Raw genomic sequence first — 288,358 nt, 5'->3', positions numbered from 1 at the left:
CCTCACATTCAGTCTGGACACCTTTTCACTTGACAGAGCTCTACAGAGACACAGAGGACGTTATACAACTGTTCTCAGAGGCTGAGTAGAGGCTGGAATGACCCTTTAACAGGTCATACTGTACTGTAACTCTCCTAAACACTACACACTGTAAAATTGTTATCCAGTGACAAACAAATGACCAAACAAATGCAGAAACGACACAGAACAAAATGCTATTTTAAAATAAATTTGCTAGTTGGAAATTGAATAATTGGTCAGTCAAATCTCAGAATAAATGTAGACCACAAAGAATCAACAACTGCTATTTTGAAACTGATTAATCACAGTCTATCAAAGGCCTCCATGCTCCTGTTGTGTGACAAATGGACCTATTAGGTGGTAATTAGGGCTAGATTACGGTGATGGAAAGCAGTGACAGAGTGAAGGATGTACTTCTACTGTGAGGAGAAACAGGGGGCATGACTAATAATGTTTTTAGCCCCTAAGTCTTGCTCGTGACTGACAGTTTTGATAGCCTCAGGTGTTCATCATCAATAGAGATGTTTCCCAACACCCCAGAGAGGTAATTTTTCCCAAGGCTGAGAAATGAACTAAACTCAGAAAGGGCCCCATTACAAAAAACCTAAACAGTTTTCTGTCTCTTGGTTGTGTTTGTGTTTCACAAATGTAATAACTAAGCAGGCTTCCAGAGCCTCAGTCTTATCTTGGGAGGCCTAAGGCAGCTCTCAGACTAACAAACTCAGGCACCAGTGCACTCTTTATTGCAGTTTTCTGTGGCCTTGGTGTATGCTGGCAGTGATGTAGTGCATTTGCATATACATGTTAGGTTATAACTCTGCATAACCTCATCACATCCTACTTTTCATTTTTCTACAACAGCATAGCATAAGCTATTTTTAGCCATGCTAGCTGCCATGACATTTTGTACAGACATTCATGGTGTCCAAAGGATGAATCCTAATGACTTTGGTGATCCCTTGACTTTTCATCTAGTGCCATCATGACATTGATATTTTGGAGTTTTAGTGAAAATTTTTTGACAAATATTTTAATGGCTTGTCATGAACTTGGCTACATGCATTTATGGTGACCTGAGGATGAATCCAATGATCCACTGATTTTTCCTCTAGCGCCACTATGAGTTTGACAGTCGTGGTTTTGTGTGAAATGTCTCGGGTGTCATTGTGCTACTCAATGTCAGAGCTTGATGTATATATCATTTCTACTGATTGGTGTTTTACTGTACCATGTACTACTACCACCAGTTGTAACAGAAAAGAGATGAGTGTAGATAAATAAGAATAAAAGATGAATATTAAATAATTGAACAGAAAATTTACTGGAAAACATTTTTGACCTTTGTACTTCTAATTTAGGATTGGTCTGACAAGATGACTCTGAACTCTCTTTGCAGTGTGGCAAAATTATCTTTCCTGTTACAGTACCTATGCCAAATGAGCCTAGTTAGAAATATTTCTGCTGCTGAAGTGCTGCAGCTGTGTAGTGTGGTGAAGTGAGTCTGCCTGCAGAAATTCATTATCTTGAAAGCAAGCGTGGCAAAGACCATGGGCAAGTGGTATGGGTAATTTCACATTTCTCCTGTGCCCTGTGAGTGAAGATGCCACTTTGTATTACCTCTCTGTAGTGGAAGAGCACATTGGCGTGGTCTCCCCAACTGTCAGTACATCTAAAACAAGCCGGTGTTGATAGCCAGCTGATTAGATGAGGAGCTCTGAAGTCCACTGCAGAAATCTGTCTTCACTTTCTAACTGCAACTCAGACTGGAACTTGGTACCACTTGGTGTAAAACTGATTGGGTTTCATAACTGATAGTATAACAGCTATTGTCAAATAACACAAACATTTGTGAAGTGAATTATCGTGAAATCTCTGTTTGTAATCTCACACTGAAATGCCAACAGAGAGAACACAGGCATGTGGACTGATGTGAGCCATATTGATCTTATAACCCAGCACACTGAGAGCCATATAGCTGGGGTCATAGCACATTAGTCAGCAATGAGGCTCTACCAGTGCTTTGTAGGTGTACTGATGCAAAAGAAAGAGAAACTGGGCAGTGCACAGTGACATGTATGAGTGGTGTTAAAAAGTCTGTTTAAAAGGAAGTGCTCAAGATTTACCTCTAACGTCTGCAGCATGTCATCATTGTCTGAAGCTCCTGTATCACAGGAGGCAAAGCTCCTTCTCTGACACAGATATCTTTCAAAATCCCCAGTTTGTAGGACACTCACATTTGTGTAAGCTTAGGATGGAAGAAGTGCAAGAATTTTGATGTAGTTGCACCTGATACACATCGTTTCTGTATATCTGTTTTCAGATATACAGAACATTTCTAACATAAGAAACCCTGCTCAAATGTGTGATGAACTGCCTCACCAGAGCTACTAAATATGCCCCCTGTTTTGCTATATCTTGCTATATTTGGATACACAATGGACCTCACGACACAGATGTTATCATAGATTTTCTCACATTTATCTTGAAAGCTGTTTCCTGAACAGCATTACAACACTTTTGTGTGTACCTCAGGTGCACATAGGAGAGACATGTACACACAGTTCATCACAGGTGGGAATTTATTTGCTGTCTTTCACCATCACTCAGTCAACCCCGAGCCTCAAAGACACACAAACACACACTGTGACCTCTCTCCCACTGATGCAGTGTTGGCACCATTAAAATCCAGTTTGCTGTCCTAGACACTTCTCCTTTTCATTGTTTGTACTGGAGCAGCAGAGTGATTGTACTAATCAGGTGTGGTATACACACTCAATCCCAACCATCTCTGCTGCTGAGGAGTCAACGAAAAGATGAGAGGAAAATACTTCCCAGCTCTCATTGCTCACTATGAATGGGAATCCAATTTAATTTCAGATAAAATACATTATTTATATTGTCTCTTTTACACAAACATCAATACAAAGTCTTTGTGTTGCAGTGTGCAGCAGTGTTTTTAGCAAGGTTTATTACTGATGGTGCGATAAATGTAAATGTTCTGTGAACTGCATTTTCATTTGTTTGCAAGCATGTATCTTGTAGAGATCTGTATTGTCGATGCAAAACAAGAACGATGAAATTAATGCTTGTGAAACACTGAAAGGACCTACCTGCAATATGCATGCGGCAACAAAGTTAGCTCAGACCAGCCAATATACTGGTAAGTTAATTTATGTCTAAGTGTTGTAAAAATTTTAAAGAATGCTGTTAATGCATTTTTAGCCATGTAATAGTGAATAAAAAATCCCCAAATCATGATAAGGAAGTAATGATGTGGTAAAAAAATAAAATTGGAATAAAAGGAAAGCCACAGTCAATCTAAACCTGGCCTCAAGCAGTGGAGATGGAGAATAGCAAACACGGTTTCTCATTAGCTAGGTGTCGTTTCCATGGTTAGTAGATATGTAAATACAGAACACTGTGGAGAAAAAAATCTATAAAATAATAATAAGGGAGAAGCTGAAATTGAAATTTGTTTTCTCTGTATCATATCGCTGTTTGCCAGTGCACCATAGTTTAATATTGCAGACCATAAATTAAATACGTTTGAGGCTGGCCAAGGGTCACAATCTCATCAACTGCATCCAAGTATAGGATTTCATTATTCTGTATCAAAACATATTTCAGACAAAAAAAACAAAAAGCAGAATACGTGACAGTTTGTTCAAGGACAAACATCAGAGTATTTATTTATTTATTTCCTAAGCACGTTCACCTTGATATAGTAACTTTAATACTTGAGTCAAATGTTTCTTCACAGTACATATCGTGCTGCAGGAGTCTGGTAAACAGACTTCTCAAAGTGATTTTCAAAGACAGCTATACTTTGAGATATACTATCTTGAAATCCAATATAACATGTTAATGAAGATATTTGTAGCCTTTTTCAAAGTCCATGTTTTACTTTTATTAGTGGACCTCATCCATGCAGCCTATGTGTCCTTTCATGATACAAGGTCATTGGTTCTTAGCTAATTAATGAGAACCATCATTTAAAGGGAAAAGTAGCATGTATAACTAACCCCATCCCTAAGACAAGCAATGATGTGTTGAATAACATTTATAGTAATTTTACAAAGGATGAATCAAGCAAGAAGGTCTTACATGAGTGACAGTAATTGTTGCGTTGGGATCTGTGCTATGTAAAATATTGAGTCCATACAGGTTGGCTTAATGCTTTAGTCTAAATTACAGTATGTTAAACATGGGACAACTGTGGATCTCCCCTGACTTTTTACAGTAATAGTAGGTAATGATAAACATGTTTACTATAAAGTGCACTATACAGTATCTACTGTCCACCATTTTATTTTAGTTTCTGAATTCTGTGAGTGCAATTTATGCACTATAGAGCCCTCAAATATCCCAACCATGGAACAAAATAAGTAGTGTCCATGGCATGTACACTACTTTCTGCTAACAATCCTATATCACATTAAGTCACATTTTGTAGAGGTGAAAATTACAGTCATGCTAACTGTCAGGGATGAAGCAAAATGACAATAATTCATAAGGAATTAGAAATCTAAATTTACTGCTCACTATCAGGTAAATTACTGAGTGTCTGTTATATAGGGAGTAGTGAATTAGTGAACGAGGAAGTGATTTTGGACACAGCCCATGTGTGAGTTACTGTAGTGTTTCTTGAACTACAGATCTGATTTGTGCCACACTATATGATATATGTTACATAATGTGAGGTCAAAATTTACATTGAAAAGTGTTATTGCATTCTAACATATAAATATCCTAACTCGTAAGCTACTGAGCTTAAACCAAAAATACTCTCTTGACCAAAAGATTAAGGAAGTATTCTGCCACCAGCAGTTGTTGTCATTTGAACATTCTGTTACTAATGGCAACCACTACTGGCACAGTTCTATAACAGTTAACTGACATTGTTACAGCCAGTCTTTTATCAGACATTTCACCAAGCAAATATTGACAGGTACCTTTTATCTACTTCCCAAATGCCCTTGTTAAAGCATTATCTGTATGTAATATTTTATTAACGCTGTTGTTGATTTGTTGGTTTGTATTTTTTCTGCAACAAGTTTACTGCTAACAAAGCTAGTCGTTATGCTAGCTGTTTGAGGCTCATGTGTTGACAATGCAACATTCTGAGTAACTGTTAATTTGATGTTGGTTTAACCATTGATTAGACAGACTGAAATATCTCAATAACTATTGGGTGGCTTGTCATGACATTTTGTATAAACATTCATGGTTCCCAGACAATGTATTCTACAGACTTTGCTGATCCTCTGACTGTATTTGCAGAAACACAACTGGACCTCTACTTCATGCAAATGGGTCCGTCCAGTCCAACACACCAGACTCAGATCAAACTGTCAAACTAGGCAGTGCTGATCAAATATGAATCAAGATTCTGTTACTGCATTGCCTATTTCTCGCCAAATGTTTCAAATGTTTTCAAAAAATGGACGAGCCAAAACCAAGCACCGCCCAACTCGCAGTACGACGATTCAGTCAACTGCAGTGTTTCCATGGTAAGCTACGTCATTCCTTTGGAGGTTAAATAACGGTCCAGATGTGCCTTTATTGAGATATGATCATGGAGGAAAAGCTCATAACAGCAGTGTCCAGTTACCCCATCCTCTACGATGCTTCTCTGCCTTCATATAAAGAAACCTGCAGGGAAACTCAGCATGGCAAGCAGTAGCAGCAGTTGTTGCACATGACATAACCTGTATACAGCACCGCCCACCAGCCGGAGCGTCCAGATGCGTCCTCTTTCTGCACCTTCACAGAGATAGTAGCGTGGCTGTAGACTCTTAGTCTAGTTACATGGTATCTCCTTTTTTTCTGATTTGTAATCACCATCTTTGAATTTGTTTTCCAATTTTTGCCGTTTCACAATTATTTCCAGCAAAGACTTGCTGCTCAAATCAACCTTTATTGGAAGGATGAATGACCTAGTACTACGGCTAATTTGACTTTATCCTGAATGAGGTCTTCATGCAAATCTGCTGTTAATTATCAAAGTCATTTGTCTGAAATAGACACAATTTAAAATTGTGAAGTCTGTTCTCTCTCCCTTGTAATATTCAGAGCTATTAAAAAGACCATATTTTCCGGTCATATGGCCAAGTGACATTTCCCAATTGATTTTTATGGCTGCAGTCAACATTGAAGAGTTTAGCCATTATTCTTAATGCCATATTTGTCTGGCATAAAGGTTATAATAGCTTTTATCAAATGGACCTCTCGCTTTAAACAGAGCACAGGATGCTAGCCTGCACACATACATCTTGTACTGTTAATCAATAACTGATTTATTTTACATCTCAAACAAGGACAGAATGTCAGCGGAAGTTTACTTGCCAAAAACTGCTTGTCAAATTAAAATCACTGCACTGTTGTGATCACAGAGGACACTTTTTATGCTCATATTGTGATCATTGCTAGTGACAGAGAGCAAGAGGTCAAAGGACACAGGGAGAGTTTGGATTCTTGTTGCTTATGAACCCAAAGTTTGCCATCAACTTGAGGTTTGTCTAATTAGCGTTACAGAGATGACCTGAAATGGCATTGTTAAAAAATAATAGGTGGACTTGAGAAAGTTGGCTCCTCCTGAAACATCTTGCACCTTCTGTGGGTGCATGACATCGTCTCAGGGACAACAGAACATGTTCTCTGTCATCACGTGTGCAGAGCAATGCCATATATTATTTATTCTTTCTGAACTGCAAAGCCTTGAGAGAGAGGCTATCTCCTGCTAAACAAGTGCATGATGGCAGACCTGTTAATGCCTGTGAATCACTGCATCATAAATCTCCTAACTTCAGAGGGAAGAAGGAGGATGAGGTACTATCTCATGGGTGACATGTCAATTATTCCTCCCTCCCACCTCCAAACATTTTATATGTGGCTACTTGCCATAAACACCACCAACCAACAGCTATCCCTAACATCTTGAATCTATGCCTAAACACATTTCTCAGGCAGACACATGATTGATGTACAGTCCACCCTTCCTCATCACCTGGGGCACCAGGATGACTCTTGATCTGAATAATTCATCCAACCTGTTTGGGATCTTCATCACTTTAACTTTGAGGCTTGGGCCGCTGTTAAATTGGAAAACCTTGAGTCGCTGGCCACTCATCTCTTCTTCTGCTTCCCTCTGACATGCAGACAGCTGTGATTACAGTTAGAGGTAATTACGTCTTTTTAAAATGGACGTGGGAGGCTGTCGACATTGACCAGCAGGCATTTCATCAGGGCAATATCCCAGTCAGTCAATGTGGTGACTGGTGTCATGGCAACACACCACATTAAAACTGTCCCCGTCTGAAGGCTGTTTCAAAAATTGCTGCTGTTTGCAGTTTGCTGTTGGTATGTGTGATGCTTAGCTGTCATTTTGTTTGCAATGCTGACAAGGCGAATGAAATTCACCAAGGGGAAATTTAGTGGCTTAATACTTCACCCGCTCAACCTTGCCAAACAAAACTCATGACATTTATTCATCTGTGATGCAATTACGACATAAATTTAAGCAGTGCTGTCAAAGCTATTTAGGAGCAGTGGATTCTGGGCACTTCCTGTAACGTGTCACGTGTTTAAAATTCTCACTTCTGTGTAATGTGATCAAAACAATAATTCTGTAACAAGAACTTCTTCACAAATGTAACAAAATTCCTCTTGATCACACTCAATATTAATTACCCCTGAAGCAGCTGTTTGCTGCTATTGATCACCAGTGTGACATTGTGTAATGTTCTGTGGCTGTGATGTGACTTACTGCTTGAATAGGAGGAGGGCCATTTGGGATTAAGTATAATTAAAATGTTGATGATATTTTATCCCTGGACCCACGTTTCTGCTGAGACAGTAATCAATGTTTTAACCAGAGGAGTAATATATTACAGGACAATCAATGAGTTTGTACCCTGATTCAGTATCACTATCATAGATAAAAAATTGTAGAGAGATAGCTAGATTCATGCAAACCACTTTTATGACATCTGCAGTAGATCAAGATGTCCATGTCTCTTACCTTTGATCACATGATTTGTTTTCCTTCTCTTCCCTGTAGAAACAGGTTTTTGGTATGTATGACTAACATCAATGTGATCTCCAGGCCCCTGAGCGACGGCAGCTAACACGAGCCAGCTCCTAATCTGTCATTCACTTAACAGATGAAACAGTGTCCAATCCAATATCCTCAATACCCAGGCATGGCTTGTATTAATCACAGGCCCAGGTTGACAGAGAGAGAAGTCATCTGTATTCCCAACTGCCTTTTCAGGAGCATCACCTATTATGTAATTTAATACACAGACACTGGAACACCTATAACCTTGCCAAAGGGGTAGAAATATATCATCAAATTTGACAGGAAGTTTCCTGAAGTCTGTCAGATACAATCACAGGATATAGGAGAATATGCTGAGAATAAACAGATAAACAATCCTATTAACTTGAACACCATTAGGGATGAAGATCATTGTGATGTCATATATTCATAAAAGGATGCCTTTGAGAAATTAAAATTCTGCAATATTTTATAATATGTTTTTTTGTAAATTTGTAGCACCTTTACCATTTTTATGTGGATAGTATAGTTCTTCATTCTTTTAAGATACAGTATATGGCTGAAATAGGACAAAGCGTTCCAGGTTGAAAAATAGGTTTCACGACCTGTCTTCACACATCACACACAACACACAAACAACCCATCACATCAGTAATGCCTTGGTGACATGTACAGAAGAGCGCTGCTTAGCCTGAAGGTCAGGTCTCAGCTTTGAGTCACCTCTGCAGACCCCCAAACTAACGCTTATTATTCTTCTCCCAAGGGCCATGATTGAAGACCAAACTGTCACTGCAATTCAGAAAAGTGCCAGGAATGGTTATGACCACAGCTGCTTCTGACCAAATGTTTGTGGTCTTAAGTGCCTCATACAAAAAGGTGCAAAAATTCCCAGAACAAAAATTTGTTACTAAACAAAACAGATAGAAATTTGAAAATTTCAGAATATTTGTGCCTCTCATAGTGCTGACCTGAGCTGAGATAATGATGATGAAGATGGCTTGTGTGTGAGTGCGCGTACATGTTTGCACGGTCTTGCCTTTGTGTGCATGGCTACCCAAGCTTTTCAAAGAACATGGTGCCAGTGGTGGAGACCTGTGACCTGCATGTCTGAGGACGTCTATGAAGATAAATTAGCAACCTTCTAACCCTGACAGCAGCCAGTCATCATCTGTTAATGTGAAGCTCATCCCTCCATACATCTGTGGATCACATGAAATATTCTCCTGAAAGTCCTTCTGAGCCTCAGCCACTTATTGAAAGGTTTGTGGTTGGGAAAAAATTAATAGCCCACTGAAAATAATGGCCATTATAAATAAGTCCTCCCTCATAAAAACTTAACCGTTATCAGATGATCAACAAACGTGGGAAAAAAAACAATATTTTGCCTAAATGTCTGCAATCAAAAAACGTTTGCGTATCTGTTACATAAATTGCATGCTAGTACTAGAAGAAATATGATGATGTGCTTTCATGTTGTGTTTACAGATAATGTGAGGTCACAGTGATGGAAATTACTACTATTTAAAAACAGTTTGTTTGAAAAACTGAAATACAGGACAGATGGGCGTGGACATCCATGCAAGGCAGACAGTAAAGCTGAGCTGTGTTGATTTTATGCCACCTGCGTTTGTTACGTGAATAACAAACGCATAAATACAACATAGGTACATTATCAGAGGAGTCCAACTTGTTAGCCCATTTACACATCCACCAGATAGCATTTCTTTGGGGTTGTGTTTGTGTCCACCTGATGAATATAATAATCACTGTCCTTTTAGCTCTTTTTTGGTCTCCACCATCTCCTTAAAATATCTGCCTCTTTAGCCACTAAATGCTTCATATTTTCTCCAGCTAGGTGCTGGCTGTTTGCTGTTTGGTGCTGGGCAGGTAGCGTTCAGCGGGTTTATCAGTTTTCTTTTTTTGCTGAATAGCTGCCTACTGTTTCTGATGAGAACAGTGAGAGTGAACCAAAACAGTGAGACACTGAAATGCAATGTACAGTAGAACTCTAGAGTTGGTTATAATATCTGTGGGTTTGTCAATATGAGCAGCCCCTCTCACATACACGTAGTCATTTGTTCCATTGTTAATATGAAGTTATTGATTATAGCCGCTTTAACCATATTTGAGTTGGGACATGCAGTTACTGGAGGAATACCCAACTGAAAAATATTGGCAGTAAATATTCTGCACATATGCTCAAAATTAACATATTGTCTAGTATATTGAAGAACAACTATCTGGGCAGCATTATGTTTCTCAAACATATTTTGCAAATGCAAAAAAATTGCATATAATTTGCAGGAGATAAGGATGCAAAAAACAGTTTCTTTGTCAACTTCATTATCGATCTAAATCTCTTTTCTCTCTCACTACAACAAAGTCACATTAGCGGTCTCACTGTGTTTGGTCTAAATTCATTGACAGGCCCTAATTTGTCATTTCCAATCACTGATTACTGAGTGTGGTCAACGATTGCCTCCAGCTACAGTAGCTTCCTAACAGACTGCAACTGGAAGGCTTTTGTCAGGGCTCTACATCAATAGCTGCTATTGATTTATAGTTTTTTCCTTCCTTTTTTTGGGTGCACATTGTCTCCACTCTAATAATCCCCCCTCACACACACACACACACACACACACACACACACACACACACACACACACACACACACACACACACACACACACACACTTACTTATACTTTACTTAAGCAAGAGCAACCATGCTGAGTCATTTAACATAGCAATCTTTCCTGAAGTCTATTAGGACTGCCAAGTCGACAATGTCAAATAGGAGAAGAAGTAGTTCCTCGAGCGTTGCGTTCATTTAATCGTGTTAACAGTTTCAAATGTTGCTATTTTTGCTTGCTGTAGAGTCTGTCTCATTTATTTTCACTTCACTTTATTTTTAGAGAGTGAAGGTGCAAAATGTATTCAAATTTTTGGATGAAACAATCAAACAAGTTTGTGGGCTGCTAACCAATTTACAATGCATAAATACAAAAGCACACTGTGGTATTTTATATTTACATTTGAATTAAGAAATGCAATGGTAGTTTATAGTTACCCGAGGGTCTATTAAAAGCTCATTCTTACCAGAATCCATAGCATATCCACTGCTGTATAAATGACATATAAATTAACGTCAGAACACAGACTGTACCCAGAATAGAGTGGGTGAAATAAGGATTGAAGTAACAAAATTCAGTATGAGGGAGGAAAACTATTCATTTAATTACTGAAGTCATTTTAGCTGGAATATGGCATTCATCATCCACTGCCATGGTCATTGTTTGTTTAAAAAAAAAGTAGCTTTCTGTAGCAATTTGGACAGAATGAACTGGTGCTTTTTAATCAGGAGTAATAAATAATACATTTTGTAATGCTTTCTTTGTGAAAAGTTAAAAGATGTTCTCAACTTTGAATAGAAATAATTGGAAAACTAAGGACAATAACTAATGTGTATATTAGGTACTTATACATGAATTAGCATTATTTATCAAAGAATATACATTATTTATTCCACTCAGGACTCCACTCATTAGGTGTGCATAATGATACTGAACATCAAAGGAGAAACAACCTCTCATTTGTCTGTGCTGACAGCTGTTCAATACCAACATCCACAGCAATGACAAGATGATAAAGCATCAATGTTATTAATGGACAGTACCAATACGGTTGTGGTCGTGAAAGGCCTTGATTTCAGCTGTCAGCCTACAGTACGTTGCCGTTCTGAGAAGCTTATTTCACAGTTGAAATGGTCTCAAAGGGATCCTTCAGCATTACCACCTCAGCCTCCCAGAAATCCCCCCTATCAGCATGCAGTGTAGGAGGAAGGCAGCAGTTGTGTATCTGATAATATGGATGAATCAAGTCTTAAACATCACATTGAGGTTGCAGTTACTTATACTGTGTGTATGTATGAACAAATGTACACATCATTTAGTGGACCGTGCACTCACAATGACTTTCCCTGTTTTTGTTTTTGAGTGAATTGCTGCTCGCTTCATTGACTTTACCATCCAGTTGTGCAGTGTTTGGCCATCGATTTTCCATTTCATTAAATGCATTTGATATGAGTGTGAACATATACAATTTTTTATCAGTGATAAAATAGATAAATGAGTACAAAAAGATCCCCCTTGCAGCTTGTGCTTGAGTGAAACTCTACCCGGTTAAATCACTTTCTTACGTTTGTCATTTTTCGGTTTCCAGAGCAAAGTACTCAGTAATAAATTGACTGATAAATATTAGCTTATAGCAGACATATTGGTATCAGCGTATGTTGGTCGATAACTAACAAGAAATGTCAGTACATAAATGCCAAAGATAGTTTGAGGCAACTTAACAAAAAGAATAATGGAGGGAAGTTGTTGAATGCAGAAAAGAGAGAGAATTTGACATCATCCTCACTGTATGTGCACAAATACAAGCATTTAATGGCAGAAAAAATACAAAAAGGGTTGAACTGGCAGCTTCTCTGGATTGCACATTTTGAGCTTGGTCCACTTTCTAACATCAAGAGTTTTTTGCAGACATGCTCAAAAAAATTGGGAAAAAGCAGGAAAGGATGTGTTAACAACCATATAAAAGATACAAACAATAATGGAAGGCTTACACTATTTGTAAGTAGTATTAAACACAGGATCTGCTTACATTGTGACATATTAAACACATAATCATCTTACACTGTTGGTAATAGTTTATTTTTCAACTGTAAAATGTTTGGTTCAGAACATATCATTGCCATAATTCTTTAAGAGCTAAATTTAAGGGACCCCTATCAACAATGCTAGTTTATGTAAAAAAAACGAACATTGGACAATATATTGTGAATAATCCGATTTTTTACCACTCAAATATTGATCACTATCAGCCTCAAAAATACAGTATTGGTCGGGCTATACTACTTACAGTAGTGTCTTTTTGTACAAAATGTGTTTTTTACATTATTTTATATAGCAGGGGTGCATTTCATAAGGAACAGCAGAAAAAGCACAGTGCGTGCAGCCACCACACTTATTCTTGATGGTTCATTCCCATTCTGTTTCCCAACTTATTTGTACAGGAGAATCAATTTGAACCAGCTGTCTTCATGTTCCAGCAGACCTCCTGAAATGAGAATAAATAAACATATTCACAGTGACAACCTGCTTGCCTGTGTCTGAATGCAGCGGTTATGCTTGGATTGAATCGGCGACTGGCAAATGAGACTGGCACTCAAATGGCAGTGGCCCCTGATTGGAACTAAACCTTATTTTTTTGTATTTTCCCTCTTCTTGCTCTGAAGCTGTTTCTTAACTTAACTGTCCTCTTTTCTATTTAAATAGAATAAAAGAGAATGAAAACTTCAGCAGTGATTATAGTCATCATTAGAGCAGCATATATTTCATGTATGCAGTTCCTGCATAAACACATAGATAATCTAAATCTAATCTAAATCCATATTGCGTTATCCTGTATGTCCTCTACAACATACTAGTAAAAATAGCTTGACCTTGGCATGTGTCACTCAGTTTAGTGTTTCTGAAGGTAATCTATCTATTGATCTCTGTGCTACTTGATGAATGTTGTAAGCCTATACATAAGTGTTGAAGGTCAATAATGACATTCGACTGAATGACTCCTTAATGATGCAGACTTTATAATGTTTCATTTGTCTACTGATTCATTTGTTAAAACTATTATTATATTTTATTATTATTATCCGTTTATATGCTGTATGATGACAGCTGGGAATCACAGTTTCATGTACTGTACTTTATCTCAACAAGGGAAATAACTGTAACAAGGAGTTGCATTCTAACTTTAGACGATATCTGTCTGAGAATGACACTGTATGATCATTTTTATCCTTAATATAGGAAATGTTTTGTGGAAGAGTACACATGCAATATGGAATAACAGATTTGTGAAAATGACTCATGACAGGTTCCCTGAACATAAAAATGAAATTAAATTCCTGGAAGGCTGCTAGGACAAAGAAATTGTTTCCTCAAGTGTTAGCTCCTCAGAAGAAAAAATTACTGTTCACACTTCAAAGCCACCGAGTTGTTAAGCGGATGGCAGATGCCAATTTCCCAAACAAATTATGTCATATCATCCTTCCCCTGAATTAGGTAATAACACCATTTGAATTCAATTACATGAATTGAATTAGATTGCTACCCAGAGGATGATATAGCTTTCACTGTTGTTGAGGGAAATTTTTCTTCAAAGCAAAAGCAAAGCCTGCTGAGCTGTAAATTATCATGGAGTGCTAACTCATAAAATACACTGCTACTAAAGTATTAAATAAATTAATTTGACAAGGCTGCTCAGTGTAGTTTCAAGAAATATTATACTGAGACAGAACATGTGAAATATACAATTTACTGTATGTGTACTAATAGAGTTGATGAGGAATTATGTTATTTCCAGACTTGATATCAGTTTAACAGTTTTGGTACTGTATTAGACCTAAATGTTCAACATCAACTCAAATAATGAAAATGGTTGTGGAATTATACTCTCAAATGTGTTTCACTCACATCACTCACTGTATCCACTGTCTTTCTTATTAACTTTTTCCAGAAATTTCCTTTTTCCTTACCAAGTCTGGGAAGCTCTGTGAAGCCAATCATGAAAAGGTGAGTCATATTATTGATTATAGGCTTATAACTGGTTGAAATAGTGTCATAGCTGCTTGCTGTAGGAGATGTCTGGCTTGCAAAGCCAATGAACAATTAAGTTAGTTTGATCGTGATCCTGATCCCAGTGCCTTCAGTGTGTTCAGGCTCAGCTCTACAATAATGCATCCTTTTGAACTGAAATTTCATTGGGGACACAGCAACATTTTTATTAGCTGCAAAGGTAATAAGATGACAGTGAAGACTTTGCATGGTTAAACATGACTTATCATTTCATCTCTTGATAGACGGTGTGTTTATGAGAGGTGATTGCTTGGAACATTGCTTGATACAAGTACAATGAAAAAGAGATTAACTAAATTCAGCACTTTTATTGCGCAGCTGAGCCACCAGTCCTCCATGGTTATCAGAGTGTGCCAAAAGGATTGGCTACAGTCGAAATTCAGTCTTATTCCCATTTTGCAGCTATTTTTAGGGAATAGGGTTACTGGAGCTGTTGCTTAAATGTATTGTTCCCTTGGTGGCAACAGTGCTGTTATCAGTACTTTTTCTAGCCTGGAAAGTTGTATTTAAAAATCTTTATTCTAGAATAAGAAGGCTGGTGACACTTGGACACATATCTAGGTTACAAACATGTAGTTATAATTAAAAGACTATATGTAAATAAAAAGCCAGTTTAAATTCTTCCTTTTATCGAAAATTGTACAACAACAACAAAGCAGTGCAACACAAAAGTCTCTATTATTCAAACACTGCTGTAGAGCTGTGGTGTGATGCATGGTAACCTAAATTTTAAGACAATGCAGAAATCCCTCTATACTAGCACTCTCAGAGGTCTCAGACCACAGAGTGTATGTATACAGCAATATTTTATGCAACAACTGAAGCAATTTCAGACTACAAATAAAGTTTGACAAAACAAGTTAACTCAAGGTCCACTTACTAGCTTTTTTCCAGAACTTTCAATCGTATCCGATATTAAAGACTGTCTTTGAACAGAGACAGTAGTTACAATCTCCAGCCATATATGACCACCTGTTATCATGGGATCACAATTACACATTTAGGTCACATGCTGACAACTGAGCTATTAAAAGTGGGGTATGCAATTCTAATCCAATATACGTCTTTTTGTCAAATTCAGCGAATATCTCCTCACGGTCCGCTAGCTGTCTGTTCAGTTTGTGTGATGAAAAAAACCTCTGGTGTTTGTACACAGCCCTAGCTCTGTTAATGGGAAATAAGTGGCTCGGACCGGGCCACACATCACTATTCCAGCCATGATTTGTGTGTCAGGTAAGTGACTTGCCCACGGACATTCAGCTTACTTTCTAGTTTGCCAAGATATGCTGTTGTTGTGATGTTAGCTATAGTAGCAGGAGAGTTGTGAGTATCGTGGAAGTGGACTTTTATTAACAAAGACTCATGCAGTTGTAGCTCTCAAACATTTGATCTTTCAAATAGGGTATTGTATAGTTTTTGTTACTCTTGTAATTCAAGTATTGAATTTTTAGCAGCAGTAATGCCAGCATAAAAATTAAAAATTAACCATGCAGGGCCATAAATATTGAAAGAACTGCCATGTGTCTGTATAGGTTCTATACGTATTTATCTAGTGCCATTAAAACTAAGCACCTCATTCTTCAGTATGGTGATGCAGTGTCATAGCCCACTGAGCCTCTTTTATATTTCTATATCTGTAATAAAAGGAAGACCATGGAATCACTGGGAGTAAGTTCATACTTGTAGGTGTGACAAATGTCTTCTCTTCTTGATGTTGCGGGTTAGGAGGTGGACAAAACAAAATGAGAAGTTGTTTTCCCTTGGTAATTATGCTCCTTGCATGATCAGTCACAGTGCGTTGATGGCCCGAACCCTCACAAACACTGCACAATAATGGAGGTTGATTAAGGGACCCATTTCCTCTGGGATCTAATTATTAATTGTCATCTGTCTGGGAAACTTGGAAGGGTTCAGATTTCATGGATTCCAGTGACCTTGCAGACTGACTGGCGGCTGCATGACAGCGGCTGTTGCTGGTGCGTTAAGTGTGGCCAGTGTGTTTCATGCCAGTTTATGTGCTCAGAGTTGGGACTCGTCACAGGCACTGACAGAGCTTCTCACCTGTGCCGACACACTGAAGAACCATTATTCATAGCTGTCGCAGTCGCACTCACACAGGCAGCATTCAGAGACACTGTGAGTTTAGATTGTACCGCACTGTCTGGACTAAAGTTAAATAAATAAACAGCCTAGTGTTGTGATAACGTAGGTCACAGGTTGAAATACAGTACAAAAACTCAAAAAACCTGTATATTGTGTAAGTACAGATACTGTGCAGTCCGTCAGTACATTTGTGGTAATATAGACCCAATTAACACTTTATTTGAAAGTGATGTCACCTCTCTGGCTCACTAGTAAATGAGCATGATGTTTTCTACAGAGAGTCTAATTATACCTCACTGTATCGCAGGAGCTCATGCAGATATCAGCTAAACTCATTTAGAAGAGGGGCTGGTCTGAAAATAATAGCTGCGATTTGAAAATTAGTTTTCACGGTAATAGACTTTTTCTCACTATTATTAATTTGATACTGGCCAGTAAAAATAGACAGGATCTACAGATAATGATTTCTATGAAAATTTAAATTAAAGGTACCGGTTTTTGACCATTAATAATGATGTAGACCATTCAATGATCAGATCACCATAATGTTTTTACTTCGTGTTCTACTAGCACACGCATGAGGCTACATATGCACATCACAAGCGTATGCTCACATTCAAACTATTGAAATGACCTCTTGTGCCCGTATGAATGATGTTGTCTCTCCAAAGCAAAGGCGGAAGTAGCGTGACGTTTTTAAAGGGCCGCAAAGCGTATTACTTTCACACATGACTACATGATCTGATATGGTGAATGATGGATGAGTTTTTTAGAGGTGAGTCATCATCACACTGTTGTGTTGGTCAAGTGCTTAATTAGAAAGATACTTTGCCTTTGACATGGTCAACATAGACCTTTGATGTAGAACATGACTTGGCATTAACATTTTTGCTGACTTATTTTGGTCCTCTCTGTCACTTGTGTATACAACTTAATGATGGAGCCAGATGTTAATTTGAAAGTGCCACTGAGTTGTATCACAGAGCAGCCGCTATAGTGGTAATTACCATCTGCTGAGGATCATACCAGTATCCATATGGCGTTGCCATAGCAAACCAGATTGGTAAATATCAATACTTGCCATCCACTTTGACCAAATGGTTTTGGGGAGAATGGAAATATGGATGTTGCATTAAAATGTTGGGCAAATGTTTGGGCAAATGTTTGCCCAATAGAACTTAGATAATATTACCATAATAACTGATTTCACGGTGATGGTGTGACATTGAATTTAAAACAATGTCATGCACAATAATACTAATTTTGTGTCTATATTTTTAAGAATTTTGCTATTGTTTGACCAATTTGTAATTTGAGTGACCTTGCTGGAATCTCACCTGCACACCTGGTTCTGAGGAAACAAGGAAGACAATGTGGGCATCAAACTGAACGTTGTTTTGTTCTTTTATCACATTGCCTACTACAAGGGCACACAACAGCCTGTAATCCACTTTTGCTTATATTTTGTTCTCTTGGGTCTTACATCACTCTCATGCACAACATTGCAGACGTTTTACAAAATTTGCTTCATCCATCAAATAATGTGTCTGGATTCGACAGGACAGGTGGTGTCACTGCAATAGCAAAAGCTGTTCAGCAGTATCTGCTATGACTTTGAATGTAGTGGCAGCGTTCATAATGTAGGATGCATCGCAACTCCACCTTGTGTGATTCGCCAATAGTAATGATAAAAATCATAATACAAAGTATTGTTGGAAAAGGAAAAATAAAAACCTACTACCTGCTTCACTGATCCGAGAGATTGGCCACGACACTCCAACAGACATCAGCACCATCCTTGCAACAATAATGGATCGCTTTATGCAAAGCCCCATTACTGGATGTGCTCAAACTAATAATGGGATTCAGTTACTTTCTATTGTAGTGGCTGTCATGCAATGCAGCCCTGTCTTTGATCTCTGCTCAGTGTTTGCACTGGACACTCTAATTGGTCTTTGATAGGCTTTGGCTTTGATCATATCCTGCAGGCACAGCAGCTCCACATTTCTCATAGAAATAAAATAACAAACCTCATCAGTGGTTTTATCTTTCATCATGAGTGTATGTGTACCTTTTGGGTGATAATAATCAGAAACAAATAGAACAGAATAGGCATGGCAGACACCACTCAAAGTCACAGTGATTGGAGTTCTGGGTGAAGGGAAGTCAAACCTCTTTTCCAGTGGATGATGGTTGATTGTGGAAGGTACTTCAGAGGCTGATATGGCTTCAGCACCATCTCACACTGCCCTGCTGTCAGCTGGGTACATCTGCCCACTTCTCGCAATAGGAAGAAACCTTATTTATGCTTTATTGGAACTGTTAAAACAATGAATTGTCTTGGAGTGTTTCATAAGCTGTAAAACCTTAACAGGCTGACAGACTTTGGAGCCCTTGTTAGTCATCCTCTGTCCTTAGCTTGTTGCAGTTGATGTAAATAAGTGAGCATTAATCATTAATCTAATTAACCATGAGCTGCTAAAATTCAGGTCTTTCTTTCTTGTTCCTACTGCTGGAAAGTAGTAGAAAAACTTCCTGTCTGTCTCATATAATATGTGGAATAGTTGCAAAATGCGAGACTGCCAAAGCTTATCTTATTAAACATAACATAAAGGTTACAGTCTCATTTCCAAGAGAGTGGAAGAACAACAATAAAAATAATACTCAGTACAATTCAGTCATATATTTACTGTGTCAAGTTGTCAAGTACATGCAGGGAAAGACATCCTTGCTTAAAAAGTACTAAAGCAGGTACAAGACCTAACTCTTTTTCAACGAATCTTGAAAATGTCGTACTACATTCTGTAATAAGGTTCATGTGAGGAATTAGTCTCAGCAAGTCCAGAATTTACTGTTGAGGAGTGAAACTAACCACTCGTTTTGGTGCAATAATGAGTGTTTTAAAACGTAGTAGGAGTGCAGTACACAAGTACCTTCAGTACAGCTGTAAAGACTAATATAATGCAATTAATTTCCTTTGTTGCTGTTGAAAATCAGCCAACTTTTTGATATAAATCACAATGATGAGTGTATCTTTGTAATAAATAAATGTATCTTTTGTAATAAAAACGAAGGTCCTGTGGTAAAATGCAGCTATTGGCTTCAATGCAGAGGGAGCAACTTGTGAATAAAAAATGCCTGATGGGTATTTATTTAATTATTTGTTTGTTTGTTCAGTCATTTGTTAAACAGAAGCATGTTTTGTTTCTGTAAAAATCCAGCATTTATCAAATTTTTTAGGTAAGGTGTTGGACATGGGTATTTAGTGATAACCTTATCACACGTCATCTCTACTCCAAGACCTACTCTAAAAACGTACAGTATTATGTATAAAATGCCATTAATACGTCAATTAGAAGTCAGCATCAAAAAAGGTTTTAGCTTTGGCTTTGAATAAATCCCAATTTCTGATGGATGTGTTTCACTTCAAGAAAAGCACATTGTGGAGAATTAAGCAATAACAAGAATGGTTTACAACTGGATTACAGGTGTTTACATTATTCTCATCTACTGTGTTATGTATATCAATTTACTGTATGCTGTCTTACACACTGCCGGAATACCAGATACACAGTAAATGTAAATTAAAAATGTGAGTGTGAACATCTGCCAATCAGCCAAGGAGCTAGTCTGAAAAAAGCATTCAGTATCACACTTGCACTACTACTGGCTGTCATATAACCTTGTCAGAAATGTTTGTGAATCTCCATACCTCTCTTGGAAAGTAGCCAGGGTTGGCAGATAAAAACATTGCCACTGTCATTTGCAAATAATGAAAGAAATGTTACTGAAGAAGATTGTATTTGTGCTTCACCTGCTCATTATATAACAATCATGTATATAAAGGTCATCTAGACAGAACAATCTTGTTTCCTGCAGTGCTCCACCAGTTTGGGATGGAAAAACTTGATTGTACAAAACTGGTGTGTGAATAGAGCTGTTTGGTAATTCAAAAGCTTCATTCATCATCTGATTTAAGATACTCAAGATGTCTTTTAAAACAAGGTTGTTACCAGACTGTTTGGTGAGGACTGGGAGGAATGGTTTATTCACAGGCATCGTTCACAATCTTTAACTACAGAGAAGAGATATTTGGTAAAACTTTCCCCTAGAAAGCCTCATTGCCAATAGATGAAGGTTCTTGTATTTAATGGCCAGTATGTCTAAGTAATATTCCAATGTCCTTCATCATCTGCAAGCTTTTATAAATACATTTTTGCCCTGTGTAGCCCAACAAATGGCAAGATGTTGCATCTATTAAAAAAGACAATCATTGACAAGGGAAGCAACTAAAACTAATGTGTGAAATAATTAGCAACCAATCAAAATACCAAGGATTTTAGGGAAAAAAAGATTGTGTTTATTTTATATAAAACTGATACTAAGCAACTGTTGAAACTTTTTACACTGTGAGTGCATATTGTCACAAGATTTGACAAGTGGAAGGGAATCTCAACTAGAAATGCAGGCTTACTCTTAATGTGCAATATTCTCCCTAAACTATGTGCAATTATCTCTCTTAAGCAGTTTTGCTTTTACTACAACTTGCAATCGTAGAAAAGGTTTCAATCGTAGTCATCTGGACACTGTTTTCAGAATCAAGACGTTTCAGCTCCCATCCGGAAGTCATTCTCAATTGTGAAAATGGTCTGAGAACTCAGAAATTTAAGCTACTCTGTGTTACTTAAGCCCTGCCCTCAGGAAGGAGTCTTCTTGAGTTTCTGCTGTTTACCCTGCCTATTTTCACCTGAAACCGGAAACAAAAGAAGGTCAGGTTCAGTCCAAATGTGACCATTTTTCACAATTGAGAATGACTTCCGGATGGGAGCCGAAACGTCTTGATTCTGAAAACAGTGTCCAGATGACTACGATTGAAACCTTTTCTACGATGGAACATTCCTGGACGAATGAGGGACTACACCGTCTACATCTTGCAATGTTACAATGTTGCAAGGAATATAAAATTCTTTTGATGTTTGGCTGACGGTGCCCAGAATTTATAATCCAACTCAAGGAGTCAAACTGAGAACTGACTGCAGCAGACTGCTGCAAACTTGCCACTGAAGTTAGACGACAGTCTCTTAGGATACTTCACTTTGAAGTTGTAAAATGAGTAGCACGTGGGCATTCATCACATAGTGCTGTACTTATTATTAGCAAGTTTGGCTAATAATCTAATCAGGAAGGAAATCTGTCAATCTGTCTTAGAAGAGTGGTGTTGCTTTCGGTTCTGAGTTTTACAGCTTCTACTGTATATGTTGCCAATGTATTTGTGTTGATGTGATTTAGTCTCAATGATGCCTGTGTTCAGTATGAGACACACTGCCCTGATTCATATGGGTGGTATAAAGAGACCCTGTTGGTACAACTATTTCTTAGGGAACAGAAAACAAAAATTTGCAGTACTGAAATACCAGAGAATGAAATATGATGTTTAGGTGCAAAAAGGAGACATGCTAAAACGTAATTGTTTGTTTTACTTGAGTCAAATAATTATGCAGAAATGTGAATTTCTATAGCTCTAATTCAAAAAGTCAAGAAAAAAAAGGCTGCTTTTCCATCTCCAGCACACCATGCTACAATACCTTGAGGGCAGAGTGTTTGGTCAGTCAACTCAAACAATGTACAAAATCCCTCATAGAGACCCACTGTGACCAATAGATAGATCAAAACTAGAAAATAAGCCCGAGCATGTTCAGAGAGGCTCTTTAGATCAGTGCCCTTTCAAAGCAGCTTTAGTTTGCCCCCACTGGGCAATCGAGGGGAATTAGATGTCATTCTTTTCCTCAGAAATAAAACCAGCCTGTTTCTGAGAGTTAAAGCTTTGCGGGCAAACAGTAAAATCAGCAGCAGCACTGAATGGACTCCCCCTCTCCACAATGGGGATTATGGTGCGATAAAGCTGCAATAACACACATTGTTGTTGATGTTGTGGGGGTGGATGCAATATATAACAGACTTTGTAATGTATCAATATGAAGCTGAATGATACCGCATATATTCCACTAAGACTTAACTTAGAAACTTAGAATGATTGCTTTATTACCTAGATGTTTTGACCGACTATATTTGTTGGAGTAATTTAACTGATTTGTCACAGTATATTTGAACTGAATATACAGTATTATCTGTACAATGCCAATGACATTATTCATTTCAGTGATTTTAGACAAGGGCAGACAGAAAGATAACCATTTTTCCACAATTTGCTAAGCCCCATGCCCATTAGCTACTGTTGTCAAGCATTCTCATAGGCACATATGCCATTTGCTAAGATAACAGCAGCTAATTTATGACACGATATTCGTTGTAATTTTTTAAACAATGGGCCCTTGATTTTAGACAGAGGTAGACACAAGCAGGCTTCACATTTCTAGCCAGCAATTGCAGATTTTGCTGGCTGAAACCACTGTTGCTGGCAGATTTTATCAGCTGTAGCTAGCTAGCATTAACATTAGCTCCATTAGTAAGTCACCAGCTGTTACGATTCACAAAGGCAGACTCAGACACAGGGAGGTGATTAAGAGAAGTTTATTGTACAGTTCAGAGACTTGATGGTGCACTTCCAAGTCTGGAAGTGCGTGTAGCTGTGTAACTGAGATGCACAGCAAGCAATGTTGCTGAGTGAGTAAATGAATGAAGCAGGCAAGCAGATGGTGTGGCTGGGCGAGGTAGACAGTAATCTTGAGGACAAGGTTAGTACAATCCAAAAATACAAGTGAACAAAAATACTAGAACATATAGTCTAGGAGCTGGGGACATGAACTACCACAACAATCTGGGGCTGAGTGGACAAAGACTGGAGTTGATATACTGCAGTGCTTGATTTGTGGATGAGTTGCAGATGCGCAGCTTGGAGCAGGTGTGTTGGATGATGAATCAGGAGCCCATGTGCCACGCCCACCACACAGACAGAAAACACAGAGAGAAACAGACAGGGACAACAGATAAAATCTAAGGTTATGTTTCCAGTTGACTTGCTTTAAAACAAGAATTTTGCAAAAGATCTTACATAAGCTCTGTCCTTGAAGTGTCCACATTCATTTCTACAGTGAAATAGCAGTGTCTGCCACTTTGTTACAGTCATTCAACTTGTCTCCACACTTAACTTGTCTAAGTGGCCCTGCTTGACCTATGTTATACCATTCTTCAGTTTTCTTTCTATTTATTTCTGAAGCTTTGTATTTTGAAAATTATATGCATCAATACACATTGCCGATGTTTTGTGTTTGCCCTATTAAAAAAGATTTGAGAGTCAGGCAACTCAAACCTTTTTGTCAAATCATAAGAGCCATGTCACTTCTTCTAGATGAATTAAATCTTGGGGGGGGGGGGGTCAGTTTGAGATCAAGCTTGGCATGCATGTTTTTGGGCAAGATAAATAATGTTTTTTACTAAGAGCAAAATAGGTGCTAATTTGTAATATTATGTTTAATATTTTGATATTTTAGTAGGCATTTGGAAAATCCATTAAATTAGTTGTGGATACAGACTGAGCATTGGTTTTTCATGCAGAGTCTATGTGGGACATCTCTTAATTGTATGCATTGGACACAATGCTGAGAACCAAAACCCATGATGGCTGTGACCTATGTCACCATCCAGTATAATGGTCAAACCATGAAACTGCCAGTTCAGATGATCAAAGTTAATTATCCATCCATTCTGGAACATTTGTGGCTGTAGAAGATGGACTGCAGGACCTCCTGTACAGTAATAGAGACAAGACTTTCTGAGACCTTAACCTCTGCCAAGCCTAACTGCACATGCATATAGATTAAGACTCACTAGACATATTAGACATCTCATAAACCTTGTACTAGTAAACATTCCTTTGCAAAATAGCTGAAATAACAGTTGCCACCCCACTTATCAACACCCTAACACTCTGCTCAGATTATTACATGTCATCTGTTGAACTTGTGAGTCATTTTAGCATTAGTAAGATAAGAAAAACACATTAAGATATTTTTAAAATGCTCCAGCTCATATATTAAGAGTTAAATGTTTGACTTGATTCAGGGACCAGTGTGCAGGGTTTGAGTGTACTCATAATTATCTCTACCTCAATTTGAGCTATGAAGCCCCAGTTGGGAGGCCCATTTTAAATTATTCAGCTTTAAATTAGGTTTTCGATTATCTTTTGATATGAATGCTATGAATTATTTATCAATAGTAGTTAGAACTCTGTTTGGTCTCTCTTGCAAAGGTATTACTTTGTTTCATTATGAAGAAATAAAGCTGCAAAGCACACAATGCTTCAGAAATGTTGATTGATTATGTAGGTTATCACAAATATTTACAGAACCTTTTTAAACATTAACAGCGCAAAAAACACTCTCATCAATTCAACACAGATGATGCTGTACCAATACTCGTTTTCCAATGGCCAATGGCACATTTCCACTCGCCGTCACAGTAGGGGTTAAACAGAGACAGCATCAGTGCCCGAAATTGAAGTATGTATACGTTCAAGGGACAAAGCCCTCTAGCGACTGTAGTAATTATGAAGGGAGCAAAGGAAGAAGTCGGGTGATGTTGTTATAGAGCAACAAAGTCCATGTGGGGAGGAGTTCGGTGTGGATGGATGGTTAAACAAAACATCAGACTTTAACATGTAAGACCGTTATTTGTTTGCCGCTTCCAACCGATAGATGACGTTGTTTTTTTAAAGCCTGACCACGATTGTTTCCTAACCGTAATCATGTGTTTATTGTCACCATGATGGCAAAGCTCCTCCAACCTTCACAAAGTAATAATTTTAACCTAAACCGCGTGTCCCTAACCTTAACAAAGTCATTATTTTAACCCAAACCAAGTTTTTGTGCCTGAACCTAACACCTTAACCTTAACTATACATACATTGTCAGGTCATAAAATGGATTCATTTTCCAAAAGTGATTTGTAACGATTTTGGAGACAAATTGTTGATGGGGGCAACAGATCAGAAAACGCTTCTATGTGTCGTTCTAGAGGGCATGGACAAATAGCGTAATTTGTCATTTCATTTGGAGAATTTGGTTGGTTAAACTTACCTTGCGAGGCAGCTGGATTTGCGAGATCACGCGAGAATCCATCTTGTCAGGCTTCAAGTTATGCACTTGTGGCCGAACCACAGTGGTTCAGACCAATCAGCATCCTATGAAGAAGTTATGGCAGCTACGGGCGTGGTTTAGGTGTAACCACAGTGAGAAGCAAAGCAACTGTTTGTTCGAAAACAACAATATCGTGTTTCAGTTGAAAGAGAGCGAATCTGGCTGTAGTTCTGTTTTTCCCAAAGTCTGTGCGAAGTGTGGCAGAGTTCAGGTGTGGAGAGAGATAGTAGGAGAGAACTGGCAATAAAGTCACTGCTAGAAGGGGCCTTTTCCGCAGGCAGTCGTAAAGAGGTTAGCGTAGATGCTGCTATAGCATCAGTTATATCAGAACTGTAGAGTATTTCTTCATTGAAAGAAGAGCAAAGAACGGCACTGAAGGCTGTTCTCGATGAAAAAGATGTTTTTGCTCTTCTCCCGACTGGCTTTGGTTCTCCTACGTCATATGGTTTGTTGATCTGATTGTTTGAATTTAGCCGGTGATAGACGATGGTAGACAGATGGTTCAAACCATCTGGAGCATCAGGTTATGGTTAAACACCTTGACCCGCAATATTGTGACAGCTGCATCCTCAACCACGGTGTGTTGTCACAGTAGACCAAATACTTCCTAATGCTGTTTCACATTTAAAGGGTTTTATTGTGAAGCAGCCACAAGAAGTGCCGAATGTTTCACTGACAACTAACTGCAAACTACTAAAAAGATTGAGGAATTTTTTTGGTGCCTTTAAGTTTGCAGATAAGTTTTAAATATTGCTCAGAAGGAAAGGTAAAATGAAAAGCAGCTACAAGTGATCTGGACAGACAGAAGATAGGTGGTCATTGCAGTTTGAACAAACCTCAAAACGTCAACATATCTACACATTTACATGGCCATCCTGTCATGGAAAACCTACTCACACATGCCTGCATCGCAGGTTCTGATCACAGTTGCTTCCAGTGTGGATATCTGAATGGAAATTCATCATAATATGCCCCCCAAAAGGTGTTATTATGAGCTATCATAGAAAAAGACTGACCCTGATCTTCACACACAGACCCTCTGTAATTTCAGTTTTAGGGCAAGACATGATGCGCTTCAAAACCCTTGATTTTCCTTCTGATTGCATCACACTGATTGCTCAATACTGCACAGACACTCTGTTATTAGTGTAGTTAGGCCAAAAGTAATTTTGTAGTCAACCAAAAAGACTCTTAACTTTCAAGCAGCCAGGAATTAACGTGTTCATTTCTCTATGTTGGGTACAAAATGTTAATGAAAACAGCATAAATAAGTTTAAAGGCCAAACTGTAAATGGTGTACAGCATAGTTTATATACACATGTACAGCATATTTCCACAAAGTCTGTAGTTTAACTGAAGCTCATATAGTAGACAAAACATGGACTGCAAATGTGAACATTCACTGTTCTGACAATACTGGCAGAGACAAGCATATGGACCCGTGCGATAAACACACAAACAGCAAATGAAAATTTCAAACCTTCTTCAAACTGTCTTTAAGGTCCAAATTAGGGACGCAAACCTGACCCAAGACCCGAGCTATATATTTGCTTATTTTTATCCACTATTGGCTGTTAGCTCACCAGACTAATGCAACACACTGGCTACATCCTCTTCCCACTGGTCATTGCAGATCTACTTCCAACACGACATAAGTGGAAGCACATGATTGGCACAGTCAGAGAAAGAGATACAGCATTTATATGTGTATATATATATTAGTCAAGTCAAATTTATTTCTATAGCACATTTAAAACAACATGAGCTGACCAAAGTGCTTTACAACCCATATGCATAAAACACAGATCAACAGAGCAACAATCAACAACAAATAAATGAGTATACCCAGGCAGAGAGTAAGATAAAAATATAGCAATTTAAGTACAATTAAAAGCCAAAGAAAAGAAGTGGGCATTGAGCTGTGCTTTAAATGACACGACTGAGGGGGCAGATCTGATCTGGTATGATAGTTTGTTCCACAGACTGGGGCTCACAACTACGAAGGCATGAGCTTCCACTGAGCCAGAGGGACGACCAGAAGTGACTCGTTAGCGGACCTGAGTGACCTAGTTGAAGTATAATGGGTTAAAAGGTCAGCTAGGTAAGGGGGAGCCAATCCACAAAGTGCTTTGTATACAAACAGTAAAGTTTTGAAATTAACTCTAAAACTGACAGGAAGCCAGTGGAGGGAGGCAAGTAGGGGGGAAATATGCTCATGTTTACAGGAACCAGTTAAAAATCTTGCAGCAGTGTTCTGCACATACTGCAGATGTGAGAGTGAGGACTGATTGGCTCCCATGTACAAGGAGTTGCAGTAGTCGAGACGAGCAGTAATGAAAGCATGGATTACTTTTTCATAATCTTGGATTGTTAGAAAGGGTTTGACTTTGGCTAAGGCTCGCAGTTGGAAAAAACTGCCTCTCACCACAGAGTTTATCTATTTGTCAAATGTAAAAGCAGAGTCCCAAGGTTTTTTGCATGTGGTTTCACAAAGGATGACAGTGGGCCGAGCTTCGTGCACAGAGTGCTGGTTGATTCAAGGGGGCCAAAGAGAACCACCTCAGTTTTAAGTTCATTTAACATCAAAAGGTTTTGGGACATCCAGTCTTTAATGTCCTGGAAACAGTCAAATAGAGGCTGCAATGACTTAGGACTGTGGCATTTTAGCCTCCTGCTAAAATGCCACAGTCCTAAGTAAAGTTGGGTATCGTCCGCAAAGCAATGGAAGGAGATGCAATGCTTCCAAATGAGGGGGCCCAGGAAGGAAGAAGCATTCCCTACACTAACATAAACAGAAACTTCTGTTTTTTAGATATGACTTGAACTACTTTTGACTACTTTTTCCAGAATTTTGGATAAAAATGGAATCTTTGAAATGGGCCTAAAATTAGATAAAACACCACTGCGTGTTTAAAACTACATGTGGAAAGGCAACAATTAATGATAGACAGAATGCCGGGGCCCACAATGTCAAACACCTCAGATGGGCATGTTGCTAGCTTCAGATGGCAAACAGCAGAAGGGAGAGGGACACAGGTTCAAACTGATTAAAAACAGACAGGGATATAGGAAGATCAAGAGGTACCAGTGCGATTTTCTTTCTAATATCAACTATCTTGTCAACAAAGACGTTAAGAAAATTTTGTTATTTTCAATATTACATTTGAAAACCGGAAACTAAACTTGGAGCTACGCAACAAAATGGCCTGAACCTGACCTGAAACCCAATACTTTTTCAGACCAAATTACACATTAAGCCAGGTATAGGAATTCAAATGTGTTAATTGTTACAAATGTACTAGTTAGCAAACAATAATAACAAGATTTTTACCTTTCAGTGATTGTATTAAAGAGGTCATCTCTCCCTCCCATCTGTCACTTTTGAAATAGAAAAGGTATACCAAATATATCAGGTAGGTCAAAAGGCGAAGCACTGTGAGTGATGTGTGATTTCCAGCTACAAGTCATGTCATATCCTCCTATCAGCGACTTGAATATGGACATGCCGGATACATTTTGTTGCTCCTGGTAACACTAAGGAGTCACATTATACAGTACTGTCAGATGTAGAGCACCTGAAGCGATCCACAAGCTTTTCTGACAGAGAGACCTTTTGGGCTGAGAGTGTCACATGGCTGTATTTTCTCTAATTTTATCTGCTGATCTGAAAAAAATGGAGAGCAGTAAGCCAGAATAGTGTTTTCCGGATTACACTTCATGTGTAAGCTCTATAAATGTCACAGTGCATTCATTGGTATTGAGCATTTTGATGGGTGTAAGCTTATTGAGAAAAACATTTCCCAAGCCCAGTGTCTTTAACCTTTCAAACCTTTCATCATTTTGCAATCAGTTTGCAACCATTTGAATACTGCTCACGTCACCCTCTAATTTCAAACATGTAGGAGAAACTACGGTGACCGTAAAACTCTTGGTTTTTCCTTCTGGGCTACTGTAGAAACATGGCAGTGCAACATGGCGGCCTCCGTGGAAGGGGACCCACTCCCTCTGTAGATATAAACGGCTTATTCTAAAATAACGAAAACACAACGATTCTTATTTTGAGGCGATTATACACTAATGAAAACATACTTATACATATTCTATTCCATTTCTGCCAATAGCTCCTCCTAAATGTTACATATTGGACCTTTAAGCCCCTGTATGTTATGTTTATGAGTAATAGGATTATTTCTAACCACTGTATATTTCAAGGAAGTCTATGCATTTCTGTAGGTCATTTCCCCTTTACATAATAACTTTAATATGATTCTGTGTGTATAGGAATTGTATAACACGTCAGCAGCTTGGGTGCACCACATCTCATAACACCTGTATATGTTCAGGACTTGGTGTAAAATTCACGTCACACTGACCTTAGCGTGTCTTGTATTCAGCCTCACACAGGCTATTGTAAGTTATCTGAGTGTTTCTGCTCTGTGGACATACTGGCCACTGCTTTATCACTGTACTCTGCATATATAGGAACAAATAAATAGCTGCTGTGCACTATGTTCATTATTTACTGCTGTTTGTGTGAAAGATGATTAAGATGTGTGCCCATGTGAGAAATGTTTCTATTTTAACTTCAAATAGTAGTTAGAAAGACATTTCATTTTGAAACACTAGAAGCCAAATGTTGCCACTTTTGCACAATAACAAAGTTATCCTTTTGAAGATAAGAATAGATCCCTGTTGATGTAATGAATTATGTGGATACCAAGGCAACTGCACTTCTTCTGTGCAGACATGTCCGGTTAATTGAACTCCATCTTGTTGTGCCCTGTGCACATCTCCCCTGGCCCATTCCCCACCTTGTGTGGGTTAATTGAACCACACAGAGAGCGATGGCTCTCTCTCAGATCTGCACTTAAATGGGTCGTATTTCACGGTCACATGGCAACTTTATAAGAGCATTTATGTCACAAGTAGATTAACCTGTTTTTTATGGAGCGTTGTAATTGTGGGATAGTTAACCAGTGAAGTGACAATCTTTAGCCTCTCACTCATTCAGTCATTTGCATTTATTAAGCACTCCCACAGGGTTTTAGAGCGCATGTTCAATTAATATTCAGACATATTTTCTGCAAAACACTTCAGTGGAGATGGAGTGATCACACACAGCTTTTTCAAGCCTTTGAAATTGAGGCAGAGAACAATTCAATAAAAGCTAAACATTATTCTCAGCTCTCACATTTTTGAATGCATAAATGTGTGTTTTCACACCTATTAAACACAACATTTAAAGTTAATGTTCAGCAAAAAGGGGTGTTTGGATATTGACCAGATCGTTTTTTATTTTAAGTGTATAATGCAGTCCCATTTGTGCGAGTGTAAGCTACCGTTTCACCAGCTATTCTCTGCTGTAGAAACATTACAAGCAATCAAACCACTTATCAGTCTATAATGGCGATAAGATGAGCGCATCATTTAAATTCGACAAGGGACCATTTAAACATGTCTGCCTCACAGAATAGAATACCCGCCCTGCAAAATCAGCAGGACCCCACAAATTACATAAAGCTGTTCACGAAAGGGAAAGATCTCATTAAACTCTCACCTGATACTCAGATTGCAGTGAGGAATTCTGAGACTGTTTGACACATGGCATTTCAAACTGAAGGAAATGACTAGCATTATATTGATTCTGCTGCCGTGGGAAAATGTTTATAACAGAGAGGGTGACTTTTGAATTAAAATAGCTACAGTATGTCTTCACAATAATGATTTGTGCAAGTCTATAAAATATCACGCCACAGGGGAGTACTGGGAAATCATTTGTTTGACAATAACTTGATTGTGAATGTGGCAAAAATAAAAATAAACTAAAAAAAACAATGTATTACAGAAACAATGTATTTTGAGGAAAAGTGCAAATTGTTGTAACATTTATGTTTCTACATTTTGATTTTTACATGACACTCTAGAGTCTTTTATAATAAGACTGAATAACAGAATAAGCTTAAATGACCTCACCAGTAAGCAACCATTTAGAACAAGTCCAATGGTTAAAGCCTCCACGTTAATATTCCTAAGACCACGGAATGATCAAAGAGAAGGATTGCCGAGAAAAATGATAAAATGAGGCCTGAGAGAAGAGATGGGATTTTTAGAGCTATTATGGTAAATAGAGGGCAGAAGGGTATGATTAGAGTTTGAGTATTGGTCCTCTTCACATCAAAGCTGAATGAGATAGGATGTATAAAAAACGTTGTTGGAATGGAGTTTGATGAACAGACAATGAACACTAAGGAACTGCCGTACATTAGTGTTCATCAAACTCCATTCTGTATTTTGATTGATGCTTTGTGAGGTTTTAGACTCCATTTACTGAGTTATTGTCCACTGTTTTTAGCCTCTGTCTGCTTCTTTCTTCTAAACTTGGTAGTAGGTTTTTCACTCTTGATGGGTGTCAGTCATTAAGTGTCCTATGCACTGGCATGTGTGCCTGTCCTCTCTCTTTATGGCCACTTAAAGGTCATTATCATTTCTGTATTTAACAGCAAGCTTGTCAGACTTTACGTAATAAGAAAGTCGTGTCATAGTTTAGCCATATCTCTCCTCCTATCCTTGTGTGCTCTGTTGTAGCTCCCCCCTCCCGCTGTTCCTTGTCAGTCCTCTGTTTGTCTGTGTGTGTGTGTGTGTGTGTGCGGACTGGCCTGGGCGTGGCGCTCTGGTTCCCTCCTGCTGCTGATCACCGGCACACCTGATGTTCATCATCCAATCAAGCCTCTCAGTGCACCTATGCGATTCATTCCCAGCCGGTGAGCCCAGCCACCGTGGTCTACATGATCTCTTCAGTCTCCAGTCAAGCTGCCTCCACTTCTCTGCCTGCTACACTACCTGAGCCATCTCCAGAACGCTCTCTCCACCGCCTCTGCCCTCTGAGCCCTGCCGGTCCCACACGGGCCGCATTGGAAATCCTGCCACCGGTTCCAGCGGACTACACCTGCCTCGCCCGCTCTGGAGGATTTACAATAAAGACTGTCTGAACTATCCAGTCCTCTCTCACTGTGTTCTGCTTTTGGGTCCTTTAGACCGTTAAACCTGACAAGTCTATTAATAATATTGGCACATCATGTCTTATTAGTATCTGAATCAAATCCAGACCTTTGAATGAGATAATTTGTGATTTTTTTTTGTTGCCTCACATTCAGCACTCTGCTGTCAGAAGCAGCAAAGTTAAGCATTTTCTCTTTCAGAAGCCTCCATGAGCTATTATTCCTTCAACTGTCTGAAATGACTCTGCATTTAGTTTAAGTAGTGCCATTAGAATGGCAACAAATGTGCCAACACATCTTGGCACAGTGAGGAGGGAGCTCGTTTCTGCCACACCTTTGTTCATTACTGAAAACGTCCGCTCTTGGCTTTTGTACCACACCAAGCCGCCAGCCAGACAAACTGAATTTATTTATGCACACTCAAGTGCTTTCATTCCAGGTTTAAAAACCAAGTGTGGTCTTTTCTTCCTGCCCAGCGCTTTAGGTATCCATTACAAAGAGTCTACAGTATAAATATGGTGGAAGTATCTTGTGGATAACAGTTAAAGCTCTTGTCAGGTGTAATGGCCAGGACATAAATACAGTAAGTCACACATTTCTCTCTGCAGTATGTTGTGACAGTCAAGCAGTAAAGGTCTATTTACTCATCACTAATAATTGGATAAATAGTAAAAAAAAACATGTGGATATGTCTGAGACTGTCCTCTTAAGAAAAGCATCAGTTGTTTTAAACAGATGCCCAAAATAGACGTCTAGCAGCCGTAGGAATTGTGACTTTTGTCCGTTGGGAGCAAAGGAGGAAGTAGTGTGACGTTGTTGTAGAGCCACAGAGGCAGAGTCTGCCAAAACAACAAAATCCACTTGCCAGCACCTCTAAAGCTTATTATATATCTTGTTTGTTTAATCCATACAAAAACCAAAGTGTAAAAACCACAGTTTGCCATTTTATGGAGGGTTATGCTCCGGACTATTTCTTGGCTCTGAGCAGTTATCAGGCAACCAGCAGAGACTCCAGAAGGTCATTGCTTCCAGCCAAGAAATCGTTCCTTTAACCATGACCATGCTTTGTCTGTAGATGTTTAACAGATTATCAATAGAGTAGTTGTGACAATTCATGAATATACCCTAACCAAATCATTTTTGTGCCTACATCTAAACAAACCTTAACCATTGTGGTGTCAGATCAGAAAACTGTTCAATTTTTTACAATGGTGATTTGTAACACCTGTGGAAGATACTGCAGACAATGTCGTCCTGCAGATCAGAAAACTCTTAAATATATCATTCTGGAGGGCAATTACAACCAGTGCATTTTGTCATTTCATTTGGAGGACTTGATATATTTTAATCCCTTTACCCCCTTAAACTCACCCAAAATGTTTCATCCTGTATCCTAAATTCTCTCACTTCACTGAAGCTCTCTGTGGCTGCTCATATCCATTTCAAAACCTTAATGCTGGCAGACAAGGCTGCCCAGACCTACAAGGCAGCTGCAAGACCAAATTTAACCCTACACCACAGCCTGTGTCCTGTCTCTACAGCACTCCTGCAGTCACTTATAATTCCCTGTTATAGCATGAAAACGCATCTCTTCAGGGACACAGAGCTATTCACCTCCTTCTCATTCATGCATGAACTTTCACCTGTCTTACAAATTAAATAAAAAGAAAACATTGTTCTGAAGTCTACTTTTTGCACTCAGGACAGTAAGTCATTTTAAATAGGAGTGCCCAGAAAATAATTAATGTAAATATTTTGTCTCATTACATATGATTAATGATCTGTTTTCTAAAGAATAACCATTACTGTATGAGTCTTGCAACATATTCAAGCATAATTTTAGGATTAATTTATCTAGTTTCACTTTCTCAGCGCAGAGTGTGACTGCGACTGTAGTCTTCTGGTCTGAAAGCTGCTTTTTTCCACACAGGGCTGTGTGTTTGGCCAAGCAAACATACAAGTCTACAGACTCCTCATGAGAGCAACTGCACAAACATGTTCTCTGGCCTGTTGTGTTTAGGAAACGATAACCACAAAATGTTTGAATGGGAAGAGAAAAAAAATGTTTCTGCCTCCACAATGAGCAAGTTTTAGTTTTTTCTTTAAAAATTGCTTTTTCATGGAAGTAACAGAACCTGACCTGCACTTTGTACTCCCCAAAAAACAGAGGAAAAGTTTTAATTTTATAATTCATATTGAATGATAATCAAAGAGACTTTTCCCTCTAACGTTTGAAGCGCTCTGTCCTAAAGTTAAATACCCCAGTGACCTTTCTACAATCTGGATTTTTCACCAAAGGGAAATTGGACGGTAGTAAAGCCTGTAATCCTTGGAAAAGGTCAATGACATATCTCTGAGCAGAGTAGTGTTTATACTTTCCTCAACATTTACTTTATCTTTCTTAAGCTGGCTCCACTATTTTTCTAATGGTTACTGGAATACAGAGTAGTGGAGGTAAAGATGAGATTTTGAGCAGATACTGTACTGCTATTGTGGTTTCAGAGGGAGTTTTTAACTCTTACACACACACACACACACACAGCTAACTGGCTACAGACCCCTCTCTATCCCACATCACCCACAAATGGGAGTATTATTATTAACTCACTTTTTTGAATTATGATCCTGAAATCAGTCTGATCGAGAAAGATAATGAAGGGATCATCTTTATCGATCCAGCAGTGCAACAATTATTCCAGTGCAGTGAGGAGCTGATAACTAAGTCAGAAATTGAGAGACATGCTTGAAATTAATGCTCTATTTGCTAACTAAGCAATGAGGGGTACTGTTTGATGTTATTTTGTGTGCTTAGTTTAAGAAAATATAATTGGCTCAATAAGAAAGTTATTACGCAGCCATTTACCTACATTGAAAAAACTTTTAAAAATTCTGAATGAAAACTATTGTGAAGATATCTTAAAACTAAAACCAAACAGTTATGTGAAATGTTAGTAATTTATCACATTTACTAATGTCCTTCCTTTACTTTTGCTGGTATTTTCATTTGTATTTTTAGCCATCAAAGCCAAATTTGCACCATCATTACACTTTATGTGGATAGTCCACCTACAGATAGTTTATAGAGTATTTGTAACAGCAACAGCTTATAAGTTGAGATTCAACAATTCAACTGTTCTGAAATTCAACAAATTTCTAGGTTTGGTTAGGTTTAGGCACAAAAACATCTTGGTTAGGGTATATTCATGAATTGTCACTTATACTCTATTGATAATCTGTCAAACATCTATAGATGCAATTGAGAATGACTTCCAGATGGGAGCGGAAATGTCTTGATTCTGAAAACAGTGTCCAGATGACTACGATTGAAACCTTTTCTACGATCTACAGACAAAGCGAAAAGTTGAAATGTTACAGATACCCCTATAAACTATCCAAATAAAGTGTGAATAAGCGTGAATAAAACTTTCTTCTGGGGACACTTTTTGTATGATAGTTTTATTCAGTAAATCTGCATCTGATATGTCACAGACAGGTAAGAAAGTTAATTCAGCCATCTGCCCGACTTCACACAGTGTTATGGGTACATACAGATGTTAACAAAGACATTGTGGTCAACTCTAAATGGTATTATTATCATTGCTGTGATCATCATTTCTTTCCTCTTTATGAGAAGTAATTTATTACTATGTGAAAGAGGAATGTGTTTTTACACTCCTTGGCTGGCGAGCCTTTCAGTCCACGACAGAAGAGCACATAATTGGTTTATTAATGGACACAGTGACGGCAGGAGAGAAAAGCATCTATGCAATTTAACCTGAATAAGAAAGGTTCCAAGCATCAAGGCTTTTGTGATTTCATTTGGTCTTTTATATGTATCAGATATACAGAAGTTGTATTTTTGAGTTTGTAGGAGTGTACATTTTCATATAACCCTTGGTGTTAACTCACCTGTGTGCTGAAATAACATGCTTTGCCTTTTGATCTCACATGGTGGATTTCATGAGACAGTATTTCATGGTGAGCTCATAGTAGTTAAAGCCAGATTGAACATGAAGTGGCTGCCAGTGGATAGTGACTGTTTGTGTAGATCTTGGGTCACTGTGATCTGCAAAGTGTAGCAGGTGTAGTGTGATTTTCCTGTGGGATGTTGCCCTTTTAGTGTAAACACACACATTAAAGATAAACCCTGCTTCATTGTATGAATCTCATCCTTCTATTTGACAGCTTCAGAATTTCAAAATCGTGAACCACTCTGGCATCAACTATGTATCTAAAATGGAAAATGCCAGTCTATAATTTTCACAGGGATATGCAATATGTGAAAAAAGGCTATATATTTTAGTTTCGCAGTTGGATGAATGTGTGTGGCAGTTTATTGACACTAACAGCTTCAAAGTAATAAAAAAAATAAGCACAGGTGCAATACATCACTTGCCTCAATTTTATTTTATTTCTCTATTTAAGTTCAAAAATTCAATAAAGCAAATTTCTCTTTTTATTTTATTTTGCTCTTTGCTTTCGTCCTCATCCTGCACTAAAGTCGAAGCAGAGCCATTTGGACTATGAAATCTATAACACGGTTAGGGTGAACATCCTCTGTCCGCTGTATGACTAATTTTTTTTTTCATGGCTATTTATAGATAGATATAATACATTCAGTGGGGCGAGCGGTGCATTGGAAGTTTGAAAAGGGCTGAGAAAAGTAAAATGTGGCAGAGTGGAATCTAATTGATGAAGGTATATCTATGCTTTAATTCTTCTTTTGCTGAAAGAACTTCTCTCTAAGCAGCACTATTGATGAACTGAATGTGTAATTACGTTGCCTTAAATTAAAATGCATTGTTACATTTTAAGAGGCCTTATCCTCAGGCAGGACAGACAGCTGTGACTGTCTTGGATGTCAGAGTTTGAGCTTTAGTACAGAGACAGACATCAGGCGATATACTTCCCAGATTTCAGCGTTCACAGTTCAATACTGACTGTCAAAAATAACTGGTTTAAGAAAAATGGGACAGAAAAACACCAAAGTTCCTTCAAATCGACACACATCCAAGTTTTGACCAACCTTTTACAGAAGGTATGTGTGTGGTATGCAGGGAAAGCTTGTCAAGCTGCCATTTTAAGACAAAAAAGTAAAAACAAATTGTCTTCCACAGTCAAACCTTAAACCAATGGTATTGTCATTTTTTTCTCTGTTCTATGTCCAGAACTCTTTATCAAATTTGTGGCACACACATTTCAACAAATCAACTAGAAGCATTATAGTGTGTAGGATACAAATGCTGTAAATCAACTTGTACACTAAAATACAAAGAGACATTTTCTCCATTAATTGGACTTTGAAGTAAGTAATAATGCCCTTTGTAGGCAGAGTGAGTAGATATGACGTGATTTTAGTCACAGTAGTTATGGTGTCAGGAGGTGAACACTGCTGTTCCACTGTGTTACTGTGCGTATGAACTGGAAAGGCTCATCAGTTGTTGTGCACTGCTGACGTCCATGAAAAAGAAACAGTCTGGGATATAATTCATCCCTATTAGAATCAATAGTAGTGAGGTGTTAAAGTGAATTATCTTCACAGTCATCTAAAGCAGCCTCATTAAACCATGAGAGGAACGTGTCTCTGACATCAGACAGTGTCTGATCTTAAAGGGGAAATAAAACATTTATTACACTCTGGAGAAATTAGCATGCTTTAAAGTTCCTCCCAACATGTCCCCGATCTGCCTGTTCTCTCAATATTTCTGCCCTGTTTTATAATTCTGTAATTAGCTGTAAGTTATTCTTTGCCAATATGATGAGATGATGTTTGTCGATTGCCTCTGTCTCTAGTCGATGCGAATTAGGCAGATTGTGTATGAAAAAGTCACAGCGATTAAATGCAATTGTATCACAAAAGCCCAAGGGTGCACTTTGTATCAGCAGTGGTGTATGTGCAGTGCTGAATCCATACAGAACTGATAAACTCTTATGTTATAAAAAGGATGGAAAAATCTTAAAGTAACTAATACTAGATAAAAGTGACCAAAAAGATCGTCTGATCAAACTGTCAGTCTCCAGGACAAACATGGCACACAGTTGATCATAATAAAATGAGACAATGTTGGTAGAATTTAAATAATATGTTTACTGTAGACAGTGATGGATTGAAAATATTTGGCTGTCTCTCCGGTTGTCTTTCATAACCTGATAAGCTGATGAGAAACTAAGTACATTTTTGAGGTACTTTACTTGAGTATTTTTTGTTTTCTTTACTTTAAACTTTTACTCCAAGACATTTCAGAGGGAAATATTGTACTTTTTACTCCACTACATTTGTCCGACAGCTGTACTGTAGTTACTAGTTACTTTTCAGATTAAGATTTTACATAAAGAGACATATGATAAGCTTATAAAATACATTGCATCATTAAAAATTAAACCAGTGGTTCCCAACGTTTTTGGTTTGTGACCGCTTACAAAAAAATAACAGTGTCTAGTTGGGACCCTTTGTCACCTACAGATGTCCGTGAGTTGTTAACAGTTCACCAAAGAAACATTTCCCATCTAAATTTCTCAAATAGTTTAATTTAAATAAATGTTCGAGGCTCGAAAATGTCAAATTATCTACTAACAATATGTAATAGTATATCAGTACCAGGAGCCATATTTCTGCAGTAAATTATCTAAATACTTCTTGCAGCCAACAGCTTCTGTATCATGACTTTGCATCACCATCCTTGCTTGAGCCTGTGTCCCACCTTTGCCACCCCAGTCAAAATGATGTGGACATTCCAGCTACCTGATTCAAGTTTTAATCAATAGAGCGGACTGGGAAAGAGAGTCTCCCACAACAGGGTGTGAATGAATAAGAGGCATTTCCCCTCACAAGTTCAGATTCACACGTACAACTGTTAAAAAGTTATAATCTCTAGTGAGACAAGTGAACTTTAACAAGTACCAAGGTCTTTTGTAATCTCTTGTTGAAAGAAAGGTTCAGAAAACCACTGCAGAACAGAGATGCCTCTCTATCTCAAGTTTTGACATAGTGCAGTGATATTTATGAATTTGTGCTGACGCCAAGAAACTATCTTCAACAGATAGTTTATGGATATAAGGTGGTTGAGACTGAGGCCAAGTGAGCTGATTACAATAGATCCGGATGTTGTTTAATAAGTTTGCTGAATTACCTCATGTCACCCTCTCCATTATAATATCCACTCCCCCACATCCTCTCCCCCTACTCACTCTAATATGCTCTCAAAACACAATTGAAAAATAGCTCAGTTCTAGTTATAAGCTTGCCGCATGGGAGTGTATGGAGTGACTAATGCGCTGATGTTGTCACACACAATAGATGATTTGATATTGTCAAAAAGTGTTATTGTGGTTTTGTTTCAAGTAAAGGGAAAGCTTAATTTCAAGTAGTGAACCAGAAATATTAAATAAGGGATGTAAAATTAAATATACTTATTTGCTTTTTGCCAAGTGTTAGATGAGAAGGTCAATACGACTCATGTATGGTAAATATGAAGCTGCCGTTTGCAGCCAGTTAGCTTTGCTTAGCAAATAGACTGAAAATGGGGAAACAGTTAACCTGCTTCTGTCTGACGTTAACAAAATCCACCAACAAGCTTAAACCAAGCTTGAAGCTTGCTAATCAATGGTATATCTTATTTCTGGGTGCTGGCTGTAGTTTCATATTAAGCAGACAGTTATGAAAGTAGTATTGATCTCATCCAACTCTCAGCAAGAAAGTGAATAAGAGTATTTCCCAAAATGTCAAACTATTACTTTACACAGATGTTACTACATAATATTTACCCTCTGCATAGCCAGCTATTGTTGACCATCATTAATAGTTAAATTTAGTTAATATTTTAGAATACTGTAACAAGTTATGGCTGAAAATCTGATGGATTTACAGATCTGAAGGCCCAAGGTAATTTACTGAATGTCTGGGGCCCCTTTAATCTTTTTATATACAGTATACAGTATCTTCACTTAATTAGCTTCAAGATGGATATATTCTAAGTATAGAGTGAATGCAAGGGCTAGTGGTGTGTCACAAGAGTTGTGTACTGACAAGAACAAGACTGATCTGACACACATCATGCCTCGTCAGGTCACAGTTGCTTAAACACAAACCAAACTGTGTTTCTGTGTCTCTTGAGGATTTTGACAAAGCAGCATAATTGGAAAATCGAAATGTCCAACCGCAAGGGACATGAAGATCAACAGGATGAAAGTGGGGAAAAAAATAAAGAGACTAACGGATAAAAGAACTAGAAGTAAAAGAGGACTGAGTACTAGAGACCATGACATTGAACTGAGACCACGTAAAGAATCTTGTTGCTTTGTTTCATAGACTGTGTAATTAAATGTCACAAACTGACATTTGAGTGTGCAAAATGAAATGACATTGATGTTCCTGGAAACTGAGTCAGAGAGGTTAAAGCAGGTAAAGTATGCATTTGTTGAAACACGGAATAATTGAGTTGTTTGCATCCAAAGGCTGTTAATTACTCACTTCTCAGCTCTATTATTATCTTATGATGTTATTCTCAGTGTGAACTGCAATGGTTCAGTAAAGGGTTAAAGAAAAGGCCATAAAATTAGCTCATACCCCTTTGTGGAGGATGATTAGTTCAGAAACATTTCAGAGACTGTGTTTTTTCTGTGGCTAAGCAAGTCTCCCCGACCTCTGGTTGTATTGCGGTTTTGTGTCCTTTTTATCAGCATTGTGCCCTGGTTTAAAGTTACAATAAGTGTTTAGCCTTTGACTGTGTTTACTGTATAACTCCAATGTCCTGTGTGCTGACTTGGCTAGTTTCAGTCTAAAAAAAACAGAACAATAGTACTTCAACATAACTATAAAAACCCAAATACACCAATCCACCAATTTTTATGAAAACTGTCAAAAATCAATATTATACTCACTTCAGTATGGAAAAAAGCAACAAAGCAAGCAATTGTAGAATCAGTTCCAATACCAAAGAATTTATTTGTGAAGGCTAACTGGTTCCAAAACCACTTTGAAAACCAACACAGGAAACTGAAATGGGAAAATGTTCCAAAATATGACCAATAGCCACAAAAAATTATGTATTCCTTCAGTTCAGAACTTTTCAGCGTTTCAATACTTATACACAGACCTCAGGAAAAGGACAACGAAAGGGTGATGTCTGGCCAAACTGCACAATCTATTTTCTCTATCTTCTATTTTTGTGGTATACCACTCTCTTACAATGGCCCCAATCACTGCTGCCATAGTGTGAATCATGCATGAATGTAGTGTGCTGTATGATGACACTGTAATAAAGCAATCTTAAACTGCTGATATGAAAAAGTTTCTGGTGCTGTAGCTCAAAATCTCAGCCACCTTTAGTAATAACACCAGAAGTGATGCATATTTTAATTTTTTTTGGCAGGAAGCACAGTGGGCACAGGTCGTCTTGTCTCACAGGGTTATGTCTATTCAATTCTACTTGCATTAAAGTCAACCTTAACAAGATGAGACACTGTTGCCACCAAGTGGTCTGAAAAAAAATAGTACCCAAGATTTGTGAGAGCTGTTCGTGAAAAGAAAATGTGGATGAGATGGAATAGCCTGCCAGCTGAAATCTTCTCTTATAGACTAAATCTTATTTTGGTAACATTTTCAAGAACAAAATGATTGAATACAAGGACAATGTTTTCTCGATTTGTCAGGTCTGGTGATACAAACAAAATCAGAAAAAGGTTCTAATCCCAGGCTTCAAAGGTAAACACAAGGTCAGACTTTTATCTGTGTAAATCCCTGCCTTTCCTGCACACTGTTAGGGCATTATGCTCAAGCGGAACAGAAAACAAAGCTCATTCATCAGAAGTCAGCAGCTCTCACCATACTGTAGTACAATCAAATTTATAGCTCGCACTTCTACCATATGCTTGCAAAGCTTCACCGTGCAATAAAGCTGGTAAATAAAATGTGCTAAAGATGAAATTCAATTTAAAGCCCCTTAAAACATTTTATCAATCAGCTTCTTACTATGAGTGATGAGATCCTAGCAATGTTTGAATCAGAATCTGATGACAGTTGGGTGGTTGTTTGTTCACTGTCAATCAAATCTGATCAAATCACACCCACACAGTCCTGATGAAGAAGATAAACCTTTTGAGTGTTAAACCTAAAGATGCTTTTTAAACTTTCATTTTACTCATTTAGTCATGAATATTTATTCCTGTAGAGAAATACTTTAGGATTTAAAGCCACATTTTCAAGGCTTTTAATACATTCAATATAAAAATTGCTATACTGAACACAGTTGAATTAAATGTGTTAGGGTTGTAACTAACAATTATTTTATTCGAAATTTTCCATAAAATATCAGAAAATAGTGAAAAATGTACATCCCAGTTTCAGAGTCCAAGGTAACGTCTTCAAATGTCTCGTTCCATCAGACCAACAATCCAAAACCCAAAGATATTCAGTTTAATATCACATAAGATAAACAAAAGCAGAAAATCTACAGATTTTAGAAGCTAGAACCAGTACATTTTGGGCATTTTTGCTTGAAAAATTACTTTAAATGACTTACACAATTATCAAAAGTTGCAGATTATTTTTCTGGCGATCGACTAATTGTTTCAGCTCTAAAATGTGTGTATCATTCATGTTCAAGAAGCCTGAATGTGGCACACAGGTTTATTTACAGGAGACAAACTGCAGGGAGCCTCGAGCCACCCAATGACCCCTCACTGGAGCATTTCCATGGTTGTAGAAGTATGATGGACAGCTGAGTTCGGGGTGAGGTCTGAAGGTCGTTCTCACTGTTACCTCCCCCTGTGTACTACGCTCACACTAATCACATCCTCAGCCTTGACAGATCATCCATCTTTCTCATCCCATGCTGTATTTGTTCTTCTTTCCTTCTCGTCTTTGTTAATCCTCAGAGAAGAGGTACTTGTGGCTGTTTTGAGGAACACATCAGCTCCAGGGATCATTTCCTGCAGCGTGGAGCAGACTCAACTTGTCTTATCAGCCAAACCATAAAGTAGAGCTGCAAGTCTACGTAGTCCCCATGCATTCACATTATTCTCCCATATTATCATTGCTATTATTATCACATTGGCACTGGATAAGGTCACTCATTGAAAATCTTCACTGTACACAGGATTTAGCAAAGTTCCTTAGCTGAACCTACTAAGGACAAAATCTTGTCCTTATTAAACGATGGTAAAGGCTCCTAAGCATTTGTGACTGAGTATGATTAAAGCTACAGATTGCAGTGCAGGGTACCTCTGTAATCAGTACTAACAGACTGCTGGGTCAAATTCAACATCTGCTTTACTTACTCACCTAATATCTCATCTAGATTGCAAGGTCCCTGTTCTATGTGGTATCCTCAAATTGTCGTTGTCATTGCTCCCAACATGTCCTCATAGTGTTCCCTTGTAATGTCTGATGTGCAGTAAAACAAAAAGTCAAGTCATGTCCAGCCTGAGGGACGGCTGTGTGAAAGAAGTGTGAGATATTACATCACTGGCTGAAGGATAGTGGCCCTTGGAGAGTCACATTCACAACAAGTACGTTGCGTACAGTTGCGTCATTGACTCAGTTATGCGTCAGTTATTTTCAGATCCTGGTAAATATTATTATATTGAGTAATCCTTTTGTGTCTGCTGTTCCCAAGATACATCTCACACATCTTAAAGAGGGCACATACTGTATTTGCTCATTGTTATTTTTCCAGAAAGAAATTATTGTGGACACTGGAGATATTACAGATCCAGATTTTGATGTTAGCAGATAGTTATGGTAAGTTCTTTTTATGTTAAGTAAAATCAAACACTGGAATGAGGATTCACTTCTTAAACCTCTAAATATAGTTTTGCTTTTTTAAAGAATGAGGAGTTTAGAAATGAAGAGAATTGCAGATATTTATTGTGCCCTGAGGATGAATCCTAATAACTTTGATGGTTGTCTGACTTTTAAAGTAGAAGTACCAGCAGCTCAAAGTTTTCACTTAACCAGGGATATATCTCAACATCTACTAGATGGACATCATTTTGACATTCATGGTTCCCAGATGATCCTAACAACTTTAGTAATCGCCACACTTTTCCTGTTGTTGAGGTTGACATTTGTGGTTTTAAATGAAATGTTTCAGCAACTTTTGGATGGAGAATATTTTTCTATAACTCTGGAGATCACTTAACTTTTCATCTAGTGCCATCAAAAGGTCAAAATTTCAATTTGTCCAATTTGCAGGTATTTATGACCAAATAGCTGCAAAACTGATAACAATCCCATCAGCCTCAGCTGTACTTTGTGTTCAATGCTAGTTAGCAAATGTTAGCATGCTAACACTAAATTAAGAATGTCAACATGGTAATTGTTATACCTAAACAGCATCAGCATGTCAGCATTGTCACTGTAAGCATGTTAGCATGCTGACGTTGGCATTTAGCTCAGGCACTGCTGTGCAGCCTCACAGAGCTGCTAGCATCGTTGTAGACTCTTAGTCTTGTTGCATGTTCATGTAGCTAGTCACTTCTGATCTTTCACTGTCAGGTTATTCTTTAATAATATCTCAGTTTAATGTCTTTAAATTGATGTTGAGGTTGTAAATATGTGAGCTATTATTCTCTGAGCACAAATGATTTGCTCACTGAAATGTACCAGTTTATATTCTCTCTTGAAATATTAATTTAAAATCTGACTAAGTGATAATTCGCCAACAAAATAATAATGTCATTATTATCCACTGGGGGTTAAATCACAGCTGACTAACTATGTGTCAGCATCAGGTTAATTATCATCATCATCTGCAATTAGGATTATCATTAAAATTAAGACTCAAGGCAGTGGTAGTTGACATTGAACTGATGTGTGAAACTTGATTTTGTCAGCAGGTGCAAACTGCTCTGTAGAGAGAGACATGAATCAGCAGTAGTGGCTGCCAAAATAACTGACAAAGTCACTCAATAACACGGCGATAGCTGCTGAAGGTTGACACTTATGTCACATCAGATAAATGTTGAGTGTGGACAGCCATAGAGAAAGTCAGCTCAATCGGGGGGGGCTGACATCACACTTTGGCATCAAGAATAATTGTTGGAACTATGTTTTTTTCATTCATTTAGACCAAAGTGGTGCCCAGAATATGCAAGAATATTCCTTTGTTCTCAGTGTTCCCATGCTCCCTCGCAAAAACATGCTGGCATTAACACTGAAGGAGATTCTAATTTGCTAAATAATAAAGTGGAAAGCCTTAGAAATCAGACATGGGTGCTTTTAGAAGTTAAAATATGTCATGGTGCATGCCGCCTCCGCCATGTGAGGCAATTATTTTCAAACTGTAGCCCTTAGAGGCGGTGACTGATCTTGTCTTTTAAATTAAATACACACTAATACATCAATTTTGTCATGAAATAACTCAAAATCTTGCATATACCACCTGTGTTCAGCACATAGTTGACACATATGCAGCAGCAATGTCCCCTCTCACCAAAAATACACACTCTCTGCACTCAGAAAACACAAAGTGAAGTGTCACTTTTTAATACCTTAACAGTTCACCTCTGCTGTGGTGATGTACTGTACAGTCAGAGACATAAGAGCAGCGGACCCGTTCGTCTGCCTGCACTTTAAATCATTTCTGACAGATTCATGATTAGAGGGGACATCAGCTCAGGCACTTTTCCTGACAAACGTGTCTCCAGCCTCCGTCCTTATAACCTTATTTCACTTACTTTCCTTGCATTTGCTTTGTATGTTTCATAAATAGCTGTCTAGGTTTTGTTTTATGGCTTTTTTGTTCCATAAAATGTTGGAAAAAGATCATTTTGGGCACCAAAACATGCAGATTTAGGCCTGTTGTAAATGGCTTAAACAATGAAAGATAATCACAAACACAGACTTTTGTAGCATAATAAATGGAAACACCTTAACCATAAGAGATTGTACTAATGATCTGGCTTTATTTTCAGAATTTGGTTCACTTGTAGTCCTTACCTGTCCTGTCAGTTTGAGTTGTGAGGAGCATACATCAGGCTATAAGCTGTGGATGTTCCCTGTTCCCATTACAGTGAATCAGCAGTGTATGAAACCACCCCATCTGCTGCACCGCCTGCTCCTTTTTATTGTTACACACACTTCTGCCCCTGTAATGTTCATTTTGGTATGTATTGATTCTGTATGAGAGAGTGGGCTGTTGGTTGGCAGTTGCATCTCAGGAGAGAAAAAAGAAAGTGTTCTCACTCAAAAATCACTCTAATAAGAAATATTATCTGAAAATCAGCAAGTGTTACCACCACAGGGATTAAAATAAACAATAGCCTAAGATGACTTGACAGACAAGTGTTGCTGGATGGTCCCATGGCTCAGCAACAAATCATTTCTGTAACCTAGCAACACCACTCATAGTTTAATTAGAGTGACTGGATAGTGAACAGCCTGGAGTCTGATGGTAATCTCCTTTAGTACACTCATGGTTGTGTCTGTATAGTTTCATGAAAATAAAGGTTTTTGTATACCCAGTAAATGACACAGAAATATGGAGGGTTAAATTCAGCTGCTATTGAAATACTCAGCTTTTTGTCACTAAACAAATGCTCTGTTTATTCCATATTCTATGATATCTGCGTAATGTACTAAACAAATTACCTTTTAAATATACCTATGGGAAAATAATTGAACAGCCACTTCTACAGTGACCCTGAGAGCTCAACGCACTGCAGCTTAAAAGAATTTTACTCCAGGAATTGGAAATACAGACAAGTCATCAGTTACAACTCAAGCAGGCCTCTCAAATGGCTGTCTTTTACACATGACTTTTGCTACACTTGTGACGTGGCAGAGATCTGCAAATATGTGTAGCAATTTGTCTGTGTGCCTCAGTAGCTAAACAGCCTACATAACACCAGTTGGTGGAAGCACCCAGTGATTTTAAGTGTGACATTGCTGGGCTGGGTAGTGGTAGTGCCTGCAGTTGTGCTGATGCAAGGCAAACTATGAATCTTGAAGGGAAAATTTTAGGTTAACTATAACTCCTACAGTGCACTTCGACATGAAACATCCAATGGCCGATTTAAAATTCTGTCACATGAGCAAAGCTGAGATCCTCCCAGTGGCACTCTTTTCCCAGGATATTTGGCCCTGCTCTAGTTGACAGCAAGTCGAAGGAGGCATCTCTCAACTGCCAAACAAGTGCCACTCGCCTGCCACACAGGCTGCCACTATAGTAACCAGAGTGCCACTAGCTGCCAGTGCCACTGGGAGGATCGACTGGTGGTATGTAGGCTGTATAGCTATTGAGGCACACAGACAAATCTCCACACACATTTGCAGATCTCTGCCATGGCAGAAGTGTAGCAAAAGTCAAGTGTGAAAAGATTGAGAGGCCCGCCTGAGTTGTAACTGATGACTTGTCTGTATTTATGGCTCCTGGAGCAAAATACTTAGACTTTCAGCCATTTATATCTATTTACGCATTTACAGATTTGTCTACACATTTACAGATCTCAATAAACTTGCAAATCTGAATACAGATTTGGAGATTTTTTTTTACACATTTACAAATCTGATTACGCACACGGATTCTGAATACACATTTGCAGATTCCTGTACAGATTCACAAATCTCAGCACACATTTAGAGACTCTTTTACACATTTACAAATCTGGGTACCCCCACACAGATTGAACTCTCCCCTCATAATTGTAAATAGTTCTGCTACAGTAATGGCCCCATACTGCAAATACAGAAAACACAACCAAATACACAAACGCGCTGCAAATACAGATAACACAACCAAATATAAAAACACACTGAAAATATAGAAATCACTACCAAATACACAAACATGCCTGTATTTTGTCTATTTGCATGTGTTTTCTTAAGTTGCAGTGCATTGAGCGCTCAGGGACACCTTGATAAAACATTTTTATAGGACCACGAGCATTTTAAACAATTGAATTCAAATTGACTTCACTCATGCTGTTTGAAGACCCACAGCTCATTTTATGCCTGTCTGATAAAAATAGCAAAAATGAATCTAAATTAGCTCTTTGATTAATCCTATTGATTTTATAAATGTCTCACTGCTCCCCTGAGGGAACATTATCATTCCTCAAAGAATACAGAGCGACTAATTACGTAAATTATCTCATTGGCTCATTGGGTTCTGATGGCAGTTGAAGGCACTCTCCACCAATAGTAGAAATTATACTGTCAAAATGTCACTCATGCTGTGAAATAAGTGTGCAACTAATCAGACTTAGAAAATTGAATCAAAACTCATTATGTGTGTATCAGCATTTGTTTCACATTATATCTACATTATACGTCCACTAAAATCAACTGTTTTACTTTATATTACTCCCATTAAACATATTCAGAAATTATTTTTGTAATGCCAACAAAAAAGTGCTCTCTAGAGGTTATCCACTCTGTGCAGTTGATGGTGGACACGCACTTGACTAAGAGATGTGCTGCATTTTAAATGAATACCATACAAACAAATGATTACCCTTTCATTTAGGCAGTATTTATGCAACATAGATTATCGATTATTACATTATATGGCAATTCATGTTAATTAAGCATTAAGCAGATAAATAGATGAATGGAAAGGTAGTGGTGTTTATTCCACTGTCACTGCCCATCACAGTTAATTATAATGCTGGACACAATCATCTATGCATTTGTTTAACTGTTGTGCTTAAAGTGTCCTTGAGCAGTGATGGCTTCCCACATGTATTGAAAGTATTTTTACATCAATCCAGTAAAACCAATATTTAAAGCTTATTACAATTGGTAGGGAGTTGGTTACTGTGAATACAAAAACAATTTGTAAATGTAATATCAGATTTTCCTTCTATCTCAAAATTAATTGGCTGAATGTTCCATGTTCATCATCTTAGTTTAGCATGTTAGCCTGCTAACATTAGCTAACTAGCACTGAACACAAATTTTCAACCTGATGTTGGCACTAGAGGAAAAGTGAAGGGATCAGTCATTAGGATACCTCAACTTGGAACCATGATTTTCTGTACAGAATTTTATGCCAATCCAACTTGTAGATGTTGAGATATTTTAGTCTGGACCAAAGTGGTGGACCGACCGACCGATCGACATTGCCATCCATAGAGCCACGCTCCTAGTGTGGCTAAAAATGTCCACTTGTGGGGCATTTGATAGGAAATGTACATTTATTTTCCATTTTGGACCCTCAATCCCCTTCCCTGTGGCTCCACTCTCAGGCCAAATTGTGTGCATTATTTGATATCTTGTAGAATTTTTTCTACCAGGTATTTTTGGTCCCCAGACAAAGAACCCTAGTGATTGTGGTGACCCGTCTACCTTTTTTCTACTGCCACCCTCAGGCTCAAATGTCCATTTATACAGATCTGAAAAGTGAAATGGGGATAAGCATGACATTTACTGAACAATTTTATATTCCCCAAAGGACGTATTTGACACTTAGCCATAACTAAGTGTTTTTTGTGCCCCTCTTTGGCCAGTTATCTTCTTTGTGCACAAATAACTTAAGGCAAGATCATACCTATTGATATTGGTGTTCCTGTGGCCTTTAACACAGGACTTGAGACAGTCTTTCTATATGATGTTGTGTAGCCTTCAACACTGCACTAATTCTTCTTCCAGATTCACCCTCTCAGCCCACTGATAAACAGTTCTCAGAATCTGAATCTACAGGAAAGCTGACCTAGCCTTTACATAACATAAAATATTCTTGTGAAGCACACAGTATTTCTAAAACACAAAAATTCAAAACATGCTTGTGCCTCAACAGGAACTCACTCAAGAATTTCAACTCAGCTCAGTCTATAAGATTTTTTTCAGATCATATTTTACCAGGCTTATCTAAAATCTCAATATTTTCTTGAGCAGTAAATATCAAATCTAATGATGGTTTTGTCACCACAGCAGTGGCTCAAATGAGAGCCATTGCCACAACGAGAGTCATATCCCCACTTGACAAAATACATGTTTTGATACACTTTTCAGCTTAAGTGCTTATTTATGCACTAATGGAGGAGCAGGTCAGGAATATCAGGAGGGCGACACAACCTTAAAGATGAAATACATGTTACCGTCTTCAAACTACACTGCAAATGGCAGAGCGTTTATGTTATCTCCCTTCATGGTTGTTGTTATCCAGCTAAGTGAAATGTTATCAACCACCCAGGTAAATTGAACATACATTTATTAGTTTATTGGCATTTCAACCAGGAAATGTGCAACCCAACAAACCAATCAAGTTTCATTTCCACACTCAAATGTGGCACTCTATAGTCCTGGTTTTCCTCCAATTATCCCAAGAAATTTCAAAAATATGGACAGATTTCTTAAACACAATGTAGTTAAAAGTCTGGATGAGGGAGGTCATGTCTGGTCCTTAGCTGCTTGAATGACATCTGGATTCTAATCTTCTTTGCCAGTGGTTATTAAATCACTAGTCACGATGGAACCAAAAGTCATCCAGTTCCACATCCACTTTGCTTTTCAGGATTTTAAATTTAAGCAGACATTTTCTGTCTCCCTTTCATTTTGCAGATTAGTGCATCAGCTATGTGTCAGTACTACAAACAATGCCTCTCTTTAGTAGGCGATCATGTACTCAAAATTAGTTTTACAGAAGACAGGCAGCTGAGAGGATGGCCAATTCTAGAGTTTTCATAATTACATGACCCCATATAGTAGAACATCCAAATACTTTGGTGACACCAATGATAGACTTTTTAAAGTCATACAGGGAAATAATAATTCAGCTTACAGCTTGTTGGCCTTTTTTAGATTTTGGCTTCATCTCCAACTTCCAGCATGACTCTTTATGGTAGCTCATAGTTTAATGTTTGTGTGAGCTCCACCAGAGTTTCCCAAGATAATTTCCCTTAAAATAAGAGTCTGTCCCAAGAAATTCCATGAATACTAATGCTCCGCTCTCTCACTTCGTAAGCCCCCACTAATGCCCTTTCTGGAATATTCCTTGCCTTTGATAGGATTAGAGTTGTGTGTTTAGCGGGATAAAACGAATGAAGCACGTAAAGTGCAAAGGCTGCATTTATGGGCCAGTCTTCACCAGAATTTAAAAGGCGGAAATATCAATTGAGGCCAGAGGAGCGGCTAAAGATCGATTTTAGCACTTCCCCTGATAATGTAAATGACAGTAAGGGAAATTACATAAATCAGTCATGGAGAATGACTTTGTTATGGTGGCAATATTAATCATCTTTAGGTCAAACATGACTTTGAATGCTTTTAACACATACTTGGCGTTCAAAGTCTGAATTTTTTGCAGACTCCTTATGTAATTTAAAGAGATAAAAGGCTGTTTCATCAAGATACGATGAAATATATTAATTTGTATGTTCTAAAATAAAGTCTCTTTAACAGGAAGGAAGATATATATATTTAATGATGCTGTGCTATGCAGTTTCTTATTCCAGCTTCCATTAGCACAGAGTACAGAAGACATCCCACTTTTAAACAAAATATATAGCTGCAAGCAGATTTGTTAATATTTCTATGAATTGTATCATCAAAGCTCTTTCAAAGTGGTTATTTAAGTCAACTATCTGCAAGAAAACAAGACAAGAGAGTATAAATCTAAAAATCTTAATTTTTACTGAATAGCTGCACATTTCTGAGCCACTCTTCTTGTTCCTCAAGAGCTTAATAAACTTAAGAGCAATAAGCCCATCCACATCCCATTACCACTTTTGCCTAGAAAATACTGTGTGTTAGCCCCACCTGCTTACTTTGGGCAGTAGCAGTGCCTCTCCTCTGGAGCACTTTGCACTAATGAAAAGGTGTCATGTTAGCTCAGACCATGATGGATTGAAAGAACACAACCACTTGAAAGATCTCTGGCACGGCTTTGCATAGGGGGAGATTGCCACTGCCACTGAGGAGAGGAGACGCGTCTGCCAGAGATGTGATTGATGCCACTGAACCACAACCTCCAGACAAAGCTCAATCTGGATAAGCCCGCTGGAAGCTCCAATATCAACAATTTGCTGATGGGATCTGGACAAGTGAACATGATAATATCGCAGTATCATTTACAGATTTTTTGTTTTGACTGCCTAGAAAATTACATTCTTGGTTAGAATTACATTGTTTTTTGTAATTTTTGTTGTCATATAAATTATAAAAATTAAGTTTTTTTTAAAAATTGGGACAAAGTTGGGACACTGTGGTAAACTAGTAGGTATACTAGGTACTGCAACAACCATACTACCTGACAATTAAGAAAGCAAAACCCGATAGCAAAACCAGTGATCCCTTATGATTGGAGGCAACTTTTTCCCCTTTCCAAGCTCAAAGCATCCTAATTAGTTTTCCAGTGCTGTAACTCACTGGCTGTCTCACTGAAATCCCAGTGAAAGTTTGGATTTGGCTGCTTTGCTGCTGCATATTGGCTCTTTCATTCCCCCTCCTGACAAAATTTGCCAGAAAAGAGTTTTTTCCCTCCCACAAAACTTTGCAAATCAATGGAGAGTGCATATTATCCACTATCAACCTTGACCAGCTGTTAAAAATGAAGCAGTGGGGGATGAATGCTGAGGCCAACTGGAAAACTGAATTTGGTTTAACACACACACACACTATATATATACATAAAAACATGCTTCTTATCATGAGCATGAATGAACATGGTTCTGTTTAAGAACCAGGAAGGCCAAATATCTATTACTGAACTGCTCTACATAGTGAAAGAGATAATGAAGAGGTAGACTGGGGACACAATGACATGTGAATTTTCAGGAATTGGGGCACATGCTTAGATGGAAAACTACCTACTGACTAAGATAGTCTCTGAATTGTTATCAGTGGAGCCTTGTAAGTGTCAGAGCCGGAGACTTGAGACTTGCACTTACGTAAGTTAGACGTACATGGAAGTCACAAAAACAAGGACCTCGGACCTTACATGCACTTGTCTGTTGTGAGGCTTGACCCCCAAAAAGTCTTGACCTGGTAAGCTTGCATAGCCACACATGTGAATATTTAATTATTAGCATTTAGTCTCAACTTATTAGCACAGCTTTGAAAGGGATATGTTCAGATTATGTGCCATTTAATGGTCAGCATTCAGAGACATGAAAGGCATCTAGACTTGCAATTTGCTTCTGAGGACTTGACTTGGACTTGCCGCCACATACTTGAAGGAATAGCTTGACATTTTGGGGAATGTTCTTATTTGCTTTCTTGCCAAAGTTAGTAGTGACTTCCTAGTCTTGTATTCACCATGAGGTTGCCAGACAACCAGTAGCAACTCTAGGAAGTCACTGCACCCAGCCAGGAACTAGTCCACCATATAACCCTCCATAAAACCATAAATTTATGTTTTTACACTTGTTTTGTATGTGTTAAACAAACAAGAAGTAACCTGTAAATTTGTGAGTTTGGAGGTGCGGGTAGGCAGATTTTGTTACCATTGGACAGCTGTTTCCCCATGTTTTCACTCTTTATGCTAAGCTAAGCTAACCGGCTACTGGCTGTGGCTGCATATTCAATGACAGTTATGAAAGTGGTATCTCATTTTCTCATCTAATTCTTGCAAGAAAGCAAATTGGTGTTGAACTAGTCCTTTAATTAGTAGGCCTGTGAATTTAAAGGCCTTGGTCTCACCTATGTAAAACACCTTTAAGACAGCTTTGAAAGTAAAAGGTCCAGATTCTGTGTAATTTATTTGTCATCATTCAGAGACATATAAGACCTGTATTCTTCACTTACACTGACTTGGACTTAACACACCAAAACACTTCAGAAATCAGCTCTGCTAAGTTTATCACACACTTGCTCACACTAAAAAGAAGGCTGTTGCGTGCATTGAACCTGAATATATTTCAGTGGCACGCTTTTTTTTTTTTTGCAGCTGAAACCGCTGAGAGATCACCCATAATTCACTCCAGTGTAGCGTTTGGCAGCGCGCCACATTAATTGCCAGGGTAATGGGAAAACAGGCCTATTAATCCAATAGGACAGAAGGGCAGGACATACAAATCAAAGCTGTCCAGCCTCATATTGACCAGACTGTCCACAAGAAGAGACAGGAAGAGATTGATTAGCTGGGTGACATGGGAAGGAGACAAGGGCCGAGCGCACGAAGTCACAGGGATTTTATTCAGCTCAGACGCTGCCAGACCTGCACGAAAAAATGGTTTAATATGTATTTAAAGGGCAAGACTCCAATTAGTAGATAGTCCGTCTTGATAATCCCCCACACTGAACCAGAATTCAGTGTCTACATAGATTAGGCGTCTGTGTTTCTTCTTTTCAAATGAGTGCCTTTCAGTTCATGCATGTATATATAGGGGGGAGTTTCAGTGGTGCAGCAGACAGAAGCATAAGTGATGAAGGTGTCAGGAGTGTTGACCTGTTGATGGTTTGAGAATCTGTGTTCTTCTGTCTTTCTTGTCACTCTACATTACTGTCCAGTCGTGAAGAAAAATGTAATGTAGAGCAGCGGTTCTCATACTTTTTCAAGGACCCCTAATTTGATAAGATTTTGTCCCAGGGTACTCCATCTGATAGGATTTTTGCTTTTAGATGTTTTATTACAGAAAGTGTATGAAACCCATGACCGAAATAGTCATACATGCTGTCATTGTGTTACTTGTGGATGGAATTATAATGAAAATAAATGATTCCCTTTTTGCCCTCCACGGACCCCACTTTGAGAACCAATGATGTAGAGGGCAGTGTTTACACACTGATAATGCTCAAAGCATCAGCAGACCTTCCCAAGAGTTGACAATTTTCAAAGTTAGATATTTGCACCTGTATTGTGAAGTTTTTTGTGCATCAAGTCAAGTCTTGGCAATTTGAAAGACCTTGTGAAAAAAGTGGTATACTGTATATGCACTCATAGGAGGTGGCCTTCACTAATTGAAGTGGGCATATTCTGTACACTGTTGCCCATTAAATCTGTCTCTCAGACTGCTGTGTGACAGGAAAAAGCGCAGAGCTTTGTCAGTGAATTGATCTTACAGTTGAAGCTCCATTCTTCTGTTTTTTTGTAATGTGCTTTATTGGCAGCTGATGCATCAGAAGTAAATGACCTTCATTCACACGAGCAGCTTCTGTAATTTTCAAATGTTATCACTTCAATAAAGCAGGAAGAGAGATGCTGTTTATTGTTTCTACAGTTCATTGTGGAAATCAAAAATCCAAAGCAAGAATCAACTACTGCGTGGTGAAGTGAATATTACCACAGGATGGCAGTACCCCATTAGTATTTTCAACTGTTAATAGGACCTTTTCCCTTTCAAGACATTTTGACATGTCTCAGTAGGAAAAGCACAGGTGTAAATAATAAAATTGATGATGGCTGAATTCCATTTAGCTGCTTCAAGTTCAGGGTCCTGGTATTGTTCATGCTGGCTCATTGTCACAGCTTACTTTGAAGCTTGAATAGAACAGAGCCATCATTAATGTTACTAGTCACACCTGTGCTTTTCTAACTATGCAAGTCAAAACGTCTGCTGTGAAAAAGGCCAATCTGTTGGTGACTAACCCTGTATCTCTCATGTCATACTGTCATTGTCTGTATGAATGAGTCTGAGCAAATAGTAATTAAAAACTAACAAAATGATATATTGATGGTTGCCTTAAACATTAATTAGAATCTTTAACACGTCATTTTCCATACATTTGCCATATTTAGATATATGGAAATCAGAAAAATATCCTTAATACAGTGATATTGAGTTCAACAACATATCCCAGTCCTAATACTTCATACTAGTGATCTTTGATTTTGATTTCAGGTTTAGATAAGAAAAAAATGCCCAGACACTGACAAAAACTTAGAACATGTGGGACCATGGTCCTGTGACTGAAACATTCAATTCTTTATCTCATTGGTTTCACTTTTTTTTTTTAAACCTTACACATGTAATAAATTGATTGTTTTTGTAAATGTATTGGTACTGTTTGTTTTGGCTACACTCACCTCACGCACCTACTTTTGCATCAAACACTTTTTTGACTTGTGATAGCGTGTGGTAGGTCTGGAAAGTTTTGCTGAGATTTATAGATATACCAAACAAACAAACAACCAACCAACCAACCAACCACCATTTATTTAAATATTATACCACATTTACCAGCCTAGTTCTTTACGTACATGAGTGGGCTGTGACTGCGCCCTTGTGGGCAGAGTAGTAAACATCTTATTGGCGTTTTAGGGGCATAAAACCAGGAGGTCACAAGTTCCCGATGCGGTGCGAAAGTACGTTTGAGCAAGACAGTAAACACTTAATATCTCTGAACGTCAGGAGATCAACTACAAAAAAATGTCATCAGTACTTTAAAACAAACAAACAAAAAATGAGTCAGTGGCCTATACTGGAGGCTATATTTTATAAGCTTGGTATATTAGTGTTTCAGTATACATTAAGTTGCTGTTTACGAAATGCATTCTGATTAAAAGGTTTTCATGCCAAAAAAACCGTGTCAGTGACAATGATCACAAGCACCGCATAGGACCAGTGTATTATTTTAAAGTTTACCTGGCAACAGCTGAGCTAATACCCCTTTTACTTCAATTTAAAGAACAGTTACCCCCTCATCTTCATGACAAGAGGCTGAATGATTTAACATGTACTGTCTCTTCGTAAATGCACCTTTGCTCTGGTAAAGAGGATGGGTGAAGCAGCTGACGGTGCGGACAGACGCGCAGCCTGTTACCGACCGGGAGTTATTGACAACATGCCACAGGTCTGCCTGGCAGACGACACGGAGGAGCACCGGGGCGAGACCAAAACAGGGACTTTCCATCATCAGTAAGCCTTTATCATCTTTTACTGTTTTCTCTGCATTAGCCGGGTTAAACGGCATCGCTCGCGTCCCCGTCATGCATCTTACAGCGTTTTTATTTATTTATCGCTGTTTTTTTTTTAAATGTCTTTTGGCCTGTAGCGATGACGGTGGTACGAGAGCTGAATTGCTTGACAGATATCAGTAGGATATATGCGTTTACTGCGCCTTTACCCTACAGCTACAGGCTACATAATGGCTGCGCAGTGGCACTGCTACCCATTTGGAGTCCCATATTGTATAAGACAATTACATTAAATTAAAAAAAGTAAACCAGGCGATATAATTATCTATAGGAGACCTGACTGTGAACATCTTATTCAGTGACAGTGCATCAATAAAATTCAGACTTCATCAGCATCTCATTGAAGGGAAACCCCGTTCAATTAGGTTCAATAACCCATAATGATCAGTGATCAAACCGTGGTGACGCTATAGATCTGGTTGTTCTGTAGTTGTTTTACGAGATGTATTGATTTTCAGTGCTATCCAAATATAATAATAGGTCAGATAGTCAGGTAGATAGATGTGTCCCCAGCTTCAGTAGCGCACATGTAATGCAATAAACCGAACACCATGGTAACAGCAGTACAAAACACAGCATTTCCATCACTTCTATAGTCTCCATCCCTCTCGGTTTCTCACAGGTGACTACCTGGTTTGGATGATCCACTTGCTCCTGTGTAATATGGTCTCCTTAACCTGATTGACCATCAGACGAAGCTGCCTTCAGATGCTCAATGAGAAATGTGAGGGAGATTGAGTTAACACAGATGTGACCACTCAACCTACTCTTTGAAGCATAAAAGTACTTGGAGCCTAATCTTATGAGGACACTGGGTTTCTCCCACAGCTGCCTGCTGTGCTGTAAGTATTATGTGTTTGTGTCTAATTGACCCCAAACATAAGTAAAGTCTCTATGTAGGATAACATACTGTACATTTTTGACCTACATATAAAGTATTTGTTCATCCATGACATAAAATGTGAAATATTTCAATGTCTCTGGTTTTCTCTCTCTACTCTGAAGAAAAGTCCAGCTGGGAAGTAAAGGTGCCCTGAGGTAGAGCTATGGGCTGTGGGGGGAGCAGGACTGATGCTCTGGAGCCTCGATACCTGGAGAGCTGGACCAAGGAGACAGAGTCGACGTGGCTGACCAGCACAGACACGGATATCCCTCTGTCGTCCATCCAGAGCATACCCTCTGAGAACTCTGAGGCCAGCTTCACTTCTGAGAAAACAATCAGTCCCGGTAAGAAGAATGAATTATGGTTGAGTGGATGGGTAAATGAATACTTAATTGATATCCTAACAGAAACAGGTAGTAATTTAACTGCTTAACAAATGAATAATACATTTATGGTTGCATAAATTAGTACCTAGATTCCCACCGCAGAATACAGTGCGTTTGCTATTCCAATCTCATTTTTCCTCTTCTCTTTCATTGGTGTCTTTTATTGTGAAACATACAGTAATATCCTGTTGTATTGTCACTTATAGGTCTTTGCACCAAATGTACAATTGTCATTTTTATTTGCTATATTATGACTTTTGTTCAACAGGACTGTTTTAAAACCAGTGTAATATTTGCTTTTATTCCCTCTGGGCACAGAGAGTTCAGGCTTTGAGTCATATGCTGAAGTAATTTGTATTAGCAATAGGTGGTCCTTTTTTTACACTCCTAACATCAAAGTTAAGTGTGATACCTATACAGTAATGTTAAACACTTCTAGAGGTTTTGCACATCTGATTCAAAAGAAGAATCCATTATGCACAAGGACCTCATGCTGTAGTTAAGGATTATGATATAAGGATGCTTTAGAAACCTTTCTTCTAGTGTGCAATTAATCACTACATACAGCTCAGGGACAGATGGATCAACTATAATTCTGTAGTTCGCACTGAATTGTCATTGCGTTTCCTTTGAAGTCAGGAGATGAATCAGTAAAATGGTCCATAATCAAATCACGGCTACATCAAAAGCCACTGTGCTCAAACAGGACTTGGCTCTCATGGCAACAGATACAGCTGTTAGTGAATGCAGGCAGAGGAGCCTTCATGTAATTGTGAAGACAAACCCAGTTTCGCTCCACTCTGCAGAGATAAAAACAGATCCATGTTTTTGCCAAATTAATCAGCAGCAGGCAACCACAAAGATCAAACAGTGGCACCACAATAATGTAGCAAATGTACATGTATGTTACATTTTCCTTTTTAAAAAAAGTGTTTATTCTTCTTTGTGTGTTGGTTTTCTCCAAATAACACCACATGTGGTCCATGTTCATACATCACTAAGGAGGTATACAATGTGTTTAACATCATCCAGTACACTTAACCCACACTTGATGTTGTTGCAATTCACCAAGCAGGATAACAGGGAATACAAGGGAACAGGACCCGAATGCACCAGAGACAGAGCAGGTGCAGATCAATGATTTAATAGAGAACGCAATGCTTACATGGGTAGTCAGGCAGGCACAGATCAAAAAACCAGGAGAGTAGTCCAAACAGGCAAATAAGTCCAAGAGGGAACAGACAAAATCCAAAACACACAGTGCACAAAGGACTGGGCACTTGACACCAGGTACAAAGACGATCTGACACAGAATAAAGGAAGAACACAGACTAAATACACTCAGGTAAGGGAGACAACGAGACACAGGTGAAACCAATAAGGGCAAGCAATCAAAGACAGGAAGCAAAACTACAAGACACATGGGGAAGGGAGAATATTTCAAAATAAAACAGGAAACAGATAGAAAACATGAAATTGAGGAAAACTCAAAACTAAGAGGGAGAGCAGAACTTGACAGATGTGTAACAGTGTTTTTCTGTTATTCATCACACTTCACGGCTCCACACTGCAGTCACATTAGTTCAGTGGTGGCAGTAATGCACCTGTAGGCTTTACAAATGACCCACTTCTACACTACACAAATCATAAATAGTGTGATAATAGTGATATTGGCAGGACTGGAATACACCATTATTTTGGTTATTTTGAAAGAAACATACTCAAAGAAACCATAGCAATGAATAAAAGCTCAGTGAACACGTAAACAGGTCACTGTCTCCCAAAGCTGAAAGAGTGCATTACAAATTTATAATGAACAATTATCCTGTCCCAGATGTCGTAAGAAGCATTTATATTTTGAGGTCAGCCCCTGATTTCTTTGTTTTATAGATCCAGTAACAATTAATAATTTATTTTTATTTTAACAATTTATTTTTTACTGTATGTCCAAAAATGACAGTTTCAGCACTTGATTTAATACTAATTCCATCTTTTAGATTATATGGATAATCTCTGAAATGGTTCATCTAATATTGTCAACATAATTAATATTATGGGTAAACATCATTATTTAATTCCCTCTTTTATAAGAATTGTTCTAAAATATGTAAAACATATTATAACTCCATATAATGATATGTTTTATACATTTTATTTTATGTATTGTTCCTTCAGCCCTTTGAATGTTTGTTTTTCTGCTAAAATAATATTTGCTGTATTGTTATCTGGGTATCCCTACATTGTCTGCAGCTACTTTACATGTAAATACATTTTAAAAGCATCTTACCTCAAGCACCCATGAGTTTCATACATCTATGAGTGATAGGGCCTTGTTAACCAAGCATGCTCTGAAAATCCTCCACACACTTGAAGTCTTTACACTGTTGGAAATGACGAGAAATGCATAACATACATATGCACAGACTGCAGGTGTGCGCATTGGGACAGAGACTACGTGTGCATTAAGGGTACAATAACATCTCACAATATCAGGCGCTTTGATTTGTCCGAGGGTCACTAGGTCACATTCAGCCCATTGTCTCTTCATCTTCACAACATGGCCCAAAACAAACTGAAAGTACATGTTGAGGTTTTCACTCTCACATACGTGACTGTAAAGCAAGCTTTCAGCCTCTTTTATGATTCATTGTAAGAGTCCAGTTGTTTAGTTGCTCCATGTGACAAAGCTGAGGTTTTGTTTTGTTCCAGTTCCAGATTTCTTTGAGGACAGCCTTCCTCTTCCTGCACAGGCATACCTCAAGGTCTGTTCGGCCGTGTCTGAAGTTAGTCTGAACGACATGAAGCCCAGCAGCCCCCCTGCAATACTGGGCTCTCCACCCAAAGAGGCGGTGTTACCGTCATCTGGCACCACAGTGCAGCGCAGAAGTGTTCTACACACTGAAGAGATTGTAAGACTCTCCCCTGGATGGTTTTAAATGCTCCAAGTCAGTTCAGAAAATCAAAGCACCTTTTCTTTTATATTAATTTATTGAGTAAAAGTAATGAGTTGTGGGAGACTGACTTGGAGAACCAAGACCACTGTTTTCATTTTTATGTCCTGCTCACATGTTACACTTAGAGCTGAAACAATTAGTCAAACAACTGATTAGTCAATCGTCAGAAAAGAAAGTGGCAACTATTTTGTTTTAGTCATTTTTCAAGCAAAAATGGCAAACATTTTCTGGCTCCAGCTTATCAAATGTGAGAATTTAGATTTATTTTTTTCTTTGTCATACATGATAGTAAACTGAATACATTTGGGTTTTGGACTGTTGGTCGGACAAAACATTTGAAAACATCACCTTGAGTTGTGGGTAGTTATAACAGGCATTTCCCACAATTTTTGTCACTTTAAAGACAAAACAATTAATTGAGAATATAATATGCAGATTAATCTATAATGAAAATTGTTAGTTACACCCCTAGTTACACTTGTCTCTGTGTTTAACATTTGAACACACGTAAGAACTTAGCAGCTAAAGAACAATCATGATTTTTTTAAAAGTAGATTCTTGCACCACAAATTCGCCTTGTCCATAGATGATCTGATTCGATTTTGGATATATTTCCATATTAATGAGGAAAAAACATTATGTAGCTCAAATTCTTCCCCTTGTCATGACACAATCTGCATCTAAACAAACTTTACAACAAAATTAGCGTTGTGTTTTTATAATGGCCCATCTTTCATTTTTCATCATTATCAGACAAAATGGCAGGACAATCGGATGTCGACCAAGCAGGTGACCATCACAGTGACAAAGAGCATCCATCAGGTGGACAAGAACGGGAAGGTGAAGAAGTCCCTCACCACCTACGAGGTTATGAAACCTGTGGAAACCCTCAAACAGGTGGCCACACAAAACACTTGAGTGCAGGCGAGACTGGAAGAAGCCAAAGAAAAATTAAGATAACTGTGAAATAAGTGAAGTGATTGTGTTTTTGTGGAAAAATCTTTACGGTCTGAAGGCTGTTGAAAGGACAAGAATGCGTGACTTTTCTCTGAGACTTTGAACTGTACGCTTTAGATTGTCATACTGAAAACGTGGCTCATTTTCATAAAAAACAAAGTTTAACTAGGCCGTATTGTATTTAATACTGTAAGCTGTATTTCTATGGTGCCTGTTACAATATTTTACTGTACTTGGACACGTTGAAAAAATCGACATGTAAAACTGTACGTCGGTCAGAGAAAATACAAAACATGACATTTTACAGTACAGACAGTATCAGACCAGAACTAAATAAATAAATTCATAGTATTCAGTAAAGACAGCCTGTTTTAAAATCATTGAGAGGAAATCATTACTTGGCACAATTTAAATTCCACAAGTGAGCCAAAATCTAAAAAGCATTTTAACCTCAATTTTAAGATCCTTTTAGGATAAATATATGTGTAAAGCTATTAATACTGTATTATTTCATTTTATTGAATATTCACAAATTATAAATATTTTCTAGTTTTGTTATTTGACATGTAGTTGCTGCTGTGCTACAATCTGTATGGCTCAGGAAAATGAAATTGATTGTGATGATTGCACTATTGACAGTGAAGCCTGGACAGGAGTTTGTGCTGACAATGTAAAAAATTGTCTGACTACATCGTGTTGTGTTGTTTGTACAATACAGTGTTAAATTTTCTTATGTAGTCATTCGTGTTTTCTAATGACAATAAATTAAACAACTACATTTATGGTCCTCATTTTAAATTACTTCATACAAGCTGTATATCCGTTTTAATGACAGAAACACAGGATAAACATTTCGACACTGAGGAACTGTGCTGACAAATAAAACACATTAAACATGCACTTTTCCAGGATCATCATGCAGTATACATTATAGATAGCATGTAGCATTGTAGCATCTTCTCTGGTAGCTTGCATTTTTGTATGAGCAATTGATGACCAATTGCAGAGTTTGCAAGAGGTACATGGGGATCAGTGACTGTAAAAACAGTTCTGGGGTCAGCTTTGTGTTGAAAGTGTGTGGATCTGTTTTTGATGGTCGTAATGTATTTGTCCTGATCTGAACGACGGCTCTTCCTTCTCCATCCACTCTTCCGCGCAGAAGTCTGGGAAGAAGAAATGGATTTCTCTTTGTGCCGACTCAAAAGAATCTGGAAAGAATGGAGATTAGAAATATGACCATTTTAAAAAGGTACTCACTCATCAGTACACTAAGCGTAAATCTTTAAGCTTGGCTGAAATGGTCAATGGAAAAATTTACGTTGTGTCCAAAATCACTCCCTTGTTCACTCAGTAGTATACTCTATAGTGAGCAGTAAATCGAGATTTACTTTTGAATCATCATTTTGCGTCAATGGCGATTGGCAATTTTTCTATCTATAAAATGCAGCATATTGCATTGTGCAGTTGTTAGCAGAAAGCAGTGGTCATGCCATGGATACTACTTTTTTCATTCCATTCTATAGGATTGTTTGAGGCAATTTTATAGAGCATAAATTTCACACTCAGAATTCAAACACAAACAAAATGGCAGAGGGTAAATATAGTACACTATATAGTAAATAGGGAATGGTTCGGACACAGCCTAAGTGATCTGTTAAGGCTAAGACTCCTATGATGAGTCACAATGGACGTATTGTTGAATAATAAGACCTTTGAGAACTGACATTGCTGTAATTTCAGTTCATGAGGCTTTCAAACAGCCAACAGCTTCTTGCTGAATAAAATGCAAAATGAATGATTGAGTGAATATTTTTTAACTTCATCCAATTATGAAGATTAAAACTCCAGTATTCAAATATTTTGCAGTGCAACTTGCCTAAAGGATGAAGTTTAAATGTAACGCTATTTGTGTTTCTGCCCTATCATAACACTGTTATAGCGATAAGCTAAACCTGGTAAAATTGCAGTATGTGATTTGACAGCCCATGTGATAAAGCATGGGTGTTGGACATGTTGTAAACCTGTTGGCCTGCATATGAAGCACTGAGGAGTCTTACATATGTAAATACATGACACTCGACATACTTCCTACCTGAGCCATGAGTCGTGTTTCGTGTGTCTGTGAGTCCAAACTGGGCCCTGATGGAAGCAGGTGAGGTGTATCTGGCTCTGAACACTTTGGTCGGCCCCATCAGTTCTCTCCAGTGACGTATAGCGTCCTCTCTGGCTAAAACGTACGCTCGCATCGGACCACTGTGAGAAAGAATTTGACAGCAGTTTGAGTAGTCATGAATCACAGTTAAATATTATGCCATGCAAGCTTACAGTCACTGCAAAACCACATACTGCGCTGTGTGGCCGTTACAGACATTTGATTTTAAACACTGGATGCTTTCTAACACTGACAGCATCCAGAGAAAGGTTGCTGTAGCAACTACCGATTCACTGCTGTGAGGAGACAAAAATGATAACGTGATTACAAGCAGCTTTTCTAATCCAGTCGGGGCATGTGGAGCTATTGTGAGCAGGCTACACAGTGATTTTCAGACAATGGCATGGCAGATCGCTGATAACTGTTTTGACGTTTCAGAAAATGTATTATTGGTGACTTGCTGAGCACGAAATAGGAGCAGCATCAACTGAGGTGTGCGTTTTCTGTGTCAGCCCAGTGGGTTACGTTATGTGGAAATATTCCATTTCAAATACATTAGACAGAAAACAACATTTATCCAAATGCATCAAAGCATCAGTCATTCATTCAACGCTGTCATGGTTTGGGAAATGTACATCTATGATGTCAGTGTGGAGGCTTACCTTGACATGAATTCAACAAGTCTTTGGTAGAAGAATCGCCCTAAGAAGCAAAACAAAAGCAAGTTAAACAGAGCTTTAAAAATTTTCTCTAAAATACTTTAAAACATCAGTACAATTCTTCACTGTGTGACTCAGGAAGAAACATCATCACTAGAAGAAATAATTTTCAGTTATCCTAATCATGACAAGAGGTTGTTGTTCCCTCTCTTGTTTTAACCTACACGTCTGCTAAAACGGGCTGCTGACTCATTTGTTTGGTCAGATAGAGTCACTGCAGCAGAACTTTGTTCATTAAAATAAATCTGAACATAGATGAGTTGTGTCCACACCTGAATGTTCAGCGTAAAACCTCTCAGAGTCCTGTCTCCTCCACACGAGATCTTTGCATCTAACAATCACAAAGCTGTTGTCCAGGATTCTCTGGTGAAGAGCCTGAAAGTTAAAAAAAAAATTGTATTTTTTTTACCTTGCCGTGCCATACTGTAGCTGATAATCAATAAACTGTATCTAAATTTGTTTGAGTCAAAGATACATACAGGGTACTGTAAGAAAGAAAAGGGAAAGCATTTCAATATTATTATATCATCTGCCGGTATTACACCTGCCCGAGGGAAGATACTTACAGCCAAATATTCTGATACAAAAGGTCATTCTCCTGCTCTTTATTAAGATGAAAACAAGCGTAAACTGGTCCAATTTATGTGGCTTTGAAATGGGACCTTTCACTGATGGAATATTTTATAATTGACACAGCTTTCATGCCTTTGAGGCCTTGGAGCGTGTGAATCTATCAAGACAGCAAATGGAGCTTCTTCTTTACTGTCTGAATTAAAGTGAGAGTATAGCAGGCTTAGGTTATGTCAATGAACAGGCCACTCCTTGGAATTATTTTATCTGACAGTGAGCTAAAATAATAATAAATGAATAGAAAAATAAAGACACATTTAGCAATCAAAAATTTAATTTATCTTATGACATATCAAAATAAGGCACATAATACCTCAACTTAATATTATTCACACCGTATTTCAATATGTGAAGTCAAATTGTGGAATTCTCTGGGAAATGACTTAAAATGCTGTTCAAATTCAGTTAAAGAAAATGTATATTGATCAAATAATATGGGTGGTATTTGTATTTGGTGGACTGTTGGTGGTTGTGTATGCATATGCGTTGCTGTTTTGCTTATGTTTTGCCATATTTTGTAGAAAAAAAAGGTTGTTACAGAATAGCAGTAGTGGCAGATCATCTATGTCTATGTCATTGATTTATTTTGAGAAGGGGGAAGCTAATATAATAGTCTTCTCCCTGCAATACAATATACAATGCACAGAGGTGTGTAGGTGGAAAGTGGGACCCCTAATGAGTTAATCCTGCCATACTGAAAGGTCATTAAACCGCTTAAATGTTTACAAAATGTTTACTCTTTATCTGACATCCCTGCACACTCTGGAAGACTCACAGAATCAGAATCAGAAATCGGTTTATTGCCAAGTGGGTTTTCACATAGGCCTACAAGGAATTTGACTTTGGTAATTTGGTGCATAACGGTCACAATAAACACAGAAAGAGAAAAGAAAAAACAAGTACTGCAAAAGTCAAGAATTATAAATATAAAATATAAATTTACAATAAAAAATATTTAAAATATATCTGTTTTAAAATGACAAGAGCTGTACAATGTTAAAAACGAAGAGGATGGAATGTGCAAAATATTGACTAAAGACAAACTGCTAGTCTACCTGAACAAGTCTGGAGACAGTCTAAAAGAAGTTGAAGGATTCATGTATAGCAGTGAGGTGGTATGAGCTCACCTCTAACATCACAGGATGAGCTACAGCATCTGGTTTGATGACCGCCAGGGTGAGCTGCAGCACTTTGGACAGGCGGCGAGCTGTTAGCAACATTGTCTATAGAAGAGACAGACATCATATGCTCATCATATACACTGTATCAGTGTATCAACAGTTAGCTGCTTGATACACAGCTTTAGCTAATTATTTATCATGAAACCTAAAAAGGCCAAATAAATTCAGTGTAAACAACATAAGTAAACAAGATACGACCTTCGGTACTTAAGTAACTAAAGTGTTCAAGCTCATAAATATTTCCTTCCGCCTCAGTTACACATACCAACCTCTGAATACTGATTGGTTTCCAAAATACTGGTCAGTTTGAAGAGGAGAGCACAGCAACGGGCGCCGCCATACTGTCGCAAATATAAACTCGTTACTTTAATATCAAGTGTCCATTCCGTGTCTACAAGTACAAGTCATTTTAATTTGGTTTATGTAACTATATACTGAAAATATTAACGTGATTTTAACGTTAATATGCGAATAATCGCTCAATGACTCCTCGCACCGGTCAGTCCGCTCGTAAATACTGTCCCCAGAAACTGAACCAGCACATCATGTTCCCACTGCGAGATAACAAACCATAAGTTATATTTCACAGCTAAGTTAATATTTGTAAAGATTAAAAATATTTGTTAAACTCAGAATCACACAGTTAGAAGACAACCAGGAGTCATTTCAACTTGAGTGCAGCTCTTGAGCCTCTCTGATTTGAAGAACCTGTTTATGTTATGCATTTATGTTTGTCCTGATTGAATCAGATATTCTGGTGGTTAATCAGGTTGACGCACATACAATGCACTTAAACTAGACCAATAAACTTGTGAGGTTTGGTCCAGCTCAAATCCTTTGGGGCATACTCTATTTACACTGGAAATAAAAGAGTCAATTCTGTTTTTGGTTTCCCTGTTTCACAGGGAACAGGTCACTAGAAAGCAGCACTATCAGAGCCAATGGGATTCAGTGCCTTGCACAACAGCGCTGCAGCAGATCCTTTCCATATGAGATATTGAATTTTAATCTTTAAGTTAAATGACAGTGTCCCTCTTCAGTGGACTGACCTGCTGCCCACCTTTACCATGTCACTGTTCACTAATAGGCCTACCAAATAAGAAAAAGCAGAAGCATCTGTCAAAAAGACTGATCACAATGATTCTTTATTTTTACTATCCCTGTTAAATAATTAATTAAATTAGTATGCGTTATTCCATTCGTGACCATGTCTTTATCATAAACAGGATGCTCCATGTGTTTGTTCCACAACCATTTTGTGAGTTTAAGGTAGCTTTAGGACAGAGATCAAATAAAGACTGACAATACCATGACAAATCATAGTCAGTATATATATATATATATATATATATATATATATATATATATATATATATATATATATCATATATGACATCAAGCTATATGCTAAGATGACGTGCTCAGGGAATGTCTCAGGCAATGGGGAACAGAGGAAGACGTGCTGGAGGAAGGACCATCATGGGAGGACAAACCCCTACATGGGATGTACCACCGGAACATAACTGAAGTGGCTGATATCAAGAAGTCCTACCAATGGCTAGAGCGGGCTGGATTGAAGGACAGCACAGAGGCACTCATCATGGCTGCACAGGAGCAGGCCCTGAGCACCAGAGCAATAGAGGCCCAGATCTACCGCACCAGACAAGACCCAAGGTGTAGGCTGTGCAAAGAGGCCCCTGAGACAATCCAGCACATAACTGCAGGGTGTAAGATGCTGGCAGGAAAAGCATACATGGAGCGCCATAACCAAGTAGCTGGCATAGTGTACAGGAACATCTGCACTGAGTATGGACTGGAAACCCCGAGGTCAAAGTGGGAAACACCTCCAAAGGTGGTAGAGAATGACCGAGCCAAGATCCTGTGGGACTTCCAGATCCAGACTGACAGAATGGCTGGAGAAGGCCTGGAAGGTGAAGGCAACAGTGGTGCCCGTGGTCATCGGAGCACTCGGGGCAGTGACCCCCAAACTGGAGGAGTGGCTACAGCAGATCCCTGGAAGAACACCAGACATCTCGGTCCAGAAGAGCGCAGTACTGGGAACAGCAAAGATACTGCGCAGAACCCTCAAGCTCCCAGGCCTCTGGTAGAGGACCCGAGCTCGAAGGACGAGACCACCCGCGGGGGGTGAAGGACAAAGTTTTTTTTTTATATGTATAAACTTTTTCACCTAGCTAGTCTTAAACAATGGAAACACAGTGGTAGTGTAATTGAATATCAGCAAGTAGAAATGAAAATTCAGCCATTAAAAAATTCTCAAATGTTTAAATAATCCTGCCCCTCCACCCCTTTCATCAAATAAGACAGCCTTTCTCTTGCTATGCGATATCCCATTGGTTCATCCTTTAATTAAAATATATGTCTCGGTTTATGAACTATGAATCTTGGTAAAAAGTGACTAGAATTTTTCTTTTCTAGCATCCTTATTAAATATCAAATACATTAGAATTAAAGAATCACACTGTTCTCAAATTGTCTCATTGGGACGTTAAAGTGAAATTGAAGCAAATAGGGTGTCTAAATGTTTAAATGTCATGACAAAAAAGTCACAGATCACATCTTTAAAACAGAACTGTAAGGTTTAGATTTTGGGTGGACCGTTAATGAATAGATGCTCTCTAGAAGCTGACAAGCAGGGACTGGAGCGAGGGGAGATTTTTGTCTGTGGAATTTCATCAATGTGGGAGATCAGACATACAGTATGCGTTACAAACATGGAGCACATTCCAGCAATGCAAAATGGCCACACCCTTGAAAGGTTGTGTGAGTGTGTGTTTGTGTGTGTGGGGTTTGACATTCAGAGAGAGAATAGGAGGGAAGAAAGGGGGGATGGATGTCCCACATAGGTTTCTCCCACCTGCCCATGTCATGTGACTTGGGGTGACACCACAGCTGTTACCACCCATGAGGGGGATGGAGAGGACGAGAGGAGGTGTTGGGTGGGTGAGGGGTTGAATGGAGCTAATTTCTGAGGATATAGCATGAAAACCTATGTACCTACAGTATATACAAACCTTGCTCTAAGTATTGTATTATTATTTATTATACAATTATTATCAGTGGTGGAAGAAGTACTGACATCCTTCAAGTAAAAGTGCCAGTGCAACAATGTAAAAATATTCCATGACAAGTAAAAGTCCTGCAAGAACACAAGTATTATTAGCTAAATTTACTTAAAATATTAAAAGTAAAAGTACACGTTTTGTAGAAAATAGGACCTTGTGACTTACATTTTATAATAAACTACATTTTAATATTGAGGCATCAATGTGTAAATAGCATTTTGCTGTTGTAGCTGGTCGAGGGTTAGTTTTAATGACTTTATACACAATTAGATAGTTTAGTCCAGTGATTCCCAACCTAGGGGTCATGCCCCTCCAAAGGATCCCAAGATAAATCTGAGGGGTCGTGAGATGATTAATGGGAGAGGAAGGAAGAGAAAACACAATTCTGCCATTCTCCCAAACATTTGGGAACCACTGATTTAATCTACAATGTTTTATTTTATAAGCTTTTTATGTAAAATTTGAATCTGAAAGGTAACTACTCACTACACCGGTCAAATAAATGTAGTGGAGTGTACTTTGTTATATTCCGCCACTGATTATTATATATGGTCTTGTAAAATTTGATAAACAGGATGACCTAGGAGGGAAGAGAAATATGGTATGAAGGTGATAGTTTGTTAATAAAGTTCTGTAGAAAAGTAAAATCAAAAGTAACTGTTGTGGCTTTTATGTACTGATGTACATGATTGACAGAGGTCAACAAATGGTGGTGGTAAAGTTATGACTACAGTTACTCATTGACTGTTTCAGACAGAAGCCCATTGTCTTCTCTGAACCCACAGAGTTGACCGAAGACATGCAATAGAGGGATGGAGATAACAACAAGAACATCGAATGACATGATGTAATTGAGCCTAGATTATATCATGTGTCATCATATATATGTGTTCTGTCACTGACATTTCTGGTAACTGGAGTTTTGTTTGTGGTGCTGACAGTATTGATCTCCAGAGTTTTGTCCCTTTTACTTTGGATATTCCACAAAACACACAGTCATAATTTTTATAGGCACTGTTATTTTGGTAGAGAGTAGTAAGTTAGGTGCATCTCCTTCCTGCTGGGTGCCATCTTTTTGACATTATTGTGGTTTGTACTCCATACCATGTAATCATGATCTTGAGTCAGGAAACTGTTCTCATTAACTGTTCTCAAAATATCAACAAAAGCTCTCAGTCATCACCCTGACAAAACTGCTCTGGAGTGTAAAACATGGACGCCTGAGCCACGGTGATATTGTCTTTTACCATTATATAGAAAAGCAGTGACCCAGATAATAATAAGGCTGGGTTGCAACAATAAGGATTCATTTTTAAACTCAATTAAATCATGGTTTAACTTTAAATTATGTTGCACCAAACTTTAAAACAAACTTAAAATTAAGCAATATTAAATTTAAACCTCTCATTAAACCTCAGTTTAGTTTTTACTCTAAACCTAGATTAAATTGAATTCTGTTGCACCAAAACTTTAAACTCCACCTTACACTGTGATCCAGTATTAACTTTAAACTTACACTTGGGGAGGTTCAACTTTTAAAATGGCTGCCTTTTTGAGATGGATTGAGCAAAATAATCAAGTTCCTCAAAGAAAGTTAAGGGACAGACTCAATCCAACCTTTGCACTGCTGAGCTAAACTCTATATAAACGACTAAAATAACAGAAAGGAGTGCACATTATGAAGAAAGGTAGCGCGAGGAAACGATGCCAGGTGGAAGTTAAGTTTCACTTTCACTTTCCGGCAGAGACATTACAGCTACATAAAACAGCATCTTCCTCTGATTTCGTCTTCGGCATTCCAGCTGTGGAAGACGGCTTCTTCCCCCGCTTTGAAAAGCAATCAGACGTCCATAGATCCGCGCAGCTTCGCGGATGGCTACAATCTTTTTTATTTGATTTGGTTGTTTTGGACCTGAGCAAACGAGACGAGGATGTGACGCTGCGATCGGATCTTATTTTACACTTACTAGGTCCCGACAGCACGCACATTTATTTATTATTTATTTTAATTTGGGTTGGCAAGCATCTCCATTTTGATTAAACTTTACTTAATTTTGGTTTACATCAATAAACTTGCATTTACTAAATGGAGATTAGTTTTTAATTGTGCTACAGAGCTCTGCTTAATTTTAAATCTGGATTTACTCATTTTAAACCTAGTTTTGCAAAACTCAGATTAGAACTAATCTTAGATTAAATTAATCCTTGATGGCGCAACCCAGCCTAAATACCTTAATGGCACCAGTATTCAACAGGGACTAAACCTTTTCTGAAGGAAAACATATTTAGCAACTCAATATTCATTATATTCTTTGATGCCTTCTTTCTCTTCTGATGATGTAAGTATCTCTGTAGATTAAGGATGGAGGAGCAAATAATTTGAATATATTAGGGAGCTCAAACAGACTATGTACATGATGTACTGTCTTAACAGGATGAACAGGTTTCAGGGTGGACAGCAGACAAGTTGGACAGAACAGAGACCACCGTTGATCACCGCTGACTCTTGCTTCAAACGTCCTCAGCTGGGTGGCTGATTCAGCGGATCCCCCCGCTCTCTGCCCACCATAAACCCCATCACTGTTTTATCTCAGACTGCTGCTGCTGCTGCTGCCTCTCCTGCAGTTGTCGTTCCCTTCTGGTGGGGAGTCGTGCAGCTGACTGATGACCCCCGCAGGCACTTGGGTGTCCATAGGCTACATAGGCCACATTCATTCATCCACCAGGAGCCGCAGTAAAGGATCATGTGAAAATATGTTCCATATATCACCAGGGGGGACATTTTCCTGTGATGGCAGACAAACTTTTGAGACTTTAAAGAATGATTTCAGCAACCAAACCGATTTCAATATACATATGGGAATGTTAGTATTGTTCTAACACAAGACTTCAAAAAATGTGAACCTATCCTTTAAGCTAAACTAGCCGCTGGAGTGGAAGCATGGAAATAAGAGAAGAGACTGAAGTTAGAAGTGACTAATATAGCCTACTGTGTCTGTTGGTTTTATATATGACAATTTTATACTTTACAGTAAGTGAGTCTGTATACAAATCTACTGTATTTAGGTTTCCTTTAACTTCCTAAAAATGAACTGATATGTAACTATAAATTCATAGGAAGGTTCTTGGTAAGGACTGTGTACGTTGGTAGTAATTGTAGGGAAAATTAGTATTCAATTCTGCCAGTTAATTGCAATCAATTGCAAGCAACACTTAGAGAGTGTTATAGTCAGTGCACAGCCGGTCAGCTGAACATGCGTCAAATTTATATACAAATATATTTGAAGAATATGGTTTTCAATAATAAATGAGTGAATATTGACATGGGTTTTAATGGAGCAGTTCTATCAAGGAAGTTCCTTTGGAAATCAACAAATTCTCATAAAGTCAGCACACCTAACAAAACTCAAAAAAACTGTCAGCAAACCTTGACTCTATTTTTCTTATGATTAGTGCCAAACTGAAGAATTATTTTCAGGAAAAGTTGTAGAAAATGATTAGGAAATGACAGACCTGTAAAGTAAAGCATTATCATTTATTCTTTAGTCCTACACAGTGAGACATTTAGAAATTCAGTTTACCAAACCACACATATTCATATTACTAAACTATACTATACTATATTACTATTTACTGCTTGTATGCATCTTTATATGAATGTATCCATATAATGCTACACTGTTAATATACAGGTAAACTGATACACAGATTTGTGTATGCTGTGAGTTACATTATGTCCTTTTTGCCTTTGTTTGCACTGAAACTAGTCAATTATTATGTCTTATGCAAAATGTTAATACAGTAATGATAAAGTCAAACTTCTTTGTGAGAGTTCAGTTTCCACTGTGATGCAAAGCATTTATGAACAACTACCAGTTTGTGGGCCTGTGATGCCCCTTGAGAATGTTATTGCAATGAAGGGCTTCATAAATAAACTTGATTCATTGTGACACTTGAAACATCCTCTCATGCTAGATTCAAATTGGGCTTCCACGGTAACAACCACAACATGCATTTTAAACAGAAGTTTGCCTGATTTGTGATAAAATAATACATACGCTGGTTTGACCTGTAGACTCTGATGTACACTGATCCACCACATTGCAGCTCACCTGTCAGCAGGTCACTCAGAGGCCGTCTGACCATCACAACAGGGTCATTTAAAGGGGGACACAGGCCCCAGTGTAACACCCAGAATCCTTTTATGTCCTAACTGTTTGGTTGGTGAGAAAAGTCAGGGATGTGTTTCCTGTCATCGCACCTTTTGGGGCTTTAGTAACAGACCAGAGCCTAATTAGGGTGCCATATTTCAAGAAATCTATATGAATGAAACTTAAATGAAATCAAGGGTGGTCACCTTCTGTTTAACTACATGGCCTTCACCAGTCATTAATATCCTGATGTTATCATTATGGTTTCACAGAGGTGATTTGACACAGTCTGTTCTGATTTGTTTTCAGTGACCACTAGACTTTCAAAACTGCAATCTAGTCAACTATCTTAGAAGCTTTTTGAGTTGGGATAAGTTTTCACATTATTTTTTGGTGAAAACAATGTGAAGTTGTGTGTTAGATTGTAAACAAACAATTAAATAGAGCTTCTTAATTATAAGATCTGCACTGTATCATTAGAATGAGTAGTTTTTGCAGTCCTTCATTCTCAAATCTAATGACTTCAAAGCATCCTGTCTAAATCCTTCTGTCCCCTCTGTGAGTCACGGGAGTGAGTTGCCTTCACCTCTCCATCACCTGTTCTCTCTTTTAGCCTAAATGCCAGTGACCTTTGACCTTTCTGCTCCCTAGCTCCGCCACACGGGACCAGGCTCCCCTGCAACAGCTGTGTCAACCTCAGCCCTGGCAACTGGTGTGCCCAGGGAAGGACAGAGAGTGGCATTACTGTCAGACCACGTAACGAGTCAGCAACATGGTACTGTCTTATCTTTGTCAAGATCAAGCGGTTAACTTTTACATGTTGGTTTCTCATTGAAGCAAACACACACAATACCTTACAATCTACATTATCTTTCATTTCTCATTTCATTTTTATTCATTGTTAAAACCTACTTTGCAAATACTTTGAGGCATTATTTGTGAATGTAACCCCACTCTCTAACATCTCAAAACATATTTTTCAGTCATACCTTTACAGAACAATCTAGAATAATCACTGAATCAGATGGGAGGTGTTTTGTAAAAGGATATTCAAGTCAAATTTCAAGTGATATGTAAGGTTACCTCTCCACCACATGCAAAGAGTTTCCTCTAAAGTACAGGGGGGTTAATCTGCGAGGTTTTCCCATCCTGTGCATGTGCGGGACCTGGTCTGGTGTCAGCTGCCAGTTTATTTATACCAATAGAAATCCATGCTATCCACTTTTGAAGAAACTGCTCTGGAGTTAGTAAGTCTAACTCCTACCTGCTGTCCCGAGGGAAATTATTTCCTCCTGCCAAGAAAAGTGTGTTGTGACCTCCCCAGAAGCAGTGGGACATTGGCAACGGGATAGATGTGTATGACAGAGGGGAACAAAGTGATTAGCAAATGGGGGCCCCGGTATGTGAACACAGGTTAAAAATAACCTCACTGACCCAATTTGTAGATAACATGCAACACAACCGCGGAGCTCCTGCACTGCCTTCTTCCCATTTTGGCTTAATTGTTCTTAAAAAATGACTTGATGAAATCTTACATTGAATCTCACTCACACATTAGATAAGCATATTTTGTGAAAGTTTTTATGGGATTCATTAGATCTATAAATGGTCACCAGACTGATGATTGGAACTAGGATAAATAAAACAGAAGAGGGGTTGACAGATGAAAAAAAAAAAAAAAAACAGAGAGTAAGATGAGATCTTTTGCATGATGTGTGACACATGATGAAAGAGTAACAGATGATTAGATGAGAGGCTGATCTGTTTGTTGGCGTACGAGCCAGTATGTGACAGTGATCAGCGGTCCCGTTAAGAGGAACAGCAGGATTATGATTTGTGTCTTAACCATTGTGTCCGGTGTGAGCGACCAAGAATCCACTCAACAACAAAAGTTATCTGATATTCTCAGTGCCCAGATATATCTGGCAAGGCCTTGGCGCATAGCTGACATTAGTGGAAATGTTGCATTTGTGATACACCCTGGCTCGGGGCCCATGGGAAATATTGAACAACTGTCGAATTTAGACAACATCCTGTGGCGGAGAAAAACAGGAGCTACAAAGATGTGATGGTGTGGCTATTTGTGGACGGCGAGTGCCTCGAAAATAGCGAGACTATTAGGTTTCAATATAAGCCCCCCTCTCTGAGCTCGAGCTTTCTGTGAATGAGGCCCGGGTTCCTATCACACCCAACCCCAGAGCTGATTTTAGAACACAGGTGTTGACCTTAGTGGAGTGGCTTGTGCTTGCAGCAGAGGAAAATGAACCCCTGAGCTCTTTGCCTTTACAGTATTGGTCACTCTGTGGTCACACAGATGCTTCAAAAAAGTCCTATAAAGATCTACAGATTCTATATGATGACTTAGAACACAACAACAGCAAGGATGATGAGAAAAATCTGATATTTACTCGCTAAATGGTTGATGGCTGATGAGAAATGGTTGCAACACTTGAATTAACTTGGTAACTTGCTCTTTTAGCTGATTTTTGTTTTACATTTTCACCAATTTCTCTTGATTTTTCCCTTCCCACAAATGCAGCTTATATTACATTCAGTGTTGTTTTGTAAGTGTCATGGCGGCAGGATGGTCACCTTGTGGCCACTGGAGAATTTATTGCTTGTTTTTATGGTGCCACAAGAACACCCATACAACTTATTCACACTCCTCACATATCAGTGACCGTGCTTCATTAACAGAGGTTTACATTACAACTTATCAAAGGATTTACCACATTTGGTTTACTGTGAGGCAGATTGATTTGTTTTGTGGCTGCCTCCCAAAGGTAATCATCTCAATACATCATGTCATCTCATAAAAATGGCTTTTGTCAGACGCTACTAAATGCTTTGACAACAGTGAACGTCACTTTTTCCTATACTGTAAATGATACAATGAAACTAAAGTGAAGCGAAGAAACCAAACTGGGATGAAACTCAACCTTGGCTTCAGCTGTGACTCATGGCCCGCTGTAACTGCTGTTCTGACTGTACCCCCAAACCCAATAAAACACGCCCATCGCGCAGTTGCTTCCTTGTTTCTCTGTATCCCTCTCTTTTTCCCCTTTCTTTTTTTTCTCCAAAAAGGAGCCATTGACATTCTGTGTAAAATAGAAGTAGGGTGGGGTGGGGGCTGAACAGAGGAACGGCAGGGGTGTAGGGTGTCTCGAGCCCAGTGTGAACAGCTGAGAGGTGTGATTTCACAGGCTGGCTCCCCCCTGTCAGGGCCCTGATTGGGCCGGACAGGAGGCGCAGGAGAGGCCCGGGCTTCTAAAGGACACCAACAGGTGGGAGGCCGCTTTGGAGGGGGGCGCTCCTGGCGGGATAGAAAAGGCCGATCTGCAAGGCCTGTAGTGGGCACAATCCACCAGCCAGATACGGAGGAGGATGGTTGATCGCAGGATAGCTGAGGTGAAGAGAGGAGAGGGGCAGGATTAAGTTGGGGAATGGTTCTCAGGAAGCAGAAGGATAGTTTGAGATGAGTTTTGGCTTTCAATGGGTGGAAATGGCAGCTTCAGGGACAAGGAGTAAGGTTGGTCTGAGAGTTAGGTCTTTTCTGTGGTAGCAGAAAGGGTTTTTGGTCACAAGTCTCCTTTTCAAATCTCTGCTTTTTGACCAATAACTTTTTGTAGGCAGCTTTTTTGTTTTTGTTAGTTAATGTATTAGGTTAATATTTGACATCATCAAATGGGCATTACAGTGACAAGGTTTTCTGTTGAGTCTTCTAGAGTCACATGTTGCAGACTTTTAGTACTTATAGTTTCCTTGACTTGCAGCACCATGTGAGTGAAATCAGGTGTCAAACCAGTTGTTAACTGTTTTCTGTAAGTTTTACAATAGGCACAGCACTGTGGCAGAGCCTGACACCTCTGTCAGGTGATGGGAAGCTGAGGTGTGATACAGGAAAGAATCAGGAAATTTGGTGACTTGACATGTGTCTCTCAGAGGAGTCATCCTAGTCTAATCAAAGTAGAAGGGCTAGTCTTTCTAATGGCCATTTGGTTCAGGGCTGCTTGAAACAGCAGTGGTTAGATTTATCAAGGAAGTCACCACTAGACAGTGTAGGAGAGGCTGGCTGAACCCAATGTGGCCTCAAGCTCAACTCCAGCTACTCACCACAAGAAACCCACAAGAGGAGACGCAACAGAGTTCAATGAAGGTGAGTAAAAAATATTTTCAGTGCATTCAAGCTTAATATTATTTCTGTGCTTAAAACAGTTTTATAAAGGAAATGTTTACACAGCTGCTGGGATCCAAATGACTTGGCATGGCATAATGTTTAGGAAAAAGCAGGGATTGTGACCTTTGTCTGCTGGAAGTCAGAATTTGCCTCGCCCTCCAGAGATATTTAAACACAAGGGAGTTCAGCATCATCACATTGGCATTACCCATCAAAGAGCTGCATGAACTGGTATTTAGCAGTATTAATCTTAAATTTTGTAATACTTATTGTCAGGGACAAGTAATGTAGTTACTATTTTTCATTTAGTATTGGAAGGTCCTACTTTTTGCTCGTATTAGAAGACAACAGTAGGAAAATAAGCCTCAAATAAGCCACACTTTCAACAAAAATTTAACTTGAAATTTCCCCCTCTATCAAACAAAACTTTGAATTTCTAACAAGTCGGTGGCGCAGATGATCGAGGCCGCCATCACGTGTTTCTCTAGCCCCATCCCTCTTCGCTCGCTCTGTCACAGTTAACCATTGTTAAGCCGGGTTGTTCCTGCTACTCTGCAACTGTGACTATGAAAGGGTGCCTTGTGTCCAAGGAGCGGTTAATCCAGTTGTTGCCCCTTGTGAGGACATGCTTCCTTATATCCCCATATTAATACACCACTTATGGAATGTAAGGAAGTGTGTGGTTTCAAGGGGACTTGAGCACCAACTGCACTGAGAAGAACAGACATTTCGGATTTTATCTTTTAACAGTTATAAAAAGATGGAGCTTCATTCAGCACAATTGTCTGAGTGTGCCTTTGTCTGTTTTATGAGATGGGAGGGGGATGTCAGGGTTCATGAGTATGTGTGTGTTTGTGTGTGTGTGTGTGTGTGTGTGTGTGTGCGGCAGGACAACAGGTGAAAGGCCTGTTCCCTCTCCTTCAGCTCAAACACGTGTAAGTTAGCATTACTCCCAGGGCCGCTGATCGGGTCTCAGGGACTTCTCGAAAAATTCCTGCCCTGCCCCAACGGCTGACAGTCAAGGAGGATTGACAGACCACAGCTGTCACCCATTATAGCAACCACAGGACTCTCAAAAAGGAAGAGGGGAGGGAGGGCAGGGATGTGGAGCTGTCACTGAGGGTGAAGGTTTACTCCTGTAGGCTTGATTTAGAAGGAAATGGGGCGATGTCACTGGCTGTCAGGGTTCCCAAACCTCTAAATAGAAACTATCTGCTTGGTAACATGGAGACACAGTTTCTATGTTGTAACTATGCAGGATATGTCAGTAATGGCTCAGTGATGATACTCTTTTTTTTTTCTTTGTTTCATCAGGTAAGGCTGAAGAGGACATGACGGGCTGACTGTTTGCAGATGATGTCCACCTTCTATTTCCGCTCTTTCTCCTCTCTCATTCCCTTCTTTTTCTATGTCCTCTACCCCTGTAAACCCCCCCTCCCCATTGCGTGCTCCCCCTACTGCTCTCTTGCTCTCTGTCACTCTGCCTCTTGTAGCTGAAGCAACACGCCTTGCTGTGGCTGGTCAAACGGAACCAAGTCAGGTGTTTCTGTGAGGTTTGGTCCCCTTCAACCAGCTACTGCGTCGTGAATTCAGTCAGCCGACCCCAGCGTGGAATCAAAGACACAGAGGCGTTGTGGTGTATGCTGCATACTTTGGAGGTGGTAGTCTATTGACAATGATAGATTATGTTTTTTCTGTAGTTTGGTGTTGGTTGTTTCCTGTATGGCAATGGATGTTAATAAAAGATTGCTGACAATATACAGTGGTGAAATAAAATTTCTTATTAGTGTCTAAAATTTAAAAAAAATGCAAAGGACTTATTCATAGAGTCAAATTTCTTCATTCAAGCCCATTTTAAACTGCGTGAGTGTAGCGTTTTTCTTATTTTTGATTAGTCATAGAATTGTATAAAATGAATAACTGGCCTAATTATATTTTCATTCATTCTGACAACAGTATAATGAGTAGTCATTATGGACAGTTAAAGTCTGATGATAACATTTTGCATTCCACTACCAAAAGCCCAGTTAATAGGTGATTTATCAGTATGTACAATACCATGTTCAGCAAAAAATGCCTCCATCAAAAAGTCAAAAACTTGTCCCGTTTAAAGGGAGATAAGACTCACTGAGACTTGATAACTGTAAAAAATAATAATAATAAGGTAATGATGACTTTTGTCCACCCTGTTAGAGATGTAGTCTGTAGTATTTGTCATATGTCCATCAATATATTAAAAAAGGCAGCAGAAAAAAATATGAGAGATGTGCTGAAAATGGAATAGCTAAATATGGAACAGAACATTTCATTTTTGTCAAAAAAACAAACAAAAAACCCTAAAATAATTTAGAAAAATAAGAACTATTTAGTTATAAATGGTTGGTCTCATAAATGCAGTGTGGCTGCCCACCTATAGCAGTGTATGGAGCCTTTTTCAGATGTGTACCTCATTACATAAATGTGGTAGAAAAGTGGACTGTTAACAACTAAAGTTTAACCCAGGAAATTAGGCAACAAGCACACACATGCTACAAAAATGTTATTTACTTTAGCTATCATTATCACCATGCATGCATACATAACACTCAAAATCTCGATTCTCCTAGCACAGATGTTTCATCCTCTTATCTATTTGTTTTGTGTTTATTTATTTTACATCAGGGTGAAAACATCTATCTAAGGTCAAACTACATAGCAGGCCTGAGTCTGACAGTGCACTCTTGGTCTAGGCCAGAGGATTCAGAACCGTGGACAACATATGTGATTCCAACAACAACAAATGATTATGTTGGGTGATGTTTTGTGTTTTTGGTGAAAATGTAACACAGGAATTTCTGAAGGCCAACAAGACTGGAGGTCTCCATTTAAAAAAACTGTCCTCATTATAAAGTGAGTTACAAGGACATTAGCAAATCCCCAAAATGTAAATAAAAAATAGAGAGTATTTAAAAGGTTACACTCCTGTGTGTTACTTGTTTGATGTAATAAAATACTTGCTGTGTCATTTATATGTTATATGGTAAAGTAAGATAACTTTCACATTTTAAATCAAGGGGTGCTTGTAGTTACAAAACATACAGTTCATAAGGATTCAATCAACAATCAGGGCTAAAGGGGTTCAGGGGAAATGTATTCTAAAATTATAATGATACATAAACTAGAAATGACTCAGTAAAAGTAACCTCTATACAAAAATTCATACAATGCATGAATTTACTGATAAATGAAGATGAGGTTGTGTAGAAAGTAGCTAGCTATGATAAAATAAAATGAGCAGAAATCCTCTGCAGATATGGATAGGAGAATAAGGTATTGAAATTAATATAAGTAAAACTGACCATGGTGAGCAGAAAGCTGTTATGAAATTGTGTAGAATGATCCCAGGCTGCGCTATAATATACAACGAAAGCTTACAAGTAACAATAATTTGTCACAAAATAACTGATGATAAGAAATTAATTGAAAGCTAATTAAATCATATTCCTTTAAAGCAAAACACCATTTGGTATAGAGGTGATAGCAACACTACGTTTTTCCACAAGGCGGCGATATACATTTTCCGGGGCGGTAGTTTCTGCAGCAGCAGAGGAAGTGAAGCTGCACGGTAAACATGGCTGACAGTGGAGAGACAGGTGAGTTTGGGAGTGTGTCACAGCTGGACTTTATCACTGTTTCTAGGTATTTTGATTATTTTGCTGTGGGCATAGTGACAAAATGCCTTGCACTTATAATTTATGTTTTGTGGTCTTTGGGTTTGGATTGTAGCAAAGTTAATTTCCTTATGCTAGTGCTGCTAATGTTAGCATTACAAGCAAGTCAACGGTACCATTGCGCTAGACAGAGTAGTTTAACGGCAGACATCGCGGTGTTATTGCATCATCTTTTCGGGTATTTTTTTTTAATTAACAGAACAACTAAAATGCCTGTTTTAAGTTGTCACTCTGCTGTGCAGATAATGGTAGCCAACCAGTTAAGTGACTGGTGTTGTTAGCATGATGTAAACCTAGCAAGTTCAGTGCCATATAGCTAGCTAACAGCATCACCAAAACTGAAGGACTGACTGCTAAATAAAAGCTGGCCCTGTCATTACTGCCCGTTATCAAAAAGGAACAGAAGTGTGCGATAAAGCTAATGTAATCATATAATCATCCATTGGTTGTTTTACAGATGGACCTGGCCAGAAAGATGACCTTCAACGAGCAAAGGTTAGTATGTTATTGAATTTTGCCACAGACTCATATAGTAAGGCTACATATTTGGCTTAATTGTAATGTTTCCGTTGACCCCCTTCTTGACATATTTGCTTAACAGAGTGAAGGCAAAGAGCTGACCAAAGAGGAGAAGCAACGGCTGAGGAAAGAGAAGAAACAGCAGAAGAAAAGCAAAGAGAAAAAATATGATAAGGCACAGGAAAGCGAGAAAGAGAAGAAGCCTGTCAGTTCAGCTTCTCCAGCGTCCCAGCCCCCAACACAACCCACAACACAGAAAGGTGCTTATTAGATGGACAGCACCAATATAATTTGATGCATGGAAATGTGTCACATAAGGGAGATTTGTATTGATTCTGTGATTTACATCAAGGAAATGTTCTTTCTAACTGTGATCCATTACTGTAATTATTTAAGTCTGTTGTGTCTCCCTCAGTTCCTCCAGCAGTGCCTGCTCCGGTTCCTATGCCTGCCTCAGAAACTCAGCCAGCTAAGAGTAAAGCAGAGTTGAAAGCTGAGAGGAGAGCTCGGCAAGAGGCTGAGAGGGCCTCCAAGCAGGGCAAGAAGGGAGAGGTGGGACAGCAGCCCGCCACGGGCAAACCTAAAGCACCGCCTAGTGAGCTGCAGCCAGGTACTGTAGTAGCGTGGAGGTCAGCATAAGTAGTGAAAAGCATCATACAGATGTAATATACTGTGCAGAAAGTCACAACTTTAAAAAAAAAAAAGTTAAAAAATGTTTTATGTGTTTTCAGTGGTGAAGAGGCTCCCAGTACATGTCCAGGTGGACAACCCAGAGGTTTTAAAGAAACTGGCAAAGAAATTGGAAAGACAACAGGTTAGCTACTTTATGTCATCTCTTAAAAACCTTGAATCAAGAAAGCATGCTTTGTCTGATTCAGGACAGCTTGCCTTGACACAAAAGCATACACTGCCAGTCAAATTTTGTGAGCACCTTATGTGTTAGTATTTTTTGGTTTAATCTTAAGCACAATAACTAAAAAGTCATTGTAAACACCTTGACATGAGAAAATAGGAACAGATAAAATTAATCAATGCATGTTGATGACTCTTATCAGTCTTTTTGGAAATGACTAAAACTAATAAGGAATTGCCCGGATCTTGGTTGTTTTCATCAGGCACCTGTTGCAAATAACATACTATATAATGTGTTTCAATATATAACGTATACTTTGTCATCACTCATCGTCTAATGTTAGGGTATTTACAACAAGGACAGTTCTCAAAATGTCACCAACAATTCTAAAAAATAAAATGTAAAAAAATGGCAGTGTGTTAATCATGTCTTGTCAGTCACTGCAACCTCCCATAACCATGAGTCATAACCGCATGTGATTGTACCTAACATTTCTTTCAGACACCAGGGTACAATGCCGCTACAAAGGTCAAGGTCTGACTTTCTTAAATGTGTGCCATTGACATTTGTCTAGTTTTGTTTTGTTTGCTAACCTGTAATTGTTATTGTACACCACCGCTCATTAATTATAAAGTTGGGCATGCAAACGTATTGTTTGGTCCATTGAGACACACGGGGTACGTCGGCGGGATGTGTTTGTTTGAGAAGTTGGTAACATATTATTTCTTTTTGTTCTTTGTGTTTACCTACAACACTGAGCTGTTTGCTGTGCAGGTTTATGGTTACACTCCACACTGCTCTGTTTGTGTTTGGACAGTATTTACAACAAAATCATACATGATCAAAGTTAGGTTTTCTTTGTTGCCAAAGTTAAACAAGTCTGTGTTTTATTTGAGAGTAGCCCTTCATTAGTAATATAGTAACCTTTGTTTCTCCCTGCGGTCCACTGAATTTTACTCACAGCCATTTATTCAATTATGCCTAGGCTGTGCTGTGACTGTGTGATTTCAGTTTTACCCTCTGAATTACTGGGGATTGATGGCCGTGGACTCTAATTTGCTTTATTTCAGATCCCACTCCGGTTAGACTACGGCTACAAAGTCAGCCTGTTTTCTCATCTCCACCAGTACAGTCGCAAAGCCCCTCTAACACAGCAACTCGGGTAAACTGACAATATGCCATATAGTACAGTAGGTTGTTTGTGTTGTCTGAGAAGAGTTTGATTTATGTAGTGCCAATAATTTCTCTTAATCTCATAAGGTTACCTTAAATCTCACTGATTGTTATTGACTGTTTTTGTCTGTTGCAGCATTCCCTCCACAGTGATTCATCCTGCTATTGTTCGACTGGGTCTCCAGTATTCACAGGGCATTGTGGCAGGATCCAACGCTCGTTCTGTCGCCCTGCTGCATGCCTTCAAACAGGTACAGTGCACAGAGTAAGGACTATTTAGTCTGAGTGCTTTACCATCCCATTGTCCTCCTCCTCCAGTATTTAGAGCAACACAGCAACAAAAGCCTTTGTTTGATTCTATTTGTAATCAAGTACAAGGAAAATGCAAGATGTCAAAAGATATTGGACACACTCCTCATAGCCTAAAGTGTTGTTGCAATGTTAATGTTTCGAAAAATTATTGTTAGCTTTCGCATATGACTAGAAAAACTGTTGTCATTTTCTCTGTTACCTTTGTTACTCGACAAGAAGACAACTTTTTGAAGTTATTCAACAACTACTTTATAGGCGATGGAAACACACTTCCTGTGCAACAACAACACATCCTGTTTCTTTTTCACAATAAGAGTTATTTAGCCAACTGAATATAATGCAACCAGTACAAATAATAATTAGTGGAATTTTCGACACCTAACTACTTCAACACCGTTTAACGTAGAAACTTCATTCAAACCTCAAAATGTTCAGCTCATTGATGACATTATATGTTTGTATCTTTCATAATTTCCAAAATATTTAATGTTTTTTGGGAAAATTCAAATAAATGGACAGAATGTTCAGAGTTACGCAGAGTGTGGTTAAGCTGTTAAACTCTTAAAAAAATTCTATTCAACTTTCTCTTACTCCCACAATTTTCACTCTTCCTACATAATAACATAGAAAAATTCATACTCTTTCAAACAATGTAACTATCTAAGCAGACAGACTTACACATTTTGCACCATGAGCCTCAAAGTGACGTGTGTACCGATCAACTGCCCCATTGACTCCAATGTTAACTGAGACCAGAATGTGTAGTAGGCTGGATTTCCAAAATAAAAGCCCCAAAAGATAACAGGAACTTATGGCAGGCTTCATGAGCACTGAAGACTTTCAAAATAAAAATCTGACTTTTTTTCTTTACACACACATTGCTTGTAGGGCTAAGACCTCAGCTGATGGTTTGCCCTTATTCCAACTAAGACACTTGAATAACACCTCAACTCCTTCTCCGTACACTTAAGCTGTCCTTACACTATAAATCTCATAACAACACCTTTTATTGCTTACACTATATTTTGCCCCCTTAATCCCAGCAATGCAGTTTAGCTCCCAGCTGTCCAACCAGAAGTACAGCGTAAGCTTTTCGGCAGCTAGCAATCCCACTGCAATTTGTTCAGAAATTGCAGTCTCTAGTATGAAATCTAGTATGATGTTGATCTTTTTTTTTATTGTGGACATATTTAAAGTAAACCAACTAAAAGCAATGTTTTTTTTCTCCTCAGGTAATAAGGGACTATACTACACCTCCAAATGAGGAGCTATCTAGAGACTTGGTCAACAAGCTGAAACCTTATATCAGGTACAAAAATTGTTCCAATTTTAGTCATGTATCATCACTAGTTTAGCTTTACTGAGTCCTAATCAGTCTTAGGTTTGTCACTTTAACTGTCACTTCATAAATTGAATAAATTAACTGTTACATTTTACAGTTTAACACACAAAAATATTCCTTTTGTCTTATTTTTCTTGCAGTTTTTTGAATCAATGTCGCCCTCTTTCAGCCAGCATGGGTAATGCAATCAAATACATCAAGAAAGAAATCTCCAATATTCCTAGTCAATGCAAAGAAGAAGAGGTTATTGTCACATTTATTTTTCTCATAATTTAAGCAGAGATCATAAACTTAACGTGTTGTAGCTTATATATTCGATAGATACCATAGAGTTAATGTTACTAATTTTCATTTTTCATCACCCACTCATGGAGTCTCTCTTTCTCTGTTTAGGCGAAGAGCAAACTGCTGAACTGTATCGAGTGCTACATTGAAGAGAGGATCATTCTTGCAGCTAAAGCTATTGCCAAGTACTCCATAGAAAAAATCAGTGATGGAGATGTCATCCTAGTTTATGGATGGTAAGTCACTTAAAGCTTACATGCAAGTTTATATGTCATAACTTTGGGTGTTTTCAGTTTTAGCTGTTGACTTATCAATTCCCTGTTACCAAGCATTGCTTAATTGTTTGTCATGCAAAATAAATGCAACACTTATGTATCCAGACCTAAAGTCCTATTTGTAAACTGCCCTTAACACTTTCTGTTCCCTTTTTCTTGTCTCGCCCCTTAAACTCCCACCTTCCTTCCACATTCCTTTCTAACATTACCACCTCTCATTTTCATCTCTACCTCCATCTCCTTCTGCTCAGCTCATCACTGGTCAACCACATCCTGTGCGAGGCCTTTGAGAAAAGCAGGAAGTTCCGTGTGATCGTGGTGGACAGCAGGCCTCGGCTGGAGGGCCGGGAGGCCCTGCGGCGCCTGGTCCAGAGAGGCATCAGCTGCACCTACGTCCTTATCTCGGCTGTCTCCTACATCCTTCCAGAAGTAATTACAAAACGTTGACACATTCGAGCTTTAGTAGCAAGACATTGATATTTACCCAAGGAGTAGCCAAAGGCTTCTGTTTTAAGCAAGTTACATTTCTTTACTTTGTTTTTTGTGTGGAAATGTTGGAATGTGCACCGTCTTATTGTGGAAATGTTATAATAATGCCTTGAACTTGGACCTTGTAGGTATCGAAGGTGTTTCTTGGTGCTCACGCTCTGCTGGCCAACGGTTATGTCATGTCTCGCGTGGGGACATCACAGATAGCTCTGGTGGCCAAAGCCTTTAACGTGCCTGTGCTGGTGTGTTGCGAGACCTACAAGTTTTGTGAGAGGGTGCAGACAGATTCCTTCGTGTCCAATGAACTAGGTATGGAAAAAAATAGCCAGAGGCTTGTTACATAAATATAAGTGTCTGTCTGTCACTTCAAATGCTGCTTTTGCTCAGTTTTACCCCCTGTATTAATATAAACTCAATCCAAACATTAGATAAAGATGTCGAATTTATCTTAATCTGTCCTTTCCAGATGACCCTGATGACCTAATTGTAACCCGTAAAGGGAAGACCCAGCTAGAGCACTGGCAGCAAGTGCCCTCACTTGGCCTGCTTAACCTGGTGTATGACGTGACACCGCCTGATTTCGTGGACCTAGTCATCACAGACCTGGGAATGATCCCGTGCACCTCGGTCCCTGTGGTGCTGCGAGTCAAAAACGTGGACCAGTGACATCCTCCTGCTAACATCAGCCTGAGCCTAGTGGCTTTTTCTCTGTTTTGATGGGGGAGTTTGTGTGCTCGAATGCATGCACACAACACAAAATATCGTGCTTTTAGCATGCAATAAATATATATCTGAAATGGCATAAGCTTTGTAAACAGTGTCCGTGTGTGTTTTTATGGTAGGATTGGATAATTACAGAGATTAGTTTCCCTGGGTTAATGGGGCGAGGAGGGTAGTTCTCTTTATTTACATTGGGTATAGGCAAGATGTTTTAATAGATCCATGTTGTGAACTGTTTCTTTACAACAGAACATTTCATTGCCAGTATTTAGAGCAGACCAATTCCACAGTGGTTCACAACACGCTTTCATTTTCAACCACAGCATGCACTAGCCAGAAATGGTTCCCTAATTACAGTAAGAGCTGCAAATGGGAAGCTGGAGTTTTGCGGCTCAAAATATTTATTGAACATACCAAGACTACTTATGACACTGTATGACTTGACATGACCAGACGTGAGTCCATAAAAAGGTGCTCAAATGAACAAATGCTTGTATGTGCATCATTTCATGGTAACTCAAGCAAAGCAATATGTTTTGTTTTGTATATTTTATTAGAACCTTGAATCTCATTGAGAAGGTGCATCAAAACTACTTGCCCATCAACATTGATTTCCAAGTTACCATGTCACTGATGAACAAAGGACACAATGACAAGGACAAATTTTAGCAGATTCTAGCGTGTAACTCAACAGCAGGCACGCAACATTTTCAGTCTTGTTTCATCTTGGAGTGGAAACATGCAAGATGTGGTAACAGCAGGTGACACCTACATAACATACTGTAGTAGTTTAACTCAATGTCTCACTTTTTATATATAATTTCTAATACTGAACGTGTATTAAAGCACATAGCATTTCTTTTTCTTTCGTTTTGATGGTTCACATGATTCATATAGTGACATTGACTTGGTTTTTGCCCTGGGTAAAGTACATGTTCAACATGCAGTAAACAATTTGCCAAACTTTACAAATTTCCTCAAATATGCTTAAGGACATGTAGTTTCATTGTGTAAACTCCTATACATTCAGTACATGTTTGGCACAGTTAACAGCGCGCAAATCTTCAGAATTTGCTTAAACACAACCTCTTCATTAATATCTCATGTCAGTCAGCTACATTTTAAAAATAGAATTAAAGTGTTAACAGTGGTATTATTGCCATAACATTTTAAACAATTTAAAACTAGGAGCAACTTGTGTTCAAGCAAATTTTCTTTTTAAAAATTGCACTGATGATCCAGTCAAAAAAAATCCCTGGATAAAATATAGCTGCTCCACAACAGTGTTAAATAAAATAAAACAATGTTTAAAAGAAGCCTGGGTTCACCTCAGACTTTGTGTCAGCATTTTCCCTTTCAGAATAGTCAATTTCAGCTCAGTACGTCATTGCAGATAAAGAAGTCGGCTGCAGTTCAGCCTCAGAGTGACTTGGCCTTACGTCTCTGGGTGACCCACAGCAGGAAAGAGATCACAACCATAGATGCTCCAAGAGGCCCAAACACCTGGAGAGCTGGGAACTCCCCCTATTGAGAATGAAAATGAATGCATAACTTTAAATAATCAAACGATTCAAGTGCACCAGTATTAAACTTAGTAATGAAGTACATAATAACATGAATGAATGAGTCAGATGAAGCTGCTTGCAGAACTGACCTCCCGCAGGCACTTGTATCCATGATAGTTGTCAGCACAGCTGCACTCAAAGAAGCCAGGGCCATAGGGGGCGCAGAGGGAGTTCTCCGGGCAGTTAATGGCTGATTGTGAATAATTATGAGATGATCAGTTGTCATGTATTAGCAGAAGGCTACTGCAGTTTCAGATTGTATTCGCGTCACAATGGAAGATTATCAGATGGGAACTTACACAGCTGTCCACTCTGATTGCACATATCTTTCTGGCCTTCACAAAGACAGTTTCCCTCTTTGACCTCCACCTTTTCCCAAGAGGCGTTGCCTCCTGGACAAACTATGTCTTGTGGTAAAATCCTACAGAGACACAAAAATAGAGTTACAAAGAAATAAAACTAAACTTTATACTCATGAGAACCTGTCATAGTTTAAGTTCTGTTTTTTTAACAGAATACTTACATGTAATTTAACTCCATAAATCCTTGAAATGCTGTGTCACTGATGTTGACAATGGGATTGAGTGAGAGGTCTCTGCAAAGCAAAAGTTTATAAGTAAAAAACTTTTGGAAGGGCAAAGACAAATGTTTCCACATAGATATTACATTATAAATATAATGAATATATTATAAAAAAATGAGTAAGACGTGTTCATACATTCCTTATACTGGAAGTGCTCTAATTATGTACTTGTGTGGGGTTAATTTGCTTCAGCTCTATTTCTTTCTCTTAAGAGTAGTTGGAGAGTTTTGGTCCTTGCCAGTAGAAGAGATTAAAGTTTTTATTTGCTGCTAGGAATATAAACTTTCCTAAACTCCTGTTGCCTAAGAATGATCGTTTCAACACAAAGTTCACTCTGAGGAATTGCCTGCATACCTTTCCCTGATTGCAGCCGTCTACAACAGTTTATCATGTGAAACGGGTCCATATTATCATGCAGAATCAACATGTACAGTAGTGACAGCACAGGTCTTCTTCTTTGTCTTAGAAACAACCTCACAGAGTCACTAAGGCAGAGTCTTCCATTATTTTGTCTGTACACTGTACTGTATGTTGTTTAAAACAGTATGAAACTGTATTTACTGTACATACATCATTAATGATGTTGATGCTCCCTGAAGATCCTCCACGTCAGTTAGAGAACAATTGGACAGATCCAACCTGACACACAAAAAAACATGTTGAAATATTAAGAAGACAAACTTAACATTATGTAGATTTTACTTTTAAAAGTTGCAGAGGCATATGCGCTGTAATTGGTATTAAACTGGGACAAAGGCTACATCATTAGCACTGGCAGTTACACTTTATTTGCTTATTTACTTTTTTGCCTAGCGACTTATTATTTATTTATTTATACTGGGGTTCTAAACGGAATTATTTAATGTTTACTTTTACATCTTGTTATCCACAGGCCATTTATAACTTGGTGTAATAAAATGTAATATCTATATTTCCGATAGACCCCGAAAGCAACATTCAAGTCCTACCCGATGATTGTGTTGTCATCTCTCAAGCAGCAGCGCCCGTCTATCCGACCAACAGATGAGGAGCAAAACCGGCCCACTGCGGTGCCATTTAGGACTGTACCGCTGCAGAGCTCACATACCTGTGATTACAAATCATTACAAAGGGGGGAAAAGGTTATAAACAACCCACTGTACACCCACCAAAACACGCTGTTTTTCAATTACATGTGGATTTGATGTGTCCTTTAACGTTTCTCATTCTGACAAAGACCACAGCTGTTACATTGCCAAATCCAAGTCTTACCTGCAGCTCAGTCAGTTGATGACTGTCATAAAAACATAGATTAAAGATCAAAATAAGGACTACAGGTTTCAGCTGGCTGCACCCAGCTTTCATTTTTATCGACTGAAGTCATATGATTGTACTGTAGAGGACATGTGACAGGAAGCTGATCCAACACTTTATCCAGAAGTCGACTTAATTTTGCGCTGCAATTACGCATACACTCAATTTGGAACATTTGATGTAATATTATCTGTTTGTGTAGTGAATAGAATAAACAACAGCACGTGAATACATACAGTAAGCATCTAACTTGTTTATTTGTGCAGAACATGTCATAATATGTCAAAACAATTAATATGCCAGCTAATTAAAAGCCTTTGGTTTCATTTAATGTTTTAATGCAAATAATCAATTCTTTATGTAAAACCTCGAACATTCAATTTCTCATTTAAAATATATTTTGTGCAATAAAGCCTACCCGTCAAAGTACATTGTAACATTAACAGTCCTATTTCGTAAAATTTCTAAAATTGTTGACAACATCTACACGAATTTTTTCTTTTCTGACTGTAATGAGTTTTGACTGCGCTTTCACTGTCACTTTGGGTTGCACCAAATAAAATGGGGGCTTCAAGTTAGACGATTTTATGAGTTTCTGAATATAGAGGGAAACATGTTTGTGGCATATTTATAAAATTATATTACAAAATAATGTCTTTAAGTGTAAAACATTTGACGGAAATTATGCTAGTGTTCTCTTTTGTTTTCTTTTACCCGTGAAGAGTGGAGCAACCCCGGCTGAAAATAAGATGGTTCGGCCCAGAAGGATTGTTGCAATGCCTCTTGATGGGCAAACACTGAACACAGGATGGCTTGACGGCCCTGATACATTTGCTTTCTCTGCCATTTCTAGCACATTTTATCTATGAGTTTCCTCCGTCGTCGTATATATTTTTCTTCAGCAAATGTAGGAGACAGGAAAAACAAGCAAAACCACAACAAGTGCAACTGTCTCCCCTCATATTTCGAAAGGTTTGCCAACGGCTCTGCGACGCTGTGTTGTTTGCAGGGAACCAACTGCACCTTTTATCCGGAAACTTCATCTGGTTACGCTAATGAATAGACTTACCTGTATGCGTTGAAACTTAAATCTTACAGTAGGTGGTTTTAAGTTATCACAAATTACTTAAAAGTGCGTTAAAAGGATATTTTAACGCCAATGGTCAAGGTGTAATTACTTAACACTTGCAACATGGCTGCTGCGGGAACGGCAGTGAGAAAAGTTTGACACCGACGTGGGAGAAGTTTCATGTGAATGCTAGTTGGTACATGAGTTGTTGGCCAGATAATAAAGTCGTCAGCAGTCTCTTCCAGCCTGGCACCGCTTTCCCCGGACTTACAAACCAGTGGATGAACCGTGTGAGAGCCCCCTCCTCCTCTGTAGTCACCGCCGACAGTCACTGCAGTGGACTTTGTGGGGAAACTGGTGTCTTCTTCTCCATCGTAAGCTGTGGTGGCGTTAAAGGACTTGTCGTCAGGCAGCACGCTGTGTTTCGAGCTAAAATGCATTTTTCCATACCCGAAACGGAGGTTCGTTCGGGAGAAAATGGATCAACCTATGTGGTGAGCATGATCATTTGTGTTTTTGTTTTACCCGCTTTCCCTTATAGTTTGTGTTAAACGCTGGCTTCAGCCGGCCACAGGTCGGGCTAATGTCAATGCAGCACGAGTTTCTATGTTTACTGTCATACATGATTTGATAGCACGAGCAGCGATGTATCACCGTAGGGCATACAACTGCCTAATGCAATACAAATCCTCAGTTACACCACAAAATGCTAATTTGTTTTTCATAGGGATGCAGTCTAGACAGGTTAATAATCTTGATTTCGAGAATTAAAGCGTGAGGAAGTTGATTAAAAGTGTTTCTGACCTCCAGTGCATCCTGCCTAGACAAGGTATGGACTGAATGTGACTCTGTGAGGCCGTTGAAAGCATCACCAGAAATGTAACCCCTGGCCCTCATGATTCAACATTACATGTGGCATTGGACTTTATCTGGTAGATGTTGTAATGTGGCTGCAAAATGCTGCATTGTTATGATTTGTCTTAAGTTGGCACCAATTGTCATGTTGTCATTTACCGTCAAAGCCACCTGGAGATACTTGACTGTGGCCCAATCTCTGATTCCTCACCTCACAACAGAGTCCCTTTTGTTTTAAAGGTCTGAGTCAGCACTTAACTTCTGTCTGACATTTGCCACCATGATATCACAATCCTCCTTGCTATTTAGAGAAAAATACAGCCTACACTGCTTTAACTTTATTGTCAAGTCCCCCAACTAACAGTTAAATATAGTCTAATATAGCAGTCTTGACAGCACATCAAGAGCAGCAATAATTTGTGGCTCTGTCATCTTGCTTAATTGTTGTGCAGCAGACTCCCATAGCCTATGTGTTCATTTTCTTTGATTCTATTCTGTTTCTCATTGTCTTTTAAATGTTGTTTTATGCCCTATCTAAAGCACTTTGAATTGCCATTGTGTTTGAAAGGTGCTACGCCTTGCGTTGCCTTGACACATTGGCATACATGCTCTGCAGTGCTCAGAGAGGATAATTCATGGAGGGTGGTCAAGGACAGCTGTAGCAAAGCATCATAGACATAAACAAGCTTTTGTGGATGTTTTCCTCATAAACCATGAACACCAGTCACAGACAGAGTCAGGATACATTGTGCGAATGTGTGGCAGAGACAGTATTGTTTAAAAGATTTACTGACAACTCAGCACTGGTGTGTATGTGTGTGTGTGTATTAATATGCCTATAAACCAGACCTATCCATGAACACAAGTCATTACATTGCTAGGGAACAGCTTGGGTTCAAGTTTATTTCCTGTCAGTTACTGGTATGATATGAATAAACACTACAACAACAAATAATCTTGGATCATTTTAGAATATTAGGTCTATAGTTTAAAAAAAGATTTTGTATCTGCTGTTTTATAGAAGAGCGCAGCTACGCTCATATTCACCAGATGCTTTGAAACAACATCTGCAGCATCTGATTTCCATGTGACATCATACTGGCTGTTCTCAGTGTCACACACCTGCGAATGACTATTCTCCATCTTGACTCCATGTGCATAGAGGAAAAGCATTCTTGGAATAAGCTCATTAATATTTGAACATGTCAGTGTGTTCAGTGTCCCTGTTGCCTCAAGTACAAAATTAGCTTTGGATATAAACTTACTTTTTCTGTAAAATTAGTGAACACAGTGTTATATGTGCAGGAATTTGATTTTGATCTAATATAGTTTAATTACTAGCCAGACTACTCTTAATGTTGAAAGTCAATAAGTTTCTAAACTGAGCATTTCAGGTGCCATCTCTGGCTTGTTTCCACCTGGCTGAGCACATTTTTAGCCTGTACTGCAGTGGGAGTGACGGGTTTTCACCTCTTAGCTGGCAGTCCTATGACTGTCATTGTGACCTTCCTGTAACCAGCCCACAGGAAGGGACTTTGCTTGATTATAATGCTGAGAGATGAGCTGTGTACCTTGGAACCAGAAGGCCACAGAATCTGCCGAGTTTGCACAGAGCTTTTTAGAATAACAAGGGCTGCAGTTATCTTTTTGTTTTTTTATTAATATGGTGACATTCTTGTGCAAGCACAGACAAATCTTTATTTTTGAATGCTCACACGTCATCTAGTGTAGTAGATTTGTATCTTCCTCTCTGGTGACTCATTTACTTTGGATGAGGAACAGGTTAGGACTTAGACATGACCAAGTTCATCTGTTTCTGTTCATAGTTTTGCAAACCATGGAAGCCATAGTCAACAGCATGCCTTTATCAGCCTGCATCTGACAGTCAGCAACAACCATAAACTAAGAAATTCCTAAAATGTCTTCAAATAAGCTCTTATCTTAGAATTCCTCAGACTGAAATTGATTTCATCCTAAACATACGTCATATTATGTGAAAGGAAGGAGCGTAAATATGCACATCACATGTAGGTGTAGAGCTATTGGAAATAGGCAATGATAAAAAGAGCAATGTCTGGAAACTGACTCCAAACTACAAATTAATTTAAGTAAACAATGTTTCTATCCCAGTATACCAATCTTCGTCAGGTCAAAAACATTTAGACGACATTTTGATCCCAGTTGGATCTTCATCATGTCAAAATCATTTTGACCTGACGACGATCTGACTGAGTTCAAAATGTCCAGTATTTAAATACATTTTTGGTTTGGAGTTAGTGTGTAGAAAAGAGCAATAGATCATAGTGGTTATATTCAGGAATTTGTCCTGTTGAACTGTCCCTCAGTTGAACTGCTTGCAATTCACAAAAAATGTGGGGTTATTTTTTGTGTTCTCAAACAGAGCCAAGACATTCTGCATGCTCATTCTTCCTTCCTGCCTTGGTACTGCCTACATACACATCTTTCAGTTCATTCGTTGGCCTTCCTCTTCCCCTTTTACTTTGTTTTCTTATTGATTTGTAGTGTAGGTCAGCAATGACATGCGCAACTGCATGCAACAGTGTGGTCAGGAGTCTTCAAAACCTTTTTTGTGTTTTGACAGATGACCCACCATGTTGACAATACATATTCATTGAGACAGAAGGGGAAGGAGATTAAAGCACTGACAGTTTGTGCTTTGACACCCAAATGGGAAATCTCTTCAACAAACATAGAGAGCACTCTTCCTCTCATCCCTGGCCAGAGCTGTAGAGAGCCTGGTGGAAGCTGATATTTCTTAGCAAATGAAGGAGCAAGTATTATTGTCAGTAATAAAAATAGCATAATCATAATCATGAGTCAGTTTTTTCCATAAAAAATTTAGGTACTTGTGACAAGTAAGAGTAAGGAAAGGTGATCAATCATCCTGACAATGTTATATAATTATTTATTTTTTTAGGAAGTGACAGCAACTGCTGATTGTTTTTAACAATAATATTAACCAAACCTTTAGCAGGTTTTGACCATGCATTATCGTCAATAGATTCTGTGGTGGAAAATTTTCTGTGTCATGTTTTTGCCATTTTCTCTAAAAAATGAAGACAGTTTTAGTGTTCGAGTGGCAGGGTTGACTGGTAGTTAAACAGACTTGTGGTACCTTGTGAAAAATACTACATTCCTTTACAGTTCAAGTGTGCTGTTCTGTAAGTGAGCCTTTTCCTGAGGGCACAACTAAAGTATCACGTTGTTATTTTTGTGGTTTGGTATCATTTTCAACACTTAATGAGGCATCTGACATGAAAAATAGATTTACTTTCTGAGATTGGCTCTAATCATGATGACAAGCAGATATTTGGTTTGCTCATTCCAAATGGTGGTTTTGCGGAGGAGTATCCAGTGATATCTCCTTTTCTGACTGCCAAAACAAACAATGGGTGTCTCAGAGAAAGAATTAAAGATTCCCCTTGTGATCCTTGCTTTTGGTATTTGATAGCTTGTACACAATGCAAGGACAAGCTGTTTTGATTGGAAAATGTGCAGCAGGTTCTGTTTTCCCCTGGAAGTCAGAAGGGTTTGATTGAATCCAATTCACACTTCATTTGTTTAGCCCTCCTAATGAAAACAAAGAGTGAGGAAACAGTGGCGAGATAAGATGAGATGGGTGGAGATTGAGGTTGTTTTGAGGGCCATGAGTAGTGAAACTTATGTTCAAGGTACAGGATGTTAACTGTTATTGCTTCGCTGTTGTTCACAAGTTGTGGTTTTATTTCTGCACTGAATGTATAACCCATCACCTTAGGAAATGCATCTAAAGAAATTTCAGTCAGCTTTGGACTAATGAATTGAAAGGTATTTTATTTAAAGAACCTTGTATTCGAAGAGAGGTTATATTTATCTATGTTTCCTTATTTCTTTAATTTATATATTTTCATGTCACCTACAAGGTTTTCAGACAGATCGATACAAGCTTTTGATGATAGGTTTCTCTGCACTATGTCAGACCTTTACACAGTCTTTCTCCTCACGTTTACATTTGTCCCCACTCTTTCCCACAGGCCTACAACATCCACGTCAACGGTGTGCTGCACTGTCGGGTACGCTACAGTCAACTTCTTGGCCTCCATGAACAGGTAAGTCTTAAACCATCACAATATACCCATTGCTGTCAGTGTGCTTTGGACCAGAAGTGACTGGTCTGTATGGGAGGTGCACTGAAAGCTGTTTAAATGCCGCCACATCCACCCACTGTGACCTTTCGCTCGTCTTTGTATCATACGGTCGATACACCAGCCTCCCATCACTTTGAATCACGACCATGGTGGCTTGAAGTCTTGTGCTGTTATTCCTCCCAGAGTTCAAACTATTGCGTGTAAATAGGCAGTATTGTGGAGGAGGTTGGAGGGGGTAGGCAACATGGAAGGAATGTTCCTGGCCTTTCTTACACTTCACCTGCTGGGAAAAGGAACTTAATCTGAAAAAGAAATGTTGTTGGAAAGTGTTGAGTTGCTTGGTTTTAAGCATTTTTTGGTCTCTGCCGCAGTGAAGCTTTATCCAGAGCCCCAGCTATTTGTTAAACCTATTATTAGGCAATTAGTGTATTCAGCACCTACTTGTTTTTCTGTAGTGCTGCGATTAAAAATGAACTTACTTGTGAAAATGCTACATTTTTACTACTACATCAAATGATGTTGCAGAGGTAGATGCATTGTCTGTAAGAGATGGATTTATTTAGTCTTACAGAAGTGCCCAGTCTCCTGTTTTCACACATTAATAAATAAGCAAGCAAGGGCCAAACTTTGCTATCTCCATCCTCAAGTCTGTGTTATCCAGTCTGACAGTTGCAGTTGCCTGGCAACAGGGTGTGGGGAAGACACACTTGAATCTTTAAAAACCAACCCTGCAGGGCTTTCTGTGGCATACGCATGACCCCAAAACACTCCGGTGATTGCGGGACACACACTCTACCCAGTTATTGCTGAGAAAATTTTAATGTTAATTGTTTCTCTTGTTTTCTGTTCTATAAAGATTTCTAACAAGGTCACTCTTCTGCTAGATCCAGAGCTTGTTTAAAAACAATGGTAAATACAGGGCGAGTTTTGCCAAAAAGAAGTTGTGTGAGCTCATTTTTTCCCCCCGATTTTAGGGACTCTGATGCATCTGTAACCTGTGCTTAGTGTCTGTGGCTACGAGAGCTGATTTGTATGTGTAGCCAGTGCTGGCTCTGATGTATTGAAAATACCAAAGGGCAGTGTGCTGAGGTGAAAATCACCTCTCTTCCTCTAGTACCCACTGTGGCCAACCTTCACCATGCCATATGTGCAGGAGTGTTTTATAACGAGAAAGAAATGTCAGTGAATTCCTAATGATGCGTATGACTGCAGATGAAAATTAGTTTTAAGATAACTCTGGTATAATACATCAAATGGTAACATTTATGTTCAATATTGTACATGGTCCCTTTCCAAATAAAATAAATAATCAAATGTACAGCTTTGCCTGCACCAACATACAGGTTAAAATAAAAGCAAATTTGATGTGTGATTTTTAGATCTGTGAGGGCTTAGTTTAAGACTTCCATGGTTCAAAGTTACCATCCCTAAGATGATGGAAAATGGGAAGAAATGAGTCAAGAAGCTGGAAGACAAAGTAAACTTGGAATGACTAAACATTCAGGGTTCCAGATGTGTCTGTGTGTGTGTGTGTGTGTGTGTGTGTGTGTGTGTGTGTGTGTGTTATGCACAGAAACTCCGCTAGCTCGTCATTGAAACAGGGCTTAAAATAAACCTGTGATTCATCTCAAACAGCATGCATGTACCTCTTAGAAAAATGAATCCACAGCTCTTTAAGTTAAGAGACTGCTACTCTGTACTGTTAATTGCTTTAGGCATGAAATCACATATTTGATCAGAAATACAAGATGCAGCCTGCTAAACTGCAACCTCACCTAACAATTTGTGTTTTGTGCCAACAGATAAAGAAAGAATATGGCAGCAATGTGGTTCCTGCATTCCCTCCAAAGAAGATCTTCACTCTGACTCCTGCTGAGGTCGAACAGAGACGAGAACAGCTGGAGAAATACATGCAGGCTGGTGAGCTATTCATGCTGAATAGACTTTTTAAAGATGGCTTGTATTGCATTTCACTTCATTTCTGTCTGAATTTAAATTACAGCTATATTGTGGTTGTTTTTGTCAGTTTTTTAAATTAGATACTATTCTTCTCTGAACTGCAGTTCACATATCCCTGACAATTTATTTTCCTCTTTTAAGTATGGTGGTGGATATTTTTATTTTTTTTAACAAAACAAACTAAGACTTTGTTTTTGAAACAGTGTAACTTTGCAGCACAAACACAATTTCCTTGAAATGTTTGCTTTTCCACAACAATCAGAAGAATGAGTTGGCTTGGTCTCTGCAGGGAGTCCAGCCTTACACTGGTCTCTTCATGCCACATAAAAGCATAAAAGTGTTTCAGTAAAGAACTGATGATCTGAGCACAAAGTGAGCAGGGACACTGAGCCAAAGCCTCACTAGATAGTTATGCTGACACACCTGATGAACAAAATAAATCCCTAGTCAGGATTTCAGACCTGGTAGGGTATATTAAAAGTTTTATGGGTTTGGATCCTCTAGTGATGATGTGCCACCTCTAGGGATTTTTAAATAAATTCCATAAAGAATAATTCCTATTTTTGTGGTGTTTACCCCAGGAGAGACACACTAGTCATTTTTTTAGTAAACGTGCCTCATGGCAGTTTTGAAAGCTTTCTTTTGCAAGTCTTAAATCATGTTCAAGAACCTACTTGGAGTTTTATATCCCAATTCTGGAGGTTTTCAGCACATTGCCGAAATTTTGTAAACAGGTCAAGGGTGAACTTTCTGCGTACACACATGAATAAGTGGAGCTGGCAGCAATGCAGAGGGTTTGTTTTAATCCTTTCAAGCACTGGCAGTTACAGCAGAACAAGGAAGCGTTGTTCGAGTGTGTATTTGCTCATAGTCTGGGAGCATACGCTCACAGGGTGTTCTTGGCTACAAGTTCACTTGGTTACATCATGGCTTTTTTTCCATAGTTATGGAAAATGAACTGCCACAAACACAATCTGCTCTGACGCAGATGGTTCAGAACTTTGACATTTTGTCAAAGGGTTAGACTAATTTGTAAAAGGACAATAGTGTACAGGCTGACAAACACACACACACACACACACACACACACACACACACACACACACACACACTGTAGTGATACAGGGTTATCATGCAGATAATTAAATGCACTGCTCTGTAACTGAAAACTGCCTCAATAGAAAACCAAAGACATGAGCAAAAGCTGTTCATCTTGTCTCTTATTTACCAAATCTACATTATGATGAAACTGGTTTGTAATAATTTACAGTTAATTGAACCTATGCCAGATAACAAGTCAATGCATTTTTTTTACTGGCCTCCCTTCATAAAGTGCAGTTTTTTGCGTGTCTTGAAAGGTCAAACCCATTTCATAGGAACAAAATTAAATTGCGTGATAAGAGGAAAACTAAGAAGATTTGGGAAATGGCATCCAGTAAAAGACCCTTTACTAATTGCTGAGTTATCAAAAGGAAACATATCTCTTCATGACTTTCATTTCACTGAACAGTGAAATATGTCTCATTTTGTACTCATGTTGCCATTTCGTTTTCTCTAATTTCTCTCCCATTTTTTTTTTTTTCTTACAGTGCGTCAGGATCCCTTGCTTGGAGCCAGTGAGATGTTCAACAGCTTCTTAAGGAAAGCACAGCAGGTTGGTAGTGTTTTGTTTAATTTACTGTACCTGCATTAGGCTGTTGCGACCAACAAGGTCAACAGGCCTGTGAGGAGGCAGGGCGTGCTCCTTGAACCAAAAGGCTGATGCAGTAATTTCTGCCCGGCTAGTAATTACTTTTGGCAATGTGGTCGAGTGAGGTAGCTGTATTCTTACCGTTTGTCGCAGTTTGTGGCAGCATGTACTCTTATCTTGGGTTGTGTCATCTGTACTTGTAAGGTAGTTGGTTAGATGTGTCATATTAGGTTTGGCTTGCATGCAGGAACGTGTGAAATGATTTCGTCAGACATGAAACTGAGGTGAAAGCAACCTTTTGCCAAATATAGCAACATAGTTGCATCGTGTGTGGGAGCTGGATCCTTTTGAACCGTTATATCATGAAAAAAGCAAAAGTGAGCCACCTAATGATTCATCTCACTACATTTGACAAAAGGCTCTTTCGGCAGTACTAAAAATGCAAACATATTGTAGCTGAAGTGGATGACACTGTAAGAACTCAAACCCATGGTGTGTTGTTGCTGCCAAACAGAAAAGGCTATTTCAAACGGGTAGCGAGTCAATGACTTATTCAGACGAGGTAGCGAGGTTGATTCACCATCATTCAAGCTGTGACCTGTGTTGCCAGGAGGGCTGTAAATCCAATAATCTTCATGGACAGATTCATCCGTCTGCAGCCACGTCACACCCATTCTGCTTCTCCTCCTCTGTTTTCCTCTTTCATTAGAGTCTGTGTTCCCCCCCAGTGTACTGTGAGGACAGCAGGTGTAGTATAGGAGATGAGTTACCACCCGGTGTTGTGATTTAATCTGCACCTTTAGTGGAAGGGATGTACTTGGAGACCCCCCGCTGCGGGAACAAGGAAGATAAAAGATGATTTAGCAGAGGTGTTGAGAAACTGCCCGGGGACAGGAGAATTTAGGGTTATCCAGATCCAGATTTCATACTTCTTAATATCAGCTCAGAAGCTATTATTTAGAGTTTTGAAATATTCATAGGTTTTGGCTGTTCTTTACTCGTTATTCATTGATTTTGTGGGTTTTTGATCCATTGTCTGCCTTGTTCAGTTAAGGAATGAACAGAAACACAGCAGTACTAATGAATGCAGTTTCCTTCATGTCTGTGTGAGCTGAAAGTAGTGAAATAAATGGATGGATCTACTAGAGCTGCAACAATTATTGAATTAGCTGATTGACAGAAAATTTATCTGCAACAATTATGATAATCGCTTAATCGCTTTGACTCCTATTTTAAGAAATAATGCCAGTCTCAGGGACTACACCACAAGTTTGTGAATATAAAAGTTGTAATTGTGGATGGCTACACATTAATATGGCTGCTACTTTTGTTAAGGAATTTACAGTTAATTTATATTTCACATTAGGAGTTTCCATACTGCACTTTGGTTTTTGTCTGTGCTTATGATTTTGTTTTGCCTTAAATTAATCCTCAATGTCCTAATGCCTAATCTGTCTATGCCAATAAATTGTCAGACTTCATTTTATTTGTTGCATAAAAATAATCCTCATCAAGTAGCCTTGATTTTGTTTTTGTGTCTTCTCCATCTGACTCAAATCTTAACATATTATGTTGCTGAAATAAACTCACTTGGTGTGATTTTGTTGTTGATTAATAGGAATGTAAACACATAGCTTACCCATGAAGCTGAAGGAAAGCCTGTTATGTTTTGTGTTGTTGGTGCAGGAGACGCAGCAGATTCCCACAGAAGAAGTCTCTCTAGACATCTGCCTCTCCAACGGTCAGAAGGTTACAGTCAACATTCTGACCTCAGATCAGACGGAGGATGTCCTTGATGTAAGTGCCGAAGTGTGCTCTGTTAAAGAGTGCATAAACAGACTGTTTTCAACCTCTATTCACCGCAGCAGGTCTCAGAGCAGAGTATATCTCAATCACAACAGAGTTTCATGGTGTGTGTGTGTCTGTGTGTGTCTGTGTGTGTCTGTGTGTGTGTGTGTGTTTGCTTGACAACAATTGCACTCACATTTGTAGCATTTTTTGTTTGTTTGCAGTTAAATTACCAGAATTAAAAATGCAGGTCAAAGAAGAAATGGTAGTACTGAGCACCTATCAGCAAACATTGATTTTAACTCAGAGAAAGCCATTGTTCTGTGTGAGAATTTAACAGTCATGCTTTGTGCAGGACTTGGAAAGAGATGATATTTTTTTAGTATCCTTTTGATAAAAAGTTGTTGTTTTTTTTTAAATCAAGGTAGCTGCTTGGTTGAATTTCATTCTTCATGAATAAAAAAACAACTCAACATCAGCAATGTTATGTTTCATTATTCTGAAATGTTAGTTTGTTATATTTTGCAAACCAAAGGCTAATCCTGTTTAAGACTACAACACATTATTCTCTAAATCTTCCTCCATCTCAAATGTCACTTTAGAGTTGGTTGTATAATAGAGATGGTAAAGTGTGATTGCAGTTATATCCCAGTTTTTGATCATCTGGATATTCCAATCTTCTTCCATTTTTCCACTTCACACTGAGATATTTTTTTAACATATCCTATCTGTCTTGAAACACTTTCGTCTTCATTTCTCATAACTTAAAGAAAAATAAGTCACATGAAGGGATGAAATAATTGAATTTGATCGTGAAAATTAACTCTCCCTCTCTTTCTCGTCTTTCTGCAGGCAGTTGCAACAAAGCTTGACCTTCCCGATGACCTTGTTGGTTACTTCAGTCTCTTCCTTGTGCGTGAGGGTGTGGATGGAGGTTTAACATGTAAGTCTCAACACCAATTTCCTAAAGAATCAGAGGAATACACAGAATGAAAATATCTAATATGTCCCTGTCATTACTAATAGAAAGTATTGTCCCATTTATATGATTAATTAATGGGTAATAAAATGGCAGAGAGAGAGCAAATGTATCAGGGAAAGAAATCCATAATTCATTACTGCTGATTTTTTTTTGAGTCATCCTGGAATGTATTTTTAGGAATTTCTGAAAGGGCTTCAGTTTAACACTACAGCTGGAAACCATCAGATAACCAGTCTTGCTTATCAAGGCAAACTAAATGTGCAGTACACTTGGCGCTTTGATAAAATAATGTAAATTTAAACTGTTTATCAGGTTGGCCATTGACCTTTCTCAGAAGACAGACAAATCACAGAACTTAGAGGACAGATTAGTCTTACAAACAGAGAAACAAAAGGAACTAGGAGTTGGGAATTAAACTTAACGTTTGTTATGTTTCACTGACTGACTAACTTTCTGGGTAACCAAAGGGAATTATTTACTGTAATGTCATGCTTTTGATTTTAATTTTCTTTTACTCTAAATTCCCCACAATGAAGTGTAAAGAGTTGGCTCTGGCAACAGACCAGCAGCTCAGTTAATCTGTCTCACTGTTTGGAGACGTACTGTAGTTTAATTAATAAAGAAGAACTGCATTGCCCCATTAGAGCTGTATCTTGTATCTGAGTTCCTTCTGTATCTCTGGCGAGAATGCATAATTCATTTATTAGGTGCTCAGAAGCTCAGTGAGAGCCAGGGTCTGCATGTTTGTCAGCTGGTTCGTGCAAAACAGTTGCAGTGCAGTGTTAGAGTGATGTGAGGTTGCACACCAGGCTGGGTGCAGTGTTTTCAGGTTGAGAATGTGTTTGTCGTCTAAGCTCTATAATCTGACACTTGTGTTGGCTGCAAAATGGCATTGTATTCACAGGCCAACTTCTGATTAGTGAAGTCATTTTTCCAGAGAGACTGCAAGAGGAGTCTACCATTTCAGCAGACTAGCCAAATTAATTTGCTCTTTAAACATGCAAATTGGAAGATGCATACAAAAATACATAGTTTTGGGTAGGGGCAAATGTAATGGCAGATAAATGTTATGTCTGGAAAACATGTAATATTGTTTTCCCCATCTTCTGTATGTATATTGGACATATTTGTGCATGAATTAAACATTTTGTTAATTTGGTTATTTCCAACAACACTGTGCTAACGCAGTCCTTCACTGTTAATAAGTGCAGTTTTAAAAGTCAACATACAGGAGGAAGACAACATTAGATACATAAATAGATTTATTATTATTTTAATAGAATTGTAGTTAGTGCAAGTCTACTATATGCTGTATATTGTCGTGTATCGCTATGACAAGGTGCCTCATTGGAAGTGCATAGATGAGTGTTATAGTGAATCCATATATACATAGATATGTGCATATATGTAATATAAAGGTCACGTCACTATACACACGGTCTCAAAAGTGAGTCCTATTTGGTTGCATGTCATTTAGCTGTATTTGTTAACCCTTTAAATGTATGTAAATGCCCATTATATACCTCCAAAGCAGTTTGTTTTTGGCAGTGCAGTTCAGTTCGCCATGTTTTTGTGCTTGTTCCTCACTTTCCTAATTTAATAAACAGCTTTGCAGTTTTTCAGACCAGTTCCCCAGCAATTTAGGCACAGATCATTTGCTGTCCTTCAAGCTCTGATAGTTATTTCATGTTTCTTTGAAAACATATTTATTTAAATGTCGTAACAGCCTTTTGTAATTATCATTAAGTCACTTAAATGTTGAATTAATTTCTATCGTGCTCATGTTACTTTATCATGTATACCCCCTTAACTCTTGACACCAGCACTCAGAAGGCACTGACATATTTGTTTGTACTCACTTTTTTACTTAAATGCAATGGTGTGAATGCAAATCATAGTAGAACATTTGCATCTGCATTTGTTGTCACAAGGAATCCCACAGTGGCACAGGCACAGAGCTTTCCACATAAAGATGTTTCAGTTTTCCAATCCCTTTTTTCCATGTCGTCACAGCCCTGTCAGGTCAAATCCCCCCTCAGTCCCAAAGGTTCTTTTCTCTCGTCTTCCACCTGCCAAATGCTCCCCCAATCCTCATGCCAAATCCATTCCAGGCTAAAAATGCTTCCAGGTGAACTTGGAGGAATCTGTAAATATTGCAGGCATGTTGTATATTCTTGGCACAGTTTAAATCTGAAAATCTTAAGTGGTATGACAGAGAAGGGCCATGTGTCAAATATGACTCGGCTACTAGAATAAATCCGCCGCAGCAGGCCTCGGATCAAACAAAACTGGTGGGAGTATTGACATAACAGGATAGCTAGAAGAATTCAATTCCTCCTTAACAGGCAGTAAGTTTCCCAGTTTGTGTCTGTGTGTAAATCAATATATGCTGTAAAATATGCAACGACACGTCCAGAAGAACCAGTATGTGGTTTGAAATAGCAGCGCTGGTCTTCTTATCTGCATTTTATTTAGTTTGTTTGTTTATTTGCAGTTTCCCACTGACGATTTAGTCCACCTAAGAATGTTCCAAAACATTTTAAGCATTCAGTTTGTATCTGTTTTTTTATTCCTGCCGAGATTTCCAACATCAAAGTAACCAGCATGTTTATTCTTCTTTCCTGTACACAGCATCTCTGGCCATAAAGGAGTATACATACTAATCCAAACCTAATGGCAAACTAAAGCGCTGTTCAGTGATCGCATTTGTGGTGTTGTGCACATTTTATTGATGCCTGAAAGCAGCAGCATCCGCGAGCACCTGAGATCTCCTTAACTCTCCTTTGGGAACGGGCCGCAACAAAACAGCTGCAGATTAGGGACAAACGCACACACACACGTAGAGCCAGTTATCTTTTTTTCACTTTTGAATACTCATACCCTGCTGGGACCTGTCCAGATGGAGTTCTCCCATTCCTCATTGTTTGTTGTTACCATCATTATCCAAATGTCCTTGGGACTTAACTGGATCTGTGCTTCCTTCCTTCCTTCCTTCCTCTCTCTCTCACTCTCTCTCTCTCAGTTGTGCGGAAGCTGCAGGAGTTTGAGCTGCCTTATGTCTCCATTACCAGCTTGCGGAGCTCTGATTTTCACATACTCCTACGGAAAAGGTACCCACCACCTGCTCACATCATGACTTTGAATTTCACCATGTCCTTCACAAAGAGCCCTCCTCCACATGTAATTATAGCTGTGATTCATTATCCAGAGTATTTATGTGTTTTTTATCTAATCCTGTAAAGAAAGTCAGATATTTCTGTTTTGGTAAGCAGTACATAAACTACATCTGCTGTACTTGGTGTAATTTGATTTAAGTCTACCAGTAAGGCACTCTGCATTCTGGGTGTTGCTCCTTTCATTCCTTATCTGCAGTGAAGCACTTGCTCTTAATGTGTCAGAACGGCGGCTAGCCTAACCACGGGCTGCTTATCCGACTTCACCATCTTCTACAAAGTGGCAGTTAATTTGGAAAAGAGACCTGAGTCATTTGTTTTTCAATTTATTTTGCCAAGGGCAATAGTTATCCTGGTGGTGCATTTGACTGTCACGGCAGAAAAGTCAGAGATTAGACAGGGACATGAATCTGATGTTGATGCAGCACAGCGTTGGACAATAAACTGACCAAATTATATCCTTGCGACCTAAAATTATTCCTATAGCAATTTTCATTTACTGTCTATAAACTGACAGTAGCCTTCAACATCCAGAAATTTAACCAACCAATAAGCTAACAGCCCAGTATCTTTAACTGGTCCAATTTAACAGGACAAAAAGGACTGCTATTTAGTTATAGCATCTTCAGCTATGGCCAGAATTATGTATGACTGAGAACTGGATAGCCTGGAATCCGACAGGTCATTTACTCTCATTATATTAAACTTCAATAACAGCTTAGAGTTCTTTCAGATAAGACGTTATGTTAGAAGACTTGACAGAGATAGCTTGACAGCTTCAAGAGAAATAAACAGCCCCATAAAATTTAACCACCAGGTCTCTGCTGTAGTTTCTTAACAAAATATGAACATTAGAAAATTCACAAAGGCTGTTGTGAAGGTGGTTGGCACTGGAGGGAAGAGGGTGGGTGGCTCCACCAAAACATGGGGACTGTCTAAAACTAAAAGCCTTGTTTTTTACACACCAAGCATCCCCAGCTACAGGAAACTGAGTACAAAACAGTAACCAATAGTGTATCCTTAAACTTTACTGCCCATCAATATTTCCTTTGGCTTTACAGAAAAATCCTCTAGTTCTGGTCTATTTATGGTTCATTTAACATTTTTGAAAACAGTTTAAGTTACAGATAAAATTGCCTGTTATGAGAGGGAACAGGGTCAGGGTTGCTTGTGCTAGTAAATGAGCATCTGTCACCAATAGCTGCATGTCACAAAAAAATCTTCTTGGGTGGGCCACCCAAACAAATTGTATGCATGGAAAATACTGATGTTGCTTCCCCATCAAGCTAGTTAGTGACTGCTCCCTCCTTCAACATAACATTTTTTTTTAACTTCTTCATGTGTCTGTTCTTTCGTCACCCTGCCTCCCACTGACTGAGGTACACAGGATGTTTACTTTCTTTTTGCCTCAAGGAAAGTCTTAGTCCTCCTGACCTAGTTTCTCTGTGGAGTGTAGAGCAGCAAGGGAAGAATGAATGTAGAACTAACAAGTGGACGTGGAAGAAAAACAGACCCCCAGTGTATGTGATCCAGGTGAAGGATCAGATCAAAACGAATCGAAAAGCTCTCTTTGGATAAAACTGCAACCTAAAACTGGAGAAAATTTTGTTATGTAATAGGAATAGTATTGGAGGTTTTTGTAGGTCAGCAGCAATATGCGCTTTTTATTTATGATGCAAAAGTGTGGCTAATTGACATTTTTAATCTGTATATAAGAGAATTCAAAACAAAGACCATATGTGTCAGCAGGGGCTTTTAGTGCACTTCTAATTGAAACTAAAGCAGCGAAATCAAAGCACCTTCCTTCCCTCCTCCTTTCACTGCCTCTTAATCTTCTTCTCCCTTGTTACCTGCTTTGAATTGCTGATGTGATCAGGCAGCATGCTTCACATCTGCTTGAACAACTTCTCCGTCCACTAACAGCCCTTGTGTCTTGCAATTACAACATGTTAAATTTCAGGCCTGTAGTAGAGTGGCAAAAATCTCATTGCATTCATGTCTTGCAACAAAGAGCAAAAGCAGATAAAAAATGCAGTGCTCTTCTAACTCAGACAATAATACCAGTGTCAGTTAGATAAAGACATTTCACAGGGGCTAAGAGAAAAATACACTTGGAAGTGAAGTATCTTAAATCAAGCACTGAGTGAAAAATGTGGCCCATATCATTTTTTCTCAACTAAGACTGATCGATTTGCCAGTCATAATCTTTTCTAGTCTTTCTTTACTCTTATTTATTTTATTTTTTGGTAATCAGATTTGGATTTTTCATATGTAATCCCATATCTGATCCCTCATATGTAATCCAGATCTGTTCCCTCTGAATTTATTCATTTTTTTAACGTCATGCCCCACTCCTCAAGGCTGCCTCCGGCACCCACGCATCTCTATGCACAGAAGTACCAGAAATGGCCTCTAATACAGCTATAGTGCTGCCTTTGAAACTTTGTACCGTCTCACTCACACCCCCTTCAGCAGACCAACTGTCCTTCAACCTCTACAGGAAGTAACCCTTGAGATGAATGCTTACACTGCTATGTCATTGACATTGTGTTAAGGAACTTAGCCTATAACTCACTCTAACTTCACAGATTTGACAAAGTGTCAATTCACGTGTCTATTTAACATAATGGTATTGAAGTTGATTGTACATTGGTTAAGGCAGTTTCTCAAGCTTTTTCCCAAAGAAAACCATGTATCTCCTAATGTGGTAATTTAGATTCTTTTAGATAAACTGAAGGATTAAATGTTCCCCTTTATGAGTTGAGACAATTCTAATACTTCTTAAACTAAATGAACCATTTAAAGACAATTATCTGAAACATGCATTGTCACATGATGAAAACAGACCTTTTTCTATTACCTGATGAAAAGTTTTTTTTTTTTTTTTTAGATGCATTGTTTTCACAGGACAGCAATGCTCTGTAGTGTTGCTTGGGACAGAGTCATTGGGTATTATATACTTAGTGGCAAATAGCCAAATATGATGGTATTTTTATGGAGTGTATTTCAGGAGTCTCTTCAAGTCATTCAAACAAATTGTCAATTGTAACTGTGCCACTTTATTAAATCTATTTTATGTTTGGATATAGACTGACTGTGCCTTTTTCTTTTTGCAGTTACTGGGACATGGCATATGATAGTGATGTCATGGACAACAGAGTTGGCCTGAATTTGCTGTACGCCCAGGTAAGAGGTTTCATTACTTAGGTAAACCAGACACTGTCGTTTATTTTCAGCTGCAACAGTGGTCTTAAAAGTACCTTAAAATAAAATGAAATTCCCCTTGAGATGTGGAACAGAAAATACAAATTAGACGTGCTTGTGTTTGTTTGCATCTGTTGTGTTTATTGAGCCTGCCTGGTGCCAGCATCAAGGAAACTAAATCAAGCGCTGCTTCATCCCTGGGCTTCCAAATGCTTTTGTCCATCCCCTGGGCCCCTCCATTATCTGATAGTGTTGTCAGCTTGTTTTGACTTTGCAACACCTTGACTCCTGTACCTCTTTGTGTTCCTCCATGATCCTATTAGTAGCGGATTCCCTATGCTGCGACAACTGTGATCTGTTGTATTAGGCATTTTTGGGGCTGCAAGTTTGATTAAAATCTGGAACTGCTGAGTGTTGCCTCTTGTGTAGCAGAGAGGTTTGAAAAAGGAAATGAAAGAAAAATAAACAGTGTTTGCAAGCATGTGCATTTGTGCATGTTTCTGTGTAATTATTTGCTGACCTGCACTGTTTACATGAAAGGCTTAGGGTGTGATTTCTCCCACAGGAAACACAAAAACCTGCCCTTTTTTTGGTTCATCTGTACAGAAAGATGAACTTCACTTCTTCTTTTTGCTTCACCAGACAGTGTCCGACATTGAGCGAGGCTGGATACTCGTCAACAAAGACCAGCACAGGCAGCTCAAATCACTGCAGGAAAAAGGCTCCAAGAAAGAAGTAAGCAAGGGCATCTCTTCTAGATGATTCTCCTTCTACAGTGCTTCACTTGAATCCAGCTGATACTTGGAAATGTCTCTGTTCAAGGATAATTCTGTAGACCAGAGAGAATTCTGCCTCTAGTGCATTCTGTGGTGCAATTAGCCTAGTTTTTTCCCATGATATGAATTTTTAATTACACCAATCCAGTAGAGAATTCAAACTTCTTTTCTCCGGGGATTTGACAAAAAAAATAAAAAATTTTAGATGACTTACTTTTCAGAAAAAATCTGTATTATGCTTTTTTCCCCCCAGTTCATCCATCTAGGTCAGACTCTCAAATATTATGGCTATATCAAGTTTGACCCTTGTATCACCGACTTCCCTGAGAAGGGCTGCCAAGTCATCGTCAGTGCCGGCAACAACGAGCTCAACTTCCATGTTAAGCTGCCCAACGAACAGATGAAGGAGGGAAGCTTCAAGGTCACACGCATGAGGTGTTGGCGAGTCACGTCTTGTGTAAGTGGAATTGTGTGTGTGTGTGTGTGTGTGAGAGAGAGAGAGAGAGAGAATTCACCTTCATCCATGCCTGTATCTCCAAAGCTCTGAAATAATCAAATTGGAATCCCTTCATATTATCAGGAGACTATGAGCTGGCAGAGTAGAGATGCAGCAGCTTTGGCTGGAGTCCGTCTCAAACCAACAAAGGCTCCTCCTGTACTTCCAAAGTCACCTGTTTACAAACCTCCTCTCACCACTGCACCAGAAACAAATGTCTTTAGTCTTGCCAAGCATTAGTTTTTACACCTACTCCTCGCTAAAAGTGCTGACCTCCACACTATCTGTCTTCATCTGTCCAATTACCCAAACACGCAGCCCACACAAGGATAGTGTTGTATTGATCCACCAGCCTCACACATAAAGCAGCATTCTTTCATTGAACTGATGATTGTCCATTGGTGAGAAGGGAATCTGATGTCATGCAGTACGAGGAAGCACCTACACAGCCTACTCTGTATACATAAAATAAAACCTCAAAAACTTTCAGGGAAAGGAAAGAGCGTAAAGGTGCTGTTTCACACAACAAAGGCCATATGTTTAACGCATGAGGCTACTGTTTAGACTGTCACCTAGTCACTGAATTGATCAGCATGCTGTCAGGATCTGTCACACTCAGCTCAGCAGATGACCTACTCACCGTAGGTTCGTTTCACAGTAAAGCGTGTTGCATTGTCGCTGGGAAAAAAAAGAAAATATTTCCTTTTTTTTTAAATATATTTTTCTGCAAATGTTCAATGGCTCAGTCAGTCACAGTCAGCTGGGCATTTGTGGAAAAAAAAAAAAAAAAAGATCAGTTTACTCATTATGGGGAATACTACTTAGTCTGCTTTATAATGTCCTCTGTGGTTATGAAGGAGCTCTCTAAAGTCAGAGAAAATAACCCTGATGATGTTATTTCAGTTTGGGCTTGCAACTTTAAATTTTTAACAGAAAGTCAGTGTTACATACTAGTGGTTTGGGTTTTGAAAGAAGCGTGCATTTAGGAGAAGAGAAGAGAAGATTCAGTTGCATTATGGGAAATGTAGTACCCAGTGGTTTTGGAGCTTGACCCATACTGGAGACTTAAGTCAGGATTTCTCTGCTTCTGCTGCACAGATTTTGACTATTTGTATTTTAATATGTCTATAAGTCCCCCAACTTTATGGAAGTGCAATACTAAATCACTGGAGTACCACTTTAAAGAGGTAATTTTTCAAATTGTCAGACTAAATTTAACTCCCTGGTTGCAGCTTTATTTTTGTTCATTTGAAACCGTAGCTGACAAGAAATCCAGAACTAATTCCTTGTCTAAAGAATAAAAAATCTCCATAATTGTCACCCAGCAACAGCATAAATTCAAACCATCATGCACCACACAGTTGATCTGCCTTGAATCTGCATTTTCTTCTCCTTCCCCCAATCAGTCGTCTTGAAGAGACACAGCTCAACAATCTATTTTCACTTCTGTAAATAGCTGAGAAAAGCATTACATGCAGCTCTACCCACATCATTTCAGCTAGCATTTGAAAGATGAACATTTATAGACGCAAGACCTCATTTAAATGGAGATATGGAAAACAGTTCGCTTTTGCATTGCATTAGTGTTCAAGCAGCACAGTCATTATGTGTATCAGAGAAGCTTTTATGATTCTCCAAAAGTTCATTTGCACCGAGATGTGGACACATGGCAACACATCTAAAATTAAAATGCATCTTGGCTCGTCTGATTACAGACTGAGTCCCCACGCTGTCCAGCAGGGTGGTTAATTCCTGAGCTCATTCTCAGAGGTCAAAGTCATCTTAATGAGCCCTTTCCTTTCCAACAAACTATTCACAACATCTCATTTGGTGCAGCGCTGCAACCCCCCTCGTAGTCAAATCTCAAAATGCATCTGGAAGAACACGTACAAACAGTCAGCATGTGTGTGTGTGTGTGTGTGTGTGTGTGTGTGTGTGTGTGTGTGTGTGTGTCAGTCAGACCTTTGTTTTTGTTTGTATTTCGTCTTTATGTTTTCTTTGTGTATGTGGTTACCATGGGAGGTACAACTAGTTTCTCGCCCAGAGGAAATTGTCTCAGTGAAGAGCACAGGCTCCATAAATGAGGAATGAGGACTCGTCTCCAGAGAGCTGTGAAGTGTTAACGGCATTTGAAATTCTGTATTTGTACATATTTCTTTCTTTCTTTTCCTTGCACCTGTGTTAATCTTTTAGCATGCGTCTTCTTAAGATTTGGCTGCCTGTCATTGGTGATGCAGCAGATCAAGAATAGCAGCTTAACAGGAAGAGATGCAGGATAGGAAATGTGATTTAGCTGCTTACATGGTGTAGAATAACAAGTTTATCCTCTACTTAAGAATGCAAGTTGGATATTGGTTAAGAAATATGGACATCTGTTTCTTTTTCATGTACTTTAAACACAAGAAAACAAACTTAACTTGAATGCTGAAGGGGAGAAAAGTCCACAATAGATTAAACAAATCATGTTGTTGTTGGTGATAACAGTTCCGACAGTTGTGGTGTATTGTACATTTAGAAGATGATAATGATGATACCTGCCGAAAACACCAAGTCATAACTCTCCGCTTTTCTGTCGGACTCTGCAGCAAGTCCCTATAGCCAACGGCACCACCAATCCCTGCAGCTCGTCCAAATGCGAGGTCAAACTGGAGCTGGCCTTCGAGTATCTGATGAGCAAGGACCGCCTCCAGTGGGTCACCATCACCAGTCAACAGGTAACAAGTCGCTGATGGGTTCAATACGGGGGCTACAAGCATTAAATTGCTGTGATTATTACGATCCGAACATTTTGTTTCCACAATTCTTGTTCACTCAAACGACTCCAGTATGTATTTTCAAATTATCTAATGAAATATGTTAAGTAAAACTGCACTTAATATTGTTCAGTATTCCAGATTTGATTGACTTTCAGTCTGTGATTTCAGGCTATCATGATGAGTATCTGCCTTCAGTCTATGGTGGACGAATTAATGGTGAAGAAGTCAGGCGGCAGCATAAAAAAGGTTTGTTTTAAGAAAAATCAAATACTTCATAACTGCTAGAACAACAAAATCAACAAAATGACCACATCCTTTTGAATGTGTTTACATGTACTACTCAGATATGCAGAGGATGTTTAACTCAGCTTTGTCTACATTATAAATACACACATTATAGCATCTTACAGCATCTTTTTGAACATTAATTGGTTTTCTATAACTACTTGGTTTTTCATTTGGTGATTCTAGAGGTAATAGGTCATTGGTTTGCTGTGCTGAAATCACAACACATGTAAATGTAAAGCAAACACCTAATTTACGGGATTCCTTCTTAATAATATGTATTCGTCACTTCGACCTGCTCTATAGAACAAGTGCAATGAGATAACTTCTGTTATGAATTGGGATATATAAATAAAATTGAATGGAATTGAACTTCTGCTGTCCTCTGTCACCTTCTAGATGCTGAGGAAACGACACAATGGCTCCATCCACCGGCCAGACAGTCAGCAAGCTGTGAAATCTCCCCCTCTACTGGTGAGAAATGGGATAGTGTGCCCTAAATTTGAATTTGATTTGGGCTTTGTGTAGATGTCAGGCGCAGGATAATTTGACTCTGCATGTTGTTTTGGCTGCAGGACTCCCCTGACCCGAACCGTGAACAAATCGTCAAACTCTCAGTGAGTATATTTTTGACTTTTTTCCCTTCTGTTGTTGTGAAGTATAGTACTTCTAAAATAATTTGTGTTAAAAAAAATAGTGAAACATGAAGCTGAATGATGGGGGTCAGATAATGTATTCCCAGAACCTTAAACATATTCTAATAAATCAATGTCAGTCCAGTGTTAAGTATACTATTGATTATTCCATTTAGACCAAGCTAAGCTCGGTGTCCCTCCGAGGTATCAGCGCCTCCAACTCAGCAAATGATATCAGCGGCAACGATTTCCATGGCAACTATGCTTTCGAGGGAATTGGGGATGATGACCTGTAACCGCCGATTCGCCCTCCTCCCCCCTTCATTCCACTGTCGGCGACTGGGACAACAAAGATTACAAGCTGAGCTGAGCCGAGCGGACCACACACAGGTGTCCGATTCTGCGATTCTTCTTCCTGGAGAAATTGCTGCCTTAAGTTCTCATTTAATCTTTGACAGTGTCCTTTCTTTTACACTCTTAAAGCTCATCTTGATTTGGATTTTAGTTACAATCATCATATTCAATTGAAACAACACCTATGTTATTAAACCTGTGGCAGCATACAGTAAATAGCATGTCAGGCTACAGGTACTCAAATAGGGAGGCTTTCTGTATGTTACTGTTTGACAAATTCCTACTTCAGTTTCATTCACATGGATTTTGGATTACTGTTTCATCGACAGTATATGTGAAGTTATAATGCAGTTAAATTCATGAGGTACAAAGTAAATTAATATATTCTAAACTACATGAAGAAAACCTGTTAGATCTTGGATTCTTCCCTCGGTGGCTGCATGTTCCTTCCCAACCAGAGAGCCAAATGTTCAGTTAGACCTGGCACTAGTGATAATACAGCAGAACAGGACATGGATAGTTCTCGAAATGACCCAGAGTCCAGTGAATGTGTTGAAATTGATCTCAAAACTGATGTAGACTATTCAGAGCAACTGCTTACTTATATGGACGATCAATGTTTGGCTTGGCTATATACCAAAATGTCACGTTTTTATACTGTTAGTGGTCCTCTGTGTGTCATGCTCCTCATGTGCCAAGTCAGTAAATATCTTAGCAAGATATTAGTGGTGTTTTCAGCTTACATTTGAGGCACAGTCACTCATAATACCATCTGAAATAGTCTGATGCCTTAACTTTTACTTTTTTGCCTTCATTCACCAAGATATTGGTTGAAACCTAAAATAAACGTTAGTGTCAGCCGGCATTATGTAGAGTCTTGCAGAACTTGATAGATGGTTAATTTGGCCGAGCTGCTTGCACTTGCTGAACCCATCATTTTGCACAGTATATTACAGGTGGAGATGAATGTTTGAGTGGAAGCTTGAGCATGACTTTAAACATTGTTTCCAAGGGGCTCTGTAAATCCATCTTTGATTTTTTTTTTTTTTTTTTACCTTTTTTTTAAAGGTTTCTGATAATGCCAAATTATAGTTTACTAAAGCATTTTGCACAAAATAAACATAAAAATTATGACAATGTCACTTTTTATATTATGTACATGCAATTAAGTATTCTGAACATTTACTAATATCTTTATCATCAATAGCTTATTGTAATCAAATAGATCAAATGTAATCTAAGCTGTATAGAACAAAAGGTTTAAATGGACTAACATTTATCATTGTTTACATAATGTTTAGAGGACTTTATTAGTTAAAATGTAAAGTGTTTACAAATTTTGCATCTGATTTTCTTTGTCTTGTTCTTTTTGGGCGAGTGATGGCGTTGTGGGGTGCATTCTTTGGGGCTTCAGTTCATTTTAATTTGTATGTACATTGTGCCAATCATCTCAGAGGATTTAGTTGAAAAGGTGCTTTGGTGAAGTGGCTAATGTGATCACAATTGCTGGAGTGAACCAGGTTCGTGGAGAGCAGGCAACAAAATGAACATATCCCGCTGTTTTTTAAAACATGTCATTCCATTTTTATTGCTGTTAGCATCTGTTAATCTGCATCTTAGCGTGTTTTGAAGCCTCTAAATGTAAATTAATGCAAACCTATCAACAGCTTTACTCTCACTAGCAGCCAGAACTGTACACTAAATGTTCTCAATATAAATGTCTTGTTCTTTAAGTGCTTCTTCTGTCTTCAGTTGCATTTACAGTAAGGGGGATGTGGACACCATTAATTTTTATTTTCTCTATTCCTGTCAATACCAAGTGTGTGGAAGCTGCAAGCTCCTGGATGTTAATAAATGTGTAGGTGCCAAATTACACTTCAAAAGTGCATTTATCATCAGCATCACTTGAAAATGTCAAATTTCATGAAGATTGTATTGACTTGATTCATTCCACTACTTTTCATCTTGATTTTAGTGGTAAGGTCAGTGACAACTGTCATGATGCTCAAATAAACTCTGAAATTAGGTGATTTTGTGGTTCTCGGTTGTCAGTTAATGGTCCACTTCAGTCATGTTTTCATCATTAAGCATTCTTTATCAGCAGCAGCTTTGGTCCTCGGATTACAATTCACCCTGAGGGGGACTGAATGTCTGTAACAAATTTAATGGTAAATGTCAACATGTATATCTGTTCAATATGTCACTGCAATCCATCCAGTAGATACCCAGATATTTCACTCAGGACCAAAGTGGTGGACTGATTGACAGACCGATATTGCCACCCACAGAGCGCATGTCTAACATTGAGATGTTACTGTATGTATGTGAAAATGCCACTTAGAGATTTGAGAAAAAATTAGATCCAGTCTATTGTTTGACATTCAATGCAATGAATTCCATGTGTTTATTTCAAAATCCTCACTTAAGGCATTTATGAGACACTGCATAAAGACAAAAATGGACACTTGGGGGATGTCAATACTAAACAATAGGTTCAATGCTTCATTCATGTCATGGCAAGTTGGCAACCTGAAAAATATCTCACTTGCATATAATAGTAATTCAAAAGGAGAGTAAACTTAAATCACAGTCCCTATTATTTTTCACAAGGTAATAAATGACACATCACACACTCAAAAAAAATAAAAAATAATTTTATATGTTAAAGTATGCACTTCTAGCAGTGTGTTACAGCCACAGAAAAATAAAACAATTGTTATACACTCACATGCTTACTAATAGTGTCATCTTTTTTTCAAGTAAAAAACAAGAATGGGCTAATTTCACAGTCAATAGTAAACAGTAATCAAAAGGAAGGTGATTAAACAGTCTCCATCAAAAAGACCCAGACTTAACAAATTTAAGTTCTAGAAATTTAAAGATTGATGATATGTAGCATGTACAAGTTTGTGGGGGAGAAAATCCTTTGAACAAGCTCATTTACGATTTATGTTACTCCTGAATCACATAAGAGATGTCAACCAATGCTTTTTTTTCCCCTCCACAACTTAGTCCTAACCCTTCCAAATGCAACTGTGTGTATATATAATTGTGCTTTCTCTTTAACCATACAAACACATCAAGACCGAAGAGGGCCTTTCAAAATGCTTGTGCATGCAATTTTAGTGTGAAAATAACTAGAACAACCAACATTTAGTCTTCAAAATCCCATTTTATAATCCTGAGGGGTATGACGGTATAGTTCAAGACGCTGGAGATTATTTAGTTAGATTAAACACAACCTAATTAATCAATATAGTTTATCAAGGGTAAAACAATTCCAGTACTATTAAATAGCACTTTGCTAGTAGTACATACATTAGTAAATTAATCTGAAGGCATGCCATTACCAGAGCTTGTGCCCCAGTGCAAACAAAGCACAATATTGGCCCTTACAAGGACCCATCTTTACTTAAAGCTGCACTGTGTAGTCTATGTATAACCTTAGCACATATTTCAAATCGAATTCCTTGTTAAGAAAACCTCATGAAGGCTAGTCAGGTAAATGTGATAGATTTTGTTTTTCCTATCCTATCAATAACATTCAAGTTATTTCATGAGATCTTTGGTACAAAACGAAAAGGTTTGACCTAAACTTGTGATACTAACAACTCTGATAAAAAATTGTTGAACTTATAACCTATATAAACTACACAGTGCAGCTCAACAGTTTAGGCAAAAATGTGCACAAGTTCCATGTATTGAGGAGTATTTGGTAGTGTTCTCTGTCCTAGAATGAAGCGCCAGATATGTGTTGTTGTAATATGAGGGAAATGTTAGAATTAACCTAGTGTGGTGTAACATATAGAATGAGACAGTCAACGGACTTCCACAGTAGAGAAAGTCCATTCGTCTTGACACAAACACAGAATAGAAGACAAACTCTGAACATACTCATCCACCTTACTTAATCCAAAAAGGATCAAAATATTCAGAAGAATTGTTTTTCATAATTGTGCAAGATTCTACAAATAAACAATTAGCAGCCTCTGAAGACATCTGACATAAGACAAAGACTGATACACAAACAATATAAAGGCTCTGTGAAAAAAAAAAAAAAAAAAAAAAACAAGTTGCTGGTAGCTTAATTTTGCTGAGTTATATTTTATACAATCTCAAGTTTGTAGCATGAATGTATTGTCTGACCTCCCTCCCTAGACATATACTGCATATCAACCCCTGTTTCTTTTCTGTGAGTTTGACCGCCGACTCCCATCCCTTTCCTTACTTCCTCTTCTTCATCGTTGCCAGTCATCGGAACTTTGACCCAGCCGTCTGTTGCCAGGCCGTGCTTCTTCTGATGTCTCTTGTAATTGTCCCAGTGGCCAGTGGTGTAGCCGCACTCCTGACATTTGTACGGCTTCTCTCCTGTGTGCCGAAGCATGTGCCGCTTCAGGTTCATGCTCTGATTGCAGCTGTAACTGCACACGGCACACTGGAAGGGCTTTGCACCCGAGTGCACCCGCTGGTGGCGCTTCAGGTTGGCCAGGTTCCCGCAGGCGTAATCGCACAAATGGCACTTGTAAGGTTTCTCGCCTGTGTGCACTCTGTGGTGGCGCTTGAGGTTGTCAAAGTGCGCTGAGGCATAGTCGCATTGTGGGCACTTATATGGTTTCTCGCCGCTGTGAGTTTTCATGTGGCGTGCCAAGTGGTTTGGGTAGTGTGTGAGGAAAGGGCAGGCGGCGCAGGTATACACCTTGTCACTGCGCTCACCAGGGCTGTTGGGAGATGAAGAGTCTTTAGTCAGCATTTCAAGGGTACACTTTGCACAAATCTGGGCCGAGGAGCCATCCTCGTCCTCCAGGACAATGCCACACAACCGGCAAGTGAAAGGGAAAAGTGAAGGTGGAAGGGCGGCACCGTCTGCTACGCCCTCTCTGGTCGCCCTGCTGTCACTGCTGCCTGTGCTCTCCATCAAGGGTGGAGGCTGGTGGCCAGGTGCAGGTATGGGTGGTGGTGATGCCCCCTTTAAGCCATCAAAAGCTGATAGGTAGTCATTGTTCTGGGCTCCCAAACTCAGGTTTGAAGTCGGCCTTGCAACTTCTGAAACTTCACAAAAAGATGAGTTGTTATATACTTAATGACTGATCAAAGCTATTAAAATGGTCTATCATGTTTGAAGATTGTGTATCAGGAGTCACAATATATATATAAAAAAAAGTTATGGAGATGATGATGTATGAAGGAAATGATACATACCCTTGGCTGAAGCACCAGACACTTCCTCATTGGGTCTTTGCCCAGTCACATGCCTCTTCAGGCTGTTTTGGCCACTGCCAGGTCGTGGCGGTGCATCTTGTGCCGCCCCTGCAGAGGGCACATGCATGCGCTGGTGCCTCTTGAGGTTGCCAAGGGAACTGCAGGCAAAAGTGCAGCGGTCACATTTGTAAGGTTTTTCCCCAGTGTGAATGCGCAGGTGTCTCTGCAGGTTCACCAGCTGGGCTGAGGCGTAAGTGCACAAGGGGCAGTTAAAGGGCTTCTCCCCGTTGTGTGTCTTCATGTGACGCTTCACATGGTTGGCGTAACGCGAGGAGAAGCCACAGAGGTGACACGAGTGCAGTTTGGGCAATTTGTCCTCAGCTGTCAGTGCTTTGTCACCCATCCCATTTCCCATCCCATCACCATCAAGCTGCAAATGGGATCCTGAGCGAATCCCGCTGATGCTTCCAAACGGTGAACAGAAGTCCGTACTTTTGGCTTCCCTGGAGGCTTTGCAGCACCTAAGGCAGTATGGACCAACTAGGTCAATGCCAGGTCCCAGAGGTTCATCACGGAGCTGTCCGCAGCCCCTGCAGGACAGGTAGGGAGGAAAACTGGGCTCGGACTGGGCTGCTCTGCCCTCGTCTTCCCTACAGTTGTCAGTTGTGTTGTGGGAGTTGTCCGTTTCACTTTCCATGCTGAGCTGGCTGTAGGCAGGGCTCTCCTCATCACCCAGAGGATACACAGAGAAACCGATCTCAGCAGCTACTTCTGAACAGGGAAGACAAACAAGGAAGAAAAGTGTCTAAACACTGCACATGTTTTAGCACCAAGGCCTTCACAATCTACTCTAAGTGTCATTACAAACCATTACAAACCCCACTGAAAAGTGACATGAAATAAAATAACATGCCACAATTTAGGAAATAATAGTTGAAATAAAAGCTATAATGACATAAAAACAATGCTATTTACAATGTTAGTATAAAAATAAGTCATGACTTTTTATTGATTTTATATTACTGAGACTCTTTGAACTTCCATACAAATGAACTAAATTCAGACTGTGTTACAATGAGACATGGTTTAAAAGTGAGATGCCTGAAGGCACACATCCAATTCAAACAGTATCTTCTAATAATGATTGACTCAAAACAACCAGCGATACTGTTACAGATAAGGCTCCTCAATTTCCAGCACACTGAGTAAGACAACTTCAGTACAGAGAATTTCTGTAAAAAAAACAAAACAAAAAAAACATTTGATACTCACAGTGCTACCTGCAAGGTCAACTGTATTTTAGTTGTTGTTATGTCATCTGAGGTTTTCAGACAATAAAAAGACAAAAAAGAAAGACACAGAAGGTTGGAAGAAAAGCTTCTAGACTTCAAGAGATAACACTCTTTGGTGAGTGCTTCTGAAAGCAAACAAGCCAAAAGAAAACCTCCTTCTTTCACAGATGCCGAGGCATGATGTGAGGAAGGCGAGAGTCGAGACTGCCCTTTTATCCTGCCCCATGGAACCCCCTCGTGGATGATTACCAAGCCTAATGATAATGATGATGACTATAATGGTGAGGCTGCTGCCGCTGATGATGATGATAATGATGATGATGATGAGGGTAGATGATGATGATGATGATGAGGGTAGATGATGATGATGATGATGATGGTAGATGATGATGATGAGGGGGAAACAATAATGGCAGTGGGGAAGTGGGAGCAGAGGCAGCAGATGATGATGATGAATAAATGCCCTCTTATAATGGTGTCCTTGATGGTAATGGTCCTACTTTTATGACCATTATATAATAATGGTGTCGCAGCTCCTTTCTCTACTTTTCCATTTTTCAGATCACTCTCTCTGACAGAGCCGTGCTGGGAAATGTGAGCTGGTAGTTCCATTTCTCCTATTGTCGCACAGAGGGGGCAACACTTCATCACTGAGAAACAAACTGTAAAAACCTACGAGTCCTCTTTGTAGTGTGGCCACTTTACAAATGAAGCCACCGCTACATTTCCTTTAGTGGTAAAACCAATCAAATAATTTACATTACAGATTCATTCCATGTTTTCATGGTAATGACAGGGAAGTGAAAATCTCAGCTTATACAAAACATAATGATACTATCGTCCTTTCACCAAGCAAATGTAGTTCAAACTGTGGAGTAAATCGAAATGTACTTTAATGACTGTGTGATCCTCCCATTCCCTTTATTGTATAATCAATAGACACATTTGCCACACATGGGATATGTCTAGAAAATAGACTAATACAAATAATAAACAGAGAGGCGAACATGCAACATTTGAAAACAATGAGACTCTAAAAGAGAAAAACTTGGTTGATAGATAGACTTGCCCTACTTTCAAGTGAATGGACAGGTACAGTATAAAGACAGACAGACAAGCTGACAGGCAGACATCAACAGCACACTGCCTTTTAAAGCTATAATCCTTAAGATTTTAATCAAATCAAACCCTGTTTCTGATACTATTTATGGTCAGCATTTCTTCTGCAAATGCTATTCAATGTATTTACATTCTGTAATTATCTCTATATAGTAATTTTCATAGATAGTGGTGGAGTCCGCCATTCCAGCACTGGATTCAAATTGCTTACCTACACACAAGGAAACAATGCAGCATGTAATCCAGAGTTACTGTTTTTAAATTTTATCTAACTAATATCAGCCTCACTGTTTACTGCTCACTCTCCTAAAGCTGTATCAGAGCTGTATTAAAGGGTAACTACACCCTCAAACTCTACTAGAACCTTCCCTCTCAGCATATTTAAAAAATGCAACAGAGGCGTGAGGGAGCAATGACTGGGTCTAGCCTATTTCGTCATGGCTAGGGAGTGGAGACAGAATTCAGCTGAACCAAACTTTCAAAGCCAAGCAGACACATACAGGATAATTTTGAGTAGAAAAAGCAGTTTTACACACAATGTGTGTTTTTGTTGGAAAAAGCATATGTATTAACAACACATGCCAAGTAGAATCTATGTGATTATGTGTACATTGGAAAAAAAAAAAAAATTAGTGTGAAGTTCCTCTTTAATTTGCTAACCAAACATTTACTATTCCTGCAGCTTCACATTAAAAGCGTTCAACTGGAGAAATACGTGGAGGCTTTTATTGTGAAGCAATCACAGTAAAAGCAATTTTGTCATAAGGTTAGCACTGACCACAACCGATCATCAAAAATGCAAGTACAAAACAAGACAAAACAACGGTAATGTATGTCATTTTTTGTCTGTGGATCAGTTTTAAATATTGCAGGGAAAAATGGAACAAGAAGGAGCAGCCACAGTGAGCTGTTAGATGAAGGGCTGTAGGCGACAGCCTGCACAACTCCAACTCCTTGCGCCGTGTGGAGCATGACAATCAGATCCTGGTTGCAATTACTTTTGACTGACTTGTTTGTTAAAAGAACATGAGTTTGTTTGGCTGTGCTGTAAACAGATACACCAGTTGCTCTTCTGTTATATTTCTGACAAAGTAGCTGCTCAAGCACTTGCTGTTTCCACGGGAACCATGGGTGTCGCCAAATCAACCAGGACTTAAATATTCAGGATTATAACTTTAAATACTTAATTATAAAAAAAATAATAAAAAAATGTGATTACAAACCTGAGAACTTTTCCAGGCCTAGAATCTTGTTGTCATGATCAGGATCACCAAACTCAAGGTCTTGTCCTAGAAGGAAGTCTGTGTCTAAGGTGAGGTTTCCCGGAGCTTCAATGGCTACACCATCTTCAGAATCCACTGCAATCATAGAAAGGAGCAAATAAACAGCATTTGATGACTACTGACATTTTTACCTAAGGGTTCGGTTTTAATCAATTTGCATGAATATTTCACTGTTACAGGCAAACCCTCAAGGCACTGACACATAAAGCAGAGAGAATTTCAGAGAAACTCTGAGTTTCACAGTATGAACTAGTAGGGCTGGGCGATATATCGATATAAAAAAATATATCGATATATTTTTAGACGCGATAGGGAATTAGACCATATCGCATATATCGATATAGTTCAAATTTGCGCTGCTCCCCGCGCCACCGCCCCTCCTCTTCGAGGGGGGCAGGCACAGAGCCACTCTTCAACAAACATGGAGGAAGCAACTACGTCTGCGGAGCGCGCGGAGGAATTGGTTAGTAAAAGAAAAAGCAGTGGCTCAGTAATTTGGAGATGGTTCGGATTCAAAGTATCAGATGAGCAACAACATCACGTTATTTGTAGGGAGTGCAATAAACAAGTTACAGCCAGGGGTGGAAGCACTACAAATCTTTTTCACCACCTAAAACAGTGGCACAAACTGCAGTACGAAGAGTCTTTGAAACTGCGCGCTGCAGAAGCCACAGCCGCAAGCCATCGACAACCTGAAAAAGCTCCAGCCCCGAAACAAAGCTCACTGCAAACTTCATTTTCCCGCAGTGTGCCTTATGAAAAGAAAAGTGTCAAGTGGTGTACTATAACTAAAGCGGTGTCCTATCACATTGCTAAAGATATGGGCCCCTTTGCAACTGTGGAACAAGTCGGATTCCAAAAGATACTGAAAACTATGGACCCGAGATATGAGCTTCCCAGTCGCAACTACTTTGCACGAGAAGCACTGCCACAAATGTACACTGAAATCAGACAGAGCCTTGCTGACCGGCTCGCTAACATGACCCATTTTGCGTTGACCAGCGATATGTGGTCGAGCAGGACGTGTGAGCCTTACATGAGCGTGACAGTTCACTTCATTCAAGACTGGGAGATGAAAACAGCGTGTCTGCAAACAAGTTATTTCCCCCAGGATCACACCGGTGAGCACATAGCTGAGGCCCTGCAGGACGCAATTGCAAGCTGGAAACTCCAAGAAAAGTATCTGGTTGCTATAACAACCGACAACGGGAGCAACATCGTCAAAGCGGTTGAGCTGAACGAGTGGCTGAGGATGCAGTGCTTCGGTCACAGATTGCACTTGGCTATTGGTGAGTGCAGTGTTGTAAGGAGTATTCAGATATTTTACTTTAATCAAAAACATTAAAATGTTAGTTTTTCCTCATTTTCCTTTCCTTCCTGTCCTATTGTTATACAGTATTTATTTTTACATTTTATTGTTATTTGAACAGCTGAGCATTTAATTATGAACCAGGTGAAAAAAACTGTTTACTATTTATTCATTTGATTTTGCAACTGTTCACTGAAATGGCTGGTTTCAATAAAACTACTTGTGACATCATATTTGGCTTTGACTTTGACTGAACATTTGCTCTCACTTTGCGGAAAAAATATCGGGATATATATCGTATATTGATATTCAGCCTAAATATATCGGAATATGACTTTTTGTCCATATCGCCCAGCCCTATGAACTAGAATTGTTGGCAGCCTGATGGAGAAATCATATAGGCAAATAACTGTTTTATTGCCCCTAAGGAAATATTAATAGTTACAATCATAATCAAGTCAGCAGCAAAACCTTATTGGCATACCTACATTTTTGTTTATATGTCTACTTATAAATAGAAATCACCATCTTGATGTCTTAGTCTAAAATAAGAAACTATTACAGATGAAGGACTCATTATGAACATTAAGCTTGGCTGAACGAGGCGGATGGTATTACCTTCAACCAAGTGAATATTACTTTTTCAGTATACATGTTGGTTCTGAGGATTTAAGAAAGCTTTATGAAATAATAAATTGTGCAAAAAATAAATCAAATCATAATTTTACAGATATGCCAAAAAACTAAACGCATCAGCTCTTCTTATTTTGCAACAACAGCTTTTGGCATCCCTCGTGCCATACCATCGATTGTTTGGTCCACTGCTGTGGCTATAAAAGTAAAAAGTCCGACATAATCTAGGAAGAAAATTTTATTTACTACCCTACAGTGTACAAACAGCATTTTATAAACAACAAATGAACTGCTAACAGTTGACAGATGGAGCTCTTTTACTGCAGTTACAGCTAATGATGCCTGAAATTCTAACCTGGTCTCTCAAGCTTGATGGCATCCAAACAACTATCACACAGCTGTCACTATTCAGAACTAACTACCATCAGGCCAATTCAAGGGCATCATGCTCATCAGCCCTTGTTGGAAAACCCTTACGAAACAGCATCATGCTACCATCTACTGGTTGTTTTAGTGTTTCACATGATGACAATAATCTATCAAGACTGTGTGGGACGTTTCTCTTTTTCCACAGAGCCACATCTCAAATTAGATTAATAGATATTGAATAGGTGCAAACAAAAACAATCTTGTAGGATATGCTGGTAAGGTGAATGGAAATATTGGACTGTAAAAGAGCCACAGTACAGCAAACCCTTGGATGTATTATTACTGCATGACAATAAACATTATTTTTGGTGTTTTAAGTACATACTGATCAATACCGAGTAATGGATAACCTAGCATTTTCCAGGTTGTGAATTTATGGTGTTGACATTACCTATTGACCACCCCTGAAATACTTGTATATACTTATAATACAAAATCACAAATTCCTGTCCTTTTCTATGCATAACAGATGGTAACATCAATTAGTAGTGGCAGCCTCTCTTTAGCTATGTATGTTGTAACGATTACATTTGTGTGAGTGTAGGGAGATGAAGAAGTTGTTAAAACAAATACTATCCTACTGCTAATTGGCAACATTAACATCTAGAGGGGTGCATGGTTTGAGAAATTAGTTAAGGCTACATTTTGTTAGCATGCGTGGTATCAGCAGCATATGAACTGTGCACGTAACAGCTTAAACTCTGTATGAAGCAGCTAATTACTAACATGATATCATTCATTTCATTCTGAATCAGATACTACACAGAATGCAACACATTGAAGAAAAGTTGAATTTGCTCGTACATTCCTCAGTCATTCTAACGAATGCAGGATATGACATTAGATTGAACTGCATTACTAGTTACAGTACTGTGGGTCAGTATGATTGATGTGAAACATTTCAAGTACTTAAACAGCAACGTCTGGTTTCCAGATGTGAGCAGAGAAAGAAGGCACAGTTGTAAACGACCGGGTCAATATTCACAGGGATTTCATTTGAAACCTGTCAAGCCTAAGTTACTGTACATTGTTAAAATAAAGATGTGAAAAACAATTTCCGGCATGTACCTCAGCTACACATCAACTTTTCAAAGTTAAAAAGATCACCGAATACCTACACTTGACTGGCTGTGGATTCTGTTGTTTTTTTCTTGGCATCTTCCAGTCAGCCTCTCTCTTTTTTGCAGCGTCTTCTTGCAGACTTCCACAACCATCAGCTCATTCTCATCCGTTTGGAAGATATTCTTCAGTATTTCTATAGATGCAAGACAGAGTCAATTAAGATAAATTAGTTACGATTGTTTTTGTTTAATTGTTTGGTCTATAAAATGTAAAAAAAAAAAAATGTTTTAAATGTCCTAAATCCCAAGGTGACATCTTCAAATTGACCAACAGTCCAAAACCCATACAGACACATTTTATTATCATAGAAAACCAAAGAATATTCACATTTGAGAAGCTTGGACCAGTGAATTTGTGGCATTTTTTTTAAATTTAAGTTACTCCTTGAGCTGAACAACAGAGTGACAAGTCTGTAGTGAACAGCGATGTTGTCATCAAAGCAAATACTAATACTGTTCATACACAGTACATAGCAGCTACCTTAGTCATTTTACTGTAACACAGGTAGCTTTTCTAGCTACTTCATGTCTGTTAAGCCCTGTATTTAAATAAAACTGCTAACTATAAATGCTATGAACCCGTGAAGAAGTCTTACTGCAGTGTATCTATCATCTTCAGCAAATCTATTATGTCCTAATGAAGCCAGATGGAGGATATTACACTGTGTAGTTAATAAATCTCTCTCTTAAAGGTCGCTTACATTACAGGACACAGATGCCATTTGAGTGTATTGTCTGGACGTGTGCTGCTGTATTTACACTGTAAATAAACCCAAAATCCACTATTAAGTAGCTAGCCATCAACCTACTTTAGTAAAATGGCTAACACATCATCGTTAGCTCTGGTACTGCAATCCGACAGAGAGCAAGCAAGCGAGTCTAAACTGAAACATGTCCTCAAATAGCATACAGCTAGCTAATGTTGTCACTCTACAACAGGAAATGTCAACAATATTTGGGAAAATTGACGGTGCGAATTCTAATGAGTGTCTAAACAAAACGCGTCCTCATCAGCACGTAGTAATGACTGACAAGTGCCATCTTCAGTAAATATTAGCCGTGGCTAAACAAGTTAAACTACAGCTAAATTAGCCGAGTAGCTATCAAGCTAACTTACCTAGAAAACGTAAATATTCCTGACGATTGAGATGGTTTTTATCGTCGGTATAAACGCCATTAGATGTAAAATGTTTTTCCTCAAATGTACAACGTCTGGAGATCCGCCATTTCTTCATGAGCTGCGGTGACAAAGAAAGGCAATTAATGGTATTTTTCATAACTTAATTGATTTTCTGATTCGCCTGAGATCCAGCAGCAGCAACAACAATGAAGCTTCCGGCCTGAATCCTTCAGAATAAAAGCGACATCGGCACTAATTTTAACTCAAAACTTAAATGTAGCACAAAACTGCACACATTATAGAGTTAATACTCATTGAACGTTACTTTATTCTTACAGCGTAATTTAATCTGTAAGAAGAAAACCATACAAAGTCAGCCTTACACTGTATAATGAGGTGATTTTATGATTTGAACAATATAATTGGACTCTTGCATAATGTTTAGTGCCATTAATTAGTATTTTGTGTTTCAGTGGTCTAAAAAGAATTGGATGCAAAATCTAAATATCAAACATATACATAATGTACTGCAAATATACAAGGTATAGTAGCAATGCAGCTGTACAATTGAGCACTTGCTGGTATACTGATATTGCTGGTATATAAAATAGGCCACATACATTCACTTGATTTGCCTGATATCCAACAATCCAATCCAAAACAATTTTGTCAGTATTGCTCAGGCAGATTATTTAAATTTAAACATTTCTTAGTATTTAATTCCAAGATGTGGTATCTCCAGTACCTCTAGGGTTAAAATATTACCCTAATTTGTGGCAGTCATTAGTCTGAAATTTTATTTAATTTATATGACTATTGATTACAAAACTACAGTATTATGAAACAATCTTTTAAATTGTTATAGAATAAAAATTCTTTGCTTTTATTCTGAAGGCCAGAGGCGCATACCGGACGTGTTACTGTTGCTAGCGGGATGCATCTTGATTTCATTGTACAGCCATCTCTCTTCCGTTCAGTGAGGTATTTCCGCTTCCGAAAATAATTTCCGGTTGCTATACCTCACTGAATCATTGTAGTTGTAGTTCTTACGTATATAGTAGCTGAAATATCCATATTATGATCATCTTGACTGAATTATTCTACAGTTCTGGGCCTGTGTGTCTGTTATTTAAATATAATTTTGCCAGTCCTACCAATACAATGCACTCATCTAATGGGAGGGCTGACTATCCCAACTGGCCCACTTCAATCCAGTAGACAGCAGTCTACTGTGACATTGTCACCAGAGAAGCACAGTTTTTATACAGCAAAATACAAAGATCATCCACTTCCACTAATCCACTAATGCCTAAACTATAAGCTCACAGCCAAAGTGAGAATCCAAACTGATGAAGATACAATATGTAACATTGTAGAAAGTGCAAAAAATGGAGCAAGATTGTCACTCCACATTAAAAATATGGGCAACGATGCAAATGGTGCATTATTTTGCCTATGTCTTGTGACATTTTAGGCCATTAACTGCATGTTACAAAATAATCAAAAGTTATGAGGGAGGGGCACCAAGACTGCTTAAAATGGATTGTATTCTCTTAATTGTGAATCCACAGAATTCATGAATGCACGGCAGTCCAACAAATTAAAATATTTTGCTTGTAAATGATAATTATATCGTTAATACTACACAATTGTACAGTACATTATAGGGACAATATAAAGCATTATGAGCTCCCTTACTGTTACTGTACACTTACTGTTCAGTAACACGGACCCACTCTGGAAGGGTGCATCAATAGGCCTATAGACTTAACTGGGACTTCAAACTAGGCTAACCTAAAAAAATATATATAGGTTGTCCTCCTAAAAAGTTCCACAGGGTACTTATCTCACACCTTAAATGTGTATCTATGTGTGTGTGTTATTTTTATCAACATACAGTACAGTTTTACAAGTAAAACCCCAGTGCCTCTGAAGGTGCTTCAGGAGACCCCTAAGGAATAATTACCTTTTATTTTACTTATCTCATTAGATATATGAGATAGTTACAGAACAGAAAGAACCACTCTCATCTTTCACTCTTGTGAGCATTGGACCTAACAGGTCAGTTGTAGCCTACCTTTTAATATCAAATGATCAACAAAAAAGTCCTGCCATATTTGGTTGATTTGGACAAAATATATAATGAGATGGCATGTGTGTGTACATTTGGCGCTGAAAACATGTGAGAACCTCTGCTTTTTTTATGGGATTGGGCATTTATGAATAGGAGATCCTGGGATTCTGCGTCATCCCATTGGTTCATGTCACTGCAGTGGGCCTTCCCTCAGGCCGCCGCGCAGCAAAGCCATCAGTCTGCTGCTGCACCGGGGGAAGCCATCTCCTCACCGCGGATCTCCTCTCCCCTTCTCTCTCTTGCACCGGACCGGACCATCGGATCATAACCCAGCCTCTCTGCAGCTCTGACGGTCAGATATGTTCAGTGTGCAGCAGTAAGGAGGAGGAGACGGGGGTGATTTCTGTGCTACTGTTTGGTCCTATGGGGGAGGAGCCAGTTGTTGATTCTACGCTGCAAAGAGAAGGCGCCGCACAGAGAGGTAAGATACCGTTTACGTAATAGAAATTATTGTGTGTTTTATCTGCAGACTTTCTAACGCGCATGCAGATGGATTTATTACGTTATTACTCGTGTCTATGAGGGATATCTGGAGGTGAAGCTGAATGCGAATACGTAGCCTATTAAACATGCCACTCCCTGCAATAGCACCGATGCCCTGGACAGACCTCTCTTTAAATGATTAAACGTGGAAGTATGAAAATGTTTTTTTTTTAAAGAAATGTGGAGGTTATGCAGGTTGCCTTTGGTTAGCAAGCTTTTATAACACCTTTAATTAACAATTGCATCCCCAATATATAACCTACAGGCCTGCCCTCATGGTTTATTTGGATAAACAACACTTTTCTTATTTAATCTGTAGAGTTAAAACATATGAGTGAGTTATAATACCCTCAGAAGACATACAGCACTGTTATGACATTTCACACCAATATAGACTATTATAATATAATATAATGTAAAACCTAATCCCTTATATTGTGGTTAATCAATAAGATAAAGTAGCGTACAGGCTGCCAGAGGTCACTACAAGACTCAGTGTTGAGAACCACATGGTGCAGAGGCAGAAGATTGTGATCAGTGTGTGTGTGTGTGTGTGTGTGTCAGTGTGGGCAGGCTGAGGTCACTCTCATGCCTCTGAAACCCGCATTGCTGATGTGGGCTTGTGTCCAGTGAACGGATATTTAATAGGGTGCATCATCAGGTTTCCATCCGCTAAGGCATAAGTCATCATCAGACTGAAAACAGACCTTCTTCTTCTGTTCAGTGATTGCATAGCAGCAGCTTGTTAACAAGTGTCCTAGAAAACGCCGCAAAGCTGAGGCGATAACGCGGTTGTGATAACATGGTTCATTCAAAGGACAAAATCCAGAAAAAAAGGTGTCCCCTTTCTTCCCTGTTTGACATTTCAAAGGAGGGGGAATGCTTCGGGGTAGATGGAGGTTGTGTAATAATCCCATCTGTCATTGTCATTTAATCTGTCCTCAAGATGCAGAGTGGCACACTATAGGCTCTAACCTATAGGCAGTCATTTGTGGAATCAGAAAAGCTGTATTAAATCAAGAATAACCTGCACGTACATAGGGTTACTTACTGTACATTTTGTCCAGATTTAAGGAATGCAGTAAAGGCTTGATCTGAGAACATTAAAGTCATGAGCTCCCATTTGTTTTAAATATAAAAAGGTCAGATTAAATATGATTTAATATGATATTCTCTTGACACAAAGCCAACCAGCTGCATAGGTTAAATGTCACAGTAATAGTCACTCCTTTTAAAGTGTTATACTAGTTCTTTGCATTTTTCTGATTTGAGTGTATCTTCACCTGTAGATGAATTAATGATAGTACATCTTTTGGGAGAAAAATCAGTACAAGTTGCTTCATTATGAACAGTGCAGTCAGTATTCTAGATGGGTATCCTAAAGGGCTACTCCGGCAATTTAGTATTGCACTTCCATGAAGTTGGGGGACTCACAAGAGACAGATTAAAAAAAAGAATGGTCAAAATTGGAGCAACAGAGGCTGAGATATCCTGACTTTTTGTACCTAGTGTGGGACAAGCTGCAAAAACACTGGATCCTACATTTCCCATAATGCAACCAATAGCATCATTTCATTTGACCTTCCCTGCCCGGTAAATGCCAATGTCTTTTGAATTCCACACACTTTGAGACTAATCTAGCCACTGGAAGACTATCTGTTTAAAGTCTCAAGGCCCGAGCCGAGATTACCCTGGTGACATCATCAGGGTTAAACTGTTATTTATGTGTATAAATGGGTGGAATGCCCCTTTTAAAACTTTCATGCACAAACTTTTTACCTGTATTATATTCTACATTCTGTGGAAATGTGTGTGAGTACGTGCTGCTTTTGTTGTCAGATTGAAATTGGTGTGAATCAGCATGCTGAATCATGTCAGTAGGTAAGAAAACAAGACTCCAACCAAAGCCTTTGTACATTATGTAATGAGGTCCAGTGATGCTGTTGGCCAAGGGATCCGTTTTCTTTTGCCTGTTGGAAATAAATTAAAAATGAGGGTTCGCTGCTGTGAATCAAGACTGAGACGTGTGGCTGAAGCTTTTGTTCTTGTGTGCTGGTGTAGCTACAGTAAAAGTACATGTAATAGGTGTCATTCAGTCGTTTGGTGCTTGAGCAGGTCACAAGGTCAAACAGCCATCGTTAGACGATGATCATCCACCTCCTGCAGACCACACTTCTCCTCTCTGCCCACATATTGTTGAGACACACATGATTTATAGTTCCTTTCCTTATTACATTGATAACTCGGCCATAACATTATCTATAAATTCAGTGAGCAAGTTAGGAAGAAATGGGCTGAATAAGTATGTTTTAGAACACATTAGTCTGTTATAAATTATACCCCCCTAATTGGAAAACTGCAGAAAGAGTTACTCTACAGAGGATTTCCCTTTCAGGACTAGAGTGGGTTATTTGTCTTTAGAAAATTTCAGTCTACTGATAGGTTAACTCCCATGGGACCCAATTCAACCCTTTTACCCTCTCGAGTGCTACTTAACACTCAGAAGGACTATGTGTTTCCCAAACATGTAGCAGCAGGTTATGATTCACTTTGCAGTTTTACTCATACACCACCGCACAAGTATGACACATAACTTGATGAACAGTTTCATCACAGTTATTCAAAGTCATTAAATCTGATATTTAGGTTAGAACATTCACAGTCAGAATTAGTGATTAAGCTCTTTGTGCTCTGGCACAGAAAAAAAGGACAGATTTTGTATTTGTCCTTTAATTCTCTGTAATCCCCCGAGACGCCTTAAGAATTTGAATTCTTGAACAGTCTGTGTTACTGGATTGTTCATTCTCACTCTTTCTGGCCAAGAGTTCTCTAGAAAGTGAGTGTGAAACATCAAAGGAGCACCAGCGTCCTATAGTGTAAAGAGGGGAGGTTGAATCCTTAAGTGTGTCTTTGGCCTCAGGGGCATTTATTCTGTACACACACACACACACAAAGAAAACCATTAAGCTGTAAACTGAAGATGTACTCTCTCTTTCCGAGCAGCATCTGTGTCCTCCCTCGTTTTGTTAGCTATGTTGTCCCTTGAGACTTCTGAGGAATTACATTAAAGACAGCAGGACTCCTCTTTCTCCCTTTCTTGTGCCATTGAATTTATTTAGAGAAAGGTCATAAAGTTTGCTTAGCATAATATTTCATATTATCACGCATTAGATATAGAGTATGTTTCATTATTAGCTCACCTATTAGCCTGGATGCTTTTTTTGGCACAAGATTCTTGGGTTTGAAATCAGTAACCAGAGACTGACACCACAATGTTTTTGGACTTGTGAGTGTGAATGACATTGGTAACACTGTATCTCACTGTAGTTGCACTTTGTTCAGCAATTAAATTGCCCTTTTCTCATATCTATTCATTCCTTTTGAAATATTGAATGCAATAGACTTTTTAATGCAGGTTAACTCAGGTAAAATTATTGAAAATCAAATCATCTATTATCTTGTTGTGTATCATTTTATACACATTTCCCAATATTTGGTAGCTACAGTGACAAACTAAACAAGGAACTTTCTGCCCACAAACATGTGTTGACAATGACTGACCTTTTGGTGGGTCAGTGAGGTTAAAGAAGTTAAAATGAACACTCCAGCAGACTTTTTTGGCTTTTGATATCCCACAAGCGCCTGTTTTGTTGTTGCAAGCTTATTGCTATATTCAGTAGTTTTCACTGCCTTTGAGTCAGCAACGTTCATTGTGTTTGTATCATTGGCCGCAAAGGACAAACAGCATCTCCTCATCGAGAAGCTCCTTGTGTGTGTGTGTGTGTGTGTGTGTGTGTGTGTGTGTGTGTGCGCGCATGCATGTTAGTGGTCTTTGTTTCTGCAGTTTTTGATGGATGGATGATCTGATTCAAGATGATGATGATGATGATCTATAACAAGGATGCAAGGATGCTCTGCACAGATTGTGAACAGGACGATTGGAGTGAAAGAACATTATCTGTGATAAATGGAGGGTTTAGTCAGATGTTGAAGGGAGACAAAAAAGAAAATCGTTAGTCTGCCCAGGTAGCCGAACGTGCTCGGCCCAACATTGGCCTTACTTCTGCATGCTTAGTTGGCAGTCTCAAATTGACTTTCCAGAATACTTGGGCCAATTCTAAGGGCCATAACTGGTCTAAAACTAGTCTGAATAGTATCGCTTCCAAGTTACTGCCTGCTTATCTCTTTATTTTTGCTCTGCTGTGTAAGAGCAGTCCGACAGTTTTAATTCTGAACATATTAGTGGAAAACTTTCCTGCACAGTGACAACTTATCTAAGTTGTTAGGCAGCAAATTGAGTTGTCTAATTACTTGGCTATCTGTCTTTTTAGTGTGAAACGATAAGCCCTGGCTGGAGCCCACTGAGCTATAATTTAAAAACACTCAATTCTGTGTGTGTGTGTGTGTGTGTGTGTGTGTCTGTTTATACACATGTCAGTGTGCCTGTGTGTTTTTGAGCGTGTATATGTGAATGTGTAGAGAGAGTATGTTCATTGCATGCAAGCTGAGGTCTTTAGAATGTGTTGTGTGCATGCTTTTGATGTCTTCATATGTGGGAATTATTCCTATAAATACACAGCAGCACAGTGACGTGTTCATCACAGAGGTCGGTGCTTTGGATCCTGTGCTTTGGCTAAGAAAGTCAGTCCCACGTTGAATATGGATGTACGGATGCACAACACAGTTACTGGGAAGTGGATGCAGAAAAGCTACCTTTGGTGAAAATTAAACAAAAAAAGTCCCTAAACAAAGGTTTCAACAAGAGATTTGAGTTCATGATTTGAATTTAGAGTCACTACTGGAGAACTGGTTTCAATTACTAAATGTTGGGAAAAGTAAAGAGTTGCTAGTGGACCTTAGAACAAATACCACTGAACTCCAAATGGAAAGACATCACCAAAATCCTAAAGCTCATTGTGCACTGCACTTCTTCCAAATGAAGATTTGGTTGAGAGAGATTAAAAAGGACTTTAGAAACTTTAGAAGAAACAGCTGAAATTGCAATTGTTACCACACCATGGTTACCGTACCATCACTGTTTGGTCTTGAAATGAATTTCTCAGGGCAGGAAACCATTTGTAAGAGTTGTATGGATTCTTTGTCATTGTATCCTCTGTGTTGTCTGCCTGTGTGGAACAGAAAGCTTCACAAACACCTCTCAGATAGCCAGTTCATATTCCTCTATTTTCTGGAAGAAAACGTTAGCACAACATCTTCTGTGAGGCATTGCCAGCATTGACCTGCTGTAGGTTTGGGCTTTGCAAATCACTAGCGTGTTATTTAATTTCTTGTTTATTAGGAATCTTTGTTCACTTCTTGAAGATGTAGATATGTTATCTGGCCTTTTAAGACTCATTCGCACATTCAGTTGTCTTCTTAACAAACGTGTGTTGACAACAACCTATTGAAGCTGTTTATTGTGTTTAATGTTTTCATCTGTTAACTTATTTAAATATTTGGTTTGTACATTTTTAAAGAGATTTCCTAGAAGAACCTTTCTAAGAGGATCTTTAAATTTTGCTTGCACAAATGTTGCTGTTTTAACAGATAATTCCAGTATAAAAGACAAAAACTGCTGTTTGCAATGTATCTTGCATTTTAGTACCCATTTTGTTATTTTATTTTTATTGGCCAAATTGTATCTCAGCTAAATACAGAGATACAGTGTTTCCAGCAGAGTTACAGTGAAAAAAAATATCTTGCATCTCAAATATCAACAGTAATCATCCGTTTATGGTGCCAACTTTTCAAAGGCCAAGAATGTCTTTTCTTTACTCTTAAATGACCATATATAATGATGTGCTGCTGCAAGAAGAGCCTGCTATTCATGTCCATTTTAACATATCCACAGGACTAGAATATAAATACGACTCCAACTCTCAGTCTCTATGCAAGAAGGCAGGTTAGGCACTGCAGTGTTACATAAATCCAGATTCTTTGTGCGTCCCTGTTAAAAGAATGATGAAGCATATAGCATATAGCCATACCCTGCCTCTGGCCATTGCAGTTGATTTAATATAAAAAAATAAATAAATCACTTTTAAAGATCATAGATTTGACTTTTTCTTTCATTACAGAATTAGAGAACGGGAAACAGTTCTTTAAATAGACGAAAATTGGTAATCGTGTCATATTTCATGCCGTACTCCATGTCTGATTTGTGTCAATATGGAGACATATTTTAATTGGTCTGGGTTGCATGAAGCACCTTATGCTTGCTCTCTGGGCCTGATTATGAAAGCTCGCTGCTGCCTAATGGAGACAGAATGAGTTGTCTGTGCTGTCTATCACTGCCTCACCGTCCATCTCCCCCAATCCTTTCTGTCAAACCAGTCACAACTCTCCCATCCATCTGCTCTTTGTGTCTCATGGCTGTGACCTTATTGCTCATGTCTGAGGCTGTATGATGGGCAGGCCGGGTCGCAGAGATCCGAACCCCTTAGTGTGTTTTCAGTTTGACTTCTATTTCATGCAAGTGACTCTTGGGGGATTTTAAACAGAGATTCAGGTAAAATGGCATAGCTTAAAATTTTTATTTTTGTGACATTATTGAAAGGTCAGATTTTCAAATAACTTCCTGGTATTGTGTCGAGTAAATGTGAAAGACTGAGCAACGCTTTTAAATACATAATATTCAACTCAGTTCAATTACTTTATTGGCATGGGAAACAGACATTAATATTGCCAAAGCATGAGTGAAATAAAAACACATACATAAACAGAAGAAATGTGCTATTAAAATATATACAGATAAGTAATATATCTTGTATTTATGTGGAATTGTTTTGCAGTAATTAAATATTAATAGATTGCTAATGGTGATGAAGATATGACAAATGAAACATCATAGCACAGGTTGAGCCTTCTATGTTTTCCTCTTTGCTGTTGTTGTTCTGTATAATGGGATTTCATGTACATGTGGTTCACAGACCCAACCTTTTTGGCTTGTGACCCCTTAAAACAAAGAAATGTCTACTTGTAACCCTTAGTCACCAGTTGCATTTGTCTACAAATTGTGACCACAGAATTAATTTCCTTGCTATTGCTATATTTGAATATTTTTTTGAATTCACAAGAAAAGAGCAAGGATTTGAGGAAAGTCAAGAAAATAAATATAATTTTGTATAGCAGAAACTGGGTTTTCTTGCTTTCCTCTCCTGTTGTGACCCTCAGATTTATCTTGTGACCCCTTTTGGGGCTCTGACCCCAAGGTTGGGAACCACTGGTTTACATCAATATCGCAAGATGAAATTAATATCCAATTCCAAATGTCTCAAAATATTCTTATTAATGAAGAATCTTTTTGGATATTGGCATATATCATGATATGGAAAATGTATGTGTATGAGATATGGTAATTCAACTGATGTTGAATGCAATAAATTGTGTTCTACTGTAATGCATTACATTAAACAAAAACTTCAATAACTCATTTCATATTCACATTTTTCTTGGAATAATTTGGACAATATGAATTATGTAAACATTGTGCAACTATAACACAATATAATCTAATCATCAGAAAGCTAATCCACTGAAAGTTGATAGATAATTATATAAAATTATCACCTAGCCTATGATGCATTTAGCAGCTCCACTTTTCAAGTAGGGAGTTTTTTGTGCAACAAAATATTTTATGACAAAATGGCAGAATGCACATCACATAATTTCTGATTCACTGTAATTTAGTCATGTTTGTGATATTTGTTTCCAGGGTAAGGGACTGAAGAGGAGGCCTAAGACGATGAAGGACAGTCGGCCGCTTCAGGACTAGCTCAGACTGAGGGAACTGCAGTGGAGGCGGAGGAGGAAGAGGAGGAGGGAAAGAAGACCGAAGAGAGACAAAGTAAATCACATGACCAGGCCTCGGAAAGGCTCCAAATTAGTGATGCTCCCCTCGGGCAGGGATTACCTCCTCTCCGTCGTCTACCTCTCCATCTCTCCCACTCTTCCTCCCACGTACAGCAGAGCAGCCGCCCAGCCTCAAGACTCTGAGCCGTGAGAGCCGCTCACTGTGCTCACCCACCCACGCACAAACAAACTCAAACACACATTCTCTCACTCTCTCGCTCTCTCACACACTCTCTCTCACACATACACACACACACACACACACACACTTTTGCGTCCTGCTCATGGTCGTTGGCCTGTCCTCCTCAGCTGCTGCTCTCGCTCTAGTCCTAGACCATGAAGAGGCCCAAGCAGCAGACGGGGCCGCTGAGCTTCCTAAACTTCTTCAGCAGGAAGCCCAAATCGGAGCCGAGGCCCGAGAGGCCTGTGGAAGCCTGGCCCAAAGAGGAGGTGGCCATCACCCTGACCCCGAGCGAGCATCCAGAGCAGGTGAGACTGAGGCTTCCAGTGCTGTTATTGTTTTCTGGGAGTGAGTGAAAGCAAGGAAGCAATCCCATATCGTATTATTTCTCCTAGTTTTGTTTTGGCTTCAGGTAGATTTGGTGAGTTTTCGTTGAGCAGTTTTCATAAGATGTTTGATCTTGGTTTTAATATGTTCCAGCTCTGAGTTTTTTCCTGGTTTCAGGAAAACCTGTTACTTGAAACCAGGATCCTGTTAAAAACTACTGACAATTTATTAAAACAGAGTTTCAGTGATAGTATAGAGATGATTTTAAGCGGTATTATGATTAAAAACTACAACTCTTACTTTTGAATTGTGTGACATAATAATGTACAGTATATACTCGTTACTCGTTCATTATCCCTGCAAATGTATAGTCAAGAAAATATTTCTGTTCTGCTGTAAATTTTTATTCATATTACAGGTAACACCAAGACATTTCGATGTCTACTTTTGTTGCCAAAATTACAATGTCTCACAAATTGTAGTGTAAGAAGAAGATCCTGACGAGAGGCTGTAGATCATTAACTTTCTGCCTGCTTCCTCCCTCTCCCATAGTGTTATAGCCTAGATCCATTAGAGTGTTTATTTAATTAATTGGTAATTTCAGGAATTATGTTGCCAAGAAACCAAGTACACCAAGTATCCACCTACATACACTCTCACCCATTCTAATTTTCACTAGAAATGTCAGGATGTTCCATTTGCTTTCATTTATTTCTTAAAATAAGTAAGTAAGTAACTTTTTTTGTGAACAGCAGCAGAATATCCTCACAAGTCACTCAGTTTCACCCTGCGTATGAGAGCATTTTTAATGTACATGACGGGATTTATTGGATTTGGTAAATCAGCAGCTGTGTAATTGTTCACAGGACCTCAACCTCACAGCAGAAGAGGCTGGAGAATCAAGAGTTTCTGGAGGAGAAAGAGGAGAAGGAGGAGGTCCGCCAGCAGCGGCTGAGGGAGGCGAGGACGGTGCCGCCACAGCTGAGTGTGTGGGCGGGGCCAGCAGCGGCTCCACCGGCGTCCTGTCCCTGTCCTCCTCCAGCCAGGAGCAGCTTTTGGATGAACACCTGGAGGAATGCCCCCTGTGCCTGCTCAGTCAACCGCGTTGCCACTTCCCACGACTCACTTCCTGTTCCCACCGAACGTGCTCTGACTGCCTCCGCCAGTACCTGCGCATTGAGATATCAGAGAGCCGGGTGGGCATCGCGTGCCCACAGTGCCCCGAAACACTGGCGCCCCTGGATGTTCGTGCCGTCCTGGATGACCGGGCGCTGCTGGAGCGGTTTGAGGAGTACCAGTTGAGACGTTTCCTGGCTGCTGATCCAGATACGCGCTGGTGCCCGGCGCCTGACTGCAGGTGAGAATCAGACCACCACAAAATCCAAAAGGTTTTTCCTGCATATTTTTTTTTCCAGAACAGTTTTATGCATATTTACACTAATTCATTTCAAAATCATGAATAATTAAAAACCTTTTTTGGTATATAGATAGTTAACTAACAACATTGAGGAGATAATTTAATGAGGGAAAGGAAAAGGCATAAATAATAAAAATAATGGCTTCTCTACATTGTCTAAACTTCTAACACATCGTGAGTCACTGTAGCAATTCACTGTACTGTAATTACCTTGAAATTAAAATATGAGCCCTAATTCAATGTTACAATGTGGCAGCTCTTGTCAAACCCCTGTCATCCCACCACCGGCTTTATGTTGTAAAACACAAGACTGGAGCAGTTGTTTTTTTTAGTGTCAGAATGATTGACTGAGCTTTGAAAAGATGAACTGACAGCAAGTGAAAGCTCACTTTGAGCTTTACATGCCTCCCAAGGCTGTTAAAATGTTAACGATGCAACCAAAATATTTTGCAGGTCCTGAAACAGAACAGACTGGTTGTGAATGATGAAGCAAGCCTCTTTCCTTTGGTAACTACGACTCTTCAAGAATCTATCTAAATGTGGGACTACATACAGTCACACCAAATACATTTTGCATAGGGAGTTAAAGGAAGAATAAGCCATTAATCAGTTTAATATAATAAAACTTTAAACATAGTTATTGGTGATGAGCCTGGTATTTCTGGAACCATGTTGCTGTATTTCTTGCTCCCTGGGGATAACTGGCTGAAATGTGGATTACATCATGTCACACAGAGATGCTTAAAGCACAGCTACTGTGATTTCATTGCAGAATCGATCGAAGACATAATCATAAATCATACAGGGAGAAATCCACTGTGGAAGAGTCAGAGATATGTATTTTTTCGGCAGCCTCAATAGACCACAATGCAATGCAACTACAAGACATGTTTTGAGTTAACTCTCACTCTGCTGTTGTTTACAACATGTACAGACACTGATGCATTGCTGTATCACCTTAATGTTCATGGATGCGTAACAGGATAGGGCTGCTGATGGGAAATCATAATGTGTGCGTGTGTGCTGTGTGTGTGTGTGTGTGTGTGTTCAGTGAATATCTGTGGTCAAAAGCACGTATGCACCAGAGTTCAGGACTCAGCGGTAGACTGTCTGTCTCCCCAACTGTCAGTGCTCATAGCCTGGTCATGATGAATGAGTGGAGGAAAAATCAATACGCCAATCTGTCTGATGCTGTGGTGAATTAAATATAACACAGAGAAACAAGAGATCAGATTTCTAAAGTATCTACAACAAATCTGCAGAATTTTGAGTTTCACACATTAAAGCAAATGTTTACGAGTGGAAGTCAGTGGTGTTTTAAATTTTAAATGACTAATAGCTTCCACATAAATGAGCCTTTGATGTGTTGACCCTTTATATAAACAGGTCATTCAAAGTTATGGTTTGTGTATTCCCATGCACACATTCCTTGAGGTCTTAGTGACAGAAGCTTAGCTGGAGATTACGCCGGCTCTGAGACAGTGTGGTGCTATGTGTGTGTCATTTCCATTTCCACTGCTTTGATTACGCTGATGATGGCTTATAGCTGAAACGCGTTCGTGTTTTTTTTTTTTGCCCACAATAAACAAGAAGAGTACTTGTCCACAAACTTGTATTTTACACATTCTGTCATGTCTTTGCTGCATATGTGATTCTACTGTAGGTGGTTTCAAATGAGAAGCTGCAAGGGATTTTTCAGCGCACACAGACAGAATCTGCAGTACAAAGATTTCATGTGGAAATCTTTCAGTGCCTGTGTTGTCAAATAGCAGCACTTTTATCCAACATTACTATAGTTTGACATTTGAGGGAGGATTTTTTTGTAAATGCCCAAAAAGAAGTGTGTGTGGTTTGTTTTTCTGAGCATAGAGCGTACATCAAGTTCTCAACTCATTGTTCTCAACTTACATGATGTTGGCTGCATAGCCTGCTAATCAGATTGATCTGAATAACAATATAGACCATTTTTATTTGAACTTCTTCTAAACAAAGAAAGTTATGTTTACTTTCTTTGAGACTTTATTTACATCTACCAAAACTCTTCTTCTTCCCTACCTTTTGCAGTCGCACTGCTATCTTTCTTGGCACATTACCGCCATCCACTCTCTCAATGACCGCATGCATGCACAAACAAAATAGGGACCGACTCATGAAAACATTGCTCCGTAGTGCTACCAGTGGTCAAAAACACCACAGGGAACCTTTAAAGTCCCCCTTCACTAAAAAATGTTTTCCTTATTGTCACTTGGATGTTTGAGCTTCACTGTGCAGAAATGTATGTGCAGAGTTTGACACTAGTTTTTACCTTCATCTACTGAAGGGGGAAAGTTTCTCTGTACTCACTTTAAATTTAACACGTACGTACAAGCAGTAGTCCGGAAGCCAGTCATGGTCCAATATGCAACTTACACAAATGTTTAGTAGAAAATTGAAACCTCCAGTGCACATACGCTGAGAATGGACTTTCCAGTGACGTAGGAGACATCTTGTTTCCAGCAGTTTAACTTTTGAAATAAAAAATATTTGCATAATCATAGATTCTGGATTTTTCAATGAGGAAGAATGAGTAGATTTTGAGAATGTTTAACTAGTTAATTAACTTTTTGAACATGTCTGGGGGGATCTTTAAGAATCTCTCTCTTGCTGCTGTTGCTGTATGTTTTGTCAAAACCTCTTTAAACATCTTTGCATGACAAAGTGTGGAAGGGTGTTGATCTAAATAATCCAATTATTGCTGGTTTCTTTGATGAATATGTTCACTGATACCTGGAAATGTTTTTATGCATGAGCAGGTCCACACTAGCTTTGTTGTTCAGCCAAAAGTGTTTGAATTGAGAATCTGAAACAGTCAGTTTAAATCTAGTCTGACACCACAGTGGGATCCAGGCAGCCGTCTAATTATCCTCTTATGTGTTTGTGGCCTTTGGCCTGTCTGATTCATCTACCTTTCTGACAAAGCTGAAAACCACGTAAGGCTGGAGATGCCAATGGAAAAAGCCTGGAGGTGCTTTTCAAATACTTCACAGCAGAGCAGCACTGCCTGGATCCTAAAGACCCTGTGAATCACTCACGGTTCCTTTCACTTTGATTAATCACATGATCTATTAAATATTAAAATGTATGTTAATGTCCCCTCTGTAGAGTGAGATTAGGTCCACAGGCGTCAAGATCCTTGTTATCATCATAATGACTGCTCAACATCTAAGGATGGAATTATTTCATGTGTTGAACTCTGGAAAGCAGTCCCACAGATAGTTGTATCTGTCTTTGAAGTGGGATTCACTGAGGCACAAAGTCAACAAATGCGCTGTTTGTGAGCAAAGACGACAATAACAATTCAGTGTGCTTCACCAGGCTGAACAGTTGAACAATACAAGGACATCAACCAATAGATGAGAGACTTACTGCAGCTTTTCACAGATATTCCAGTCAGGCAGCCAAAGCTGTGATATTTAAATGAAACTGCAGCCACCGTGAGTCTCAGCTGAACATGTTTGGGCAGCAGGCTGGAACAGTGAATAGGGAGAACCTGGGGATTAAACCTCAATGATGCCTGCCGAGGTGTCCGTCCCTAACAATAAAGAATCCCCCTTTAGGGATCAATTAACACATTAATGATGTCCATTCTGTCATATTTTATCTGTATTTTCTCTCTCTCCTCAGCTATGCAGTGATAGCTTACGGCTGTGCAGAGTGTCCCAAGCTGAGCTGTGGCCGTGAGGGATGTGACACCGAGTTCTGCTACCACTGTCGGCAGCTGTGGCACCCCAACCAGACGTGTGACCAGGCACGGCGTCAGCGAGCCCGCCACACCTCAGGCGGCAACGATGCCTCCACGCTGTACGTCTTCAATGAAGAACCTGGAGGAGGTGAGACCAGCAGCTGCTGTTACCTTCTTTTTTTGTCTTTATTCCAAACCTTTTGTGCCAGAAATCAGAGGATTTTTCAGGTTATTTTTCCTGGATCCCTATCACATTTTACAAAGTGCTAAATAAATATTGCAGAACGTGTGGCCACCCCTTACACATTTACTCTGTTGCTGAAGATGCAGAGGAGATCAAAGCGTGCCCTCGCTGTGGTGCCTACATCATGAAGACCAACGATGGCAGCTGTAACCGTATGAACTGCACTGTGTGTGCCTGTCAGTTCTGCTGGCTGTGTATGCAGGAGATCACCGACGTGCACTACCTCAGGTACTCTGGTCACACTCAGCTCATTAACACATTAACATACCAAACCAAATGTCCACATCTAACTAAACGATATAATTGTATTCACCTTGAGAACACGCAATGAAACGGTTAGTCGATTGACAATTAATCAACACCAAATATAATAATCGATAAAGTCATTTATCAAGCAAAAATGCTGAACATTCATTGGTTTCAGCTTTTCAAATGTGAGGATTTGCCGTTTCTGATTGTAAATTGAATATATTTCAGTTTTGGGCTGTTAGTTGGTCAAAACAAGTTTGAAGATGTCACCTTGGGCTCAAGGAAATTGTGATGGGCATTTTTCACTATTTTCTGACATTTTATAGACCAAACTTAAATCGGAAAAATAATAGACAGAATAATTAATAATGAAAATAATCATTAGTTGCACCTCTACAATCAACTGTCTTGGTATTTGGGACCTATACAGTGAAAGTACTGCACAAAAGCACAAGAGAAAGAGCAGCTGAATTTGATCCTAGTCTCACATGAGCTGAGAAAATGCTTGGTGGCACAAGTCCAACGTTGGCATACATAAGATACTTAACAGTTTCTTCAATTCTTCCTAAAGGACAAAGACTTAATAACTAGCGTCTTAATAACACCACTATTCCATCCGTACGTTTTTAAAGCAATACCCAGTCGGAGATTAAAAAAATGGGCCAGTCAGCAAGGCACGGACAGTATGTCATTGTTGGGAGCCTGCACTGCTTTAAACTGTTCGTCTGGGCTTCCATTGATTTTTCCAGTCCTGGGAGGGGAGTCACTGCTGACTTGTCATCAATTAATCAGCTCTATCTGCCTCCATATTTCCATGCGGCAGAATATATAACTCAAGCTACAAGACTAGCTAGAAGCTGATTAGCTCAATTTGAAGTAACAGTAACAATCTTTCTACTGGCCAAGTCAGTTTTATAACTGCAGCGTATGAATTTTTCATGTATTGATCATTTTCATGTCCTGGGTTTTGTTGCCTTTTTGGCTGCATGAGTCTTTTTAAACCCCCCCCCTTCTCCTTTTCTCTCCCATCATCCTTGTCTGTCTTTCACACTACAAACTACAGTGAACGTCCTACAGAAGGGCAAAGCTTTTAGCATCTCACTGCAAATCTGCCAGTTCAGAGCAACAGAGCACAACTTTAATATCTCCCCATAATTCCCCCCACTTAGGTTTTTAGAACCCCAAAGTGACGTTTGCTGCTGTAGCACAAAGGCATGCTTTGAAAAATAGCATAGCCCTAAGGTGCTATTTGTGATGCTTATATTGTCACTGCTGCTCCTACAAGTTAATTGCTGCTTCATTATGACCAAACAGCATTAGTCAGTGCTGTACCGCTTTCCTTGGCAGTTAGAATTACACCACAACACCAAAGGCTGATACTATATTATAGAAGCACTTTAAGGCAACATTTATTGTACATAATGTCATATCAAGAGACAGAGAATTAACTCCTCGTAAACAGACTTAAATAACCCGGCTTCCATTTATCTAACAGCAGTATGTAAGATAAGTGAGTATGTGAATGGTAGCTGCTTATGACTGTAATTGAGGGAGAGAGGGCAAAGCTAAAATGAGAAATGCAGATGAGGTCATTCAATTTGAGTAATGGTGTGATGATGGCAATGAGACAGACAGTTAATGTTGTCATGTTGTTGTCAGTACTCATTTATTTCACTTGTTTCTTAAAAAATAATCGAAATAGTTAGTGTCGGATGAGGCTGCATGAAAGGTCATGACCTGCAGGATGATGATACTTTTGTGATCATAGCAATGGAGTGGAATGTGTCTATGTGGGTGTACACATATCATTTGTGTATATTTTAAGAATGAAGTTTGGATAAAACCAAAAATGTGCACTAATAAGGTGATAACAAGAATGTATATAAAGATGGACGACGATTCTCCACTTCCTCCCACTGTACAAAAATGAAGCCTAAATATCCCGGATACGGGCGCTTCCATCTTGCGCTGGGGATGTCTGGAGCCAGAGTCTGCGCAGTAGTGTTCAGGGTTGGAGTCACGGTACCGCGAGCAGGGCTCAGCTGTCAATCATGACGTGAAACCCCCTTTTTATAGCTAATGAAAACCAAACGTGTCAGAAAAATGAACACTTGAACATACATCAGCATGTACCTAAAATGACAGAAACCATCTTTTGGTTTACATCAAAATGTATTTCACATGTACTTTGATTGTTTAGTTTGACCCCATGTGCCATTTGCTAACATGGAGGGGGCGGGGTTTATGACCTATACTGCAGCCATCCACCAGGGGGCGATCAAGATATTTTGGCTTCACTTCTGGGGAGCTGTCATGTCGTCCATCTTTATACACAGTCAATGGCTTAGGCACAGCAGTGCTTTAAGCTGAATGCTAACGTTTAGCAGGTAATATTTACCAGGTTCACCATAGTTTAGCTTGTTTGCAGGCTAACATTTCTTAATAAGCACTAAAAATAAAATACAGCTGAGGCTGATGGGAATTTCAATAGTTTGAAGGTATTTTGTCATAAAACAATAAACAAAAAATTGGGGAAATTAAAATTTTGACCTAATGATGGCACTAGATGAAAAGTCAGGGGATCACAAAGGTCATGAGAATTTATCCTCTAGGGATAAATAAGATATATAAGATATTTCACTCAAAACCAAAAATGTCAACCTGATGGTGGTGCTAGAAGACAAACCAACAGACAGACGGACATTGCCACCCATATAGCCACGATGCTCATGTGGCTAAAAATGCTATATGCTTTATTATGTACCATTGTGTTCTCTGTGTGTCTCAGTCCCTCAGGGTGTACATTCTGGGGGAAGAAGCCATGGTCTCAAACCCGCAAGGTTCTGTGGCAGGTGGGCATGTTGCTCGGAGCACCGGTGGTCATCTCCCTTATAGCGGGCATCGCCATCCCAGTCATCATTGTGGGCATACCAATCTACATGGGCCGCAAGGTACAAAACAGCCAGTAAATCCTGTTTCACATCAAATAACTGGTTTGAATGGATATACTTACTTTTAGAGCGATTGGTTAAGTTTGTGCAGCAAAGACAGCAGACAGCCCAAAATGTGGAAAACCCCTACCATACGGTTCTCTAAAATGTTTAAAGTGAATAAATTTATCTAAATGAATTTTTCTGAACCAATCAACATCTTCCATCAGGCAGTATCTAAAATGTCCTGTTAATCTTGCATGTAATTAACAGATGTAAAATCAGCTTCCATGTCATCATGGAAATCAAACAGGTCAGGTGAATTGGAAACTAATGGCACACCTAAGGGCAACTTAAGTGTGCACTTATTATTTATTAAGTTTGAATATCTTTGCCTGTCTGTCTTTTGTTAGAGCTCTGTGATAGCTTGTACAGGTCTCAGAGGCTTTCCCCTCATACGTGCTGGGATGTATTATTGGACATGAATAAGTGACAGCAATAAGTGGTTGCAGAGAATGAGAACAACTACAAGGAACAAATTAAATTTCCATAATCTAATTTATGTTTTAATAATTGCCTTCTAGGTCCATGGTCGCTGTAAGAAAAACAATATCTCAGGAAGTAAGCACTACTTGACTGTGGCAAGTGGGGTGATGATGTCAGTGTTTGTGTCGCCTGTCATAGCAGCTGTCACTGTGGGTAAGGAACAAACAACAACATGGCCACCTTCTGTCCTGCACAATGAGAAGAGTAATTAAAGTGTAAAAAGAGCTTGTTTTGCAAAATTAGTAGTGAATTAGTTATAAAAATAGATTTTTTTTAGAAGAAAGTAGATCAAATCGCCACAATATCCTGAAACACAGATGTTTAGGTCAGACACCAATGACCTCATATGCTAAATATGCTAATTTAAAATATTTCCTTCTATTTGAATAATAAAGCTGTAGTTTTATAAAAAATTCAAAAATCTGAGGGCAGTATTCATATGGATCAAAATGCCATTAAAGATAATGATGATCCATGTTGGTTTGACAAGCACACTGGCTGCAAGCTGTGGAGTGTCTCGGATAATCCCTTCCATAATAATGAGAAAGGACTCTAGGATCAACAAGTGAGAGAAACCCCACTTGTTTTCACTACAATTAAAGAATCAGTACGACATTTTGGGAAATGCGCATATTTGCTTTTGTTGCAGAGAGTTAGATAAGAAAATTGTTACCACTCACATATCTGTACACTAAATACGATGCTACTGCCAACAGCCAGCTAATTTAGCTTAGCACAAAGACTGCCTGGCCTACCAGCACCTCTAAAGCTCACTGATTAACATGTTATATCTTGTTTGTTTAATCAGTGCAAAAACTGAAGTGTAAAAATGACACATTTTACCCTCCATAAAATCACAGCGTGACATTTTTACACTTCTGTTTTTGTACAGATTAATCAAACGAGATATAACGTTTTAATCAGTGAGCTTTAGAGGTGCTGGTAGGTGGATTTTGTTACCTTTCGACAAAGTCAGGCTACGTGTTTTCCCCTCTTTCTAGTCTTCGTAGTAAGCTAAGCTAACCAGCTGCTGGCAGGAGCTTTATAATTACCATACAGACATGAAGGTGGTATCGATCTTCTTGAGATAAGAAAGCGAAAAAACGGATTTCCCAATATATCAAACTATTCCTTTAATAAATCATGAGTATGCAATGTTTGCAAACATACCAGTTGATTTCATTTTTGCATTTTGATGACTCATGCCACTTCCTACTGTAGGTAACATTCAAGGGACAGTGACAGAAATCCTCAAGGCTTTAGCAACCTCTCATCTTCCCTCTGCAGTGTCACAACCATTACTGTACCGCACACTGACGGGCCCTCCCTTGGCACACACACACTCAAACACATTTAGCCCTACTCCACTCTTCACTCTCAACTCCTACCCCTGTGTATCCCCGCCCTGCTTGCATCCCTGTCTGTACAACCCTTCAGTTACATTTCGGTTTTCACTTTGGCTTACCCATTCTCTCTGCCATATGTTTTATCATATCTCTTCTGTTTTGTGCTCTCACCACACTAGAATTGTTATTTAGTTTCTCATATTTCAGTCACAGTGTCTGTCTTGTTGTTGCTCTCTTTTTGACTCACATAGACACACACGCGTTCACTCCTCTCTTTCTGCGAACAGTTTGGCTTGCAGGCTCATCCTCTTGTCCTGGTTTCACCCTGATGCTGAGTCAATAGCGTCCCAGTGTTCCCGCTGTGTTAATGATGTCCTTTTGTTTGGTTGGCACTCTGCTTTGTGTTCCCAAATTCCTATCTCAGTCACAGGTTGCATAATCACACAGCGCAGGGAGGCTGCTGCTCATCGAGTTTAGGGGCTTGTTGAAAGTACTTTTTTGAAGGTTATGAAGGAGACTGGGGACGAATCGAACTTGGGAAATAAAATTGACTCTTTTTTTAAAATCAGAAAATAAAACTGAGAAGACAAATAATAACCAACCATGTAAATTCATCCATTTCTTTCATTAAACAGGTTGCTATTTTGCCTCTGAGTCTAACTTTTCAAGTGTCCACTGCAGGGATGTCTCTCCACCTCTCATCATAATAGATGCATATTTACATATAACTTTAATTAACCAGGAAATGGCCCCGCTGAGATTAAAAATCTCTTTTACAGTAGTGTCCTGGACAACATAGCAGCACCACATAGAACATAAAACACAGAGGTTTCAAAACATTTAACACAGACTTTTAATGAATTAGATAAAATATGAAGAGAATAATCAAGATTTACAAAGCACAAGATCAAAGGGATAAAATAAAATTGATGTAATAGCAGCAATGAATATACCAGAACAAGCAATATAAAAACAGATATGCAGTAGATTAAAATTATTAAAATGGATGAATAATGCTAGATTGACTTGCCTCCAACTAAAAGAGAATGGGCTTAAAAGCTTGCAAGGTAATAGGTTTGTGATAGAAGATATAAGTTCCTAGAGCATAAGCAATAGTTCCCAGCATTATTTGGAACAACAAATTGCATGAATATGGAGGTTAAGATGCCAAGAAAAGCTTTAAAGATCAGTGTGTTTCAGCAACTTTATTCTGTGTGCCATCCACAGTGAAGCAGGTGGGGCTCCCCCTTGTGTTTGCTTTGGGTACTGCAGTAACAATATGATGAAACAACTGTTTAAAGGAGCACTCCCACCAATTTAACATGACTTAAGACTTAAAACTTAATACCCATTAACTTAAAAGTGCATTTACTAGTTCCGAGGAGTACTACTATCAGCTGTGTAATGTCTTCTGTGGAAGAGCTTTGTCAAGTGTGAGAAAGTTACATCACTTGGTTTGGTTTAGGAAACTAAACATTTTCACAGAACAAAAGTACAATTACAAATTTTTCTGGCATGGAAGGTCTACCAAAATATGGTATCCCGTTGCATTATGGGAAGTCTAGAATCCAGTGTCTTTGGAGCCTGACCCATACCAGGGATTAAAAGCCAGGATATATTAGCCTCTGCTGCTTTGATTTTGACCAATTTAAAAAAAAAAATCTGTCTCTCGCAACCCCCCCAGCTTTATTGAAGTACAATATTAAATCACAAGAGTACTCTTTTAATAGCCATTTGTATGTTATTAAAAGATATTTTGGCATAAAGTCTAGACAAATGATTGTGAGAAATATATATTTCTCATACTCTTCTGTTTTCCTGCAGGTGTAGGTGTGCCGCTAATGCTGACTTATGTCTATGGGGTCGTCCCCATGTCGCTCTGTAGGAATGGTTGGTGTCGACCGCAGACTGAACCCCCTGAAACACATAAAATCCAACTGGAGGACTTAGCCAGCTGTGAGTACAGAATTTAACGGAATAGTTAGATGTTTTTGGAAATATGCCTTCTTGCTGAGAGTTAGATGAGAAAATCGCTACCGCTCTCATTTTTCTACTTTAACCATGGAGATGGAGTCAGGAGGCAATTAGTTTCCAGTCTTTATGCTAAGCTAATACAACAAGCAAATACAAACGAATGAGCATATATCCCAAATTATAGTTCTATTCCTTTAATAACTGTGTAGTTAAGTTAGGTTAAGGACTCTTGACATAAGTACTAGGTGCATTGTAATTTTTGCTCCAAAGCGTGGCTTAATCTGATGAAGTTTCAACTTCTCTTATAGATCTTCTATTCTCTCATGTAGTCAGTGACCACTGGCCGAGTCAGAACAACCCAACGCTCAGCGACACCAGCGTCCAGGAAGTCAGAGTCAGTGTACAGGAAGTGGGCGTACTCCCCAGTACAAGCACCACGCCCCCCGAGCTAGATAGCTATGAGGAATTGGATGAAGCCACAAAACACCATGGATACACCCAGCAGGACAGCCAAACAGACTGTGAGGTAGTTACTGTGCCTGACAGCAAGCTTGATGACACACAAGCGCTTCCGCTGAGGTAAATGTTGCCTCTGTCTCTTTCCTGTTTCTACTCCTTTCTTTAAGTTTTTAAGCAGCATTTTTAGCCATGATAACAGCATGCCTCTAGGGATGGCAATGTTAGGCTGTCAGTTGGTCCGCCACTTTGGCCCAGACTAAAATGTCTCGACCACTATTGGATGGATTGCCATGAAATCTGATACTGATGTCCATGTTCTCCTCAGGATCATTTGTAATAACTTTGGTGATAACTTTTCATCTAGCACCACCATCAGGTCAAAAAAGGCATTTGTACAATAATTTGGTTTACAACCAAACACCTGCAAAACAAATTTTGCATTGCCATCAGCCTCTGCTGTACTTTGTGTTTAGTGCCAATTAGCAAATGTTAGCATGCTAACACCCTAAACTATAAACATTATATCTGCTAAGCATCACCATGTTAGCACTGTCATTTTGAGCATGTTAGCATTTAGCTCAAATCACCAGATAGGATAAGTACAGCCTTACACAGTTGCTAGCTTGGCTGTTTTTGGAAACTTTTATTAAATGTAATACCTTTGTTTAAGCATATAATCTTGCTGTTGATCTATCATGTGATTTCAGCAGATTTGGACTCATTGAGGCATTCTTTGCATAAACTTCCTCAAGTCAGAAACATTGATTGTCTGGCAGATTTATATTGATGTCTTTATGTGTTTCTACAGGGAAGGAACCAACATTGAGGTCCGTGTGGAAATTGAGAGCCATCCCAGAGGCGCCCGCCAGTCCAGCCTAAGTAGCATCCTGTCTAGCCGAAGCTTGTCAGTGGAGTCCCTGGGACACTCCCAGTCCCAGTCCCAAGACTACCTGCGTGCCTCAGAACTGGAAGAAAGACAAGAGGGGGGAGGAGGAGAAGGAGAGGAGCAGGAGGGAAGAGAGAAGCCAGGTGGGGAAGCAGGAGGAGACGAGGGGACAGTTTTCCCAGTCTTTGAAATAGACGGTGTATGAGGTCCTCCAATGCAAGCTTTGTTGAAGATTAGTCAGGTTTTATGAAATTAAACAAATCCATGAGCTGACATGTCACTGGATTGATCTGAAAATCGTTGTCCAAGGCCACCTCCTGCTTCTAAGACAGGCCCTCCCACCAGTTGCCTTCTAGCTCCAGCCTCTAAGGAAGACGCGGGTTTAGAGAGAGCAAATGAAAAACAGTGTGTGTGTGTGTGCGTGCGTGCGTGTGCGAGACAAATAGCATGAGACTATGACATAAAAGTTGAAGGGGGATAAACTGTAAAGCTGACAGGATAGCATCCATCAATGAATCTAAAACAGAAGTGACTGAGAGCATGTTAGCTGACTAGTTCAGTCTGTTTTTTTGTTGTCCTTTCTGAAAGAGACTATCTTACCCCCCCCATTATAAATCTATTTCATGAAGCCCTCTCTTCGTCTGGCTGTACTCTTACACTTCTTTTAGTGACCTCACCTCCCTCCTCCCTTCACAAATAAAGAGATCCCCACAAGCATGATTTGTTTTATGGGGGATTAAGAATCTAACAACTGTTGTGTCGGCAAGTAAACATCAAATGCTTCCCAAGCCAAGTTACAAGACAGTGGGGGTGATTTTTTTCTACCTTAAAGAATATCTTGAGTATTTTAAGATGCAGTGGTCACAACTGAATTGGGCAACCTTAAACAGACGACGCATGCTTCACTGTTTGATTACTCTTTTGAGAAAGAAGTCCAGTTGAAAATGATATCTGAAGCCTGTACCTGTTGTTCTCTACTGGAGTAAAAGGTGCTCTGTGACATTATGGCAGGGATTGAATTGACTGTAGGGCTTATAAATACCATTAATTATAACCATTAATCTTAAATCCACAGTCTTCCATGGAAGCAGACAGGGGGTAATGTCACTTTTGCATTGTTTTAGTGCAGCTTGTAGCCTTCAAGAGGCTGTTTCCTTTTAAAATGGGGAGGGAGACATTGCTTTAGTTTGTAAAAATGCTCATTCTAATGCAGATACTTACGTGCATTATTGACAACACAGCAGCAACACTACAGTCTTTTTCTGAAGAGTCTTAAATGTTAAAGTAGCTGCATGATTCTACTACTTGCTGTGTATCCAGGATAATACAAAAAAACACACACAAGCAGATTCACACATGCACACACACACACACACACACACACACACACACACACACACACACACACAAATATATGCCCACACACACAGCCAGTGTAGTTGCAGTAGTGTGCGCTGCTGAGAGCATTAAACATAAACTAAAGACCCTCTCAAATGATCACAGAGCACCAAAATGACAACAGCAGCATGCCACCTCAGGCTAAACTCTAATAACCCCTTCTAGATAATTTATGAGAAATACATGACTATACATGCTCTGCTTAGCTTCCTGAGTGTGAAATACTTGTGAGAGATGAACTCGGACATGATAACCTGTGCTGGGTTGTGGAGAGAAATTAAATAAAGATTTCACCATGAAGGACAAAAACAGTGCATGTTTTGTATCTGTCACAAATTAATTTTTCTTCAGAGAAAGTTCAAGTGGAGTTGGAGAGTTCCCTGTTTCCTAATATGGTACATGTGGACCAATTGTTTTGGGGCATTTTGCCTTCATTGTATAACTTTACAGTAGAAGTACAGACAGGAAACTTTGGGAGAATGCAAAAAAAAAAAAAATAGGTCCCTATTTCGGAAGTGAACTTGGGATGTTGCAGGTTATGGTAATCATCTTCCCAACCGTGTGGCTTGTGACCTCTTAAGTGTCTTCTTGTAACCGGCAGCAAGTCTAGTTCGTTTTTTCGTTGTGTTATTTAAATATCTTTAAAATGATCCTGTATTTCACAAGAAAAAAAAAACAAAAATTAGAGGAAAGTCTGAAAGGATAAACTTAACTTTGTGTGGCTGAAATGTGTTTTTTCCCCCTGCTTTCCTCTACTGTTAATCATCTTGTGAGCCCTCAGATTCATATCACAACCTCTTGTGGGTGTCCTGATCCTCAGGTTGGGAATCACTGTCTCAGACTAGGTCACCAGGACGCCCATAATTATTATTATTTTTTTTAAAATTGATGATTAAAAAAATAATTCATAGTTTATTTTATTAAAAATAAAACTATGGATGGGTAACAACGACGCTGTAATAACTGGTTGTAATCAATAGAGGGCGCCAACATACAAAAAAATAAAAGAAAACTTGAAGTACATGTTTCAAATGATGCTGTTAGATTATCATTTGTGGCCAGTTGTGGAAGAAGTACTGAAATATTTTACTTAACTAAAATTAGCAAAACCACCATGTAGAAACACTCATCAGTCATGCATTCAAATTTTTACTAAAATACAAAAGTATTAGCATTAAAATATACTTAAAGTATATTAGCAATTCTGAATAATATACATTATATTATTGGATACATTAATGTGTACACCACTTTAATGTTGCAGCTGGTAAAAGTGGAGCTGATCAGGTCCTAACCTATACTAATATATAATAATTTATTTGTTGATTATATTTTGTATTAATTAATCTAAATCTGTAAAAGTAACAAAGTACCTAAAGTGATTAGATACATGTAGTAAAGTAAAAAGTACAATATTTCCCTCTAAAATGTAGTGGAGTAGAAATATAAAGTAGCATAAAATGGAAATATACAAGTAAAGTACCTCAAAATCGTATTTAAGTACAGTACTCGAGTAAATGTACTTTTCACCACTGGTTTTTAGCACATAACATATCTGTGACCCAGTCTGGAAAACCAGGGAATAATGGGAGAAAATGGCAGTAAAGAGTCTTTAACCTAGTCCATAACTAGAGTAGCCTATGATTTGAATTCTGTCATTAATTTAAACAACAAAAGCGTGTTGTTTCTGATGCAGGCCCAAAATTTAACATGTTAAAGGGATAATATAAGAACAACAACTTGGCAAAAGCGCATCCACCACAGGTCAATAAAACACAGAAACTCCTATGAGACAAGAAGTGCAATTGTAAGCTCTATAGCCTTAAACTCCTTATGGAGTATAAGTCCTTTAGACTGCAATCACACTGAAACGGTTTTTCATCAAGGTCGCTGCTTCAGACTGGAGCACTTTGGAAGAAGCTCGGTAGCTGGTAGCTTATCAAGGTTGGAAGGACACGCCCTTAACTTTGGAGACGGTGCAGTAGGAGCATGTGCTGGCCCTCGGCTGGTTACCAGTCTCTCTCTGTGGGGAGAGCAAACCAGAGCGATTCAGGGTGGGAACTTGTAGCAGTGGACTCTCTCTTTCTCTCCTGTTCCTCTTTTGGCGCATCCGCCGTCGAGCTCAGCCTGCTGTATTTACCTCCCTGTGGTCCGGAGACTGGGGAATCCACCTGCCGGAGAGCACACACCTCGGGATGGATGCCCTGAAATCCGCCGGCAGAGCGATTATAAAGAGCCCCGGAGTTCCGCGGCACACATGGGGAACTTCAAAGCACGAAAGTGAGTGAGACAATGTGCGTGTTTAAATGTTTGGATTTGGTACAATGTTGTAAAGATTTTGGCCATGTGGCAAAAGCAGTAAAATCTACCAAGAGAGGGAAAGAAGGACAATGTGTGTCTCTGGCTGCTCGCTAACGGACTGTTGTGTTTCTGCACTGGAGATCTTTTGTTTGTCTTGTTGCCAAATGTAGCGGAGCTGGATGTGCTGTGGTGTGAAAAGCTGTTCAACTGCAAGCTGGAGCCTTGTGATGTAGTTCAGTCTCAGTTGTAATTGTTTTACTGTACTTCCTTCTGAGTGATCTGGCTACCAAAACAACCATAAATTAAAACTAGCTAATTGGAACTGATACCGAAAATTAGTCGAATAATCGAGTAGTCATAGTCGATCCTCAAAAACATATATACATAATTTGAAAATGAATATCTTTGGGTTTTGGACTCTTGGTCGGACAAAACAAGACATTTGAAGACATTATCTTGGGTTAACCCTAACCCTTGTGATGGGCAATTTTCTCATGTTTTGACATTTCATAGAGTAAACGATTAAAGAAAATAATCATTTGTTGCAGCCTTTAAAAGTAAATACTATACTAAAATTCTGCCAATTTGTATAATAGAATCCTACAACTAGAGACAAATATACTGAAGTAGGAGAATTTCCTTTTAGATATTAGTCTATAGTGATTTTTCATTAGGTTTGTCACTTTTCTATCTTCCTAAGGCATAATCATGAGGTAGTTCACAGTATAACACTGTGCCACTTGAAAGAAATTCTCTACATGCCTATGTTTCAGCAATACGTTCAAAACACTAGTAAACTTTATGCTTTTTAGGGTGTTTTTTTTAATCCATAGAGGTCAATTAAGAATTACTTAGATAGATAAACCACAACCAAATAGCAATCACTTGAAGATATTTGCTATTCGTTTTTTAAATTATTTAGAAAATATGATACAAACTGTGAAAGGTTGCTCCTCAGTTACTGCAGTGTGAAGTACAGGAGGTTGAGTGCTGATTGAAGGGTCAGAGCAACAGACCTTGTCACACCATCAGTGAGAGGCAGAGAGTGAGGGGCTGCTTTGCGGCTCTGCTGTCTCACTGATGTGTGAAGTGTTGTCTTGAATGCTCCCTCCCTGCAGTTATGTCGCCTGCAAGCTTCTCACTGCCATAAATGCTAGCATGCTGGTTTAGCCTCATCCCGAATTCCCGCTTAGTGAATAATCAGCCGCCCGTGCCAGCTTCCATTAATCATGACTGATTAATTTCACAGCCAGGAAGATGTGCTTGGTTTCTTCACTTTCTCTAGGAAATGTTCTATATATATGATTTAATATTCAGTATTGAGCGTTAAGTCTGTGGGATTTCAAAGTTTTCTCATTGGATTAGGGCTTTAATGAGTCACTCAGATGGCTTTGGATGCATTACGTTTCTGAATTTGAGCACAAGATGTCAACGTTTCGTGACAGATTGTCTTAAATTGTTTAGACTGTTGATGGCTGCTGGACTAAAACTTGTGATCTTGTTTTTTGTGCAAACATTGATGGATGGGAGTCATTATTTTCCTCAACATCATCATATTTTCCGTCATTACCATGGTGACTTTATGATGACAAAAGCTGACAAACAAACCATCAGCATGCTGAAATGAAAGACATTGTCTGTGTCACATTGTTAGCAGGAGCCTGGCATTGTGCTTTTCTTCCCTTTATTGTTGTTGGCTTCGGAAAGAGAGGGAAGAAAAAGCAGAATGATATTGTCAGAGCAGAATCCAGCTGGATTTCAGCGCCTGATGACAGAAGCAGTTTGTGTCTGAGAGCCACCAGAGGAATCAGGCTGGAAAAATGTGAACACAGCAGTCACAAACAGTACAGACAGACAGGGTGACTGCTGATGTCCGGAAGCTACTTAGCAGGCAGTTTGGAGAGAGGACAGCGTCTGTATGCCAGCGTGTGGCAATGCGTCAAAGCTGGCTGTCGGAATGCAAATAAGGCAATGTTGCAGCTGCTTGGCACATTCACACAAATTAGGTGTGTGTGTGTAAAGTTGGGGGGGAAAAAAGAGATGAATCATTTGTGTCCTGTCTACTGACAGCTTCTGTATAATAACTGTGCCTTGGCAAGTTGTTTAATAGTGAGATTATGTAGAGGCATAATGTAAGGACTTGCTTGGTCATATAATTGAAAATCAATATCACAATAAATTTTAACTATCATCAGGGCATTTGACTTTCTGTTAAAAGATCACGTGTTAAATATGCCAAACTATCAGTGTTGACGCATTAGTGCTTTGTTTTAAATGAGACTGTAGTGTCAGGGCCAAATGAGACAAAAGCATTTGATTGGATAATGACTTGGGTGATTTTTAGGGGGGCTGCGCCACTCTTAAGCACATGGGAAACTTTACTAAACATACTGGCATGATTAGTTTGGTTAGCACCTGACCTTTCTGCTAACACGACTGTAAGGTCAAACTTTTCCCTTGACCAACACTTTGGTCAATGACCAATGTGTCTCAAAAGCCTCTTTCAGACATGCACCTTGTTACGTTAATGGCAATTTAATGTCTGAATGAGCACCTGAGTCACTTAAATGTAAAAGTCATGACGGCAATGTTACCATGTCGGACCAAGTGACATTTCTGTAACACATCCAACACAGCACAAGTCTGAAGTGAATACAGTTAGGTTAATGTAAAGGCTGCAGCAGCAAGGTAGACTGCATAGAGATTAAATGCATGTCTTGTCGGCCTTATTAAGAGCAGTGTAATAATTCCATCACTTAACTATCAGCTCTTATGCACAAAGAAAATAAAAGTGGGTTAATTAATAAACTGGGAAACACTGCGAATGAGCCAATTTTAAGTTGTTGAGGAGTTTCTTCTCAAGTCAAATCAGTCTAAAAAAATTATTATTTTTCCTCACGGAGCAAAAGATGCTACAACTACAGTAATACTTATGTATGCTTTACATACACCATGTAACCAAATACAGTAGATATTAAGTCCCAACTTAAATTAGTGTCATTCTATGCTTGGGTACTGTTGGACATGATAAGGGGCAACAGCTCAGCATTCAACACAATCTCCCCCATGAAACTGATTGGAACCCAGCACTCTGGGCTTGAGAACCATACTCTGTAATTGGATATTGGACTTTCGTACAAACAGACCCCAGACAGTTCGGATTGGCAGTCACACCTCCTCCACTCTAGTGCTCAACACTGGAGCTGTGTGCTCAGCCCCCTCCTATTCACGCTGTACACCCATGATTGCAGCCCCCGACATGGAGACAACTCTGTTGTGAAGTTTGAAGATCACACCACCATCATCGGCCGGATTACAAACAAAGATGAGACTTCATATTGGGAGGAAATCAACAATCTTGCAGAGTGGTGCACATGAACAACCTACTGTTAAACATCAACAAAACCAAGGAGCTAATTGTTGATTTTAGGAAAAAGGAGGCAAAGACACACACCCCTGTCTAGATCAGTGGAGCTGAGGTGGAGCAGGTGAATAGTTTTAGTTTCCTGGGAATCAGCATCACAGAGAACCTGACATGGTCCTCTCACATCTCCACCCCGGTCAAGAAAGCTCAGAAATGGCTGTATTTCTTAAGAAAACTTAAGAAAGCAAAATTCCCGTGGCAAATTCTTGTTAACTTTTCCAGAGGAGCAACAGAAAGCATCCTGACTGGAAACATCACAAACTGGCATGGGATGTGCACGGCCCAGGACTGGAGGGCTCTGCAGGAGATGATTAAAACCGCTCAGAAGATCATTGGTACCAACCAATAGCATCAGTGATATCGGTGAGGTGAGGTGCCTGCGCAGAGCCCAAAGGATACTAAAAGATAGTACCCACCCCAGCCACAGCCTGTTCACCCTGCTGCCGTCTGGCAGGAGATACAGAAGTATCTGCTGCCGTACAACCAGACTACAGAGCAGCTTCTTCCCTCAGGCTGAAGGGCTAAAAACTAATCCAGGATTTTCATGAAATTCGCTGTAGATACTCATGGCTCTGTGTATGTTAACCTTCTTTTTTATAAGATGGTCCCGAAAAGATGAATCTAACAAATTGAAACAGTATTGACTGTGGCAGCTGTGGCTTACGAATGTGAGTTTTGAATACTGTATTCTACTGATAATGTGCACTTCTGACTGATTCTATTAGTGCCTGTGACAACTTTTTATTACAACCAGATCTCTTCTTCTGTATTTGTACACCCTCGGGATGAGACACACAGTCTGCATGATAAATAGTAAAATCCAGGATAATCGGTTACTGTATTAAATTATACTAGCCATGTAGCCAAGAGGCACTCTTTTCACAAGTAAAAAAACAGGCAGAATAATTTCATTTTCACTCTACCTTACTAACATAAAACGATCTATTTCTGGACATGTATGAAGCCAGTCTTCAGTTCTTTCGCCAGCAGAAAGCTGACATGTACAGCATTTCCCCATCGCCCCTCGTGGCCATCCGTTGTCATCTGTTGAGGTCAAAGCCAATGGCAGGACGGAAGAGGGCACAGCATGTGCCTGGAGTATAAGCCATCCCTTTGGATCACGTCACACAGAAGCAGTACGGACCTTTCCGTATCTCAGAAGTCACACACACTTGCCCTTGGCACCAAGGACATCCATGCTGTACAGTCTGCATCAATTTATAATTGTGTGGCTTTGGGACAGACTAAGTTGAATCCAGTAAGAGTAACCTTGGGTTTGGGATTGTTTTTTGTAATTATTTTAGTGGTGTAAATATCATGCTGAACAGCTGTGTGATCAATATCAAAGAAAAAACTGAAAATAACTAGCTTCATTTAGTTCTTGAATACACATCTCAAGTGTGCTTCTGTTAGATGTATTGCTTTGAGGAAAATGTCAGAATATGCGGTTTGTATTGCTGTGCTTTGAAGTCCAGAGAAGAGCTAGATCTGAAATTAGTGGACTCAACAGTCATTAGGTTTGACTGGTTGGAAACTCTGGCAGTGAACACAGCTGGCAGTTCTATTAAACCTGACAGGGGCTTGACTGAATGACATGCAGGAGGCAGTAGTGTCAGTTAGCACTGGCCCTCGAGGAGCAATTATCTCTCAGTGGCTCGTTAAGACTCAGGAACCCATGAGTCAGGGACAAACCAGTGAAGAGGAGGAAGACCAGAGGCAATGGTGGGAATATACAGTGATAATAATAGAGGGAATGTTAGCTATACAATGGCAATGAGAGGGATGAAGGCTAGGATTAGTGCGTAAGAAAATTACTTGGGATTCCTTTGCTTTCAATGTGATAAATAAAAAGAGGAGTTGACAATTGGGAATTGATGTATTGAGTATTTGAATTTCTGTTATGATCTGGAAATAAATTGTCAAAAATGCTGCTTTGAGTACCAAATACAGTATAATCTGGCTGTGTGGACTGGGAAGCCCATTGAAAGAGAGATTTTACCCAAATTACAGAAAACATATTTTCTCACCACCCGTAGTGGTAACCAGTCAAGCAGTTAGTTTTGTTTTTCTCTGAGATATGCACTTCTGAGATTTCTGCTGCCTCCACAATACAATAGTGAACGTATAATACACGTACAATAGTGAATGGTGAATGTAATTTTGTTTGTGTTGCTCGTAGAGCTGCAACTAATGATTATTTTTTGCAATTAATTGTTTAGGCTATAAAATGTCAAAAAATAGTGAAAAATGTGCCCGGTGAGGTCTTCAAATGTCTTGTTTTGTCCAACCAAAAAGTCCAAAGCCCAATATTCAGTTTACAATGATTAAAAACAAAGAGAAACAGAAAATCTTTGGAGAAACTTGACACCAGAGAATTTTTGGTGTTTTTCACTAATTTTGCTTGAAAAATGACTGAAACACTATTATCGAAATATTTGCCGATTATTTTATTGTCGATCAACTAATTGATCAGTCAACTAATTGTTTCAGCTGTAGTTGCTTAAACCACTGAAAGATTACTATTAAAAAATTCAGTGTTATTGTTACTACTATATAATCCTCAAACGTCGCTATGAAAGAGTTTACAGTGGAACCAGTTTGCATTTCCTTCACATTGCCTGAATGCTATGCTTTCAGTGGTTAGATCCGCGATTTATTTAACACGATGTCTACAGGAAAGGTTGAATTTGAATACAGTACGTGACCTTTTATAGCAATGCCCTGTTTACAGTTGCGCACACACACACACACACACACACACACACACATAAATAATGTACCAAGAACAGACAAACAGAAGAAAATAGCAAATAAAAAGCAGGGTTGAAGTTACAGAGATTATACTGTAAGTGTTTTAACTTTTAGGTGGATTTGCAGAATATTCCATGCTGCTGTGCTAAAACAGTCATTCATACATACATACATTTATTTATTCATTCATTCATTGCATCTGGAAAGTATTCACACTGCTTTCCACATTTTGTTATGTTACAGCCTTATTCCAAAACGGATTAAATTCATTATTTTCCTCAAAATTCTACAAACAATACCCGATAATGACAACGTGAAAGAAGTTTGTTTGAAATATATATATTTTCAAACTAAGGTAACAGCTGAGATTTTTGTTAATTTTATAACCTGGTGGTCCATCATTTCCAGTTCCACTTAAAGAAGAAACACTTACTCATACATCTTGCACTCACCAAGGTCTGTATAGAATATACACACGTCATTTATAAGACCAGTTAAACCAATATGTGCTCTTAGCTGAACTGAGTGTATTAGATGGTGATTTAACTGAGCAGATTTCCCACCTATGCGCTGCATAATTCATGCTCACACACTAATCAGTCTCACCAGTCACAGACTGAGGATGGATTAGATGATAAAGTGCTGCTAATGAGTTTTCATGGAACGTGCTTTTAGGAAAGTAACCTGTCTAATGGATTTAATTTTTCAAAGATCAGTAGCTGCCAAAGTTGTGAGTTATTGCTTGCATTGCATTGATGATTTAAGTTATTTAAACCCATCATGTATCCCTCAGGGTCTTTTGATTCATGACTCAAAAAAGCTCACAATTATCATTAGATAATCAGGATTTGGTTCTGTCTGTTTTCTGCAGTCTTTATTATTAGTGAATTTGCCTTAACTAGATTTAACAGACATTGCATTTTCCCCTTCAAAAAGTACTTCATAGCCATTTCCCTTTTAGCGCATGTAAAATATAGCAAAATGACTCAGTGAACATGATGTTCAAATGCAGTTTTATTTAGTTGCATGAATAATACCACCGGATTTTGTGAGTGCATGACCTTTTGACTCCACTTTGTTCTGAAGAAAACTACATGAGCTAAATCCCCCCAACAGTCTGATTAGTTGGATTATTGTCAAAAGCACAGCTACCTCAGTGACAGCTCTGCACAGCCTCTGTATTTGTCTGCTTCCTACTTGACTCTTATTTCCCCACTTAGTTTTTAATTTCTGTAGAACTTTATGCCCATTTTTTATTGTTTGTCCTATTTTGTGTTTCACTGACATTTCACACAAAACACTCACTCTGACATTAGATTAAATATTATTCTTATGCTCTTTTATTACCAAACTGTAAACATACCTGCTAAACATCAGCATGTTAGTGTTGCCATTGCAAGCATATTAGCTTGCTAATGTTAGCATTTAGCTCAAAGCACTGGGTTAGGGGTAGACTCTTATTTTTGTCAGCCTATATTTTTATTTCTTTCTGGTCAGTGGCCTTCTGGGAGTTTCTTATACTATAGCTCATATTTTGTGTTGAAAATAATATTTAACAAATGTTTGTTTTGCATCATCCTCCTGTGAATCCAGTTTAGCTTACAAAGGGGCTGTTTTGGGTTGCACTTACCTTGGGCTACATCCACACTACTATGTTTTCGTTTAAAAACACATATGTTTTGCTGTGTTTACACCTAGCGTCCACACTACTCCGGCATTTTCGAGCCCCTAAAATGGATAAGCCCAGTTTTCAAACTCTTGGGTTGCTTTTTAGTCTGGACAGGCAAAAAACGGGGAGGCTTTTGGAAACGATGATGCAGACACCCGCGTTCGCTTCTTCTAGCAAACACACGGTAAAGTTATGCCACAAGGATAATCCACAGACTACATCAACAGAAACGGGAAACAATCTTTGAATGTACGAGGTTGTGACTACAAGTAGGCTACTGTTAAATGGACTTTTTTGTCTATAATGGATTAGTTTTAATGCATCAATGTTTAAACGTTTGCTCTTAGCTTAGCCTGCTGTTAGTGTGTTCAGCCATTTTGCACGTGTTTTTTAGCATCAGCCTTCTGCTGTAAAGCAAATACAATACAAATGCAGTTTAAAGAATAGCTCAACTAAAAGAGTATGTGTGTAACGCTATGTAGGCTATAAGCATCATTGGCTAATGTGAACTCGGAGTATGTGTCGTGATATTGAGTATTTGAGTTTGTACATTGACGGAATGGATTGTTTACATTTAGAAAAACACAAAAAGACTTACAATAAAGAGACAAACAAAATGCTATTTATTTACACTGTTAATAAAAACAGCATTTTCCGGGAGGATTTTGAGAAGAGCTGTCACGTTTCCCTACCTTATTATTTTTGTCCTGTTCCTGTTTACACCGGCACGCGCATGCCCAGTGTACGTGAATGGTCATGTGATATGCGTTTTCAGGCGTGTTAGTATGGACGGAGATTACTTCTGAAACAGATGAAATGCTCGTCCGAACGGAGATCGTTTTCGTTTTAAAACGACGTATTTTCGTCTACGAAAATGTAGTAGTGTGGATGTAGCCTCAGTCCAGAGGAGGTACCGTATTAATTGGATTTAGGATATTGTCACACTTAACATGCTTGGAGCAGGTTAAATGAAACTCTGGAGCATTATTGGTGGTTTGTCTGGGCAGGTGAGAGCAATGCTATTCAACCCCTTGCTGGGTTGACAAGTGTTTCACTACACTAAATGCTCGTCTTGTCACACTTTTCTTGTGTTTTAATCCTGCAGCTATGGGTACTTTGAAATTTAATAATGCCTCATTCTTTTTCTGTCAAAGGTCTGGGTTTAGTCAAAGCTTAGCGAGAGCCCTTCTGTCCTTTATTCCACAACTATCATTTCTGTATTAATGCCTTTTAAAATCCCCAATGTGCCACAGAGATTCACCTTAATTCTTCCTTGTGGTTTCAGCATAACAGAGGACATTTTAGCTGAAGATACATTGAACAGCGGGGATCTTTTCTTGCTCTGTAGTCAAAACAAAGGAGTTAGTGTGAAGACACTTGAATAAGGATGTGTGAAGGATCTAACAGGATGTGTGTGTGTGTGTGTGTGTGTGTGTGTGTTAGTGCTGCTGTGACTTTTTATGGTATGTATCAGGGGGTTTGGTTGAATCTTTTAAAACCTACTTTTTATATGTTCTTAAGGTTACTGCAAATGTTACTCAAAATTTCCCTTATTAACTTGTTATTATATCTGATTTTGTTGTATCTTAGGCTGTAGTTGTATTTATCCCCCAATAACTAAATTTCAACACATTGATATACTGAATCAAATCTTTCATGATGGTGATTTTTTTCACTCTTTCACATGCTGTCTTGTGCCTGTTAGGTTTGGAGTTTTCTTCACTGTTGCACTCCACAAATATTGATTTTAAAGCCTCTGCCTCATGTTATTAAAAACTGCTCCACATCATATTCTATATTGATTTTCTTTGTGAGACCTTTGGAATTTGTGTTATGGCAAGTGTATAACATTTTCTTGTGGCCCACAGTATATAATAGCATGTGTTGTAAGGGGTTATGTTTGGTAACGCATATGTTCTTTTAAACCCTTCAAGGTTATCTAAGCTTAAATTTTATCACTGTTAGCCTGTTTAACATTAACAACCATGAGGGCATCCTTCACTCCTACAGTCAAACACTTACTAAATACATGCCTGGCTCCCTCTTTCACCTCCATAAACACTAACATGTGTAATCAAACCACAGAGTGTCTTATATACAGCTCATTATTATGCAGTTCTGTGCAGTTTCTCTGGAGTGTTTTTAGCACCAACAAGGTTCCCTGGCCCGAAGTAAAGTGAATTATGCAACACAAGGAAACTGAGAGACCCTATCTTGGGAGAGTTGCCTGTTCAGGCTGCTGCAACAACAACACACACATAGACACACGCATACACAATCCATCTTCCTGTTTAACGTGTAAAGTGAAGTCCTAGCATCCGAGTTCTCTTTCTGTGTGATGTCCGTGGCAGCTGTCTGTGAAATGGGATATTTGCCGTCACTCTGGTGTAAGAGTCTTATTGAGCATGTTTTCAATTGTTATTCTGTTTGTGTGTGAGAGAGAGAGATTAAGTACTGCAGATGTGTGTGTGTGTGTGTGTGTGTATGTGTGTGTGTGTGCGCACATTAGCTGAACCTGCTGCCGCGCTGAAGAGCTAAATCCCATCTCTGTGTTCTGTTCCTCTGAAAAATTCAAACTCCCCTCACCATTTCTGACACATCGTGTCCCTATCTGAGCTCAGCACCAAGAGCCGAGGAACCCACTCCTAAAAATAACTTTGTACCGTGAGAATGGAAAACTTCTGTAGCTCAGTGCTGTATAGAAACAGTGTGCATGCTATTATGTTTTAAACAAAGCACAAATATAAACAAGATTTTCTCATAACACAAGTTATCTTGATGTCGTGGTTGTCAAACGAATTTAGATGAGCTGTTTATGTTCAAACCCAAAAATGTAAAAAAAAAAAAATCCTGCTGCTCTTTAGTTGTCTTGATTAATTTGAATTATTTTTGTTTATAATTTTTGTGTTAAATTATTCACATCTATTTTACATAAAAATTATTTTAAGGTGCCCTTGGCAAAGTTGGATAAGGTCATACCATGAATACAAGGGCCTAATTTCCACTTGAAATGTGAGAGACATTTCCCCCTCACTTTTCAAAATCCTATTTTTGTCTCATATTTTCTGTTTGAGGTCTGTTCTACAAACCTCTCTAAACAGAGTCCTCTTGATGTCCAGCCGCTAAAATGCAGATGAGAGAAGCTCTAAGTTGATAATAATGTTGATAGGTTCATCTCTTTCAATTATAACGATCACAGCAGTGCGATCACAGCAATAAGTGTTAAGAGTTGCACAGAGGGATTTGCAGACTTTTTTTGCCCTGGCCATCACCTGTCAGGCAACCTCTGACAGGGTGAAAAGTCTGAGAAAAGCACTTCTACCTCTTATGTATGTTTTTCAGGTTTAAAATAAATCACTGAATGTATGTTTTTATTTATATCCTCTTAAAAAGACATTAGAAATAGCACAGTGCTCTTTGTAAGCAAGATGGAAATATAACATCATAAAGTGTCAGGTCTCTGTGATGAAATTATGATTTTACATAATTTACATAGCATTTCTCTTTTTTAGCCACACTAGCAGCATGGCTCAATGGATAGCATTGTCAGTTTGTCGGTCTGTCCACCACTCTGGTGCAGACTGAATGTCTCAACAAATATCAGATGGATAGTCGTGAAATTTTCTACAGACATTCATGGTCCCCACAGGATGACTTCTGCGATCCTCTGACTTTTCCTCTAGCGCCACCATGAGGTTTTGTGTGAAATTACTCAACAACCATTGGATGGATTGCCATAAAATTTGATACATACAGTCATGGTCCCCACAGGATGAAATGAATGAATGCATATAGCACAGCTTGAGCACTCACATTGATTACCCCTTTGATACCCCCTGATACTACAGAGACATTAGACCTGAGAAGCCGAGGTATCCGGTTGTGTGAGACTAGCATCCATCAGTGGAAGGGTCTAAAGTGCTCTCCCGCATTAGAGGGGATTCCTGTGGGAAGCCCTTATTTATTAAAGGGGCGCAGAGATACACTGTCTCAAATGAGATCAGCAGCTCTCGAAGGTGACTTGTTTTGCTTTGGTGTGATAATGGATGGGAAAGCTAATGATTGCTCAAGCAAAGTGCTGTTTTCCTAGCACTCAGCTTGAGATGGGGATTGGAAACCCGGGGTTACTGGCTTTTTCTTTATTCTTTTCTGAGTTACATCTTTACCCTTGAATAGAAAACTAAATATTAAATATAAACCTATTATTTCATGAATGGATTTCTGTTGAGGGAGCTATTTATAGTTGATGAAGTTGTTGAAATGGGAGCCAGCAGACTCCAGGGGGAAAAGATCTGTATCAACAAAGAGAAAATCATGCCCTGTTTGAATTGCTAATGAAAACAATCCTTCCACGGTGCTGAGCAATTATGCTTTATGAATAAATAGCCGCAAGGAAAGATTTCCTTCAGTATAGAAATGTCTGCATGGTTAATATGGTTGTTATTTTGGCATGGCTCTTACTCTTTCATAACATAGGTGTTGATAGAACCCCTGTTCTCCTCGTACTTTACTATTACAGTTTTGAGTTTATCCGCAGTGGTTCAGTCACAAAAAATTCCGGTTTCTACATATAGAAACAAATAAAATAATTGTTAAAGTAGTAACTGTAGGATGAAATATGCTACAGGTCATTGGGTAGAAAAATGGACTTGGGTGCTTCAGACCTATATGGAAATCACAAAAGTATTAATTTAACAGATAGCAGCAGTCTACATGTCAGGCATAGACAAACAGTGGGTGCCGAATCACTCAATAAACATTATGCAAGGCACTTTCAATGGACATTTACTGTGCAAGTCACCTCCATATTTAATGTGCTTTTGTCAATGATAAACTCTCACTGTCAGGAGATTGTAAACAGTCTGTATAACGAACAATCCCTCCCCTTGCAGTGTTGTGTTTGATTAATTAGCGCATAGTGAAGAAGATAAATGAGCATTGATATGGCTTTACACAATCTTTTCTGAATAAGCCCTTATTTAACAGAGGATAGGCCAACAAGTCCTCATACTTAAACAGCAAAATAGGTTGTTTGTCAGTGCTCTCCCAAATGACCCATATGACTTCTCCAAGAATGATTCATTTGAGTGTTTTCTGCCGCCTCTATAGTTAAAGTTTTGTTAAATTTAGGAAACTAAAACTTCTTAGTTAAGGTTAGGAAATGATCATGGTCATGGTTAACAGAAACCAATGTTGACTGTTGTAAGGACACGGGCTGCAATCAGTGGTCTCTGTGTCAAAGTCAGACACTTTGTTTACCCACCCACCTACCCCAATCCTAGTAAAACAATGTCACACAACTTATGCTTTTGCTTCTAAGTAAAAACAGTCATGTTCGGTCGCTTGCTGGTAAAACATAAACAGGCCACTTTAAACCTGTATTAGTTGATTTTTTGGCCACTTGGAGGCAGCAGGTTTTTTTTTTTTTTTTGGTTTTTTTTTTTAGCTTTTTTGCTGAAAATAACTGCCTCCTACAGCTGGTAACGAAGTTGATGAGAGTGGTGAGAGTGAACCAGCAAAGTTGCGGACCTTAAAACCAAAAAATAAGCTGAAAACTAAAAAGCTAAATGTTCAGTAAAGCTCAGGGGAACTGCAGAGTCTGATGATAATTCTCTGTGGGTTTGTCAATACAAGCGACTTCTTTTACATACACAGTTATTTGATCTATTGTTAAGGAAAGGAATACTGATTATAGCTGCTGTAAGCATTTGAACAAACGACCAATGTTGCAGTTTTTCTGGTGATTTTTTTCTGTCTCGGATAGGCCTGACTATGTTATACTGTTGTTGTTCTACACTTACACTATCATGGAAAAGTACTGCTGCAGTGACATCCCGGTCTACTTCAAATATCATTTGACATCAACTAGATACAGTTCACATCAGCACTGTTTTATCTTGTCTTCTGGGGAAAAACACTGTTACTGGATTAAAGTGTTATTTTCAGTTATTGTGGTGCCACTATACACTATGAATTCTGCATCCTGGAAATGTTGCTTTAAAAAAAAAAAATCATTGTGTGCTTATCTGGCTCAGTCCTCCTGCACAGCATCATACGAACCAACTGTCACTGTCTGTGGAGCAAATATTAGCACTTTTTTCCCTGTGGGATGCCGGCTATAAACAGAGTACTGTAAGTCATTCAGGAACAAAACTTAAACGTCTGTGTTGACTCTTAATTTGAAGCATGTAATAATTCTTGCCCGCAAAATAACCCCAGTGCTAATCCCATTTCATTCTCTGGACACATCTGAGGACAAAACATGCTTCTTAGAGAAGATAAGGCTGTTTTACTGCTGTATGTGAGAATGTTGGTTTGATCCTTTCTAATTAATGATTCACAGAGCCTTTGGAGGACGGTTTCTGTTGGGGGGGGTCGAAGCCTACGTTTTGCATAATAACTGCAGTCAAAGGCAATTAGCATTCAGGACATTATAGTTTTTGGGTTATAATTTTTAATAACTTATACATACTGTATCTGCTACATATTAACTGTGCAGACATGAGGGTGGTAACAATCCTCTCATCTAACACATATTAATATCTTATAAAGTGGTTTTTATTTTATTTTTTTTACATTGAGTTAATGTTTATTTCACCTTTTTTTTAATTTGGTTAAACAGCTACAAGTATGTATGCTAGGTAATGTTTGATGTCTGTTAAAAGTATCCTCTTATTTCTCAGTTTTTGATGTAAGATAAGCTACATAATGTCAGTCTCTCGACAAATTCATACGTCTTCCTTCATATTCCCTGTCCTAAACAGCTCCCACTTTGCAGTAGCTCTGTTTGCTCAGCCATGCATACTATACTAGATAACTCACATCATCATTATGATTAACAGTAGATAGGGTGTTTTGAAGTGAAAGCAATTAATGAGGGGTTTTGGTGAAAAGGGGATTATGTTGAAAGATCCACACCAGCACTGATTCCTTCAAGGACCTCTAGAGCAAATAGTTGATTCATGAACCTGAATTATTTTACTCCAGAGATATTTTTCCTGTCAGTGAAAATGAAATAAAAGCTTGAAGAGAATTGTTTTTCTAAGTACAGAAGCTTGATGCTTCTACTGTACTAGAATATATATACTTTTTCAGTAGTGGCAAATAAAAAGGTGGTTGTACTTGAGTTAGTGGTCATACTAAAGGAACAAGGGACTTGTAGACCAAAATCTAACATATATTCAGAGGATTTTTGTTTTCCTCCTCTCTCCCTAAAAGCCATATTGTCATATGATTTCCTTAGTGATGAAAAAGAATACACCATGGCGTAAACCAATGTAGTCAAATAAGGAACAGCAGTAAAACCCAGTTTGTAAAAGTGCATTCTATTTTTATCTGTTCATTACTAGAAAAACCGACTTGGCAACACCACTTATTGGAGGTGTTTTGTATTTAACCACTGTGTTTCGGCACCTTCATCAGGGTGTGTATTCAGAAAAACAACTTCTTTGAGTTTGAAGTGAAGTGAGTTTCCAAGAAAATCACCATCTCATCGCATTAAGTGTAATACCGCTAAACATACTAGAGCTGAAATGGTAAGTGGTAGATTAATCAATTAGTTGATCAACAGAAAAATAATTGGCAACTATTTTCATAATAGATTAAGCAAAAATGCCAAACCTTCCTCAGTTCACAACCTTCCAGCTTGTCATTTGTGAGGATGTGCTGCTTTTCTAAGTTTTACATGATAGTAAATTGAAAATCTTTGGATTTTGGAGTGTTGGTCGGACAATATGAAGATGTTACTTTTGGCTTCAGGAAATTGTGATGGGCATTTTTCATTATTTTATAGACATTTTATGGAGATGCTGCAGTTTTTGTCCGTAGTAAAACTTGCTTCTTAATCTTTTGCAACACAGCAGCAGGTGTAACATTCCTGTTTATGTCAGGTTTATGTCAGTGTGAGGACAATGAAATGAAAGGAGTTAAAGTTGAGGTGGTAGCATTTTGAAATAGCGTGACATGAGTTTTTATATTTGGGCCCATAATATTCTATTGCGGAGGTGGGAGTTTTATGTACTGCTCCAGTTCAGAGCGTAAGGTAATTTCACTGTTATCTGAACACTTTATGTGGTTTGTACACTTCTTTTGATGCCTAGCCAAGGTGTTCAGTAAGGTAATTTGCAGGTACCACCTCCGTGCTGCTGTTGGGCTGTTGGTGATAAAATCTGTGGTTGCTTAGCAACATAGGCTGTTGACTCATGACTCCATCTTTGTTGATGTTTTCAATGTTTGAGGAGTAGCCTGTACTGTAGCTCTGATTGAGAGGTACCTAATATCCCCAAGCCCCTCTAATAAGCTAGTCTCTTAAATATATGTGGAGACGTTTTTTTTTTTGTTGTGGGGTCAATCAGAGCCAGAGGAAGTGAGGATACAGTAGGTGAAAGAGTTGCGTGGAGGGATAGAATTAAGAAAATAGTAAGAAGAGCAAGAGCTTGAAAGGAAGGACTTAACTTTACTTGGTTCCCCCTCAAGGCAGAATCAGGAAACCAGTTACACCCCCCCCTCCTCCCACACACACCATCCCAGCACACCATCTTCCCTGAATGTGCGGCCTATTTTCCCTGTCAAGGTGGTGTCCTAGATTCAAAGTTCCATCAGATGAGTACAACAGGCAAAGAGATCATATCAGGAAGGATGTGGAGGATGGGGGTGTCAGTTGGGTCTAAAAAGTAAGCTGAATGTTTCCTTACTCATATATTGATTTTGTACTTATTGCAATGGATTTAAACCAAGATGGTGTGTGGAAACTCCTTAGAAAAAATGGCCTACTTACTGACCTGTAGGGAAATTGAAAACAGGGAATGCTTGAATCCTGGAGCACACACTTATTCCAACAGTTTTTGCAATTCACTCGGATGATGGTATCTTGGGGAAATAATGTGTGTTTTCCCCCCTGCATGCCTGTGCATATGCCCTTTCTTGCTATATCGTGCCTCTGTGCATATCTGTGCGCTCCTGTTTGTGTTATTAATTAACCGTCAGTGAAGGTGTTCAGCCAGAGCAGAATTCATCGGGGTACGATTTCGACTTCTCAGTGCAAATTAAATTACCGAGCGTGGAGCTCAAAGAGACAGCTGGTGATCGCTGCATGTAGCTGAAGGCGTGCAGAGCGCATGGTACCTATTATACTACAACAGTCAGATCAGCTACTGTGAAATGCTTCCCTTTGCTCAACAATGTCTAGTACAGTGCTCAACATCTCAGGGCAATGGTATTATAACTCGTGTAACTTTAGGCAGAGTGTGGCAAAATGTCATCAAATTGCTCTGAACCTTCATTGTAATGCATTGATTCTTTTAGTGTGTGTCCCAACTGTGAGGCTTTTGTGTGAACATAATGGAATCAGTTCATTTACCGCAACAGCCTGGATGTGAAAGTGTTGCCAGGCATCAGTCTAATAAAGATGCAAACATTGTCAGTGCACCACCACGGCCTCGCCCTCCCTAATCTTGTTTTGTGCTCTTTTAAATTAGATCACCTTGACACACACACACACTCTTACACTAACACACACTAACACAGATGACAAATGTGCAGGATATAAAAAAATAAAAGTTCAAATTTTTAGTCTTCCTCAGTATTTTCTTCAACATGTTAAAATCCAATTAGCCTCCCCGCGCTTGTTCCTGTCACTCTTATCAGTCCCAGACCCTCTGTAGACTCACACAGGATTTATTAAAAATGTAAGCGCTCCTCTTTTAGGGGGATAATATATTGGAAACCCTGCAGCATCAACATGCAGCTCTTTAATAATTTATGTGTGTAGCCTGGTGAAGACACAACATGGACTGTAGCACTTCAGCTTTGTAGTGCTGGGACATTTTTAATGAACGCAACCATGCAATATATCTTTTGACCAGGAGTTGCTGTATTGCACCTTTGGATGACCCAAACTATATTGAAGGACTGATATTAGACTTGATCAAGGTGAAGTATATTTTAATCGTTAAGCCCCACCACCCTTAGTTACTGTTGCTACACCTGTCAAGCTTTCCATTCCAGTATGGTGCATATGCAGTTTACAGTCATAACGGTGGCAGATTTACTGCTCAAAGTAATTTTTAGTAACAGTGGGTCTCTGATTTCACACATAAGTAAACAAAATCAGGCTTCTCATTTCCAGGTGAAATTCATCTGAAATTATGACTCACTAGCAGTTTTTATCAGCTGCAGCTAGCTAGCTAAGTAACGCTAATTCCATGAGTTGGTTGAAAACGCCATCACCAGCTGACTTTTTAATGTTTCCAGCTAACTCGTTTTAAAGAAGTTACCCTGTAAAAGTGTCTTAAATACTCTATGCACATGGTGGCTATATAGATATAATGCTTAAAGACTGAGGCTGAAACTACATGTCCCAGGTAAAAAGTCAGCATTCCTTACCGTCATGATGACGACTGTAAGGCTGCTTCTGGTAATGAGTTAGGTTGTGGTTGTTAGCATTGAACTTCCCCAAACCAAATAAAGAGCAGGACAAAACTCCTAATGTTACTCCAAACTCTGATATGGTAGCATCTTGGCAATTTTCCTAATGTAACATGTAATCCCAAAATCTAATGTAGTTAGATATACTAACTCTTCGCCGTAGAAGTGTAGATAGTAAGCTTGTTAGCTGGGCGTACTAATGTTTGCAGCTTATGTTAATTTAGATAAAAACACTGTTTAACCAATTCTGTACACTTTTGCTCTTGTATTTTTGGTTTTGAAGAGGCTAGAAACTGGCCTGTAGTGCCTAGTTACGATTGCTAACCTATAAATGAACAATTGCTGTTTGGGGGATGGGTTTAGAGAACGCTTAATTGGCGATACCCATCTCTGTTTGTTATTAGTTTTTTACCCCATTGTGCTCTTTCTTCATTAGCTTTCTGTATGTCAAAAACTGTACATTTCCACAGCTTTTAGTAGCATGGTAGTGGTTTTCAAACCACCGGTAGCTTTCTAGGATTGGTAAACTTCAATCTTACAATTGGTGTAGAACCATGCAAATATTATTTGGTTTTATTTGCCAAGATAGTTAAATATCCACTGCTGAGAATTTTGCTGTCCCTTCAATTCATAGGAAGTGAATGGAATTATGTTTGTTTGTGATGTTTAAAGATTCTTTTGTAAAATTCAACAGTAAACTGCCTTTCCAGAAATAGTGTCCCTTATTTTATTATGCCTTTACATTGTTAAGAGTGTAGCTGAACCTGACCTCTGACCTCCTGTGGAGAGAGGAAAGAGAGAGCATGAATTTCTCCCTCATGGATCAATAGAGCATTAATGGTCACCACCATTTAAGAATGTTTTTTAATGCTGGCTAATCTGCTGGCTCAGAACAATTAATTGCTTTTAAGTAGCAAAGGCACAACTTCCATGTTTGACTAAACATGAGACTCTCATTCTTAATCCTCACAATACCTCTCATCCAGAACAGTCAAAAGCAACAAACCATGCTGCCCACCATGTACCTAAGCAATCACATTTAATAACATCAAATGTGCTCTCTGGTTTTGAAGTAGCCCCATGGCATGATTGAAGATTAGTTAATAATTCAGAGTTGTTGGAAGCGTTGTAAGGGGATGGTGGTCTCTGCTGTTCGCCTTCACAGCTGCATGGGGCCTGCCAGTGACAGATGGCTCAGCCCATGTGGAGAATTTGCTGCCAGTATAGCCCAGTAGAGTGTTGGACACTGATAGTGTGTGTCTCTTTCTCTTTCTCTCTCTCTCTCTCTCTCTACATGCTTTTCATATTCATTCTCTTTGTCAATCTCACGCTCTCATTTCAGTGTGTGTGTGTGTGTGTGTGTGTGTGTGTGTGTGTTATGAGCAGAAATACCTCTGTAAGGAGAAGGGAAACAAAGAAGGGCAAAGCATGTGAATTTCACTTCTATGTCTATTCATCAGTTGGTCGTGCACATATTGTGTGGTTGTTTTTATCACGGCGTCTTTGCTGTTAAAAGACTGCTTGGAAATGCTGTGAATTAATGGATCATGTTTCACTTATCGCCCCATTAAGGTTATCACAGAATTGGACCGTTGCTTAGTTTTGTAAGTTGTTCCTCTCCTGATGCTCCACTGCAGGGTGTCCAGGTGTCGCTTAGAGATATTTTAAGTTCTCTGCATGGGCGCAGTCCCGTTCCCTGTCCACAGTCGTCAGCTAGAGGACAGCTTGGTGCTACCTGTTGGAAATCACAGCAACAGCAGGACATTGCAGCCATTTTGTACAGTCCATCAGAGCCCAGCTGACTGGGTTTATGGGGCCTGTGCAACAATTTTCTGAGATCCACACATTTTTCTACTATAGAAACCTTAGCTTCTTACCCTGTAAGAGAACGTAAGAGATTAATAGCATGTAAGATGTATTTGCACACACAATTTTCAACTTTTCTGATCACAGAATTATTAATATTAATATCTCACATAATTTGTGCAAAGTCTGACTGTTTATCCACAGCATTGTCTACTCTGCTGTGATGTTACTCTGCCAACTCTCATGCTGTCTGTGCTGAGGGTAGTAAACAGTCTGCTCAACAAACTATACAATGAAGACACTGACTTGAAAACTAATTCTGACAGATTTTTAGAAATTTAAATGTATATTTAAGGAGTTGTGACACATTTCTTTCAAGGTGATTTTTCCTAACATGTGAGCCCCCTTTCAAAATAACTGATATGACTATTTAAGTGCATTATGTGACATCTATCATTTTCAAGCGTCCATCCACAACTATTGGAAAAGATGATAATTGTTTTCCTGGACTTTAGTGAAGTACATTTCACAATTCTTCTAATTATATACCTTTGTTTAGCCATATCAGAGCATTTTGTTGATTTCCTAAATCCTGTCTTTTTGCCCAACCAGAGCTGCCAGAGAACTGGACGGACACCAAGGAGACTCTGCTGGAGGGGATGGTGTTCAATGTGAAGTACCTGGGTATGACCCTGGTGGGCCAGCCCAAAGGAGAGGACATGGCTTCAGCTGCCATTCACAGAATTGTTGCCACTGTGAGTCACTGGTCCCTTTCTGACTCATATAGCCTTATAATGGAAGTTATATTGACTGACATTTTATGATAAGTACTACTAGTGATACAGCACATATGATTGTACTGGTTCTGATGTTTGCAAACAATGTTGCATAAACTTCTGTAGGCAAGCTCAGCACCTTCAATAGCAACGTGAAATTTCCAGAGTGACATTGTGAAGATTTCAATTACAGCGATGCTTTTTATAGAAATTCTCTTGTGGATTTGTGAAATTACAGCCTCAAACTGCAGTGCACATTATCTGAATGACTTAAAGGGGAATACTTGTCAAATTTAGATTTTACCAATGTTATTCTGTTGACCCAGGACAATATTTAGTCAGGGTGATCATTTATGATAAATTGGTAAATCGTTGCACCATGTTTACAGTATAATACAACTTGGGGTACCACTACAGACAATGAATATAAGTTGTCCTTTATGTCAGTAATTCAGTCAGTCACAGCTCAGCAAATGTATTCTCATGGCCAGAAAACCATTGTGGACACTTTCATAATCATCCAAGTGTAGTGTCAGTATTAATGGATCAGTGCGACCTTTCAAGTTAGCATGCAGGACAAACAGTCCATTCTAAGGAAAAGGTTTAGATTCAGATGTTCTGGAAAATATTTAACTGCCCACCAGAATAACTTTAAACTAAGTAATCAGTGTCATTCAACTTCAACTTTGTGTAATTCTCTTGGCATGTAGTTATAGTTGGGTAATGTTTATATCAAGGTCAGTGTGGCTGCATGGAAACACAACTGCCAGGATTATCAAGGGTTGCACATGTGCAGCAGTCAAATCAGTGATATGATGTTTACTTAACAACACTGAGCCACATAGGGGATTTCTGAGCAGTTTTCTACATCAATTCAGAATCCCGTCAGTTTTCACAAGACTGTTTTGAAAACTGCGAACAGACTGTTATAATGATATGGCATTTCAACCAGTGAGTTTGTAGACATACAAAACCCCCAATTATTTGCATGTTTTTATGCACACAAATTTATTTCCTCCTAATTTTTCTTTCATGCTCACACACATGCACACCTTTTCATTGAACACCGCCAACAATAAGAATGTCTAATCTGTTGGAAGGGCTTTCTCTGCAGAAAGAAAAGCCTGGCACAGGCAGCCTAATCATAAACCTCCCACTTCTCAGTTAGAGACTGAACGGAACCTAATGGCAGGATTAAGATTCAATTGATTTACACTAGGACAGAAAAAGCAACTCACTTGTCTCTGTCTGTTCCCTTGGTAACCAATCAACCTGAATGGGATTACTGAATACATTGGTTACTTTTCCATTTGCTACATGCTTTAGTCATGATAAGACAAGGCTGAGGGACCGAACATATAGAGCAAGGCTGAACTTGGCGTATCTCAAGCTGACAGATTGGTTTTTGCCTTGTGGCATGACATGAGTAACATGACAGAAGAAAATGTGTTTGTTAGCACTTCCTACGTGAATAAGCTGCCACAGCACCCTTTCTCTCCCTATTATAATGTCAGTTTCCAATATTGTAACTGCTGTGTGTTTAAGCAGAATGTGCTGTTCATTGTCACCATGGCCAGGGCATTTAGGCTCCTACAGCAAGCTATGGCACCATTCCTGTTGTCCTTCAGAAGTCCTAGTTTTTGTTTAAGCAAAGGTGCCACTCCTTTTTATCCTCTTCACTGTTGGCCCTTATTTCACCTCCTGCAAAAATGAAAGAGTTCTCATGCAGGGTGAATGTAGAAATGTGCGGTAAATTATGAAATCATTTCCTTACTTTCTTCTTTCCCCTCTGTATTTTTTCAGTCATTTATTTAACAGTCACTCTACTAATTCTTGACCTGATATCATTTGGTTGTGAAACTAAACTGCTCTCATTTGCTAGCTAATTGCATGGTAAGGAGGTCATTGTCATTGTCAACAGGCGCTCTCACAGACTGCAAGCTCAGCACTATGGCCGTATTTTCTGAAACTCCAGATGGAGCAGAGCGGCAGGGGGAGTCAGTGGCTGCCAACCCGACCTCGAGTACTCATTCTGGGCTACACATTGCAGCTTTCCTCCCCCCGTTCTGTCACCTTTTTATAAATTCCCCACATTTCTGGGACAACTCATGCAGGCTGCTTTGAGGGTTCTTGGTTTTTAATCAGAAGTGAGATCATCTTATATTTATGTCAGAGTGACAGGCTAGCTCTGTCTATACCTGTGGCAAGATTTTCTCTATCTGATTTTAATGTGTGTGTATGTGTGTGTATTATGTGTTTTCATATGTCATATCCACAGGCCAGAGCCAGAGCTAAAAAGTTTCGGAAAGTAACACTGACAGTCTCACCGAAAGGCATCATCATCACAGACACAGAGACTACAGACCTCATAGAAAATGTCTCCATATACAGGTAAAAACTGAAACATCTCAATAAATACTGGATGGATTGCCATGAAATTGTATACAGACATTCATGGTTCCCAAAGGATGAATCCTACCGTCTTTGCTGATCCCCTGACTTTTACTCTAGCGCCACCATGAGGTTGACATTTGTGGTTTTGAGTGAAATATCATGACAACTATTTGATGGATTGCCATAGAATTTGGTACAAACATTCTTGTCCCCCTCAGGAGGAATTATAATCATTTTGGTGATCCCCTTCTTGTCAAGCGCCAACATCAGGTCACAATTATTATTGTCCAACACATTGGTTTACCAGTAAGACTAATTATATTCAAATCAAAGTCATCATAATTTGTGTTTAGTGCTAATTAGCTAATGTTAGCGTGCTAACAGGCTAAACTAAGATGTTGACCATGGTCTACACTACACCTGCTAAACATCGGCATGTTAGCATTGTCATTGTGAGCATGTTACCATGAGTGTTTAGCTCAAAGCACTGCTGTGCTTAAGTGCAACCTCACATAGCCAATAGCATGGCTGTTGACTCTGAAGATTCTAATTGGAAAAACACGTAATTAATATCAGAATATACAGAGAAGAAGAAGTGATAAAGAAGTGAGACAAGCGCTCCAGAAGAGTGCACATTTCTACGGTTCAGGACTCAATTTAGATTTCCATTCAATGCAAGTATTTTTTCTTTAGATTGCCATTGTGTCCAGCCATTTACTGTAGTGTACAATGTGCTTTTACATGTTCCAAGTGGCAGTGACCTCATTTAGGACTACCGGCTTCATGCAAATAATTGAAAACATCATGCAAAACATTAAGAATTCCATGACTGCATGCAGAGTGTAACTTTAAATGTTCATATACAGTAGTTACCTCAAAGAGTAAATGCCTGACTTTATAAGGATGGGTTAGCAATATGACACCATACATAATCACTTAACATGGGTTCATTAAAGGAATGGCTCATTAATTAAATCGTTGCTATTCCATTTTTTATTTGTTTTATTAAAAGGGTCATCACCTATGCCTGACAATGCTGGTAATCCTTCAAGTTGAGTCGTAAAAACAAAGAAGTGTCTTCATCTGATACGTGAAGAAACTGATATCCTCTAACTAGGTCACTTTCCCCTCTGTCCATTGCTTGGGCTCCTTTTGCAGGATTGAACCAAGCAGTTCTCTGCTCAGAGCTGTTGTGAGTCTCATGTTTGATCAATTCACTTGGAAACCAATAATGGGAGGGCAGGAGGGGGTTGCTGGGGGGGTGTCTGTTACTGTCTGTCTGTGTCAATGAAAGCTAACCTCTTTCAGCACCATGCTAGGTTTCATTCTACCAAATCAGTGAAGTGTGTGTGTGTGTGTGTGTGTGTGTGTGTGTGTGTGTGTGGATTGTGATATGTTAAAATAAATGCTGGCTTCCCCTCTCTGGATAGCCTCGTGTCATTGAGGATTACAGTCTAAACATCATATGGCTGGACTGTGATTACAGAACAGGCTGTGATAAAGACAGGGACTGTGTGTGTGTGTGTATGTGTGTGTGAGAGAGGATACATGTGGTTGGTGTGTGTTCGTGTGTGCGTATAGGTCTGCATCCCCTTCTGATCCACCTTATCAGCGGTAACAGACTACAGTCCAGGGGAATCAGCCTCGTCTTTGATCTCCTTATCTTTCCCCTCTTCTCCTTCCCCCTTTCATTTTCACTGTCTAGAAAGAAATTGTTTTTTTCTGCTCATATTAACATAAAAAGAGCTCTAAACATAGGAATACCCACAGCTAATTGCCCACTTTGAAACTCAAGCTGCCAGTCTTTGCCAAAACTCCAGAGTGATGATAAATGAGAGATTGAAGGACCACATGCAGAGCTTTGGGTTGACTGAGAATTGATGTATCCCCTTTATGAGACCCCACCCCCACCTCCTTACAGCCCCTTTCCCCTCTTGCCCCTCCTTTCTAGTGTCTTATTTTAGTTGCACGTAATCCATTTATTGGCCAGTAAAGCAATTGAAGGGTGAAAGAAATTGGAGTGTAGATGTAAGAGAATGGATCAAATCAGACTGTTTATTGTGCATAACAAACAAGGGTGAAAACATTTAGATACACAAGGTGTTTGTGTTTGTGTACACATATGTCCACTCATGAATGGAGATATGAGCATTTAAGTATGTACCTCACACAGTGAATGTATGTAAATGTATTTGTTTGTCGAGTTAATAGTGCATTCACACTTACTGGAAGTCGGGCTGCTTCCCTCAGGGGAAGCTTAGTGGGGGATAGAAAACAGACAGGAAGGCATTGCGCATCGCATTGGAAATGGGATCCTTGCAGCCATCACCCTCCCACCCCATCCACCCACAGCTACCCACACACATACCCACCCACACTCAAACAATGCAATATCATCCTTATCAGTGGCATTTAAGTTTTCAGTTTCACAACCTGATAATGAATTCAGCAAGCCTTGGCAGCCACCCCGTTCCTGACAGCGGACTTTAAAGTGCATCTAATTTGCAGCATCAGACACTCAAGTTGTATTATCATGAGCTTGATCTTCCAACATGAGCAAGTCTGCCTTGTAGTGCTGCTGTAGGTCTAACCGATGGCAGGGATTAGGCCAAGGACTAAACCACACTGGAGGTTAGATGATATTCTACAACAACAGTAAAGCTGGATTATTTTGACAATATCAAATAGTTGTTTTTACCAAATGGGGTATCAAAATATATATGTCAATATTTTACAGATAGCCATTGAAGCTTAGATATACATACACAGAAAAATGTTGATGTGATGATCCAACATATAGAAGCATTTGCCGTTCATTTCACTGGAGAAATGTTTAGTAGAAGAAAGTTTAGAAATGTATCATTTAACTATGACCAGGAAAACACCAAAGTCCCACATGATATCTAATCTCATGTAATGATATACAGTAGAACATTTTCAATACCAGAGCCAGCAGTCAATAAGCTTAGCTTAGCATAAAGACTGAAAGCAGGGGGAAACTGCCGAAGCACACAAACCATAACGTGGTTAACACTTTTTTTTTTTTTTTTTTTTACAAGGTAAACAAACAAGATATAAAATGTTAATCTGTGAGTTTTGGAGCAAGGCAGGCTAGCTGTTTCCCCCTGCGTCCATTCTTTATGCTAAGCTAAGATAACTTCTCCTGGCACTAGCTACACACTTAATGCACAGACATGAGAGGGGTATCGATCTATTCTCATCTAACTCCCTCTAAAGGGAATATGCAGCGTAGTTCCCAAAATGCCAAATTATTCTTTTAAAACAGAATATGTTGGATCAGAAAAAATGACAAATCTGTATTAAACACATATTTACATTTCAAAGCTGTGTGAAACAAAACAAATTGTGTATTTTCCGTTATTGGGTCATACACAGATTTGCCACTTACTGGATCAGTAGACAAGTGGCTTGTTTGATTTTCAGTATTGACAGGCTTTTGTGTACAATACTATATAAACCCGGTCTAAATCCAGGTTTCGAAAATAACATACAGGCAGTGATACTTGCACCTCCCAATAAACACAACATTGTGAGGTGTTGAGCTTCCATCTGGACCGGTGTTACTGATTTTTATTCTGACAAGAGCTCTCAGAGATCGACCAGCATATCAATCAGCAAAACATGTGGGTCAGAAAAGCAGAGCTGGAACTATAGCTGACACTCCACTTGGTAATGATGCACATTGTTTTGACATACCATTAGATTTTGTGTTATGTCTGTAGGATCCCTGAACAGTGTGATATACACGTGCCAGTGTTTTGACATTCATGAAAATATTTTTCCATTTTCTGTTTGTTTGAGATTTAGCTTTTTTCACCATTTTTCAAAAAAATGTTTTGATGACTGCTTCCCTGCAGCAAAAGCAAAGTGCTGTTTTTCATTATTGCTCATATGTCGGGTAAAAAGTTGAACAAAAGTAGTTCATTGTTAAACAGCATACCTGCTTTATTCAGTGTATATACAGAATTTGAGACTTTGATGTATGAAGTTCTGTTCAGGCTTTGTACTGTAAATATTTAAATATTTCCATTGATATTCTCTCTCTGCCTCACAAACACCGGTGCTCTACAGAGTGAGGAGATCAAAGGCTTGCAGTTCACAGAGCCCCTTTGGAGATATGATGCAGACTGACAGCTCAGCTTCTGTTGTTCAAGCCTAGTGAAAAACTCTGCGATGGTGTCAATTATTTGTTTTAATGTTGTTGTTTCAAGCTGAAGGCTTATTTTGTGAATATGATCCATTGTGTGGTGCATTAAAAGGTTTTTTCTTCTACCAGTTGTCTTATAATGTGTGAAATCTGCATGCACCAGGATTTTTAAGAGACCTTTGTTCATGCACATATTCATCACACTCCATAGAAGTTGCTGTAAATCGAAGAGGAAGCTTGTGTGTCTTTGCCTATAAGATGCAATCTTAAATGTGTATTCACTCCAATGAGATGTCTTAATTTAGAGATTCACATTATTGTCACATGTATGCCATATTATAATGAACATGCTGTTTGATACATTCATATTTGTGAAAAACGTTGAAGCTGTTGATAAGGAGATGGGGTGCAAATTTCATAATTTCCATGTTCACCATCATTGTATAATTTTGTACACAGTTCAATGTTAAAATTACAGTCATTTGTTCTTGGGGGCAGCTAGTCAGACAGGCACTGTATGTGCACTGACCTATTTGCTCATTTTGCTTATGCTTACAGCTGAATGTTCTGGGAAATCTAACTGCATATTGTGGACAATGTATAACATTTCTTGTTGAAATGCATTTGTTAAACTCAGCACTTCTGGGTGTCTCTCTCTACTGCAATATACAATAAGAGAGAGGAGTCTGCTGAGTTCCAGGCATTGGCAGTGTTTGCAGACTTTGTATCTTCTGGCTACAGTCTTCATCTGACTGTTATTTAGATCTTTTGTGGAACCTTTATTTAAATTTTGTATAACATGCTCAGGGTGGGACTTTTAATTAGAACTGTGATAAGTTTAAAGAAAGAAAATCAAAACCAAAATCATTGGCAGCTTTTAAATAACTTTCATGCAAAGGCACAGTCACAGTCTTTTCTTGTTCTTTGTTTGTTCTTCTGCTTTATATTGTCTTTCAAAACCCTAAAGCATTGAATCCCTAAAAGACAAGACTGCTTTACCATCACCACAGTTACTGATTTAATTACTATTGATTGATAGTACTGCTACTGTAGAGTCTGTGGAGGCTAAAACAATACAAGTGCACAGAAATAAGTGAAATTCAGGTTGTGCAAAATATTAGGGAGAAAGTAGATACTATCTCAATAAGATGATAATTAAGTTTATATTGAGCAGTTACAGTACTTTGGTTACATCACACTTGTTTTCCAAACCTAAATAGGTCAAATAGGCCCTTTCAACTTCTTCTCTGCTCATTTTTCTACAATTAAGGCCCAAATACAAGTTGGAGCACGGGGGAGAGGGGGGAATACAGAGCTGGGTGTCCTGGGCATTGCAATGTGGGTCATGCAGCAGTGGTGCAAGCCAGCAAACAATCTGAGAGAGAAATCTGAAGGCTGGTGATTTCATGCTTGATGTTTGATCAAATAAATTACTTAATTTTTAGTGCCCTTTTTGAATTGGGGCTATCAGCTACAGATCCCTTTTTGTATACAAGTTACTGTAATGACAGCAGATTACATAGAGATCCACACACCACTGACTGCAGTCCAATGGCGTCTTCCTTCACTGGTGATGATGACATGCATGCAGAGATCCTGAGTATCTATGTCTAATTGAGATAGAATGATTTGAAGTGTTCTATTCAGAGAAAAATAACAACTTCGGCCCGTACAGCATATTTCTATATCAGGCATAATGAGAGTAAAAGCACCCAATCTTGTCCTTGTGCTGCTTATAATAAAGGTTGTATGTTCAATTATAGTGGCAAAGTGCATCAAGTGCATCACTCACTGTGGCTCATTTACACATCTATATAAAGCAACAAACATGACATGCACTGCTGGTTCAGGTAACGACCTCAGACAGACATACAGGGTCACTCAAGATCGATACCGCTTCTAATAGCCTGCATAAAAACCGACAAAACAAATCCATCGGTTTGTTGTTCATCGCTTCAGTGAATACATACAAGGTGTTGTGGAGGAGCAAAATGGCTTGGTGGACTTTGTCTGAATTGGTTTTAGATAACCATTGAAAATAACCTGTCATGGCTGTCCCTGGATTTGCAGACAGTTGGATTTCTTGAAAACCAGATATTAAATCCAGGAAAGATTCAGTGTGACTGTTGGGAATGAGGTCTAAAGTGCAATATAGTCACGGCGGAGATCATTTCTTAATCCAAGACTTTCCATTTGCCTCTGACAGTAAAAATTCAGATATTTCAACAGAAGCCGCAATATATTATGTAATCGTCAGGGAGGTTATTTCAGAAATGAACAGTTTTCTATATCTGATTTCCTGCAGACAAATAAGACAAAAGTCATACTTTTTAAGCTGGCATGTTGGCATAGCTCAAACCCAAAATTTGTAGGTTGTCCCTGTTCCTCCATTATCATAACACCTCTGAGCCTTACATGGAAAACCTTGAATCCACAAAGAAATATTATATCAACATTTGAATTGATTTTTGCATGTAACACATTGTGTTGTGAGAATATGAAGCACTGAAGAGCTCGCTCACAGCTTCAAGCATCTCTCATGGATGTCACTGGTGCTCATTTGTCTCCTGCTCCACCATTCCCAGCTGTGGGACTTAATCAGCATAATATTCATAACCACCTCTCTCATCCTGCTATGATTGGTTTGCTTATGCATATGCAAAAGGTTGAGTGCAAAAGCAAAGTTATGTCTCTTCTCTTCCAGAATCTCATACTGCACGGCAGATAAAACTCAGGATAAGGTCTTCGCATATGTCTCGCAGTGTCAGTTCAATGAGACGCTGGAGTGCCATGCATTTCTCTGCCAAAAGAAGAAGATTGTAAGTGTGCAACACTTGTGATTTTGTTGTATATACCTCCTATATATGTGTATTTATCTTGATATATATGATATATAGCTGTTGGACTTTAGCAGGTCATGAGGACAGTTTCTAAGGGGTTTCTTTGGGGACTGAGTACATACAGTATACTGAACTCCACTTCAGGCAGCAAGTAGCATAAATGTAGATGGTGTGTGGCTCCATCTTGTGGCAGGCCACCTCACAGTTTACTAGTCTGTACTGTTTACTGTTAATTCAGCCTACTTTGAGAAATCAATAAGAATAGAAATAGTTTAGTTCATTGAAGAAACTGTTAAAATGTTTACATTTAAAAATCTAATTGTCGCAGTAGTTAGTAGTAGCATAAATAATCAGACTACAGATGTTAAAGCAGAACCACCAAATTGAATCACAGCTATTCATATATGTTTTATATTTCATTACTGTGCTATTCTTCCCCCTTTCTCTTCAGGCTCAGGCTGTGACATTAACGGTAGCCCAGGCCTTTAAAGTAGCCCTCGATCTTTGGGAGATTGCTCAGGAAGGTGAGTTTACTGAACAAAGGGAAGGTGACATAGAGACAGTTTAGTGAAAGGTTTTCCTCTTAAACTATTTAGAAAAAGTACGAGTAAGGAAAGGCTGTAATCCATCCAATCTGTGGCAAATCTAACTGGGAATTCTTTGGGTTTTCAAGCCAAGTTGGGAGGACAGTTATTGAATATGTTTTAACAACCAAAGTAACAGAAGGAAAGTGCTTCACATGCTGAGCCACCATCCTGACCTTCACAATCTCCACTGCGCTATATGTGTGAGACACTACTGTACTTCCTGCATGTAAAATTGCCACTAAACTTGAATTTCTAACAGCCAAAGGTTCAAATACTGACACAATTCAAACGTAGATTTTTGAATATAGTTTATTTCAGGTTTAGTTTTGAGAAGGTTTTTTTTTCTGTCCGCAGACAAAAGCAAGAAGGCCAGGACTTGCTGTTCTTGTGCAGCAAGCAACGGGCAGACAGAAACAACAGACACTCGGTGTGTTCCAGCAGGTGAGTTCATTTGATTTTGTCTTCATCCACAGTGTGTCTGCAATGACAAGATGCATGATTTTATTAGTGAAAGGTTGCACAATTGAACTGAACACAGCAGAATGTCTTGCTGAAAATTACTACAAGACAAATGGGTTAATCTTTGTCTTCAGCCTAAAGTGAACAGTGACTTGCATTGTTACCAATTTAAGAAATAGCAATGCACAGTTAAATGAACCTTATGATTCTTTGGGTGATTTGAGGGAAACATTTGATATTTTGGGAAATACGCTTATCTGCTTTCTTGCAGAACTTTAGATAAGAAGATCAAAACCACTCTTATGTCTGTCTGTGAAATATAAAAGTAGAGCCAGAATAGCAGAGTCTGCAAACAGATAGCATGACTCTGTCAAAACTATCCTTCTACCAGCAGCTCTAAAGCTCACTAATTAACATGTTATATCTCGTTTGTTTAATCCATACAAAAAACAAACTGTAAAAACAGCACTTTGGGGCACATGACCCCCCTGTAAGCCCACAATGTGTCGGAAGAGAGCTGCTCGCGCCTCGTCCTCTTCAGTGAGTGAGAGACGGAGAGAGAGATGGAATGAATGAAAACTGATGGATATTAGTTTATGCAAGAGATTCATACAAGTTCACGCCAGAGGGGCGTATTATTCTTTCCTGAGAAATAAAAGTATTTAACATAAAAATGCTCTTGCAGTGTACTTATTATTTTGTTATTTTCATTCTTTAAAAGTCACAAGAATGCAGGACACAAAGTCTCTGTAACTCAGATTTTTATGTCCACTTGTCCACTTTATGTCCACTACAAACATCCACTTGGACTCAAGGATGAACTGATTACAACGTGGTTGTCAAAGGCCAAGGTCGCTATGACCTCACAAAACACGTTTTTGGCCATAACTCAGGAATTGATGCAGTAATTATGACAAACTTTCACACAGATGTTTAATGGGATACAATGAAAAAGTGATGATATTTTTTACCCAAAAGGTCAAAGGTCAACTTTACTGTGACATCATAATGTCCTGGAAAAACACTTTTTTTGACCCAGGAACAGAAGGGAGATTCAGTTGGTCAGACTCTAAATAGGGGACACTTTTGACTCACAGGTCAAAAGTCATTGTGACCTCAAAATAGGTTTTGTTGACTGGGACGACACAATGAGTAAACAATAACTAGCACAGTACAGGCTTTCATCCATCTCGTCCATTCTGCCTTTCACTTCCTGCTTCATTCTGAATTTTGAGCGTCATCGGAATAACGTGACTGAAAGCAGTAGTAGCTAATCGTGATCCTGTGAGTGAGTTTCACTTACAGCTCATAAAGAAGCTTCACATCTAAAAATGCCAGGAGAAAACAAAAGCACCCCATTCTGTATAGCTATACTCTATAAGAATCCATCTTTACATAGTAATTAAGTACATGTGTACCTGTTTAACCAATACATCTATGATAATCCTTCATTAATCAGTTCAACAATGTATGTTCACTGGAATCATCCATATGTGTCATCAGTATAGTGATAACTTCCATTTAGCAAAAAAATACATTTTATAACTTTTATTCAATTCCTTCCAAGTATTACATATATTACACGAGTCTGGACAGACATGGATGTAAACTGCAACTTCACTGGTTGGCGGAGGCACACAACCGCAGGGTGGTAATTCTAGTTTATTGAGCTTTAACTTTGATTGCTGTTCATTTAGCCACAAATATTTAATGTTATAGAGAAATATCTGACACCAAGTTTTCAGAGGCTTTAATATTTATTATTAGGTTTTTGTTGCTGCAGAGGTTAATGTTACAGCTGTAACTGGCCTGGTGACGAGGATAAAGATTATGTAATCTCAACAAACTGTATAAGGCTGGACAGAAAGCAACTGCCTGTCACTGACAGGATTACAATGATCTGATTAGTACTGTAAAAATGACAACTGTAATATGTTGCAGTCACTGAAATGAGACAGTAATTAGTTGCAGAGTAGAGTAAGTACTCGCATCGTCGCAGGACCAAATTCCTCCAGACTTGAGGCCCTTGTTTCTTAATCCTCACAAACCCAACAGTTTCCAGAGAACACGATTAAGTTAATGTTTCTGTAGGCAGTTGCATAATGACTTTAAAATTACCTTTCCAGTCCTAGTGTGCAAACAACAATAAGGTTTTGTAGTTTGACACTACACCCTCTCACACACATTGATGTCAGTCACTTCTCACATACATGGAGGACAAATCACCTAATTATACGCCACTCAGTCATTCAGGGGAGCAGTAGATTTTAAGTACTTTCCAATGGCGGTGACATTTATAGGTCAAAATGTTCTCCACTCCTCAGGGGGTCAAAGGGTCTGCAAAATTAGACTTAATCATCTTTTCAGTTTGTTGTTAGTTAACAGCTGGCTTTTCCAGCTTCTTTCAATTAAAATTTGCTCCACTGCCAGTGGTAGTGGCCCGAGGACAGAAAGAAAATGTGATGTGAAAGCCTCAAGGACCTCAGGAGTAACTTGGCACAGAGACACATGTGAAAGTTTTACAGAGATGATTTAAATTCTGCCTGTTGCAGAGAAAGCTGCATGTACCACATGCTGGAGTTGATGTTTCACTGCAGAGTTAAAGAGACAAAAAATAGCTGATAATTATCTGCTTCTCCCTTCTCTGATCTGTCTGCATGTGCCCCATCCTTTTCCTTTTTTCTGTCTCACCTCCTGTGTCCTCCTTGTTTACTTCTCTCTGCCCTTTCACTCTATTTCCCTGTCCACTTCTCGTCCACACCTGCCATCTCTCTCAGATCCAGAGACACACAAGCCTGTTGGGATGGAGGAGAAGCTCCGGAGGCCATTGTTCTCTGCTTCACTCAGCTCGCCCTCACCTCGTAGTAACCCTACTCGAAGGCGACCAATCAAACATGACTCTTGGGTAGGTCACACAATCTGCCTCCAAATTGCTAATTGGACTGATTGGGACAAAAATAAGTTTTATGGTTAGGTGACAGATAGGGATGCACCAATCCAACTTCTTCTCTCCTGATACTGAATTTCCGAGACAGCAACTCAGGGTACCGATCCAATACCAGTACTGTCTTTTCCCCAAATTTTAACTTTGTGCTAGGTTTTGTAGTATGAATACCAAAGTAGGGGGTTACCTATGTGGAAAGCAAACAAAGCTTTAACCAAACTTAAACCTTGACATATCAGAATTTTGGGACATTTTCATTGAATTCTGAATTTTATTTACGCCAGTAATTACACTAGTAATTTACTGGTTACAAATTGGAGCAGTTGCATGTAGTTGTAAATTATTTTAAATGTTCACGCTGCAGAGTCTCATTAGTCACCACCCTGGTGGTCACTTACAGATTCTTAACACTAGGTGACACCATATTCATTAGAATGTCTTTCCTGCAGACTGATCTCACACAAATGTACCTGTGTTCATTGTGACATATTTTCCCTGACTGGATTTTTCTCTCTTGGGAGAAATTATGCTTTAATGGAGTCAGATCTCATCAGCAACTTGATCTTTAATACTCTCCTCTCTTACTGTTGACTCAGTTGTGCAGTTTCTAATCCGTCCACATTTGTCTCACATTTTACAATTTAAAATTATTTTCATTGTAAATTGGACAGAATTATAATTATTTTGTCACATTTATATATATGTCATAAATCAGAACAATGCAAGGCGATTGAAAATGGTTGGATCACTTGCTTTCCCTAAAAATGTGTGGTATTCCTCGTCCATATGTTTCCATACTTCCGCCTTATGTAAGTCATGCAATATTGCCATATGAATATTGCTTTTCTTGTCACAAAATTTAAAAAAACATCAAAAAAATATGCATTGTGCAGTATTTGATTCTCCAGCTCATTAATTCATTTGTGTGTCACTTGGATAAAATAAGCTATGACAAACAGCTGACTCAGTGAAGAGGCACAGGAGCTTGAAAGCACAGAAGCAGCAGGATTGTAATTTGAAGTCATTTTTGTGTGTATTGATTCATATTGTTTGTGTCCCAACAGGATGTGGAGGATGGACTCGATGATGCATTCTTAAGGTAACCTTGGCATAGGACTGCAAGTCTGCTGAACACTGGGGATATATTCTTTAATGTATAGAAGGAGATGGGATTGTTCATGCTCACAAAAAAAACTTAAATGTCTTCCCAGAAAACTATAGATAAAAACTAGATAACTAAAAATATGTGAAAGCATTTTTATGTTGATTTCAATTCTAAACGGCGATAGATCACCTTTTGAATACTATCGACCAATTTTAGAGGATGACAGTTGCACTGAGTGTGATGGTCAGCTGTCAGTAACCTTTCAGACTCTTTTAAATAAGAAAACCTTCATTTGACACATTGACTGACACAGATTTTTATTGAAATTCGCACACATGGACAGACACACACAGGGACATGCAATAATCTCCTTTTCTCAGGTTATTCTATGCAAAAAGATGACGTTGCATCCATGATAATGACCTGATGTATAAAGTATGCATGAAAGTAGTCCTTTACAGGTTACAGGGGCATATATCATCATTGACTGAGGACGTGTTTAGAATGATCACAGCTTTTAGAAAGATATTATAAGATTCATATTAGCTGTTAGCAGTAGAAAGAAAAAATTAAAAACGCCAATTGACAAAGCTCCTGATAGTTTTCCCAGTGTACTCAGTCTGTTGGTTGGCCTGGAGTGCTTCCTTCTAACTTTACATAACAAACGACTGTTGAAACTGTAGGTGCTGTAAAGCTCTGGTGTCTTATTAAACCAGAACTGAATAAAACGAGGCAGTTAGTCAAGCAGCTGTCAACTCTAATTAAAGGACAATAAATGGCTATTTCAAGTAGTTGGATGTGATTTGATCCACTACCTTGTACAACACTAGTGTTGAAGTAGTTGTAGTTTTTGAACCATGGGTTCCCTCATCTGAAAAGTGATTGTATTGTGAATGGGGATTTGGCTGAAATGTCAAATTAATTTTGTCTGTAGTTACAATGAGCCATGGGACTACAGAAAGAGAATTATAAATTATATATAAATATAAACTCTATACGTTTCTCGCCCTGTTTTAACAATTATATATATTCAATTAAAATTTATTCTAAAGGGAGGAAAAGGAAAACAAATAAACTTCAAAAACTCACAGCACAGTTTCCATTATATTCCATCGTCAAGACAGCCATCTCTATTGTCACATAGAATCTTTTCTAATTTCCTTTTATAGTACTGTACACTAATTAGAGCTCATTCTGTCTTATTTTCTGTAATATGTCTTAGTACATCTGTAATGTTCTTCTGATGTTATCCTGTGTTTGTCGCTGCTTAACAAAACCAGTCTGGTGAAGGTGGATAAGATCTGATAATAATTTTTCAAGCCTCCTTGTTAGAATAGATGTGAACTCTCTATAATCTACATTTAGTACACATATATTGTAGGTCTAAAATAATCACTTTCTTATATGGCCTCAGGCATTTCTGGTTCATTTTAACACCCAATTATAGACCTTAATATTGGTGCTAATTTATCCCTCATCACCTTGTATCATTCGGAGGTGAAGCCCATCCACACCAGGGGAGCTGCATGCTTTCAGTCTTGTACTAGCCAAATTAATTTCTTCAAGCATCACCTCAGCCCTGACACTATTATTTTGGGTTTCTCTAATTGCTGATAGGTGGAGTGAGTGTAAGAACTCATCTATCTGTAAGTCATTGTCTAATTGTGGTTGAGAATACAACTTTTGGTAAAACGTTACCAGGAACTGTTGAAACTAATGTTCAATTTCCTTAGTTTCAGGTTTTTTATATTTTGTAGAGAGAGTTGTCTGCCTGTTGTTTCTTTAATCTATGAGATAATAATTTAAGTAAGACAGATTTAATGTTTGATTTTGTTAGATTCAACAAAATAATTTTACAAAAAAAGAAAAACTAAATAATTTTGCAAAAATCCTCATTATATCCTCTATAATCCATTCCTGAAGGGTTTTTTATTTCAAATTAATTGATATTCCATTATTGATATTGCATTAAATATATATGGTTTATTTCCTAATGAAGGTTTTTAATTGTAGGTATTTCAGTTAGTAGTCATACCTGTAGCATTAGACTGGAGCTAAAGAAGCTCTGATGTTTGTTATGATTGAGAGGTGTAAATGCAGTAGGCCATTCACTTTTTAACGATAATAATAAGCATTTTTTAAAAGCAGTTAATTTGTTTGATTTGATTATATACTATCACTGTATAACAATGCATGCAAATGCATTGCGGCTATTGTAAACTTGTGTTAAACACTAAGCTGATTGACTATAGAAATCATGTGTCACTAGTGAGCAGTTTGAACTCAAGGTCGCTGTGCCACTCTTAAATCATTGCAGACAATAGAAATGACTGTCGCTTCCTCTACTGCCAGCATGATCGCTCACCTCTCCTGACAGAGCTGTCACAGTGACGGAAGCCAGGAAGGGCACTCCACAGTGCATCAGCACTTTGTCACTGAAATATGATTACAATGCAACACTTTATATTTTCTTTGACAGTGTGGCAGTCTGTGAAATTGTAATTGAATGGCTCTGAGATGCCTGCAGAGAGACTAAAATGTGAGTCTCGAAGGGTAAAATGTAAGACTCATAAAGGTGTGATGGAAATAACCCTTATTCTGTCACTGTAACACTGTAATCACATACTATAAGCACACTCTTAGCCAAACTCAAAACCCATCAAAACTCTTTGATAATGTCCCTGCATGCACAATAAACTGTTAGGAATGTAGGCCAAACAGTCCAGTGAGTGTCGGAGCCCTCTGCATGGCTTTTCATTTCCTCATATATCCAGCTGATGTGTGTGCTGCAGTACTGTATTTTCCCTCCATAAAAAGAGAAGAGCAGCAGAGGGATGGTGCCCCGCACATTAAAGAGATCGCAACTCATTAAGTTGTGTTGCCTGCGGCTAATAGATCTGTTTGTTGTGTTGGAGCATGAAACGCTTTGGTTAATGCAAATGAGTAAATGAGAGGCAGAGATTGTATACAGGAGTGTCTATGTGGACGCTGGTTGGGTGTGGAGGGAGATCAGAAGAGGAAGGCAGGTCATTACTGACGCTGTTCTCAGCAGGGATGGGGAAATACTGACCTCAAGCGTGGTGGGTTGTCAAATGGAGGAAGGTGGAACACTTAGAGAAGCGTCTAAATCTGACATCCTAGAGGAAATGCCAAAGGATTTTGGAGTGTTAGAGCAGATCTCCTCTGCAGAGGTCAGCAAGGATGTCAAGCTATGTTGTGGCGGTGCACGAATGGTGGATAAGATCTGTCCTGAAACACAGAAGACTGTGGATCACACTGAGTTGTCATGGCTGTCACACCTCTTTAGTGTTTCATGTGACTCTGGGAGTTCTTTTCGATCAGCAGAGGAGGGTTGTGTTCTTTGTCTATGGGCACCTTTCCAAATGTTCAGGGATCACGCTTTTGACTACGGTGGCCCTGAAAACACAACGCACTGCAAATAGATAAAAACACAAGCAGATGAAGAAAACGCCAATTTGACAACACATGCAGCATTTAGAAAAAATCACTACAAAGTAAACACAACCAAATTCAAAAACATGCTGAGTATATAAACGTGCTGCGCGACTTGCAGTGTTTCTGTATTTAGTTGTGTTTTCTGTTTTTGCAGTGCAGTGCAGTTTTTTGGTTATGAACGGCTGCCATGGTTTGAAAAACGTTTTGGGACCTCTGCTCTAGCCAGTGGTCAAGCATTAGATTTCAGTCTGATCACAAAACAGTACGTCAACGTTTTAGATTCTAAAGATATAATGGGAGCTTGCTTATCTTGTCTACATTTTGTTCCCCGGCCACAGCTGTGAACTGTTTGGTCCTCAACCACTTAGTCCTTTTGAAGAGCATTGTGTTGCTTATAACATAAAATCTTTGAATGGGAATTAGTTGTTGATGCACACATTGGGGAAAAATGTAAGAGGCGTTGTTTTTACCCTTCAGGTTTTGTGTTTGTAGGCCATCTCCAGGCCTCTTGAGCTAACTTTCTGCTTAGTTTTAGCCTCTTCAGAGAGAGTGTGTGTGAATTTAAAGATGTCATTGCGGGTCAGTTTGTTTTAGTAGATATTTATTCAAGTGGAGGCTCAGTGCTTTCAACCAGGGCAACTGATGCTCACAACTATTGACATAAACTTCAGTTCAAATGGATTTAATTAAATGGTTTGATTTATATTTAAGATTTCTTAAATGAATGGTGACCTGGAGTTAAAATGACTATTATGTAACTGCTGGCTAGGTACTAGTTTAACCTCATCTAGGCACCAAGACTCTAAGAGATGGAAGACATTCTGAGTGGTTTAACATATCTTAACCTTTACTGTTGAGTTACGTAGTCATGATTTCATCTGTCTTCTACTGTACCTGGCATGCAGCAACATGGAAGTAGAGGAGATGGACACTGGTAAGTGACGCAACCAGCGTGTTATTTACATGCTTGGTACTGCATGTTGCATGAGGCCTTACATATAGAATACCACTCATTCATGTACAGTGCCATTTTTACACTGAACCAGACTGTCCAGAAATAAGCAAATCATATAATTCAATGGTTCTCATCCTTAGACCCTTTTGTGATGAGCTGACATGCCTTAAGGGAAACAGCTGGCATCTTTGTGACTCCATCTGTACAGGAAAAGTACACATACAAAGCCACATTCAACTTATTTAGCCTGTTGAATACATCTGGAATATAAACAAAGCAGGAGAGATACTGTGGTTGCTGGAAGAGGACTTTCTCTACCTGCAAACTTCAACTATTGATAAGCTATATTTATGGATGTGAGTTGTGGGGGTTTGGTTTGGACTAAATTATTTCTCAAAATGTCTTTTGTCAAAAATTATTGTTTTAATTGTGAAATGGCTAATGTTAATGAACACATATGTAGACATTTATACATTTTAAAATCTTTTTCGAGAAACAGTAATTTAACTATAACTAAATTCAGTATTCAGTCCTAAGGTTATTCATCTCACCAGCTATTATCATGGCTTGCCTTTATTCAGTCAACTGCACATCATAGACATGATAGTCTTGACATTTAATTTTTTCATTAGAAAGGAAATATGAATCAACTTAGGTGTCATCAGTGACACACTCGGTTGCCCTCCCACTCATTCAACGTCATTCCAGTCATTCAAATCAACATCCTCTGCGTGCCCTTGATGCATTTTATCCTTTCTTCTTCTTTCAGTTTTACACCTTTGCATATCCTGTAAACCCTTTTGTTGAAAATAAATATTTACTGCCAATATTACTTTTCTCTCTTGTCTTTGTCAGACTGGCCGAGTCCCGCTCCGAACCCATCTCTGACGATGCAGCTCTGAGTCCCCAGGAGGTCTCCAATGAGAATCTGTTGTCTGTCAGCAACAATGTGTATAAATAACATACACCGGCAATAGCTGCCCAATATAAAGCACTATAGAAATTAGATAGGATCATACCACGACCCCAAGACCAACAAAAAACCCAAAACAGCATACACACAGCAAAACATATCCGGTGCACAACCTGAATCAGAGAGGCTCTGTTTGATATCCTGTGGCTGCTGCAGAGAATGAATACCCTGATATTATAAACTGCTATTTCTGTGAATGCCTGCCAGTCAACACACGCTCCCTTCAGTGTAAACAGCCATTTCCAGCCATCTCCTGCCATATTCAAATTCTCACTAACTGCCAGATGAAAGATGGTGCACACAGTGTGCAACACAGCACTGCAAGGCAAGCAAGAATAGACATATTTCTACTCAATGAATTTTCCTTGGAAGATCATAGGTTGAATAACAAGTATGGAGTCTCCTTTTAATCTAAATTTCTAAAAATACGTTGACACGTGGATTCCACTTGCAAACTCTAATGAAGATTTTCTCAGCATCAGGAAGTCCAAAAGGCTGTCATCTCTTCCTGAAAATGTGAAAGCTCTCTGATCTTGTCATTTGCTTGATGGAGTAACAGCTGCCAGTCTCAGCAGTGTACTGTCTCAGCATTGTACTACAGAGTGTAGTACAGTGTACAAATTTTATAACCAACAAATCATACATAAGCTTAGTTTTTTTTTTGGCCAAACATTCCCAACACAAAGACTGCTTACTCTGTGTATCAAAGACTTTAAACCACATATCTTGGCCTTCTTCAGCAGATGGATTTGCTCAGTTATCATGAAGATGGTTTAGTTTGTTATATAACAGGTGGTTGTGTGGATCGGGTGGGGGCGTGGCATCAAATAATAAAAATAATCAAACAAAATAATAGAAATAAATTATCTGAAGTTACCCATTTTTTAATCCACCTAATATCATGTGACCTAAATTACACACTTAAGTCACTCAGTCAAACCATCACCATGAAAACTGAGCAACTTTATCTGCTGAGGAAGGCCATGAATTGTTGCTGAAAGCTTTGGAAGGTCAAGAATGAAACTTCAAGCTCAAGCTTAGTTTTGCTCTGCAGTGTAAGACATTTACATTTGCTCTTTTCATTCAGCCTCCTTATTGGGGTTAAAGCAATGCATTCAGGGGTACTCCAGTGATTTAGTATTGCACTTTTATAAAGTCGGGGGGGCACAAAAAAGAAGATTAAAAAATAAAAGTAACAGAGGCCAATATATCCTCACCTGTATTCCCTAGTATGGGCCAAGCTCCAAAAACACTGGATCCTACATTTCCCATAATGCAACTCGATAGTGTCTTTTATTAGACCCTACCTGCCTGGTAAACAGGTTTGTATTTAGAACTCCACACTCCCAGTTTGTAAGGCAGAGGTTAAAACTTTTAAATCTCCAAGTCAAAATAACCCTGATGACATCACTATGACATCATCAGGGTTATTTTTTCTGACTTTGCAGCACTCCCTCCAGAGCCACAGAAGACAACTGTTTTCACAGGCTCAGTAGTACTAATCATTACAAGAAAACTGACCTTGATGTGTAGAATCGATGGAGTGCCCCTTTAAGGTAAACACATTTTTATCTTTAAAAACAAATCTGGAATCCATTACAAAAAAACACACAAGAAAACCTTACTATTGTGAGAAATGTGGATGATTCAGTAATCAAAACGAATAACCCATTGATAACCCTTGTGCTTGATTGCTTTATGTTATCAATATCAGTAGGATGTTTCTAAAGAGATTGTGTTTGCAATGTAAAGAAACCACTATCTTCATCACTCAACACAATAGCAAGCTTTTCTCTTGCAGAAACAGGCTGACATTCCTGTAACAATCAATTTCAATGCTGTCTTACTTGAATATGGCTTATGTAACCAAAATGACTATTTTACATTCTGTCGTTCCTCATTCAGTCAGCTGCCACTGTACATAAAGATGATGTTACTGTTAGCGATAGCGATGATGTAAGGTTATGGACAACTGTATGGCAAGGCTAAACTGTTACAGTAAAGAAACTTATTTCCATATGCTGTATTTTTTCAATGTCAAAGCTGTGTAATTTATGTATGCATATTGTATCATTATAAATGAAGTTGGATGAATAGAATCAGGGCTTCACATAGGTTGTTTAAAAAAATTATCACTCTTGTTGAGATGTGAATGTGTAGATGCTTTTATGTTTTGCATTAGGTTAGACGATTTGTACAAATGTAATCGTATGTGGTTTTTATTACTGCGGGAATTGCTTTATTTTTCCAAAATAGCCATTAGTAACCTGCGTACAGTATACATTTATAAAATCCCAAAAATATTATTCTTTTCTCAATTCAGTAATCACCTGTTACATTGATTGACACAGTTCACATTTTCCTCGCTTAACTGCAATCTGTGCCACAAAACATGTCCTTCGTCCCAAATTTATTATAGACGAATTTCTGCTCTGCTCAGACTGCAAATTATTTTTATCCACTGCTCAGATGACGTTCACTGTCAAGATGATATTATATTGTGCCCCAGTCTGGCCGAAGTGGTCCTTCTCTCTGTATTCATGGCATCATGACTGAGAATAATTGTGGCGGCGGGAGGTAGCGGGGGCTCTGTGTTGTTGTCATGACACCCGCTGCCGAATAATTGGAAGGCTTATCAAGTTACGCCATGAAGCTTGATTGCATTGTTTCGTTCCTGACTGGCTGAAATACCAACTCCACTGCGTATTTTAAAGAAAGCTCTATACTGTTTGGATATCATAAATAGCCTCCAGCATGTCTGTGGGTGATCTTTTGAGCCGTGTTTGCATTTTATTGACTGTGAAGGTCAAGGTCAGTGCACTGTCAAAATGCAGTGTTGTCATTTTTGCCTTACCTTTCTCTCCAACATTTTTCCTCACGAGTAGAAGTGATTTTTACAACATTTTCTCACCTTTTCCGCTCCGTCATTGACTGACCGATTGATTCATGTGTGGATGCTTCAGTCTCTGCTGATTCAGAGCTATTGAGTGATATTTGGAGATGGGCTGTTGTCCAGAAGCTCTCAGACTCAGAATTGGTTTTCAATAATGAGTTTTGAAGCACATTTACTCATAAGAATAAACGGTGGAGTTCTGCACAGCGTCACCACAATCTGCATTATTATCCAGTGCAGAGACCTGTAAGGGGCGCTATTAGATATTACACTTGGATATAGTCTTCACAAAGTCTTTGCCCTTTTTGATTGATTTTCAAGCAAACAAAAAGCAGTGTAATATAATTTGATTTTGCAGCCAAACCCTCTGGATCCTTATTTAGATTGATCAATCCCTGTATAAATTACATTATGGCTCAAATCGATTTGCTGGACTGCACAGGCTCCTAACAGTTTTCTTACATGTAGCCAGTATACTGTATACCACACACTGATGTGATCAGATTCCCATCAAATCTTGAATGGATGCGGTTCTTTGGCTCAGCCGAGAATTTTCCATGCAGGAGGGGGGGACCGACCTGCACTTGGAGGTATAACATGCCAATTTGAGTCCGGAGTGCACTGAATATAAATCAGCCTGTGAAGGATTGAGGCCAGAAAACATTTGAGTCTTGTAAAAATGAGAAAGCTCTTCAACTGGAAAAGGGGAGAATTTTCAGATAAGCTATTGTTACCCAAATTAACCACTGACGTTTACAGTATCGGTTTACTTTTCAAAGAAGGTGCTTATTTTCTATCTATGCAATTAGTGGGTTTCCAACAGTGTTGTGATATTAAGATAATCGCAATTTGTGTATAAACAACAAGCAGTTGTCCTAAACTGTGAAAAAAGTTTTACAGAATTTGGAAAAACTGTTATGGTTTGTTACATATGTATACATAATAAAAGGACTTTGTACAAAAATGTAATTGCACTCAACTGTAATTTTTATTATAGAATATAGAAGCAAACTTGCAGAAGCCTGTGTTTTGTTAAACTCAAAGCTTCTTCTGTCATACACAGTTTAACTACAAATATACAGTTTGGTCTTCAGCAGTGTCAGATAATATGATTGCAATGTAGCAAATCAGTTTTATTCCAGCATGCTAACATTTGCACCTTGAGGACAGCTTGTGGGTAGAAGTACATTCCCTAACCAAAGCAATTAAATTTCAGGTACAGTTAATATTTGCATAGCTGCTTGTTAGAAAGCTTTATCATAACTGCCAAACCTAAAAGTAAGAATGAACAAAAAATCACAAAAAGTGCTTTATTTATGTTGCACCTGGAACGCTTCACAGAAAAGTTGTCACGGGTTCAGAAAAGGGCTTCTCCCATACATACTTCTGGTATAAAACCCAATCTAATCAAATGCGTGTGTGTTTCTGTGAGATGGCAGTGCTATCTGTGAGTGTTTGTTTAATCTGATGACTGTTTATATAGGTATGCAAAGATCATTTTAATTTCTAAGGACATGGATGCTGCATCATGGCAGGGTGCCTTCAATCTCGCTATCAGACTGTGCAGCACCAACAGGGGGAGGGGACACAAACACCTCTGTGGGATCACACAAGGTTTCACACGATTTAGGGATACAGAAGCTTAGGCAGCAGACTGTCGCTGGATGGGTGTAAATACAAATGGCTAATCAAACAAACAAACTATTCATATAAAATGTTGAATACATTATTTATTTCACATTTATCAACCCGTCCACTTTTATCAGCCTGTTGGGAGGAAGACGGTGCATTGGAACCTCAGCAGCCCTCTGACCTTAAAAGCTTGGTTTCTAATCCAGGACTATCCAGAAAACTCGATGTAACCACCCTGTCTTGAATCAGAAACCTTTGACTGTGGATGAACAAAGACTCTGTGGAATGTGGGGCCTGTCTTCAGGAAGGAGATCAGCCTGCAGTGAGCACCAAAGAAAAGCTGTAGCTGCACTTTTTCAGAGAACTCACTGGAGACATGTGCTGCATTGATAACCACAGCTGCTTGCGTACTGTTTGTGTGTGCTGAGGAGTTACATTTGTGCGGTGACAACAATATACAAGTTTAGGTTTTAAAAAGATATTGGCTTTGTTTTGATCAGTATACTAGACTGACTGGAGGTGCTGAGTCAGTGACAAAAGCCTGTCTGCTTCTCTCCACTTCAACTGCTCTCCTTGCTAATCTTTGACAGATCTGAGCTCACTGCAGAGTACCTGCATGTCATGTCGGCAGAGTCTGCGGCAGCCAGTCAGATCATGTTCTACTGAACAAATTGTAGTGTAATTTACAATATGTTTTGTGAGGTGCTGTAATGATGAAATTAATAAGAATACATGTAAGAATAATAGATAGGATGACTACACATTTGAAAGCAGCGCTGTCACTTTTTAGTGTCCTGAGCAGCGACCCAAACCACCTCTGGCCCTAGACATTATGTTTAGGTTATATAAGGTGGAAAAATCAAAACAATGAAGAAGAAAAAATATTATTCTCCTAACATATTCCCAACTATTCTGACAAAATACCTTTTATAAGGTTTTCACTAGATTCTAATTCAGGAATTCTTGTTTAACTTTGTGGCAATATTTTCATTACCGATGCCTAATTTGTCCATGGTGTCTGTGATCTGCGGATGAACAGCTCTTTTAGCATTCATAACTGTGTAATTAATTGCTAATTGCCATTTAACACAATTTTGAAATGGTTAATTAGCTACTGATATGCTGTTTCACACTGCCCTAATGGCTTAATGTTGTGTAATGGTTGTACTGTTTGACTTGACAGTCTACTGAGACAGGCTTATGGAGGTCACATATGCTAAGTTTTAACTTCTGCAACTGAGAAAGTAGTAAATGGAGGGCAATAACCTGCAAGTACTGTAATTATTCTCCTTTATGAATGTGCATGTTATTTAGTACATAGCAGTGAACCATATGATGTCTAGTTTCTGCTATTTGTATGACATATTTGCAGTGTAAAAGTGCTATGAAACATTTTTCATGTACAACAGGAAAAGGATAAATGCCTGCATTTCTAAAATAGGATTTTAGGACACGCAGTAGCAGCAGTTTCTAACTACAACAAACCTTTTTACCTCTGAAAAGGTTAGTGACAGTGTACCATAGAGACTAAACATAGCCAGTAATTGTTCTTTAATGAATTTCAAAAGATATGCATTTTGACTTCTATTTGAATGTCAGGCCTTCTTCCATCTATTTCTGCTCCATTACCCAGGTAAGAAGTACAGATGGAGAACACAAGAGGCTTGCTGCACATATAAACAAGGGGCCAAGTGCTGCAAAAATGAAAGTAGACTCCTGTGCAAACCCTATACATCTATTTATTTTTAGTGACAGTCTATACTTGGATCTCTGAATCACATCTAAAATCTAACCAAAGTTTATCTTAGCCATAACAACAGCCCATAAATCACCTGAACGACTAATGGAAGGAAGTCCGCAGCGCTGAGACAGCTAGAAAAAAAGGGAGGGTGTACAATATTAATTATTAATCCCTGGGACGCTGTAATCACTTTCTATTTTAAGATGAGCTGTATTCTTAGATTCTTCTGTGTAATTACATTTTTGATTAAGAACATTCCAATTTAAAGTTCAGGTGAAATGGCTTATTGAACTTGTTCTGCAAAGTACTGCAGCAGACCGTCTCGTAACTTCTGCTTCGTTGTGGATAAATGTAGCAGTTGTTGGTGAGATAACTGCAGATTTCAACATTTCATGACCACCTTTTAGCTATTAATAGAGGTTTTATTATTGAGTAAAGTGAACAGATAGATACAGTGGCTTCATATGTGTTCAATTGTAATGTAATCAACGATCCGTATGATGTATACTGTAATCTTTGGTAGTGTAACCAGTGTCAGTCCTACTCTCATGGATTTCCACTGAGCTTTCTCTTGGTCAAAGCATGTTCACAGAACAGCATCGCTGAGAGCATCTCGTCAAGCTGACTCGAGAGCCAGCTCTTGAATTGAAGAGCTTTAACAAGACATGAGTTGATCTCTTCAAAATCCCTGCCTGTTATCCCTTACATCACATCACAATCCCAGTTGTATCATGTGACTTTCTCTCTGGTCTCAAACCTATGAGTTAGACAAACAGCATTGTTTGTAGGTTTAAGACAATGAATCTCAGGAAGCTCATAATATGAATTATTACGCATAATATGAACAGGGGTAATGCAGTTCTTTAGTTTTTAAACAGAGGGACAGAAAAGTTTAAACTGATTGTAAAGTCAGCTATAAGCTGGTTTAAAATGATTGAATATTAAAAGCATAATTGTTGGTACATTCTGGTTAGAAACACAAAGAGAAGGGGCAGAGATGGAGACGGACCTCAGAGACAGAGATGGGGGAGATTTATATTAAAAATATGTTGTGGTTTTATTATTTGGGGTTTTTATTTATGCTTATTTGTGCACCATAATGTCAGTATTTAAGATTATCTGTGTTCTCTTAAAGTTCTTAACGTTACATAAATTCCACCAATCCGTCTTTTGCAAAAATGCAGCCATTTAAAGGTGTTGCACCAGGTGTCACATACACAAAACACAGTTTGAGCGACAAAATGCTAGCGTTGTGCACAAAACATTGTACACGTCAGGATTTAAGGTGTTACTTTTCATGCACTATAATGCATTTTGTACCTCAAAACGATGGCAGTGACTTTACAATAATTTTAACTACCAAATCATTACCTAATTAATTTGTGGCACTTGAAATATATTACCTGCGTTAAAACACTTTTTGTGACGCGACTTGGCAAGCATTTTGTGCATGAAGGGCAGTTTTCTACTGTACTATACGGTCTTGGCCAGCATATAATGCACAAATTGCAGACAGTTCATGAGTGGTATGTGTGTGAAAGTGCATTTTGTGCACAGTGGAAGTGATTTATGCGCTTCAGTGAGAGAAACTCCATTACATTAACTACAACTTAGTAATGGGACATTCAAAATAAAGTTTATTTTACATTTTAGGTAATACAATTGTTAGGAAATGTACAAGATCTACTGGATGATGAAAGATAGTGTCCTGTTCTAAAAGCAGGCAAAACAGAAGAAAACATTAAAAGCGTCACATAACATCATCATGTTTATTTCTCCATTTTTGGCATCTAACTTAGAATGCACATCAAATGCTATTCTACAGGCAAATGACCTGCATGCAGCTTCATTTAGCAAATGAATCAAATATGTACTGACATGATGTTTGTTATGGATGAAATATGAAAAAAATACAATGTTATCCAGAAAATGGTATATTAATTTCAATAATTAGAAAAAATTAAGACATGTTGTTGTGGTGGTTCTTACAAATGAACTTTGGATACACATATTTGCTTTCTTTGCTTATTAACAATCTGCCGTCAGCAGTCCGATAATATACATTTGTGATCAGACAATATATTAACACAATTTGCAGTGGAGAAATATTGATTTATTTAGAGCTGAGTTGCCTATAACAGGTGAACATGGTATCTAATCGCACATGCCGATATCAAAAATACACTGCGTTTTTAAAGTCAAGAAGAGAGGCCTCCCAGAGATGATAAGTGGTATTGTGTGTTTTGTATTGCAATAATGTACCAAGCACCTGGCTAAGACATCAATGTTAACTGCACAATGGGTTAACATTCATTTATGTTCTGTCAACCTGCAGGAGTAGGTTTCTTTTAGCTTTCTGTATGGTGTGTGTCTGTGCATATAGGGGCGTGTAGATATGTATAGGGTTATGTATCTGTAGTTTAGTGTTTTCCTACAAATACTGTGTGCATGCATGTGTGTCTTTTGCAAGACAGCCTTGGCCAGCCTTATTCACTGACGATCGCCCACAGAAAATATAAATTTTTTCATCTGTTTTCGATCATCAGTGAGAGAGGTTGAAAATGCAGAGAGGGGAATTCAACTTGGGCTTCCTTCTTCTCAAACTTCAATGATGTTGATAGACGGCACAGAAGGATGAAACTGCAACAGACAAGATAAATAAAAATCACTTACTGTTACTATTGACTGATGCAAGAGAGAGTTTCGGAAGTCCCCATCAGAACCTCTCTGACAGAAACCTTATATCAACATCTGACCACCTAATGGGGACTGGAAGGAGAGATAAGCCAACACAATGAGAAATCCTACAACGATTGCCCCTCAGCTAATTTAAACAAGAGAACTCAATATGTTTCTACGTTAAATCCTAGCCAGAGGTCAACACTCACAATGCAAATGACCTTGATCATCGATTGGTCATGACCTCATTACTGAGCTGTGACTGCGTATATCTGTCCACTGTTATCTGTTACTTTTTAAAGGCATTTCTCACACACTCAAAGCTCCACCAGTGATTCAGTTTGATATCTTTCAAGGCATGGACTTCATTTACCACTGGCAGCATCAACCTTAAACTGACTCTGTAATATTATAGCACATGCAACATATATTTTCTATAACAGACATGCTGCTTGCTTGTTGGTGTTTTGCACTGTTGGAGACTGCGGTTGAGAAATAGATCCTTGGCGATTCCTGTGATTACATTTGTAGGAAAGATACCATTAACATTAGGTGCTTGGGAAAGGTTGCATTTTAGACTTGCAACAGTAGCAGTAGCATATATACAAGAATTCATCTCTGAAAAGGATAAAATAAATTGCCATACAATATATAAGGACAAGCTTAACAAATAAGCTATACGGTCAAGTGTTAAACATAATGGGTAAGGTAAAGTTTCAGCACAACCGTTTACTGTAGTGTCTACTGCACTAGTTATGTACCAGAAGGTGGTAACCATTTGCATATAGCATGGTCTAGAATAGATATATGTTACTGTGAATGAAATAAGTTAAATCTTCCAAAAAAAAACATTTAAATAAAAAGGAAAATATAAAATTAAGCTTTTATTTTATTTTTTTTACCAGTGATAACAGTAACCATTTATTGTCCTTGGTTTGATATAAGAATTTTTACTTTAAAAGAAAACTTATTATCTAACTAAACTGAAATAAGCATTCTCTCAATATTTTAGTTACTGATCAAGCATCATCTTAATAAATAATAAATTGACCATCATTAATCATGGCATATTGGAGCTTTTTGTTTTCCAGCCTGTACAGCAGAGCCTGATATACCGGTTTTCTACAAAACCACAGTAATCATGTTAATATCCCGCATAACCAAGTTTGCAGTTGTGAAATGCCAAAGAGGTGGGCACTTCATGGCAGCATGAGTTGGCTGAGCACACTGGATTAGATTACATTAATGTTATTATTCACTGGAGGAAATTGTTTCTGCAGCAAGGTGTAGAACAAAAAGAAAAACATCATCACTACCTCACACACACACACACACACACACACACACCTACCTACGCATCCTTCAACACATTGGGCACATTAAAGACATAAACATAGGCCTATTTCACAGAAGACATTTTGACATGTCTCAGTAGGAAAAGCACAGGTGTAAATAAAATTAATGATGGCTGAATTAATTTTAGCTGCTTCAGTTTCAGGGTCCTGGTATTATGCATGCTGGCTCACTGTCACAGCTTACTGGGGACACTTGAATAGAACAGAGCCATCGCTAATGTTATTAGTAACACATGTGCTTTTCCTACTACGACAAGTCAAAATGTCTGCTGTGACAAAAGGGCCCGTGCTGTCAGGACAGTATAACATAGTCATTTATATAGATGGTGACACTGCTGTCTGCACAGAGAGACACTGTTTGCCAAGAGCCAATCTTGTGTGAGGGATGTGTGGATGAGACTGGTGTGCATGTTTTCAGTATGCAGGAAATCCAGGAGTCATGCTCACCTTGCTCCTCAGCAGTCCTCCACTGTGGTGCTCTGGCGTACTCCTCTCTGACGACGGCTTGGCCTTCTCCTTGCTGTTGCTGGAGTCGTTGTCCTTGATGATGTCATACTGCCGGCAGAACAGGGCAATAACAGCTGTCGGGAGGTGAGAAATGGGCATACATGCAACACACACACAGACACACACACACACACACACACAAAAGAGGATAGGATTTCAGTCATGAGGAGGCAACTGTCACTCACAGACATGTCACTACTTCCTCTAACTGAGCACGTTGAAAGGCCATGTGGATAATGAAATTCTGCTCCCAAAGGAGGGTGAGGGCTGGGCCTTTATCTGAAAGCTTGGAAGACAGTAATTCTCCACGGAGTTTGCTTTGTTACATTTCTGCCAGATGCAGCTCTGCCTCCAGTTTGGAAAAGTACTCTATGCTCACAATTAACTTCCTTGCTTTACGGAGGTTATGTATTTCTATGCTATCATTACATATTCAGAAACTGATATACAGTTCTGGTAATGACAACTAGGGAGCTGTGAGAAATACTCAGAAGCATAGCGTAATTCATTTAATTAATTAACATTATTATTCATACATCACGTAAGTGCTCTGCAATATTGCAGCTACATGTCATTGTCTCTTTGTAGCAGGGAGACATTCATGGTAGGCATTTCCACAGTTCCACTGGTTTGTTTCATGGTTAAATTACAGTAGCATTTTTGTAATCTGAGGAGTGATTTGTCTGCATTTAACTGGTTTACATTACAGTCTAATGTTGTTTTAACGTGCAAACAAAATAAAGTCACACTTTCCTCAGGATATCAGCAGAAACGTCACTACATTTTAAGCACTTTTTTTAACCAACAGCCACTTACTACACAGAAACCTTATACTGTACAATGTGGCAGATGAGATTGCATCATATTAAAGCAATTACCTGATTACTTTATCATTAAATTATTTTTTTAAACTTAGACCAAGCAGCAGAAAGTAACAGAGATAAAGGATAAAAGATAAAAAGATAATGATAAAAGATTGGAGTATATAAATGTAATAAGAACAAAAAAGAACAAATAAATAACAATGTTATGCAGATTATGAACTTTTGAATATGCCTCATAAAATGAGAGAATAAAGTAAATCTGTTTTAAACTGAACTGGCTGCAAATGAGCAGTCCATTATGAATATGCCACATGAGCTGTGTTTATTTGTTCACTCCCACTCTTCACAGCCTCCGTTTTACTTTGGTTTCTCTCGCTAGTATTATTTAACATCTCACTCTGGTGCTCGGGGGTGGGAAACCCTGCTTCTGGCAGCCTGTCAGATGTGCCACTTCTCATTGTGCCTCAACACTTCATTAATCAGCACACTTCCACAAAGGAGTAGAAAATCATACTTGGACGTAGAGCTTAGATGCAGAGATGGCTCAGGAAAGCATGATGTTGGTTTGACATCACTGTTGGGAAAAAGCCTAAAAGGGACGGGATGTTCAGAGTTGTTACATTTATTTCTGAGTTTGTGTTACTTGTTTTTTTTTTAACTCTTAACTTCCACTTAATAAGGTATTCTATATGTCTTTGCTGGATGACTGTGTTTATTGATTATTGGCTTGATTGGTGTGCCAATGTATTGATGTAGCAACAAGATAATCTACAGAGAGAAATCTCTCTCAGTCTTCATCATTGAGGCTTACATAAATGTTTACATTTTGCAGATCCATTGGAAAAGTACAATTATCTATTAGCTTATTAAGCAGGATTTTAATGTAATTTCATTACTGATAACAATTGCTCAGTAACATCTAATGTTTGGCATTGGATTTATAAATATTAGACAGTATCATATCTACAATCGGCCTTTTAATACCCTTTAAAAAGATCAAAGACGTGTTACTGTGTCACCCTGAAGGACTAGGAGACAGTATCACCAGTATTACAGATCAACGCTTGGCCAGACTATTCAGGTGGAGGAAAGGGTCGTTGGAAACACAGGCTGCCATCTTCGTGGTTTTAGGTCCAACCTTCTGTCACGGGATAACAGGCAGAGGACAGAGATGGAGGGGAATGTCTTACGACGACAGCCAGAAGTGGAGATAGGTCTAGTGGATCTTGGGAAGTCACCGGAGGGAATCCACAGGAGACTGGTGAAGCCATAGGGGAAATAGCTGCGAAATCCTAGACCGTTGTGTAGTCTGGTGCATGGAGTCTTGAACATGAACGAGGTTGGACACTGAGTGTAGAGTGGTTTTATCCTGGGTGTGATTGGGGCTGCTTGAGGGCAGGGGTGTAATTAGGAGCAGGTGTGGGTGATTAAGGGCTGGTGAGGACATGACAGGCTGTGACACATTAAGTCAGAATTCTGTACATGTATTGTACTTTGTGGTACTTAAAGCCCCTGAAAACTTGGTTTCAAAGTATTTCTGTGTCAGATTAAATATTCATGAATAAATATGCAATAATCAAAATTACATTTTGTGGAAAAAAACAGCCTTAGTTATTGTTTATGAGTTTAACACTCAAAAACTCATCTGATCTGTTTCATCAGGACTGTGTGGCTGTGGTTTGATCAGCTTTGACAGCGACCTGGCAACACAAGCAAACAACCCAACAACTGTAATTACATTTTGATTCAAATGTTGCTACTAAAACTGATTGATGCACGGAAATATGTGACATCACCTTTTCCCAAATGACCCTACCTGCACTTCAAACCAGCACGTAAAGCAAGGACAAAAAATCCAAACGAAAACAAAACAGAAATCTCTTGTGAAATAACCAAAACTGTCCTAATTTAGGCAGAAAGTACTGTGTTCATATAGGATGTTATTGCTCCTAGTAAGAAGCTGATTGAGAAAATAGGTTTTCAAGGCCTATAAAGTGTTTTTCCTGCTCTTCATTTCTGATTTCTTTCTCTTCTGACTTAAATATTATTAACCACATACAGTCTTCAAACCTACCTGCCCACATGACCAAGACCACCCCGATTATGATCATCTCTCCTGTTTGTAGATGCCGGGACTTGTCCAGGCCCTGCACAGTGGGGTCATCTAGCAGAGAGGACAGACAGGGAAGCAATCCAAAAGGACAACATCACAAACAATGGCCTCAAACATTACTATAGAGTTGAAACAACACCTGTGTGTCTCAGTGAAAGCTGAACATTATAACCTTCACAAAGGTTGTGTTGCTTGCAGAGCTATTTCACTGGTTTCTCCTGATAATGTAAGATGTTCAACTTACATTCTGTGAGGACTGGCAAACATGGACACTCCGTTTATCTCTCATGACTGTTATGCCACTTAAAAAAAAACTGTAGTAGTCAGAAAATGTGGTGGGCATTACCACATATCAATTCTGTAGCATTAATCCTCCTTTAAGTGGATTGACTATAGGCCTATTTCCACTTTCCAAACTATCTCTTTACCAGCATGGATGGAACTCTTCCAGAGCACCACTTTTCCCAATTGCCTCTTTTAGTGAATCAAGTTGTCAAGAAACTGGCCCCGAATCGTCAGCTCTCTTCACATGATAGCTATTAGGGAGTGGGGTCAATTACAGTGCCATGTTTTTCAGTCTTGGTAGTAGTATGTATGGGCATGTGAGTGGAGAGAGGGAAGGGGTGCATCACAGTGGACACAAATCACAGAAAAGTGCTTGATGCTAATTTATCAATATGAAAGACCTGTTGTATGTGGGGGCTACGGCTCAACTTGGAAGTTAGTAAAAAAAAAAAAAAGAGTAGAAGAAACTATGTATGAAAAAGGAAAAATATGTAATTTTTCTTATTTATTTATTTATTTATTTTCATTATGGGTCATGCTAACTTGGCAGTCGCCAAGTCGCGATTCGGGGGAACACAAATTCTAGCAAAACAATATCAGGGCAAGTAGCGCAAGCCTCTCACAGCTTTCCAAATGTACTTCAATTTTACATAAATCATTTTGCTTGTCAAACGTTTAGGTCTGACTGAAAAAAACTCTTAGCCCCCTGTATTAGCTATTAGCTAACAGTGTCGGCTCTGCTTCCAGGGCAACTTATTGGCTAACAAAGTGGTAGCCTATGAAATTCCCTCTTTTTGGTTCCCTGGACACTGTTATCTTGCTGAGCTGCGGTGGAGGGATATTTCTTGGTAGTAGCATGTAGGTTTGTTGCCAGGACGAAACACTGGCAATAAACCTACACACGACTACCAGGAGGAATATATTCACTTGACTCTGCTAACTCAGACTGCTGAAGCTTCATATTAGCTTTAAGTGAACTGCAGAATGCATTTTGCCAGTGTGAAGAGGAGAAATGATTACAGCGACCAACTCTTTCAGCCTACACATGACATGCGAGTGTTGTAATAAGATAAACTTGAAAAAATCCCAATCAATCCTTTGAGAGCCTAATCTAAGATTCACCTACATCATCTCATGTGTCTTCCCATTGCACAGTGAGCTCTAGAGTTGATATCAGGCTGCACATTACACTTAAATGCCAGGTCAGGACTCAGGTCAGCGCTAAGTACGACTGGTGCTCCTACGAGTTGTTTATTAATCCCACATCTCCTCTATCTGTCTGAACCCAACCCACTCAATAATAAACTAGTTCTTCTGCATATATGAAAAGTTATGTCTGTACAGAGAAACAACTGGTAGAAGTGTTGGGATGATGACATCACATCAATGGCTGTTTCAGTAATGAATCTCTAAGGCTTCTGTCTTCTGCAAGACTTTCCCACTGACCTTCTTGTCCTTGTGTACAGTTTTCTAGTTGATCTAATGACTCTACTTAACTTGAAAAAGTGCTTTGGTACATGCAGACTGTGTAGCATGCTGATATACAGTATGTTATATAGTATGTATATTCGATGCAATAGGTTTCATACCACAGAGTGAGTGAACAGAATTTACAGCTGACCTGAATAACGTGTCCTGCTGCTGTATCATACATTTTATATGTCGGCACCACACTCTTCTAGTGGAGAATGAACGGATTGTGATGTCCCTGGTGCACCAAAGAGTTTGTGTTGTGATAATTAGTTGACCTTCCTTCTACTCACTCCAAATCCCATAATGTTGTTTGTGGCTGTGAACTGTGTCGGGAAGCAGTGTAACAACACACCAGAGGTGCTGCACTGGTGTCACAAAGATGCATCGTGTGATTTCTTCTTGCATTATGTCTCCTTGAGACTGACCAATTGTGTTTTTTAGGTTTCGTGCCATTTTAAACTGGTTCAATTTAAAAGCACAAGTTTCCCTGCTGCCTTTAAAAACGTGAGTTAACTAAAATACAGTTGAATAATTAGTTCCAAGACGTCTCATGAGTTGTATAAAACCAACTGAGTTAAGAGCAAATTAGTTCAATAAAGTAAAAATATTCAGTTAATTCAACTGTTCAGTCACACAGACAAACAATAAACCTCAATTTTTTTTTTCTCAGTTTGAAGAGTCAGTTCTTCACTTCACACAAAGAAATTACAGCTGTAGCTGCCACTTGTGCACCAGAGTTTGTACAAAAACAACACAAGGCTACTCCCCTGGACTTAATTAAATTCGAAGTGTACGGGGGTAGGGACTGAGTTCACCACTAACCTTCAAAAAATTGTGAAAGTAAAAAGAATATTTTGCAGGGAGCGAACAGCGAGTAGCATACCTTTGTCTCAGTACTGTTAATGGGAGAGCCTTCCGTAGGTGTAGCTTATGACTCAGCAAAGACAGCTTGGCATCTCTTTGAAGTATCACACAGTAATTGTGTCTAAGGGGACCACCTACCTAGTTAGGTTTGACTGCTGAAGGCATCCATCCTTTGAAAATATTTTTTTTTGCTCTTCTGTGTGAAACAGCTTGACAGCTTAGTGGCAGCAGGTAACATTTTTAGTAGTTTCATGTCTTTTGTTTGGGGATGGTTTATCTAGCATATGTGGAGATTTTTGTATTGACTGTGGCATCACTGTTGATGCTAACAAATTCAACATGTTAATTTTCCCACTTTTATCACAGATCTCTGTCTGTAAGCAAAAGATAATTACCTACAGTATGATAAATCTTACATTTTAAATCCCTTTTATTTCAAAAAGCCTTCATTATGTTGGAATTATACCTCCTCGAAATTAATTATATTTGAGTTCTTCACAAATGTGTTTACTTTGCAAATGTACATACATAGACATTGCTTAAATTAATGGAATACTAATAATAAACTGCCAACATACAACAAAAATGTTATTTTTTTAATGTCTATCTAGTTGCTGCACTTCTGCAAGTTTTCAATCATACCTCACTCTTGAAGGGCGGGCAAAGCACATAAATATATACTCTGATTAAAAGCTTTCCATGGAACTAATGAAATTGAAATAGAGTTTGGAAAGACCCATTGATCCTGGGAAAACAAAATCCATTGTAGCCTATTTAAATTCACATTCTCCAGTTACACATGGCGTGTATCTTGCCAGGAAAGGGTTTATATGAAATAGATGGATTCTGAATCTGGCCAGGAAAAGTGTACATTCAGTGGCATATACACTAATATGTAATCACATTATCAAAGAGAATTGCATTGAGGAAAAAAATAAAAGCATTATTGATTCATGGGTATCATAGCTCCAGCTCTTGGGAATGCCTGGGATACACCGCAAATCAATTTAGTTTCAATCGGAGGCACTTTGCTGTGACATAGGATCTCTGAAATGGCTCTGAGATGCTGGAGCCAGCTAGATTAAAAGCCTTTTAAGGAACAATGGTCAGCAGCAAGCTCCTAAACAGAAAATGTCATGTTAAATCATGGTGCATTAAGGCTGAAGAATGAAGAATACATATGTTATTTCAGGAGGAAACATTGTGAACATCCTTTTAGAGCAGACAAAAGCTTGTTAAGAGACAGAATTAATATTGTGACTAAGTGAGTGTCTCAAAGGAGTATGTAGGAGCAAAGCCCAGTTTCTCATGTTGACAACCTTGGAGATGACCATCAATGACCTTCAATTCAAATGCTGAGTTAGCATAAAAACTATTTTTGGACAGGTTAACAACCTGTTGGCTAACGTTAGCCACATTAGCTAGCTGATGCAACACAGTGTACAATTTAGAAAGGAAATTATGTTAAGTTAATTCATGCAATTGATGTAGGATTGAAAACACAGATAAAAAAAATTCATACATATAATTATTAGCTTAACTACAAACATGAACACCAACATACTGTATGGCAAAGCAGCCACAGCAACTACAGCAACTACAGGAACACTGAACTAATGCATGAAAACTGCAAGGAGAGGAAGAGGGAGTGAGACAGCACCTGGGTGTGCATTTCATACAGCAGACGAGGATACGTGGATGTACCGATGCCCATTCAACCAGCAATGGAGCTGTCACTCTGTTTGCTGTTAACGGTTTTGTGTCTTCACTTCTCTCTCTCTCTCCCTCTTTCCATGAAGTACATTACGTTTAAACATCATTATATTAATACTCTGCCAAACCTCAAAAAATTAGAGCAAGCTCTAGTTAGCAGATATGCCTGATTTTAGAAGGTGCTGCAGCCCCCTCAGCACCCCGACTTCCCATGTCCATGGTCCACAATAAATTTCCCAACAATATCAGAGTCAAAATATACAATGGCACAGAGCCAAACATGAAAAGAGAAGCAGAGTAATAAACTTGACAAGAGTTACATAAGGAAACTTGATGTGACTGGACTTTGAAACTGGGGCATGAGACTTTGAAACTGGGGCCAGCAGTGCTGGCATTAGATTTAGGGAAAGCTGACACTGATTGCTTCTACATTTACAAAAACAAACTCCCACAAATGAAGCTCATCCACTGTTATTCTGACCCACTTGGATGACTCCAAGGGGAGGGGGGCTGCAAATCCTGATTAATGTTGCATAGTGAATCTTTTCCAAGATTCTTGAAAAAAAAAAAAGTGGTGCGGCACTGGCCATAATTGTTTTCATGCTCAGCACTTTGTTCCGATATTGATGGTTAGTTACTAAAATTGCTTTTAACTTCAAAAACAAGTACAGAAAATAATTTCCTGAGTGTAAAGCAACAGGAAAGGAGTGTAATGACGATGCCTGTATTAGCTTAATGGACAGTGCACAAGCTCTTGTGTTAACTGTGAGCCTGAATTAGTTTCTTTCTCTTTCGCTGATCTTGCCAACTTAACTTATGGCATCAAACCTGAGTCAGCTGGAGAGAAACATTTATTAGTCACTTGCATCAGCACTTCCTATATTCACAACCTCAACCAGACCATAAGATAACAGAGAAAAATTATTTGGAAGTATCAGGGCTGTTTCTAGACTAATGTCAAATGCAAGCTGCCATCATTTTAAGATTTAATGTATTCTCATGGCTCATCCCATAATCATGGCTGAACTAATGCAGAGAATATTAGCAAAAGAGTTCCTTCTGAAATGTAGACTCTTCACAACTGCTTATAATAGAAAGCAAATAGCTTTTTCTCACTCTTCCCTCATCTGTGCTGTAAGAAATTGAGAGCTACTGAACCTATTCTCTATTGGTCACGGTCCTCATATTTCCGCTCTAGCCCATGAGCTGAGCCCAGACACTGAATCCTAAGTGTTTTAGAGTGTGTGTCAGAATCCTGATTAGGCACCCAGAGTGATATAGAGTTGCATAAATTCACAGGAGCTTGCCTGCGGCCATGCTTGAAGAGTCTGTCAATAATGAATTGGTGTCTAGGAGAAAATAAACCTGCAAGAAGCAAATAGAGTCCCCTCAGAAGGACGCTGTGAGAGGAGGCTTCAGGTTACTTGCACTTACGTTCGGCACTAGCCTTTACTGTACCTCATTTTCAATGTCAGGGTGCTTAAAAGCATTCAACAGCCAGAAGAGGCTTTAGCGTAACAGCAGGAAAAGCATCTGTAATGGGTTGCTCCTGTCTGTGCCTCGGGAAAAAGGCCTGTGGCAGACCATGTACTGTAGAATTAAAAGCAAAGCATTATGTTACGTAAGTGAGATGAAACACTGAAAAAATTGCTGCAGTGACCTACTGTGACCTTATCAATTATACTGCATTTTGACAAATGTTATGGCATCTTGTTGACTTGAGGAAACTCTGAACTAACACAATACCTATTGTTATTATAAACAAATCCAATGAAGACACTAAAACAAACAATGAATTTATTCTTTGAACAAGTATTGCCTGTGTATCCAAAGCCTGATATAGCTTATACCTCTGTGCCATAGGACTACATTATCATTCAAAAACTATTAAAAACCCATAACAGAGCCACATCACTGCACCGGGTCAATTATGTTTTTCTTCATTACAATGAACATTTAACTCCACAACTGAATTTTTTAGTTCTTAATGACGAATCCATATCGGGCAGACATCACTAACACAACTTAGTTCCTTGTTGATTATGCTTTGCTAGTTATGCCACACTGGCCATGTTCAGCTAATGAGGGAATATGTCACCCAGTGCAGCCTTATGTGTTTTCTGTGTTTTTAATAGTTTTTAGCAATGCTAGAAGCATGGCTCTAGGCATGGGTATCATGGAAGCCAAAATTCTTGGGGGTCCTTGCCCAGAAAACAAAGAAAATAATGACGCACTTTCCTGCATTTTGACACATATATAAGACTTTGGGTGGATTACTTCTAAACTTCACTAAATCAGTTATCAGATAAATCAGTAATCTCCCTCTTTATATTAGGGTATATACTGTATAGAGATTTTCATGTCAATAATTTGTGCTGTTTTGGTTATTGAAAATGATGCTCACTTATTCACTCACTTCTACACTGCTGCCACTTTTCTTGAAAAAGAGCTAAATCTTGTCTGCTTAACCCAAAAATTTTAAGGGGCATATAAAAATACACATAAAAAGACTACTGTGTATCCACAATGCAAATGAATATAGAGAACAAAGATAATAAAGCCACAGATGAAAGGAACCTGCCAACATGGTGATAGCTGCATTTTCAAACACAATGCATAGGAAGTAGCATCAGTACAGATGCTCCATTTCAAACTACTCAGCCTCCTTGAAAGATCCATCATCACCATTAGCCTAAGTACAACCTGTAGCCACATCTACACACTGATATAACGAGAGAGAGACGGGGGAAGCAATAATAACCAAGTGTAGGATTTTCATGCATTGCAATATATTTCTTGCATTTCATTTTCACATATTTGAAAAAGGATTGATGCTCCAACCACTTCAGCAACACACCGTTAAGCTGTAACCTACATCTCCTCCAGCACTGATGTGCAACAAAGTGCTGTGTGTGTGCGTACCTGCTGCTGCAAACTGATTTCATCCTGCATCTTTTAGAAGAAACCAATACCATAGGGAAAGGGGGTGTGTGACTTTTTTGAGGTATGATCTATGACATAATTAGAAGAATATGTTTATCATAACTACATATTATAAAAATAATAGTAATAAAATAAAATATAAAATAAAATAAAAATATAAAAATCCAGGTATCAAAAATCTGGTCGGTTGGTTGGTCCACCACTATGGTCCAGACTGAAATTTCTCAATTGGATGGATGGCCATGAAATTGGGTACAGACATTCATGGTCCCCAGAGGATGAATCCTAATGACCCTGGTGATCTCCTGACTTTTCATCTAGTGCCACCATCAGGTCAAAATTTTTATTTGCCCAGTACTTTGGATTATAAACAAATACCTGCAAAACTAATGTCTATTCCATCAGTCTCAGCTGTAATTTGTGTTTAGTGCTAATTGCCAAATGTTAGCATGCTAACATGCTAAACTAAGATGGAGAACCTAGTAAATATTACCTGCTAAACATTAGAGCATTGTCATTGTGAGCATGCTAGCAGGCTTACCTTAGTATGTAGCTCAAAGCACCGCTGAGTACAGCCTCACAGAGCTGCTAGCATGGCTGTAGACTCTTAGTTTTGTTAGTAGTTTTTGAACAATAATGGAAGTTCCATGGCAAGGAGCTATGAACTATAAATGTGGCTACACAAACGATACTTGTTGGCAAAATAGATTGATTGTTTGTTTTGGTGTTTTTAAAGGATTTGATGACAATAATAAAAAGATAATGCAAGCCTAATCCTTTAATTTTTATATAAGGTTTTTACAAAGGTTTAATAGTATTTGAGGAAACACGAGCCCCTAATCTTTGAATCACACTATATTATTGTCCCTGTACACAAACAGAAACACCTCTTTTCAAATGAACTTGGCCATAAGTAACTACTAATACCTATATCTCAGCAGCTTACCTTGATTGGAGCTGTTGGAGGGGAAGCGGTCTGACTTCTTGAGGGTGCGAAAATGGACCTTCTTGCTGGCTTGGCTTTCCCCATAGAGGCCAATTGACTGGACCTGGATGATGTAGTCTGTGTCCTCCTCCAGATCCCAAAGGACACAGGAGCGGCTGGTGGTGTTGACTTCCCGAATGAATCGCTGCATGTGTCCTTCCTGCCTCTAGGGATTGGAGGAAGGATAGCGAAAAAACTGAATGGATTGACCTTTGGAGTAGATACAATAATCAATACAGTGGGCATTGAGGTGATCAAGGTGACCACACAGAAATACCCTCCTTAAGGGAGACACTCTCTTCTGTAAAAAGTCATGTTGCTTGACTTTATGAATTTCATCATCTTTACAGGGCAATATTGCATTAATGATGCATCACCCTCCAACATCATAAAAAAAGCTAAAAACAATCATGTACCTCTATATGGGCCTATATGGAGGTGACCAACCAGAAAATATTCAAGGTACTGGAGTACGACACGCTGAGTACTTTATTATGTTAACAGTTGGCACTTTATTTTCCCATATGGGGTCTTAACTGGAAATTGAAAAGTTGTGGAGTCAAATTCTGATTAATTTAGACTGCAAGTACCTTGAGTCAAGTCTCAGACTTTGAAAGCTTGTCTTTTGACCTGAATGTTATTGGCGCAATCAAGACCCAAAGCTGTGAGAATTACTCCTCCTGCTTGCATGCAGAGCTCTCTTCTTAGTGAGCTCGCTAGCCCATCTGCACTTGAAGTGGCTTTGGGCCAGATGTCTTCTTATGTGTTTTTTATGGCCCTGCTTGAATGAGAAAACTTGTTACTCTCTGCAAACAATGAATAATGTAATGATTAAACTGCCATATACACTCAAGGCAATTACCAAACGTGTTCAAATTCAGCTGCATAACATGATGAACAGCCAAAAGAGACGTTTGGGTGTTATTTACAGCCCATCAGTCGCCTGCGTGAATAGCAAAGTTAAATGGCTGCATAATGTTTCGAGTTGCATAAAGCATAAACATGATTATAGCAGCATATGGCATTCTGTTGTTCAGTGTTAGCATTCATTGGTCTCCCTAATTTAAGCCTTTTAAATCTTCCTGAAAAATGCAGTTTGGCAGCTTCACATGCTTATGTGCATTCCCGCTGCACCCTTGTTTTCTCTTGACAAATCGACCATGCCAAGTTTTATTCGAAGTCCAGGCTTGAAGGCGAGATTTAGTCAGCCTCCCTGCATGCTGAGCTAAGCTTGAAGGGGTTCCTAAGAATATACAGTACATCCAGACGAAAACACATCTTTATTCACCCAGGGTCTTGTGCATTTGTGCTACTTACTCAGTATGCTGGACAAACCCATGATACGTAGTGAGGTGTTTGCTGAACACACAAAATATCCTCTATGGACTTCAGTCAGTGATTAGATTATCATTTTATTTTCTGAAATATATTTTTTCCTTTGCCCCCATTTTATCCCAATATGTCCACAGGCTGTCAAGAACTGTGACATGGTAGAAAATGAATTCCAGGTGCACTTCTTCATTCTTCCTACTGGCTGGGTGGTGTGCCAACAAAATTTCAACAGGACATGATGAAGGCTCAATGCCAAACCACAAATGGCTACGGCCAAAAATAAAACAGATGCAGTTTTCCCTTTTTAGGGGTGTTCTACTAACCTGTCCACGGTCTCACTAATTTACATTTGAAGTTTAGGACTTACCTGTTGTGAGATAGAGAAGCCGATTATTATGTCTCCCTCTGGAACCTCCCAGGATACAGTTGCCGAGTTGGCCTGCGGGTGCATGACGGACACATTGATGGGAGCTGGTGGCCGGTCTGGAGGAAATGAAACAGAAACAGAGGGATCTGTTAATCCAACCACTTCTCTAGATATTAAATTACCCATGCCAACTGTGTCCACACTGCACCTGGAAAGTCTCAAGCACTGTGTTGGCACTCTGAAACTCACCACAGGTGTTTGTTTTGAATTAAAAGTGAATAACTGAGTCTTACTCTCAAAATTCATGCAGTCTGGTTTTGTGGATGAATTAGTGGAATGAGGAAATACAGCAGCAGTATGGGACACCAGGTTGTATGTGTCATCATGGTACAGTAAGCTGCTGGGTCTCATGTGATCAAGCAGTGGACTAGACTGAAAACCGTGTTCACTTTTGCTAGTTTTGTAGCACCTATGTAATGTGGATTTTGATTTGGTTTGGAGTTTTATTTCACTCATACATTCCTGTTCTTCCTTTCATCTCCAGAAACAAGCTTCACTGTTTTCTGATCCACTGTCCTAAGACCAATAAATGGCACTATCACACAACTACAGCAGTGTTGTTTTAAGTACTTTCATTACCCATTGCTACTGGATTACTTAAACTGAGTGCTAGTCACATTTAAACATACTCTCTGGACTAAACAGGGACATTGGTTTGGTGTCCCCTGGGACATAAAATACATACAGGGCATACTGTCGTGCATAAAACTGTTTGCAATCTCAGTGAAAAACAAATGATTAGACCTCTCTCGTGGTAATGTATGTTTTTGAGGGGAGGCGTCTGATAACAACACAGTACTGTATCACCTATAAGTAAACACCCCATTTAACTCATCTAGTTTTAGCTTTTTAAATAAATTGCTTGCTCACATTTTATTATGACCACGGTGTCTGTTTCATGTCCACTTTCCACGGACAGGGTTGTGTTTGCTTCACTTTGCAGCCATCTATCATGATTTGGTTGCTGGTGGACACATTGATTGCAAAGTGGGACAAAAGCCTGGGAAGCAGACGCCAGGAGAAACAGAGGGTGACAGATCTAATAGAGGGCCCTGTACGGCTTCACAGTCTCCAAGCAATCGCTCGGGTCAGATGGATAGGTAAGATGGGATTGGCGCGGACAGATGGGAACCTGGAAGCCATCCTCAGGGCTTCTGTCATTAACGTGGGTCTAATGGACTTTGTGTGTTGTCACAAAAAGTAACTGATGCTATGTTGAGAGGGTCAAGTGAGTGGAAATGTGTTAAGCTGTCAGATAAGTGAAAAAATGACAAAAAGAATAGTTTCTTATGGGGATGGCATCGGAGAAGATAATACATACATATAAGTAGACGGAATAACATACGCTTTGCCTGAGTTGTAACTACAGTATCACAGCTGATCTCTAAGTACAAGGAGTAAGATTTCTAGATGCAGCTTTCTGTAGCAGTTCGCTACAAAGCGAATATGAATTGACAGTTGTGCAGTCAATTTGTATTTCAAACACTTTCATTAACTCATGGGGCATGGACATAATAACCCATAATACAGTTGTCTTGAGATGACAGCCAAAGGCATGTGCTGTATAAGGACAATATTTCAGCCAAAAATTGCACTTGAGAGAAAAAGATGAAAGAAAAAGTGATGAAATTGGGAGCTATTTCAAATGGTTTGCTCTTTTCTATAGCAGTCCCTCTCACATCCCTCTCATCTTATCTCCCCATGTCTCCCCTTTTATCTCTCTCTCTCTCTCTCTCTCTCGCTCTCTCTCGCTCTCTCTCGCTTCTTGCACCTCTGTGCGCTTTATCTCGGAGACAATCAACAATGGCCTCTGTGTTTGGTGCAAAAGGTGACACTGAGGCAGATCTCAAGACCCTTGGGTCAAACAAGGCTATCAGTCTCCCTTTCTCAGCCCTTGTGGCATTATGAACCACAGTGGGGTCAAGGTCAAACACAGGGATGGCGCTCGGTTCCCAGGACACACTCAGAGATTGGTTTGTGGAGGGGAGCGGATGAGAGGAACAAGAGGCCAGACTAATGCTTAGCCTGTGCAACAGAGCGCAAATTAATGTTCCAACTGTAGTGAGAGCGGGGAGAAAAGTGGGCTTGGCTTTTGGTATCACTGGTATCAAGAAGTTAAGAGGTTACGTCTGTCTCATTTTGTCCATTTAATGACAATCTTATTTATGGAAGCAGGTTCTGTAATGTGTTAAGATATACGCACAGCAGGTTAAGAGGGAGGGCAAGTCACATATAATATATTGTCCTTGATCTTTGGAGAGCCTCTGAGAATGAGTCATACATACTGTATATTTACTCTGACTGACGGCTAATTTTGTGTCATGAACATTTGATAATGACCTTATAATTGGATTTTCTTTATATCTCAGTATAAAACTCTCACCATGAACAGCCTTGCATTTCTAAAAGCCACACAGAAGCTTTGATTCTTGTAACTGCATCATCCCCCAATACACCCTTAAAATAACAAAGATATTCATTTGTTTTGTAAGGATAAATCTGACTAGTTAATAGGCAAATGCTATAAAGCCTAGATTGCCATCAGCACATGTCGTACACTGCACACTCTTCAGATTGGACACGTTCATTTCTCTTGAAGCTCATCATTCCTATGGGTAATGGGGGTTACGGACAGCCATGCATGGACAAAAAAATGCAGCCACTAACCATGATGCATTGTCTACAGGTCATTTCCTGGTGATGGAGCAAGTGATGGTTCAGTTGAAGCAGGCCATGAATCATCACTAATGTATAAGTGCCCTCGTCCTATATGATGATGTTTCCTTTGCACGTGGTTGAGCAGGACAAGTATATTTTTGTATTTCAAGTATAACTTGAAATACCCGGGTACGGTGACTTTTTGGACTGTAGAACATAAAGACCTAAAACTACAAACTAACATTATTGTATTCATTCATTTAATATTTTAGAAAGTACATGATAAAAATATAAATGCTCTTAATGTCTCCAAATCACTGTTGGCTCATGAACATAAAACAGATGACTTGATTTTCTAATGCAAATATTTTTATTGATGTGAAGTCCAATAGTCCAGTCCTGCTCTGTCTAGGTTGTTTGATGTTCCCTTCTGCAGTAATAAGTGTCATTGTGGATACTTCAATATTTGTTGTTGGCCACGTGTCCTAAGTAAGCCCCACTCCACAGAATGCGTTACGTAAGATCTGAAATCAAACAGCAATAGGTCACAGCGGCTGAGGCGTTTGTCAGTGCAAACAAATGGTAAGACCCTCTTGGGATGTGGGCACACTGCCAGGATGAATCATAGCGTATAGCCAAAGCCCAGCACATTAGCTTCTCCCCATCTAATCAGAGTGCACAGAGAGATAGTGAAAGTGCAGGTGGATCTCTGAATGGCTGACAAGCCACGTGGAAAGGAGCCCAGATTGAGCGAGGTACGGCCGTGGCATAATATATTTTGTCCTCTATATTTGCTTGCGAAGCACAAATGCACAATTTATCCCGATTTACACATTGTTTTTTTTTATTGGTTGCTTATATTGTTTGTTCACAGCATAGGAGAAGAGACTGATTGGAGATGTTTTTCAAACAATAAGATTTTAGATTCATCACGATAAAACAGCCTGTGCAGCTTTTGGTCGCAGACCACCTTGGACAACCATGACACATTGATTAAACAGAAATAGAAAAATTAGATGGGAGTAGAAAATTGGAGATTACATCAAAAGCATTAAGGTTGAATTGCCTAGCCAATGCAAAATTCAATATAACTGCCTTTTGTGTTTGCTTTTTGCACCTGATGTGGGTTATTGAATGATAGGACTCATGAGCAAGCAGACATTGTCATGCACTCATTTACAGTTACAAGCATGACTCAGTAAATGTCTCAGATAGAGACAGAAGCTGCTACTACTTAATTCTACAAACAATATCAAGTCTGACACGAATCAGTGCTCCGCTCATTATTCTGTAATAAATGTTCAGAAATGTTTCAAACGATTGAACAGTTCGCTAACAACACAATAAAACTCCCAAAGGTGCATAATTCATATTGCTTCAAATACATTGAAAAGGCAAAACACTGTGGTTTACCAAGGTTGTATTATCGATCATATTTCAGTTTCAATTACCTCAAAGCTAGTGACAGTTTGAAGGGCTGCTTGTAATATAATTGTTTTCTAATACCTCCCAGGATACAGTTGCCGTAGTCGCTTGTTAGATAATATATTCACTGACATCTCATAAATAAAGGCAATAACTCACAACAGGTGCCTTGAATTTTGATGTGTTGCCCAGTCAATCTTCAAACAGCTTCATCTGGATGTGTTTCAAACTCAGTGGTGGGAAGTCTAAATGTTCTCTTCTGCACAGCAGGAGGTTGTCGCACAGCCACTCGCAGGCCCCGTGTTGCAAATCGCCTGGTAGTGGAGCTCTTAAGCAATGTCTTGCTGGTTTAACTCTGGCACCGCCTACCCCCATATTACCTTTGAAGACCATTTTCTTGTTTTATCTCCCCTCTGGGATCCTGCCTTTCTTTCACATTGGATACCATGTAGGAGCAGTGACTTCATGTGATCTTTGATTAAGTCTCTGACTCTAGTACACTAGTGTCTGTCTATCTAGTGCAGCAACAACAGTATATAGTGTAGATGGATACATATGGAAGGACTTGTTATGGCATGGCTAAGGCCTATGCTTTTTCCTATACATTTCAGAGCCTCTCTACAGTAGGGGCACTTACTTCAGGTACACTCTGTCTTCATTCTCACAGATTCAAAGGCTGTGAAAGGGCAGTGGAACCAGATGGGACTAGGTGCCAGTCTAATGTTAATGTAATCACTGGCCATACCCTGAGGCTTTTCAGCAACAAGCTAACATTGCTTCATCATCCCAAAACTGTAAAGGCTAGCATGCAGTGACGTGCAGGAGCAGATGTATGAAGTTGTTTTTTATTGGCTACAGTGGGTGTTCACTGGATCTACATCTGAACAAGACACCAACAAGTGTGAGCCACTGTATGTACTGATATAAAATCTAGGATTGAATAAAATCCTGTTTTTTCCACGCACCGTAGTCTGTATTTTTTCTGTGTATTTGAAAAATGTGTGCCATGTGACAGCAGATAAAATTATCTCAACATGAGCAAACATTGGCCCTCGCTCTGATGGATTCAGCTCTAATACAGAACGTCTATTTGTCAAGAATGTGTCACTAGGTTTATAAACAGCAGATTGCCAATTTGAAGAATGATATGCGCATGGCCATCCAAATCAATCCAATAAAATCTAATTCACATTTGCTCACTGCCTAAAGCTCTGGTTAGGCCTCATGTGGGATTTGTTTTCATTCAACTTGCTTGTTTTCAGAACATGTGTAAATATGGTTACCCACATTCAAGTAGTTCTTGTCAGTTTGGACCAAGAAAATTAAATTTTTACTGTTTGAAGATTGCTCATACTGGAATTTTTCTCAATTTTTGAGACATTTAGATACTGGAAGCTCAATGTCGACTTGAGTATATCATCATCTGGACCAAATGTCATTTCTGCAGGGTTTTGTTTTTTACAAATCTGCAATTTTAACAATCCAAATGTTAAGACCTGTGCCATGTAGATCATTGTGTAATCATGACTCATGTTGAAAAGCATGCTGGATGAATGAAAGCTTTGAGAACAAATTTCAGTAGGTGAGATCAATGAAAACCAGGCTTTATTATATGCTAGCATTCACCATCCACCATTACAACATTTTAGTATCACTTTCAAAATATTTAAGCAAATTCCATTGATTGTATTACCTAAGAGACACTTCACTCCCTTTTTCTGCTTCGCTGTGTAGTTGAAATTTGTATGGACAACCAAAGAGGCTTACAATTACTTTAGACCTTCCTCCTGAAAGACGTCACTGTGAATGCCTTAGTCTCATAGCATGCATAGTGCTGGCACTAATGAATTCAACATTTATTTTCATTCACTTCAAACTCATTGCAATAGCCAAATTTATATTTATGAGTGTCATGTTTATTTGTTTAATAGTAGCGTTTCCTGCTCTTGACAGCCCCATGCAGAACTCCACTGAGATCAGGGATGCTCTTGCTTTTCACATGTCAGCGCAGAACATGACAAAAGCTCTGAATATTTGTATCAGGCACACAGTACACACACAGAAACAGTGAAGTGCCAATCAGATTCTCTCAATGCGCTATGACATGTAGGACTCAGTTCCTTTGAGAGGCGAGGGAGGAAGTGATAGAGGTAGACTGGTAGATAAAGAGACAGAGATACTGTAGATAGCAGATAGAGAAGATTTCTGTTACAGAAATAGGAACAATTCAGAAAAAGTAAGTCTGACGCTGAGCTTGCAATGGAAAGAATGCAAAAATAGCTATATTGGGTGTATATAAATGTTGTAAATGAGACCACATACAGTGTAAGCACAAGCATCTCCCTCATGATTGAGCTCATTGAAAGCAGTGTTAGCTCTGTAACTGGTGTTTCGGTGGGACATGATTTTAGAGAAGCGAATGCCCTTGTGTACTTTTGGCGCCCAATAAGAGCTTTTATGAGTTCACACTGTTCAGCAGTGCCGCAATTGAAGAATTAAATGGTCTATCTTTAGTCAAACACCATTGAGAGAGAGTGCCTTCCAAGTGAGCTGGCACAATGGGGGAAAAGGGCAGGTTTCTTGCTTTAAACGTGCTAATATTGGTTTTTTTTATTAAATGCATAGGTAGGGCAAACTGCCAAGGTTATTCTTAAGGTTATTATATAGCTATGAATTTAAATATAAAACACAAAGGATATTTTAGAATAGACACCATGTCTTGTTTTTGTACATGATTCAAAGAAAGTAAAGTCAGGTATAACAGCCCATCTTGTACTTCCTTGCATCTATTCTGTACTGGTTAAACAGATGCTACTGGATGAGCTGGCTATTATGATAAAAATACAGTAAGTGAGTATACATGAGCATAAAAAACTATTGGATTGTAATTGATGTGTGTGACTGAAAGGTGGAATTAAGTGCATCATCAGGCGCAGATTCAAATCCAACAAAAGCCTCGTTAGACTCCTAACAAACACAGTGACATGTTCACGTTTTGTAACAGGCTACTTTGTATGGCTAATGGCGCATTTTACAAGGCTATAAATGCACAATAGGCTAATTGGTTTGACTCCTCTGTTATAGAGGCTTATACTTACTTGCTCCTACCAAGAACATGCCGCTGCCAAAAAGCAACAGGACCACGGAGTTGACCAAAACAAGCAGACGAGCCATGTCTCGGTGGGTATCGTTGCTCTCCTCGGATTAAAACGCAGATCTCCTATGCTTGAAGGGCAACTAAATTACATCGGTTCATTTTTACAACATGTTGGAATTCCTTTCATGAATGAATGCCTCGGGCTCGAGCTGGTCAATAAATAGATAGATAGAATACAAATGATGTCTTAACAAATTATGTCTTCAGAAACATTTTTGTCGAGCCGAGGCGGATTCTTCATTTAGGGTTTAAATCCACAAGTCTTCCGTCCATGTTCTCATGCATGAATCTGGTGGCTGGAACTGTACACGTCCATCATCCCTGGGTTCGCACGAGAGCTCAGGTATGAACAGGTCGTAGGAAAGATGACGCTCACAGGCTCGTCGGTCCCCTCGCGGACTGAGAGGACGCCGTGGGGCGATTCAGCACCACGGACAGCGCCTAAGTTTATTTAGTCTGTCCTCGCGCTCCGCAGCTCACTGTTTACGTCTCAGACCTGAATGTTGTTTGTTCACGCACTTTAACGGTAGCCCTTCCGCCTCCCCCCCCCTTCTCCTCCCTCCCACTCAACCTCCGAGTAGCCTACAGGACCCTCAGGTTTCTGGCACTTAGCGTTTCAGCTCAAGTGCACGCGCAGCACACCATGATTAATCTCCCACGTGTCATCAGAGGAGGGAGCAGCATCCATACGCCTACCTGGGCTACAGCCGCCACTCACGCAGTAGCATGCTTCTCCTGCTGCTTTAATATTTCAGTAGCACTGCCAGAAGCTAATATTTACCGCAACAGGGTGAGGAGTGTTGATATTACAAGGTTGTTATGGTGTCTTGAATGACAGTGAAATTTGAGACATTCCCAGAGAGAGAATGTTTTCTATGACAATAGATGTTGTACATTGCTCTACTTCACCCATCATACACTGTGCAGCCCCCTAAAGACACACCATGTTATCAGGAAGATGAATGCCATTGATAAACTGAGTGCATTGCCTCATGGGACAAGCATTTCACGTCAGATTGCTTGTCTTTGCCAGCACATGCAGACTACTGCAGTCTTTATTCATGGCACAACAAAGAGGTCATCAAATGTGTGGGAGACTACTTATTATACAGCTTCTAATTATGACTCAGATACTGAGTGGATATGGAAACAAGGTCATACAAATTATAATTTAAAAAAAAACTACAATAAAGGAGCAAAATAACTCCTTAGATGTGTTATTGCCCCTTTCAAAACTTTATTTTTCAACTGCCCATTTCAACTTTATAAATTAACCACTCGAAAGCTTTTAGTGGTCAAGAAAAAAAATGTTTTCCCCACCTCTGAGGTGTTGCCATGGTTTCTATGTGCTCACCAGTCCTCTGTGAGCCAGAGCAGACAGAGAGAGGCTTTTGTTAAAAAAAAAAAAAATTATATATATGACGTTTAAGCCAGATATTAGATATTAGAGTTACCATGACAGCTGTCTATTTGTAGCTGACATTTCTGTGGCATTTATCTCAATAACAGCTTTTCAGTTTACCTCAACAAAGACACTGAAACATGGGGTTGTTGTGGTTAGCACTCACTGCACTGACTGTATCCGTTTGTGTTATGTTGTTTCCTTCATGTAAAGTCAGTATATTTGTCTCTAATGACTATTCTGTTTCTTTTCAACTTGTGTATCAAACTTTATTTTCTTCCAGTTATTTACTGAGCTCATCTGTAATACAAACGCAATTGAATTTTCTTGGTTTAAAAGTCTTCTTACAGTTTAGAGGTTTTCAGCTTGAGTTACACCATGGCTTGTTTCATTGTAAAAATAACCTGTCTCTTTTCAGTCCTGTAAGATGTTAGCCATTCTTGGATCCCACATTAAAGAGAAATACCACAAAGTGATGTAGCACTAGCCCAACAATCTTTAGCAGTAACATGAGCCAGAATGTAGGCAAAGTCTTGGCAGCATTACTTCCCTATTTTCATAATTTACTTTAATCACTAGATCACATGTGTGTCCAGTGAAAAAAGTATTAGAGGACATAAAGTAAGTTGCTGATTTGTTGGAATACAACATGATTGAAAATATTTTATATAAGTTCTATCAAGCGGCTCAGGCAAAACAACTCCCATCAGTATAGATTATATAGTATTTCACTGTGGAAAAAGGCAAAAAACAATCCAATAAGGAACAACAAGGCAGCAAGAGCTGCTTTAGTCTGTAGAATTAAGTGGGAATTAAAGGTTGAGTTATCACAGGGTTTAAGCTTGGAGTACCTCATAAGTCTTTGAAAAGGCCTATAAAAGTAACTGATGTGAGTGGAAAATATTTCATAATTGTTCAAAGTGGTAGATACATTGGGGAATAATTTATAGCAGCATTAAAAAGAGAATGAGACAAAAGCTTCAACCACACTGGAAAATGTGCTATAAGGAATTCAATGAACAGCTTACAATGAAACTGAAATGATCTATACAAGCAGCACTCAGGCTTATGGCTTTTAAATGTTGCATAGAAGCACTCAGCATGTTCTGCACTTCAATTCTGCTTCATTCTAATTTTGGACCTAGTTGTTTGTTTGTTTTTTACATAATTGCTCGACTGCACCAGTACCTCCTGTTGCTCAGCTGTTTACTGCATGAGGGAGAGTGTTCCTTCATTTTGTGTGTAACCTGGGTAAAACAGTGTCCTACCAAATTAATTCAAGCTCTGTGCAAAAGTACACAGTTCACCATGATGGATGGATTTTCACTCTCAGTGTGGGAGCGCCATTTGTGACTGATGATTTGTGTGATACTGAGCGTTACACTCCTGAGAACAGATACACCCCTACAGGTTTTGGAATATTGAAACAGAGAATTTCTTTATTAGACTGTCAACGAAATAGCGTGGTTCCATATGATTAAAAATCAGAGTTCAGAGCTGACGTATTGTCTCAGCGCACCAAAAGTTATTCTTGCTCCGTTTTTCTCTCAATTGACACGATGTCTTTCCATTCAGAGTCAGATGCTGACTTCCTGTGTTTACAGTACATTTTTACAGTACAAGGGCTTGGCCCTTTTTACCTCCCATTGTATACTTTAAGGAATGAGTCACCTTCACATTACTGGACTGTTGGATTAATCTCAAACACTTTGAATCACTGAATCAACATAATTTTATGCAGGTGTCATCTTAAAGAGCACGTTCTAATGAAATAATTAAGCAAGTAAAAGTGCAGAGGACCTTTTAAAAGGCAGAGAGTCACCTTCAAACCTCTTCCAGGTTTTGAACCCCATTTATCCCTATACTCCCCGGCTTTATGTCCCATTTTCTTCCGTAATGCTTAGTCATCATTTCATTTGAAATCTTTTGAGCAAGATCTCACAAGGACAGGGTTAAAATATACCAAAAATAACTTGACCTGGCAGGAGGAAAGACTCAAAATGTTAATTGCTTGGTGTTCAGTGTCCAGTTAAAGAACTATATGCCTTCTCATTACTTTATCTAAAGTAATGAGAAGGCAGAAAGATGGCAGGGATTTAATGAGTGACGTCAGATGGACTGTTTGTAGTTCATTTTGTACATTCTCCTGATGACCCTCAGGTACTTACAGTGTAAGATTGGAAACAGTGTGCTGGATGACACCTTTCAAAGTCCAAATAGTTTTCTGGCTCGGACATAAAGCAGTTAAGTAACAGTCACAAGAAAGTAAAATGGCATGACAGGATAAAAGCATTGTGTGTACCTCCCACAGTATATTGTACATTAATTATACCTTATATTAAAGAAATTGTAAATGCAAAAGACAAAAATTGCATCAATCTTTGTTCTTTGTGTTTTTTCGCTCCAGATCACATGTTGACAAAACATCTCACCTCCACTTTTACATCGTATTCTTCTTGATTTTCCTCTTCTTCTTTTTTTTTATATTGAATGTAAAAAACAGGCAGGGAGAAAGCATAGTGGAAGAGACAGCCACCCAAGGTCAAAGCCACATATATGAATATTTACGCTGACATTTGGTGCACAAACCACTATAAGAGAAGGGAGCAGGGATCTTAAAATGGGCAGGAGCACAGTGCTGCATACTGATCAGGGATGATGAGCTGTCTTGTTGGTGAGCTAAAAACTCATATGTCCATGACACAAGATATCAGATGTTACGCAAGTCTGCAGCTGTGTGAGATGTGGCTGTAATGTAGCTTAGTGTTTGACTGTCCAGTAAAAGGTTTATGTGATTGTCTGGAGTTAATTTAGCTGATAGATAGATGCTCGCACTCATACCAGAATTCATTAATTCGTTTGATTCATCCATTATCATACTGACTATTCTCTTAAAACGAATCAGCTCATTTAGTCCTTTAACACCTAACACTGGAGACAGAAGGTCTAAGAGAACATTGAATGGTCACATTTCAGCCCCCACTGCGTAGGACAGCAGTATCCTTCAGTACTTTTTACTGCACCAGCGCACATGTAATTAAATTTCCCTGTAGTTACCAGTGCCCTTGACTCATCATTGAGCACAACCATGGTGGTCAATCACCAAATACATTTGTGGGTGTTGGTGAGGTTCGTGCTACCTCACGGCTTTAAGGCTTCCTACAGTAAATTAATTGACACAGATTCATATATAAAGATAAAATATCAATCTAGCAGATAGTTTTCTAAATCCTTCCCAACCAGCTAAAGGAAAGTAAGCAGGCCTCCATAAAATGTGCCCCTGCGTGCAGATTTCTTTGGTACTGGCTTCATCAAAGAAAATTCCATTAGCACAAATGGCCTCTGCATAAGACTTCATTTTGGTTAGGAAAGAAGAGAATCAGCCCACTGTATAGATCTATACAACATAAGCCAAGTAAAAAGTGCTCTCTTCTCTTTTTTGTCTTCATAATTTTTTCTTTTGCTTTATGTTTAGCATTTTATCGATGATGATGAGGAAATATTAACATGCACTCTGCATTCAGAGCTTTTTAGCTGAAAACAGCTGCCTGTTGTGTTTGAAAACAACACTGATGAGAGCAGTGAGAGTGATTCAAAACAGTAAAGTTGCAGGTCTCAAAACCAAAACAAGGAGCTATAAGATGCTAAAACGCTCTGTAGAGCTGAGGGGCACTGTGGAGTTGGGTTATAATTCTCTGTGGGTTCGTCACTATGAGTGACTCCTTTCACATTACACATACTGCAGTCATTTGATGCATTGTTGAAAAAATCACAAGTGCAGCTTTAAGAAAATAATGGGTGACTCTACATGCCCATCAATGAGCATCCTCACTATGGATTGATATTTCCTAAATAAAACCTCTGGATGCGTGTACTATTACTACTAGAGCTATTTTTATGTTTGGATGTAGTCTTGACTTAAACTTTCTTGTTTGAAGCAATCTTGACAGACTGAGGTGTACAAAGAAGAACTGTTTTTTTAAATTGTTTGTTAAATTTAGGAAATAAAGCTTTATATTACGAGTAAAAGATCTCATAAAATAAAAAATAAAAACAGTAATCAGTTTAGCTTTTTCTTTCAAAGTCAAACTCAGAGAACAGATTAATTAAATGTGTATATAAAACAATTTAAGTCATAAATTAAATCATGTGGAACATACACATTTAGTACATGAGTGTACAAGCCCTAGTTTTCTTCTCATCTTTGTGTCATCCTCCAAATGCTCATTTTGAAAAATGTTTTGTAGGCTTCTTATGTCATCGTTTCAAGAGCCCTCAATCAAGAGAACACTCTTGATTTATGCACTCCATTAATTTAATGACATCAAAGCCCAGGAGAGAAAGCATGTGTATATGGAGCATAATCCCAATTGAACGCCATTGAAAACAGCAACATTATTGGAAGATGAAAGCACATCTCTTTTCATCTGTGGTGATGTGCTCTTTTTTTTATCCCAGAGGATAGTGCAGGGTTATCCTCACAAGATGCTAATGATGTGTTGCCTTCTGCAGGGATCAGTCATCAATCTGTGTATGAGCCACCGTTTGCCGTCATTATCCGTCTACAGCAGCAGTGATAAACAGAGGGAGGGGAGAGGGTGATTTGCCTCCCAACCTTTACTACCCCATGTCTTGTCATCTTGTGTTAACATCATGGCTCATTTCAATGTGAGGCTGCTTATCAGTGTACAGACTGATGTTATTATGATCAGCGTCTGTGGGGTAGCTTTTGAAAACAGTGAACAAATATTAGTTGCGTCCCATAACATCTACAGTGTCTTGCATTAAATGAAAATATTTCATCTTGTGCTCTACAGAGGGTATCTGATAGATAATCCACCACTGTTACATTTGGTGAGAGGTAAACAGCAGAATTAGCAAAGAAAAATACCTAAATTAATAAAGGTGTAACAAGCAAAAACCTTAAAGCAGGGTAATGCAATTGTTCTACAGTAAGAATAAAGACTATATTATGATAATTGTTCCTTTTGAGCCTTCCAGGTTAACTGGATTTTAAATTAAAGATCATCTACTCTTCTTAAATGTCTTCCAGCACAAAAAACACTTGTAGATGCAAAGAAAGCCAGACAATTAGACTTGGATAAAGACCAAATAAATACAGATAACTGTGATAGGATCAGTGTGTGGCAAGGTGGTTAGAGACCACAGCTGTAATGACTCAGACCACCGTGTAGGATCTGAAATGTGAGCTTGTACACCGTGGAGCACTTTAGCACAAAGCAGTAGGTGTGATGGTAGACCGAAATATGGAATACAGTTGCATCCCAACTCAGTATTCAGTGAAAACACTCAATTTAAAAAAAAGAATTAAAATATGAGGCACAATGTTGGCATTGTGGTAATATATCATTGGAAGAATCATTTTACAGATCGTTTTGAATGCAGGAAATTTGACGCTCAGACATCATTAGTGGCAAAACTCTCTGTCTCCAGCAGAGCGTCAGTCAGTTTACAGCAGAGCACATCTTGTGAACCTGTGTGACACTGACCTCTGCAGGTTGAGTATAGTCATGACTGTAATACTGCACTTTTTCCTCTTTCAATTTTCTGCATTTGAAATATTAAACTTTTCTTTACTAGCGTGTATGCATTTATATTTTTTGATTAGTATTGTCAGGAAAGGAAAAGGAACCACATGACTATGGCGAATTGTTCATTTCCATAATTGATTAAGGTAAAACATGCAAGACACCACATGCATTAAACAGTCCAAACTGCCACTAACTGTCTTTGCTTGCATTCATAAGAAAGACTGATATTGCACAGATTGCAATATCAATCTATCTGATGCTAGGATGCATTTAATGGAATTACTGTATTGTATAAGAAAATGAAAGATGCTGTTGATGCTATTGTTGTGTCAGTTGGAAACTCGCCAAAGTGTATGTATATTTTTAGAGAAAGCCCGAAGCTCACTTATATAAAAACCAATCAGTCGCTCTTACAAGCTGTTTTGATGATACAACAGGAAAGCTGGCCAGTCGTACATAAACATGAAATCACTTGTTACACTTAGCGTGCTGATGGTGCATCTTGAGTGTGTATTTGCCTTCACTGTTGATTAATGAGAGCTGATCGATATTTAAAAAGATTTTAGTTTTTTCACAGTACATGTTTTATTAAATACCATAAAAAGTCTCTCTCTCCCGCACAATTCAAAGGCACGACCATAACAGAAAACACACTTTCCTCAGAATGTCTCTCAACCACCAAATGCCAAAAGGATGTTTTTAAGCAGGAAAAAATGTTAAGACCTCCACCAATTTGGCGTGTGAGGACGTTCTAGCTGTGTGGCATTTGAGGAATGCTGACTCACACTTCCTGTTTCCTGCCAATTCAGGAAGTGGCAGGGTTTAACCCCTGGCTGCCGTGGCCATTCGACTCCTTTATCTTCAAGATACTGTCTGGGCCCCCCAGGGATGGATAAGTTAGAGGATCAAAACCACTGTAATTAAGGGTCAGTTGCTTTTAAAGCCTTCCTGTAGGCTACTGTTGTCTCTCAACACTGATACTGAGGTAAACCTTTATGTTGTAAAGTTAGCGTTTTACCTCATTGTTATCACTCTCCACATTTTCCCCCATTCGCCTATGTTTCAACATGATTCAAACAAAAATTATAATCCCATACTTTATATACTTTGAATTATATGTGATTATTCTGTTTGTATGGGACATCCTGTGCATGTAAACCCTCTTTATTCTTGTTTCATTCAGAATGCCGTCTACTTTATGTCACACTCCTTAATGGGTCAAAAAAGCGTCCTTGTATAGTCCTATGTTAAGCATACGTGCAATGTGCATGGTAGAGTAGTTCTGTTTCTTTGTGAACTGATTAACCCTTTATGACAACAAATTATAAAAAGTGATGTAGCCACTAAAACCTTGATTTAAAATGCATGTGAAGAATGTTTTATGGCATTGTAAACCAACTGGAATTAAATATAAGAACAAATCGAAGGTCTAAATAATGTAAATATTTTTATTTAGAAAAAAACATGTATGCAAGTATAAATTCCCTTTAGAAAGCCCTTTTCTTTTTTACGTATCCGCTGAATGACAAAAGGAAAAAAGTGCAAAGTATTGTGCATGTAAATCTCAGGCTACTCGTTTCTGTACCATGTAAATGTTTAATCTGTGACATTACCTGTGACGACTTCCTCGGGTCCAAAGGCCTTTTTACATCATGCATGTACTGTGTTTGTATTTCCATATTCCTTTTAACCATCGTATATATCACTCCTAATTGTGTCTCCTCATACTCTGTGGCTGTCATCAAGAATGGGAGCCATAAATAGCCGGAGTACTGTCAGCATAATTAAACTTTGCGTTGAAGTTCTGAATGTTTCCTTTCTGACTTTAACATGTTTTAAGATGCTGTTAGCTGCTAGAGACATAAGAAGCCATAAATAGTTTTTGCATTCAGACAGAAGGTAGGAGTAAAAAATGTGTCCATTTGAAAAGTTTAAAAAGATAAATTGCATCAGATATAAAGAAGATGTTTGGTTGGTCCTCATCCTCCATCCATTTAAGTCTTACGTCTCTCTTTAGGACATTTTGCTGTCTTTGGGTTATTATTTCTTTAATTACGGCTGCATCTCATATTGTCCTTCCGTGGCGATAAAGAAGTCGTTGAGAGTGTTTTGGAGAAATTCAAAAGTCGGCCGGTCCTCAGGCCTCTGCCTCCAGCATATCATCATAATGTCATAGAGTTCCTCGGGGCAGCTGTCCGGACACGGCATCCTGTACGACCTGTCCAGGCACCTGATCACCTCTGGGTTGGTCATCCCTGATTTGGAGAAAAGAAAATGCAGCAAGTGTGAGATTTTAATGGCTCATATTTTGCAATTTACTTAGCTGCACAGTAACAATGTACCATTTGGTTTCTAGACAATATAATTTGTGCTTTTTCTCTCTTTTTTTATTTATTTCTCACTTCTCGTACCTGGGTAGGGTATTCTTCCATAGGTGACTATCTCTGTGAGGAGGATCCCAAAAGACCATACATCTGATTTGATGCTGAATGTGCCAAAATTGATGGCCTCTGGAGCCGTCCATTTGATAGGAAATTTAGCGCCTAGTTGTCAGAAAGAGGGAGAGAAAAAGTGGAGGGAAATTGTGTTACTAGGTGGTGACTATACAGAATGTGTAGGTTGGGGTGTGTGTGTGTGTATGTGTGCGTGAGAGAGTGAATGTGTGTTTGTTCTTCGTAACGTGGGCGATATGACTACATATATCCTGAAATTATAGGTATTTGATAACTGGTAGAGATGTTGCAATAAAATGTGTCCTTTTATGGCAATGCTGGCAAGTATTGGATTTACAGGATTTTTGCATCAGTGTGATAGATTTGTCAGGTATTTAATTCACTGGATTACCCAAAAACAGACATTCCCATCATTATTATATCTAAACAGCATGTTGTCAGAACAATGGTTGAGATAATGTGCATCCAATTTAAGGATTTGAATAATGTCTTCAGGGCCACAGCCACCATTGAGAACACTGAAGACATGACTTCAGTGTTTTTTGCTGGGAATTTGGGGGTTTTAGCAACTTGGAGAAAGTTTAGTACACATGGTGGCTATTTTATAGGCTGATTGCAGTATTTTTAGACTCTGTGTATTTATTCCAGGTAGTCAAGAGAAGTCACTGAAGCAGCATTACAGTATTTCACCTTGACGCCCACGCTAGATTCTTCATCTCGTTTCTTAACTCATGACCTCAGTATTTCTACTGCTACAGCCCTGGATGCATTTGTTGTCCAACGTGGGGAAACACTGCACACACTGCACCTTCTTGAGCTGTGTATTCTGTCTCGATGATCCTGGCCAGGCCAAAGTCTGCTATCTTGCAGTGCAGGGTGTCACTGACCAGAATGTTGGCTGCACGCACGTCTCGGTGGATGTAGTTCTTCCTCTCGATGTATGCCATGCCTTCAGCTATCTGTCATATAGCAAGGAAAAGAAGAATATTGGAGACAGCTCTTTGAGCGAATCATCACATGACATGCAAAGTCAGAAAATTAATTAATTAATTAATTATCTGTTTTACAACACACCGAATCCATAGAATAAATGGAGATTTTGTACACATACTGTATGTGTTACCTTTGGTCAGTGTGTACAGTTGTCTCAGTTGAGCAAATGCAATTGTGCAGCTACAGTATGTGTGTATACTTGTGTTTAAATGTGTCATATTGGCAGCAAAGTGGGTTCAACAGGATGTGCCAACTCTCAGGAAGTGAAAATGCTTTTTTTGGAGGGGCAAAAGAGTTCTGCGGGAGCTCACTGTGGATGGAAAATAGCATGATTTCCTGTCCGGATGTTAATAATTGACGTAGGGCGAGGCTTTCAAGCCAGATGAGCAGAAGCCCCACCACAGAAACCACACAGCTACTGCTGACAGTTTCCATGTGTGTTCACATCATGACTGGCGTCAAAGCACATACTATAACAGACGTTCAAAGTAATAGAATATAGCAGCTAGTGTGTATAAATAGACTTTGAGGTCTTCAGTGAAAGGCTAGTGTTTTAGTTGTCAGAGAATGCAAAAATCTGTGAACTAAATATTAATGTCATGTTGTCGCAAACAAAAGCAGTAGCAATGAAAAAAATGTTCAAAAAGGATGGAAGCACTCAGGCAAAGTAAAAAAAGGTTTCTGTATTTACGGAGAAAAAGGCTTCATTATTTTACTGAGAAATGTGGGTGAGCAATATGATGAAAATGTCACATACAAGATATGATTCTGTACATTCACATGTTGTTTTGAAATCGTGTGATTAGAATTAAAAGTTGCCCACCTGTGCTGACATGTCTATCAGCTTATTTATCTTTAGCTTTTTTCCTTCGTCTGTTTTAAGAAAGTCCAAAAGGCATCCTGCAAATGAGAAAAGGAGACGCACAACTCTATCAAAGACATAATGTAGTTTTGTAGAAAAAATTGTAGAAAAAAAAAAAAGACGACGCAACCAAATTCATGTGATACCGCAACAATTTTAGTATAGCATGATAAGTAATACGGGTACAATCATTGCTTTTAAGGCTCCAGCAGGCCAATACAATTCAATTCAAGTCTGCAACAAATACTACACTATAAGCTTTCTAAATGTAGTTTTTAATTCCTTGGATTTGATTGCATTATATTGTACAAGTGTTAATTTTATTGTGGCCCCTCCATCTATGTGTTTTGTTCACATTGATCTTGAGTCTTAAGTTTTTTAAACAAAGACTGACAAAAATGAACTATAAATGGTTGGCCCATGTTTTTAAATTGCTTTGGAGCTAGAGCTCCAACGATTAATCAATTAATAGTTTAAGTCATTTTTCAAGCGATACTGCCAAATTTCTCTTGTTCTAGCTTCTCAAATGTGAGGATGATTCTGCTTTTCTTTGTTTCATATCCTTGACAACTGAATATATTTGGGTTTTGGACTGTTGGCTGGACAAAACAAGACATTTGAAGATGTCACTTCGGACTGATAATATAAAACTTAAAAATATGACGGACATTTTTCACTATTTTCTGACATTTTTAGATTAAATGATTAATTGAGAAAATAATTGCCAGATTAATCAGTAATGAAAATATTCGTTAGTTGCAGCCCTATTTGTAACACAATCGATCACCCCACATTGGAAAGACTTTAATCACCTCAAATCTCCCCTCCTCCCCTATTCCTCTTTGTCTTACCATTGATCATGAACTCGGTGACAATGAGAATGGGCTCCTTAGTGACCACAGCATGGAGGCGCACCAGTCGTTCATGCTGCAGCTGCTTCATCAGGTTGGCCTCCTGGAGGAAGGCCTCAGGCTCCATTGTTCCCTCCTTTAAGGTCTTAATAGCAACCTTCTGGGTGTTCTTATAGTAACCTGCAGTAGGAATTAAAACAAGGTGCTTAACTCACTGTACTCTACTGTCTTGGCTTATAAAATGTTGCCAATGACAGGATGAATTGTTAGCTTTGTCTCACCCATCCACACTTCTCCAAACTGCCCGGCCCCCAGTTTCTTCACCATTTTCAGTGTCTCTCTGGGAATCTCCCATTCATCATGTGCCCATGGCTGCTGGGGTTCCTTAGGCCTACAAGGCGCATACAGCCGCTGACACAAGCCGTCTGCTGTACCTACACCCAAACATGATACATGCAAATGTAATACACACATTTTTTTCTTACTTTCTTTTTCTGCTGTGCCAAATTTTGTTTCTGAAAGAGTGCAGGTCTGATGAGCTCTTTTTTCCTAAAATAATTTCGAAAGCTTGTCTGTGTGTGCCTGTGTGTACTTCTTTCTCATAAGTTGCTGTGCGTTGGCAGCCATTCTAGAGATTTGGCCTTCTTATCTTGTGGTTTACTCATAGGAGTGGAAAGACTATCAATGTCACACAGGAAATGCACAACGCATCGCAAGGGTCTAACTTCCCCCTTTAATTCAAAGTCACGGCAGACTTCACAACAGCTTACTGAATCTAAATCCAAATCAAAACATGTTATATGTTTTATATTTACTAATTAAGAAACATTTCAAGACCTATACACAGACAGACCTACTTCTGTTTAAATGATGTAGCTCTAAAAAAAATTTATCAAAGTTTTGTTGATTGAATATGTTCTCTTTATTACTTACGGCTGTAGTATTTAATCAGCTCCTGTAGGGATGGGAACGTGTTGGAGGGGGAGATGTAGTAGCCACCTTTGTCCAGACAGCGGATCTTGTAGTGTTTTACCACATCTCCTTGTTCTGGTACATGATCTCTGACTGACAATGAGAAGGACCCTAAGGGGGAAGCAAATGGATTGCACAGTTTCATGTAGAGTTAAATACTTCAACCGTTTTTAAATTGGACATATTCACATGTTTCTGAATGTGCCTTCCTGAGATGCATTGCCACTAAAATTCTGATTTGTGGCACGCTCACAAGAAGAGACTGACAGCAGTCACCTTTGCTGGTCTCACTCTCTCGGACTAGAAAGGCACCCGGTTTGTTTCCAGGGGCTAAAAGCAGTCGTTCAGTCTCTCTCCTACTGATCTCCTTGAAAAACCATCTGCAGAAGAGAGAACCACATAACACGCTTTATGCAACTATTTAAAAACATTATTTAACAATCCATAAAAGTTTTTTTTACAGTGCTGAATTGTATCTGCCAGTTTGATAATATGTACGAATTTTTTTCTGTTTCTGTTTGTTTCTTACTTTTCCACCTCCAGTGTATCTGCCCTGGCCACATAATTACATGGTATGAAGCCCTCCTGTCCGGTCGCCAGCGATTTAGCCATCCACCATTCTCCGTTTCTACAAACAGACAAACATGGCAGATCATTCAGGTTAGAAGTACTAAGTCATTTGTTTCACTAATGCTGAATACATACTGTATACTAGTGACTAGGACGTGGCTACTTACTCTTGTAAAACCTTAAGTTTGTCTCCCTTTTTGAAAGGTAGATCATTGTCGTTGGTCCCTTTGAAGTCATGCTGTGCCACAAACACAATGTCTTCTAAAGACAAGCAGAGCAAAGAGTTATTTCAAAAGAAGCAATCTGCCAATAACAACAGTAATGTCATTTTATGGATTGCGAATGGTGGTCAGTTTAGATTTTAAAAAATAGTCTTTTAACTATTTTTGGCTGCTGCACTGGTCATAAAAGTTAATATGGTGGAAGTATACCGCACAAGCATACAGCTAAATTCAAAGATCTGGGTTACAAATGCTGTTCTTCTCGGCGGAAGGAGGATTCTGTAGCTTTCATACTGTCTGTGACATGAAAATGACTTTCTTTCGCCAATAATCTCATCTTGTCCCCAGAAGAGAACAGAGGAAATCCAACTGAGATTTCAATCGCTAAATGTAGCCTCCTCTCACTGCCACTAATGTCTCTCTGCACAGCAGCAGTCAACCTTTTATTTTTAGTAGAAAGTGTGTTATATGCGTTGTGTTCAGTGATTACCATTATCCGAATAGGTGTTTCCACTTCGTCCCTAAAGAACAGGAAAAAAGCATGTTTTTTTAATATTCAGTAAGTGTGCAGTAAGTCAATGAAAAATACTGGCAATTAATTTTAAGTAATTAAACTAGATTGATTTCAAATCACAGTAAATTACTATACTTTGTACTTAGTTCAAATAAGTAAAGCTTTTTCCTTCAATGGTCTACTTACTATGTGATTTGATGAGTGGGAGGCCTGAGAGTTATGTTTTCCTTTGTAGAACTTGTCATCTTGTACTTGTTTCTGGCCACTGCAAGCACAGCCCATCCTGCGTGTATAATGGAAATCTTCTTCAGTTATGCTGCGTACTACTAACAAGATTTACTCAGTACAACAGTAGAAAACATGCTGCATAATGCCGTGCAGTTTATTCTACATTATCAAATACCACCACCCATACTAAGTACTTGCTAAGAGCTTCAGATAGTTACAGCATGTATGTTTTTTGTGCTCTTACCTGATCAAGCAGATGAGCTTTACTGAAGCTGTTTTCAGTCTCCAGTCCTCCCACTGCAGGGCCTGTGAGTCTGTGAGTTCATGCCCGGTGCTGAAAAATATATTAAACTTGCTTTAAAATTGCTATATCATCAGTGGAGAGTCTTTTCTTGGTTAGAAATGCACTTCAAACAAATTGCCTCTCATAAGAGGAAGTGGAAAATATGTTTTCATCTTTATATGAGAGCATTTGCATATACATTTTAAGATACAGCCATGTTGTCAAGTCAGTTAAAAACAAAGAAACAGATTGCTAAAAATAACTCAATATAGGCAAATGCAGAAATGAACAGTGAACTCTTACTGTTTGTGTCAGTGTGAAAGCATCATGTTTTTCTTTTATGGTTACATATTATTGCTGTTTCTGAATCTATTGGAAGAGACAGTTTTATGAGAACTGTATGTTGAAGCTTTTAGATAGAAAGAAAAAAGTTACACTAAACATCACTTGAACCAAAAAAAGAAGAAAAGAAAAGTTGTAAGAGCCCGTTTACGCCACATTACTAATAGTTGAATATCCTGAATGGATTCATGTTTATCACGAAAGTTATGGTTGTACATGCAAATTGGCAAGTTAAAATGGCAACACTTGTATGGTAACCTACTGTATGCAACCAACAGAGTGTAGGAGGCTTGGACTTCATACTGTTGTCACACATTATTTGTCTTGCTGTTCATTGAATGACTTTTGATGTCAGCATGTTTGTGTCAGCACTGTAACAGGAATATTAAATATAAATAAAAAATATAATATAATTATGCCATAAAATCACATATAAAATTTACTTTCAGAAAACAACTGTCATGAGGACAGTCTACCTAAAAATATCCAGTGATGTGTAATTAAAACTGTGGCGGGAATATTATAAGTGGAAGTCACATAGCTGTTGAGCAGCGACAAACTTTCTATATCAATATTTATATTTAAGTGTAGCTTTATAAGATTCAGTATACATCCCATATCTGTTTCCATGTGGAGAAACTGATAATTTAAATTCACTTCACTATTCACTTACCTTTGCAACCTTACTTTTTCCATACCTTATCAATACTTTCATCGTGCTTTTCCCGCACACTAGAAATTTAATTTTTCTTAGTCTACATTTATTTAATGTATAATGTCATGTGACCTCTTGCGTGATTAACTGCACTTTTAAACACGTGTTTTTGTTGGTCTCCAAATGATTGCTGTAAATGTTCTGTTATGATTATCATTAACTATGTGACTTCACGGAACAGCAATAAAACTCTATTAGTGTTCAACTGTTTGTTAAAATCCCTCTTTTTAATTCAAAATTTTACACTATTTGGTACGATTGTTAATTTTCCCAGCATAATATTACACTACCTGCACTTCTGTTAGCAATCTGTAGAGTGAGATAAACATACAGCAGATAAATACCTTGAACTTGTGCCCGAGGCTTGTGTCTTCAGAAGTACTCCAGATGCAAAATGTCTTCAATTTCCTTACTGAAAACCAACTGCTTGTAAGTGTGTCACTCTCACTTGCTCTTTTTTTTGAAAGGCTCTCTCTCTCTCTCTTGCTCTCTCTCTCTCTCTCTCTCTCTTTCTCACAGTGAAGACCATGGCCTCCCCTGGGGGACTACATATAGTTTATCATAAATAGACAGCAGTTTGTCCTTCCTTTGCCTCTGTGGCAGATCATCTAACAAAACAGTACAAAGATCACCTCACCTGCTGATTAAACTTCAATTAGTTAACTTTAATCAAACCTTCAACTAGTTAATGAATGAAGTGGAAGAATACAGTTCATCTTTAGTCTTCAGACTAAGGTCAGGTTTATCGCTCAAATTACAAAGAGAAGGAAGTTTTCTAATTAATATGCTGTATTTCAAAGTAGTTGTAGTTGTATAAAATGTGTTGGTGGACAGTCCATAATTTGTGTTAATATGTAACTGTGATCCTTTTTTTAAATTTCAAATGTCCTTGCATATCAAATAAGATCTGCAGTGGAAAATGGGTTGTACTGTACTGTATGTGTCTGTATGAGTGATTAGCGTTGAGCAGGTGTGGTTGAGTGCTGGGTACATGCAAAGAGAGAGTATGGTTTCCATGACATATTTCTCAGTTCCTCTGTTGGTTTAAGCCACTGTATTGTTTATCTCAACAATTCTTAGTGAACTGTGATACATGTTTACAGTACTACTGTAAAGCAGTACACATTCTTGCCACAAGATGGACTGGTGCAGCTTTTTATGTCAAGAAGTATTATTCCAGTGTTAATTCTTCATGTTATGCCAGATCTGCAAATTATGTTTATCACCATTTTTTCTACTCAATTCTACTTAAACATATTTTAAGGTTCAGTTTTTTTAGGTGAAAGTGTCTAATAGTGTCCACCTTACCTCCTTATCCTACTCTCTTTGCAGCCCTCCTTTTACCTTTATTGCCTGCTGACCAGAAATTGGAACACAATATAAGTAGGACTGTATATTACACACAAAGTTTTGATCCAATACCAAGTAATCCCAGGGCCAGAATCACCAAAATCAATACAGACACTGATACTTTTTAAGATTAAGAGCAGCTAATGTAGAGAACAGCCATTATAAGGTGAAGCCATAATTAATAGGCTACTTCTGATTACATGTTTATTACCACCAAATGAGTATTTGTTTTTACTATTCTCTGTTGGTTACTTAATCAAATGCATGGTAACACAAGACAGATCTGGTAAATAACAGATGTTTATGATGTGAATTCTGTGAACTAATGAGGTGAATTATTTGTTGTGCATAAACTCAACAGCAGCAGAGGCAAAATGTGCCTAGAACATGTTCTGACGTTAGACAGATCCATTTTTGTTTTGGTATTGACGCTTTTGACGCTAGTAGCAATACTTATAGATAGTATAGGTAGTATAGATACTTTAGGTATTGATCAGCACACCCCTACTTTTAAGCTCTCCTACACAAATGTCTTGATTTGTATTTTAGTTTCTTTTTTGTGCAAATAAATGAGCAATACATTAGAATTTTAAAATGTTTTCAAAGTCTGTGTACTGATTCTGTATTCACCTCCGGACACATTAAGCAGTTCATAGCTGCATTTCCTGTACTGTAGGTCGTCTGCTTGTTGATGTTCCCCAGTGTTGACACTGGAGGGCGTAGAAAGTCATATTTTTAAACCCTGCCTCTCCTAAAGTAGGTCCATTTCAAGACACTTTGCTAGCTTTTCCCTAAATTCATGCCATTTCTATTAATAGATAACCCCTACATTGACCTCCTATATAGAAATGATTCAATGGAGTGTTGAACTTTGTACTCTATCTGTATGCAGAGGGGCAGTGTGCGGATGTTAATACAGATGCAGAAATCTGTCACATTGAGGAAAAAGAATCGCAAGCTGATGTGCGGTCAATCTATCAAAGTATAACAATGCTTTGGTTTTTCACACCATACAGTACAGTTAACCAGGTCTTTCCTTTTCTCACCACACAATGCACTGAAGAGGGAATTCACCCCTCTTCTTCAGCGGTGGAAACAATAAACACAAAACAATGTGTCCTTGAGTTATCTAGCAGTAATTATGACCCCTTTGTTTCTAGTTCGCATGCTAAATTACTATTAAATGTCATTAAGAATGAATCAAAGAACCCTGCGAGGAAGATATCATTCAGAGTATGTTGTAACCTATAAGTGCAGGGAACAATAAATCTTACAGCACCGGAAGTGTTTGTTTCCTATGGGAGGCTTTATACAACACGCAACGTGGGGATATTACTCTCTGGGCAACACTTCACAGGTTTTTTGTTTGGACCACCTGTGCTGTGTGTGGGGACTGTGCTGTGCTGTAGTTCTCTGAAGGAACAATCTCACTTCACTCTACACACATACACACAAATATACACACGCACAGGCTGCAGGTGCATGGTGAGTGTTATTGAGTGCGTCCTGGTTGCTAACTGCTGTTTCTCTTTATACTCCCTTCTTCTGGTTTTCCATCAGCCCTTGTTTTCTTCCCAGGGCTTGGCGGATGCTTGTGTACAGCTCTGTTGGGGTCCCCAGACATTGCATCCTGCCTGCAGAAGGGTCATAAGTGGCCCCACAGGATAACCTGAACAACGGTGGGAAAGACAGGGAGCGTGGGTCTACTTTACTAACGCGGTCCTGGGCATCTCTGTGCCAAAAGCATACATGCTGCCAATGAGCGCTTTCAGTTCCCATTAACAGTGTGAGTGTGCACTGCATGTGACTGAAAATGTTTGTACATGTGCTTATGTGCGTGCTTTAGATTTTTGTGAGTGGCCAAACTGGACACTCATTATATAAAATACAGATTATAAATTTAGTATTTACTAGAAGTTGTAATGCAAGTGCTCAGTCAGTGTCATTTCAAAGTTTTGATTTATTCACACACACACACACACACACACACACACACACACACACACACACAGACACACTCAATTTTGATCCCCCTCTACATCACAAGAGGCCCCTCTTTGACTTCCTGTCTGTGTGGGAACCATTTCTATCCTCTGTCACACATGGAGTGAGAGAAGGTCTCGCTCTTGCATTTGCCTTAAAAAGACAAAGTGATTGTCAATAAACAAGGAACAATTGAACTCCCCCCCCCATGCATTCAACAGGCACTTCTGCTGTTCCCCTGGGATGTTCATGAGCTTTGGGAGAGCTTCACTTTTCCGATTGCTTTCCCTCCATTGGACAGCAGACATCAAGCACACTGGTGAAACTGTATTGTAGCTTTATTCGTGGGGGTTACTGTAATGACAGTGTTTGCTGCATATTTAAAGGCATTTTAGTGCATGTGTAGTAAGATGGCAGCCTTCATACTGAGTTAATTTGCTAAATTCAGCATATTTATTTATTCTTATATGTGTTTCTTAACTTTCATATGTACAGTAAAATTATCCATTACTATGATATTTCAAGTACCAAAAGGGTACCTGTCACTTTCTTTGTTTAAAACACACATCTGCAGTTGGGTCTGCAGTAATGTAGTTGGGAGCAACTCTATGCAGCTGTTGCAGAGGCAAGTTGCTCTGAGGTAAACATGGCTTTGGGAAAGCCCCTTATTATTGTGCTCCGGATGACGTTCCTCACTCTTCCAGTGTTTACCATGGAAATAACTCTGTGCTAGCAAGCAGGTGCTTCCTCAAACACTCTTTGCTTTTCCAGAAGATTTGAGAATTGAAGTCATCTCACCAAATCAAACATTAAGGCAGCATTATTATGAAAGAGGTAATGATAAATATTGAGTAGGGGAATAGTATCATTGTATTTAATTTGGAAACTGATGTGAGGTTTTTTGCTATATACTTTTAAATTTTTTTTGCAGCAGCAGCAATAGTCTAATTGAGTACTGTTTTTCACATCGCTTCCATGAGAAACAATGTCACATTATGCTCACAGCAGACCTACTTTCACATGAACGTGGTCGGCCACCATCTTCAACCTGCTGACATGATACTGTTTATTTGCGACTATACTTTCTTACAATTTTACTTACTAATCATCTAGAGAAAGAGGACTTTCTGAGTGAAAACAAAGATTTAGGAGGCACGTCAAAATATAGAACAAGTGAGACCATCCCTAATGCCAAAAGAATAAAAAGCAAATTTCTTTGAAGCCCATACACACCCATGCTCCAGACTCATCAATCAAGACTGCTTGGGCATGTTCTGTTGATTGACATCTCCCTCACTCTCCAGTTAGTTTTGTTGCACCTATTAGGGCGGAAAAACTTACACCATTTTCACATCACATACATAGTTTGGTGATACTGCATAATTCCCAACATGTATCCACCCACTTTCAACCTGAGCAGAGGTCTAAGCCAGAGTAGTTAGCTGAACACCTGTATGGATGTGGAGGCCTTAAAATGCAAACCCACCTCTGAATTTCTAAAAATTCTTAAAGCTGTATTTGTTTTCATTGCCACAAGGGAGCTGAAGAAATCCAAACAAGCTAGCAGTACAGCTCTGACATGTTATTCGCTGGTAAAGTTGTTTAAGCTAGCACGTTAGCTTACCGACACGTCCAGCAGCCATGGAGCAACATTATCATCCCATTGGAGTTGTGAGTCTGGAACAGGATGAATTTAAGTCCAACAGTCACTCTCTTTTTAGCTCTTCAGTCTCCACCCACACTCCTAAGAAAAATATCTTGGCGTTATAGCTCCTAGATAATTTGACTTTCTTTAGCAGCTAGTCACTAAATCTGTCTGTCAGCCATTTGGTGCCGCCTACTGCTGCTTGAAGTAGGGCTGCAACTAAGGCTTATTTTGATTATCAATTAATCTGCCGATTATATTCACGATTAATGATTCGTTTATAAAATGTCAAAAAATTCCCAGAGCCCAAAGTGTTGTCTTCAAATTGCTTCTTTCTTCCCAAAGACTCTTCAGTTACTATCATAAATGACAAAGAAAAGCAGCAGATCATTACAGTTAAGAAGCTAAAACCAGCAAATGTTGAAATTTGTACGTGAAAAATGACTAATACGATTAATCGATTATCAAAATAATTTTCTTCGATTAATGGAGTAATCATTGCAGCTCTAGCTTGGAGTAGATTGATGAGACAGGTACGATTCAATCATACAGTAAATTGTTGGTCTGTAAAATTAAACAATGAGCTTAACAAAAACTTTGTTGAGGAACAGAGCTGGCTGAAAATTTGCTTTCCTTACTACGCTCTTTCTGACCAGGTGATTCTTAGATGTATTGGTGGGTATCTTACTTGCTAACAGGATAAATTATGTAATAAAGGAAATGTCTGCATTTCGTGACACTTCATTTTGGTAGACAAGAACTGTTTCCACTCCAGTATTTGTGCCAAGCTAAGCTAAATACAACCTTTTTGATTTTTTTCCCCTCTTACACACCGGTGTGACAGGAAACAAGCATACTTCCCAAAAGTACTCCAGTGTAGTGGACCGTTGCATGCAGGCAGCAGATGCAGTAAAAAGAACTTAAGAGGCTACATGCAAATCTTGAGAAGTGTGGCCTGCCCCTCACTGTGGTGTTACAGTCAATCAGAGTGACACCAATTATGTATGTCACATGACCACAAGGGACTGCAAATGGAAACTCTGAGAGAGGCACATCCATCAGCTCTGTCTAATGGGGCTCACAGTAGAAGGAGAATGAATGAAGTCTCAATTCAGAGACTCTGATTTGTGACCTGTATTCATTGTTGTGCCAACAGTGATATTATTATATAGCCCCCCCCAAAAAGAACCCATCATTACCCACTAATTTAGTTCTTCACTGTTGTTTCTTTTCAATAATACAGGCTGCAGAAAGTCTCTCTGGATGACACTGTAGATCAGCAGTAGTAGTGTCCAATGCCACTTCTGTAGCAGATACTGATCATTTGCATTTTATGGAATTTTACAATTTAATTTTGTATGGAAATATTTGATTGTGGTGAATTGTTGATCGAGGCTATATTTCAAATCATGGCACATGTGATGTACAGAAAGCATTGCCATTGTTTTCACTGATTATGATTAACCATTTTGATTTGGTTGTGATTCTGTTTATTCACCATAGAGTACTTTTTTTTTTACAGTTTTATATCTAAGTAGTGTTCAGTATGATCTTTCAACATACTGAAACACTGATGTTCATGTTGTACTCACTTAGTGACTCTGTGTTTTAACACAATACATAATTTTTTCCCCCCAAGAATGTTACATGTATGTTACACATCCAGATAAGTGATTTGTAAAATACAATTTTTCTTTTATTACGAACTTTAATTAGTATGAAGCCTCAGTTTAAGATGTCAATGATTTATGTATGTCTTACAAAAGAATAACAAAAATGACTTTAAAGTGCATTTAATTTCAGCGACAATAAGTACAGTACATTCAGCAAAGGTAATAACCTCTGTACCACAGAGAATAATGTATTTTCTTACTGATAAACATTGTTGAATGGTCTAAAATACAGGATAACAGGAGAGCCTGTCATGATACATCAACTCTGCCATGACTTTTGCTACTTTACAGAGATGTTAGTGTTCATCTGCTATAGAAATCAATTAAATCTATAATACTGTTACCTGATGGAATTGTGAAGATGCTTACACTGATGTTAATCATCATCCAGTTTTGCTCTTTAGATTGAGCACTGAAAAACTCCCATGAACAGTACTGTATCTTCACAACAGTAAATTAAACATTCAAAATGAATGTTATCAGCATTTTCTGGCTTTCCAGAAAAATACAATATTAACTAGAAAAATATATAACTTTGTTTTATTTTAAATTTTAACTTACTGCTTTTGATGAGATGAAACACATTTAGAGACTTGCTTAATCCTGCAACAAAATGTTGAGCAGCAAAAATGGTGTAAATATACTGCAGTAATTTGAAGAAAAACTACAGTACATGTGCATATATGACAATTTTAAGTCACTAATTAACAAGCCAGTTAATATAACAGTTGTAGATCCTATCAAGTACCATAAAGCATAGTTTATCATTAGTACCATGTTCTGTCTGAGGCTCAGAGTTGCAGATAGGTAAAATGTAGCAAATACTCTATGATTCATAGTGCATGAAAATAAGTCCCATTTAGCTTTGCATGGACACTATGCAAACCTCCTACATATAGTGTATTCAAGTTTTTAAGATTCCTTTTTCATACAACTGTATCATCAGTAGTTATTGTGCATGTGTTCACGACACAAGAACCTAAAATCGAGTTAGATAAGTCCTTTTGCTTTCTTCACTTTACAGTTCTTGTTAGGTCTCCTCTGGAAGATGATGACAATAATGACTTCAGACTGCTCATTACTTGTAGCATGAATATCATTGTTATTTTCTACTTTAGACTCCTCATCTTACTCCTGCATCTCACTCTGTATCATTTTCCCCAAGCCTTTGCAGAGTCACAGTCAATTTATGATGAATTCCTTTTCAAAGTATTTGACTCAAGGCTTGTAACTTCTTCTTGGCTGTTTATTTCAGTCTCAGAATCTTCAACATCAGCATAAGCACCATCCTCAGATTCTGCATCCATTTTGATCAAATTATCAAGTGGGATTAATGTTGTTTTCTGATCTGCTATTTTAGCTGCCCCTTGATTATCTGTCTTGCTTGGAACAAAATCTTGCTCTCCATCATCAGTTTCTTCCTCTGGTTCGTCTGAATATTCCTCTGCCTCATCTTCTCCATCAGCTGAATCTCCCTGGTTTCCACTCCAGTCTTCATTGGCTGTCTCAGTTTCCTCCTCCTCTTTGGAGACTTCGACATTGTCTTCATCATTATCATGGCTTCCATTTGGGATGTTAATACATTCACATTGTGTTACATTTGTTTCTGTCTGTTCATCATTATCTTCATCTACATCTTCCAATGGTTTGTTTTCTCTGTTTTCTTCGCTGTTTTCTGAGATTTCCACCACATCCTCATCCTGTTCTGGCTTCAGCTCCACCACATCATCAGGGCCTTCTGTTTCATCGTTTGTCTCAGTTAAAGCATCTTCGGCAGCTTCTTGATGCTCTTCAGTCATGTCACTTTCTTCGCATGTTTGTTCGGCTTTGTCAGGATTAGTTTCAGATTCACTGACAGCATTCTCCGCAACCTCTTCATCTTCTCCTTCTGTAAGTTTCTGTCTGTTATCTTCTGCAGATTCATCTTCTGTGTTATCGGTGGATTCTTCCCTTTCAGTAATCTCATTCCCTACCATTTCAGGCTGTCCCGATTCTTCTTCTGTTGCTTCATGTTCTTCAATCTCATCTTCTGTTGTAGCAACCTCTGTGCAATCTTCATCTATTGCTCTTGACTCTGTAGCACTTTCATTTTCAGCGGATTCCTCCCCATCATTTTCAGCCTTTTCTAATTCCTCTCCAGTTGTTTCACCTTCTACTAGTTCGTCATTGTGAGATGTATTTTCTTCTTCTTCACCACCACCTTTTTCTTCTTTAACAAAATCTTCAGTGGTACTGCTTTCTGTAAGCTCTTCAGCTGATGCCACCTCAACATGTTTTGCCTCACTTAAGGTCTCATTTTCATCAGTAACGACTTTATCCTCTTCTGCATTTACATCTTCTCCTGCACTTTCATCTACAATCTCATTCTCAGGCTTGGTTTCTGAAAGCACTTCTCCTGATTCATTATCATTTGTGACTATGGAAGAATCCTCTTCTGTGTTCTCATTTTCATCTGTGGCTGATTCATCGCTCTCTTCCTCTGATTCATTTTCAGTCACAGCTTTCGAGCTTTCCGATTCAGGATCAGCTTCTACATTATCTTGCTTTTCCACAAGTTCTTCTCCATCTGTGGTTTCTTCCATCTCATCTTCATTTGATTCATCAGCTTTACTGATTTCCTCCTCACCAGAATTTTCTTTTTCTGTGACTACCACAACAGTCTCTTCCTTGGTGTCATCTTCATCTGTGTTAACAACCTCTTTTTCCATAGCAACCTCATCTTCAGTTGTTGCTGCTTTGGATGATTCTTTTGACAGTTTGTCAGCTCTGGGTGTGTTATCATTCTCCTCTGTCGTTTCATCATCATTTGTTGTGGCATCCATGCCTTCTGCAGAATCATCATCACTGCTAGTAGCAGTTTCTTCCACATCTTCAATTGTCCCTGCTTCCGCAGACTCATCTTTGTCAGATTCATGTTCAGTTGTGTCTGCCACATCTTCTGCTGCATTTTCCTCTTCAGCCGCAGTAGCTTCACCAGCTTCTTCCTTCATTTCATCTTCACTTGTGACAGCAATCTCTTTTTCTTCAGCAATCTCATCTTCAGCTGTTGCTTTTTCAACTGTTTGCTTCTCATCTGACTCAGACACATCTGCACCGGTGGCTTCCACAGTTGAATCTTTGTCAGATTCATGTTCAGTTGTAGCTCCAACATCAGCCTCTTCTGCTGCACTGCTACCTTCAGCTTCATCTTCATTTGTGAAAGCAATATCTTTTTCCACAGCACTTTCATCATCAGCTGTAGTTGCTTTATCATTGCCTGCAGTTTCATCTTTATTGTTCTTGGCAGCAGCCTGTTCTCCATCTTCAACCATCCCTGCATCCACAGCCACACCCTTGTCAGATTCATCTTCAGTTATGGCTGCTACATCAGACTCTTCTGCCGTATTTTCATCTTCAGCGTTGGTGGCTTCAGCAAGCTCTTCCTTTGATTCATCTTCACTTGTGATCTCTTTTTCTACAGCCATCTCATCTTCAGTTTCTGCTTCTTCAGCCCGTTCTTTTGATGATTCATCAGCTGTGGTTGTATCATTGTTCTCATCTGCAGACTCATCTGCACTGGTGGAAGCAAGCTTTTCTTCATCAGTGCCTGTCACTTCTTCCACAGCCTCATCTGTGGTGGCATTTAAACTCTCTGCAAATCCATCATCACTGGTGGCAGCAGTCTCTTCCACATCTTCAATTGCCCCTGCTACCACAGCCTCCTCTTTGTCAGATTCATGTTCAGTTGTGTCTGCCACATTTTCTGCGGTATTTTCATCTTCAGCTGTGGTGGCTTCAGCAGTCTCTTCCTTTGATTCATCTTCACTTGTGACAGCAATCTCTTTTTCTACAGTCATCTCACCTTCAGTTGTTGCTTCTTCAGCTGGTTCCTTTGATGATTCATCAGCTGTGGTTGTGTCATTGTTCTCATCTGCAGACTCATCTGCACTTGTGGCAGCAATCTCCTCCTCATCATCATCTGTCCCTTCTTCTACAGCCTCATCTTTGTCAGATTCATATTCACTAGTGGCTGCCATAGTGGTCTCTACTGCTGCATTTTCATCTTCAGCTATGGTGGCTTCTGGAGCTTCCACCTTAAGTTCATCTTCACTTGTGACAACACTCTCTTTGTCTACAGCAATCTCATCTTCAGGTGTTGCTAACTGAGTTAGTTCCTTTGACAATTCATCAGGTGTGGCTGTGCCATCTTTCTCATCTACAGAATTATCTGCCCCGGTGGCAGGAATCTCTTCTTCAACCATCTCTGCTTCCACAGACTCATCTTTGTCAGATTCATCTTCAGTTGTGGCTGCCACATCAGTCTCTCCTGCTGCATTGTCATCTCCAGCTGTGGTGGCTTCAGGAGTCTCTTCCTTTGACTCATCCTCACTTGTGACAGCAATCTCTCTTTCTGCATCAGTGTCATCTTCAGTTTCTGTTTCTTCTGCTGGTTCCTTTGACAATTCCTCAACTGTGGCATCGTTCTCATCTGGCTTCATCAGCTGCTGTGTCCTCATTCTCCTCTGCAAAATCATCCTCATTGGTGGCAGCAACTTCTTCTTTATCACCAACCATCTGTTTTTTGATTCCTCTTTGACAGGTTTGTGTTTAGTTATGGTTGCCACAATAGACTCTTCTTCCTCATTATTATTATCTACAGTTTCCTCAGCAACAGCCTGTTCTGTCAATTCTTTGACGTTGTCTACTTCTTCTGCTTGATTGTTTTCAGACCCATCTTCTTGACACACATCATGTGCTTCCTTTTCGTCTGTTGCAACTGCAAAATCATCCTCAATGTCATGGTGTACTTCATCCCCTTCCACCTCTCTCACAGCTTTGACAATAACTTTTTCTACAAGTGTTTCTGCTGCTTTTGTTTCAGTATCATTTTCAAAGTGAGATGTATAGTTGATTGCCTGTGTATTGCCTGGGTCACTGTTCTTCAGCACTAGAATCCTCTTTAGGTCAAAGTCCATGACAACAGGTGCAGTTTTCATAACTTCTGCAGGAAGTGGCAGCCTAGATGTCATTTTTTTCTTAATGCATGTTTCACATGGACAGTATTCATCATTGTTTTCACTACGCTGGTCACTGTAAGATGTGCCTGTTGCTGAATCATCACTTTTTTCTGCTTGGGGATCAATTGATTTTTTGAGCATAATCTTCAGCCTTTGTCTTCTCTCTTCCGTTTGTGTTGTTGAAGCACGGGACATCGCTTCTTTAGGAGGTCTTGGTAGGCCTGCTCGACCTTGAATTCTCCTCAGTTCTCGGTCTACACTTGTTTGGATTCTTTTGTGGACCTCAGTTTTAAGTTCACTTATCATCATGTCAAGCTGCTCACTATCATCCAAGTTCCATCGGACTTTGAACTCTCTCATTGCATTAACATAATGTGTCATGAACTGCTTTTCTATTTTAGTTAATAAGGTTAAGACCCAAACAGGATCAGGATCTTTAGAAATCCTTTTGGCTAACTGTGCTCTTTGAACAAGGAGAGGACTCTCAGAACTGGTGTCCTCTTGACATTCTGTTTCAGGTTTTTGGCCGTTGCTGTCATTTCCTGAACTCTTGTTTGAGGAGGGTGGTGTTTCAGGCAGTTCCCTTGGACTATCACTGCTTCTAATTGTGTCATCTGTTGCTGGATCATCTTCCTTTTGTTTGTCCTCATACATTCCTTCTACTTCTCTTTCACATGTCCACTGAGCATCTGCTTCACCTTCACTGACTTCTTGTACTTTCCTTAACATATCTGTACTGGTATGTGGTTGAGACGCATAACCATTCACACCATCACTACTCTTCCCGGAACCAGTGGAGCCACTGTTGACATCCACACCAGAGGATGATGTATGATTGAATTCATCATTCGCAGACTGGTGATCATCCTTCTTTAACACATTTTCTGGAGGATCACAAAGCCAAAGAGACTGAAGAATATTCATTAGCTCTTGGTATCTTTCATCCTTTTCGTTTGCATTTTTAGGATTATGGTCTATTAATTGCAACTTCACAAGGCAATCCAGAAGACCTCTGGCTGAAGTGCTTAGTTTACGTCCATACACTGGAGAAATTTCTGGTAAACTGTTACATCTGTCAAGCTTTGGATTTAAAAGTACTTTCATCATCTGTACGGAGGAGTTAAATATTTTTGAGGCATCATCTCTCTGAGTACAGGGGTTGTCTGCTTTTGGTGCCTCTGTGCTTGTTTGGCAATCATTATTAGGGACAGTGTTCATCCCAACACCTTCATTTGTGTCTTTTGTATTTTCAGCTGCAGAGTTGTCATTGTTTTCATTATCCTCTTTTCTATTAATTTCCTCTGGTGTGTGGCCAGTTTTTTGTCCATAGTTTTCATTAAATTCCTCCATATCATACATATCACCGTCTGCTGGTATTGTTTTCAGCCATTCATTCACAACCTCAGTAGGGGATGCATTTGGTAGGCTAGATGGGACCAGCTCAAAGTCACCAGCATTTGTGTTGTGTCTGCATTTGCTGCTTTTGTCACTTTTGTTATCAGTGGCACTCCTACCAATGTCTGTAGTTTCCAATGGATTGGATTTTGATTCTCCAGTTGCCGGAGTCTCACATATCTCTTTGACAATATCTGAACTGGACAGAGTTTGTGACAAATCACTTTCATTTGACTCTGCGTGATGAATCACATGACGTTTATTTCTTTTTGGTTGTTGTGCATTCTGACAGGTTTCTGACACAGCAGAATTTGCAACAGACTTTGGTTTGGCAATAACCTCTGCAGTTGCATTTTTTGTGTTTTGCCTGCTTGACTTACTTGTCTTAGAGTGACAACTCCTCTTATCAGCTGTATCTTGTTGTTTCTCATCCTCATGCAAACTATATGTGGGTTTAGTCTTGTCTTCAGGATTTGCAACTTCCCCTGCATTTATTGGAGAAACACTGCACTTCTTCTCCTCAGCAGGAACAGCTGTGGACTTCTTAAATTCCTCTTTATTTTCCATATATTGATCTGTTAAAATATCAGTTACTTTGGATTTTCTAGATTTCATAGACATATTTGACTTGACAGATAAAGAACTTTGTGGCCGCCCTTCACTTTTCTTTTCTTTACCCTCAGATGTTGTAGACTTCTTTGAACATGCTGAAACCTTAGACTTTGATGACATGGCTGTAGGTGCTCTGTCTTGACTTTCCTCAACTGTCACAGTAGGAACTTCAGATCTACCTAACAATTTAGATCGAATGGATTTTGCTGACACAAGTGTTCTCTCCTCCTTTTCATGAGTATTTTCATCAGCAGGAAAATCAGATACTTTTGACTTCTTTGAGCTCAGTGATATATTTGACTCTGCTGACATGGCGCTTGGAGCTCTCTCAGATTTCTCTTCAGCATGTCCTTCATAAGGAGTGTCCAAACTATCTACAGTAGGAAATTCAGTAGCTATACATTTGTTTGATTTTGTTGAATTATGTGATTTTGCTGATTTAGTTGACATTGCATCAGTTTCTTCATCATGTCCAGTCCTTTCACTAGGGGTGATTCCAGATGCGTTGGACTTCATTGTTCTTGCAGAAACATTTGACTTCACTGACAAAACACTTGGAGTCCTCTCTGTTTGATCTACCTCTTCAGTATGTGTTTCAGCTGTCTGTTCAGAAACTTTTGATTTCCTTGACATCAGAGACAGATCTGACTTTAATGATTCAAGTGACATGACACTTGATGTTCTCTCTTCAGTTTCCTCACAATCAGCCGCATTTTCTTCAGCTGAAATTTTTGGAGTTTTTGAAGGACTTGATGTTCCAGTAGACTCTAATGATTTATTTGATATGGCACTTTGTGCTCTCTTTTCAGCTTCATTGCCACCATCCTCTTCAGTGTTTACATTTTGAGGACTGTGAGATGTTTTTGATTTTGTAGATATTGATGTTACATTCGACCTCTCTGATTTGGCAGACATCGAGCTCACTGCTCTCGCCTCTTCTTCAGTGTTTTCGTCAGTAATGTTAGCACCATCTTCAGCAGGGATCTCAGAAGCTTTTGATTTCTTTGATACTGCTGAAGCATTTGACTTTCTTGATTTTGCTGATTTGATGGAGGTACTGCTTGGTGCTCGGTCCATAGTCTCCTCAAGATTTTCTTCCCCTGGAGTATTAGAGGCTTTTGATTTACTAGACTTTGCAGAAATATTTGACTGTGTTGATTTGGCAGATCTGGCTGATTTAGCTGACAGGGTGCTTGGTTGTCTTTGTACAGTTTCCTCATCATTTGCAGTGTTTTCGTCTGAAGGAACTTCACATGCAACTGTACTTGATGCAACAGAAATATTTGATTTGATTGATTTGGCTGACATGTTGCTTGGTGCTGACATAGCACTGGCTGCTCTCTCTACAGTTTTGTCATGTTCTGCAACATATTCTTCAGCCTGGACATCCGAGACTTTTGACTTACTTGATTTTACAGACATGGCTGACTGTGTGGATTTGGCTGACATTGCGCTCTGTACTCTCTCTTGAGTTTTTTCTTCACCGTTCCTTTCATCAGAAATGCTAGTAGTTTTAGAACAAACTGCTGAAACTGATTTTGCTGAAGCATATGACTTTGCTGATTTACCTGACAAGGTACTAGGGGCTCTCTCTGTAGTTTCCTCTTGTTTAGCCACACCATCAGTAGTAAGACCAGAGGCTTGTGACTTAATAGATCTTTCAGAAACATGAGACTGAACTGATTCAATTGACATGCAGCTTGCTGCTCTTTCTTTGTCATTTTCTTCATTGGTGCTCTCAAAGCTTTCTTCAGCTGGAACATCTGAACATTTTGACTTTTTTGATCTGGCAGAAATATCTGACTTGACTGACTGAGCTGACATTGAGCTTATTCTCCCTTCGTTCTCTGCATCAGCAATTTCAGTACTGTGTTCAGAGAGGAAGTCAGACGCTTTTGATTTCTTAGATATTTCAGAAACATTTGACTTTGCTGATTTTGCTGATTTGATTGACATGTTGCTTGAAGCTCTTTCCACATGATCAGAATCATAAGCATTTTCCTTAGCTGGGGCAGCCAAAACTTTTGACTTATTTGATTTTAATGAAATAGTTGACTTTGCAGACATTGCACTCTCTGCTCTGTCTAGAGTTTCTTCCTCATAATTTCTCCACTCAGGAGTATTACTATCAGGAGGAACTTTAGAAGCATTTGATTTCATGGATAATGTAGAAGCATGTGACTTAGGTCTGGCGAGGCTTTCTTCAACTGGAACATCAGCTGAACATTTTGACCGACTCGATCTTGCAGAAACATTTGACTTGACTGAATGGACTGACATTGAACTTAATGATCTGCTTTCATTGTGTTCCTTCTCATTTGCCTTTTCAGGGGAATCAGCAATGTGATCAGTAGGAATGTCAGATTTTGATTTCTTACATATTGCTGAAATATTTGACTTGTCTGATTTTGCTGACATATTGCTTGGAGCTCTGTCTTCATGTTCCTCATGATCAAATGTATTTTCTTCAGTTGGACCATCCAGTCCTTTTGACTTTGTAGATTTAACAGAAATAGTTGACTTTGCAGTTTTGCCTGACATGGCACTCTGTGCTCTCTCTTGAGTGTCATTTTCATCTTCTCCTTCATCAGGAATGCCATTACTTTTGCCAAAACAAACTTCAGAAGCATTTGATTTGATAGATTTTGTAGAAACATGTGACTTTGCTGATCTAGCTGACAAAGCACTAGATGCTCTTCCTGCAGACTTTATAGATATTTCAGAAACATGTGACTGGACTGATTTGGCTGACATGCAGCTTGGTGCTCTTTCTTCAGTTTGCTCTTCATAATTTTCGTCATCAGAGGACTCAGAACCTTCCTCAGCTGGAACACGAGCAGAACATTTTGACTTATTTGATCTTGTAGAAATATTTGACTGAACCGACTGAGCAGACATTGAGCTCATTGCTCTCCCTTCAATCTCTTCTTCAATAATTCTTCCCTCAGGATTGTCAACACCATCTTCCAAGGGAACATCAGAAACGTTCGATCTTCTAGATGTTTTAGAAACATTTGACTTAGCTGATTTTCCTGATCTGACTGAAATATTGCTTGGAGCTCGCTCTGCATGTTCCTCATGATCAGATATATTTTCTTTAGCTGGGCGATCTAGTCCTTTTGACTTTGTAGATTTAACAGAAATAGTTGACTTTGCAGTTTTGCCTGACATGGCACTCTGTGCTCTCTCTTGAGTTTCATCTTCATCTTCTCCTTCATCAGGAATGCCAGTAGTTTTGCCAGAACAAACTTCAGAAGCATTTGATTTGATAGATTTTGTAGAAACATGTGACTTTGCTGATCTAGCTGACAAAGCACTAGATGCTCTTCCTGCAGACTTTATAGATATTTCAGAAACATGTGACTGGACTGATTTGGCTGACATGCAGCTTGGTGCTCTTTCTTCAGTTTGCTCTTCATAATTTTCGTCATCAGAGGACTCAGAACCTTCCTCAGCTGGAACACGAGCAGAACATTTTGACTTATTTGATCTTGTAGAAATATTTGACTGAACCGACTGAGCAGACATTGAGCTCATTGCTCTCCCTTCAATCTCCTCTTCAATAATTCTTCCCTCAGGATTGTCAGCACCATCTTCCAAGGGAACATCAGAAACGTTCGATCTTCTAGATGTTTTAGAAACATTTGACTTAGCTGATTTTCCTGATCTGACTGAAATATTGCTTGGAGCTCTGTCTTCATGTTCCTCATGATCAAATGTATTTTCTTCAGCTGGGCGATCTAGTCCTTTTGACTTTGTAGATTTAACAGAAATAGTTGACTTTGCAGTTTTGCCTGACATGGCACTCTGTGCTCTCTCTTGAGTTTCATCTTCATCTTCTCCTTCATCAGGAATGCCAGTAGTTTTGCCAGAACAAACTTCAGAAGCATTTGATTTGATAGATTTTCTAGAAACATGTGACTTTGCTGATCTAGCTGACAAAGCACTAGATGCTCTTCCTGCAGACTTTATAGATATTTCAGAAACATGTGACTGGACTGATTTGGCTGACATGCAGCTTGGTGCTCTTTCTTCAGTTTGCTCTTCATAATTTTCATCATCAGAGGACTCAGAACCTTCCTCAGCTGGAACACGAGCAGAACATTTTGACTTATTTGATCTTGTAGAAATATTTGACTGAACCGACTGAGCAGACATTGAGCTCATTGCTCTCCCTTCAATCTCCTCTTCAATAATTCTTCCCTCAGGATTGTCAACACCATCTTCCAAGGGAACATCAGAAACGTTCGATCTTCTAGATGTTTTAGAAACATTTGACTTAGCTGATTTTCCTGATCTGACTGAAATATTGCTTGGAGCTCGCTCTGCATGTTCCTCATGATCAAATGTATTTTCTTCAGCTGGGCGATCTAGTCCTTTTGACTTTGTAGATTTAACAGAAATAGTTGACTTTGCAGTTTTGCCTGACATGGCACTCTGTGCTCTCTCTTGAGTTTCATCTTCATCTTCTCCTTCATCGGGAATGCCAGTAGTTTTGCCAGAACAAACTTCAGAAGCATTTGATTTGATAGATTTTCTAGAAACATGTGACTTTGCTGATCTAGCTGACAAAGCACTAGATGCTCTTCCTGCAGACTTTATAGATATTTCAGAAACATGTGACTGGACTGATTTGGCTGACATGCAGCTTGGTGCTCTTTCTTCAGTTTGCTCTTCATAATTTTCATCATCAGAGGACTCAGAACCTTCCTCAGCTGGAACACGAGCAGAACATTTTGACTTATTTGATCTTGTAGAAATATTTGACTGAACCGACTGAGCAGACATTGAGCTCATTGCTCTCCCTTCAATCTCCTCTTCAATAATTCTTCCCTCAGGATTGTCAACACCATCTTCCAAGGAACATCAGAAACGTTCGATCTTCTAGATGTTTTAGAAACATTTGACTTAGCTGATTTTCCTGATCTGACTGAAATATTGCTTGGAGCTCGCTCTGCATGTTCCTCATGATCAGATATATTTTCTTCAGCTGGGCGATCTAGTCCTTTTGACTTTGTAGATTTAACAGAAATAGTTGACTTTGCAGTTTTGCCTGACATGGCACTCTGTGCTCTCTCTTGAGTGTCATTTTCATCTTCTCCTTCATCGGGAATGCCAGTAGTTTTGCCAAAACAAACTTCAGAAGCATTTGATTTGATAGATTTTCTAGAAACATGTGACTTTGCTGATCTAGCTGACAAAGCACTAGATGCTCTTCCTGCAGACTTTATAGATATTTCAGAAACATGTGACTGGACTGATTTGGCTGACATGCAGCTTGGTGCTCTTTCTTCAGTTTGCTCTTCATAATTTTCGTCATCAGAGGACTCAGAACCTTCCTCAGCTGGAACACGAGCAGAACATTTTGACTTATTTGATCTTGTAGAAATATTTGACTGAACCGACTGAGCAGACATTGAGCTCATTGCTCTCCCTTCAATCTCCTCTTCAATAATTCTTCCCTCAGGATTGTCAACACCATCTTCCAAGGGAACATCAGAAACGTTCGATCTTCTAGATGTTTTAGAAACATTTGACTTAGCTGATTTTCCTGATCTGACTGAAATATTGCTTGGAGCTCGCTCTGCATGTTCCTCATGATCAGATATATTTTCTTCAGCTGGGCGATCTAGTCCTTTTGACTTTGTAGATTTAACAGAAATAGTTGACTTTGCAGTTTTGCCTGACATGGCACTCTGTGCTCTCTCTTGAGTTTCATCTTCATCTTCTCCTTCATCAGGAATGCCAGTACTTTTGCCAAAACAAACTTCAGAAGCATTTGATTTGATAGATTTTGTAGAAACATGTGACTTTGCTGATCTAGCTGACAAAGCACTAGATGCTCTTCCTGCAGACTTTATAGATATTTCAGAAACATGTGACTGGACTGATTTGGCTGACATGCAGCTTGGTGCTCTTTCTTCAGTTTGCTCTTTGTCATTTTCTTCGTCACAACTCTCAGAGCTATCTTCAGCTGGAACATCATCAGAACATTTTGACTTATTTGATCTTGTAGAAATATTTGACTGAACCGACTGAGCAGACATTGAGCTCATTGCTCTCCCTTCACTCTCCTCTTCAACAATTCTTTCCTCAGGATTGTCAACACCGTCTTCCAAGGGAACTTCAGAAACTTTTGATCTTTTAGATATCGTAGAAACATTTGACTTAGCTGATTTTCTTGATCTGACTGAAACATTGCTTGGAGCTCGCTCTGCATGTTCCTCATGATCAGATATAGTTTCTTCAGCTGGACCATCTAATCCTTTTAACTTTGCAGATTTAACAGAAATAGTTGACTTTGCAGATTTGGCTGACAAAGCACTAGGTGCTCTTCCTGCAGACTTAATAGATATTTCAGAAACATGTGACTGGACTGATTTGGCTGACATGCAGCTTGGTGCTCTTTCTTCAGTTTGCTCTTCGTCATTTTCGTCATCAGAGAACTCAGAACCTTCCTTGGCTGGAACACGAGCAGAACATTTTGACTTATTTGATCTTGCAGAAACGCTTGACTCAACTGACTGTACTGACATTGAGCTCACTGATCTCCCTTTAATCTCTCCTTCAGTAACAATTTCTTCAGAAGAATCACCACAATATTTGGAAGGAATTAGGCCTACAGAACTTCTTGATTTCTTAGATAATGCTGAAGCATTTGACTTTGCAGATTTAGCGGATGTAGTTGACATATTGCTTGGAGCTCTTGCATGTTCTGTAGTATTTTCTTCAGCTGGAATATCAGTGTGCTTTGACATATTAGATTTGGCAGAAATATTTGACTGTGCTGATTTCACTGACAGTGCACTAGGTCCCCTCTCTTCGTCATATTCAGTAGTATTTTCTCTATCTGAACCATCACAGCATTTTGACTTACTTGATCTTGCTGAAATGTTTGACTTGCAGGATTTATCTGACATGCAGCTTGGTGATCTCGCACTGGTTTCCTGTTCAGCATCTCCTTCATCACAAATATCATCATGTTTGAGAAGAACTTGAGAAGCTTTTGATTTTGTAGATACTGCCGAGGCATTTGACTTTGCAGATTTTGCTGACATTGCACTTGGTGCTCTTTCTGCAATGTCTTTATCATCATTGTTTTCCACCAACCTACCTTTAGAGGCTTTTGACTTAATGGATATGACAGAAGATTTTGACTTAACTGATTTTTCTGACATGGTACTAGATGCTCTTGTGTCAGGTTCATCATGTTTGACAGGATTTTCCTCAGCTGAAACATAGGGGGAGCTTAGTGTATCTTCAACCTCATCCTTGCAGCTTGCTGCTCTTTCTTCTGTTTGCTCTGTATCATTTCCATCCTCATGACTGCCATCACTTTCTTTATTAGGAACTTCAGATGATTTAGAATTGCTAGATTTTGCAGAAGTATTTGACTTCACTGACTTTGCTGATTTGACTGAGAATGTGCTTTGTGGTCTCCTTTCACTTTCCTCTTCAGCATTTCCATCATCTGAAATATCAACACTTTTGCTAGCATGGAAGTCCGACCTCTTTGATTCTCTAGATCTTGCAGATGCATTAGACTTAGCTGACATAGCACTTGTTGCTCTCTCCATTGGTCCTTCTACATCTTCAGCATTTACTTTATTCATTTCTTTACAGCATTTTGACTTTCTAGATGTTGCAGACACATCTGACCTGATGGACCTAGCTGACATTGCACTCGATGCTCTTTCCATATTTTCAGCCTGTTTTACCTCAGCTGAAAGATCAGACACTATTGATTGTTCAGATGCATTTGAGTTTTCTGATTTTTTGGACCTTGCAGATGCATTTGACTTTATGGATTTTACTGACATGATACTTGGAGCTCTCTCTACAGTTTCCACTACCTCCTCCTCACTGTCAGCTTTATTTGATGACACTCCTGACAAAGCACTACATGTTCTTGCATCTTCATCTTGCACTTCAACCTCAATTTCAGAGGTTTTAGACTTTGCTGATTTTGCTGAGATGGCACTAGATGCTCTCTCTTGAGTATCTTCCTTAGCATTTTCTTCATCTGCAAGCTTAGATGCTTTAGAATGTGTGGATCTTTGAGAGGTATTTGATTTGGATGACATGACACTTGGCACTCTCTCTTGATCTTCTCCAGCCTCTTCAGCTTCCTTTTCTTGAGAATGTACACTCCCCTCAGATTTGTCCTCTGAATTTTCTTGAGGTGGAGCTTCAGAAGTTTTTGATTTTTTAGATTTTGCAGAAACATTTGACTTCACTGACAATGCACTTTGTGCTCTCTGTCCAGTTTCATTATCATTTTCTTCAGCTGGGTTTTGAATACTTTCCACTACAGATGCTTCAGATGCTTCTAATTTTGATTCTGCAGAGGCATTTGATGTAGCTGACATGGCACTGGGTGTCCTTTGCTCAGTTTCCTCCTCAGCTTGTTCTTTATCTGGGAGAGAAGATCCCTTTGATTTAATAGAGGCTTTGGATTTTGATGACATTGAACTTAATGCTCGTTCTTCACCAACATCCTCCTCTGATTTATGCTGTTCAGCTGCCACTTCTGACTTCACTGATTTTTCAGATTTAAAGGATTTAACAGACATGCTACTTAATGGTCTTTCTTGTGTTTCTTTGTCATCATGTGGTTGTATTTCTTCAGCTGTAACATCTAAAACATCGGATTTGGATTTTGTTGAGGCATTTGAATGAACTGACACGGCACTTTTGGATCTTTTCTCCTCTACATCTTCAGACTCTGTATTTTGTATTTCTTCAGACTTATTTGATCTGCCAGAGGCATTTGATTTGACAGACATGGCACTTGATTGATCTCTTTGTATCTCTCCTTCTTCTTCAGATTGGGCCTCTATTTGTCCTTTTATATAATTCTCAGGATCATTAGACACTCCACAATTACAAATGTATGATTTTTTGGATTTTCTTGACTTGCTTGAGTGCCCCGGAGCATTGGATGCCATAATTGTAGGGCTCAGGGACAAAGGTTGTATAGTTGATCCTGTATTGAAAACTGCACTTCCAGTGGTCTCTTCCCTTTCAGCTTTACTATTCTGAGAGGATGCTCTTGAAGCACTTAGTGGGACATCATCATCCTCATCATTTTGATCCTCCTTATGGTCTGATAATACTTCAGAGGAAGCACTAGGACAACTGTCAACACACACATCACAGTTGTCCAGTGTGGAGGATTGCACCTTGCACTTTGGTGAGCAACTCCTGATGGTGCAGTACTCTACAGTTTCAGCTGCCTCAACAGTCTGCTTCACACAAGTTTCTTTCTCCACCACTTGTTCTGTATGCGCTTCGCTTGATCTAGACATAGTTTGCCTTTCAACCACTGTCTTTCTAGAGACCACTGTATGTGAAGATGCACTTGAGCTGGAAGTTCGTATGTGGCGACTTGCTCCATGTGTCCCTGGAACATTTTTCCAGATGTCATAATCCTGACAGTGACTGCAGCAGTGAGGACAGTGAGGCTCCTCTGTATGTCTTTGATAACACCCAGTGATGTAAGCCTCATCTTGTTCACCAGCAGAGATGTTTTCAGATTCTGAATAGCTTATATCACTAACCTGTGCAAAATTGGGGTTATTGTGTCCTTGGAGGTACTCGCCTGTTGTCTTTCTTACTTCTGTCGACCAATGTAATGTTTCATCATTTTGTAGCCGAAAGCGCACTTTCATTTCCATAGACAAACTGCCATCTTTATTAACACGAACCCGTTTCTCTATATCATCATGTCTCATTCCATCACCAGTGTGTGGGCAGGAATCCACATTATCCGGAGAGTCGGTTCCATCTGGTAATGACTTGTCAGATGACACTGACTGCCTGGTAGATTCCAGTTTTGGAGTGATGACATTTTTCTTTGTTGGAAGTCCTTGGTTTACCATCAAGACATAAAAAAGACAGAAGAAAAAACTATTTTCTCATTGTGTACAATACAATTATATTGTTTATTGCAGATCATTTTCCAAAGAAGCAGTGCTTAGAATGTAATTAATTAATTTTAAAAACATAATTCAGAAATTATTCTGTGACAATAAACTGCTTCTCGTACCCTCATGTCCTTCATTGCAGCGACTGGCGCGTGACCTCACACTCAGCTTTGGAAGTTTGTCATCAGATGTTTTCCGAAAATTCTCCATGATGGAAGGGTGAGAAGGCTCACGTCCCATGCAAACAAGGACACTGGGGCACTGCATTAGACTCTGAACATTGTCAATCTGAAATCAAAGAACAGAAAGTTTTAGTTAAGAGTGAGTCTGTCTGAATGTTATTAAATGAAGTTTATAGCAAAAAAAAGATAATAGGCAGAGAGATTACAAGCATGTTTGATTTGAAACAGTTTGCATTAAATTCCATGGATATGCCATGATTTGAAGTAGATGGGGAATTTTACCAAGTAGATTTCTGGCGGATGTTTCGAAACAAAATTGCAATTTAAAACATACCCAACTTCTCACCATATGTTATGCACGATATCCATTCTCTTTCTTACAGAGGCACTACTAGACCACTTTTTAAAAAGTTTTTTGTTTGGCTTTCAGTCCATGTCAGCCTTTCTAGGCACTGTAGGTGTGAGCAAACTGAATGCAACACTTAAGGAAGTAGAATGAGGCGTATCTAGAGCATAATTTTACAACCTTAACACTTACTACGTTTAATGTTCCTAATTATACAGGAGGTCTGTTCTTCTCTGTGATCTGTGAGAATTGCGCAATTTACCACAGTTCTAACAGTTTCATAAATTTGGCCTTAAAGAGGCCTGTGGCATTTCCAGGGACAACATATTTACTGCTGCCTTGTGTTTCCTATATAGTATAAGATATACCATTGGGTGGACATTTGTAACCCTACAGCTGAGAGCATATTTATTAAACTGTGCTCATAGTGGGGGTTAAACACTGCAGTGTTGGTGCTATATTCTACCCACTGAGCTACAGAACCTGTCCTTTAATGTAGCTCTTATTTGATAAGAGACTAACATTGAAGCTTCTGTGGCCACTTTTATATATTTTTTTTAATTACTCAAAAAGCATCATGTATGGGTTTTATGTATTTAATATTGTTTAATATTAAACAGTATGTACTAGATACGCCTCATTTGAAAGTGTCCATTAACCAAGTTTTAAAACTTTTATTTGTTAGTCTGATGCTAGTTTGTTGTTATGATTTTAGTAAACTTACTAAACATATACTGGATGACTATAGCAAATATTTAAGAAACAAGTGTTATAAGAATATTTTAACTGTGTCGAGGCATTCTTTTGTAGTAAATGCTCTAAATCCCTGCAAAAGAAGGCGGTGGGGGACAAGCAGTGAGTCAAGATATATATCCTAATCCAGGATGATCTGGGGGAAACTTCACCAGATGACGGCGCATTCCTGCACTGGTGAGCTGCCATTGTCACTTGTAAGAGTGGTAATTGTTCAGCAGTATTTCAAGCTTGCTGAGTGTGTGGAGGTAGTAGACTAAATGGTACTATGATTTATTTTGCTCTAGGACACCTCCTCCTAAAATGTATAATGCAACAGAAACACTAAGTCTTTTTATGCCTGATAATGTTGCAAGGTTATTAACAAAAGTCGATGGCTAACACCATGCAAGCTAATTATCATCATCATCAACATCATCATCATCATCATCATCATCATCATCATCATCATCATCGTTATCATCACCCTGTTTTCCCTAGCATCTCCATACAAAGGCCGAATAAAAGTAGCTACTGTATTTTTTGTAGTTTGGATATATATATATTTTTTATACATTTTCAGAGCATGCCATCTTTCAGGTTTTAGGATAAAACTTTATTTTTGCTAATTATTACTCATAAAACACTTTCAAACCACACTGGGTTGTTTAAAATTGTCACCAAGGTTAAAAAGCTGTAAAACGCTGTTTGGAGATACATAGTTTTAGCCACAGTGATGATAATGCCATTAACTACTTCTACATCTAAAAATAACAAGGAAACACAGATAATGTAATATGTAATCAATATGTATGTATCATTTCTATTGCATATTTTTATTCTTTGTGGTGAAGTAGTCTGTAGAGCAAATACATTGTATAAAATACTGCTATTACATTTTCACAGCACTTAATGTTGAATACTGCTGCTTCTGTTCACCAATGACAGCTATGAAACTCAGATAAAACATGTAGACTAAAATATTGAGAGTTTTGTTGATTTTATTTTGCTTAAGAGCAGCCAGTTTTGATGAAAGTGCAGTTTTGAATTTTAAATCCACTGTTGGTAAAGGCAGATGAATGGCTTCATCCGTGGTCACACAAAGCCCAGGTGAAGATAATTAATTGCCACTGTGGAAGACACATTTCTGAGACACCTAGTATCAAAGTAGAGGGAGTGGAGTTTCAATGTTGACCTGTTTTTCCTCTCTCAAAAATAGCTCTGATTTGACCAAGATTAATGGGGTATGGAGAGATACCCACAATCTAAAGTGTGTGTGTGTGTGTGGGTGTGTGTAAGGGAACATCCCTGTTTCATTCCCTCATTGTACACATTCAAAATATTCATTACACTCGACTTAGATTAACTGCAAACTAAACGAAACTGATATTGTATGAGTGTATTTGTTGTGTAAATGCTGAAATTTAAATTGCACATATCTAGTTACAGTAGTGTTTCCTCCTAGATGAAATTACCATACTGGTAAAAGAAACTGACCAGTTGAACACAAATATAAATCTTGTGGATTTGAATACTAACAAAATCAGGTATTGGATGTTTCTGTACATTTCAGTGGGATTTTAGAACAAATAGTAGACTTTCCTTATTCAGAAATGGTTTGGCACAGTATGGAATAGTTACTTATAGATGGCAAAGGATTTTAAAGTAAGCATAAATTACCCTCTTATTGTTTTAACTATCCAGTGTCCTTATTTATTTCCATGACAAAAGATGCATTATTTTAAAATATATTTTTATATGTAGTGTACAGAGGAAGAGTTTGTCTTTCAATATACAGCCAATAATGCAATATGTAGATGGCATATATTTTATGAAAACCCACCCAGGACATAATGTGATATACTAATAATCATAATCCTATGATGTCAATTATTAAAAAAATGATCACTAGTATTATTGTGATCCTTTCACCCTGCTGTTTTTTTTTAATTGTGTGTTTGCAGTAGGGCTGATAGTTGACAGCTCTTAACTGGGATTTAGTAGGGAATCAGTCCTGTCACTAGAGGCCTCTCTTTCACTGTGGTTTTCAATCTTAGGCATTTATAACAGCAATGTGTAACTACTAACTACATTACTACTATAACTACTTTAAACATACTTTTTAGAGTACTTTTTAAAAGCCAAATTAATGTAGACACACACAACTCATAGTATTACTGTTCATTTCAGATTTGGCCATCCTTTTCAATTCATTAAAACACAAGGGAAGGTATTTACTCAGGGTCAAGCACAGAGACTTCCTCTTGGAAAAAGAAGTTTCCTGAACACATAATAGAATAAAATCTCATTCAACCCTTGTGCTCCCGAACTCTGCAGGTTATGTAAGAGAATATCAACAAAAAAAGAACATGAAAACTAAACATATCTTTACATAATCTTCTTGTTCCAGGTGTTTATGACCTCACCTTGCGGCCCTCCAGAGTGTACAACTTCCTGATGTGGTACTGCATGAGCTCAGAAACTTCCTCTAAGAAAAGCCCAAAACTGCGCAGGCTCCTGCAGTGCAAGACGATGGTCTTCCTGAATGACGGGTCGCTGTTCTTCACGAGCACCACCCTCTTATTGTATCTGTGATGATGAATGTGGCTGTTGTGGCCTGAATGTGCCACGGGGTGCTCCTCAGGCCTGGTCGGTCCCCTGAGCACATACTGGTGTGGATGATGGTGGTGATATGGTGTATGAGTGTGATACAAAGGTGTCACCGGAGTCTCTAACACCTCCAGGGCCTGTGCATGTCCATACTCAGAGCAAAGGTAGCATTCCTCCAGAGGCTCATGATGGGCCACCATGCCATGTTGGGGGATCCTGGGGAGCCGGCTGGTGTGATGCTTGAAGGGCAGAGAAGACTTGTGGAAGCCTTCACCACCTACAGCACTGAAACACTGGAAGTTGTGTTTGTGGGAGGACATTTTGGGTGGTACTCTCTCTGGATGAAGGATGGTCTCAGGTCAGCATAGGCAAACAGTTAAAGGGTGTTGTCATGTTTCCCCTGAGCTGCCTAGGGGAAGGTGTTGCACCACACATCTGCATGGCTCCCACTCATCCCAGCCTGAAAGAGAAATTAAAACAAGCGGTGAAAAATAGAACAGGTTGAAGAACAAGCTAGAACACAGCTTAAAGTGATTAGTCAAATGTTCAAGGAAAAGCAAAAGAAACAAAACATGACAGAAATGACCCTAGCTTAACCTGTGTGCAGACAGTGAAGTTACGGTTTTATGCCCATTTTAGCTTTTCCTGGTAACCCAGCATGGCTCCTCAGCATCTTCTCTAAAGTACTTAAGTCTATAGCAGTATCTAAACATGATGAGGGCTGACATAAGGCTCGTCTGAAAAAGAAAATCCTTACAGAGAGACACCTTTTGAGGCTGTAGGTGTAATCAGCATAATACTGTTCTACATTTATCTTATGTCTAGAAGAACTAAGTCAAAGGCAACTGGAATTGCTGTTTTCTTCTTGAAGACATTATGCCACTGATCTAAGAATCTTCTTCAGTTCAAGATTCAGTACTTATAGATATCTTAAAACCTGGATGATACAGAATCCTTGTAGACATTAACCTTGTGGAAGATTATTTTGTTGGCATTAGGTCAGAGACTAACATGCTCTCTTACACTTTTCCATATACTTTTCATACTTATTCTGCTGTTTTTTTATGTACACTTTGCTATTATATTAGTTAACACAAAACAGACAAATGTATCCAGACTAAGAATAGATTTATTCACAGTTTAGCAGCTGTTGAAATCACTTGCCATTGCAAATATTTTAAAATGGGATACACATGACACGGTTGTTACATACTGTATGTACAGACTGCTGAGAAGATCAAAGAGTAAATGAAGACGGGGATAATGAGGATACAGCCACAAATAAATCCTCCAAGTGACTTTAAATAATGAGCTTAAGTCTCTGCTAGCAGTGAAAGTGGACATTACCTCTGTGATTGTCAATGAAGAAAATACATTCTTAGCCAGCTTTTCCTGCAATCAATAATGCAAGGATTACCTATAAAAAGCAGCACTATCTGCAATAAGCACAGTGCATTCTCACTGTGACAATACTTTGAGGTAAAGCTAATTCATTGTTGCCTGATGGAAAGGGATGCAAGCCCACTATGAAATGCAAATAAAAATGAGTCAAATTCTATGACTCAAAAATAGGCTAAGCTTGACTGACACATATAAAGAACAGGTTGGCTGTTGTCCTTGTTCTTGTATTAGCAATGTTGTAGTCGCGCAGCAAAGCAGCAAGTGTTTCCTCAAACTGAACATGTTGGCAGAGAAAAGAAAAGTAAGTGATTGCTGTAAATACTTTTATATGTCATGTTGCCAACCTCGGCCTTTAAGTCTTGAGGATGAATCTACATTATACTTATTTATATCTTACAAAGGCATTTTGATTGTCTTAGAATCTAATTTGAGTAGAAAAGGTTAATCTGTCCTCCATAATCCAGGATTATGGAGGTGAATTAGTTTTGAATACATTCTTCTGTCAATGATGTTATAATATCAATATCATCGGTATCCTGCAGTAAAGTAGCACCCAATAATGTAATCATTTCCTGAAAATGTAAAAACACCTAAAAAAGGATATATAATTTGCACTTAACTTGATCAAAAATGTAATAAAACCCAATAATGTAATAACTTGACCAATAATGTAATAAAATGTTCTGACTGATATTGTAATATCTGTCTAATACCTAAGTGGCTGTTTCGATTAGATTGACTTGCCCTGTCATGTCATGTTGAGTTCAACATTCTGTTCTGTGGGATATTGTAACAAAATAAACATATAAAACAAGTATGGTTAATACCAGTAGGTGGCATAATTGAACAAATAACTGTTCCAAAGTTATCATTTTTTTAAAACAGTCTTGTCTTGACAGCCGCTCACCAGTTGCGTTATTTTCCCGCGCTTGCCAAAACAATTAGGCTGCATGCTCACAGAAATTTGACAGTACCATTCTCAGCGCAAAGTGATGCTAACTTTGCCTTATCAGGTAATAAATCATCAGGGGTGTAAAAAGTACCCAGAAATTATACTTAAGTTAAAGCAGTGATTCTCAAGCCTTTTTTGGTCAGGCCCCCCTTTAAAACTATAAAATGTGTGTCCTGTGATGTGAATCCCCCCCATCATAATCCGTAGGGGGGCAATTGAGTAAAAGTCAAAAAGTTTCTACTTTTAAATGGACTTTTTCAACTTTTTTCATAATTTCAAATTCGATTTGAAAACCTTTTTGAATGCAGAAATTTCATAAGGTCAGACGAGGCAAAGGAAACACTTCATTCGATAAGAGCCACTGTTGGCTCAGATGAACAAGAACATTTCATGGAGATTGAATTGACTGTTTGGCCTTCATTGCGCGCTTGTGTAACGTTAGCCATCTTCTGCAGCTTTTTTCATTTTCTGACGGTGTCTAATCTAAGATCCTAATGGACGATCCTTGCACAATGACCAATCAGCATGTGTAGGGGTTGATAGGGGTTTTAGTTTAATGCATCTTTGCCTGATAACAACGTACCACTTGCCATCTGTTGTGAATTTCAAATTCTACATGAAGCCTAGAGTTTACATTTCCAAACATGAAATCAGTTTCAAATGTTTTTCAGTAGGCTAACATGACACTAACAGTATTATAAATTCTGTATACTTGCACACTGTACATTTCCAAGAAAAAAAGCATACTTTTACATTATCCGTCAAAATTAGTCATCAAAAAGTCTAAAAATGACTTACATTATCAGTAACAATGTCGTCACAATATCAGTCAGGACATTTTATTACATTATTGGTCAAGTTATTACATTATTGGCTTTAATTACATTTCCGATCAAGTTAAGTGCATATTTTATTACATTTTCAGGAAATGATTACATTATTGGGTGCTACATGCCCTGTACAGCCGCACTGGATACTGACATAGTCCATCATATGTTTCATGACCTCAGGAACAAGCCAAAGCGTAACATCAAATATACAATTTCAAAAATGCAAAGCTACTGATAGAAATGACAACAAATTTTTCTGTAAAAATGTAATGTTAGAGATGCTTTTTTGCAGGATGTGGACCATTACAGGTGCCACAGGAGGGTTTGTGATAATAATAAAGGCACAGGGAAAGTATGTACTTGTGTGTAAAGATAACTCACTGTACTGAAAGGCAGTATTGTTTACTCCACTTTGCAAAGTTGCAGAATGTAGTTATTTCAAAAACATGGCAGAGACAGTTATCCTGCTGCTAAGCAAATTAAGTGCCTGTTTCTACTCAGTGGATTACAAATGCAAAAAGTATTTCTCTTTTTCTTTATTCACCATGACCAGGAAACATATGTGGCCTTGGATCCCTAGAATAATGCTATTTATCCCTAAGGTGTCATGTTTGCCAACTGCCAAGGCTCCTAAAAGGGTTCAAACAAGGAAAATAAAAATCACATCCTGCATACAGGCCAGCCTGAGTTCACCCAGTTTAACATGGATTATTGCAACCTTTCTTTGTGCTAATCACACAAACTACTACCCAACATGACTTAAATTCTAACTTAATTTGATCTTTTGCAAGTTCAGTCTCCAGTGTCATTATTTTAGTTATTAGTGCTTATTTCTGTTGCTATGCAAATAATATTTAATGTACAAGAGATAAAGCAGTCCAGCCAAAATGCACAGTATATAGACTAATACAGAAGTATGTATACTCACATGATCCACAATCATAAACCAGGAGGATGAAAGAACCAAACTGAAAATGAATTATTCCAAAGCTACAGCATGTGGCACCCAAAGAAACACCAGAGCTATTGCAAGCAGAGAAACGAGAAAGCAGTTCAAAAGCCTCCCTCCAGAAGCGGGCCTACCTGCTAATCAGATACATGGGATGCTAAGGATAGAATGAAAAGCCTTGCTAATCACTTTGAGATTGGACTGAAATCTGCTGAGGCTTTGGACACATGACTTGGACTTCACCATTGCATAAAGGGAGTTAAACACGCTTTTAGAAAGCAGTTGAAGGCTCAGCGGCAATCTATGACTCGGCATAATGTCCCTTCAGTCATCATTATATGGCTGTAGTTTTTGCTGTTTTGTCTCTAACACTACACATTGGTTAGGCTTTTTGTTTATGTGTCATACCAGAGCAAGATTTTACAACAGATGCACAATATGAAAAAGTCTGTGAAAGGATTCTTGTTACAATAACTTGATATGTCCATTTAACAAGAAATAATTTGGTATGTCATTAATGAGAAAAAATTTAATTACAACTAACAAGGACATTTCTTCTTACAGATTGTAAAGCCTTTCAAAGGCAAATTTCGGGCTATACAAATAAATTTAACTTGACTAAACTTATAACTGAAATCCCCCCCAAGAGAGTTATAGTATTTGTCATAGTGACAGGTAATGACAAGATAGCAAGCCAGTTTCAAGCCAAGAAAAACTTAAACCGAACTGTCAGAACGCATGTTGTGTTCTGAGTGATGGGTTTGTCACTTATTGTCAAAAATGTCACTCTATGACTTGAGGGAGCTAAATTGAAACCTCTGCCTCTTTCATGACAGATTCTCTCTGTGTGGTTCCTCAGCTCAAGTTCAAAACAGACACACTTGATCTTTCATTCTCAGGAGCACAAAACCTTTCAGGACATTTTCTGTCTTCCACGTATGAAACTCCATTGTAGCTTAGATATACAACTCTGTGACATGATGTCTACAGTTTAAAAAGGGTCAGTGAGAATAAAGAAAATACAGCACTAAAGTCTTGATTAAGCTTTTAATGTTTGATTTTATATCCTGAGCTACATTGCGTATGTATTGTGTTGCAGATTGTTTTATTTAATTTGTCATGTAAAGTGTTTTTGAATATCTAAGAAAAGGGCTCTGTAAATACAATTATAAGATTATTATTTTATTATTAAACAAAATGCTCTGAGTCAGTGCACTCTTTTCAAGGACAAAGGAACTGCCACAGACTACACCACAGAATGGGGGTTACCCTTATCAGAGGCTCACCGATCACTCCCTATGATGCCGGGAGTTTCAAGAAGTGCTTCATCACAGGAGCATCCACTCCCACAAAGCCTACACACACACAGACACACACACGGTCATGGTGGGGTGGAGTTGAGTCGCGGTGGGCAGATTTATTGTGTCCTGACTCATGGGAGAAAATAGCAGAAAGACCCTCCTGCTGAGTCATGACGGTGAGTGAGTGACTCAAAAGGAACTGCTGAGAATATGGTTTTGTCCACTCCTTAGTCAAATTAGAAATAGAGGGTACGATCAGTTGGAGTCATCATGAAAAGATGATTTCTTTTTTAATTAAATGTCTGAATTCTGAAACAAATACTTTTACTCTTCTGTGATCAATCAAACAAACTACTCCCTCCACCGCCAGCCTCTCAGAGCTTTTTAGTGCCACAAAGCCACAAAGAAATGATTTCCCAGAACCTATAGCCTGCATTAAGTTGAATTAAATATGATTAGCAGGCATTTCAGTCTCCTGTCAGCTGTCTAGCCTTCCACCATGTGAATGCAGTTTGGATCACAGCAGGACGCCCTGAAGCTCATCATCCATCGAGCTCACACGTGTGCACTGATGCTCAGGCTTAGCCTTCTCCCCTCTCCTGGCTGCAGTTAAAATATCAGGGCTAATTAGTGTGCAACCTGCTGTGCAGTGGGACTCCTACTATGTTAGTCACAGTCCTACTGAAGCTTTACACCCAGGAAGTTGAAGCCTTGATAAATGGCCCCAGTTAAAAGGTAAGACTTGGAGGTTTGAACCCAAGTTGAAAGTTGAATGTAAGATGTATACTCTCACTCTCACATCACAAGTGATGGTCACAATTACTAACATTGTTATGCAATTGCATTAATTTAGGCTGCATACCAGTCAAAAAGCAGAACTTCGTCATCAGAAATGATAAAATAATTGCAGTTAACCTTCCATGATGAGGTATTAAATAATTATTAAAATTATGGCATACAAGAACACAACAAATACTAGCAGCTTTTATCGTTACAGCAACAAAAACAAAGAAATTGCAATCAAATACAAACAATACAAGGTTCTAGGATTTCAAATGGCAAAGTTTTTTTTGTTGTTCTGTGTTTTTCCAAGTTCAGTGAAGTTGCCTAGCTTAAGTTCATGAAGAGACTGAAAAAAAAACTGTTTAGAAAAATCATGCCACTTGCCAGTATCCACCTATTCCTCCAACCTGAGGAAGAACAGAAAACCACCCTGAATAGATCACCTGTCCCTGCATGTTAAATAAAAGATGATCAATATATTTAAGCAAACCAAGAGAAGATATAAGGAACAAATGCGTGTCTTTGTCACAAGAGTTTAATATATATGATAAAGAACCTGTGCCAGTCTCATCATAATGAATGTCCAGACAGGCTTTACCTCTAACTCTTTAACCTTTACCTGTCACAGTGAGGTCACAGTGAGGATCACAGGGAGGGAGTATAAATATAACCAAGAGAAGGAGCCAATTCACATTTACACACAAAGCACATTTACACAATCCTACAGTAGCAGGCCCACGCTCTGGACAAATCCTGCTGTACTTACAGGAAACCTCTGGAGAATGCTAATTGAAATGTCCTGTTATACTTATCCATTTGCAGTTTTGTTTGATTTATTTATTTTTAAGTTGTACAAATCTGTACGTTTGGGATTAAATCAAGCAGAGATAACAGATGTGCATGTGTTTCACTATTTTACTTTCATATATGTAATGAGGTTGATGCCACATCAAAGGTTAACACACATTATTGCTTCATGTGTTTAACTTCACCACCATAAATTCAGACTCTACAGTGCATTAACAAATGCAACAATGTGTTACTATATACTGTAATGCTTGTGTCAATGTGCACTGCATTCCCTGAGGATATTGTGCATCTTTGTGCATGTGCAATTAATGTATGGACATTTCCATTTATATTTTCCAAACAAAAGTCACTATTTTCACAACCTGCCAACAAAAAACATGAGGGTTGACAATATTATTTGTGAGATCTAAAAGTACTCGAACAGCCTCTTGGCCTTATATATGACTACATGTAAATATCCCCATGGGAGGAAGTGTAATCATAATTATTTGTTTAATATTATTGATTGAAATTTCAGACAATGCCTCTATCTGCATAATCACTGTAAATGTTAGTCTCTCATTGTTGCTCATATCTATCATTTCACAAAGTCTACAAACAAGGAGCTGCTCAAGGCAATGGGATCTAAATAGTGTTCTCTCTGGTTTTGAGCTTTAAAAACAATTACTGCAAATATTAACAGTCTGCCCTGACCCATACATGACAGGTTCCTATATTTTTTTCCCTAAATTTCAGTATAATAAACAAAACAAAAAAAGACTACTATATGGCTCAGGCAACATAATTACCATGTCTTTCTTAATGTATCTAATAAGCGTCTCCAACCAACCGACCTTCCGATTGGTGGACGACCCATTCTACCACTAAAATATTTAGCTCTATTTATATGAGAACCTACTTTCAACACCACACTGCTACTGCTATGCTGTGCTGTGCTGTGAAACAGGGGTGATACTGTGCTTACACATGTACACAGTAGAGAAACAATAGCAATGTGTTATATTTAGAAATATAACACATTGCTAACCATAATAACAATTACAGTACACGGTCCTCACAAGTATAGAAATAATTTGAACATGACGAACAAGCGTACGATGTTTAAAAAGTAATAAAACAGACGAAAATGGATCTACCAAACGTATAAATATAGATGACACTTTGGCTTAGCTGGCTAATAAGACATTTAGAATGGATGAAGCTAAAGGAACATCTAGCGTTTATATCAAATACCGGGATTCCTGTGTAAAGATAGGAAACCGACAGCCTTGGAATAGAAAATAGTTAACACCGGAAACTTCTGCCTCGGGAGTGGACCGGAGTCAGAAGCACATGTAAGCCTACCACCTCTGCCGTGGCTTCATGGTGATTTTTAGGCTGCGGCTGCAGTTCCTCTCAGGGCCACTAGATGCTAACTCCTAGAAAACTGCTTCAGATCAAGGGAAGAATCCTCCAACTTCTGTCCTTGTGTTTTGTCGCCATCATTGTGGCACACTTACCATTGTTGTGAATTGCAGAAGTCCAACCAAACCGCCTGTTTTTAAAAAGATATTGTATGCTTTTGATTGGTTCAAAAGTCTGGCAAAACAGTCTAAGTGAGAGCTACAGTGCTGTACATGTTCTGCAAATAAAAAAACAGGACAAATAGACCTGAATTAAGACTTAATTTAAGAATTGAGTTTTATGCATTCATTTTCCCTGTGTCGTTTGAATATAATTCACTGACATGGCAATACATGGTTGGGTAACTATGAAAAAGTACACAAAGGTGGTAAAGGTTTTAGCAATGTAATAGGCTATTTGGGCTATCAATAGCTTTTGATGTTGCCTGATATTCTTTCTTTCTATCTATCTATCTATCTATCTATCTATCTATCTATCTATCTATCTATCTATCTATCTATCTATCTATCTATCTATCTATCTATCTATCTTAATTTCTATTTATCTTGTGCTGGTTAATTAATTGCATTGATAGCACCTGGTATGCACACAGCTGGAGCCAATTAAGATAATAATTGCATCAAAATAAGTAATGATTCAAACAGAGGTTTTTTCTCTTAAATGAACACATGCTGTTGATGGTAGTTGTAGTTTAATTTATATGTTTGAGAGGCACTGTAGAATTAGCCTATTATCCCACACCTAAGCAGAAATCGGTCAGTTTATAAAAATGGCATAAGTTAGCCTATGAGGTCATGGGCTATTGTAATTAATGAGTTTTTACAGAGTCTTAGTTCCAAACACCTTGGGAAAACTGCCCTGTGAAAGTGCAACCTGTGTAATATTTTGCAGAAGCAGAATTTACCTACAGGGAGAGGTCTGAGCACAGTGTGTGCTTAAAAGAGTTCTAGAAAATGTTTTGATACACCTTTATTTTCCTACATGTGCTGCATTGCTGTGTAGCTATTTTTGGAGTGGAGAAGCAGTTGAAGTGTCCAGGGAGCCTAAATGTGAAAATACTATAGCCTATTTATTATCAATCTAAGTTTGTAATAGTAGCCTACTCACTGTAAGTTGAAACTTTTAGTGCTAATGGTTAGTGAGTTCAATCTTTGTGTGCCTACTTGTAGGTCACAGTGGATACGTGACTGTAGTGGCTTGATTTGCTTATCAGAGCTTTCAGCTATCACTGCTCTTAAGTATTCCGCCATCTGTAATAAACATAGACCTATCCAGCTCATATCCTGTTTTGAACCTGTCAACACGGTACTTTAGTTGAAGTGTCTGAACTCTGGGGACAACTGTGTGAGTCATTTCCATGTGTCTCATTTTTGATGTTGAGTTTTTAAGGAAACGGGGCTGAGCATCCAACAGGAAGGGATTCCTCCAAGCTCAGACATCAACAACATCCAGAATATTACACTCATAACGTAAGGTCGGAGGAATGGGAGTGAGCATGGAAATGATGCCAGAGTGACCCGTTGCCAAGGTCAGCCTGGAGCATTCTTACCCACAAATTCTGAGTGTAAACAGTACACATCAAGGCAGCGGAAATGCTGTGTGTCACGACTGACGTACTTTATCTTGGAATAAGCAGCTGTGAATGAGGTTTGTTGTTCCAGTATGTAGGAACTTGCATCACTGATCAGTCATTTTCCATGAATCTTACACTTACAGTTTTCCAGATCCTGGGCGATGGAGATTTAAATTATAATTCCAGAGATGTGGACAGGATGTCTTTGCTTTTTTCTCTACTGATGAATATTGATGAATATTAATAAATTTTAATTAGGGCTGCAGCTTACAATTATTTTCACTATCAATTAATCTGCCAATTATTTTCTTGGTTAATCAAGAATCTTTTCGTCTGTAAAAATAGAAAATAATAACGTCAGAAAATAATGAAAAATACCAATCACAATTTTCCCAAGGTGGCATCTTCAAATGGCTTTTTTATGTTTAACCAACAGTCCAACACCCAAATATATTCAGTTTAAAAAGCAGAAAATTCTCACATTTAAGAAGTTGGACTCAGCAAATGTTAGGCATTTTTGCTTAAAAAAATTACTTAAAAGTTTAATCAATGATTAAAGATGTTTAAAAGTTGCTGTTGACTGACTAATCAACTAATCGTTTTAGCTCTAATATTAGTTATAACCAAAATTCTAAACAAATCGCAGTATAGAAATTAAACCACTGACTGTAATTCCTCCCTCACCCTCAACCTTTTCCCCCAAAATATGACAACAAACAAAATCAACATTTCTGCATAATACACTAGTGACACTCAAATGTTTACAGTGCAAAGGTCCAAAATATAAATAACAATAATGATGTGTGAAGAAAGAAACCACTGAAACAAGTGATACTGAATACAAATGTACAGTCTGTACATCTGCCACTTATGAGACTTTCAAATATGAAAGAAAGGGGTCCAGAAATCTTGACAAATATGGCCACATTCTTGATAACTTTATAAGCATATGATACCGCATTTAATTATTTTTTCTGAGACTAACACAGTTTCAATGTTATTGTAAAATCAGTAGCTTACCCAGACACCATTACCTTACTGTAGATTTTCTTATGTGATTATAAAGGCAACAGAACGTCATCCATGTTTGTAATATATATCTGTTGTTTATTTTGTAGATAAATTGCTTAGAAGAATCAATTAGAATCAGTAGACGCAGACAAACATGGCTACCAAGTGATGAGCTGTTTCCTCACTGTTATCTATCTGCAAGCTGTTATGGCTGAGTTCACCAAGTATTCTGAAGATAATTCCCTCACAAAGCTAGCATCATATGTCCAGAAATCCTCCACCACATAAATGAGGGTAAATTTCCCGACATCTTGGGAGCAAAATACAGTTCACAAAGATACAATCACCTGTATTTTTTATTGTGTGTAAAAACTGTGGTTTTTTTAGCTTAAAATTAGCTTGTATGTGTCTGCTTGGATTTGAAAGTTTGAATTCTCTTGCCCCTCCCTAACCGTTACGTATGTTGAAAGAACACAGCAGAACACTGGCTAACTGTAGTCCCAGTTTGTGCTTCTCACACATAGCTGCTGGTTGTGTTAGCATTAGCAAGCCTGATAAGTGCCGACAGAAAGTCTATGTCGTACATGTATTCCTTCGCATACCTGCATGCCGTATTCCTCTATATTCAGAGACAAGAAATTTAACATTAACGTTAACAGTAGGGCTACGGCTATGAACTGACATTCCCCAAGAGATGCACACACACTGGAGAACGTCTCAAAGTAGAGATGCTAGCCCAGCAACAGCACAGATACCCACACAGTAACTCTCTCAAAGGGTCATAAATGTGCTTTTAATGTGCTTCATTCAATCAGAATCGTAATTGCGCTTTGGCAACACATGTCAAATGTCATGGAAATAAAGCCTGTTGAATTGAAATTGAAATACTGTCAAAGCTCCGCCACGCTCCCTGCCTTTCCAGCAGAGACACGGAGAGTCTGATAGTAGGTTAGCTCATGGCAGGTCATCTAGCTCTTCTAGCTCTCTGTCGCTGAGCATGCTACACTGAGTGGTGGTCAGCCAATAAAGCTTATTATTATTTTAATTTGAAAAGTTCCATTTGAAATGCATCAGAGGCAATGGAATCCTTTGTTAGAATTCTGAAAGTTCTGATAACATCACAATAGAATCACAGTCACAGTAAGAATTTTGACTTCACCCTCAGAAGTTACTCTTTTCTCACTAACATCATAACCAGATGCAACACACATTTTCCAAGAAGAGACATATTTCAGAAATACTTTCTTCCAACTACCTCAAGTTTGTAACTGCTCTGTAGATTTACAGACCAGCCCCCTTGTGTTCAGTCTATACTCCTACACACAAGTATTTGTTTCCTCGTGTGATCTTCCCAGCGAAGATGAACGGACAAGGAGACGGACTCAGTGTGGTGCAAAACATCTTCATCTTCTTCAGGCAACCAGTATTCGGAGTCCTTGGACCAGTGGACATGAACTTCCCTCAGGGGCACGGTATGGTTGCCGATGAGGATCCGGGTCACCTTGACCGCAACAGCAATGATGACAACATTAACGATCATAATGTTGAAAATGTTGGTCCAGGTGCTGAGGTTGATATAGGAATCAACCAGCATATCGAACAAGAAGACCCACTGCCTGGTGGATCCAGGCGGCGGCCTCGAGAGGAGGATGAGGAGGACAGTAGTAAAAGATTCAGGTGGTGGGATGAATGCACAGACTGCGACTGGGACAGCTGCTTTGATAGTGATGTCAGCAGCATTGTAAGTGAGGACAGTGATGAGGATGATATAGTCGCAGAAGAAAAAGAGGAGGACCCACTTCCTGGAGCAACCAGAAAGAGGGAAAGGGAAGAGGAAGATAAAGATGATGAGGATGATATAGTCGAAGAAGAGGTGGACCCACTTGCTGGAGTATCCAGGAAGAGGGGAAGAGATGAGGAAGATGAGGATGAAAGAAGCATCAAAAAATCCAGATGGTAACGGCATCATAACAGACTCTGTCAGAGAGTGTAACACCTCTTCTACCTCATCCACCATCAACATCCCCAGCACCCAACGTCACATGATCAGCCTCACCCCAACCTCTTCTATATCTGTTATACCAGGCTCTAGATCTACGTCTTGGTAGAGAGCAGGTTTAAGACACAGCAGGGGTGTACACAGACAGAGGGAATGACTGCAGTCACCACCACCAGCCCACTCTTGGCACCCACCAGCTGATCGTCCTGGAGGGGGATCCCTCTTTGAGTAGGCCTTCCCAAGGTTTTTTCCGTTAGGGAGTTTTTCCTTGTTCTCATTGAGGGTCTAAGGTTTGGGTGGGTGTCATATTCATCTAATGTGGGCACTAAAGCCCTCTGTCCATAAAATGAATAAATAAAGAAACATAAAACTTAATTTGACATGCTAACTCATTGCCTCTGTTTTTAGAAACCAGAATATAACAGTATCGAAAAACCGAATATGACAGTACAACAAAATCCTCAAGTATCGTCGCTGGAAATTGTACTTTTTCATGATTTCTTTTATTTGTTGCTCTCACACCTGTACCATCTAGATTATTTTTTATTCAACACTACAAACAACTCCTTTCACATTACATGTGGTTATTTTTGTTTTTCAGCTTCAAGTAATGATACGCTTATCATGAAGTTATGATGCATTTTTTAACAACTCAGTATGGTACTTGAGGGGTAAAGTAGTAACAATAGTAACTAATGATAAGGAGGAAATGATTAGTTATTGGTTGTAACCAATTATTATAATTTAAGAAAGTGGTCATTATGCAAATTCACTTATCATTTCTACGGTATTGCTGCTCAGGAACTTTACGTGGCTGTTCATTACTGTGCAGTTAGTTACTGTTTTGTTCATTACTTGTATTTTGGTAACTACTCAGGATTTTGTGTACTTTATTATACAGTGTTACCACTTAAACATTAGAGATGATGTTTCCTTCCAAAATAAGAAGAACTTGTGCTTTTTATTATGCATGTATTCTACCTAATATAAGATCAGATATGGTATTGAACATTGTTGAATACTGATTTTGTGAAAAGATTTCCAAAAAGCAACTTTTCACACTGCCAAAAAATGTTCCTTCTGTAATTTTACATCTAGGACATTTGGGAGAAAAATCTTTGAAACCTTGTGCGTCCTTACTGAAGCAAACTGGAATTTATGAGTACATTTGAAATTAGCTTATTTTATTGTATTACTTACTTTAATGGAAAATGATTAGATCTTTTTATCTGAAATTTAACATAGGAGAAACAGAAGAATCACAACATAAAGACAAAATAATATATTTTACTTTTTATTGAAATGGCAGACATCACTATATTCACTATCTGCTTTACATGAATCAAAAGTAGTAATACTCATAAGTTGTCAATATATATATTTTTTTAATTTTAGGAATGTTGTATTGAAATCAATATGTGATTTTAGATTTATAGCCATTTCTAACACAGATGTTTTATGATATGTGTAAAAAGTAGTCAAAGTAAATAAATGTGTGTGTTTGGGTGTTGGGTATTGTTAACAGTTAAAAGAAGTTTATCAAGAGTCCTTTTATTGCTACTGATTTGGTCAGCCAACATTCTGCAGTGCAAATCTATTTCACTGTCGGATAATAAAGTTATTCAAATCAATTCAACGCTCATGGGGACTGATCACATGTGCTTTGCAATCCAAAGTTTAAATATAACTCTTACAGTATGTCCACACTCATTTTATGAATGATTTTTGCTGAAACATTTCAAACTTAATGGCTCTCATTGTGTCTCACATTCTGTCATCAGGCAGCCTGGTGGTTTGCTTTGTCTACATCCTCCACAGTAGCTGTTACAAGGGGCTCTCTCACACCGCTGAACTTATAACATCACTCATCTAAATCATTAGTGCGTCTGCTTTTCAGGATGCGCGCTGAGTAAG

General features: G+C 38.8%; 12 protein-coding genes and 2 long non-coding RNA genes across 31 annotated transcripts; 7 read left to right on the top strand and 7 right to left on the bottom strand.

The window, feature by feature from the left end:
- The first annotated feature begins 55,795 nt into the window (after positions 1-55,795).
- On the top strand, positions 55,796-63,728 carry baalcb (BAALC binder of MAP3K1 and KLF4 b). Of its 3 annotated transcripts, none has more exons than XM_044169791.1 (4): positions 55,796-58,612; positions 58,776-58,997; positions 61,749-61,948; positions 62,747-63,728. In XM_044169791.1, the coding sequence occupies exons 2-4, from the start codon at positions 58,817-58,819 to the stop codon at positions 62,909-62,911; spliced, it is 546 nt and encodes a 181-aa protein (XP_044025726.1). In that variant the 5' UTR covers positions 55,796-58,612; positions 58,776-58,816; the 3' UTR covers positions 62,912-63,728. The 3 variants fall into 3 exon arrangements, with proteins under 3 accessions (XP_044025726.1, XP_044025727.1, XP_044025725.1); XM_044169792.1 differs by having other exon boundaries at positions 55,836-57,711; positions 58,393-58,997; XM_044169790.1 differs by having other exon boundaries at positions 55,836-58,997.
- Positions 63,729-63,756: 28 nt separating this feature from the next.
- nme6 (NME/NM23 nucleoside diphosphate kinase 6) lies at positions 63,757-68,170 on the bottom strand. The gene is made up of 6 exons (XM_044169789.1): positions 67,902-68,170; positions 67,579-67,674; positions 66,094-66,196; positions 65,765-65,804; positions 65,043-65,203; positions 63,757-64,158 (listed from the first exon to the last, which is right to left on the bottom strand). The coding sequence occupies exons 2-6, from the start codon at positions 67,669-67,671 to the stop codon at positions 64,007-64,009; spliced, it is 549 nt and encodes a 182-aa protein (XP_044025724.1). The 5' UTR covers positions 67,672-67,674; positions 67,902-68,170; the 3' UTR covers positions 63,757-64,006.
- Positions 68,171-72,184: 4,014 nt separating this feature from the next.
- Positions 72,185-74,674, top strand: LOC122862942. The gene is made up of 2 exons (XR_006374882.1): positions 72,185-73,054; positions 73,150-74,674. It is a non-coding gene; the product is annotated as an uncharacterized LOC122862942 (long non-coding RNA).
- Positions 74,675-82,567: 7,893 nt separating this feature from the next.
- eif2b4 (eukaryotic translation initiation factor 2B, subunit 4 delta) lies at positions 82,568-88,816 on the top strand. 2 transcript variants are annotated; one of them, XM_044168066.1, is made up of 14 exons: positions 82,568-82,675; positions 83,211-83,248; positions 83,355-83,532; positions 83,688-83,882; positions 84,004-84,086; positions 84,627-84,659; positions 85,196-85,287; positions 85,435-85,549; positions 86,843-86,919; positions 87,093-87,195; positions 87,346-87,473; positions 87,764-87,941; positions 88,130-88,310; positions 88,468-88,816. In XM_044168066.1, exons 1-14 carry the CDS (start codon positions 82,654-82,656, stop codon positions 88,665-88,667), a joined length of 1,623 nt encoding a protein of 540 aa, XP_044024001.1. In that variant the 5' UTR covers positions 82,568-82,653; the 3' UTR covers positions 88,668-88,816. The 2 variants fall into 2 exon arrangements, with proteins under 2 accessions (XP_044024001.1, XP_044024002.1); XM_044168067.1 differs by lacking the exon at positions 84,627-84,659.
- Positions 88,817-89,255: 439 nt separating this feature from the next.
- On the bottom strand, positions 89,256-92,276 carry atraid (all-trans retinoic acid-induced differentiation factor). The gene is made up of 7 exons (XM_044168068.1): positions 92,121-92,276; positions 91,838-91,956; positions 91,440-91,508; positions 90,810-90,881; positions 90,586-90,707; positions 90,376-90,476; positions 89,256-90,245 (listed from the first exon to the last, which is right to left on the bottom strand). The coding sequence occupies exons 1-7, from the start codon at positions 92,211-92,213 to the stop codon at positions 90,141-90,143; spliced, it is 681 nt and encodes a 226-aa protein (XP_044024003.1). The 5' UTR covers positions 92,214-92,276; the 3' UTR covers positions 89,256-90,140.
- Positions 92,277-92,922: 646 nt separating this feature from the next.
- On the top strand, positions 92,923-118,362 carry snx17 (sorting nexin 17). 2 transcript variants are annotated; one of them, XM_044168064.1, is made up of 16 exons: positions 92,923-93,259; positions 93,467-93,725; positions 98,121-98,195; positions 100,037-100,154; positions 101,783-101,847; positions 103,570-103,680; positions 104,524-104,614; positions 107,676-107,763; positions 110,943-111,012; positions 111,673-111,765; positions 112,060-112,263; positions 114,888-115,016; positions 115,227-115,304; positions 115,743-115,817; positions 115,919-115,960; positions 116,155-118,362. In XM_044168064.1, exons 2-16 carry the CDS (start codon positions 93,513-93,515, stop codon positions 116,272-116,274), a joined length of 1,572 nt encoding a protein of 523 aa, XP_044023999.1. In that variant the 5' UTR covers positions 92,923-93,259; positions 93,467-93,512; the 3' UTR covers positions 116,275-118,362. The 2 variants fall into 2 exon arrangements, with proteins under 2 accessions (XP_044023999.1, XP_044023998.1); XM_044168063.1 differs by having other exon boundaries at positions 92,923-93,725.
- LOC122862614 lies at positions 102,272-107,527 on the bottom strand. The gene is made up of 3 exons (XR_006374816.1): positions 106,513-107,527; positions 103,523-103,699; positions 102,272-102,714 (listed from the first exon to the last, which is right to left on the bottom strand). It is a non-coding gene; the product is annotated as an uncharacterized LOC122862614 (long non-coding RNA).
- Positions 118,363-118,970: 608 nt separating the features above from the next.
- znf513a (zinc finger protein 513a) lies at positions 118,971-130,050 on the bottom strand. 3 transcript variants are annotated; one of them, XM_044168060.1, is made up of 5 exons: positions 129,835-130,050; positions 128,715-128,851; positions 125,166-125,300; positions 121,532-122,302; positions 118,971-121,381 (listed from the first exon to the last, which is right to left on the bottom strand). In XM_044168060.1, exons 2-5 carry the CDS (start codon positions 128,752-128,754, stop codon positions 120,438-120,440), a joined length of 1,890 nt encoding a protein of 629 aa, XP_044023995.1. In that variant the 5' UTR covers positions 128,755-128,851; positions 129,835-130,050; the 3' UTR covers positions 118,971-120,437. The 3 variants fall into 3 exon arrangements, with proteins under 3 accessions (XP_044023995.1, XP_044023996.1, XP_044023997.1); XM_044168061.1 differs by having other exon boundaries at positions 118,971-121,375; XM_044168062.1 differs by lacking the exons at positions 128,715-128,851; positions 129,835-130,050 and adding an exon at positions 122,804-123,440.
- A 2,056-nt stretch (positions 130,051-132,106) lies between these two features.
- Positions 132,107-156,292, top strand: si:ch211-278j3.3 (E3 ubiquitin-protein ligase RNF19B). Of its 3 annotated transcripts, none has more exons than XM_044169750.1 (10): positions 132,107-132,392; positions 140,169-140,794; positions 141,680-142,170; positions 145,894-146,099; positions 146,276-146,423; positions 149,233-149,395; positions 149,959-150,073; positions 153,091-153,222; positions 153,570-153,819; positions 154,508-156,292. In XM_044169750.1, exons 2-10 carry the CDS (start codon positions 140,642-140,644, stop codon positions 154,788-154,790), a joined length of 1,941 nt encoding a protein of 646 aa, XP_044025685.1. In that variant the 5' UTR covers positions 132,107-132,392; positions 140,169-140,641; the 3' UTR covers positions 154,791-156,292. The 3 variants fall into 3 exon arrangements, with proteins under 3 accessions (XP_044025685.1, XP_044025684.1, XP_044025683.1); XM_044169749.1 differs by having other exon boundaries at positions 132,108-132,392; positions 146,282-146,423; positions 153,549-153,819; XM_044169748.1 differs by having other exon boundaries at positions 132,108-132,392; positions 153,549-153,819.
- Positions 156,293-157,791: 1,499 nt separating this feature from the next.
- si:dkey-71h2.2 (low density lipoprotein receptor adapter protein 1) lies at positions 157,792-202,878 on the top strand. 6 transcript variants are annotated; one of them, XR_006374960.1, is made up of 10 exons: positions 157,804-158,263; positions 178,972-179,114; positions 181,414-181,526; positions 188,402-188,516; positions 188,989-189,061; positions 189,479-189,565; positions 192,361-192,488; positions 193,592-193,626; positions 198,184-198,399; positions 198,899-202,878. XR_006374960.1 is itself a non-coding variant. In XM_044169612.1 (10 exons), exons 1-10 carry the CDS (start codon positions 158,179-158,181, stop codon positions 198,943-198,945), a joined length of 855 nt encoding a protein of 284 aa, XP_044025547.1. In that variant the 5' UTR covers positions 157,812-158,178; the 3' UTR covers positions 198,946-202,878. The 6 variants fall into 6 exon arrangements, 5 of the variants coding, with proteins under 5 accessions (XP_044025549.1, XP_044025545.1, XP_044025547.1 ...); XM_044169612.1 differs by lacking the exon at positions 198,184-198,399 and adding an exon at positions 197,994-198,022 and having other exon boundaries at positions 157,812-158,263; XM_044169613.1 differs by lacking the exon at positions 198,899-202,878 and adding an exon at positions 197,994-198,022 and having other exon boundaries at positions 157,812-158,263; positions 198,184-198,875.
- Positions 202,879-206,896: 4,018 nt separating this feature from the next.
- fndc4a (fibronectin type III domain containing 4a) lies at positions 206,897-230,631 on the bottom strand. 2 transcript variants are annotated; one of them, XM_044169884.1, is made up of 6 exons: positions 229,964-230,631; positions 222,723-222,838; positions 220,985-221,189; positions 212,722-212,811; positions 209,764-209,897; positions 206,897-207,922 (listed from the first exon to the last, which is right to left on the bottom strand). In XM_044169884.1, the coding sequence occupies exons 1-6, from the start codon at positions 230,037-230,039 to the stop codon at positions 207,881-207,883; spliced, it is 663 nt and encodes a 220-aa protein (XP_044025819.1). In that variant the 5' UTR covers positions 230,040-230,631; the 3' UTR covers positions 206,897-207,880. The 2 variants fall into 2 exon arrangements, with proteins under 2 accessions (XP_044025819.1, XP_044025820.1); XM_044169885.1 differs by lacking the exon at positions 229,964-230,631 and adding an exon at positions 227,025-227,167.
- A 7,779-nt stretch (positions 230,632-238,410) lies between these two features.
- blk (BLK proto-oncogene, Src family tyrosine kinase) lies at positions 238,411-246,459 on the bottom strand. Of its 3 annotated transcripts, XM_044168594.1 has the most exons (15): positions 246,325-246,416; positions 245,528-245,636; positions 244,885-244,974; positions 244,599-244,695; positions 244,389-244,419; positions 243,845-243,938; positions 243,637-243,735; positions 243,384-243,487; positions 243,069-243,218; positions 242,417-242,569; positions 242,136-242,315; positions 241,246-241,322; positions 240,238-240,388; positions 239,388-239,519; positions 238,411-239,231 (listed from the first exon to the last, which is right to left on the bottom strand). In XM_044168594.1, exons 4-15 carry the CDS (start codon positions 244,692-244,694, stop codon positions 239,029-239,031), a joined length of 1,470 nt encoding a protein of 489 aa, XP_044024529.1. In that variant the 5' UTR covers position 244,695; positions 244,885-244,974; positions 245,528-245,636; positions 246,325-246,416; the 3' UTR covers positions 238,411-239,028. The 3 variants fall into 3 exon arrangements, with proteins under 3 accessions (XP_044024529.1, XP_044024528.1, XP_044024530.1); XM_044168593.1 differs by lacking the exon at positions 245,528-245,636 and having other exon boundaries at positions 246,325-246,459; XM_044168595.1 differs by lacking the exon at positions 245,528-245,636 and having other exon boundaries at positions 243,845-243,935; positions 246,325-246,459.
- A 6,276-nt stretch (positions 246,460-252,735) lies between these two features.
- On the bottom strand, positions 252,736-278,794 carry LOC122863548 (retinitis pigmentosa 1-like 1 protein). Its single transcript, XM_044170124.1, has 3 exons — positions 273,248-278,794; positions 269,672-269,849; positions 252,736-260,735 (listed from the first exon to the last, which is right to left on the bottom strand). Exons 1-3 carry the CDS (start codon positions 273,749-273,751, stop codon positions 253,819-253,821), a joined length of 7,599 nt encoding a protein of 2,532 aa, XP_044026059.1. The 5' UTR covers positions 273,752-278,794; the 3' UTR covers positions 252,736-253,818.
- Positions 278,795-285,607: 6,813 nt separating this feature from the next.
- LOC122862834 (acidic leucine-rich nuclear phosphoprotein 32 family member B-like) lies at positions 285,608-286,783 on the top strand. 2 transcript variants are annotated; one of them, XM_044168592.1, is made up of 3 exons: positions 285,608-285,917; positions 286,008-286,401; positions 286,531-286,783. In XM_044168592.1, the coding sequence occupies exons 1-3, from the start codon at positions 285,806-285,808 to the stop codon at positions 286,535-286,537; spliced, it is 513 nt and encodes a 170-aa protein (XP_044024527.1). In that variant the 5' UTR covers positions 285,608-285,805; the 3' UTR covers positions 286,538-286,783. The 2 variants fall into 2 exon arrangements, with proteins under 2 accessions (XP_044024527.1, XP_044024526.1); XM_044168591.1 differs by having other exon boundaries at positions 285,610-286,401.
- The last annotated feature ends 1,575 nt before the right edge of the window (positions 286,784-288,358 follow it).

This window comes from Siniperca chuatsi, linkage group LG16, assembly GCF_020085105.1.
Source record: "Siniperca chuatsi isolate FFG_IHB_CAS linkage group LG16, ASM2008510v1, whole genome shotgun sequence".
In the NCBI taxonomy this organism is placed as follows: domain Eukaryota; kingdom Metazoa; phylum Chordata; class Actinopteri; order Centrarchiformes; family Sinipercidae; genus Siniperca; species Siniperca chuatsi.
The sequence above is the reverse complement of the archived record's forward strand: the minus strand, read 5'-3'. Positions and strand labels throughout refer to the sequence as shown.

Bases quoted from the DNA above. Each gene is read 5' to 3' on its own strand.
- LOC122862834 (XM_044168591.1), top strand. From the start codon at position 285,806: ATGAACGGACAAGGAGACGGACTCAGTGTGGTGCAAAACATCTTCATC.
- fndc4a (XM_044169884.1), bottom strand. From the start codon at position 230,039: ATGGCTCGTCTGCTTGTTTTGGTCAACTCCGTGGTCCTGTTGCTTTTT. The intron at 222,839-229,963 runs GTAAGTATAAGC...CATTTCCTCCAG, and splicing joins CATGTTCTTGGTAGGAGCAA to ACCGGCCACCAGCTCCCATC. The intron at 212,812-220,984 runs GTAAGCTGCTGA...CCTCTCTGCTAG, and splicing joins CTCCAACAGCTCCAATCAAG to ATGACCCCACTGTGCAGGGC.
- si:dkey-71h2.2 (XM_044169609.1), top strand. From the start codon at position 158,179: ATGGATGCCCTGAAATCCGCCGGCAGAGCGATTATAAAGAGCCCCGGA. The intron at 188,517-188,988 runs GTAAGTGTGCAA...CTTTCTCTTCAG, and splicing joins TCTGCCAAAAGAAGAAGATT to GCTCAGGCTGTGACATTAAC. The intron at 189,062-189,478 runs GTGAGTTTACTG...TTCTGTCCGCAG, and splicing joins TTGGGAGATTGCTCAGGAAG to ACAAAAGCAAGAAGGCCAGG.
- nme6 (XM_044169789.1), bottom strand. From the start codon at position 67,671: ATGTTGCTAACAGCTCGCCGCCTGTCCAAAGTGCTGCAGCTCACCCTG. The intron at 65,805-66,093 runs GTGTGGACACAA...TTTGCTTCTTAG, and splicing joins GTTTTACGCTGAACATTCAG to GGCGATTCTTCTACCAAAGA. The intron at 64,159-65,042 runs GTAGGAAGTATG...CATTCTTTCCAG, and splicing joins AAACACGACTCATGGCTCAG to ATTCTTTTGAGTCGGCACAA.
- baalcb (XM_044169791.1), top strand. From the start codon at position 58,817: ATGGGCTGTGGGGGGAGCAGGACTGATGCTCTGGAGCCTCGATACCTG. The intron at 58,998-61,748 runs GTAAGAAGAATG...GTTTTGTTCCAG, and splicing joins TGAGAAAACAATCAGTCCCG to TTCCAGATTTCTTTGAGGAC. The intron at 61,949-62,746 runs GTAAGACTCTCC...CATCATTATCAG, and splicing joins TTCTACACACTGAAGAGATT to ACAAAATGGCAGGACAATCG.
- blk (XM_044168593.1), bottom strand. From the start codon at position 244,694: ATGGGCTGTGCTTGCAGTGGCCAGAAACAAGTACAAGATGACAAGTTC. The intron at 243,488-243,636 runs GTAAGAAACAAA...TCTCTTCTGCAG, and splicing joins GATACACTGGAGGTGGAAAA to ATGGTTTTTCAAGGAGATCA. The intron at 239,520-240,237 runs GTGCAGTGTGTG...TCTGACAACTAG, and splicing joins AGAATACACAGCTCAAGAAG to GCGCTAAATTTCCTATCAAA.
- si:ch211-278j3.3 (XM_044169748.1), top strand. From the start codon at position 140,642: ATGAAGAGGCCCAAGCAGCAGACGGGGCCGCTGAGCTTCCTAAACTTC. The intron at 140,795-141,679 runs GTGAGACTGAGG...AATTGTTCACAG, and splicing joins CGAGCGAGCATCCAGAGCAG to GACCTCAACCTCACAGCAGA. The intron at 153,820-154,507 runs GTAAATGTTGCC...GTGTTTCTACAG, and splicing joins ACACAAGCGCTTCCGCTGAG to GGAAGGAACCAACATTGAGG.
- eif2b4 (XM_044168066.1), top strand. From the start codon at position 82,654: ATGGCTGACAGTGGAGAGACAG. The intron at 85,288-85,434 runs GTAAACTGACAA...TGTCTGTTGCAG, and splicing joins CCTCTAACACAGCAACTCGG to CATTCCCTCCACAGTGATTC. The intron at 88,311-88,467 runs GTATGGAAAAAA...TGTCCTTTCCAG, and splicing joins CTTCGTGTCCAATGAACTAG to ATGACCCTGATGACCTAATT.
- snx17 (XM_044168063.1), top strand. From the start codon at position 93,432: ATGAGTTGTTGGCCAGATAATAAAGTCGTCAGCAGTCTCTTCCAGCCT. The intron at 93,726-98,120 runs GTGAGCATGATC...TCTTTCCCACAG, and splicing joins AAAATGGATCAACCTATGTG to GCCTACAACATCCACGTCAA. The intron at 115,818-115,918 runs GTGAGAAATGGG...TTTTGGCTGCAG, and splicing joins TGAAATCTCCCCCTCTACTG to GACTCCCCTGACCCGAACCG.
- atraid (XM_044168068.1), bottom strand. From the start codon at position 92,213: ATGAAAGCTGGGTGCAGCCAGCTGAAACCTGTAGTCCTTATTTTGATC. The intron at 90,882-91,439 runs GTATGTACAGTA...TTTGCTTTGCAG, and splicing joins GCATCAACATCATTAATGAT to AGACCTCTCACTCAATCCCA. The intron at 90,246-90,375 runs GTCAGTTCTGCA...CATTCTCAATAG, and splicing joins GATACAAGTGCCTGCGGGAG to GGGGAGTTCCCAGCTCTCCA.
- znf513a (XM_044168060.1), bottom strand. From the start codon at position 128,754: ATGCCAAGAAAAAAACAACAGAATCCACAGCCAGTCAAGT. The intron at 125,301-128,714 runs GTAGGTATTCGG...CTATGATTGCAG, and splicing joins GAATCCACAGCCAGTCAAGT to TGGATTCTGAAGATGGTGTA. The intron at 122,303-125,165 runs GTTTGTAATCAC...TTCCCTGTTCAG, and splicing joins AGGCCTGGAAAAGTTCTCAG to AAGTAGCTGCTGAGATCGGT.
- LOC122863548 (XM_044170124.1), bottom strand. From the start codon at position 273,751: ATGTCCTCCCACAAACACAACTTCCAGTGTTTCAGTGCTGTAGGTGGT. The intron at 269,850-273,247 runs GTGAGGTCATAA...CTTTGATTTCAG, and splicing joins ACACTCTGGAGGGCCGCAAG to ATTGACAATGTTCAGAGTCT. The intron at 260,736-269,671 runs GTTTATTGTCAC...CTAATACTCCAG, and splicing joins ACATGAGGGTACGAGAAGCA to GGGAAGAAAATCTTGAGGAG.